Raw genomic sequence first — 280,381 nt, forward strand, 5'->3', positions numbered from 1 at the left:
TCCTTCTGAATGACAAAAACTGTGGTGCCAGGCTGAGTGACTGTGACAGTTCTAGTTCCCTGGACAGAGGTAGTAGTAATGACTCCAGTAGAGGTAGAGGTTTGATAGATACACTTAGTGCACTGAGCGGTTTGAGTGATAGTTGTGAGAGTGGGTTGAGCCTGCGCGGTTGGAGACTCCTTTTGAGCGACTACCACAACAACACCGGGCTGAGTGACAGTGACAGTCTTGGTCCCCTGAATAGAAGTTTTTGTGATAACTCCGGAGCTGGTAGAGGTTTCAGTGACGCAAACTTTGCATTGTTGCTTTTGAGTAACAGTGATGGTTTGAAGTCCAGTATTAGTGGGGGCTACTTGGTTACCGCCATTAGTGGTAATGGTGGTATTACTTCCTCCTCCAGTGAGAGTTGTATTACTTGGAGCTTCTACAGAGTGAATGATTCTCTTGTTACCGCTAGAATCGGTGATGGTTGATGTATAAGTCTTGCAAACATTGCAATTAGTGATGATAGTAGCGCCTGTTGTGATTGTTGGAATGGCAGATTCTAAAATAGTAATTAGTATAAATAATCAATGAATCAAAAATTGAAAAACTTACGAGTTCCAGTTCCAGATGAGCCAGTAACAGAACCTGTAGACCGAGTTGAAGTGGACCCAGTACTAGTACCAGTAGTAGAGCCAGAAGTTGATCCCGTACTAGTTGTAGAGCTTCTTTGAGTGGGCAAACCAGTAGTGCTCCCCGATCCAGAGCTTGTTGAAGGATTACCACTAGAAGAGCTTGATCCCGAAGTAGATGTTCCACTAGATGAACCAGTTCCTGTTATTCCACTTGACGTGATTGAACCAGAAGAAAAACCAGATGTAACTGTCGAAGAGGTGACTGTTCCTGATGTGAGACTAGAAGAGCCTGTGCGTGTTGAGGACCTGGTACCAGTTGCGGAATTCGACGAACTGCCTAACGTAATACTGGTGGAACTGGTACCTGATTGCGAGCCGGTGCCAGAAGTCGTTGTTGTATCAGTGGGATTAGGTAAAACTGAGGAGGTGCCAGAGGAAGTTGTACTAGATGGCAATATTGTTGAAGAAGTATTTTGAAATACCGGAGGTGCTAATACGCTATCACTTCTTCTCATGAGATTTGGAAAGGCAAGGGCATTGGTCGCCAGCAAGGCTGTGATTATTGTGAATTTCATGATATAAAAAATGTAAGAGCACAATCAATTGACCACTTATTGATTAGAAAACTGATTAATTGAAACGAGAGGATAATAAAAAATAAACGAGAGGAAAAAAAAGAAAAGCTAAGAGTTTTTCTATTCAAAAAAAAAAAATATAAAGTATATGAATAATATGAGAATGCAGTAAATAGATGATGATGAAAAGAGAAGAAAAAAAAACTAAAACAAGGATATCAGAAATTGAAGAAGTATTTATACGTTTTTTTTATTTCAAGCTATATATGTAAATAATTTTAAAAAGTCGAAATAATTATTCAATTGATAAATGAAAGTTATTGTTTGAAGATAGTTTTTAAATATTTTTAAAAGAAATAAAAAAGAGCAAACATTTTATTAAGAAATCGAAAAAGTTAATTATTTGGGGTAATAGATTTCTTTTTTTATTTCTTTTTTTTATTTTTATTTTTATTTTATTTTATATTTATTTTTTTATTTTTCATTTATTCCATAGGATTTACACCTTCCAAAGCTTATTATCTTTTGCAAATGTACCATAACTTTTTCAAAATATTTTACTAGAGAATAACAATTTTTGGTTATTTATATCTGAACTTTAAAGATATGCTGGTTTTATTTTTACACTAAAAAAATCACATAAAAATAGTAAAAAAAATTATTGTACATTGGTGGGAAAAAAGCTGTTGTTGGCGGTCTTTAAAAAATATAAACAAATCGCCGTGCATACAGTAAAATACATTCACCATTCATATTAAAGAAATACTTTTAAAACACTTTAATCCGGCCAGTTTATGGTTGAACTTTGAAATAGTTCGCTACTGCTAATTTGTAAAACATCTTTTTTTACAAAAAAACCTATGGAAGTTTTTGATTCAGAAGCTTGATAGGCCAAAAAAATAAAAATAATCGCTTCGAGCAGGTTTCAAGACATTGTGATTACAACAATTTAAAAGCTATTACGGAAACTGGTGGCTAGTGATTTAAAAGGAAGATTTTTTTAACGATCGAAAAGTAATGAAGCCACGGGGAGTCTAATAATAATTGGGCTCTGAATTACAATGTGTGGACCATACATATTTTTTTTTTCAAAAAAAAAAAAAAAAAAAAAAAATTATAAATTAATTTAAACTAGCTTATGAATCATGCATATACAATGAGTTTTGCTTCTTCAAAATCTAGGAAATAGTAAAAATAGAATTGATAATTGAAAAAGGCCCTGAGCAGCTCAAGCAAAACTTTTTTTCTCTGATAAACATTTTTAGGGCGGCTAGACAGTTAAAAGTCCTTTTAATTATCCGCATAGCTTTTAATTATCTATAAATTTCCTAAAAAAGAAAAAATAACCGACGGCATTCTGCTGTTTTTTTTTAAGCAGCCCATGTGGTTTATGCAAGGGTCAAGCCGCATAGTGCCTAAGCTTAAATTTTCTCGAACTGGATTCTTATTTTCAATTGTTTTTTATAAGATGCAAAAAAAAAAAAAGAATTAACAAGCTGGTATATTTGTGACTTTTCGTTCCACAAGTTGGGAAAATTTGCATAATATAGAATCTATGGTAAATCAATAGTTCTTATTTTTAACAGCAAAATATATCCTTGAATAATCTAGGTCTTAATTTTTATATTGTTGGGTTATAAATAAACTGTTCTAAGTGTTAGTCAAACCAAAATTTTACTACTATATTGTACTGTTGAACGTTATATTGCTAAGGAAACCAAGCAAGCCTTAGAAAATCAGATGAGATACAGTAATAATAATAATATTATTATGTTTCTCTAAAAAAAGGCGATTTCACTTACAACATGAGCTTGGAATCCCATCAATTAGGTCGAATAATTTTAAGTATCACTATACATGTATTATTAGAAGCATCTGCGTTCGAGGGGCTGGCTGGTTTTGTGAGAATTTCATTTACTGATGTACATCTAGTTTTAGATGGAACTTTTGCTGCTCCCTAGTGAAGCATTACGCTCTTTCATTATTATCACGATAAAAAAAAACCTTCAATCAAATTGAATCTAAAAGTTCCTAATATTGTTGTTACTTTCTCCCCCCCTCCTTCCCTGATACCCCCTTATTCGTTCTGAAATGGCAATATGATAACCACAGTGACACTCTTTCAAAAAAAAAAAAAAAAAAAAAAAAAAAAAAAAACTAGCTTTAGGGGGTCAAACCTTATTGTTAAAAATGCCTTAAGGTCGCAATCTAGGTTTTTTTCATACGGTAATGGTGATTCAATCCAATTCGTAGCAGCTTGTATTGAAAAGTATCTGGGGAATATTAATAAGAAATCAAAAGACTTTTCGTGCTGACATTTAACTATTCGTATTTCAAATGAAACAAAAATAGCTCTGGAAATTTTTTTTTTCATTCTCAATTTTCTTAAAATTATTATGAAGGCTTTCTAAAAATCTTCTAAGCATGGAAAAATATATATTATTTCTTCATAAGTTACTTGCAATAATTATTATCAACATTATTAATTAATGATATCATTATAATGATAGCTATCTGCCTCCAGGCGGAATAATTTGTAGCTAAATTTGGAAACTAATTATTTTCGTCAGCAGAGCATACAGCCAGCCTTTTAAAATAAAAGCTGTAATATAATCACAATTATCAAAGAAGAACCCACCCTCGTCAACTATCGAATTCGATGGATATTCTTTTTTTTTAAATAAAAATAAATTGTATTAATTTTTTTTTTGATTAATATACAACTGAAATTTATAAATAGTTAGTTAAGCTTTGAACTCTTAATTTTTTACTATAATCTGGATTGTCTTAAACTTTTCATTTTACATTTGCCTGGACATTGACTACTCAAATAAAACTATATTCTTTCCTTAAATAAATCACTTTATCATATAATGTCACAATTCAAAATTGAGTCTTTTTTTATTTAAATGGTAATTTAAAAACAAGTTAGTTTTTGCTTTCCCAAGTCCGTTATATAAATTGATAAAATGATTAAAGTAAATATTAATTGTCTGAAACCAATTTGTTAATTTTTTTAATAGTGGTTCTTTTTTGAAATTCTATAGAAAGAATATTTATTTATAAATAAAGCCATCATACTTAATTTTGAGTACGCAGATTTCTAAATTTTAAATTTTTTTTAACATCACCAAGCGTGTTTCAAGTAGAAAAAAAAAAAAACCAAAAGTTCAATTAAATATTTTTTATCATTTCAATTGAATAACATCTGGAGACCTTTATAAAGAAACATGTAATTATTGTAAATCCTTTTTTTTTAAAAAAAATAAAAAAAGCAAAAAAGTTTTATTACATTTGATCTCAAGAACTTGAGCATTGTGCTTTTTTCACCACATGTACAGAAATAAAAGGCATACCCGTTTAAACTCATGTTTGTGTTCCTGCACTGAAACTATATAATTGACATAGATATTCAACAACAAGTTATTTATAAAAGCAATTCAAGGTTCATTTGAATAAACAAATTATAATCTAAAAATCAAGAAACTTCTTGTTCATTGACATGAGGTGGAAAGTTGTTCTCTTGAAAAAAAAAAAAAGAAGTTTTACACAAGTTCCATCATTTTTCACATTAATACAGTTCGATCAAGAATTGCAACCAAAAAAAGAACAAAAAAAGAACAAAAAAAGTTTTGGTTAAACATTTAAGTTAAGAAATTTAATTTTTTTTTTTTGCGAAAGGTCTGGTGCCTGAGTTATATTAAAGCGTTAATTTGTGTAAGATCTACTGCAGAAAAAATAAAAATTAAGCTCATTCATAGCAAGACATAGTTGAGTTGAACCCTCCCAAAAAAGACACCTTGGGTATTTATAAAAATTAATAAAGTGGGAAATAATATAGTGGAAAAGAGGGGCCCAAAAACATGAAAACCGTTTTCTCTGGTTTTTTAAATCGCTAGAGAAAAAAATCTCGTTAATTGAGATTTTTAATAGTCTCACCATCATCCGGTTTGAAACGAAATTTGAATCAAAATTGAATCTATACTGAGGGGTTTTCATTCAGTTTGAAATTAAGACAAAACTAGTTTTGTTGATGAGCTGTTATTTATTCATAGAAAGAGGAACTCATCAATTTTTTAAAATAACCAATCTGCGGGAATCAAATCATATTAAAATTTCTCTTAAGATGGTATTACAGGGAAAGCACTTTTGTAAAAAAAGAAATGAATTAATTGCAATCGCCTAAGAATGTATGTCTAAGTATATAATAAGAACCATATCCTTAGAAAGTTAAACTAAAGTATTAAGCAACACTCTACATCCATTCAAGTAATTGTCAGCGACCGTCGTGGTGTATACTAACTTCTCATAACTTTCATCAACCTCTCGGCAAAAAAGCATCTAAATATAAACAAAATTTGTTACCATAGTCAGCAGCTGTAAAACAAACAAACGAAATGACAATTACCAAAATAACTTACCCCATTGCGTTGGTCAATCAAAACATTAATGGTTCCTTCGATAATGTAAATCTTGAGCAGCTCTTCGAGTTTGGAAGGCTCAAGAAGGAATGTTTCTGAAACAGTTTGAATAGAGACGTTTTTGTAAGCGGAGAGGTACTGAAGAAGAGCCCGCTTCTTGATTGCACCTAAAAGATTTTTCAAAATAGGAAATAAAAATGGATCTGCCTCATAATCAGGCTTGAAATCTTCCAAAGAACTAAAAAATTCCTTATACTTGGAGTTTAAAAAGAATTCAATGAGCTCCGAAAGGTTCTGAAGAGAATCCTCAGTTAATGACTGAAATACTTGGTCAGCTGAAGACAAAAATTGCAACTCTGATCGGCTAAAAGATGCAAGAGCAGCAAGGGTAATATAGACAGCAAGATCCTGGGGAGTAGCAATGTCATTAAAAATTAATTTGTGTTTTGGAGATATTTTTAGAAGAACAGAGGCTGCTTCTCGGTATTTTTCTTGTTGTAAAGTTGCGATTCCGCAAAGTACACCAATCTTGACAGCTCCAGGCCAGCTAAGGCTGCCATTTTTGTCCAAAAATAAAGAAGTAAGTTTAGAAGAAAATGCAAGAGAAGATGAGTAATTTTTAGAAGAAAAAAAGTTTACAGTTGCTTCAAAAATAAGAGATTCCACAATTTCTTCATAGTTTTTGGGACTGACTGTGTCTCTAAATTTAATAATATTAACCTTGGCACCATCAAAATCCCCCATTTCGTAAAGTAAAAACGCGAGGTTTTTGAACCCATTCTAAAAAAAAGTTATTAAAAAAAAGAAAGCGAAAAAAAGAACACTTTATTATAATAGGCACATACCGATACAGTGGATGATGCATGATTCCAGTTCCATGAGGTAGCTTCAATTGATTGTGTAAGGGTTTCTCTTTCAGCAATTAGTGTAGCTTCTTTTTCAGCAATCGATTCAGTCCCTTCTGGAACTGCAATTCCTTGATCATGAAGGGCTCTTGCAATTGACTTTAATAGATTAATGTTTTTGGATAAATTTTTGGCATGCTGAAAGGCTAAAGAAAGAGCTTCTATATAGAGCTCTGATGACAATGTGGCAATATGGTTTAAACGTAAAACCTTTCCCTGGCCAGTGTAATGGCTGAATCTTTCGGTGAGATCATAATGAAGAGAACCTATAGTAAGTTAATAAAAAATTTAACAAATAATCAAAAAAAAAATAAAAGTGGGCCTACCTTGGATCGTTGAAATAAAAGGTTTGTTCCAGTTGAATTTTGTGATAGACATGTTTGTTTATGTTTGTGGCAATATCGTAGTGGTTGGCAATTGATGGTAGAAAAGTCAAGGACATGGAGGTTAAGGAAAACTAAGGCCGGGTAACTTGCGGCTTATCACGTATTTCCCAAAGTGGCGACACTAAATGAAAAAAAATCAAAAAAAAAAAATGTAACAGAGTTTTTTAAACAAAATTTTTTATTTTTTATTTTATTTTATTTTTTTTTTTTGATTCAAAAACTATCAGACATAACTTTAAGATCAAACAAACAAAAAAATGCTCTTGTATTCTGGAAGAAAGGCTTTGCTTTCACGTCCAGTCACTCTTGTGGTATTTAGAGCTTACTCTCAGAAAGAATCTTCTCCAAGATTGAAGCAAAATCTTAAACGAGCAGTGGACGGAGACTCTGAAGTTTTTGAAGATGCTAAACCTCGCAGCAGAACTACCCGCGAGCGCAAGGCACGCGCGCAAAAGGCTCAAACTATGATGGACTTTGGGTTTGTGCTGCGACCTTACATGAAGGAGTACTTTTCCAATGTGAACAACTTATTACAATCTACCCCAAACTACTTAGAGGAACGTGAGATTGTTGGTGCCTTTTTGGGACTGTCATCACTCAAACAGTTAGAGAATGGGTATACAGTCGGACAAATTGTCGATAAGAACTTAGAGAAAAAACGTCCAGCTTATGCCATGCATCTTTGCAGAATGGCAAAGACCCAAGGTACAGTTGGCATGAACCGCCTGCTACAATATCTCTGCGATACCGACGACTTTAAGCATGTTTTCAAAGTTTACAACAATCTGAAAAAATGGGGTGTACCCCCCAACGAAAGAACGTATTCGATTTTAACGCATGCAGGTGTGAATGCTGATTGCAGGACCTACAGAACAAACATTAAGATTCTACTTCAAATTTACAAGGATGCCATGGCTAAGGCCACCAGCAACACATCGAAGGCCATTTACACCAACTCGACACTTGTTTCTTTGTGTCGATTTTCCCTTCCACAAAATGCATATGAGTTTTACATGCAGATTCCATCTACGGGCCGGTTCTCAAGAGACGAAATCACTTACTCCACTATGCTCAACTTGGTGGCACGCCAGAAAAACTTTTCTGATTTCCCCGAGTTACAAAACTTGAACAAAATTATCTGGGATGAGGTCAATAGTCGAGTTGCAAAGAAAGAGCTTAAATTTACACCTAGACTAATTGATTCTTACTGCAACAGTCTGTGCAATCGAAACTTTACTAATCCTTATTTCGAGGTGGATGATTTGTATCATAAGCACTTTAATTTTAACGACTCCACGATTTTTGACAAAAAATTCCCATTTACCGAGGTGCAGCTGGATATTCTTTTAAAATCTTGTTTATACTCACGGAAGTATGAACAGGCTGTGGAGATTTATCACTCTTTGAACAACATGCCTAATGTCTACCTAGATCTCTCTTGTGTACACAATTTTTTGCGAAACTTTGCCTTTGTTCCTATGCTGGATTTCCAGGTTCCCCGGACCCTTTTGGATAGAATGGTTAAGTGTGGTCGATCCAAAGGAGGAAAAATGAAACTGACCTCTTTAAGCATTAAGTTGTTTTGGCGCGCGTTCCAGCAGTCAAACTCGTTTGATATTAACGTTGTGGATGAAATGCGGGACAAAGTTATACCCGATTTTCATATTCCAGTGGACGATCACATTATTAGCGAGTACGCATCATTATATGCCCATGCTGCTTTAAGCAATAACCCTCCTTCTTCTCAGCAGCTCTTATATGCATGCAAATTCCTTCATGACAACATTAGCATTATTTCCAACGTTTCCAAAACACAACCGAACCCTTTGCGCATTGATCGGGGGTTGAGTAAAGGTATTATTATGTGCCGCTGTGCTTTAGATGACCAAGCAAATTATGAAGCGCTAAAAAATGGCGATCTTAAGTGGCTGGTTGAGCTTTGCGAGAAACTCAAGGGCCTTCAAATCCAGTTGAAAGAAACATTTAAAGATAATCCAGTTTTCAAGTCAGCGTTGGAAAATAAAAAATCAAATGAATCAATGATTTTTCATGAGAAACAAAAAGAGATGTTGCGCCGGTACCGCAAAGTCATTCAAAACCATGAGATCCACATTGCAAAGTCTTCCATGAAGAACTTAAAAAGTGTTTTGAAAAATCATGCGATGCGGACAGTTGCTCCGAATTCAAATGAGCTGAAGGAACACGAAGTTCTCGAGGTATCATAGTTAGATATGGGACCACAATTTTTTTGTAAATAGTATTTAAACAGTGCTATTGATAGTCATGATGAACCTGCAAGTATGAAGAGTTGCTTATTTAGCACAAACTCTTTTTTCATAATGCCCAGTAAAAAAAAAAGAAAAAAAACCCCCCCGTGCCCCCGTCTTAGTTTGTTTAAATTATCAAACAAAAAAATTATACGAAATGTATTGCCACCGTAGATCTTCAAAATGGTTTTGGCCTTGCACGGAACCGATTTTTTTATTTTTTTTATATTTGCCACTATGTCTGATGCGTGTTTCTGGAGGTTATTGTGAAGGACTTATATTGTTTGTGTGTAGGAGACTTTTTTTTTTATTGTTTAGAGTTCTGCTAAACCCTCCACCTTTTTTTTAAAAAAAAAAAAAAAAATTCCAACACAAACAACAATTGCCAGCCAGCAATACCACCATCATTTCTCACAATATGTCAGTTACTAGTCAAATAGAAAACATCACTGCTCTTAGTATTTCAGATACAGATAAGATTCAAAAATATTTTGAAGTTTTCAATGGGATTTTTTTGGGAAAAGAGAATATCACAACTATTCATGAGTTTATTGAAGCTGTGATTAAGATTCCATATGGAGCAAGTATCATCCGAGTTGTATTTAATAATCTGATTGACGCTCTCAAAGCTAAAAACATCAACTGGGAGTTAGAAGAACAGATTTTGAAAACTCTTATTGATAATCTGGCGCCAATGCTCATGTCATTTGAGGAGCAGGACATTGCAGTACGACAGCGACTAGCGGATTTATACGAACAACATGATGAAAACATCAACGCATCCGTAATTTTAGAGCAAGGAATTAATCGACGCATTTTGACAGATGATGACAGGTTTGACTGGTACATTCGCATTGTGCGCAATCGACTCGAGGCCGATGATGCCACAAATGCCGAGGGTTTTTTGAACCGCGCAGCATTGCTTCGCCCTAAAATCAAAAACGTGCCGCCTGCTTCTATAGTTCACTTTAAGTTTTCACAAGCCCGTGTTGCTGATTCAAATCGCAACTTTATTGACGCCGCTCGCAAATACTATGATGTCTCAACAACAATGGATGTGGCACCAGAGGAGCAAATGGTGTGCTTAAAATCTGCAGTAACTTGTGTGATTCTTGCACCAGCCGGCCCTAAACGTTCCCAGGTTCTGCGGCTTATCTACAGCGATGATAGAACCCGCCAGTTACCGGACTTTGGGATTCTTGAAAAACTACACACCAATCGACTATTACGGCCTGAGGAACTTGTGTCTTTTGAGCAAGAGCTGCAACCACATCAACGAGTATCACTACCTGATGGAATTAGTGTACTAGCACGGTCTGTGATTGATCACAATATGTTAGCAGTGTCTCGAATCTACAGCAACATTAGCATTGAGCAGCTTGGTCGGCTTCTTGGTCTTGACAAAAACAAGGTGGAAGATTACGCGGGCCGTATGATTTTGCAAGGCAGACTTGCAGCAACTATTGACCAAGTTGATGAAGTTGTACAATTTATAAACGACGACGATTTTAGTAGACTGCATTTATGGGAAGCCCGAGTACGTGTTCTCTGCACCGATCTGGAGAACATTGTATCGGGCATTACACGACAAGAAGAGGTGCTGGCAGCAAAGGCAACAGCACCAGCCTCGGTCTAGAAATGAGCCGCATTATACAAGCCCTAGTAGGGTATGGTGTTACCCGGAGTATTTTTAAAAAAAATTTGTTGTGGTGAATTTTTTTTTTTTTTTTTTGTCAATGGTATAAAAAGGAGACATTTATGCCCATTCATACTTTTTTTAAAAAAAAAACATTTGACGACACTTACGACAATTATGATGCCTATGTAGTTTATAGGATGGAAATGTTACTGTTTCCACGAGTGATTTGAATGATTGAATGGTAAGTTATTAACAATTTTGCTTTTTTTTTTTATGGCATTCTCTTGACGACGCTTTAATGATGATATATCTACTCAGCTCACTCAGAATTTTTCAATTGCTGATAACGTTCCTACGTATTATTCTGATTTAAAGCAAGACTTTAAAAATGTTCTTTTGCCTTTTATTCTATTTGTAATCTTTTTCACTAACCGAATTTATCTAGATTTTAAATAATACTTTCTTCTTTTGATGGGTTTTGAATGACCCTGAGCGCGTAAACCGATGATGTAATGATTATATAATAAAATTGAAAAATAATGAACTACCTTTTTTTAAAAAAAAAACTGCCCAAACTTATGTTTACAACTTCTTTAAACTTTTTTTTTGCTTAAACTAAAACTCTTGTATATACAAAATCAATTTGCACACCATTAGCAATCAAACAATGACAGATGTTCTTGTGTCGACTTTAGTCCAGTCGGCTGCGTGGTCTGTTGGTCTTGATGAGTCTGGGGAAGACCCTCTACTGGACACGTCAGATCTTTTTTCTAAGGGATACTTGGAAGCTGCTCAGGCAGCTCTGGAGAAGGAGATTCTCAACCAAGTTGTAAGTTTCACAGCAGGTTGAACGCATGATATGTACAGGTTTCTAACAAGCTTTATTAGCAAAGCCTAAATGACACATTTGACAACATTGAATTTGACGAATATGCCAAAAACTTGGAACCCAGCAAGGACGAGCTCCGAGTGGTAGAGGAGGTCCGTACAAACGGTCTTATTCTTACTTCACTTGATGATCTATGGCTACTACGTGGTGGATATCAAGAGGTCCAAGCGCTTACCGATCTTGGGGAATATGCATCAGCACTTTCTTCGCTTGACAATGTGTACACTAAATTACGTGCTTTCAATGGTAAATGGGACACCGAGAAGCCCAAGCTCATTACCACAATTCAGGAGAAGCTTGATTCTACAAAGAAAAGCATAATTGATTCGATATATACTCAATGGGACAAGTCTCTACGCTGTGAAGAAAAGATTCCAGATGCCGACTCTTTGATAAAAAAAGCCTTACTTCAGGTCAAACTTTCTGATGAACTTGACAATTACAATTCCCTTTTTGAAGCACTTAGACATCTTGATGCATCAGAAATTAAAGAAAACCAGTTTGTTGCTTTCAGTAGGCTTGACAATTTCCTCACCTTTGTCGAAAAATACATCTTTCAGCCTGTTCTTGAGCTGAGAGTAGGTGAAGTTGAGCAATACAACTCTACACTAGTTTTGTCAGACATTCAGCGCCGTGTAGAATTCGTTCCACAAAAATCAGTATCCGATCTTGCCCAACAGCTTGTTTTTGTGTTGGACTTTCTGCACCATAGCCTTGCTGAAAAGTTTTCAGAGCTCTACGATAATATTAAGCGTCGCTCACTTACACGACTACTCTCAACGCTTCTTGGGAGCACTTTTACAGACTTGTTACCAGAACACGAACGGGACTTGGCCCAATTTGAGAAGGATCTCAATGCTGCGGCATTGACTATTCAAGATAAGCTTATAAGCAATGGATGGCTTTCTCCAGGTTCCGACGATTTGGTTTCTTGGGCCCAAAATCTTTCGGAAGTTTGGGTGGCTCATCGCAAACAACAGGCACTTGACGAGTTGCGCCATCGGTTATTTAAGATTGGTGAGGCCAAAGAGCTGAAACTTGTGCGTGTACTTGATGCAGAATTTTTGGAACATGGTTCTTCTGAACAGACTAAGGAACTGGAAGCTGATGACTGGGATGCCTGGAACGAAGAAGAAGAAGAAAAAGAACAAGAGAAAGAAGAACAAAAGAGTGAAGAAAAGAAAGAAGGTATTGAAAAAGAAGTTGGAGCTGATGATGGTTGGGACGCATGGGGTGACGAAGATCCGGTAATTAAAGACAATGAGGAGCATGTAGAAGAAGAAGAAGACCCATGGGAGAGTGGAGATGTTTCTGCTGATCCTGTGCCTGATTCTAATACAGAAGATGATCAGGAAGATCCATGGGGAGAAGAAGATCCTGTTATTGAGCCTGAAAAAGAAGCAGATTTGGAAGAAGATGCATGGGATGCTTGGGGTGATGAAGATGTAGCGGAAGAACCGATAGTTACTAAGACCAAATCACCACAAATAACACAGTCAACAACTCATGCAAATCATCAGCCCAAAATGCAGCACAAGGCGCGACATTCGCAACGTGATTCGCTCATGTGTAGTATTTCTGAAATTCCTGCGGCGCTTATTGACGTTGTTGATAAGTTTATTGCTGAGATTCAATTATATTTTACTGAGCATGAAAAAAAGCATCACATCCATCCAGAGTCTTCTATTTTACATTACAGTGAAAGTAACCATGCAGCAAAACAGATTGAAGCAAGCGTTTGCGATTTGCTGGCACTATACCGAGCAATTTCCCCCCTGGTGTATGGCGCTGCACCCACACCTTTAATTGTTTACAATGATATTGTACAGATTGTATCACGATTAGCGGCGTTAGCACCTAATGGGACTGCATTTGCATCTGAGAATGAGCATTTGTTTATGATGGCTGATGCCCAACTTTCTGGTGTAGTGGGAGAACAGCAAGGTAGGGTAGAAAAAATGCTGGCACTTGCCAATGGATTTTCTAACTGCAATTCCGAAGAGAACTTGTTTGTGTGCCAAGGTGCGATTGAGCGGACGACAAATGTTTTTGAGGAGCTTGCTGAGGTGTGGGAAGAGTGGATGTCGTTCCCTCAGCGGGTCAAGGCACTAGGGGTTTTGTTAGAGTATATTGCGACTGAGATAATTCGCGACATTGAGGCGCAAGAAAACATTTCTGAAGAAGAATCGATGGAGCTGGGCAAACTGATTAAGGTTGTTGTGTCACTGGAGCGAGTTGTGGAAGACCCAGAAGGTGTAGGACCACCTCACTTAGACTATACACCATCATGGATCAAGTTGCAAAGTCTTGCGCGGGTGCTTGAAAGCAACCAGGAGACAATTCTACACATGCTGCGGAACAATGAGCTTGTGGACTTTTCAGCTAAGGAACTGGACCACTTGATTCAAGCGTTGTTTGCTCCGTCCGAGTACCGTAATCAGACCATAGCTACGATATATAAAGAATGTGCTGAGTAAAGTTATAATATCTAATACTTAGTATTAATACATATATATAATAGTAATAAAAAAAAAGAATTTAGTTTTCGTTTTATCAACTTGGTACTCGGTTACTTTTAATTTTTTTTGTTGTATTTTTCAGACTTTAAAGATAAGCTACCGATATATGAAGACAATGCAAAAAAAAAAAAAAAAAAAACTGGAAACTTTTGTTTTTTTTTACTGAAAGCACAGTGTGGATCATTACCATGTTTAGGAAATAAGTAATCTACAAAAAAAAAAAAATTATTTATTTATTTATTTATTTACTGTGAAACTAACAATGATGAATGAGATTTCATTAGTTGAAACAGACTTTTATTCATTTTAATTTTTATAGAATATTTAGGGGAAAACAAAGAACTTAAAAAAAAAAAATTGTTATGGTGGATAACACATTGTTAGAAGTGGGTACAGTTTAAAAGAAAACTGGTATATTGTAGTTTGTCCTGTATATTTCAAAAAGATAAATTTAAAAAAAAAAAAGATTAAATATATAAAAAGTTGTTTTTTAAATAAAGTTGCTTTATTTAATTATCGTTTTAATTTATAAAAAAATTATTTGTTTTTATTCAAGGGTTATAGAATTATATAACATCAGCATCTGCGCTATCCTTCTTGTCCATACTATATTTTTTTTTTTCATTTTAATAATAAACTTTTAATTTTGTCTTCAACATTGCATCTCCAACAGCCCGAAAATAAGTCCCGATGCCAGCTTACGAGGAACAGGGGGTTAAAAATAACCAAACCTTCCCAACTTATCTCCACTTGTCTTCATCAACGCTGTATTTGAATTTCTTAATCCCTCCAAGCAGAGATAAAGCTTACAATCTCTTGTAAGCCAGTTAAACTGTTTAAGAGAGTCGACATGTCCATCTCTGGAGATATCCGTTTCAGTCCTTTTCTTTCCTCTTCAAGCAAAGGACACTCAACTAAAATGTGATGAACTGTTTCCAGCTCTCCACATTTGCAGTTGTAACTATCCTTTTCAATTCCAAACTTTTTAAACCATGCGCCAAAGTTGCCATGGCCTGCTGCACGATGTTTGAAAATTTTCGGTGATTTACAAATTTAAAAGGTTTACTTTATTTAGCTATTCTTAGTTACTTTTCTTCAAGAATCGAGGTGGTCTCTTGGCCCAGTTGGTTACAAGCGGCTTTGGCGCTCGTCGCTCCGCTCCTCGCGGCCGTAAAAAAGGCATTGTTAAAATTGTTAAGTAGGTATCAAGTTAGGATTGTCATTAAACGTATAAAGCGTAGGATATGTATGATTGCTAATAACGTAGTTATTAAAGTTAAACAACATCAAATTAGGTATTAATTTACGTTATTTTAAAAGGTTTGATTTTTATTGATTAAGTTATTGGAGAATTGATTATCAATATGTTTAACAATACTTAGAGTTTTATAAGTTTGGAGTTAAAATACTTTGTACTTTGAAAATTTCATGAAATGAAAGACATTCAAGACAATTTGTAGTAACTACATTAATTAACAAAAAAGAATATATATGCGTTTTGATGATTTTTTTTACTTTCAATTTTTAATATATATATATGACAGTCATTATCATTTATATATTTAATAACTAAATCATATTTGAATGATTAAAATAGGATAATTGAACTATTTATTGATGAATTAAAAAAAAAACTTTTTTTTACCTATTTAAGGCAAAACCCTAACCCTGATGGAAATCTAGAGGTAAAACCGATAGACATTCAAGACCATTTTTTTAACTACATTTATTATTAAATAAAAATAGGTATAAGTGTTCATATTTGTTTTTTTTACTTTCAAATCCAATTATATATGTTTGACGGTTATTATCAGAAAAAAATTATTAATTATTTAATCAAGTTTGAATGATTAAAATAGGATAATTGAACTATTTATTGATGAATAAAAAAGATAACTTTTTTATACCATTTTAAGGTAAAACCCTAACCCTGATGCTGAGATTGGTAGGTTCTTAAATATTTTCAATTATTTAAACGTTAATTAAATGAATAGGATGGATGAATTGTTCTTATTTTTAAATAAAAAATTTAGCAAATAATGTGGGAAATATTAGGATATAATTTTGTCCTTTAAAAATTTCATAAAATGAAAGACATTCAAGATAATTTGTAGTAACTATATTAATTACTAAATACGAATATATATGCGTTTTAATCTTTTTTTTTTATTTTCAATTTTTAATATATATATTTGACGGTCATTATCATTTATATATTTAATAACTAAATCATATTTGAATGATTAAAATAGGATAATTGAACTATTTATTGATGAATTAAAAAAAAACTTTTTTTTACCTATTTAAGGCAAAACCCTAACCCTGATGGAAATCTAGAGGTAATACCGATAGACATTCAAGACCATTTTTTTAACTACATTTATTATTAAATAAAAATATATATGCGTGTTAATATTTGTTTTTTTTTTTACTTTCAAATCTCATTATATATATTTGACGGTCATCATCAGAAATATTATTCATAATTTAATCAAGTTTGAATGATTAAAATAGGATAATTGAACAATTTATGGATGAATAAAAAAAGATAACTTTTATTACCATTTTAAGGTAAACCCCTAACCCTGATGATTGGATCGGTAGGTTCTTAAGTATTTTCAATTTTGTTAAATGTTAATTAGATGAACTGGGCAGGATAATTTTTTTTATTTTTAAATCAAAAAATAAGTAAATTTCTAAATCAAATAATCAGTATTTGTTTTACTTTAAAATGTTCAAATATGAAAGACGTTCAAAGCATTTATTTCTTACTAAATTTAGGCGATTTCATATATTTTTCTTTTGATTTTTAGATTTTATTATATTTATTTGATAATTATTAATACAGATTTAATAATTTTATTTTTCTTAAATGGTTTAAATATTGTATTAATGTAATTTTTTGGTGAATTGAAAAACAACAATTTTTTCTAATTTAAGGCAATTTCTTAACCTTGAAGTTTCAATCAGTCTTATTGCAAGATAATTAAATGCGTCTGTAGGGTAACTCTTTAATTTTTTTTTAATTGTAATATAATTGTTTTCTTTTTATATATTCTACTAATTACATTGAGATAATTATAAAAAGATTAAGTTAAAAGTCGATATCGATTTGGTTGTATCAATTTTATTTGATGAATTTAATGAAAATTTTTGATTTTTATTTATAATTAGTCTGTTCTTGTGGATTAATTAACATAAAATAAGTGTATAACTTGTATTTTTCTATTTTTATGAGTATATTTTCCGTTGGTATTAGAGAGGTTTTATTTATGTAATTAAAAAAATGAAAAATATTAACATATAATACATAAATAACTTGCATAATTGTTTAATATTTATTCCTTATCAGTATCCTTGCGGCTTTTGTTGATATTTGTGTTGTGAGAATTTTCATTCATTTAATAAAATTTTTATGAATTAATCAATTAATAATAATGATTAAAAAAATAATTTTTTTGATGGGGTGATAATTTTTGTTGATGGAATAAAAAAGAAGAAAAAAAAAAATAAAAAAAATAAACAAATTTCCGTATTAGGAAACAGATTAAAAAAGTTGTGTCAAAAGTGGAATTATTTTTTTAAAAATTACCTAAATAGGAAATTATTGAACGTGTAGATAGTGGTAAACGAGAAAAAAGGAAAGTAAAAAAGGCGAGGTTTCATGGCCCAGTTAATTGACAAGCGGTTTTGGCGCTCGTCGCTTCGCTCCTCGCGGACCCGCAAAAAGTAGAATTAGAAATTTTAAACGGGTAGCAAGAAAAGTTAGATATTACGTCTAAAATATTAAGTATATAGCACTGTTTATAAAGTAGATTATGAAGTTAAAAGATGTAAAAAACAAAATAGCTTGGTATTTACGATATTTCAAAAGGTAAAATTTCTTTGGATTAGAATATTCATGGTTAAGTTGTCAAAGTTGTCAAAGTTGTCAAAGTTGTCAAAGTTGTCAAAGTTGTCAAAGTTGTCAAAGTTGTCAATATTTTTAATATGATTTAAGGTGATATAAGCGTGGAGTTGAAATATTTTGTATTTTGAAATTTTCATAATATGAAAGACATTTAAAACAATTATTGTTGTAACTACATTTATTATTAAATAAGAATATATGTCCTTTTTGATGTTTGTTTTTTACTTTTTAATCTTATTATATTTATCTGACGGTTATTAATATATATATTATTAATATTTTGGTCAAATTCAAATGGTTGAAATTGAATGGTAGAATAATTTATTGATGAATCAAAGAAAAATGAATTGATAAAGTTTTTATCGAAACCCTAACCCTGATGTAAATTTTGCGATTCCTTAATGTTTTCAATCTTGTCAGAAATTAATAAGATGAATAGAATAGTATAGGTTTTTTTATTTTTTTTTTTTTTTTTTTTTATATTTTAATTTTACACAAAATATTTGCATATAATATGGACAGATCTTGGAAATGAATTATGTTGTGCTTTAAAAATTTCAGAGATTTCAGAAATTTCAAAAATTTCAAAAATTGAAAAACATTCAAGATAATTTGTGGTAATTATTTATCACCGAATAAAAAATATATATCTTTTTAAAGGTTTAATTTTCATTTTGAAATAATGTTACAGATACTTGATGATAATTAATGTAGAAATTATTAATAGTTTCATCAGTTTTGACATGGTTTAAATAAAGTAATTCCATAATTTATTGATGAATCAAGAAAAATGAATTGATTGAGTTTTCATCAAAAACTTTAACATTGATACCAATTTTGCAATTCTCTAATGTTTTTAATCAATTTTATCACAATATAATTAAATGGGCAGGTAGGGTAACTCCCTGACTTTTATTTTTTTTTTTATTTTTTTTTTTTTCAATTCTGATTTAATTTTTTATTTTTATTTTCATTTTCAATTCTGATTTAATTTTTCATTTACATTTTCATTTTCATTTAAGATTTTTTGATTTTTTGATTTTTTAGTATACATAAAATAAATGGATATATAATTTGTGTTGATATTTTCATTTTTATAAACTGTTTGATTTAATGTATATACATTCCTAATTAGTATATTTGCGGCTTTTATTTGTTTTTGTTTTTGGATTTTTTTTATTTATAAACTGAATACTATTTTATATTTAATTGATAAATTCAAAAACAATGATAATATAGATTTTGATATATGGATATATATATATATATTTTTTCTAAGGGTGTGATAATTTTTGTTTATGGATAATCTAGTTTTGACAAATTGATGATTTCAATGTAAAGAATATAAAAGAATAATTAGAGCATGTGATTTTATATGTGGGGTGACTTTTTTTTGTTTGTTTGTTTGTTTTTATTCAAGGGTTATAGAACTATATAACATCAGCATCTGCGCTATCCTTTTATTGTCTGACTATGTGACTTGCCGGTTTTCATTTGTACCTTTTTAGTACGGGTGGTTTCTGTTCTGTGCGTCTCCGGTAGCCCGGAAGATGGGCCCTGATGCCAGCTTACGAGGAACAGGGAGAACCAGTCTGTCGGTCCCAAAACCTTCCCAACCCATTTCCACTTATCTTCACGGACGCCCATGTATTTCTTAATCTCTTCCGTCAGAGATACGGCCCGCAATCACCTGCAGGCTATTTAGACTGTACGGAAGAGTCGGCATTCCTGTAACCAGGGTAGCCTATGGTTTTTCAGTCTAGGTGTATACTCCCGTACACATCCTCAGGAAAAGGGGGTATTCTGGGAATCGAACCCAGTATCTTCCGCTTTCGAGCGAACGTGTTATCCTTTACACCATCCAGCCCTTTCCCACGACTTTTTTTTGTTTGTTTGTTTGTTTTTATTCAAGGGTTATAGAACTATATAACATCAGCATCTGCGCTATCCTTTTATTGTCTGACTATGTGACTTGCCGGTTTTCATTTGTACCTTTTTAGTACGGGTGGTTTCTGTTCTGTGCGTCTCCGGTAGCCCGGAAGATGGGCCCTGATGCCAGCTTACGAGGAACAGGGAGAACCAGTCTGTCGGTCCCAAAACCTTCCCAACCCATTTCCACTTATCTTCACGGACGCCCATGTATTTCTTAATCTCTTCCGTCAGAGATACGGCCCGCAATCACCTGCAGGCTATTTAGACTGTACGGAAGAGTCGGCATTCCTGTAACCAGGGTAGCCTATGGTTTTTCAGTCTAGGTGTATACTCCCGTACACATCCTCAGGAAAAGGGGGTATTCTGGGAATCGAACCCAGTATCTTCCGCTTTCGAGCGAACGTGTTATCCTTTACACCATCCAGCCCTTTCCCACGACTTTTTTTTGTTTGTTTGTTTGTTTTTATTCAAGGGTTATAGAACTATATAACATCAGCATCTGCGCTATCCTTTTATTGTCTGACTATGTGACTTGCCGGTTTTCATTTGTACCTTTTTAGTACTGGTGGTTTCTGTTCTGTGCGTCTCCGGTAGCCCGGAAGATGGGCCCTGATGCCAGCTTACGAGGAACAGGGAGAACCAGTCTGTCGGTCCCAAAACCTTCCCAACCCATTTCCACTTATCTTCACGGACGCCCATGTATTTCTTAATCTCTTCCGTCAGAGATACGGCCCGCAATCACCTGCAGGCTATTTAGACTGTACGGAAGAGTCGGCATTCCTGTAACCAGGGTAGCCTATGGTTTTCAGTCTAGGTGTATACTCCCGTACACATCCTCAGGAAAAGGGGGTATTCTGGGAATCGAACCCAGTATCTTCCGCTTTCGAGCGAACGTGTTACCCTTTACACCATCCAGCCCTTTTCCCACGACTTTTTTTTTTTTTAAAAAAAAAAAAAAAAAATTGTCGAACAGGAAAATATCACCTGGGTGAAGTCGTTTTTTTTTTTCCAAAAAAGTGAGACTTGATGGCCAAGTTTATAGAAGGCATCGTGCTAATAAACAAGCAACTTCCTTGTGAAACGCGAGGATCGGCGGTTCGATCCCGCCAGAGACCATAATTTTTTGCCCTGTTTTTTTTATAAAATAATATTAAAAAAAAGTACAATACAGCTAAATTTTTTTTTTTTTTAGATGAACTTATCAACTTTGTTATATTTTTGAAGGTATTGTTTATTTTTTTTCTCTTCTTCTTATAATTGTAATTTTCATATACTTTTTAAATGATTCTAATGTTTAGTATGAGTATCAAATAATAACAACAAATATTATTAATTTTTTTTTCATTATAGACAGATTACAAACTTTTATGAAATTTTTATTTTTTTTTTTTTTTGGAAACTTTTGAATGTCTATTAAGCGATGATACTAGTACTTTTTTTTTCAGCGGCTTCTTTCTTTTTTTTTTATTTATTTATTTATTTAGTTATTTTTATCTAATTCAATATTTAGGTCTAGACAAGTATCAAGTAAATAATGTTGTGTGCCTTAATACAAATGAAAAAAAGTGCAGACCAAATGAAAAAAAAAAAAAAGGTTGTAGTGTTTAATTTAATAATATAAACTGCAGACATTATTAACATCAAGCTGCAACTTTCAGGTACACAACTTTTAAACGTTATGGTTTATCTATTTGACACTTTCTTTTCCTCTTTTTTTTTTTTTAATGGTTATTTTTTTTTTCTGTTTTTTCTTTTTACTTTTTAATGCCGGAATACCCCCTTAAAACAAATTTCATGGACGTCTGTTTACTGGTGGCACATGTGCGTAACAGCTGCAGGAGGTGTAAAACGTCTTTCTTGCGCCAGTAACAAAGAACAAAGAACAACTAAAAAAAAAAAAAAATAAAGTCTACCATATGAAACCAGAGAGGGGGACCCTTAATAATCTTTGTAGAGCCCAGTTATGCTACTTATATGCTACAAAATCAGGACCTTGTTATCATAGTCCTAAAGTTAAGGTCTTAGGAAGCTTGAAAAGTGATAAAGTATCAAGTTGATTGTAAAAAATGTTAAACTCATTTTTTTTTTGTCTTGTCGGCTAATTCAAAAGTTTATGAATTAACCGATACCTTTATCTCTCTCTATCTATATTGAAAGTTAAGTCATGTTTACTGTTTCTCACTCGGACCATGATTAGAAATATTCCTCAATGTTCCGTTATTTAATTTTATGATTTTTTTTTTTAAAAAGAAAAAAAAAAAGGTATTCATAGAACTGACATCAATTAAATGTGCGCACCGCCTGTTAGTTTATTTATAACCTTTAATTTCCCATGGCAAATTGTTAATAAGAATAATTATTCAATTAATTTATATATATATATATATATATATATATATATTTGTATAAATTTCAAAATAATAATAATAATAATAATAAAGCTAATTATAATAAAATCACGTCTACTACGCGTTTCTGGATAAATCTGGAGATTTGTCTAACTATGAAAAGCTCAAATTTTTAGTAGCCGCCAATTATTATTTTAAAATTAATACAAAAAAATAAATCAATAAAATTTATTTTCTCTTTAGAAATACGCAAAAAAAAAATAAAAATCCAAAGTAGGTTATTTTTTTTATTATGTCCTCTATTTATAGGTCCCACAAGCAAGTTAAAAAAAATTTATGACGACACTAAATATATATATTTTTTTCTTTTATTACTTTGAACTTTAGGCTTAAGTACTGGATAATAATATCTCATTATAAAAACTAGGTTCCACCCAGTTTAAAGTGATAATAAAGATTTGTTTGCTTTGTAGTTGAATCTTATTTATATTTAATTTTTTTTTCATAATATTAATTTTATTTTTATCGGATAATTGAATTGCAATTCACCATATTCAAACAAATTGAGGGCTGGTTTCAATCAGTTTGATAAATAATGATATCTTTTATTCTACGCCTTCGTATTCAAGTGAAGAATATATTTTTATCATCAGATTAAAAAAGTTAATAAACAAACGTGAGACTAATAGTGACGTTGACAAACGTAGATTATAAGAACTTATAATTCACAGGAACTAAGATTTACACGTATTTTGATGTCGTCGTGAAGATTATCTGCACATTATTATTGATTTGCTTCAAGAACCTCCTTTTTGTTAAGTTTAGTTTGAATAAGTAAAAAAAAAAAAATTAAAGACAAACAATTTTGAAAAAAAAAAGAAACGTAAGAAATACAATTTATACGTCATTTCAAACACTTTTGAGAAGAAAGTATATATTAGAACACAATTCTAGAAAGTGCAAACAATTGGGCTTCAATGGACAAAGCTTAAAAAACTTTTGAATATGTAATGTTAATGGTTTATTAGAATAACCGGTCATATAATAATTTAAGTAATTATCCAAATAATATATTTTTTGTAATCTCTATTTCTATTTATTTATAGAATTGTATTTTTTTTAGTCAGTCTATCAAGCCATTGAATTAGTAAACATGGAGGCTGGTTTATATCTATTGTAAAAATTGGTTTTTACATTAACAAAACCATTGTTTTATTTTTTTTAAAAATAAAATAAAATTATTCTGGTTTTCTTACAAAGTCAATGCTCAATTCTTATGAATTAACTCAATGACTTGATTCTTTTCCTTACACCATGGATAAATATACTAATATCATTTTACTATTAAAATCCAATTTTTTTTTTCGCTTTTCTTAACAAAATTATTCTTAATCGCGTATTTCTATTTTGGGGGTTTTGATGCTCAAAATTCTTTATATATGCCATCTTTTATCATTCATCATCGCGTATTTCTGTTCTGGGCTCATTGCTTCAATAGGTGCGGCGCTATTTTTTTTTTCTTTTTTGACGCGAATAATCATATATATATATATAAAAGGGAGATAATATTTATTTAATTAGGACTAGGCAGTGAAAAGACGTTTGTAACTACGCCAAAACCCACGTAGATTTCTTTCTATCTTTTAAAAAAAACAGACAATTAAATTTCAAAAATACCAGTCTTTTTTTTTTATCTAAGTTTTAATTACTTTATTTTAACCTGTGTAAAAGATTTTTATTATTATTTTTTTTTTAAAATATATATTTAGGTCCACGCCTTTGCAAACATTACAAAAATAATATTATTATCTCGACAAAGGAGCACTCCCTAAAAAAAAAACGGATTTCTCACAATAACTTTTCAAACCTTGACTTTCATATCAACTTCTGAAATAATAAATTTAAATACATTTTTATATATATTTATACGTATAAAATAACAGTATACTGTTATTTTATTATTAACTATTAAATTTTCATGAACTTTTTTTCCCCCAAATTTCCACGTGTAGGTGTTTTTTTTAAATCTATAAAAAAAAAAAAAACTCAGCTGCTCGCTCGTGAACTTTTATTTTTTCCCTATCTTTTCACAACTTTTTTGTGGTTATTTTACTTATGATTAAAATAACTAATTGCTTCTTTCAATGGAATTAAATGATTATTATTATTATTCTCTTTATTTAAATAATCAATCTCTGTGTTTTAAAGTCTTTGTGTTGAGTCTCTTTGATGGAAATGTCAAACTTTTTTATTTTATTTTATTTTATTTATTTTTTTTTTTGTTCCTTGTTTGCTCCAAATAACCAACCACCATGTAACAAAAGGGGTTGACAGCACAGAGAAACTTTCCGACATCAAAGTCCTCTTTGTGATTGAAAAATAAAAAAAAAAAAAAAAAAAAAAAAAAAAAAAAAAAAAAAAAAAAAAAAAAAAAAAAAAAAAAAAAAAAAAAAAAAAAAAAAAAAAATAAAAAAAAATAAAAAAAAATAAAAAAAAATAAAATAAAAAATAAAAATTGCAAATAAGATTGATTGTTCATAAAAAAAAAGGCACGAGAGTGGAGCGATATTGAAAGGAAGATTTTTGGATAAAAAAACAACTAGTTTAGTCCTTAACAAAAGCTTTCATTATGTCTTGAAAAAAAAAAATTACAATATAAACAACTTGCTTCACTTCTTTCATACCCACCGTCTCATGTTATACTATGGAGACTTTAACATGAATATATAATTCAAACAAATAAAGACTTTTTTTTTTCATGAAGACTGGCTAAACACAAAAAAAAAAAATACTTAAAGGAGCTGAGCAATAAAAAAAATTATAATTAATTTTGAAACTACAGAGCTACATCAATATAAATAGTAGTAATCTCAACTTAGATGCAAGCCAACTTAGATATATTAAAAGAATTATAATTAATCAAAGGTTTACTACAATTTATCATTGATCAATTCGTAATGATATTATGGTGGCTTTGAACAAAAAATATACAAATGTAATTTTTTATTTTATTTTATTTTTTTTTTTGGCTTGCAAAGTTATTTTTATTGAAAAAAATAAAATAAAAATAAAAATCTTGATTATTTTATTTATATAAATAAATCAATATTATTTTAAAATTATTTATTTCATCATTGGAATACTTCATCAGTACCTTGGAAATACTAAGAAAGACCGGTGGTGGTAGTGGTTTAAAGAAGTGAAAGGCTGACAGTAACAAGGAACAAAAAAAAAAAAAAAAATATTTCACAAAAAGAAAAAAAAAATAAAAATAAAATAAATGCAATTTATTTTTGGTGAAGTCTCAGGTACCAACCCTTTCCAATATAACAAAGCATTATATCCTCAAACACACATAAAAAAATATAAATATATATGAATTCTCTCTAAACTAATTTTTTTTTTAAAGTTTCTGTTTTCCCTTTTTTTTTCTTCTTCAATTATCTATTTTTCTAACTATTATACATTCATTTTAAATTTACCTCCCCCTAATTACTTCTCATCCAACTCAATCATTCAAGTACGTCTTCTTCACCACAAATATTCAACTTTAACAATATTTTACTCACAACCCTTTTTTCCTTATTTTTTAGATCATGATTCCCACTGCTGTTCTACCATGGATGCTTGTGGGCACCATGGGCCAGTTTGCCCACGCTTTAACATTTCCTTACACAAACTCTACCATATCCAGCTCTGAAATTGAATCTTCTTCTTTAGAATCATCCACAGACTATTCATCTTCCTCCTTCTTAGACAGCCTTACCAGCTCTGATTTTGAATCAATCTCATCCTCATACTCATCAAATATTCTATCCAGTGAAACTGACTCCTCCTCAATTTTCAGCACATCTTTACTAAGCGACGAATCAAGTCTCTCAGAGTCCCTTACATCAGCACTTTTGTCATCTTTGTCGTCCTCCTTCTCTGAAGACGAATCATTATCTTCTTCTATAGAATCAACTTTAGCAAGCATAATATCTTCTTCATATTCATCAGAAGAATCAACCTCCGATTTATCTTCCAATTCATCTTCCGAGTCTGTTTCCGTTTCCGTTTCCGAATCTGAGTCTTCTGAATCTGTTTCCGTTTCTGAATCTTCTGAATCCTCTGAATCTTCTGAATCCTCTGAATCTTCTGAATCTGTTTCCGTTTCTGAATCTTCTGAATCTTCTGAATCTGTTTCCGTTTCTGAATCTTCTGAATATTCTGAATCTGTTTCCGTTTCCGAATCTTCTGAATCTTCTGAATCTTCTGAATCTGTTTTCGTTTCCGAATCTTCTGAATCTTCTGAATCTTCTGAATCTTCTGAATCTTCTGAATCTTCTGAATCTTCTGAATCTTCTGAATCTTCTGAATCTGTTTTCGTTTCCGAATCTTCTGAATCTTCTGAATCTTCTGAATCTTCTGAATCTTCTGAATCTTCTGAACTTTCAGAATCCGAATCCTCTGAGTCTTCTGAGTCTGTCTCCGTTTCCGAGTCTGAATCTTCCGAGTCCTCTGAGTCTTTTTCTGTTTCCGTTTCTGAGTCTGAGTCCGAATCCTCTGAGTCTGTTTCCGTTTCCGTTTCTGAGTCTGAATCCTCTGAATCCTCTGAATCCTCTAAATCCTCTGAATCTGTTTCTGTTTCCCAGTCTGAGTCTTTTTCTGTTTCCATTTTTGAATCTGAGTCCTCAGAGTCCTCTGACTCTGTTTTGTCTGAGTCTTCAGAGTCTGTTTCCGTTTCTGAATCAGAGTCGTCTGAGTCTTCAGAATCGTTGTTTGAGTCTGAGTCTGAATATGTTTCTTCCAACTCTACTCTTTCTGAATCCGAGATTTCTTCTTCTATTAGTACCGAGTACAACTCTACTCTTTCTGAATCCGAGATTTCTTCTTCTATTAGTACCGAGTACAACTCTACTCTGTCTTCTGCTTCTGAGTCTGAATTCTTTTCTGCAATTGAATCCGACTCTGTTGCCTCTAACTCTACTTTGACTGCGTCCGAGTCTACTTATTACAATGCGACTATCACTTCTGGTTCAGAGTCTGCTTACTCTAACGGTACCATCACTTCTGGTTCTGACTCCGCTGTCTCTAACTCTACTTTGACTGAGTCCGAGTCTGCTTACTCTAATGCCACCATCACTTCTGGTTCCGAGTCTGCTTATTCTAATGCCACCATAACTTCTGGTTCTGAGTCTGCTTACTCTAATGCCACAATCACTTCTGGTTCCGAGTCTTCTTACTCTAACAATACCATCACTTCTGGTTTGGAATCGACTTATCCCAACGCCACCATCACTTCTGGTGTTGAATCTACATACTCTAATGGTACTCTTGTTTCAATCACTGCTGGGTCTGAGTCCTTTTATCCCAACAGTACTGTGTTTTCTGGAGCCTCTTCTGCAGTTGAGACTGGCTCCGTCATTTCCGGCTCTATTTATGCCAATGCCACCGTCACTTCTGGAAGCTCTTCTGGATCTTCAAGCTCCAATGCCACTGTTACTTCTGGTGCCTCTTCTGGCTCTCTTTACTCTAACGGTACGATTGTTTCTGGAAGCTCTTCTGGTTCTTCAAACTCTAATTCTACCATTGTTTCTGGAAGCTCTTCTGGTTTTTCAAACTCTAATTCTACCATTGTTTCCAGTAGCTCTTCTGGCTCTTCAAGCTCTAATGGCACTATTGTTTCTGGAAGCCCTTCTGTTTCTTCCAGCCGTAATAATACCATTGTTTCTGGCAGCTCTTTTCTCTCTTCAGGCCGTAATTCTACTAGCAATTCCAGCTCATCCTCAGGCTCTCTCTCTGTTGGTAACAGCTACTACCCTAACGCAACTATCACCACCGGTTCTTCTGTCTCTTCCGGTGTTGCTTCTCCTTCTTCGTCTTCCTCAGATTCTGGTTTGCCAACCAATACTGATGAATTCTTGCGATTGATTGAAGACGCCATCCTTAGTCTTGTTTCTGGTGATACTGCTACTGCTCTTGCAAAGCTTCTTGCTGCTATTTTTGCTCTCTTCACTACTGCTCTTAGTACTGGATTGGATTCTCTTCTTGGTAATCTTTTCGGTTCTGGAAGCATTTCTAAGCGTTCTGTTGATGTTTCCACTGCCATTTCTATTTTCACTGACTTTACCAATGATCTTGAATCTTGGTTCTCTGATGCTTCTTATGCTGAGTTTTTGCAACACATCAACCAGATTCAAGAATTTGTCTCTGCTTCAGAGGTCGAATCTGCAGTTACCAGCGCTCTAGATCCTGTCTTTTCTGCTGGCCAAACTATTATTGACAATCTTTCCAAGGACAGTACTGAGTTTGCTTCTGTTACTTCTACTTTTGAAACTGCCGTTGGAACTTTTATCTCAGACATTTTATCAGCTCTTTATGGAAGCCTTGAGTCCAGTGTTGATGTTTCTAGTTTGAGTGCCACTGCTACCGTTTACTCTACTGTTACTGACTACAGTACTACTACTCAAGTTTCTGGTGATACCACCAGCACTGTCACTTTGCCTGTATCTACCTATACTAGAACCATTCTGCTTGGGCCTCATACCACCTACACTGTCACCAACACTCGTACCAGCACTCTCTATTCTACAATTACCAAGTATGCTACTTCTACCAGAACTTCTGGCACTGTCACTGAAACCATAACAGAACCTGTTTCAACATATACTGAGACTATTGTCGTTGAACCTACAACTACATATACAATCACCAATACTCGTACTAGCACTCTTTACTCCACCATCACCAAGTATGCTACATCCACCAAGACTTCTGGTACTGTCACTGAAACTATTACTGAACCGGTAACAACATACACTGAAACTATTGTTGTTGAGCCTACTACCACCTACACCATTACCAATACTCGTACCAGTACTCTTTACTCGACAATCACCAAGTATGCCACATCTACTAAAACTTCTGGAACAGTCACTGAAACAGTCACTCTGCCTGTGACCACTTACACTGAGGCTATTGTCATTGAACCTACTACTACTTATACCATCACTGACACTCGTACCAGAACTCTTTACTCGACAATCACCAAGTATGGTACTTCTACCAAGACTTCTGGTACTATCACTGAGACTATCACAGAGCCTCTGACCACCTACACTGAGACTATTATTGTTGAGCCTACAACTACTTATACCATCACCAATACTCGTACCAGTACTCTTTACTCGACCATCACTAAGTATGCTACTTCGACCAGGACCTCTGGAACTGTTACTGAAACCATTACGGAACCAGTCACTACATATACTGAGACCATCATCTGCGAGCCTACCACCACTTATACTATTACTGATACTCGCACCAGCACTCTCTACTCTACCATTACCAAGTATGCTACTTCTACCAAGACCTCTGGAACTGTTACAGAAACCATCACGGAGCCTGTGACCACCTACACTGAGACCATTGTGTGTGAGCCTACTACTACTTATACCATCACCAATACTCGCACAAGTACTCTTTACTCGACCATCACCAAGTATGCTACTTCGACTAGAACTTCTGGAACTGCCACTGAAACAGTCACTCTACCAGTTTCTACCTACACTGAGACCATTGTGTGTGAGCCTACCACTACTTATACCATTACTGCCACTCCTACCAGTACTCTCTATTCCACCATCACTTTGTATGCCACCTCGACTAGAGTTACAGGCACAGTCACCGAGACTTTCACTGAGCCTGTTTCTACTTATACCGAAACAATCATTTGCGAGCCTTCTAGTACTTATACTGTTGTTGGCAGCGAGACTATTGAGGCTACTGAAACAGTCACGGAGTCTTGTAGTCTGTGCAAGACCCATACTACCACTGAGACTGGCTTGACTACTTACACCACGGTTTCTGGCACTGAGACAATTACCGTCACCGAGCCATGCCCTACCACGTATACTGTTGTTGAGACTCCGGTTTCTACTTCTGGAGACAGTACAGTTTACGAAGTAATTACTATTTCTACCACAGTTCCTGGATCCGTAGTAATTGTCACTGAGTCATGCAGTCTTTGCAAGACCCATGTTACTACCGAGACTGGCTTGACCACTTATACTACCACTTCTGGCGAAGAGACTGTTACAGTCACCGAGCCCTGTCCTACCACTTATACTGTTGTTGAGACTCCTGTTTCTACTTCTGGAGACAGTACAGTTTACGAAGTAATCACCATTTCTACCACAGTTCCTGGATCCGTGGTCACCGTCACTGAGTCATGCAGTCTTTGCAAGACTCACGTCACTACCGAGACTGGCTTGACCACTTATACAACCACTTCTGGCGAAGAGACTGTCACAGTCACCGAGCCCTGCCCTACCACGTACACTGTTGTTGAGACACCTGTCACCTCCGGCACTGTTGTGACATACTCAACCAGCACCGTTTCCACATACTCACCTATTATTGTCACTGTCACGCCTACAACTGCTGTTCCTCTGGTCACCACTGTTACCGAATCCTGCAGTGTTTGCAAGACTCATACTTCTGTTGAGACTGGCATCACTACCTTCACTACCACTTCTGGAGAGCAAACTGTGACTGTCACAGAGCCCTGCGAGACCACTCACACTGTTGTTGAGACTCCGGTCACTTCAGGTACTGTGGTCACATTCTCTACAGTCACCAGTACACCTGTTATCGTGACTACCATCACTCCTAGTTCCATTTCTCCAGTCATTTCTACCATCACTCCTTCTATTGTCACAGTCACTGAGAGTTGCAGTCTTTGCAAGACTCACACTACTGTTGAGACTGGAGTTACTACATTTACCACCACATCTGGCGAGGAAACTGTCACAGTTACTGAGCCCTGTCCTACAACTTATACTGTTGTTGAGACTCCAGTCACTTCCTCGGGTTCTGTTGTCACCTTTTCCACTTTTACTGTTTCTTCTACTACCCCAATAGAAACAATTGTCACCGTTTCTAGCAGCTCCAGTGTTCCTGTCGAGTCAGCTACTACGGTGACAGTAGAGTGCACTGAGTGCAAGACCCATACTTCTGTTGAGACTGGCCTGACCACCTACACAGCAACGTCGAGTGACCAGATTGTAACAGTTACTGAGCCCTGCCCCACCACATATACTGTGGTGGAGACTCCTGTTACTTCTGGCTCCGTTGTCACGTACTCCACAGTTTCCTCTACAACTCCTGTCGTCACAGTTCCAGCTTCTTCTTCTTCTTCTTCTTCTGCTCCTGCCACTTCCCCAGTTGAGTCTGCTACCACTGTTACCGAGGTTTGCACTGAATGCAAGACCCAGACTTCAGTTGAGACCGGTGTCACCATTTATACTGCCACCTCTAGTGATCAGATTGTGACTGTGACTGAGCCCTGCCCCACCACCCATACATTTGTCGAGACACCCGTGACCTCTGGGACCATTGTGACATATTCCATGGTTCCAGTACCTTCTTCTTCTTCTTCTTCTTCTTCTTCTTCTTCCAGCGTGCCGGCCACATTGGTTCCTTCTTCTTCTAGCGTGCCGGTCACGTCAATTCCAGGAACAACTCTCACACTCTCCACATCTTGGCCAACTACTACCAAGTCTGTGGAGACTTCAGTTGTTCAAATTCCAAGCGCACCCACCACCACAGGTCTGACACAGGTCAATGCTGGTTCCAGCGTTTCTGTGCAAACCCTGATACTGGGCGTCGCCTTTATGATTCCATTCCTGGTATAAACGTCACAATTGGGTATTAAAATATAGATTTTTCTTTTTTCTTTTTCGTCTTTTGGGTAAATATATATATAAAAAGCTTATGTACTTTTAAAAAATTTGGGTTATAAAATCAAATAAATTGTTATTTTTTTTTTAAAAATTTTTCAAACTATAGTTATTTTACTCCACAATGGCAGTCCCGACAGCCGGCCGCGAAATGATTATGGCTTCGTTCATCTCTTTTTCCGAGATTCCAGGATACTTGACTCGGTAATACTCATCCTTGAAAGCTTGCACAACTGCCGCCACATTTTTCTGCAAAACCAGGTGCACGGTTGCGCCTCCCCAGCCGGCACCAGTCATACGGGCGCCGTACCCGAGTGGTTCTGAGCCGTGAGGACCTCTTGGTTTCCTCACCACCTTGCATAGCGCCTGGGCTTCTGGACAGGAGCACTCGAAATCCTCCCACAACGAAACCTCGGACGCGTCCATAAGACGGCCCAGCTCCGCAACAGTTTCTAGGTATTGCATTGTAGAGAAACGTAGCACGTTCATAAATTTAAATACACGTGCAGCTTCGGAGTACACATGGCGGGCGCGCTTGCGAAGCTGGAGTGCAGAGTAGCGCACGGGGTAAGTGGAGAAAAAGAGACGCGTGAGTTGTGCATTGACAATCTCAGTATCAGAGCTGGTAGATAGCAGAGTAGCAAGATCGGAAAAAGTATAGTCGTCACGAAGATGGGTATCGACGAGAGTGACTAGTTCCTGAAGCAGATCTGAATCAGAGACAGAGGAGGGTCTGGTGGTCTTATAGAGTTCAAACACGTCACGGAGAGTACCGGCGGCAAGGTTACCAGTGGGTGGTAGAACAAGATCGACCAATAAAGGGTGGCCATCAATATCAGAAGAAGAAGAAGAAGAAGAAGTTGTTGCAGAGATTATGGAGTTTGGTGCTGAAAGACCCAAAGCCTTTGCGAGAGCCAAGGCTGCAAGAGTGACCTCGACGACACGCAAGTTATAATTTATAGGCGCGGTTTCGTGTTTGTTTGAAGTGACGAGCGTGTGGGCAATGACAAACGCCATTTTGTTTTCGTCATCAGGGAGCCCGTTTGCTAGCGCTGGTGGTTCCGGGAAAGCCGTAGCCTTTGCGGTAAGCTGGGGGAAAAAGGATACATAGAGAGCGTGATCCCATTCGCCATATACTGAAGCTGCCTGGTCCATACCGCCAGTGTTGACACCAACTAGCTGCTCGCATTTCATGGAGAGCCGGACCATGAGGTTTTTGGAGACATTGTTGTAGCCGTTGGCCAGCAGAGTGACGAGGGTAGAACAGACCACAAAGGCAGCTGAGGACGATAACCCAGACCCTGTGGGGATATTCCCGTCGACAAGGACCTCTAAGCCTGCGAGTTGTTTAGGAGGTTGTTGATGATTATTTGGATGGTCGAGTTCCGGGAGTTCCGAGTTGTAAGATCCTTGTAGGTATTTTTGGGCGACAATAAGTCCGCAGCGGAAATAGTTTGCCCAGTCGTTACGTGTGGGGTCAATGTCGACCAACGTTTGTGTAGATTGCGGTAGAGTAATTGAAGATTCAGGGAAAGTTGTGGAGTCTGTATTTGCAACAATAACAACACCACCACCATTGACGACCGAAGGACCCGGTGGTATTACACGGACAGCCATGACAACATCACGCTCGACAGCCATGGGGAAGACTGAGAAGTTGGAGTAATCTAGGTGCTCGCCAATGATGTTGACACGGCCCGGCGAGCGGACTGTGAATGTGGGGGGTGCACTGAACCGGGCAGCAAATGTATCTTGTAGAGACTGAAGCCGGGTCCGGTCTTGTGGCGATTTGTATATTTCGGAGCTTTTGAGAGTTGGTACCGACATGGAAGTTTTTTTTTTTTATGTTTAAACAAAAAAAAAAAAGGAAGAAAATCTGGGGAATTTTGAAAGGAGAGGCGGGTGGGACCCTTTTATATTTATTTTTTTATTCTTTTTTTTTTAAAAAAAAAAATGCCTTTTGGTCCCCAACTTTCGGCTGACCGTTTTCCATTTTTTTTTCCATTCATTCAAGCCAAATTATTTATTTCTTTATTTCTTTATTTATTTATTTCTTTATTAATATTTTCATTAATATTTTTATTATGCAAGTTTAAGCGATTTTTCATTCCTCGTCAAAGTCATCTTCATCGTCGTCATCGTCATCGGTGTCGACATGCGACTCAGGCTCATTTTCGTAGGATACCCGATGAGAATTGACAGAACGCCACTCGCTGCTGCTGCTGCCGCCGCCGCCGCCGCTACCGCCTCCACGCTTTCTAGATCGTGGATGAGAACGAAGGGCCTTGACACGGCGCATGGAGTAGTTGATGGGCAGCGAGTGCTCTATGCACTGTCGAAAGGTGTCTTCGTCGACCAGCGTGATGACAACCGAGTGCACGGGGAGTGGAGATGACTTGTCTGCACGCATGAGGGGCCGTGGCGTGCATGCTAGAATCACGTCGTTGGCCTCGAGATCATCGCGGATCTGATCCATGGTCAGTGATTTTTCGACCCCATAAACAACGGCTTCGTAGCCAAAGGGTGAAGGGTGGTACTCTGGTGGGGATCGGGTAGTAGAAAATGAGGAAGAACTATATCGGGGTTTTTCATAGCGCGAGGAGTATGCAGGAGAGGAGGTTGAAGAGGAGGTTGAACAAGTTGTTGAATGCAATTGTGACGGAGGTTGCTGGTCCTTTTTCAAAAGTTTTACCTTTTTGCTAGGGTCTATAGGGGGTGATTGAGATTGTGATTGAGATTGAGATGTGTGGGTTGGAAGGTTGTATTGATTTTGTTCTTCATGAATTGGTTGTTTAGGTGTTTGAGTTGGCAAAGACGTTTGCTTGACTGTTGTTGGTTCCGAAACAGGCTTTGATCCAATGGCACCTGGCTGGGTATTTGCTGATGGTGTTGAAGTTGAAGTTGTTAGTGTTGGTGGTGCAACTGGAGTGGCCAGCGTATGAAGGAGATCCTTCTTTAGGGTTTCTTGTAGCTGAGCTAATAAAACAGAAGAAGGTCAGTAGTTAGTAAAAAAAACAAAAAGAAAAGAAGAAGAAGAAGAAAAAAGGAAATCCAACGTACCATCAAAATGAGGAGATGTAGGACATGAAGGCTGTTGCAATGGCTTTTGCTGTTGTAGATGTTGTTGTTCATCTCTACACTTGAGTTGATATCGTAAACGCTCATTTTCTTGGTAAAGTAATCGAAACTCTGACTTAAGTTCAAAGACGGTATCATCTAGACGTTTTAACAGAATGCCTATATTTTGAATCTGCTGAGGTTGTTGTTGTTGTTGGTAAGAATTAGAAGTTGGTTGTTGTATTGGTATCGAAGCCTGCTGATGTTGTTGTTGTTGTTGTTGTTGACCCGGTGGAATTATAGCGGAATCTCTATATTTTGGTAATGACGAAAGAAGCCCTGAAGTAGCAAATGAATTGTTGTTATTACTACTACTACTACTAATATTATTATTATTATTATTACCACCACTATTTAATTGAGCATTGCTAAGATTAGTAACAGGTAGATCGACTAAAGTATTGTTATTGGATGTTGTAGTCCATGTGAATCTACGTTGAGGTTCATGGAAAGCAGTTGGTGGAGGAATGTTAAATGGCGATGACGGGACAATGACGTTATTAGAACCACCACTAACTGTAGGTTTTGTACCAGAATTTCCATTAGTCAACAAACTATTATTGTTATTGTTGTTATTGGTATTGGTATTATTAATGTTGATGCTGTTACTAATTTGTCGATCAATTTGGTTGACTGATGATAATGGAGATGGAGAGGATAAAGCCAACGAAAGGTCAGAATGGTGGTGAGATAGTATAGGTTCTTCATCAATGGCTTGGGATGATAATGAAGGGAAGGTATTCATAGAAGCTGAAAGAGAAACAGATCTTCTGTTAAACTGAGGTTGAATCTGTTGAGGTAAAGCTGGAGGGGTTGTAATTGATGATGATGATGATGATGATGATGTAGTTGATGATGATCCAAGATGGGATGATGATGACTGACGAGTATGTGAAGCCCAAGGGTCTCTTGGTCCATCAGCAGCAGCGGCCGAAGCAGCAGCAGAAGCAGCAGAAGCAGCAGCAGCAGCTTGGACGATGTTAAATATGCTCATAGAAGAAAAAGAAGAAGAAGAAGAAGAAGAAGAAGAAGAAGAAGAAGAAGAAAAAAACAATAAATGAAATAAATTTAGATGAAAATTAATTTTTAATGGACCTTTTTTTTTTTAAAAAAAAATGGGAATTTGGTGGTTGTTGATGAGAAGGAAAAAAAAAAAAAAACTTGCTGTTTAAAAATAGAAAAATAATTAAAATAATTAAAATAATTAAAATAATTAAAATAATTAAAATAATTAAAATAATTAAAATAATTAAAATAATTAAAATAATTAAAATAATTAAAATAATTAAAATAATTAAAATAATTAAAATAATTAAAATAATTAAAATAATTAAAATAGTTAAAATAGTTAAAATAGTTAAAATAGTTAAAATAGTTAAAATAGTTAAAATAGTTAAAAAAGTTAAAATAGTTAAAATAGTTAAAATAGTTAAAATCATAATTAGTAATAATTACATAATTCTTATCTGTAATAATAATAATATCATATCATATCATTTCATTTCATATCGTGGAATTTTCAAACACACACAAACAAATTATTTTAAATAAAAAAAAAAAAAAATTAAAAAAAAATCTCCTTAAAAAAATCTCCTTTTTTTTTTTTTTTTTTTTTAATTTATTAAACAAAAACACACAAATCTTTTATTTAGAAGAAAAAAATAAAAATAAAAAGAATATTTTCATTCATTTAGACTTTGCATTTTATATCATTATTATCAATATCTTAATATATACCCTAATTAAATCTTTAAAAAAATACCTCTGAGATCTTATCCAGAAGCTCTTCTTTTTCTTCTTCTTCTTTTTCCCTTTCTTTCTCATAATGAATACACAAATTTCAATCACTACAGATACTGCTCCACGGCTACTCTCAGCAGCTTTTAACCAAGATCAAGGATGTTTTACCATCTCTTACGAAAATGGTTTCCGTGTCTATAATACAGATCCAATGGAACTTAATGTTAAACGTGAATGGGACTTAAGACCAGCAACAGCAACAGCAACAACAGCCACATCTACTTCTACATCTACATCTATTAACAACAAAACTACTAATACTACTACTACATCTAACAATACAACATCTTCCCCCCCTGAAAATCATTCTCGAGAAGCTGGAGGTGGAATTGGTCTAGCCCAAATGCTCCATCGAACAAATTACTTAGCTTTAGTCGGTGGAGGCCGTAACCCCAAATTCCCCCAAAACAAAGTAGTCATCTGGGACGACCTTAAACGAAGACCTGCTCTCTCTCTTGAATTCTTATCACCAGTCTTAAATGTCCTTCTCTCTCGTACACACATTGTTGTAGTACTTACTGCAAAAGTCCACGTGTTTGCCTTCTCTTCCCCACCAGTCCGTATCGCCTCATATGAAACTGCTGATAACCCCCATGGAGTCGCAGTTCTTGCTAATAATGTCCTCGCATTCCCTTCAAGACTCGACGGCCAAATCCAGATCGTTAACCTTGACTCGCATTCTTCTTCTTCTTCTTCTTCTTCTTCTACTACTACTAATGATCGCTCCCGTTCTCCTTCATCTCGCTCAGTCTCTCCAGGTATATCACCACCACCACCTCCTCCTCCTCCACAATATGGTAGTAACCTCGTAACTATAATACGCGCTCATAAGGGTCCCATACGTTGCTTGGCTCTCAACTCTTCCGGATCAGTCATTGCAAGTGCAAGTGAAATGGGTACAATCATTCGCCTCCATTCAACCCGCAATACCGCTCTTCTTCATGAATACCGCCGTGGTCTTGACAGAGCTATCATCTACTCCATGGCCTTCTCTCCAGGATTAGGTCCTGGAGCCCCACTACGTCTTGCAGTACTCTCAGACAAAAATACCCTCCATGTGTTTGATGCTACAAACGTGGTTGGTGGGGCCGTCGTGGCTTCACAAGCTGCAACAGCAATCATCTCTCAAAATAATAATAATAATAATAATACAATCTCTTCAAGCTCGCTTTCATCGTCTCCATCTTCATCCTCCATTATTTCCAACAGCCCAAGAACTCAACCTGCTGGTCTCATTAACGCTTCTTCTTCTGCATCTAATTCATCATCTCCTCAATCGAATAATAATACCAATACTAATAATCTTGTCGGATCCTTTTTCTCAGCTGCAGCTGCAGCTGCTTCTTCGGCAGTCTCAACTAACCGTCGCCATCTTCTCGGTAAACTTCCCCTAATGCCTCGCTACTTTTACTCAGAATGGAGTTTTGTCTCTGCACGTGTTGAAGGCCAAGCTGGAGTCCTTGGCTGGCCCTCGGACGATGCTGTAGTCATCATTTGGACAGACTCATGTAAATGGGAAAAATACGTTGTTGTTGAAAAAGAACCCCCTGCAAGTTCAAACAACAATAACAACAACAATAATAATAATAATAATAATAATAATAATACAAACGACACCCCCCATGAAAATCAATTTGAGCTTTTACGTGAAGCATGGCGTGGCTTTGAAGGCATTTCTCATGACTAGACATTAGTTCTATAGTTATTAATATTAATATTAATGTTATTATTATTATTATTATTATTCATATATATTTATATACACACATTTACGGATTAATCCAAAACCTCAATCTTTGGAACCATTGTAGTGTTGGGCCAGTACCGGTTGTTGTATGCCCGCACCAACCGCCGCGGCTCATCCTCATTTGTAAACCGGACAAGCCAACTTGACTCACTACAGTGCGCTTCATCTCCAGATAACTTGACAACAGCATCCTGTGCACTCGGCAGCAAGTCATAATCCCATAATATCCGGGCCATAGTATGTGGAGAATATCGTGGTGGTAGCCCAGCCACCAGTGCACACATGCGTCGGGACACACCAGGAATTGCAGAAAGTGCTGGAGGGTGGATGCTGGCCTGAGACGGGTCAACGAACCGGAAATTGACACGGATCCCACATAACTCAGCGCCAAGTGTAGCCCAGTAATAAGCCACAGCAGCCTCGCGCGTTGGGAACTCTAAATAGTAACCAATCCAACGAACAAGTGAGGCCGGGTCGCGCGACCGTACCACTGTAAAGTCTCTTGCTTGAGCAAGTTCCTCAGCAGTCAGTTCCTGTGGACCATTATTTTCGGATATAAACCCAGACCCAGAATCAGACCCAGAGTGAATGGGGCCAGGTAAAATGCGTTTAAAGTCTGAGGGCAAAAACGATAGAGTCCCGCAGGGCCAAAAAAGTGTATTTGACGTTTTCAGCGGAGAGTCCAGTAACGATAATAGTAGTTTATTTTTACTAAATCCAGCCGCCTTAGCAGATCTTGCTTCTTCTTCTTCTTCTTCTTCTTTTTCTTTTACCTTGCTCTCTTCTGTCTCTTCATCTTTAAGTAGGTCCTGGTACAAACTAAACCCTGTTGTCCGTTCGTTCGTCACATAAAGCCCACTATTATTCCCCAATTTCGTACTATCCACCCGATCTGAGCCCCGAGCTTTGGATTCCGCAATCTTCTTGGCATGTAATTCCCGAGCCCGACGGTGATACCGTGCAAGTACCTCGGGCGTGTTTCGAGTTTGTGCAAATATCTCAGACAATAATCCCCACATCTCTTGTTTTGTCGGCGCGTCCATCCCCTTAACCACATCCTTGCTTGCAAGAACAGGCTTCCCAGGCTGCTTCATCCCACACGCAGCAGCAGAACTCGTGAACTTGCGTGCAAAGACCCGGATCTGCTGTTTGGATATCATAATTTATGTGGTCAAATATATATATATATATATATATATATGTGTGTGTGTTAGGGGTGGGTGGTTTTGCAGTTTAAAACGGCCTTTGAGAGAAGAAAAAAAAAAAAAAAAAACACTTTTATTTCACTATATAATCACGTGATGCATTACCTAATCGGACATTTCCATAGACTCTTCAGGATCCGGGTCCTTGTGACGGGATATCAATGGCGCAGACGACCCGAGAATATCTGCAAAATTATCTACTTCATTCTCCTGTTCCTCCTCCTCCACTTCTTCCTCAGTTCTTGTGCGCTCGCCGCTTTCAGCTTCTCCTATCAGCATATCCCATACAGCCAGCGAAGATGAATCTTCAAGAGCCCGGCGCAGCAGGTCGGTCGCAACAGAGTCACTTGGTGTAATTGCCAGTGCTGAATGGAAATTTTCAATTGCTTGTACAATATTCCCGGCCTGCAAATTCGCAAGCCCCATGGCTGAGTAAATGTTGGAATCCTGCGGTGTAATCCGTAATACCTCTTCAAAGTACTCAAGCGCTTGGAAATAGTCGCCCATGCGCCGGTACACATGCCCAAGATTTGCCTTAATGGACAACCACCCGCGCGGATCACTTTCCAGCAGTTCGGCCGCGCGTTGAGCCTTAATAAAATACGCCTCCGCTGTTGCAAGCTCATTCTTATGGTAGTGCACAACGCCGCGCTCATTTAGTAACAGTGGATCTGTACTGCAGATTGATGCAGCAACTTCCAAGTATTCCTCTGCAAGTGTCAAATTGTTGAGTTGTAAATGTTGCATTCCCAAAAATAACGAAGGCAAATGTGTTCCTTGGAATAATCGCGCTGCTGTCGTATATGCAGAAATGGCTTGCTCGTGCTCACCCTCCACTGCAAACGTATGCGCAAAGCCAATCCAAGCTTGTCCGAAAAATGGACTCATCATAGACGACTTGCTAAAATACCGTCTGGCTTCTAATATCTTGCCAATAGTCAGGTAATAAACTCCAACCGCCAGCCACGAAACAGCCTCGTCGGGATGATTGTCGACAAGTTCGTGAGAAATGAGAAATAACTTGTTACGTTTGCCAAGTTCGTGCAAACATGCCAAGTAGTTGGGGATGGCTGAAAACCGAAACTTGTCACGCTCTAAAATGTGTTCACAAACTTCAAGACACTTTTTAAACTTGCATTGAACAAATAATAAATCTGCTCGGCTTAAAAGCACGTCTGGGTTATCTCCAAGATCATACTCTGAAGTTAAAAGTTTATCCGCAGAACGATACACTCCAAGGTTGGCAAATTTACCCAGCCGAGTTGTGTAAAGCGCCTTAATCAAATCGGCTGCATTGGAATCTCCGGCACAACTTTCGTCAAAATCCATTGATGCTAGTAAATCCCATTCTTCTTTGGGTGTCAATAGACATCCACGAATCAATTGATCAAACGCTTCAAAGCATTTTGCATCCACAAGTACGGCTTCCTTATAACACTCTTTTGCTTGATCAAAATTATTTTGATTGGTATAAATCTGACCACGCAAAAAACACATGGAAGCCTCAAGTTTGATTCCACCATCTTGGTTTTTGACTCTATTCCCAGGAATAACTGAATCACCAAATGGGTTCTTTTCTCCCAATACTGCAAGTGCTTCATCCCATTTGCCCATTTTTGTCAAACATAGCGCTGCCAGGTATCTGCATGAAACACTACGGTCAAGCTCTTGACGTATCAATAATTGTCTCGCACGGGTATACTGTCCACTTAGATAAAACACCTGGGCCAGCCAAAAGGCGTCGTTCGGGTCATTAGTCAAAGCAAGAATCTTATCGCCAATGTACTCTGCTGTTTGATAGTGATGCTGCATGATTGCATCGTGTCTCCAAAGTCTCAGTCTTTCAACTTGAGACAATGGTTGATGCAGTAACGAATTAAGAGATGTAGTTGGTGCGCCAGGCTTGGTTCGTGGTGTATCATATGCTGAAAGAGGCTTGTGCACGCTACTATGCACGCTATGTGATGTATGAGCATTGAATGGAGCTCCCAATCCAGGTGATTGCGGATCTTTACCTCCAGAATTTAAAAAATGGGGAGCCACTGGACTAATAGCAAGAGTCGAGGAACTGGGACTTTGGCCGGCCATCAAGTGCTGGTTGTGATGCTGCTGCTGCTGTTGTTGTTGCTGTTGTTGTTGTTGAAGGCTATTATTGCTATGCTGGATTCCGTAGAAATTGGGGCCTATTCGGTCGTTTGGAGTATATGGAGTAGAAGCCACCACAGAGTCTCTTCCTGCTGATCCGGGCACTGTTCCTGACCCGGGCCGCCAAGAAGACTGGCGGCGATTCGAAGAGTTCATCTGGATGGTTAGATTTGGTATTTTTAATTGTTTATTTATTTGTTTGTTAACAAAAGCTGGAGATTTTCAATGAAAGGGCAAAAATCGCAACAAAGTGTGGGAGGTGTTTGTTGTAACAAATTAATGTAACATTTGTATTACATTATGTTGTAATAAGTAAATAAATAAATAAATAAATATTTTAAATTAATAATAATTTTTTAATATATAAAAATTAAATTAAATTAAATTAAATTAAATTAAATTAAAATAAATTAAAATAAATTAAAATAAATTAAAAAATATTTTCCAAAAACCAGTCTTTCTTCTCAAACCACCAAAAAAAAGTCTTTTTCAAACTATCACCAAAACACCCTTTTCGAAACTTTCACGTCGCAACTTTAGTTAATCTTGGAAGAATAAGAAGAACCAAAAAAAAAAAAAAAAAAAGAACTTCCTCTCTTGTCAGCTAGGTTATTTGATTATATTCTAGTTATTAATTTTTCTAAAATTCTTTTTGCTTTATTGTCTATTTTTTTTTTTCATTCCCCCTTCCCCTCTTTTTTTTTCCAACCTCTCTTTAAACCTTTCCTTCATGACCATCACGGCCCCTCTGTTGCACACTTCACGCCACAGCTCGCCGTTTTCTTCGTATGAACAGTAAAAAAACTGAACCCAAGAAACGGACACCAAGCGAAAAGGCCTTGCGCCGACTTGCACAGGAGTCCAAGGATGAAGGTAAAAAGTCACGGAAATTTCATAAAAAGTTCCCTCACCACCGCACTTTTACCGATGTCGTCATTCCAACTGAACCAGCAACACTCTCTAACCCAGCAAGCCCGTCTCTTCCAACGATGATGACTCTTCCGGATTTGACGCGAGCTAGTGGGAAAAGACGCAGACGCTCATCGCCAACTGGATCTTTAGCTAAATCTACAATGCAGGCTCTCTTAAGCCCTGTATCGGAGACATCATCAGCTCCATCTTCTTCGTCCTCTTCGTCATCAGCCTCTATTTCACTCCAGCACAAGTCGAAAAAATCTTCCCATAAGAAATCATCTAAAGAAGTTTTGCCAGAGGCACCTGTTCGCCAGGAATCGCCATCTTTATATCTCGGTTCATTTACTCTTTCGTTAAATGATCCAGTTGAAACTATCGAACAAAAGGAAGAAGAAGAAAAAAAAGAAAAAGAAGAAAAAGAAGCAGTCACAAAACCAAAACGCAAATCAAAGGAAAAATCTGCTATTCTACATGAAAATATTAAGCCACAGTTCATTGTCGAGCCTAACACCAAGATTGCCAGTATGCTGCGCGTGTCAGATCTGCGCGACCTGGTACTCTATTTGCTAGCTGATGGCCGTGCGCCGAGCTGGGTCGGCATCAAGCAGAGCTTTGCCATCCACCGTATAGTCAGCATCTATGTTCCATCTCTTTCGCCTTCCATGTTTAACGGACTCAATATTTCCAGCGCGCAGCCCCAAACATTTGAGTCATCTTTGGGCTTTTTCCACAGTAACTTTGAACATGCTTGGGTTGTTGAATCCCCAGGGAACAAGCACGCCATTTTTTCTCCCACTGAAACATTTCTTTATTTGATGGCCAATTCACATGACCGCAGTGTTATGAAGGTAAACCAAAATAAAAACCCCAAGAGTGTTTCTCCCTTGGATCTGATTTTGACCCTTGAAGAGCTTATGTTTAACCGATATCCTGTCCATCCAGACACAACAGGAGCTGCAATTGCTTCATCACAAAATATTGAGATTTTGGAGCCTCCAGGGGAGGACTGGGTTGACACTAAACCTTTAGATTTTGGAGCACCGCGTGTCTTTGCAATTGATTGCGAAATGTGTGAAACTTGTGAGGGGAAAGAATTAACTCGTGTTACTATTGTTGGGGGGGATGGAGATGTTGTTTTGGATGAACTTGTGAAACCCTTTAACCAGATTTCCAATTACCTTTCTCAGTATTCAGGTATTACAGCTAAAATGCTTGACCCGATAAATACCCGTCTTTCAGAAGTACAAGAACGTATTCTATCTTTGATATCTTCAGATGATATTATCATTGGCCACTCGTTAGAAAATGACTTGATTGCTCTTAAAATGCGTCACCCACGCGTTATTGACACTGCTGTTGCGTACCATAGTGAAACTAGTATCCATCACAAGCCTTCTTTGAAGAACTTGGCCAAATCGTTTTTAAAGCGCGACATTCAAACCAGCCATGAAGGCCACGACTCGAAAGAGGATGCTGAAACTTGTTTGGATCTATTAGACTTGAAGCTCAAGTATGGTGCAACTTTTGGTCACACTCAGGTAAATGGGAAAATCTCGTTGGCCGATCGATTAAGTCACGTTTCTCCTAGGGATCCTAAATTGCGGCCTGTGGCTGTTGTTGATTATGGCGTACCTAATTGGGCATGTTCTTCTGCCCAAACCATTGTTTCATGCACTGATGATGATGAAGTTATTAAACATTCTGGCAAGGCTGTTAATGGGCATAGTTTTACATGGGCTCGGTTACGTGAGCTTGAACTTTTATCTGAAACAGCTCTTTCACCCAGACGATTCCGCAAGGGAGGTCCTGGGGTATCAGGGAATAGCTTGCAAAATCCTATTGATTGCTCTGTGGTTTCACAAAGCTGTGAGAGGCTTGGCGAACGACTTGAAAACCTTTATCAGAGTTTACCTGCAAATACAGCAGTGCTTGTGTGGACAGGCCATGGTGATAAGCGTGCAATGCTGGAACTTAATGCTAAGAGACAGCAATATCAGTACGAGTACCGCACAAAAAATTGGCGGGACATTACTTGTGCTTGGACAGACCATGACGCTCAGGCCTTGGTAGCTGCTACAGATGTGGCTCGCAAAGGTCTTGCATTTTTGACAGTCAAAAGATAATTTATTTTATTTTCATGTATTTAGTTTGTTTTTTTTTTTTTTTTTTCTTCTTTATTTCTTTCTTTATTTATTATTTTTTTTTCATATAATAATGGAAAAAGTACATTACTGGGCCGGAGCATCCTTGACGGGCTCGGCCTCCGTCATTTCGATATCACCATCCTTGTCGCGGATCTCTGTTTCGGCAAGTGATTCACTCTCTGTAAGTTTTTCAGATTCAGGAGCGGTTTCAGGTTCAGTAGGTTTTTCAGAATCAGTAGGTTTTTCAGTTTCAGTAGGGTTTTCAGTCACAGTTGGGTTTTCAGGTTCTTTAGGTTTTTCAGAATCTGTAGGGGTTTCAACCTCTGTAGTTTTTTCTTTATCAGTAGGCTTTTCGGGGGTTTCAGATTTTTCAGATTCAGATTTTTCAGGCTCTACAGATGCAGACTCTTCAGGTTTTGAAGGTTCCGCAGGTTCCACAGGTTCCACAGGTTCCAATGATTCTTTAGGTTCTGCAGATTCCACAGATTCAGCAGATTCTTTAGGTTCTGCAGAGCTTTCCTGCTGTTGAGTTTCCTTTGTTTCTTGTGAAGCAGCAGGCTGTTTCTTCTTCTCTTCGGGTCTTGTGCCAACCGAGTATCCAGCAATATTTGTTCCTCCATCACCACCACCAACAGCACCGCGAATGTCAGCTTCAGTGAGCGATCCAGAAGTATCAACAGCTGCAATTCGTTTTGGAATTTTGTTTGCAGCAGCAGCTTGTAAGTCTAAAATATCATTAACTGGTCCATCATCTACAGGCACGTAATCTCCGTGATTAACAAGTTGAGCCCAAGTCTTGACTAAGCAGTGAGGAGGGCTTTGAGAATCTGTGACATCATTTTGTTGATTTGAAGCAGCTGGAGTATTATTTGAGTGATCACCAGGAGCTGGTGTACCTGTTTGTGAAGATGATTGTTGTTGTTGGGACTGTTGTTGCTGGGTTTGTTGTTGTTGATGTTGTTGTTGTTGATGTTGTTGTTGTTGTTGTTGTTGTTGCTGCTGCTGCTGCTGGCCCACAATTATAGGTGAAACCCATACACGTTGCCAATGGTTGACGTGGTCTTCAATTTCATTTTTATGAGAATTTGATGCCGCATTTCCTCTAGCGGCAGATTGACGATAAAGTGATGGTCGATGTGAGACCATGATAATGTTGAGAGGTATGCAGGAAAAAAAAAAAAAAAAAAAAAAAAAAAAAAAAAAACAAGAATAAACCTGAGTTAAAAAATTAAAAAAATAAAAAAAAATAAAAAAATAAAATAATAATAATAATAATAATAATAATTGAGTTGGGACTTAGGACGCGTTTTTTTTTATTTTTATTTTTTTTTTGTTAAAAGACGCGTTTTTAATTTTTGGTTTTTTGGTTTTTTTTTATAAGTGGTGGTGATGATGAAATTTTTTTTTTTATTTTGAAGGGGAAAGAAAAAAAAAAATTAAAAAATTAAAAAATTTAAATGGGTTAGGGTTAATTTTAATTTTAATTTTTAATTTTAATTTTGATATTGATATTGAAGGACTGGACTTAAAGTAAATTATAAATATATTTAATATAAACTTATAAGTTATAATTATTATATTTCACAATTAATTATATATATTTAAATTAAAAAATTTTTTATAACATTATAATAATGTTATAATAATTGTGAAAATGTTAAAGTCCATCCCAAATAGGCAATTTAAAATATTAAAAAAAAAAAAAAAAAAGTATTTTTTGTGAAAAAATATAAAACTTTGTTGTTGTTGTTGTATTTTATAGAAAGTACAACAATAAAATATTCATATATAAAAATTCTTTTAATATAATTGTTATTATTGTTGTAACTTAGGTAAAAAGGAAAAAAAAAACTAACTATTTATATCAAAAAGCCATCAAAAAAGTTTTTATTTTTTATTTTTGATTTTTTTTTGATTTTTTTATATATAAAAAGAAATAACTTCACTACTAATTATTATTCTTATTATTCAAAAAAAAAAAAAAAAAAAAAAAAAAAACCTAACTTTTCAATAAATTATCTTTTTATAAATTTGTTATAAGTGTTGTTGTTGTTGTTGTTGTTGTTGTTGTTGTGATAGTGGTGGCTTTGAAATAAAAATTTTAAAAATTTTAAAAAATAAAAAGTCCGGGTAACTCTGATGACTCTTTTGAAAAAAAAAAAAAAAAAACTTTTAAAAATTATTTTATTATTATTATTATTATTACAACACCATCAATAATTAATTAATTAAATAAATAAATATAAATCATTCAATCAATCAATCAATCAATAAATCTTTTTTTTTTTTTTTTTTTTTTTTTTTTTTTTTTTCCCTCTTACAACAAAAACCCAACCAACTCAATTATTATCATCAATTATCAAAAAAATGTCGACCCCAGTCACTCTTCACCTCCGTGCTGAAACTAAGCCCCTCGAGCACCGCGCTGCTTTGACTCCTAATACCACCAAGAAACTTCTTGACGCTGGCTTCAATGTTATTGTCGAAAAGTCTTCCCAGAGCACCTTCGACATTAAGGAATACGAGGCTGTTGGTGCTACCATTGCCGAAGAAGGCTCTTGGCCTCAGGCCCCCAAGGACCATATCATCATTGGTCTTAAGGAACTCCCTGAAGAATCTTTCCCTCTGATCCATGAGCACATCCAATTCGCTCATTGCTACAAGGATCAGGGCGGCTGGAAGGACGTTCTTAAGCGCTTCCCTGAAGGTAAGGGAACTCTCTATGACCTTGAATTCCTCGAAGATGATAATGGCCGCCGTGTCGCTGCTTTTGGTTTCCATGCTGGTTTTGCTGGTGCCGCCATTGGCATTAAGGACTGGGCTTTCCGTCAAACTCACTCCGATGAGGAGAGCCTTGGCGCCATTGAACCTTTCCCCTATGAGCACCTCCTTGTTGAAGATGTCAAGAAAAATCTTGCTGCTGCTGGTAAGACCCTCCCTAAGGTTCTTGTCATTGGTGCCTTGGGCCGCTGTGGTTCCGGTGCCGTTGACTTGTGCCGTAAGGCCGGTATCCCTGAAGAAAACATCATCAAGTGGGATATCGCCGAGACCTCCAAGGGTGGTCCCTTCCAGGAGATTGCTGATGCCGATATCTTCATCAACTGTATCTACCTCTCCAAGCCCATTCCTCCCTTTATCAACTTGGATCTCCTCAACAAGGAGTCCCGCAAGCTCCAGGTCATTGTCGACGTCTCTGCCGATACAACCAACCCCCACAACCCTATCCCCGTCTACACTGTCGCCACTGTCTTTAACAAGCCCACTGTTCCTGTCGAAACCACTGTTGGCCCTCGCTTAGATGTTGTTTCCATCGACCACTTGCCCTCTCTGCTGCCACGTGAGGCCTCTGAGGCTTACTCTGAGGCCCTGCTGCCATCTTTGCTTGAGCTCCCCCAACGTGACACTGCTCCTGTCTGGACCCGTGCTAAGGCCCTCTTTGATCACCACGTTGCCCGTCTTGATTAGATTGATGTAAAAGTAAAGTGTATATTTTTGAATGTCAAGTAATTTTTAGTTTGTACGAGGTTTCTTTTTTTTTTTTTTTTTTTTTCAACCTTTTGAAAGGTGGTGATTGAGGGGGATATATTGGAAGAGTTTCATTATTTTTGTCTACCCACCAAGTTTATTTGAATCTTTTTTATTTTTTTATTTTTTTATTATTATTATTATAAAAAACATCATTACCACCAACTATCATGAGCCACAAGGTAGTATTGATTACTGGTGGCCAAGGGTAAGTTTAAACAAAAGATAATTGGGATTAATTAAATACTAAGATTTTTTTTTTTTTTTTTTTTTTTTTAGATATCTTGGTCTATCCATTGCTAAGCGTATCATTGATGATACCCCTAAGGAAACCCGTCTTACCATAATTATTACATCACGAACCTTCCCCAATATTAAAAATGCCATCAAGGAACTCAAAGCCTATGTTCTTAAAAACCACTTAGACCGTCCTGCACTTGTCGAATTTGACTACGTGACGGTCGATCTTGCTGATATGGTTTCAGTATGTGCAGCTTTGCGTGAATTGGAACTCCGGTATGCTCACATCGATACAGTAGTTTTCAATGCTTGTTTAGCACTCTACGATGGAATTGACTGGGTCCAGTCCTGTGTCCAAACTCTCCAGAATCCTGTTGAAGCCTTTACTTATGCACGATACAAAATCCAACGCCCAGTCAAACCAACCCGTGATGGTATGGGGTCTGTTTTCCAAGCAAATGTATTTGCGCCATGGTTTATTCTGCGGCGGCTCACGGGGCCTCGTCAAGTTTCTAAAGATAAATTGGAGGTGGAGAAAATGGAAACTCCTGTTTTGGGATCTGGGTCTAAAGTGTTTTGGATCTCATCACTAACTGCAGACACAATGGCGAAAAGCCCAAGTGAGGGAGGACTTGACTTGGATGATATAGACTTGTTTAATACCCCAGAATCTTATGAAGCCTCGAAACGTGAAATTGACTTGTTGCATCATGCTACAGCTCAGCTATTAAAGGACCGTTATGGCGTCACTTCATTACTTGTACAACCTGGGATTTTTAAAAGCACGTCGTTTGTTCCAACACTTAACGTGTTTGCATATGTTGGCATGTTGCTTGCATTTTACTTGTGTCGGTGGCTTGGTAGTCCCTATCATAACATTGATCCTTGGAAAGCTGCAAATGCTGTGGCAACATTAGATGCAACCCCAAATGATCAGATTAACTTGTTTACCAAGTATGGCTCAGCTACTGACCGACGTGGAAGAGAATATGTAATGAAGCAGGTTGTTCCTGGTCTTGAACAAGGCTTTGACGAAGAAGAAGCACAAAACTCAAGTGCAGAGACTGGGACTGGTGCCGGTGCCGGTGCCGGCCGGCGCAGTGCTGGAGAGGCATACAAGCTGTATTTGTACGTGGAAGCTCTTTACAAGGTATGGGAAGAGCGGCTGGCCAAGCAAGTAGTTGAACGGTATTTGTTTTAAGTCGTAAGTCATAAATCATAAATCATAATATATAAGTTATAAGTTATAAGATTTACTAGATTGCATCATTTCACGTCGAAATCACCACAGCCTAAAGTGACTCTTTTTGTTTGCCCCAAATGAGCGACGAAGGGAAATTATTTATTCATTTATTTTATTTATTAAAATATTTATCAAAAAAAAAAAAAAAAAAAAAAAACCCCAACCAACCACCCAATCTCAGTTCTTACAAATAACCATAAATCCCCAGTCAGCTTTGAAATATATATATATATATATATCTATATAAATTCAATTCATTACATCTTAAATACTTATGTTCCTTAGAAGAACTCCACTCCAATCTCTCCAGCAGCGCTCCTCATTCCGTCTAATGTCCACCTCTACTACTTTTAAACCCTTCCCTACCCCCTCGGCCAAAGTCTCCAACTCTGCCAAAGACGTGTGGAGTCTTATCAACGAGACTGCTGCTTCGGTCGAGCGCGAGTCCGGCCAAAAGGTTGTCAATCTTGGCCAAGGCTTTTTCTCTTACTCTCCTCCTGATTTTGCCATCCAGGCTGCTAAAGAATCTCTTGATGTTGCAGCTCTCAACCAGTACGCCCCCACACGCGGACTGCTCAACTTGCGTAAAGCCATTGCCGATGCTTATACTCCATTCTTTGACCGCAAACTGGACCCGGAAACTGAGATTGTGGTAACTGCAGGTGCCAACGAGGGAATGTTTGCAGCCTTTACTGGGTTTTTAAACCAGGATGACGAAGTGATTGTATTTGAACCCTTTTTCGACCAGTACATTTCAAACATCCAGTTACCTGGAGGTATTGTCAAGTACGTACCTTTGCACCCTCCAGTGGATGGCAGTACTCGCGTGGCCAGCGCATCTGACTGGACAATTGATTTTGAGGAGCTTGAGAAGACTATCACTCCTCGCACCAAAATGATTGTCATTAACTCACCTCAAAACCCCACAGGCAAAGTTTTTTCGCGTGAGGAATTGACCAAGATTGGCGAGCTTGCCGTCAAGTATAACTTTATCATTCTTTCGGATGAAGTTTATGACCGATTGTACTACACGGAGTTTGTACGCATTGCAACCTTGTCACCTGCCATTTCGCGCTTGACACTGACGGTGGGGTCTGCCGGGAAAACTTTTAGTGCCACTGGCTGGCGTGTTGGTTGGTTGATTGGTCATCCGGAACTTATCAAGTACGTTGCAGCAGCACATACACGCATCACATTTACGGTCAATACGCCCTTGTCGAATGCTGTTGCCAAAGCCCTTGAGGCATCTCAAAGCAATGGATATTATGAAGAGCAGGTTGCTTCATTTCGCAGAAAATATTCCATTTTGACTTCTGTTTTTGATGAAATTGGATTACCATACACCGTTGCTGAGGGTGGTTATTTTTTGCTTGTTAACTTTGCCAAGGTCAAACTTCCTGAAGATTATTTTTTCCCCGATGATGTGACTGTTGGCCGAGCAAAGGATTTCCGACTTGCATACTGGTTGATTAAAGAGTTTGGAGTTGTTGCGATTCCACCAACTGAGTTTTACACGGTTGAGAATGCTCATCTTGCAGAGGACTATTTGCGTTTTGCTGTATGTAAGGATGATTGGATGTTGGAGGCAGCCGTTGAGAAACTGCGGGGACTTAAGAAATACATTGAATGATTGATTAAGTGTTATATGATATGATAAAAGAAATATAATATGAATGTAGGTCTTTTTTTTTTTTTTTTTTTTTTTTTTTTTTTGAGAATAATTATATATATAGAGTAAGTATAAACTGAATAAATGAATTCAAAGAATTCAAAGAATTATTTTTAAAATCGGATATTTGATGGCTTTCGGAATGATGGAAGAAACTCCGGCAAAGTGCTTTTTGGTGGGTATTTTTTTTTTCTTTCTTTCTTACGGATGGTTGTTGAATTTGTAAAGCTGGTAATTTGAGTGGGCGGGAAAAAAGCCAATTTTTTTTATTTTTTTTTTTAAATTTATTATTTTTTTAAATTTATTATTTTTTTAAATTTATTATTTTTTTAAATTTATTATTTTTTTAAATTTATTTTTTTTTTTAAATTTTTATCAAATTTTTATTAAATTTATTATTTTTGGCTGACTGGCTGGTTGTAAATCGGAAAGCCTCCGTCAGTGGGGGGCAGCCGTTTGCAAATTGCAAATTGCAAATTACAGATTTCAGATTGCAGATTGCCGGTTAAAGTGCAAATTTGTTTGTTTGAAATGTTTGGGTGGGGGATAAAAAAAAATAAATAAAAAAAAAACAACCCACATAATTTTAATAAAAGTTATAAGTTAATAACTAGTTAAAAGTAATATATAAAATTTTTAAGCAAATACCGTAATAGATATTTGTAAACTTGATAAATCAATCCAAAAGAAATGAAAAAAAAAAACAGTTATCGTAAGTGAGATTCTTCCTCAATATTCTAAACTAAACTAAATAAATAAATAAATAAAAACCACTTGCAATATTCAAACTTGTTTTTTTTTTTTTTTGGCCCCTCTTACTCCCCGGATTTTTGAAAAATCAGGAGATTTTTTATTATAAAAGAAAAGAAAAAAATAATAATAATAATGAAAAAAATAAAAAAAATGAAATCATCGGACCGAGTATTATTATTATTATTATTTTATTTATTTAACTTATATAAAATATGTTTATATAAATATATATTAACATATATGTTAATATATATATGTGAATATAAAATCTTTTTGATTTCCTTTTTGGGACTTTTAAGACGTCATCGGAACTGTGGACTTTAAAACAAAACTTTGGAAAATTCCAAATTTTTTTTTCTTTTTTTCTTTCTTTCCATTCTTTTCTTTTCTTTTTTTTTTTTTTTTTTTTTTTGACATTTGTGGGGAAATAATAATAAAGATTAAAAAAATAAAAAATAAAAAAAATCAGACAATAAAAAATAAAAAAAAAAAAAAGACCCCGCCATTCAAAATCATTCCAGTACTAATACATAACACCATAATGGACAATATTCATAATATAAATCTTGATCTTATCCAAATATAAAAGAAATGAATATTCCTCAGTTTATTTTTTTTTTTTTTTACTTTATTCATTCTATTCTTCATTCTATTCATTAAATAATTAAAAAACAACAACAACAACAACAACTTCTTATCTTAAACAAACCTTCTTCTATTTTCTTATCAATAATCAAAATATTCAAAAATGGACCAACAATTCACTGAAATGGTTATCGCCGCCATGGGCTCTAAAACCACCCCTAAAATGCGCAGAATCTTAGGCTCCCTTATCCAACACATCCATGACTTCTCTCGTGAAAACCAAATCACCGTCGAGGAATGGATGGCCGGTGTTGATTTCATCAACCGCATTGGTCAAATGTCCGACGAACGCAGAAACGAAGGTATTCTTGTGTCGGATGTTTTCGGTCTCGAGTCTCTTGTCGATTCCATCACCTACCACCTTGAAGCCCATGACCACACTTCCACTGCAATCATTGGACCCTTCTACAGACCAAACTCTCCCAAGTACCCCTACGGAGGTTCCATCATCCAAAAGGAACTCGGCGGACAGAAGACTTGGGTCCATGGAAGAGTTACCGACACCCAGGGTAACCCCCTTGAGGGCGCTGAACTTGAGGTCTGGCACACTGCCCCCAATGGTCTCTACGAACAACAGGACCCTGATCAGCCCGACTACAACCTCCGTGGTACCTTCACCGCAGACAAGAACGGTGACTATGCTTACATTGCTCTTCGCCCCACCAACTACCCAATCCCTTACGATGGACCTGCCGGTGACTTGCTCCAGCTTATGGATAGACATCCTTATCGTCCTTCTCACATCCACTGGCGTGTGACCAAGAGTGGGTTCCGTTCTCTTATTACCCAGATTTATGACTCTGACTGCGAGTACGTCAAGAACGATTCCGTCTTTGCGGTCAAGCCTGAACTTGTTGTTCACTTCAAGCCTGCTTCCGAGGAAATCAAGTCCAAGTATGGTGTTGAATTTGATCTTGAGTATAACATTGCCCTTCCTACTGAAGCTCAGGCCCATGCTCAGGTCGAGAAGCGTTTGGCTGAGCAGAAGGCTCTTGAGGAAGAGCTCCACGCCAAGGCCCAAATTAAATAAGCTGTTTTTGACTTGGGTGTTTATAAAAAAATATATAGTTCTTTTATAAAAAAAAAATATAAAAAAAAATTGTCTTTTGATCTTTCGAAATAATTAAAAAAAAAAAACTTGAATATTTTTAAATTGATTATTGGTGGATTTAAGAAAATTTTGTATTTACAAAATTTACCATATATGGTATATATATCTAAATATCTAAAAGATGGGCAGAGTGGATGTTTATATACATAATCAGTTATAATTATGTAATTATTAAAAGTTGTGAAATTTCAAATATTTTAAACGTTTAAAATATTTAACTTAAAAAAAAAAAAAAAAAGTTAAATTTTCAATTGTTACTACCAACACTATATACCACTAAAATACAACAACATCATCTACCGAGAAATTCAAACACTTTTTAACTCACATAAATATTGTAATATTGTGAACATTTTTAAATATAATAATGGCAAATTAATTTTTTTTTTAAAATTTTAAAAGAAAAAAAAAAATTTGAAAAGATTCAAGTAAAAGGATAATGTTTCAACAATATTGCAATATTTGTGTGAATTGAAAAAGTGTTTAGTTGTTTCGGTTGATGATATTTTTTTTGTGGTAATTAATGACTTGAGCGAATTTCCAATGTTCAGCAAAGAAAAAAAAGATACTTTAAAAAATAGTTAATTTTACTTTCCCAAAGATTTTAGCCACATTAATATAAATAAATACATATAAATACATATAAATATATATAAATTATAAAAATAAATAGAAAGTTACATTTGTTAATAATAATAATAATAATAATAATAATAATAATAATAATAATAATAATAATAATAATAATAATAATAATGTGGCTAATGGGGAAATTAACAAAATAATCACATTGCATCCATTAGTCAAAACTAAAAAATTTCTTAAAGTAGTTTAGTAAACTTCCTCTTTAGGAAATTCAAAACTAATAACTGTAATATGTAAAAATCAATAATATTATTGATTTATTATAATAAATAAATTAAAAAAAAAAAACCTTAAGTTAAATATCATTCATTGCCCACAATATATTTTTTTTTTCCCCTCTGCAATTCCCTTTTTTTTTAAAAAAAAATCATTTTAAATCATTTTAAATAATTTTAAACCATTTTAAACCATTTTAAACCATTATTTATCTATATATCCACCAATGAATATTCTGATAAAAAACCTACTTCTGCTCTATATATTCGCTAAATTAACATTTGCTGCAAATAGTGACTGCTACATCCCGGTAACAATAAATGAGTGCCAATCAATTTGCTCTAAATTTGTAAATGATGATCTACCTAGTATTAACCAGGACTATGCTATTTTTGCCAGTACTTGGAATAATGCTATACTATGCAATAACCCAAAATTACACAACTGGGAAGTGGATTCATGTTTTCAATGTACTTATTATTACCAAACTTCCCATAGCTTGACAACAACCCAAAAAGATATACTTTACAATTTATACTCAATTTGTGATGTAAATCCACCTCTAAAAGAGGTGTGTGATTTTGTCCAGGAGTCTTTAGCAAATGAAAATTGTTACATTCCAGTCACAAGCGATAACTGCATATCATTATGTACCACATTTGTAAAAAATGATATACCTAGTATCGAAGCCAGCTTATCTATCTACCAGACAACAAAAAATCTTAATGACATTTGCAATAACCCAAATATATTTAACAAAGAAGTGGCAGCATGCTATCAATGTACTAATCATTACAATGCAGACTACGCTATGACACAAAATCAAATAGCAGAACTCCACAATATCTTCCCATTGTGCAGTATTAATATTCCTCCTATAAATGTGTGTGAGTTCGACGGAGGTGTATTTTCATCCACTGAACTTCCGGATGAATCTTCCACAGAAGGTGAAACTTCCAGTGAATCATCAACCGACTCTTCCACCGACTCTTCCACCGACTCTTCCACCGAGTCTTCCACTGAATCTTCCACTGAATCTTCTACTGAATCTTCCTCTGAATCTTCCACTGAATCTTCCTCTGAATCTTCCACTGAATCTTCCACTGAATCTTCCACTGAAACCTCCACCGAATCATCTCCTCCTTCTTCCAATTCTTGTTTTGCCATTGATACAACTACTTGTCAAACTTCTTGCGACAATGTAAACTCTCTTGTTTCTGACCTCACTTCAAATCTAAATCAATATACCTCTAATACTGATACCTCATTATTGTGTCCCTTTTTAAATTCTAACGAAGATTATACAACTTGCATGCAATGTGTCAATCACTACAACGAAAATTTCGGCCTGACATACCAAAATATATTACAAGTTTTTACTGCTTGGGGAAATTGTGATGTTATATTGGATTTCCCATCAAGTTGTGACAATCCCCAAAATGACTGTGTTGCAGGAGACGAAACGTCTTGTGACAGTTATTGTTATTATTTCTCATGGTACAGTGGATCAATTACATCTAGTATGAGTCTTTATCTTGATTCAAATAACAAAGGAAACTATTGTGACTTTGTAAATAATTATTTGATAAAGGGTTTACATTGTTACAATTGTCTCAAAGCCAATCCAGGAAATATATATGGTCAAAGTGCAATTAGGATATCTAATGCACTTTTTTCATTTGCTTATTGCGGTGTAGACTTAGCCGATTATGAATTGTGTCCAGCAGAATCTTCCACCGAATCTTCCACTGAATCTTCTACTGAATCTTCTACTGAATCTTCTTTCGAATCTTCCACAGAATCTTCCACAGAATCTTCCACAGAATCTTCCACAGAATCTTCCACAGAATCTTCCCTCGAATCTTCCCTCGAATCTTCCACTGAATCTTCCACTGAATCTTCCACTGAATCTTCCACTGAAACCTCCACCGAATCATCTCCTCCTTCTTCCAATTCTTGTTTTGCCATTGATACAACTACTTGTCAAACTTCTTGCGACAATGTAAACTCTCTTGTTTCTGACCTCACTTCAAATCTAAATCAATATACCTCTAGTACTGATACCTCATTATTGTGTCCCTTTTTAAATGCTAACGAAGATTATACAACTTGCATGCAATGTGTCAATCACTACAACGAAAATTTCGGCTTGACATACCAAAATATATTACAAGTTTTTACTGCTTGGGGAAATTGTGATGTTATATTGGATTTCCCATCAAGTTGTGACAATCCCCAAAATGACTGTGTTGCAGGAGACGAAACGTCTTGTGACAGTTATTGTTACTATTTCTCGTGGTATGGTATATCTCTAACAATTTCAATGAATCTATACCTTGATCAAAACAATAAATCGGGATATTGCAATTACATAAATACTTATTTGATAAAAGGTCTACATTGTTATAGTTGTCTCAAAGCTAACTCAGGGAATAACTATGGTAAAACGGCACGTGAAATCTCTAACGCACTTTTCTCATTTGCATATTGTGGTGTTGATCTGGCTGATTATGAATTGTGCCCTACCGAATCTTCCACCGAATCTTCCACCGAATCCTTATCTGAATCAAGCATGGAATCCACCTATGACTCATTGAGGGAATCTTCTATGCAGTCTTCCAATGAATTTTTATCAGAATCTTTGACCGAATCATACACAAATCTTTCTACGGAATTTTTTGAATCTTCTTCTGAATTGTCCATAGACTCATCAACAGAATATTCTACTGAAAACCTTTCTGAATCGTCTTCTGAGTTTTCTTCTAAGTCTTCTTCTGAGTCTTCTTCTGAGTCTTCTTCTGAGTCTTCTTCTGAATCGTCTTCTGAATCTTCTTCTGAGTCTTCTTCTGAGTCTTCTTCTGAGTCTTCTTCTGAGTCTTCTTCTGAGTCTTCTTCTGAATCGTCTTCTGAGTTTTCTTCTGAGTCTTCTTCTGAGTCTTCTTCTGAGTCTTCTTCTGAGTCTTCTTCTGAGTCTTCTTCTGAGTCTTCTTCTGAGTCTTCTTCTGAGTCTTCTTCTGAGTCTTCTTCTGAGTCTTCTTCTGAGTCTTCTTCTGAGTCTTCTTCTGAATCGTCTTCTGAATCTTCTTCTGAGTCTTCTTCTGAGTCTTCTTCTGAGTCTTCTTCTGAGTCTTCTTCTGAGTCTTCTTCTGAATCGTCTTCTGAGTTTTCTTCTGAGTCTTCTTCTGAGTTTTCTTCTGAGTCTTCTTCTGAGTCTTCTTCTGAGTCTTCTTCTGAGTCTTCTTCTGAGTCTTCTTCTGAATCGTCTTCTGAGTTTTCTTCTGAGTCTTCTTCTGAGTCTTCTTCTGAGTCTTCTTCTGAGTCTTCTTCTGAGTCTTCTTCTGAGTCTTCTTCTGAATCGTCTTCTGAATCTTCTTCTGAGTCTTCTTCTGAGTCTTCTTCTGAGTCTTCTTCTGAGTCTTCTTCTGAGTCTTCTTCTGAGTCTTCTTCTGAGTCTTCTTCTGAGTCTTCTTCTGAGTCTTCTTCTGAGTCTTCTTCTGAGTCTTCTTCTGAGTCTTCTTCTGAGTCTTCTTCTGAATCGTCTTCTGAATCTTCTTCTGAGTCTTCTTCTGAGTCTTCTTCTGAGTCTTCTTCTGAGTCTTCTTCTGAGTCTTCTTCTGAATCGTCTTCTGAGTTTTCTTCTGAGTCTTCTTCTGAGTCTTCTTCTGAGTCTTCTTCTGAGTCTTCTTCTGAGTCTTCTTCTGAGTCTTCTTCTGAGTCTTCTTCTGAGTCTTCTTCTGAGTCTTCTTCTGAGTTTTCTTCTGAGTCTTCTTCTGAGTTTTCTTCTGAGTCTTCTTCTGAATCGTCTTCTGAGTCTTCTTCTGAGTTTTCTTCTGAGTCTTCTTCTGAATCGTCTTCTGAGTCTTCTTCTGTGTCTTCTTCTGAGTCTTCTTCTGAATCGTCTTCTGAGTCTTCTTCTGAGTCTTCTTCTGAGTCTTCTTCTGAGTCTTCTTCTGAGTCTTCTTCTGAATTGTCTTCTGAGTCTTCTTCTGAGTCTTCTTCTAAGTATTCTTCTGAGTCTTCTGCTGAGTTTTCTTCTGAGTCTTCTTCTGAGTTTTCTTCTGAGTCTTCTTCTGAATCGTCTTCTGAGTCTTCTTCTGTGTCTTCTTCTGAGTCTTCTTCTGAATCGTCTTCTGAGTCTTCTTCTGAATTGTCTTCTGAGTCTTCTTCTGAGTCTTCTTCTAAGTATTCTTCTGAGTCTTCTTCTGTGTCTTCTTCTGAGTCTTCTACCGAATCATATACTGAATCTTCCATAGAATCATCTACAGAATCTTCTACCGGATCTTCCATTGAATCCCCCACCGAGTCTTCTATTAAATCTTCTACTGAATCTTCTACCGAGTCTTTCACTGAATCTTCTACAGAATATTCCACTAAATCTTCCACCGAATCTTCCACCGAATCTTCTACTGAATCTTCCACAGAATCTTCTACTGAATCTTCCACCGAGTCTTCTTCCGAATCTTCCACTGAATCTTCCACAGAATCTTCCCTCGCATCTTCTACTGAATCTTCCACTGAATCTTCTACCGAGTCTTACACCGAGTCTTCCACTGAATCTTCCACAGAATCTTCCACTGAATCTTCCACTGAATCTTCCACTGAATCTTCCACTGAATCTTCCACTGAATCTTCCACTGAATCTTCCACTGAATCTTCCACTGAATCTTCCACTGAATCTTCTACTGAATCTTCCACTGAATCTTCAACCGAGTCTTCTACTGAATCTTCCACCGAGTCGTCTACTGAATCTTTTACTAAATCTTCTATTGAATCTTCTACTGAATCTTCCACTGAATCTTCTACTGAATCTTCTACTGAATCTTCTACTGAATCTTCCACAGAATCTTCCACAGAATCTTCTACAGAATCTTCTACAGAATCTTCAACAGAATCTTCCACTGAATCTTCCACAGAATCTTCCACTGAATCTTCCACTGAATCTTCCACAGAATCTTCAACCGAGTATTCTACTGAATCTTCCACCGAGTCTTCTACTGAATTGTCTACTAAATTGTCTACTGAATCATCCACCGAAACATCCACCGAAACATCCACCGAAACATCCACAGAAACATCCACAGAAACATCCACCGAAACTTCTACAGAATCTTCTACAAAATCTTCCACAGAATCTTCAACCGAGTCTTCTACTGAATCTTTTACTAAATCTTCTATTGAATCTTTTACTAAATCTTCTATTGAATCTTCTACTGAATCTTCCACTGAGTCTTCTACTGAATCTTCCTCTGAATCTTTCTTCAGATCTTCCTTAAGTTCTGATTTCTCTCTTTCTTATGAATCTACTTTTGAGTCCATTTCTGTCTCTGCCTCTACTTCAGAAATCATTTCTTCAACTTCGACGAATCATACTGCTACTGCTACTGCTACTGCTACTGCTACTGCTACTGCTACTGCTACTGCTACTGCTACCAATATTGTTGTTCAATCTGCAACCACCACTGTTACTGAACCTTGTCCTCTTTGTAAAACACATACCATTACGGAATCAACCATCACCACCGTCACCACCACATCTGGAACTGTTGTTGTAACTATTACAGAACCTTGTGAAACCATTGCAACTGTTGTTGAATCACCTGTGATTACAGGGTCTGAGACTTTTTTCACAAAAATTACTCTTACTCAAACTTCTCCGTCAACCGTTACTGTTACAGGTGAATGTTCTGTATGCAAGACTATCACCACAACAAGTAGTGGACTTACCACTTACACCACAACGTCTAGTGGATCAGTTATAACAGTTACAGAGCCATGTGAAACAACCATCACAGCTGTTGAATCTCCTGTTGTTTTTGGTAGTATTACCAGTTATATTACTATTTCCCAATCACCTCCAAAGGCCTCATCTACTGAAATTTGCACTGAGTGTCAAACAATAACCAAGACTAGTACTGGTGTCACTACTTTTACCAGTTTGTCTGAAGGCTCAATTGTTACTATTACTGAGCCATGCGAGACTACAATTACAGCAATTGAATCCCCCATTATCTTTGGTACTTTGACTAGTTATGTTACTATCTCTAGCTTTTCACCTGAATCAACTGTTATTGAGCAATGTTCTGAATGTCAAACTACCACTCTGACCAGCAGTGGTTATACCACTTATACTACTACCTCTTCTGGTATTATCACCACAGTCACAGAGCCATGTGAAGTAGTCATTACTGCAATTGAATCCCCCATTGTTTTTGGTACCCTCACTAGTTATATTACTATTTCTAGCTTTTCACCTGAATCAACTGTTATTGAGCAATGTTCTGAATGTCAAACTACCACTCTGACCAGCAGTGGTTATACCACTTATACTACTACCTCTTCTGGTATTATCACCACAGTCACAGAGCCATGTGAAGTAGTCATTACTGCAATTGAATCCCCCATTGTTTTTGGTACCCTCACTAGTTATATTACTATTTCTAGCTTTTCACCTGAATCAACTGTTACTGAGCAATGTTCTGAATGTCAAACTACCACTCTGACCAGCAGTGGTTATACCACTTATACTACTACTTCTTCTGGTATTACCACCACAGTCACAGAGCCATTTGACATAGTCATTACTGCCATTGAATCCCCCATTGTTTCGGGTACCCTCACTAGTTATGTTACTATCTCTAGCTTTTCACTTGAATCAGCTGTTACTGAGCAATGTTCTGAATGTCAAACTACCATCAAGACCAGCAGTGGTTTTACCACCTATACTACTACTTCTTCTGGTATTACCACCACAGTCACAGAGCCATATGAAGTAGTCATTACTGCAATTGAATCCTCTATTGTTTCGGGTACTCTCACTAGTTATGTTACAGTTTCTTCAACCTCCCCATTAGTTTCTGAATCAGTTGCTATTTGCACAAACTGTAAGACTGTGTCCACTGTCATCATGGGTCTTTCCACCTACTCTTTAACTTCGGGAACTACTGCTATTGTATTAACTACACCAGTTGAGACTACCGTTATATTAGTTGAGTCACCAGTTATTTCTGGCACGGTTACTGATTACACAGTTTTTTCTTCGTCAACTGTCGGATCATTAAGCAATATTTTGTCTGGAACAACTTACTTACCTCCAGTTTTGTCAACTGAACAACCTGTGGAGCAAGTTAATGGTGGAAATAATCTCTCTATAGGTATTTCAATTCTTTTTGTTTGGTTTATGTTTTTAATTTTTGTTTAGTTTTTTTTTTAAAGACCTTTTATTTAAACAAATTTTATAGTGATTCATTAATTAATGAATACATTATAATGTATTTAATTCCAATTTTTTATATTTTTTTTAGATTCTGTTAATATTTCAAAGTTCAAAATTTTTGTCTATGTCATCGTCTATATATATATAGGGAAATATAGTTTGTAAATTATGTAACATCTTTATAAGCAAGTATTTAGCCACATATTGTATACAATCTACAAAAATAACCCCCCACTCCCTTTTAAGTGGGGGGAGATCTTTAATGTTTTATTTTTAAAGTTTTTTTTATCTTTTTTTTTTTTTCAAATTTAAAATTAACTATATAGTTTCTTTTCAAGATAATAATAATTCTTCTGCCATATCTACTTAACCTTAAACCATTGATATACATATTAATGGTTTGTGATATATCACAAGTCCTAAAGGCATATTGAGACAACTGTCAAATATATTAATTAAAAGATAACTGGTAATTGGTAATTGGACCCTAACCCTATGATTAAAACAACTTGTACCTATTATATATTTAATTATATTTAGCCACATCGTATTGAGAAATTTTCTTTAAAGGAAAAAAAAAAAAAAAAAAAAAACACACACAAACAAACAAACAACACAGGCTACTACCACAAACCCGTCACCAAATAATTGGAAATATTATTTTCCAAAGAAGGTCTTTGTTTATTAGTTGCTATACTAATTATTTGTTTTTCATTATTAGATCAATATTGAGATGATAATACTTGCTTTAATATCTTCTTCTAAGGAAATTATACACTCACATTGACATTTATGTACAATTTTTTTTTTTTTTTTTTTTGTTTAAATAAAAAAATGATTAAGCTTAAAGAGTTATAATGTTCTTTGTTAAAATATTTATATAAGTTTGTATTTGATTATACCCAAATTCTATTGAAAAGCCTTTCCGAATGAGATTAAAAATACCAGTGAATCCACTTTATTTATATATATATCTATGAGTGTCAAGAAGAATTATTATGAAATTCTACTTCTGATTTAAAAGTGTCATTATTTTTTTATTTTCAGTTAACAGTTGGTGATAGTTTAAATTTCATTGCAATATGATTAAACTTTAAAGTTTAAAGTTTAATCATATTGCAATTTTCATTTTGAAACCTTCAGACATTTTGGTATTATTTAACTGTCATTTTGTAAATCTTTTCCATCTTGTCCATCTTGAATATAAATGGCCTCTTTTCTTTGAAAAAAAAAAAAAAAGTTATATTTATACTTCTTTTTACCATTTGATAAATCTCTTTTAATTCATCATAATGCCATATTTCTTTTTGATTAATTCACAATTGATGGGTCCTATTTGACCTACCAATCTTCCTATATGATTTCATTCTGTGTGCTTCTGTATATGTCAAATAGTAATATGTATTTCATTTAATCGAAACATTAGTGTTTTTAGCCACATCAATTGCTGCCCAGTCGTGAAATTAATAAATTACTAAAAGATTTGCTAAACTTTTATTTTCACTTAAAACAGTTGGGCTTATAAAAAATAAAAGTCAAGTCTTTAAGACGATAATAATTTAAGTACGTATGTAAATATAGTATACTACTTATGTGTATAAATAAAGTATGTGTATAAATATATACCCTTCTCTGTCACAATTTTTTTTTTTATTCCTTAACCCCCTTTTATTTTTAATCGTTTTCAATAATATATCTTCTACCAGAATCATGAAAATAAAAATACTCAACAAGAAACTGCTTTTACTTTCAGTATTAACAAAATTATCATTAGCTGCAGATGAAAACTGTTACGATCCAGAATCAACAGAATCTTGTCAAACTTATTGCAATACATTTGTAAATAATGATTTCAGTGAACTTAATGAAGGCTATTCATTCTATTACTCCTATGGGATGTATGACCTTATTTGCGGATATTCAGGATTTAACAACGTAGAGGTGACAGGATGTTATCAATGTATTAATTATTACCCTAATACTTTCGGCCTTACAAACGACCAAGCTAACAAACTTAACCAAATCTATTCAATTTGCGGGTATAGTGCACCTCCCGTAAATTCGTGTATTGTGGAAGAGTCTTCATCATCTATCATGTCATCCTCCGAGTCATCCTCCGAGTTATCCACGGAATCTTCCACCGAATCACTCACTGAATCTTCCACTGAATCTTCCACTGAATCTTCCACTGAATCTTCTACTGAATCTTCCACTGAATCTTCCACTGAATCTTCCACTGAAACCTCCACCGAATCATCTCCTCCTTCTTCCAATTCTTGTTTTGCCATTGATACAACTACTTGTCAAACTTCTTGCGACAATGTAAACTCTCTTGTTTCTGACCTCACTTCAAATCTAAATCAATATACCTCTAATACTGATACCTCATTATTGTGTCCCTTTTTAAATTCTAACGAAGATTATACAACTTGCATGCAATGTGTCAATCACTACAACGAAAATTTCGGCCTGACATACCAAAATATATTACAAGTTTTTACTGCTTGGGGAAATTGTGATGTTATATTGGATTTCCCATCAAGTTGTGACAATCCCCAAAATGACTGTGTTGCAGGAGACGAAACGTCTTGTGACAGTTATTGTTATTATTTCTCATGGTACAGTGGATCAATTACATCTAGTATGAGTCTTTATCTTGATTCAAATAACAAAGGAAACTATTGTGACTTTGTAAATAATTATTTGATAAAGGGTTTACATTGTTACAATTGTCTCAAAGCCAATCCAGGAAATATATATGGTCAAAGTGCAATTAGGATATCTAATGCACTTTTTTCATTTGCTTATTGTGGTGTAGACTTAGCCGATTATGAATTGTGTCCAGCAGAATCTTCCACTGAATCTTCTACTGAATCTTCTACTGAATCTTCAACTGAATCTTCAACTGAATCTTCAACTGAATCTTCAACTGAATCTTCAACTGAATCTTCAACTGAATCTTCTTCCGAATCTTCCACAGAATCTTCCACTGAATCTTCCACAGAATCTTCCACTGAATCTTCCACTGAATCTTCCACTGAATCTTCCACTGAAACTTCCACTGAAACCTCCACAGAATCCTCTCCTCCTTCTTCCAATTCTTGTTTTGCCATTGATACAACTACTTGTCAAACTTCTTGCGACAATGTAAACTCTCTTGTTTCTGACCTCACTTCAAATCTAAATCAATATACCTCTAATACTGATACCTCATTATTGTGTCCCTTTTTAAATGCTAACGAAGATTATACAACTTGCATGCAATGTGTCAATCACTACAACGAAAATTTCGGCCTGACATACCAAAATATATTACAAGTTTTTACTGCTTGGGGAAATTGCGATGTTATATTGGATTTCCCATCAAGTTGTGACAATCCCCAAAATGACTGTGTTGCAGGAGACGAAACGTCTTGTGACAGTTATTGTTATTATTTCTCATGGTACAGTGGATCAATTACATCTAGTATGAGTCTTTATCTTGATTCAAATAACAAAGGAAACTATTGTGACTTTGTAAATAATTATTTGATAAAGGGTTTACATTGTTACAATTGTCTCAAAGCCAATCCAGGAAATATATATGGTCAAAGTGCAATTAGGATATCTAATGCACTTTTTTCATTTGCTTATTGTGGTGTAGACTTAGCCGATTATGAATTGTGTCCAGCAGAATCTTCCACTGAATCTTCTACTGAATCTTCTACTGAATCTTCAACTGAATCTTCAACTGAATCTTCAACTGAATCTTCAACTGAATCTTCAACTGAATCTTCAACTGAATCTTCTTCCGAATCTTCCACAGAATCTTCCACTGAATCTTCCACAGAATCTTCCACTGAATCTTCCACTGAATCTTCCACTGAATCTTCCACTGAAACTTCCACTGAAACCTCCACAGAATCCTCTCCTCCTTCTTCCAATTCTTGTTTTGCCATTGATACAACTACTTGTCAAACTTCTTGCGACAATGTAAACTCTCTTGTTTCTGACCTCACTTCAAATCTAAATCAATATACCTCTAATACTGATACCTCATTATTGTGTCCCTTTTTAAATGCTAACGAAGATTATACAACTTGCATGCAATGTGTCAATCACTACAACGAAAATTTCGGCCTGACATACCAAAATATATTACAAGTTTTTACTGCTTGGGGAAATTGCGATGTTATATTGGATTTCCCATCAAGTTGTGACAATCCCCAAAATGACTGTGTTGCAGGAGACGAAACGTCTTGTGACAGTTATTGTTATTATTTCTCATGGTACAGTGGATCAATTACATCTAGTATGAGTCTTTATCTTGATTCAAATAACAAAGGAAACTATTGTGACTTTGTAAATAATTATTTGATAAAGGGTTTACATTGTTACAATTGTCTCAAAGCCAATCCAGGAAATATCTATGGTCAAAGTGCAATTAGGATATCTAATGCACTTTTTTCATTTGCTTATTGTGGTGTAGACTTAGCCGATTATGAATTGTGTCCAGCAGAATCTTCCACTGAATCTTCTACTGAATCTTCTACTGAATCTTCAACTGAATCTTCTACTGAATCTTCTACTGAATCTTCTTCCGAATCTTCCCTCGAATCTTCCCTCGAATCTTCCACTGAATCTTCAACTGAATCTTCCCTCGAATCTTCCCTCGAATCTTCCCTCGAATCTTCCCTCGAATCTTCCCTCGAATCTTCCCTCGAATCTTCCACTGAATCTTCCACAGAATCTTCCACAGAATCTTCCACAGAATCTTCTACTGAATCTTCCACTGAATCTTCCACTGAATCTTCTTCCGAATCTTCTTCCGAATCTTCCACAGAATCTTTCACCGAGTCTTCTACTGAATTATCCACAGAATCAACTGCAGAATCAACCAATGAATCATCCACACAATCTTCAACGGAGTCTTTAACGGAGTCTTCAACAGAGTCTTCTACTGAATCTTCTACTGAATCTTCTACTGAATCTTCTACTGAATCTTCTACTGAATCTTCTACTGAATCTTCTACTGAATCTTCCCTCGAATCTTCTACCGAGTCTTCCACCAAGTCTTCCACTGAATCTTCTACTGAATCTTCTACTGAATCTTCTACTGAATCTTCTACTGAATCTTCTACTGAATCTTCTACTGAATCTTCTACTGAATCTTCTACTGAATCTTCTACTGAATCTTCTACTGAATCTTCTACTGAATCTTCTACTGAATCTTCTACTGAATCTTCTACTGAATCTTCTACTGAATCTTCTACTGAATCTTCTACTGAATCTTCTACTGAATCTTCTACTGAATCTTCTACTGAATCTTCTACTGAATCTTCTACTGAATCTTCTACTGAATCTTCTACTGAATCTTCTACTGAATCTTCTACTGAATCTTCTACTGAATCTTCTACTGAATCTTCTACTGAATCTTCTACTGAATCTTCAACAGAATCTTCCACTGAATCTTCTACTGAATCTTCCACTGAATCTTCTACTGAATCTTCTACTGAATCTTCTACTGAATCTTCTACTGAATCTTCTACTGAATCTTCTAAAGAATCTTCCACCGAGTCTTCTACTGAATCTTCTATTGAATTTTCTACTGAATCTTCTACTGAATCTTCCACTGAATCTTCCACTGAATCTTTCTTCAGATCTTCCTTAAGTTCTGATTTCTCTCTTTCTTATGAATCTACTTTTGAGTCCGTTTCTGTCTCTGCCTCTACTTCAGAAATCATTTCTTCAACTCCGTCAAATCATACTGCTATTGCTACTGCTACTGCTACTGCTACTGTTACTGCTACTGCTACCAATATTGTTGTTCAATCTTCAACCACCACTGTTACTGAACCTTGTCCTCTTTGTAAAACACATACCATTACGGAATCAACCATCACCACCATCACCACCACATCTGGAACTGTTGTTGTAACTATTACAGAACCTTGTGAAACCACTGTAACTGTTGTTGAATCACCTGTGATTACAGGGTCTGAGACTTTTTTCACAAAAATTACTCTTACTCAAACTTCTCCGTCAACCGTTACTGTTACAGGTGAATGTTCTGTATGCAAGACTATCACCACAACAAGTAGTGGACTTACCACTTACACCACAACGTCTAGTGGATCAGTTATAACAGTTACAGAGCCATGTGAAACAACCATCACAGCTGTTGAATCTCCTGTTGTTTTTGGTAGTATTACCAGTTATATTACTATTTCCCAATCACCTCCAAAGGCCTCATCTACTGAAATGTGCACTGAGTGTCAAACAATAACCAAGACTAGTACTGGTGTCACTACTTTTACCAGTTTGTCTGAAGGCTCAATTGTTACCATTACTGAGCCATGTGAGACTACAATTACAGCAATTGAATCCCCCATTATCTTTGGTACTTTGACTAGTTATGTTACTATCTCTAGCTTTTCACCTGAATCAACTGTTATTGAGCAATGTTCTGAATGTCAAACTACCACTCTGACCAGCAGTGGTTATACCACTTATACTACTACCTCTTCTGGTATTATCACCACAGTCACAGAGCCATGTGAAGTAGTCATTACTGCAATTGAATCCCCCATTGTTTTTGGTACTCTCACTAGTTATATTACCATTTCTAGCTTTTCACCTGAATCAACTGTTACTGAGCAATGTTCTGAATGTCAAACTACCATCAAGACCAGCAGTGGTTATACCACTTATACTACTACTTCTTCTGGTATTACCACCACAGTCACAGAGCCGTATGAAGTAGTCATTACTGCAATTGAATCCTCTATTGTTTCGGGTACTCTCACTAGTTATGTTACAGTTTCTTCAACCTCCCCATTAGTTTCTGAATCAGTTGCTATTTGCACAAACTGTAAGACTGTGTCCACTGTCATCATGGGTCTTTCCACCTACTCTTTAACTTCGGGAACTACTGCTATTGTATTAACTACACCAGTTGAGACTACCGTTATATTAGTTGAGTCACCAGTTATTTCTGGCACGGTTACTGATTACACAGTTTTTTCTTCGTCTACTGTCGGATCATTAAGCAATAGTATGTCTGGAACAACTTACTTACCACAGGTTTTGTCAACTGAACACCCAGTGGAACAAGTTAATGGTGGAAATAATCTCTCTATTGGTATTTCAATACTTTTTGTTTGGTTTATGTTTGTAATTATTGTTTAGTTTTAGAAGTTTTTTTCTATTTAATTTTCCAATTAATTTTCCAATTAATTTTCTAATTTTTTGTATTAATATATATTTGTGTAATTATATCCTAGGATCTTGTTAATGTTTAAAATTGAAATTTTTTAGATGATATATCATCTATTATTTCTAATTTTATTTATGTATGCTTTTTCATGTTTTTTCGGATGGATTGGATGAAATTTGAAAAATCTAACTTCTCCTTTGAAATCTAATTTGGTATTGAATTTGTGTAAAGATTTTATTTTCACATTTTCACATTTTCACATTTTCACATTTTCACATTTTCACATTTTCACATTTTCACATTTTCACATTTTCACATTTTCAAAGTTTTAAATTTTCAAATTTTCATAGCTTTTAAAATATCAAATTTCTCTTTATAAAGAGAATTATAATTATAAAGTAAAAAAAAAAAAAATCAAAAACAAAAACAAAATTGAAATCGAAATTTTCAAGGTCATTCAAAAAAAAAAACAAAATTTTTCCAGGTTTAAAAGAAAATTTTGTTTTTCATTTTTCAATACTCAATGTAAGTTAAAATTTTCCAACTTTTATTTAAAATAAATTTGAGAAACATTCTAAAGCACCTATTATCAAGCCTTTGAAAAAAAAAAATTATGAATTCCACATTTATTTTTGTAGTAAATTTACTCGCAGCATATTTTTTTTCCTTATTTTAAATTTTTTTTTTTAAATTTTTTTTTTTAATTAATGCTTAAGTTTTTTTCCATCTTTTGCTCAATTTTTTTCTGTTTTTCCTTTTAGGCACCAAACAAACAACCTTTTGGGTGGCCATTTTTAATGCCAAAAAATTCATCAACCCTAACCCTGGCGTATCTTAAATATTCCTTTCCCTCCGCTATTTGATCGCGACTTTTTTTTTTTTTTTTCTCCTTCCCTATCATCACCACCCAATACCACCTATGCCAAACGAAGTTGAACCTTTGGATCCGATTAGGATCAAGCCAAATGAGAAGCGACGTAAGTTTTGTTATTTCTGACTTGGTTCATTTGACTAACATACTTTTTTATCTAGGTGTCGCTTACTTTTACGACTGTAAGTACAATCTAGCAATACATTTAGCTCCACTAACATAGAGTAGCCGATGTCGGGAACTATGCTTATGGCACTGGCCATCCCATGAAACCTCACCGGATACGCATGGCTCATAGTCTTATTATGAATTACGGACTTTATAAACATATGGAAATTTATGTAAGTAGCTGCTTTTGTTTTTGTTTTTTTTTTTCTGGCACCCCCCCTAACGTGGTTATAGAGAGCCAAACCCGCGACCAAGCAAGAAATGTGCCAGTTCCACACGGATGAGTATGTGGACTTTTTGTCTCGTGTGACACCTGAAAATGCCGACTTATTTGCCAAAGAACAAGTCAAGTTTAATGTAGGTGACGATTGTCCGGTGTTTGACGGTCTATTTGAGTTTTGCGGAATTAGCGGCGGTGGAAGCATGGAGGGAGCTGCTCGGTTAAACCGCGAAAAGTGCGATATTGCCATCAACTGGGCTGGAGGATTGCACCATGCTAAAAAGTCCGAAGCTTCTGGGTTTTGCTACTTGAACGACATTGTTTTAGGTATCATTGAACTGCTACGGTATCACCCGCGTGTCCTGTATGTGGACATTGACGTGCACCACGGTGATGGCGTGGAAGAAGCATTTTATAGCACAGACAGAGTTATGACATGCAGCTTTCACAAGTATGGTGAGTTTTTCCCCGGTACTGGTGAGCTGCGTGATATTGGTGTGGGCAAAGGCAAACACTATGCGGTGAATTTCCCATTCCGCGACGGAATTGATGATGATAATTACAAGTCTATTTTCGAGCCTGTAATTACGGCCATTATGGAGTGGTACCAGCCCACAGCTGTTGTGCTGCAGTGTGGTGGAGACTCGCTTTCTGGCGATCGGCTGGGATGTTTCAACCTGAGTATGCACGGACATGCCAACTGTGTCAAGTTTGTCAAGAGCTTTGGGCTGCCAACTCTGGTGGTTGGTGGTGGTGGGTACACTATGCGAAACGTGTCACGAACATGGACTTACGAGACTGGTATTCTGAACAATAAGATTGTTGGTCCGGAGATTCCATACAATGACTATTACGAGTACTATGGTCCAGACTACCGGCTGGAGGTACGCCCCTCTAACATGCAGAATGCAAATAGCCGCGAATACCTGAATAAGATTTTAACTCAAGTGCTGCAGAACCTGTCACGGACAAAGTTTGCTCCAAGCGTACAGATGCAAGACGTGCCTCGGGACGCAGAGGATGTTGGCGATGTAGAGGAGGACACTGCTGAGGCCAAGGACACGCGAGGCGGGTCACAGCAGCGACGCGACGAGAATGTGGAGGCCACAGGCGAGTTTTACGATGATGAAGATGCGACTGGTGGTAAGAATGTCATGGAGGTGGACTATAGTCAGGTTTGATTAAATATAAAAACATGTGTATGTGTTTTATTAATATAATTATGAATTATGAATCCTTATTTGGAACAGAAGAAGAAGAAGTAGTAGTAGTAGAATTAGAAGTTGAAGTTGAAGTTGAAGAAGAAGAAGAGTCTTGTTGCTGGTGGATCTGGTGAGCTTCAACGAGTTTATCGACACTTGTGGAGATTGCTCGAGCAATGGATTCACCCACTGCCTGGCCAAAGGAATGACCAAACTCGCGAAACTTTTCCATCTGGTCTTTATGAGACTCCTGCAAAATAGTGCGAAATGTATTTGCAATTGTTTCAGCAAGAGTATCTGATTTGCTTGGGTACTGTGCAAAGTAGTTTGACTCACGCTCTTGTGCTGGAGTCGGGATTCCTGGGTTTGTTGTTGTTCCAGTTGCTGTTGTTGTTGTTGTTGTGTGCGGGACTTGAGTGGTTGTTGCTGAAGTTGTTGATGTTGAAGAAGTATTATGGCCCTGGGGCGTGTCAAATGCATCGAGACCAGAAACCCCAGAAGATGCTGCAGAAACAGACGTACCAGGCTTGTCAACTGAAGCTGTTTCCGATTGACTTGAGGTCTTGGATGATTCTCCAGTTAGAAGATCAGCAATAGCTGCTGCAGAAGGTCCACTTGAAGAATCACCGTCTGTTCTGCGACGTTTACGTGGTGAATCGACTGGATCTTCATTGTCGTCATCATTGTCGTCTTGGATAATATTGAGAATCCCAAGAGAAGCCGGGTATAATCCACGTCCTGAAACTTGGTCTGGAGAATCAGCAGCAGCAGCAGCAGCAGCAGCGGCAGCAGCGGCAGCGGCAGCGGCAGCAGCTTCTTCAAGAGTTGCTGGTGGTGGAGCAGATGGGAGACTATTGTGATGGCCTGATGAAGCAGCAGCAGCAGCAGCAGCAGCAGCAGCAGCTTGGGCAGCAGCCACTTGGGCAGCTTGAGCGGCTTGAGCAGCATGAACGGCATTATTTCCAAAGGAATAATCTGTAAGTCCTGGGGCAGACTTTGCGCGGACTTTCCCAAGTCTTCTTGATGTTGCTTGGTTAAGGGAATCTGAGTACTGCTGGACGACTTTTTCAATCAGATCAATTGTCTCTGCATCATATGGCAGCTCATCAGGCATGTCTCCAGTGTGGATCTCGTTAAGGCTTGCAGCTGAGGGGGTGGAAGAAGATACACCTGCTGTTGAGTTTGGGCCTGGGGTTCCTGAAGATGGAGAAGTTGGGGTATCGTCTGGGCCCGTGTTCCCTGGAGTTGCGGTTGAGGCAGCACCCAACTGAGAAGCTGTGGCAGCTCCCATTGCAGTTTTCTTTTGATGGTAGGTAGACATGATATTTTTGACCTTTTTCCGGAGCCGGTCCTTGGGGACCGTTCTGCGCTCGGGCTTGATATGGTCATAGCACCACCAGCCGTACCGGTTAGTGACGGCGTCCCACATTTCCGGGTTCAGGTACGGTTGCAGCTGGACAACCTCCTTGAGTAGAATCTTTCGTGAGTCCACGGTAAACATATGACGTTGGGCCGTTGCGTGCACTTGCGGCGGTGGTGTGTGTAAGAAATACGGGTCTGAAGCGGCTGCTATGGCTGCTGAGGAGACGCCTGGGGTAGTTGAGGTAGTTGTAGTAGTAGTAGTAGTAGTTGTAGTATTTGCTGGATTTCCACCTTGTAGGGACCCGGTAGGATTGACGGGTTGTTGTTGCTGTTGTTGCACCGGTGGATGTTGCGGGTGTTGTGGATGTTGTGGGTGTTGTAGGTGTTGCGGGTGTTGTTGTGGATGTTGGGCCGAGACAGAAGCAGACGCGGATGCCGACACAGCAGAGCCGGATGAGGCCGAGGAAGAAGAGGAAGCAGATGTGATTGTAGATCCGGGTGTTGTTAGTGGAGTATGACTTGCAGAAGCAGTTGCGGTGACTGTAGTTGCGGGAGAAGAGGGCCCGGGACCCGATTCGGGTTTGTCCATTGTTGAGGTAGTTGTTGTTATTGTTGTTATTGTTGTTATTGTTGTTGTTGTTGTTGTTGTTGGTTGAGGTGGTGGAGGGTTTTTTTTTTTTTTTTTTAAGTGGTGGTGGTGGTGGTAGAAAATGAGATTTAAGAAAGAGCAACCAAATTTTTGAAAAGACATAAGTACAAAGTGTCAAGGCACAAGTGTCAAAACTTTTAGACACTAAGCAATATAACTTAAATCTCTCTTTCTATATATAAATAAATAAATAATGAACAAGTCTCAACTCAAAAAAGTCAAAAGTCAAAAGTCAAAAGTCAAATGTCAAAAGTCAAATGTCAAATGTCAAATGTCACATCTGAACTTCCTCAGTCATCATTCCACAAATGGCACACCGGCGCCGGACCGTCCCAGGAATCTCCGGGTTCTCCACAGCCAACGCCGCACTCCACTCATGAGTGTGCCGACCAACCCCATCCTTCCCATTCTCTCCCTTCCCAGAATATTTTCCTGAAGCTCTTGTGGTCCGACGCATTTGTTGTAGCTTTTCCAGAAACTTCTTTTCCTTACGGGCCTTGAGTGCCGCCACCCGTCGCTCGTACTCTGCATCAAGACCCTCCTCACCACCCCATTTTCGAAATGCAAACTCCTCCACCTGGTACCGCATATATAACATCATGTTGTTGAATGTTGCCTTGTGTGGGTTCGGCCTTTCCAAGTGCGGAAGTAGTTCTTCGTCACGTAGCTCAGGGTCTGTCAACAGGTAATCTGTTCGGCACTCTGTTTTGGTCAGCAACGAGTACTTTTCCGGATGTGATTCACGACACACCTTGCAAACCCGTGTCCGGAAAACCCGGTACAATTTAAAGTCTAATGCAGTGGTACCACACTCAAAACACTTTAGTAAATCTTCCCTTGAAACACCCAGTTGAGCCAGCGGTTGATGCAGCGCGGCTTCCTTTTCTCGTTCAGCTTGTTCACGCGCACGCTTCTCTGCAAGCTCTGCCGCTGTCAGATCCAAGTCAGCGTCAATGAACCCACCCTTGGAGTCCCGCATTGTTGCAAAGTTGTACTCAATGTAGTGGTCCATCTTACGTGAGAATGATGAGGCTGTAGCATCTCGATTTGACGATTTCTTGGGTGCTAAAGAAGAAGAAGAAGAAGAAGTGTCTGTTTTCTGTACTTTATTAGGTCGGTCCTTATACATCTCGCGTGCCTGTGATAGTGAAACACCGCCAGTGTCTTCTGTTAGAGTGCGTTTAGCAGCCAGTGCGGAAACAATCGACTCTTCAGGGCCTGAACCTGCAGAACCCGATGATTGTTGTTGTTGATTTGAAGAAGTAGTTGCTGTTTTCGAAAAGTCAGCGCCTGCACGAAACATACTCTCGACACTACGAGTGACTCCCTGGCGTGCCATCCTCATTCGGGCTGCCCGGAGCCTCTCCATGGCGTTTTGCTTTGTTGAACTTTCAGGTTGTTGTTGCTGTTGTTGCATTTTGGTCTGTGGCTTTAGAAATAACCACTGATTGTATTTTTTAAAAGATAAAAAAAAAAAAAACCACCAAAATTTTTTATTAACAACGACAACAACAACAACAACAACAACAACCAGCACAATGCCCCTGCTATCTTCAGAAGCCCTCAAAGAAACCCGCAAAGAATGTCCCGCTAGAGACACCCAAGTTGCGCTATTGTCGTCGCTGCTGGCAGCTGGCCCATCTGCTGTGTTGATCCATGGGGCCCCAGCAACTGGTAAGACTCGTGTTTTACAAAAGCTTTTAGAAAATGCTGCCCAGCAGCCAATAAGTCAAGACTCATCATCTCAAGACCCAGTAAGCAATCACCTGGGAATGCCTACCGATTATGTATGGGTTGAATGTGATCAATGCAATACAGCCCGTATTATGTTGCAACGTGCACTTCGTGGAATTAAGCGGGTTCTGAAAATAGGAGTTAATGACGAACTTGGAACAGACTCCGTAGCTGCCGACAACGACGCTGACTACGTTCTTCCATCCACAATTGTCCACGGGAATACAAACTTTGATGTTGTCACAGAAAATATTTCAGCATACTTCTTAATGCTTCAAATGTACTTGGCTCGCGCACATTACTCGGGTCGCAGACTCGTGCTGGTTCTTGACAGAATCGACCAGATCCCAGATAACCCCTCCGATATTATTTCCTGTCTTGCACGCACCCGGGAGCTGGCACCTGGAGCCTCCGCAGTAACAACCTTATTTGTAACATCTACATTGGAGCCACGCGCTTTACTCATGTCGCATGTACCGCATGTACGGTTTTCTCAATACTCGCGCGAAGACACAATTCGCATTCTGTGTGCCTGGGGCGACGAGATGCGCGCAACTCATGAGCGCCTGACTGCCATCAAAACTGAACCTGGAGTCGTTACTGTTATGGAGAACCAAAACTCTCCACAACGCGAGCTTGAAAACTTGCTCCGTAACAATCACATTTGCCGGCTCCCAGACCATGTCCTGGACCCTGATAAAAAGGCATACCAGCAGACCATGTTCTGGGACCGTTACGCAAGTCTTGTCGTTAGTGCTCTAGCTTCATACACAGGGTCCGATATTCGTGCACTTAAAGAACTTGCGCGCCGATTATGGCCTGCATTTATTGCACCGCTAGTTGCCGGCCGGTGTTCTGTCACTGAAATTCACGCGCTCTGGCGAGAATCCAAACACCTCTTTGAATCAGAAGCTGCCGTATCAGATACCCTGATCTACCGGTCGCTTATACCAGCCCAACAAACTCCTCAAGATATTGATCCAGCATTGACAGTAACCCAACTATCTACTGATACCATTTCTGCAGCCGTGATGAATGCCACCACAAACACGACTCTTGCAACATCGTCATCAACACTTGAGGAAACCACTCCATCACCTGTCCCTTCCTTCCAGTTTCCCACATCATCATCATCATCATCATCATCACCACCATCGTCGTCATCTCACGTTTCTGCCACCCGTTCAAGTCGGCGGCGCTCAGTTCTTCCGTTGAAACCCGCTGCTAATGACACAAACGATTTACCTTTGCAATCCAAGTACATTCTGTGTGCTGCATATCTGGCTTCATATAACCCGCCACGGTTTGATATTCGTTTTTTTTCACGTGCAAAGGAAGCACGCGCCAAACGCAGAGACACGGGCCGCCGGAAGGCGCTCAAGATTAATCCGAGGCTGCTGGCTGCCCCAGCGTTTGATCTCGAGCGTATGCTGGCGATTCTACATGCTGTTGCTCCCAATGGTGGTGAGGGTGAGGGTGAGGGTGAGGGAACTCTTGATGAATCTGAGAATGAAGGAGAAGGTCCTTATTCAGATCGCCGTGGAGGATTCCCCTCTAATATTGATTTGGGTGTTCAGATTGCTACGTTAACAACATTGCGATTGCTTATTTGTCTCAACCCAGCAGATCCATTGGATTCCAAAACACGCTGGAAAATTAATGCAAACTGGGTTATCATTAAGCGTGCAGCTGATGAGATTGGATTGGCTATAGAACATTATTTGATAGAGTAAAAATTTAGGTGAAAAAAAAAAGAGAATAAATTAATTTCAATAAACAAATAACTAAAAAACAAAAAAAGAAAATTACAAGTCAATCAGAGGTGCTTCTTCTTTGGGCGGTGCAGGAGCTGGAGCCACCACGGGAGCAGTGGCAGGAACAGTGGCAGGTGGAGCCGAGGGTGTAGGAGAAGTGTAGCCGTATGATGGTGCGGTGGCTTGCGCAGAGTATCCTGGGTATGTAGAGTACGATGGTACAGGATGAGTTTGGTAGATTGATGGGGAAGAAGGCTGGAAAGATGATGGTGCCGATGGGGCTGATGGTGCCGATGGGGCTAAGGGGGCCGACGGAGCTGATGGAGCTGATGGAGCCGATGGAGCCGATGGAGCTGATGGAGCTGACGGAGCTGACGGAGCATAAGCACCTGGAGCATATCCTGTTGCAGTTTGTTGTGGCGATATATATCCCTGGTATCCCTGGGTATAAGTTTGACCATATCCTGTCAGTTGAGGTTGTTGTTGCTGTTGTCGAAGTTGTGGTTGAGATTGTGATTGTGACTGTGGTTGTTGCTGAGTCAATCCTGCTCCTATAGAATACCGTCCATATGCATACGACAACCGATCTTCCAATAGTCTATCATAGTACCGCATAGCTGTAGTCAGTTTCGAGTTCATATCAACAAGCCGGTCATATTTGGTCACTGCGTCTGCAAGCGTACGTGCTAGTTTAGGTCGTAGAGCGCCGATACTTTCATTAAGATCCTGAAGCTTCCCTTCACGAAGAATGGCACCGGGAGGTGCGTTTTGAAGTTTTTCGACAAGCGTGGAGTACATGTTGATATTATCAGCTTCGAGTTGGGTCAGTTCCCAGCTGGGCCGTGTGATTGTTGAAGTAGAGTTCAGAGATGCTGGAGCAGCTGTTGTAGCCGTAGATGTTGTTGTTCCTGTTGTTGTCGATGGAGCTTCACCCTTCATTTCTTGTAGAGATGCTGCGATTGCTGCCTTCATATCTTCGTCAAATTCATCGTCATAATTATTGCTGGTACTTTGAGGGACTTGTGCTGGAGTGGGCTGAGTACTTGGTAAAGGTCTGGAGGAACCTTGAGTTTCCTTTAAAGATAGTTCCAAAGCACGCTTCAAGTCAGCGTCTTCTTCCTCATCAATGATAGGAGCCTGTCTATGAGTAGTTGATGTTGGCTCATTGTTCTGGTGATCTCTTGGTTCTTTATGGCCTTTGGAGCCCTTTGTAAGTTTCTCATTACAATCGTCGCACACGCGGACAGGTTGGTTAATGCCAAAGTGTGGCAGTGGGGTATAATTGTTACAGTATTTCTGGATGAAAACGCCACCACAGTTTCTGCAGTGATGTTTGCGATTAACAAACGAAAAAGGAGTACCAGACTTCATACATGTGTCGGAGTCCACCCATTCTGGAGGTGCAGCCGTGTCAATAAAAGTTGAGTTAAGAGTAGTTTTTGCGCGTGGGAATGCAAACCCCTCGTCTTTAAGTTGACGGTAAACTTTCCCAACGTATTCAAGTTGGAGTTGGCCTTCAAAAGTTTTGGCCCAGTTTTGAATACACTCAAGAGCAAGGGCTTTAACGTCTGAGTTGGGTGTACCTGAGATTGGTTTAAGAACAAGCACAACTGTGTCCATAAACTCGCGAGACGCGATTTCCACTAGAAAGTGCATGCCACCATTCATGATACAAACATCGGTAAGGTGAAGAGTAGCAATTTGAACATTAGGATTCTTGTGGAGTAGTCTGCGTTTAAGGGCTCTCATAGCATCTTTAGGCTGGACTGTTTTTGAGCGGATGAGGTCGCAGATTTCCAAATTGAGTGCAAGGTCCTGCTCGCCTGTAGGCAAGGTTTCTGCAGTAGCCTTGAGGACGTATTCGTCAATGCTAGGGGTAGATGACGAAAAGAACCAAGAGGCCATGGTTGGTATAGATGTGGATATTAGATATTATTAAAAAAAAAAGGTATGTTTGTATATATATATATAATGGATTGATTGAAAAGGAGGTGGTGGTGATGATGATGTTGGAGGTTTTGTATTTTTTTTTTTTTTTTTTTTAGGTTTAAAAATAAATTTTAAAAGGTTTTTTAAGATGAGAAAAAAAAAAAAGTCCACAGTGGCGGCTTGTTGGATGGATGGATGGCTGGCTTGCTGGCTGGCCGTCTCGAAAGCTGACGGAAAAAGCCGCCGCCGCCGCGGCCACCGCCACACGTTAGAAAATTAAGAAATTCTGAGGTGGTAACCCTAGCCCTTATCACGTGATTTTACAATTTGTGGTAGTAACAACAGCTGTTAAATAAGCAACAACTTTGTTTTAAGAGTATTCAAATTGAATTTATTTTTTTTTTTTTTATATTCAAATAATTAAAAAAAAAATGAAAACTACAATAAATGAAAAGAAAAATTGTTTTGTATTATTATTATTATTATTATTATTATTATTATTATTATTATTATTATTATTATTATTATTATTATTATTATTATTATTATTATTATTATTATTATTATTATTATTATTATTATTATTATTATTATTATTATTATTATTATTATTATTATTATTATTATTATTATTATTATTATTATTATTATTATTATTATTATTATTAACATATAATTTATTTTAATTTAAAAATAAATTGGGAAAGTTTGAACTTTGACTCACCAAGACTTATTTTCAATTTTGTTTGAGATGCAATGTTAAAATAAAATTGAATTAAAAATTGAATTGTGAAAACAAGATTTTTATATATATAGGTAAAAAATAATAGAATTGAAACTATAGTTTTAAATATATATATAACCTTTAAATAAAAACAAACCAACAATCCTTGAAGTTGAACAAATTCCATCTCATATTACCTATACCAATTAAATTAAATATATATTGACCGTTTTAATACCATAACTACACATAGATTAAAAACTAAATTTAAACCCTAACCCATCTTATCGATCAATCCCCACGTCAATCATTTCAACACACTTTTCCATCTTCATAAAACTAATTAACTAATTAACTAATTAAAAAAATATATTCAACAAAAAAATGGCAATCAACCCTATGAATTCGCGCCTCAAAGCGCAACTTAAAATGGCCATTAACCGCTTGCGTCTTGTCCAGGAAAAGGAAACAGCTCTTGCCAAAGAGTCACGGCGTGGGCTTGCTCAGCTGTTGACTGACAGTAAGGAACAGAGCGCGCGAATTCGTGTGGAGAATGTGATTCGGTCCGATATTTACGTTGAGTTATTAGAAATGCTTGAGCTTTACTGTGAACTATTGTTGGCGCGTATTGGCATGCTTGAGAGCCGTGAGTGTGACCCTGGACTTGAGGAAGCTGTTAAGACAATTATATATGCGGCTCCACGGACGGAAATTAAGGAGCTGACTGTGATTCGGGAAATCTTTGTAGCCAAGTTTGGCAAAGAGTTTGCGTTGGAAGTTATTGAGCATCCTGCTCAATATGTACAAGAGAAAATCTTAAAAAGACTCCGGGTGGATCCACCCTCTGAAGAACTAGTAACTCTCTATCTCAAGGAAATTGCAAAAGCTTACCATGCACCTTTTAGCCAGTTAACTGAGGAAGATTTAAAGGAAGAAGAAAAGGAAGAAGAAGATGATAATGAAGAAGAAGAAGATAATGAAAAAGGAGACAATGAAAAGGAAGGAAAGAAAAAGAAGGAAAAATCTGTATTGCCCTTGGCTGCACGGGCTCCTCCACATAAAAAAGTTGACAAGGACTTGGATGATTTGCAAAAACGGTTCGACGCACTGCGTAAACATTAACTATACACTAATAATACACTGTTGTTATATATATATATATATATATTGATTAATCCTTTTTGGCTGTCCGAGCCTTGGAAAGCTTTTCTAAAGCATACTTTGTACTTCTGTAAACACCTGCAGTCAAGACCCCCTTGACTGATTGCGTAAAGGACGGCCATTGGACCGTGTTTTTGATTGCGCGTGCAACTTGGCCTTGAAGGCCTGCGACGTCTGCGGCAATCTTCTGGTCGAGTTTGGAGCCCATGGGATGATCTTGGACTGGGGAGCTCGAGTATTGTAAGTAAATTTTGTTTCTGAAATCAGTAGGAAGACGGGCAACCATATTACCGCGGGGCTTGGGGTCCATATCCTGGCGAAGGGTTGCAACAGCAATGTCGCGGTTGGACTCGAGAGCAAACTTTGCCGAGGACTGGAGCTCGACATTGGGGAGCACATCGAGGATGGGCGAGTAGAGGCTGCGGAAGTTAACAAACTGGTTGTGAACAATGTTGCGAACCTTGTTAGGGTTTTCACCAAAGGCCATGCGGGGGTCGCCCATGTAAGAAATGCCAGCGAGGGTTGTATAAAGATCGAGTTCTGAGAAGGATTCTGGAAGTAACAGAAGGGCCGTACGCAGAGCAGAAATGAGGTTAGCTTGATTTGCAAAGCGGATACGAGGGTCATCACGAAGAATCTTGACTGGTTTATGTAGGCGGCCAGCGAGGTAAAGAGTGTTCCAAGATGAGAGGTCATGTAGCAGGGTATTAACATTGACGACGCCATACTTGATTTTGACACCATCGATTTCCACATATGGGTTAAAGTAAACTCCTGAGCCAAGTTTATCTTGGACAAAGGAGACGGCACCTGAGCCAAGCCAGCGAAGAGAAGAGTAATGACTTGGGTTTTGGCGCATGTTGAGAGAATGCCAGTGTTCTGTGTAGGAGACGCCAAAGATGAGATCAACTTGAGGTTTTGAAGCATCTGAGGCGGCACCTTGAGTGAAGACGCCAGATCCGTAAGCAAATGCGTATTTTATTGGGGCATTGAAGTTCCAGAGAATAGAGCGCAGACGTTCACGCATATCATTATTGATGGCGATGTGTTGATTATGGCCAAACTCTAGGGGGAGGTCAGCAAAGGAGTTGATCTGGTGGTGTTTGCCGAGGTTTTTTTCGAGATATTCGAGGTTAGTTTGTTTTACTGAGAGCTGTTTATGAGCCTGGACCTGGGACTTAATTGAGAGGAAGAGTCCATCATTGTCTACTTCTGGAGGAGGTTCTGAAAAATGGGCCTTTTTGGTGACTGGGGTGACTCTTGGGATGATGGGTTGGTCTTGGTTCTGGTTGGGTATTGTCTGGGAGGTTTTATTTGTTGGGGGGGTTGGTGATGTTGTTGGTGATGTATTAGTAGTAGTATTAGTACTAGTAATAGTAGAAGCACTACTACTAGAAGACAAGCGACGGCAATAAGCCAAGCGATTTTTCAGAATAATTCTTCTAGCAAGCATTTGGAATTGAAGATATTAAGCAAAATAAATGAATTAATGAATGAATGAATGAATGAATGAATGAATGGATTGAATGAATGAATGGATTGAATGAATGAATGGATTGAATGAATGAATGGATTGAATTCAATTAAAATGAAATTTTTATTTATTTTTTTTTTTTAATTTTTTTTAATTTTTGTAGTAAAAGAAATTTTAAAAAGGGAAGAGAATTTAAGAAAAAAATAATTTGGAGGGGGAAAAAAAAAAAAATTGAAATATTATGTAAGTGCTGAGTCAGTAAAATGCGATATATATATATATATATTTATTTGAATAGTAATAATAATAGTAATAATAGTAATTAGGCCAAACGCCGGTGGGGAGAAAGTAATTAATCAGCCAAAAAAAGAAGTTTTGATTTGAGAGGAAGAAAGGATATAAATCAAAGAAATCAAAGAAATGAAAGATTGAAGATGAAATAGTTATTAAAGAAAGGAAAAGGAAAAGGAAAAGGAAAAGAAAAGAAAGATTAAAAAAAAAGAATGGAAATATTTTGGCCTTTTTATATAAAAATGAATATAGATTTAAATTGAAGATTTAATATATAAATGAATATATATTTATGTCTCTGTCAATTATTATTATTATTATTATTATTATAATAATATTATAATTATAATATTAAAGTCCCAACCTATTTTTTTTTGTCTTTTAAATAAACAACCTGGCTTTTTTTTTTTTATTTATTTAGGACTGAATGAAGATCGGTAATCGATTGTAATTAATACTTTACATTTATTTATTATAATTAATATATCCGAATATGAATTTTTTTTTTTTTTTTTTGATTAAAGAAATAAAGAAATAATGAAAGAAATACCCTCAGTTAATTTGTTTAATAAATATAATCTTTGATTTTTTTTTTTAAAAAATAAAAATAAACAGAACAAAGGTACTATTAAGTCTTTTACTTTTTCAAATGAAATTGTTTCTTTAATAACAGTCTTTATTTAATCTCAAATAAAAAAAAAAATTAAAAAAGAGGCTTATTTAAACAGTAATAATAATAAAAAAAAATAAAAAAAATTAGAATTGAATATAATGCTTCCCAATATATATATAATTGAAAAGTCTTTTTATAAAGTCTTTTTCAAAACTTTCGTCAGTTTTAAATCAAATAATAATAATAATTCTTTCTTCACTTCAATTCCAGTATAAAGAAAAGAATATATATATTTACATGTAGTGCGGCAGTTACTATTATTCAACTCAAAAAGTAAAGCCGTCTATTCTTTTTTTCACTTCACTTCACTTTACTTTACTTTATTTTACTTTTTTTACCCCTCCATAGTTGTGTTTTTAAATATATAATAATAACCAATATACATGCACCGTCATTTTGTTCTCATGACTATCAATTATTAAAGATTTTTTTTCACTATATCGTAAAATAATTAATAATAATACTAGAAATGACAGAAAGAAAGAAAGAAAGAAAGAAAGAATAAGGAAAACGTGTAACCAATATTGAAAGGATAGTTGAGAAATTTCAGTATTGAACAATTGAACAATTGAACAATTAGAGGAAATAAATAATAAATTAAACTACTTAACTACTTGTGATCAATCAATCAGTCAATCAATGAATCAATTATTATCTAAGATATCCTTCCCCCCACTTTCAAATTCACTATATATTCAATATATTGACATATGTATGTTCAATATGTTCAATATGTTCAATATGTTCAATTGATTTTCTTTTGTTTTATTAAATAAATTAAAAAAATATATAGATTTTATACAATCCAGAAACTCTTTTTCCTCGGACTAAAATTCCGTTAAAGGATATTTCATTATTATGAAACCCCATAGACAGAATGCGTTAATTTCTTTACTTTGCTTTCTATCTTTCATTTCTATCTTTCTCGGATATATTGAATTGGGTCTACAATGGATATTTATTATTTATTACCTAACATTTCAAAGTGTAAGTTACAGAATGCAAAGATCACAAACTCATCTATTGTTTTTTTAAGGAAATCCAACGTGGCAATTTACAACTCCTTTTTTTTTTTTGTCATCCTTCTCGGTGCTTACGAATTTTCTCTCTAAATTTAGCTTAGATGGTTGGTTTCTGGGTTTGGTTGTCTTGACTATAAAAAAAAAATGTATGAGAATCTTAAAAAAAAAATAAAAAAATAAAAAAAATTAAATTTTTTTTTTTTAGTTTTGCGCAGTTTTTTTTTTTTTGGCTAACCAGCAACAGAAAAGTTGATGAACGTGTAAAAAACAGTTGATTTTTAATAGATTATGTAAGTGAGAAATGTAATCAGAGTGTAATTAAAATTAAAAATGTAATTAAAAATGATTAATAATAAAAGTGTAATAAACATTAAAATGTAACAATAAATGTAATTAAGGTGTAACAATAAATTAAGTAATTGCTTAACCCATATATTCAACATCAGAAAAATCCTTATATAATCAATCAATATATATATATATTGAAAAATAAATAAATAAATAAACAATTAATTAATCAACAAAAACTACAGTCAAAACCTCTCTCCACAAACTTATTTATTAAAGTTATTAATATATATATATATATCACCATTTTTGACCATTTATTTGTTTCCTTTTTAAATAACCATGAACAATGTCGACGATACTTCTAACTCGCTAAAGACGTCCCCCCTTTCTTCAGGTAAGTTAGTTTGTTTATTTATTAAATTTTTATTTATACATCCCTCCCTCCAACCTAACTAACTCTATAGAGGACCACCCCAGTTTGCTGGCAGTCATCATCGAAACTAACCCCCAAGCTTGGGCCCAAATTCAGGACCAAATTACATTCAAAGAAGCAATCCAAGCTTTGTTAGTTTTTATCAATGGCCATATTGCTGTAAATAATCAAAATCAAGTTTGCGTTATTGCTTCCCATCCAGATTCTGCACAGTTTCTTTACCCAATCAACAAGATAGACCCTCGTGCTGGAACTACAATAACTACTACAGTCTCTGAACATCTCTCGACATCAACTTATTCTATTGCACATGCTCAATCAATGTACAAACAGTTCCGTGATGTTGATGAGGCTGTCAATAAACAACTTAAAAAACTCTTTGAATTAAATAACAATACTTGTCATGACTCTAACACAAATGATAAAAGTTCAGCACTTTCTGGAGCATTTTCTTTGGCTCTCACTTATATGAATAAAGTCTGTGCAATATCCCAGGAATCTCGAATGCGCTCACGGATTCTTGTGCTTTCTGTCGCAAGTGATCTTGACGCTCAATACATCCCCATTATGAACTCCATCTTTGCGGCACAGTCACATCGCATCCCCATTGATGTATGCAAACTCTCTGGATCACCTTCTTTTTTCCAACAAGCTTGTGATTCCACAAACGGAGTATACATGAAAATCAAGCACCCTCATGGTCTTGTCCAATACCTTCTCAGTGCATATGCCATTGATCCAGAACTACGACCTCACATTAACCTAAGTACCCAAAGAGACGTTGATTTCCGTGCAACTTGTTTTATCACCAAACGTGTTGTTGACATTGGCTTTGTGTGTTCTGTTTGTCTGTGTATCATGAGTATCATTCTTCCCACCAATGAATGTCCAATGTGCGGTACCCACTTCCAAAAGGATGCCATCAAAAAGCTCACAGTTAGTCCAGTTGTTCAGCCCCCTAAAAAGAAGAAGAAGAAGAAGAAGGTTGAAGGCCAGTAGTTGTGATTGTAAATAGAAATGTCTTTTTTTTTGTTAGTTTAAATTCTGTTTTATTATTATTATTATTATTATTATCACCTTGGAAAACTCACCTCAGGATACCCGTGAACTTGAATCAAATGGGTCTTGCGCAATTCTTCTGTTTGAAACTTTTCCTCACATGTCTCTACAAAACACCCAAGCATAGCTTCCCCACGGTCTCTACGCAGTGCAGTGATCGGGTCATGCTGCTCACATACATGTAAAATCAGCAAGTGTGCCGACGGGAACGCCTTATCGCATGCCATGCACACGGCTGCGTGAAATTGTCGGTAGTGAGCTTCATATGCTGCAAGTGAGTATAGTGGAGTTGGATTGTCACAGCACGTTGGAGGTTGATCACATACAATATACGGTAACTTTTCAATCTTTGGTGCTTGTGCTGGGTGCTGTTGTTGCTGATGCTCATCGCCTAACTCATCTGTCTCGTTGCGAGTCCGTTTGGGCATTTTATTTTATTTTATTTTATTTTATTTATTTATTTTTATTTATTTTTATTTTTATTTATTTTTATTTATTATTTTTTATTATTTTTTATTAGACAGAACTTTTTTAGTGGTTGTTGTTACTGCTGTTGCTGATATAAAATTTTTTTTTTTTCTTAAATCTTTTTAATAAAATTTCTGTGGGCTTCCAACCGGCTTTTTTTTTTTTTTTTTTTTTTTTGTCTCACCACCAACCTACTTATTAAACTTTTTCAAAAAACCAACCAAAACCTTTTTTTTTTTAAAAAAAAAAAAAAAACAAATAAACAAATAAACCACTTCTTCATCACAATGATCCGTTCAGCCAGAGCCTTTGCTTCTGTTGCGCCACGGGCCACTGCAATCGCTGCAATTGCCCGTCCTGCTATTCTTCGATCTATTGCTGTTCCTCTCATCTCTATTGCCACTAGTACTAGTGGTAGTGCACGTTCCTTTTCGGCAACTCCAACCCCCCACTCATCTAAAACTGTAAAACTCACCAGCGAAACATACCCAGAAATCAAGCGTGCTGATTTCTCTAAAATCTCTGCTGAAGACATTGCATTCTTCAAGTCTGTTCTTCCAGAAACTGCTGTCCTTGAGGCTTCCAAAGATGACCTCGAAAACTATAACCAGGACTGGATGCGCAAATACAAGGGCCAGGCTCAAATTGTCCTCAAACCTTCCAACGCTGAACAAATCTCTAAAATTCTTCAACACTGCAATCAGCGTCACCTGGCAGTCGTCCCACAAGGTGGTAACACTGGTTTGGTCGGTGGCTCTGTTCCTGTGTTTGATGAAATTGTCATTTCTCTCACAAACATGAATAAGGTCCGCTCTTTCGACCCAGTCACCGGTATACTTGTTGCCGACGCTGGTCTCATTCTCGAAAATGCAGACCAATATGTGGCTGAACATGGCTTCATTTTCCCCCTCGACCTTGGTGCTAAAGGATCCTGCCATATTGGTGGTAATGTTGCTACTAACGCTGGTGGTCTAAGACTTCTCCGCTACGGATCTCTTCATGGCTCTGTTCTCGGCATTGAGGCCGTTCTCGCTGACGGTACCATTGTCCACAACCTTAGCAAGCTCCGTAAAGACAATACTGGCTATGATCTGAAACAGCTTTTCATTGGCTCTGAAGGAACCCTCGGTGTCATCACTGGTGTTTCTATTCTGTGCCCCCCACGCCCCACTGCCGTAAATATTGCCTTCCTTGGTCTAGAGTCATTTGAAAAGGTCCAGGAGACTTTTGTCAAGGCCAAGAGAGAGCTTTCAGAAATTCTTTCTGCCTTTGAGTGCATGGACAATACTACCCAAGATCTTGTGGAAATGCACACTGACCTTGTGCGCCCACTTTCTGAAAAGTACCCCTTTTATGTTCTCATTGAGACTAGTGGATCCTCCAAGGAACATGACGACGAAAAACTCGCTGCTTTCCTTGAAAGTGCCATGTCTGGTGAAAATGCTGACGGCTCAACTTCTGAGCCCGTCATTCTTGACGGTGTTCTTGCTCAAGATTCCACCGATGTCCATAATCTGTGGCAATGGCGTGAACTTATCCCAGAAGCTCTCAGCAAGAATGGTGGTGTATATAAGTACGACGTCAGCATTCCACTCAACCGTCTTTATGATCTTGTCATTGATGTTCAAAAACGTCTTGCAGATGGTGGTGTTGTTGATGGTGATGCCCATAACTCGTCCCCTGATGCTCTTCCTGTGATTGCCGCTGCAGGCTACGGCCACATTGGCGACGGCAACTTGCACTTGAACGTTTCTGTTCGCCGCTACGACAAGGCCGTCGAGAAGTTGTTGGAACCCTATGTTTATGAGTGGATTGAAAAGGTCCAAGGTTCTATTTCTGCAGAACATGGTCTTGGTCTTCAGAAAAAGAATTACATTGGGTACTCTAAGAATGAAGGCATGCTTGCACTCATGCGTAGAACCAAGAATGAGTACGATCCCAATGGAATCCTCAACCCATACAAGTACCTTTAAACACACACACATATATATCAAGTAAAAGTAATATCTGTTTTTTATTTTATTTATTTATTTATTCTATTCTATTTTATTCTATTCTATAATATAATATTTTATTATTTCTTTTTGCCTTTGGCTTTGGTGAAAAACCCACCGGCCTCCAGAGCCTGCTGAGCAGCCGCAGTAACGTGTCTGAACCGGTCCCCGCCCAGCTTCACCCCGCCGTACCACCGGGTCACAACAACAACAACCCCAACTAAGCCCATCCCCCTTAGCATGCCCAGCACGCGTTCTCCTGCCGGTGGTTCTCCTCCGTTATCGTAGTGTTCTTCGATAGTCCCGCTCGATGGTGAAGTTCCATGTCCTGCAGGTGCAAACTTTGCTGCTTTATTGTGTTTATTGGAACTATCACTGTTACTATTAAAACTACCACTACCACTACCACTACCACTACCACTACCACTACCACTACCACTACCACTACTGCTACTGCTACTACTACTACTACTCAAAGTACCCCCAGAATTGACCCGCCAGGCAATGATCTGATGAGTCGCCTTGCGCATTCGTTTGTCTCGATCAATTAACCGAAGAACCTTGGCTTGGGCTTCGCTAGCGGACCCAGCAGCTGCTGCTCGACCCACAAACACTGACCGCCGGTCTTCCACTGATGCCGAAGTGCTCCACCCATCTGGATCTGTAGCATCATCCTTAGTACTGTATCCTCGTGCCTGTTGCATCTCGGACTGCTGTAAACTTAATTTTTTTTTTTTTTTTCAAATGGTGGTGATGTAATTTTTTTTTTTTGAAAAGTTTCCAATATCATTTAATTGTAATATATATATTATATATATAGTAACCTATGTATTCTCTCTATTTAAGTTTTTTTTTTTTTTTAATCTAAAACCTGCCGACTTGTAAGCTCACGAATCCGCATTCGCACCACTGGTGTCAACCCCAGATCATCAAGATTCGCATAAAATGCACTCACTACCATTCCAAATGCATCGTCAACAGCCTCCTTGACTCTTACTAAATCACTCAGCGCCTCATCATCCTCACCATTGCTACCATCATTTCCTTCCTTCTTAGATTGAGCCCCCCCTCGTTTATCAGACCAGTGTCGTGGCGGGTTAGCCATGTATTTGGCCAACCCTGTGCTCACTATATCCAGCTCTGAAAGCATTTCAGAAATGCCACTTTGAACTACCCCATATGTATCTTCAACCCTCGAGTGCACCGTCAGATATGCCAAAGCATACACTCCGGCACATGTTTGACTGGGATTGGGCACAATTCGGCGGGCTTTACGTCGTAGCGTGATGCGAAGAGCTGCACCCCATCGTGATCGTGTCACAAACTCAAGTGCTTTAGGTGTGGTCCGTACGTATGCACGTATGCGCGCAGCATACAATTCTACTGCCCCAACAACTCGTTTCGATGAGGTTGCATTTTGGTCCTGAACGCTTTGGATGCCACTGTGGGCTGGTGCACCGGGACGACTAAACACATTGGTATGCTTAATTTCAATCACTCCTGGAAGTGTTTGTGTAGGTATAATGGGCTGAGCCGCAGGTTTATTTGTATCTTGTTTTTTTTTCTTGTCGTTTTTGGGCTTAAGATTTTGTTCAATTTCAGTCAACAGTTGCATGCACTCGACCCGTATGCGTTCCCAAGCGCCTGGTCGTGGATCTATATCTGTGAAAAGTTCGCGGCGTCTTTCTGGGTGTGCGACTGATATTCTGAAAAGTTCCCAGAACGCAAGCATGCTGTTAAGTTGGCGTTCACGTCGGTGTAAGCCGTCAATAAGAGATCCGTTTTTGTCGGGCGATTTTGATGTGAAGAGTTCACCACGGTGGAGCGGTGGCATGCTCAGGTAAACAGAAAAAATAAGGTTACTGAAAAGCCAGCCAAAGTTTAGAAGAAACGAAGCGGCAAATGTATGTAAGAGCAATTCAGGAGAGAGGGGGACTCCGCTGTAAGAATGGCTGCGCACAAGGCCAAGTGAAACAATTGCCGTGATGAGAAGAGGGCGAACAAAAACGTAGATTGTGGGAGTTCCGATTGTGAAACCAATGGCGATAAGAGTTGATTTAATAAGCAGTGCCTTGGAGCCCTTTTTAATCTGGTCTCTGGGTTTAAGTTGCTGTAGATGAATGTTAGATGATTTGGGACTAAACATAATGAAAAAGAAGAAGCAAAAAAAAAAAAAAAAAAGAAAAAAAAAACATACTCGTGCGTCTTTGAGGCAAAAGTCAAGACGGTCTACGTCAAAAATAATGTGTACAACAGCTGCGGAAAAACCAAGAACCACTGGGAAAACTAGATGAAAGTAAAGACTTCGTTCATTAAGTAAAGGAACACCAAAGGCATTGACAGCTGAAGGACTTGTAAGACCAATGTCAGAGACTTGAAAAAGGTATGCAAAGAAGAATAAGATTGATGAAAAGAGATAAGCCAAGAGAGAAGTGATAAAGACGCGTGATCTAAATCTATCAATGTATTCTGCAATGGCTGAAAGATAGGGTAGGTATCGGACTGGTCATGTTAGAAAGAAGGGGGAAAAGAAAAAAAAAATTCACAAGAGTCAAAACATACCATGAGTCTGAGCTTTGCGGAGAAGCGGGATAATTCCAAAAGAAGCTGCAATGAGAGCTGAATAAAAAAACACCGAAAAAACACGACTGATCCATGAGGCTTATTATTGTTGTAATCACATGTTAGAATTGAAACCAAAATTGTATAATACGGGAAAGACTTACTTTCAAGAAACAAGGTAAGTACGACAGCCATAGCGACAGCCAGAACCCCAATCAGGTGATATAGCTGTGAGAATCGAGAAGCCAGTACTGGAGATGCTACTTGACCATAAGACGGCGGTGCACGAGACACCGGGGCCTTTTTCAAGGACATTCTTGTGAGGGCCATGATGGTTATTGACTGTGGGAGTTTCAGGTGGTGATGTGGTAGTGGTGATGGTGATGGTGATGTTTTTGTTTTGATGGATTTTTTTTTTGGTAGTGAAATTTTTGAAAACTTGAAAGGTTTTGTTTGTGTATATTATTCACGTGACTTTGTCAGAAATCTGATATTGTCAGAAATCCCATCCTGTTAAAAATCTCTTCATGCTGTATTCGCTACATGATGAAGGCTGTTTAAAGCTGTTGCTGTTGCTGCTGATATAAAAAGCAGCTAAAATTCTTTTATTTTAATTGAATTTCTGGTTTCAGAGAGACATCAATAAACCCATAGCTGATTGATTTCATATTTTTTTTATTTATTTCCAACATCTTGTACTATCATCTATGAACAATTATAGAAACTCACAGGTTCCTTATATCCCTGATAAACGCTTTTCTCAGCCAAGTTCTGGCACCATTTTTAAAAATTCATTTCAAAACCAGCCATTTAAAAACTCCTCTGAGTCTTCTGCCACCTCCGGGTCCTTCGTCTACACGGACCCGGTGGTACCTTCACGATCCAGTCTAGTTGATAATACATTATCTGCCCAGATCTCCATCATGAGAAAATACTCGTCTCCAAAAACAGAATCAACATTAGCTACACCAACAACAGAATCCAGTCAATACCCAACAATGTCTTCAGGACGATCCTCTAGCTCCTCATTAAACTCTGCATTTTTGACGGACGATTGGGGGCTTGTATATGCTACAAACTTTCAATCAATGTCCAGCGACGATGAAAATGAGGAAGAAAATGAAAATGCATTACCAATTGATCTGGCAGTTCCCACCAAGCCTCAGCCCAACTCTATAAAGTGGCCTGGGATTGTTGCCACAAACCCATTTGGTCCTATTGAGCCGTTCCATCCCGAAAAGTATGCCAATGACGCTAGGATTATTCGTGAGCATGCGCATTGGCAGTCTCGAGATGTATTTGATCAGCTTTTCAGCACGTGCAGGAAAGAGCAGGAAGATAAGAAGGAAGAAACCGAGTATGGTGAGCAAAGAGAGAAGGGAGAGGAAAATGAAAATAAAAATGAAAATGAAAATGAAAATGAAAACGAAAGTGGGTATGAATCAGAAGACCTGGATAGTCTAGGGTTTCGCTTACAGAGAGACATGGTTCTTGCAGCATGCAACAATTATGATAATATGGGTACTCCAACCAAATCCAAGTCTAAACGGTCTATTAAAGCTAAGATTAAAAGTGCAATTTTTTTTCGAAAGTAATTATTAGAGATTGTTGGAGATTGCTGGAGGAAGGAATGAAGAAAGAATGTAAGAAGGAAAGAAAGAAAGAAAGAAAGAAAGAAAAAAGGGAAATCTTATTCTGCTAGTTACGTATAAGATAATGGTGGTAGAACACGAGGAGGTCCGTTTACACTGTGTAATAAAAAAAAAAAATTCTGAAGTTTCCATTTTTTTTTTCTCCTCTTCTTTCTGCCTTTTCTTGCCAACAAACAACTTAAAATCACACCACAAACACACTTCTACAATACCAACTATATACTCCCGTTAATCTCCAATCATTGACAATCATGTCCGACCCAAAGTCAACTCAAATTAACAAACTGCAGGCACTTTTGACTGATATTATCGACTCTGTCGGATACTCGGAACTTTATGGATATGACCTCCTCACCATTGCAGAAATTGAAAAGGGTACAACTATTCGCGACAGATTTTTAGATAAGTTCTTGGTGGCAAACAATTATGACGTCCAACTTGCTTCTCAACAGCTCAAAGACACTCTTGCGTGGCGCAAAAAGTTCAATCCATTGTCTGCTGGGTTTTTGGAAAAACATGATGATAAACTAAGCCAAATTGGTATCATTACTTCAGTTCCTATAACTCCTAAGGCAGCGGAAAAGATTTTCACTCCATCATTCCAAGAAGACGCAATTAGCGAAGAAAGCAGTGTTGTTGATGGTCTTCCTGAAGCAGTTGATGAACCTACGAAAGAATCTGGAGAAGCAGATGAAGAACATGAACAAAATAGGGAGGCAACCACCACCACCACCACCACCACCACTAACAATACGGCTAGTGAGGCTGAAGAATCAGAGGTACCCGCTACTTCTACAGCTTCTACAGCTTCTACAGCTGCCTCTGACAACCTTGTGGTTACTTGGAATCTCTATGGTCGCGTCCCCAACCGCGCTGAGGTCTTTGGGAATTTGGACGCCTTTCTTCGGTACCGCGTGGGGCTCATGGAGCGAGGCCTGGCAGCCCTTGACTTTACCAAACCTGAAACGTCCTACATGGCCCAGGTCCATGACTACAACAATGTTTCATTCTTGCGCCTGGATGCCCCCACCAAGGCTGCTTCCAAGGCTACAATTGATATTTTCACCAAGTACTACCCGGAGCTCTTGAATGTCAAGTACTTTGTCAATGTTCCACGTATCATGTCATGGGTGTTTAGTTTTACGCGTATGTTTTTGCCTAAGGCTACCCTTGACAAGTTCCACGTTGTTTCCGATGGCCATGACTTAGCTTTGCAGACAGGTAATGTCTGGGTACCTCTTGAGTATGGTGGTAATGCTGAGTCTTTTGATGCTATTGTTTTGCCAGATATTGAACCTAGAGATTCTGAATTGGTTACCAAATATGATCCTACGGTTAAACCAGCTGCTGTTCCAACAGAGCCAGTTCCTACTGCTACTGATGCTACAGCTGAGACTGCAACTGAGACTGAGGAGGTTGCAGCTCCAGAGCCAGGAGCTGTTCCAGAGCCCATTAAGAAGGAGGAACAAGAGGAGGAAAAAGAAGAAGAAGAGGCCGGCGATAAGACTGCTACTACTTTTGCTGCTCCTGAACCTGGTGCTGTTCCAGAGGAGCCTCTTGAGACTACCAAAGTTGAGGAAGAAGAGACTAAAGAAGCTAGTGCTCCAGAAGTGACTGAAGCTCCAACAGTGACCAAGGCTGCTGAGATTGCTGAAACTCAGGAGGTTGAGACTGCAGCTATTAAGGAAGTTGAGACTAAGACTGATGCTATTCCTACTGTTACTACTACTGTTTAAACCATTTTTTTTTTCAACCATATGGATATTTTTGCCAAATGTGTGTTTATTTATTTTTTATTTTTTTTATTTTGCTTTACTTACTATATTAATTTTTTTTATATATTAAATTAATTCTTTTTAAATTCTTTAATTTTAATTTTTTTTTTTGAAGTTTTTATATTGACTCCTTACTTAACTATTGTTATTATTTCTTTTCAAGGGATTAATTATCTCTTTGATTGACTCGGTTAAGAATTTTTTACTTGTTTCAAGGTGTTCCGGGTCTTTTATTTATTTATTTATTTATTTTTTTTTACAAGTCAGAAATTAAATAGATTATATAATCTATTTAATTTCTGACTTGTTTCTACTGTACTACAAAATATATTACAAAAAATTAAATGTCTTTAATTTTCCCTAATTTATTATGCCAGCTGTGAAGGCGCGTGGTTACTTGCGTGTGGTTTTGGAGTTGGTTTTCGGTCTGCTAGAACTTTGGCCAAAGTAGAATTATTAAACGTGGAGGAAATCCCAACGGCAACTCGGCGTTTAATAAAATCTATCTTGGGTGTCAAGTTTTGCAGTCTGGACGACTTGTGAGATTTATATGTGGTCGTGTTTGTTATTCTAATCATGTGATTTTATTTCACGCGACAACACTTCAGACACGTAGTCACCTGATTAAAGTCACGTGTAAGCCGTGCGTTCTTTAGAGGAAGCGGACTGAGACGGGCGAGGCGTGTGCAATCACATCGATGTTCGCTACTCATAAAAAAAAAAAAAAAGAAAAAAAAAAAAAGTGAAAAAGGAAAAAAAGTAAAAGAGCAAAAAAAAAAAAGTAAAGAAGGCAAAAAAAAATAAAACAAAAAAACAAAAAGTTTTTGAAAAAAAGTAATGTGGGAAAGTTGAGCAAAAATGTTGCTGTTGTAGTTGACGACGACGATGATGATGATGATGATGGTGATGTACTCAAAGGTATTCAAATCAAAAGTATTTAAAAATATTCAAAATGAATACTAATACTAAAAGATTTCAAAAAGAATGTAAACAGAAACGAAAGGAGAACTATGAGAAACACATACACAAAAAAAAAAATAAGGGGTCAAGAAGAGTTAAATCTTTAAGGGAGAAGGAAGCCCCAATGGTGATATATCAATCTATCTTCAATCTACTGATATAAATAAAGCCTATGGAAAAAATATTTGGAAAAAAAAATATGTCGTCACAGGGTCTTTGTTGAATATTCATAAAGTCTGGATAAAAAAAAGGTCCCATGAAAAAATTTTAAAATGAATATTTATCAATTTCCATATTTCCATATTTTTCTTTTTTTATTTTTACTTTTTTTTTATTTGAGATTTTCCTAATTGTGGGGAAAAATTTAAAAGAAAGAATATTTCATTAAATTTATATTTATTTATTTATTTATAAAATCAATATATATTTATGCTTAGAAAGTATGGTAAAAATTTTAAAATGTGAATAATAATAATAACTAGAAGATTTAAAAGAATCAAAAAAAAAAAAAAAAGAAAGACTAAAATAGGTTTTTTTTTTATTATTTTAGGTCTTATCTTGTCTAATCGTTTTTTAAATTTTTTTTTTCACTATAAAAAACTTTAGCTTTCCATAAAAATAATAACTATCTTGTTTTGAACCAAAAAAAAAAAAGCTTAGCTCAAGTTTAAAAGTTTTCATAATCGGACATAATATAGTTTAGTATCTATATTTATTTATTTATTTATTTATTTATTTATTTATTCATTATTTATTATTATTCACATTGCGCTTAAGCATATTTAAACTCGGCATTCCATTGAAAGCGCGCACGGCTGAGTAGAATGGTCAACAACAACAACAACAACAGGGAATTCCCTGTTTCGAAACAAGAATTAGGGGGTGAGAAGAGGAGGTTGTTGTTATTGTTATTGTTATTGTTTATTTTTATTTTTTTTTGGAAAATAGAAGAAACTGAAAGAAACTGAAAAAATTTAAACTCTCATTATCATCAATATATATATATATTTAGAAACCAGGAACGGGAAGTGGCTATGCAAAGGGTATGTTAATGCCATGTAGTCTCTCATGTTACCAATATTTTGATGCTCTTAAAAACGTGTTTTTTCATTCATTTTTTTATAATTTTTTTATAATTTTATTTCTGTTTTTTTTTTTTCACTTCCATTTAAAATTGTAAAAGTTGAAAATATAAAAAAAAAATCAAAGTATATATAATCGGTTATAGTCAAAAATATATAATATAGTTTGTGTATCTTAATTTTCCCTGACATTCTTTCTTTTTTTTTTTTTTTTTTTTTTTTTTCAACAGTTGCCTAAATAGGATTACGGCAGTTTCCCATATTGGGCTGAGAATATTAATTGACGTAACAGCTAGCCACTTTAAATTTTTTAAAGAATAATCTTGATTGAATCATTGAAAAGCTTGACAATTTGAAATAGGTGTATATATAAATATAAATATGAAAATAACAATAAAAATAAAAATAAAAATAAACAAAAAAATGAATTTTAGAGAAAATATATAATAAATATATATGCATGGTTTACTTTAAATTCAAGCATATCCTAAATTTAAAAAAAAAAAAAAAAATTTCAATTCCAAACTTGGAAAACCATTCATTCATTCATTCATTCATTCATTCATTAGCCCCCTAAACTTTTCCTATTTCATCAATATAAACATTTTTCATGTATACATTTATATTAGTTAATATGGAAGGCTTTATCATATTATGCATGTTTATACTCAAATATCTATTGAACACAATATATATATATATATAAATGGCCATTCTCTTTTTCTTTTTTTTTATAAAAAAATTATATATATATAAATATATTTTTTATTATCACTTTTATTAGCCTTCACTTTAAAGAAATTCACCTTTATTTCCCACCTTATCTTCTTCTATTTTAATTAACAATGACCCTTCTTCAAACACCTCCCCCTAAAAAACTCTCCAGCCTAGGCCCAGCCTTTGAATTCAATCCAACTCGTGCTCGTGCCTTTCAAACTCGTCGTAAACTCAGACACCACAACTCCCCATCTTCTTCTAGCATAACTCCAGCTGCTACTGTGATTGGAACATCACTTTCTTCTCACTCAGCACGTAACGCACATTCACACGCATATACTCGCGCAGCACGCGCTGCTCGTGCCGCTCGTGCTGCATGCATAGCAGCTTCAGTCATGTCTTCTTCTTCTTCTTCTTCTTCTTCTTCTTTTTCTAATACTCCCCAGTACCCAACAAAACAAACAAATACAGACGGTAAGCGCGCTGCAGCTGCGGCACTCCAACATGTGTTTCGATATGACTTGGTCCCGACAAGCTCTGGGGTTCCAAGTTCAAATTCTACAGAGGTCACTCAAAATCGACAAGACCAAGCAAAGTCTGCGCTGGTTGTTGCTGGACCTGGGCTTCGAGTTAGTGTGGTGACATCTCCTCCAGAGGATTTTTTGGTCACTACCGATTCCAGCTCTTCTATTTCTTCTACTTCAAATTCAACAACTAGCTTGTCAAGTTCTTTTTTGTCTAACACAGCTAGCAGTTCAGCAGACAGCCGGCACTACTACGATTATTACTACAGCTATTACTACAACTATTATTATGCAAATATTTACAATATCAGCTACACAAAAACTGCAGAGTACCTTGCACGAGCAGCCGCCAGCGTGCCCACACCAGAGTAAACTAAAGGTGAATTGTAAGACCAAGGAATGTTAGTGGAAAAAAAAAAAATAAAGATTTTAGTCTATTTTTTATGCGTTCCGGTCAGTTTTTTACCTATTTTCTTCCAAAAACTACTATTTTAAACTTTTTATGCTGCTTCTACTTCTACTTTCATGCACCATTCTGGAAATTCACTTGTTTTTGTTGTGACATATCAACCATACGTTACTTGAAGCTCTTTTTTTTTTTTTATCTCTCGCTCTTCTGGATACTTCCCCCTTTAGGAAGAACTTTTAATAGTCCTTTATTATTAGCTTCATAATGACCGATTGTTATAGGAAGGCAGAAGAAGAGCGAGGGAGAGAGAGGGGGTCATCAAAAGGCAAAGATGAATAGGAAAACCGATATGCTGAAATCTGTTTTGTTTTTCTGCACTACCAGACTTGAGACGAGACTATTTGAGTTAGTCTCCATGTTGTCAACCTTTATTTGCAACTGGCGCGCGCGCAAAGGAGAGAGAGAGAGAGAGATAGAAATTAAAGGAGAGGGGGGGCCTTCCACTACAAAATCCTTGTGTAAAGCCCCTCCCCCTCTTCTCAGCCCCAACCTGACACTAGACTTAATATGGGAGAACGATTAATTTGGTCTTTAAAAAAAATTTTTTTTGTCAAGAGTCTGTTTGGCTAGAAACAATAGAATATATTATATATTCTATTATATGAGTTGCAGGAATGACTTTTTTTGGTCTGATTAGCAAGAAAAAAAAAAGGAGGCCAGGAGATGTTCATTTAAGGGTCCTGTACTGTTAGTTTGAGGACTATTGGGATATCGCGTTTATAAAGTTGAATAAAAAGTTGAATACTTTCTATATATACTTTTTTTTATATCATTCATGAAATTAATATTGTGATAACCAGCTTCAACTTTAATTATTTTACTTAATTTTCTTTACTCTGTTTTCTTATTAAAATAGGTCATCTCATTATCCTTTCTAGTATTTTTTTTTAAAAAAATTATATATAAAAAAAACCTTGTTCCAATCTGAGTTATTTTGTTTCCAATTTTAATAAATTTTTTTTGAGGAAATTTTTTTTTCCCATCATGATGGGAATGATATCATTTAAAATAAAATGAATAAATTTATTCATTTATTAAAATGCGATACACATGACTTTCCGCGGCTTATTTCTAAACTTTTCATATTCAACGTCTTTCTACTCTTTTCATCCCTCCCTTTTTTTTTATTTATTTTTCACTCAACCCACCTATTTCTGTTTCCATTCTTAACAAATATATATCTAAACTATATACATACATACATACATACATGCATACCAACCTCCATTTTCTCTTGCTTATTAAAGGAATGTAAACAAATGATAAAAAAAATTCCCTTCTTTTGTCCCTCATTCTTTTTTTTTTCTTTTCAATCTTCTTTCCATCTTTTTTATTTTATTCATTCCCAAGAATTTAGTCTAACGTTTCATTATCAACCCCCCCCCCCCCCCCATCACAATCATTCAATGGCTTCTCCAAACTACTTGCTTCCTCCTAAAGATTACCAAGGACGTAGCAGGTCAACTGATCACGTCACAAGCAATACCTTTTCAAAGAAGCTTCCAACCCACCGTCATAACTATGTCACTGCTACTAAAATGCGTCTGCGGCTTCGGCTAGCTCTTTACAAAATCAAAACTAAACAAACCCGGCTTCCTCTTGCAGATCTTGCTCATACAAACACTGAATCATCCATATCTCCCGTCCCAACTCTTTTTTCTCCAGCATCAAATGTATCTTCCTCTTCCTTCACTTCAATGGACTTTCAGTACTCTTCTCTTTCCTCTTCCTTTTCCTCTTCCTCTTCTTCTTCTCGTTTCATGTACTCTCCTTCACATGCCTATTCGTCTTCTTCTATCCCACAAAACATTCCTCTGGGTCCGCCTCAGTTTCACCTTCAAACTATTCCCAAACATCATAATGTTCCTGTCTACCATATCCAGCAATATCCATACTACAACTACAATCAAATACCAGCATCAGTTCCCACTCTTATTTACCAAGATCATAGTCCTTTTCAACAACAGCAAAACCATTATTTTTTTCAACAAGGCCTTGCGCCTGCGCCACGTCTTCATACAGGCCCTATCGTAAAATTAGGTCCATCCTCTGCAAATATCTCTACACCTTTGGTCTTTCGCAATCACACCCAGGATTCTATACGGTTAACTCTGCGTTAAAATATTAAACCAAATAAATTGACAACCGAGCATTGCATTAATTATTTGCACAATTAATTTTTCCAATCTTTTTTTTTTCTTTAAGGTCGATCAACACATCAATATGGAATGGACTTGAAAAAAAAAGACCCATCAGAAAGAAGGAATTTTTTAATTTCCTGTTTTGGGAAAAAAGACCCCTTTCAATCGCATTCCTCATGCATAAGCCGCGTCAAGTGCGGCTCTTATTTGACGCGTGTAAGTTGCTCTTCAGCCACGCGTTATTCCTAAAGAAAAGTTAATTTGTTTATAAGATTGGTAGGGTAACTGTAAAAAATTTTCCACCACCAAAAATTATCACCACCACCTCTATTTTTCAAAGCCAACTTGAAATAATGATACATATAAATAATAATATATATAGATAGATAGGATTGATCACAAAGCTAGGCAATAGAAACAAGGTTTAAGATCCCCTTCTTTTTTATTTTTATAAATTAAAATACCGCGATCAAAACTTATTATTTTTATGCATTTTAGTAATCTTAATTTTCCAACAGTTTAGGCTTTAAAATATATTTTAAATTTTGTGTATACAAAATTTTGTGTTTTAATTAGACCAAAACACTGCTGCTATTTAATAAAATATAATATATCTGTTGGGATACAGAAATAACAGGTTAGGGTTTGGAAAAGGACACTAAAAATATAGTGAAATTTTTATTTTTGTTTTCTTTCCTCATCCATATTATTGTTATTAAATTGGCTGTGCCCTTTTACTACTGTTTACTTTAATCGACTATAATAGCTAACACAGAATTCCATTTAGAGCCCACGTAAATCCTAACAATATCATAAACTTAATACCTATAACTGATTATACATATTATATATACTCTTACCACTCAAAGAACAACAGCAATTATTGATAATTACTCGATGATATTGTACCGTAATGATTTTGATTTTGCTTATCACTCGCTAATTTATATATTCAATAAAAAATATATAACAGTTAATTTGATAAATATATTATGGATATATCTATAAATATACCAAATTTATTTTGTTTTTTCATTGCATCATTAGTTTAATTTTTTATCATAATAATTTATACCTATTTGCATTCCTTAATTTATAGATACCACTTGGCTCTGAGTTTACTTTTTTATTTACAGTATCGTTCATGTTTTACCTATCAGAATTTACCATTTTTCATTAAGGCATAATTGGTTATAGACTCCAGAGAAATAAGAGCTTATCTATTTTTTTTTATTTCTTTTAAACATAAGATCAAGTTTTTTTTTTGCTGTTCACCGTTAACGTACAACTCATTGATTAAATTTATGTTCAAAATTCTTTGAATTTACGTGGACTTTTAAGTCAACTTCTGCTTTAGCTAATATTAAACAGAATAGACAATAAATTAAAAACCAAAAACTAATATATATATTATATTGTTATTTTTTTCAACAACTGTCTGTTACTGTAGTACTGTTGTACCAGTAATGCTTTTCATACCTTCATCAAAAACTATATATAATATCACATGTACCATTTTGTTCTCTTTTTACCATTACTGGTACGACACCATTTCGTGACAGTTAACAAACTTAAATCACAGGAAGTCACCCTTTTCTAAATAAGTATGTTAAAAGATGGCTGGGCTCTCTATTTTTCAATCAATAAAACCAAAATTAAAATCACAAAGTGACCAAATTTTTTTTGATATAATTTCTTTTTCTTGAAGAACAATTATAAATACAAACGTTTTTTTCCCCCTTGAATTTTAAAGCTGATAAAAAAACTTTAACCAAGAATAAGTTATTTACTGTGATACTAATTATAAATGGTACAACTCATTGACAACCTTCAAAAGATTCATTTGAAAACGAAAAATTAGCAATATTAATTTTGATTATCTTTAATCATTATCTATTTTGGATTTATTTATGGTTACTTTAATCCATTTTTTGTTAAAATTTATTATCAAAAATTTTTCTTCCCCTATCAAAAAAAAAAAAAATAAACCTCACATTGATTATTCCCCTTGAGATCCCTCCAAATCATTGAATCATTGGATTCCAACATTTTTATTACTCAAATATGACTTCACTCATAAAAAATCCCCTATTAACCTTTTATTAACCTTACCATTCACGGTAAATTAAACAAGCCCATGTTAGAGAAGTTTTGTTGATGTTGCGTGGTCCATCAGAGAGATGAGAGCCGAAAGTACGAGTTGTTGACGTTAACAAAACAAATTTGGACGCCACCTCTTCTTTACGTAAAGATGTAGTCGAAATCTCTTTAATCTTATTGCTGAGATGAAAGAGAAAACTTGGGAAAAAATTTAAAGTCACAAAACGTTGAAATCTCTTTTTTAACATTTTTCAAAACAACGACAAATTTCTATTTTGTTGAAAAATTAGGAAAAACAACAACATGAAAAAAATTTCTCAGCTTTCTTAATGTTGAGGAATTTCAGTTTCATTGATAAAATATGTTTTGTTAACATTCACAACAGCAACGAAATTCCATTTTATTATTGTCAACACAACAGCCACACTACCTTTGTTTCACAGAAGCCAAATCAACAAAACGTCAAAAAATACTTTTTTTTTTTTTCAACATTAACAACCACCACGAAATCCCACTTTCTATTTCGTCAACAAAACAACTTCACCACCCTTTTCTGAGCGATTTCAAGGTTATCAGTGATGCCACACCAATATATGGTTTCTCAATTTAAAAAATCTGCTTCCATTTTACGCTTTACCAGTGTTTAGAAAAACCATTTGCAACTCCAAATGAATTTCCCATGTATCTAAAAGGACTTTTATTATCTGATAAAAATTATTATTAAATATATTATATGCCGATCTATTTAAATGTTCATATATGGTTTACACACATTATTATAATCCTCTTCATCATCATACTCTTCAGTCCTTACAACTTTACCGTCTTTTGTCCGGTATTCCTCCACAAATGATGGATCAACAACTATAGAAAGATCGCCATCATTAATCAACCAAACTGGACATATGATGTCCCTTGCAAGTACCAAATGGCTATCAGTCACAAAAAAGCTTTCAGGGTTGGTGATGAATTCTTTCTTGTCAATATAATAGCCAATTGTCGTATATCCGATATTGCTACTGTCATTAAAAAATTGCATCCTGTAATCGCGGGGTACGACAACACCCGGCAGAAACCTTCTCACCAAGACAAATTGTCCCGAAACCCCGCTTCCCAAAAAGTCTATTACAATAATATCGTCAATGATAACATGATAAGATGAATTGTCTTTATCTCTTACACGAGCATATTGTTTAATAAAAGCATTCAAATGCCTCTGAAAAAAATTAATTTTTTCATAAAATTTGATTGTGATGCTGATGCTTCTGTTGCCTGAAGCTCCACCTGATAGCAATTCAAAGATTTTCTCTTCAATGATAAGCTTATTGATATTTTCAACTGTCTTCTCACGTATGATTTTGTCATCCTCAGACTTTGGTTCGCGCAAAATTTTCAGCAACTTTCTCGAACCTACTGACCAAGCATACTTTGATGGACTAAGATTTTGAAGTATTGATTCATAAGCATATCGATAAGAAAGAGTTAAAAAAGGAGCCTTTCCCGTCTTTATTTGCCACCTTAATACAGCGCAAGCTCTTTCAGTAGGGAAGCACCATATTGCCCTAAGTGGACCCACCTCTCGAATGGCTTTAATCATATGACGCAGCGTATGTATTGGTAAAGTCAGGAAAGTTAGATTGTTAGCGTCCTTTAGATATACTTCCTCAAAAACCCTTAAAAAACTTTCTATTCCATCTTCAAGTCTTTTCAATACATTTTCTGAAAATTTAGGCAAAGAGAGCAATCGAAGAAGTTGCACTAGCTCCGTAACAATATATAAATAACTATTATATTTAAAATCTGACTTCATAGCGATACCAAATAAAAATGAAAGGATCTTTTTGGTTTGGTGTGCTGTAAGCCTAACTGGTTTAGAGGTTTTAATCCCATCGGCTATCTCTGCCATGTTGAACTTCCTTTCAACAAAACTGTAGCTAATATTATTGAAACTCTCCAAAAATTTGACAATTGATTCCAGTGCTTCAGACCTGTAAATATCTGGGCCATCTTTACCATAAAATATGGTATTGATAATTTTAGTCGCAATGTTTGGATACAACAAATGCATTAAATCAGGCGGAAACGACATATCAGGCACCATTGAACCCAAACAAAATATGGTCGAAATTCTGCTTAAGCCTCGTTTAGTAAATTGCGAGCGGTTTGAAACTAAGTTGGTTGGATTCTTCAAAATGTCTTTAAATATAGTATTATACCACTCAATGTTGCGAGCTTTTGAGTTTTGATATGTGTGGGGTTTGGAAAGGAGTAAATTATTATGACGGAATGTCGCTAATCCTTTTATTTGTTTATGGACTCTTCCACCATAGGGTCCAGGCCCTCTCCATTTTTTATTTTTTTTTGAACTTTGAGGTAGTGGACATGATGATTCTGGCATATGTGCCATAGATTCCCCTGGTGGAAAAACTATTGCTGTAATCTTCTCGTCTAAACAGTAACGGCAAGGAGAATCTGACGTATGTCCACTTAACCCTGACAACTCACAACTAGCCGGCATATCTGCAACTGATAAAACAAAATGATGCCTTACAGTTTTCATGACCCCTATGTCCTCATCATAAACCGTATATCCTAGTGTGCTGGCTAATGCACTGTCCTTAATAAATGGAAAAAAAAATGAATCCCAATCTTTTACTGCAGATTTTTCTTTTTTAGCAGCTAGATCAATTCCAGAGGGAAATGCCATCAAAGTTATTGTATTTGATGGTTTATTGCGCTCCTCAGGGGGTAGATTTAAGCATCGAGCAACAACTATATCATAAGAAGAGTTGCCAAACGTCACCGGAACAGCATCAAATGATACCAAAAATGCTAAATCCCACGGACTTTCAAAATATTTGAGGGATATTTTTTGTTGATAATCTTCACCTAATTGAGCGTTTTGAATGCATCTCTGTGAAAGAAGCTTATAAAGTTGGCCATCAAAAAAGTCTTCTACTTCTCCTTCATTTTTTTGTCGCTTGTGGGCATCCTTAATGACCCTAGACAAGCCTGTGTTTTCAAAAAAATCTCTGACTTTTTCACGAGGTGAGAAGTAAAAATATCTATACATCGGATCACGAGCCTTCCCACATTGGGCACATTCTGTCAAATCGCTACTAGAACCCGTAAATGCCATGCATCTATTGCTGCAAAAATAAACAACTTCAAATCCTGTAGACCAGTCACCACGGCGTAACATTTTCACACCATCGCTTTCAATAAATTTAGCTTTGGGAAAAAGTTCTTTGAGATTTTCTCTATTATTATGCTCTGGAAATCCTTTCAATGCACTGGCCTTTGTATACCTAATTCCAGCTTCTTTGGCCTTATCTTTATATGTTGTGTACGTAATCATAGGCTCCGAATTGGGATTAACTTTTCCAGATTTAAAAGTAAAATGACATATATTCCTGATCTTGGAAAAAACTGTTTTATAAAAATCAGGATCCAAATTTTGCTGTTCTAAAACTGTTGTAGCAAATTTGATGGCCTGGTTTAATGAAACATTGCTGTGAGACTCAAAATATGTACGAAGCATTTTTAATACTGAAATACCACCTGATAAACTTTCATTAATCTTAACATATGATATAAGTTCTCGACGAAGACCTCTAAGTTTGGGCTCTCTAATCCATTTGTCAGAAGCATAATTCATTTTATTGGAAAGTCTGGGAATGTGTGACAATCTTTCATCTCGAAGAGCAATCATTTCAATGACTGAAGATAAAAGCTCAGAAATTTGACTATCATCTACTTCTACTTTATTAGACTCTGAATTTGGGAAAGTTTCGCTACCAGAGTTAGATTGAATGCTTTCATTAGTTTGTGCATTGTTTTTTCCCGAAGAATCGGCCAGAGTAGTAGCTGAGTCACTTTCGATAAAAACTGTTTGTGGTTTAAAGTATTCATCAACAATGTTGTCATAAAACTCATCATCTTCAATAAAAATTTTGTCAAGATTTAAAAAGTCTGAATCTTGATGTTCAAAATCCGGTATATCATCTTCCAGGATGTTTTCTTCGCTAAGTTTCTCTGTGAAATCTATATTAAAAAGTTAATAAATGGAATTTTTTTAATTTTATTAGATCTTACCTTCTTCTCTTTCTTCTTCTTCTTCTTCTTCATCATCTTCCAAGACATTTTCCTCGCTGTGTTTCTCCGTCAAATCTATATCAAAAATATTAATAAATGGAATTTTTTTAATTTTATTAGATCTTACCTTCTTCTTCTTCATCATCATCATCTTCCAATATATTTTCTTCGCTGAGTTTCTCCGCCGAATCTATATCAAAAATGTTAATAAATAAATGAAAATTTCTTAATTTTGTTAATTTTATATTAAATCTTACCTCCTCCATTTTTCTCAAGTTCATTCAGAAAGTCATATAAATAAATGTTAAGAGGTATATCCAGATCTTTGGGATCAGCTTCAGACAAATGTTGATAAAACAAATCCATTTTTTTTCTGTGAACAAATTGTTCTTCGGTTTTGTTTTCCTTCAATAATATTGTAGCATATTTTTCCAAAGCTTTGAAATCAATACTCAAGGGACGTCCAGAATAATAAAAAATTTTTAGAGCCTCATTCCGCGTTTGTTTTATGAGTTCGGGATCATATTTATTGCTGAATCTATTCTTAAAATTCTCGGCCCATCTCTTTAGTTGATCAATCCTCCATTCATCGGGTGTATTAAAATTATGACGAAATTGACTTTTCCCGTTATCATCATATAACAAGCGTGTGGCAATATTTGCAACTGAATCTTTGTTAATTTTGTATCGCTCATTATAGTATTCAAGTACCTTTCCCGGATCATAAATTCCAAGGTCTTTAAAAACTATTTTTGTAGAAAGTCCATGATATGGTTCACCAATGGCCTTTAAAAGCGCAAACAAAATCTTTGCTTTTTCAATATCACTTAGAGGCCAGTTTCTTTTATCTAGGCCCATTTTTTTTCGGTATTCCGCAGTATGGGTTTTACTGCAAATCCATGTATCAAAGAGATCGAAGATTGACGTGTTGTTTGTCATAAATCCCCGAAGACAATTGTCCATAGCTCGAATTTGTGAAGGACTTGAAAAATCTGGACCACACAGCTCAAGGAGAAGTTTTGGAGTATATATATTCTTCCACTTATCAATACAAAAAGTAGAGCGATCTGGATCTTTGCAAGCATTTGTAAAAATTTCGTGCGGATCGTAATTTTCTTTTGGAGGGTCGATCGAATCAATACATAGCCAAAACTCTTTTCATTTTATGTTAGTTGAATGAAATAAAGCCACACAAAAAAGTTTATACTAACTAATTTCTGAGCTAATGAGCCCCACTTTTCTTTTAAAAATTTTATTCTGTGCCTTTTTCCTCTGCCTATTATCGTAATTCATCTTTCCTAGATATCAACTCGGGGTGTTGGTGGGTATGGAAATACATATTTTTGTTTACAGTAGGGTGGCAATTTATTAGCCGGATACTGAATCCCGTTAATGGCCGTCTTAGCTACTCGGCTATAAAATAAATTGGTATCATAACGCGTTAAAAATTGGCCTGACCATTTCAAAAAAAAAATAATCAACATCCATAAAATTGATTTTTGGCGCTAATATACTTATTTAAATGAAAAAAAAATATTAAATCATTATTAGTTTACTTTTTAAGTTTACAAAAACAAGTCCATATGTTCATCGTTTTATTAAAAAATTTAAAATCCGTAGAATTATATATTTTAAATTGTTGAGTTTTCCTCGGCTGTTCCTTCCTCGATTTCTAATTCTGAATTAAAAGTTGAAGAAAAAGAACTTGAAGTCGCTTCATCATTTGTATTATTAACATTTCTGTTTGAAAAAATGAAACGAACCAGTTTTTTAGAAAAATAGTAAAACTTTTGGTTAAGTCTGGTAGCTATAAATGTGTCCCATGACTGAGCAGATTGTTTAATTTCTCCTTTTTTAGAATAGTCTTGCAAAGTTGATATCATATCAGATGGATTCAGTATCTTAGTATTTGGCTTGCCTTTAGTTTTTTTTTCCAAAGTAAAAAGATACAATAAAGATCCTTTAGGGTTATTAACTTTATTCTTTTCAACATGAACTTGCCTTTTATAGCGCCCTGCTTCACGAGTAATTTTCTTATTCGAAAATGCTCTAGGAAGATAAGCAATCAACTTTTCATAGACACAGGATCAATACTTTTGAAAAATTCAAAAAAAAACTCTCCTCTGGAATAAGTTTGATGCAATGGTTATAAATGGCCAGATATTTATCCTTACTGGAATCCACAATAAATTCAGATATCAACTCCTCAGAAGGAATGTGTAGCTCTTTATTCACAATTTCTCTCCACATATTTTCCTCCTCTACTTTTCCTTCCTGGATGATGTTGGAAAGATTTGGATAAAGATTAAAGAAATCAAAATTAATCAATAGTGTTTCAAATATAAACCTGTCAGACCAATAAGGACAAGAATCATTACTAGCTAAAACCTCATCATGGATATTGTTTTCAGCTTGTCCTAGTTCTTTTTTTTGATGGCTCAATTTATCAAAAAACATTAGCACATTTCTCCTTAAAAACTGAGCTGCCGAAGCTTCTTTATAAGTGGTAATAAAATAATTTTTGAATTCATCAGTTAATTCCAATTCACCCTTATAATCAATGGAAGTATTTCTCTTGTTTTTTTTTTTTTTCTGGCATGGCTTAAGAGAAGGATTTTCGGATACTTCTTTTCCAATAAGAGTTCGAAGTACTAATAAACTTTCACCAAAGTACTGTGGTAATGACTGTTCACTTTGTAGCCAATTTAGAATACCATCAGATGATAAATAAGCCCCACATATGCATGTCGCGTTTAAAGCCAATTGTACTCCGCAGCTTCTATCATCATTTTGAATGTGCAGCGTTTTAAACGTTAGATCCTCAATTGATAAAGGCTTTGAGAGTGGTGTAGTATCAGTAGTAAAACAGCTAGAAGTGTAAAGGTTTTGTCGAAGCAAATTAAGATTAGATAGAAAAACTTCTAAATCAAAATGTTGACTCTTTTGAGAAGCATTTTCAAAAAATGATTCCTTAGATGAATTTAAGGAATCACTGACAAAAACTTGAAAGCTGTCACTAATTGGACGACAATAAACAAAAACAAGAGACCAGTGATTCATGTAATTAATAGGTAGAAATAAACCAAACTCTTGATCAACGTTTCCGGCTTGAAAGGACTGGAACCATGAAGATCGCTCAAACGTAGTTCTAAGATATTTCTCAAAATCATTGTTATTTGTATAAGAAAAAGAAGGGAAAAAGTATAAAAGGGAGTGATTAGCATGAGAGGAGACAGCACAATTTCTATTAAAAAATAGCTCTACATTAGATGGATTTTTCTTTTTCTCAATGGCTATACAAGCTGCAAAAACCCACAAAATGCTGAAATTTGTAAGTTTATCACTAACAACATCTACCATGTCCAATTGGGTAAGCTCAGAAAGGAAAGGGGTACCCGTGGGCATTTCAATCAAAACAGCTTTTTCAAACGGCTGCTGCAAAAAGGGTGACATATTTAGAGTTGACGAAGGAACTTTTTTGACATCCATATCAAGCGTCAAATCGATCACTTTAGGCTCTGTGGTAGACAGTGACTCGGTGCTAGATTTTGCATGTTGTATAATATCTTCATTTGGAAATTTCTTGACATTTTTTTCTTTTTTAATCATAATATTAATATTAGAAGAAATAGAGGTTGGAGTAGCAGGAGTTTGAGTAGAATCAATGGCAGAAGAAATAGAGGCTGGAGTAGCAGGAGTTTGAGTAGAATCAATGGCAGAAGAAATAGAGGCTGGAGTAGCAAGAGTTTGAGTAGAATCAATGGCAAAGGAAATAGAGGCTGGAGTAGCAGGAGTTTGAGTAGAATCAATGGCAAAAGAAATAGAGGCTGGAGTAGCAGGAGTTTGAGTAGAATCAATGGCAGAGGAAATAGAAGCTGGAGTAGCAAGCGTTTGAGTAGAATCAATGACAGAAGAAATAGAAGCTGGAGTAGCAGGAGTTTGAGTAGAATCAATGGCAGAAGAAATAGAGGCTGGAGTAGCAGGAGTTTGAGTAGAATCAATGGCAGAAGAAATAGAACCTGAAGTAGCAAAACATTTAAAAATATTCAAAGAATCAGCAGTAGTAAAAATTCTATTAGGGCCAGAAGAACCGATATTAGAGGAAATAGAGGCTGGAGTAGCAGGAGTTTGAGTAGAATCAATGGCAGAAGAAATAGAGGCTGGAGTAGCAGGAGTTTGAGTAGAATCAATGGCAGAAGAAATAGAGGCTGGAGTAGCAGGAGTTTGAGTAGAATCAATGGCAGAAGAAATAGAGGCTGGAGTAGCAGGAGTTTGAGTAGAATCAATGGCAGAAGAAATAGAGGCTGGAGTAGCAGGAGTTTGAGTAGAATCAATGGCAGAAGAAATAGAGGCTGGAGTAGCAGGAGTTTGAGTAGAATCAATGGCAGAAGAAATAGAGGCTGGAGTAGCAGGAGTTTGAGTAGAATCAATGGCAGAAGAAATAGAGACTGGAGTAGCAGGAGTTTGAGTAGAATCAATGGCAGAAGAAATAGAGGCTGGAGTAGCAGGAGTTTGAGTAGTTGAGGGCTTTATATTTTGTTTTCTTTTTTTTCTTTTAGGGGCTGAAAGAGGTGGGGCCAAGCTGATCTCGGCATCGTTGATGATTTGAGATCTAGTTCTTCGAGACATGATGATGAAATTGACAATTTTAAAGCTTTAACTTTTTATCCTTTAGAAGCTGAAAAGAAACGTAACTCAATAAGTTTTCACAAGTTATGATTTTAAGTTATGATGAAAGTGAAATATTTTCTTTGTGAACGTTAGGAAGAGTACTTTTGCCAGTGAAAAATTTTCTTCCTAGGAAAATTGACTCCCCGAAAATATATTTCAGTGACTTTACAAAACTATTAATGGATTATGTAATATAAACGAATAAATGAAATATTTCGTTTAAGAAAAAAAAAGTATAAATAGACAGAAAATTTCTCATATCCTCTTCTTCTCTTTTCTTCCTACATATCTTTCAACCAATTTTTATTTTAAAAATGACAGACTATATAAAAGTAAGAATGACACAAACAGACTATTGCTGAAGATGATAGTGAATTTTGAATATAATAAAACTGACATAGCAGCTTTCATATTCTACCATTGATGAATATCATTTTGATACCGGTATAGATATGACAAACTTAGCTTCAAAAAGCGACGACCCACTTGAAAATGAAGACATTATTGATGTAAGTAAATGCGTGCCTATATGACTATTCGCCTACTAAATAACTTTTAGAAATTAAGAAACGGGCTTATAGCAGCAACAATAGTTGCAAAGAAATCAGAAATCGCTTATAACAATATCGATGATACCTTGAACACTTGGAACAATTTTACAAAAAATAATTGGTGAACGCGATGACACGATAAAAAACAGTAAGCAAACATTAATATATTTTCACACTAATAATTTAGAAGTCCCGTCGCAACGCAAGCCTTTAAGCCCCGTCCAAATCCCTTCAACGCTACTACGCTAAGAAGCTCCGTTATAAAATTCTAACTAACCCTTTAATAAGAAGCTCGGTTGAAATTTTTTTAACCCTAACCCTATGGAAGCAATACTCGAATCCCAGCCTTATTGGATATTTTTGATTAGTATCAAGAATCTATTCTATTGGATGCTTTTGATTAGCATCATTAATATGTAATATTTATAGGTTTTTATGTAATATGTAATATGTAAATTGTAATAAAAATTTCAAATTCCCTTTTAATTTTGATTTCAATTCAGATTTTTGGCATTATTGTGAAAGTTGCCTTAATTAGTGAATATCAGCTATATTAAAGTTGCGTTGGTTGGTAAAAATCAGCCATGTCAATGTTGTGTTGAGAGAGAAGTGTTAGCCATGTCAATGTTGTGTTGAGAGAGAAGTGTTAGCCATGTCAATGTTGTGTTGAGAGAGAAGTGTTAGCCATGTCAATGTTGTGTCGGCAGCGGTTTCACCTTCTTATCAACATTGTTAACTCTGTCGTCAACCACTTTGTTTATTTATAAAAAATTGCACTTTAATTGGTGTTCTGGTTGTTGAAATGGCTGTCCAAACTCCTTTATACACAACATTCACAAGAAAATTAATTTCATATTGAAAATACACGGTTTCCACTTGGAATGGGTTTTTTTTAATATTAACAAAATCAATAGTCTAGTTGTAATCTATATCATCATATTACTCATATAAATCATTTTCATCTCTAATAATTGGGTTTAAGAGTCTATTTTTGACGGTTGTTGTTGTCGTGACATGGGTGCGACTGACTATTGAATGGAAACTTAATCAATTTTTAAACAAATTTAATAGCCTAGTCTTTGTTTAAATCATCATATCACCCTTGTTTATGATTCACATCCTTGAGAATTGGGCTTAAGGGTCTCATTTTGACGTTTTTTGTCGTCGTGAAATGGGTGCCAAAAGTCAAAAAGTGAATTTTTTCAATTTTTAAGTAAATTAATAGTCTAGTCTTCATTTAAATCATTATATTAATCTTATATATCAATTTCATCATTAATAATTGAGTTTAAGGGTCTATTCTTGACGTTTGTTGTCGTCGTGAATTGGGTGCGATTTTGGTCCAAAGCTGCTTTGTCAGCGATGAAAAGATTGGGTGAAATCAGCCATCTTAACGCTAAGAACAAATTCGCAAAATTACACTTTTAGGTTTTCCGTGTCTCGTTTTAGGTTTTGTAATTTTAAACAAATACATATTTTGGTGGATGACATTAATAATCAGAAAATAATATTAAAGTATATGGCTTTCTGAATTTTTAGAAAACATTCCACACCTTACTGCTTTCTTAACTAAAAGAAAAGAATTTTTTGAATTGCTTTATCATATTATAGAAAACATTCCTCCCTTCACTGCTTTCTTAACTAAAAAAAAAGAATTTTTTGAATTGCTTTATCATATTAAATAAAGCCAAAACAAGGTTAAAGTCCAATTGATAATTTCACTTCTTTCTCAACGTTTAAAAAAACGTCCATTTCAAATATTTCAAATATTTAAGAAAGTACTAAATATCTCTTCAGCTTTTTGATATCAACTAAACAAGTCTCCTTAAAATTTTTTAAAAATTGGGAAAACGTAATTTAATTCTCCACTTCACAAATGCAATGAAACGGTTTCTTAGAAGACTTTCTTTTCCTTTAGAAACCCCCACACAGACATTTCAAAATAGGAAATAAAATTTATAAATAATTCAAGTATAAAATTTATAAATAATTTCAAGTATATATTTAAACCAATTAAATATTCGTGTACTGCTTACAAACATGATTGAAATCCTCCTCATCATCATATTCCTCAATTCTGGCTATTGTACCATCGCTTCTTTTGTATTCTTCCACAAATGATGGATCTACAAATATCGATAACTCTCCATCATTAATGGGCCAAACTGGGCATATAACATCTCTAACTTCGATAACACGAGAGAGTGGTGAAAAAAATTTTGAAGGCTCACGAACAAAGTCTTTATTGTCAATATAATAACCAATAATCGAATAGCCACTATTATTATCACTGTTTCCAAAAAATTGCAGTTTGTAATTGCGAGGCTTCACAACACCAATTTGAAATTCCTTTACCACAGCAAACTTGGTGGGAATTCCTGGACCCAAAGAGTCAATTTCAACAATATCTTCAATCATTACATGACTAGAAGAGTTGTTTTTATTTTTGATCCGTGCATACTTGTTAATGTACGCAGAAAGGTCTCTTTGAAAAAAAGGATCCTTTTGTAAAACTTAGCCTTAATATTATGGGATCCACCACAAGCTTCCAGACTTCGCTCATCATTTTCAAGATATTTCATGATCATTTCAGTAACTTCAATTTGCCTTGTTATTTCTAGCTCAGTTTGTGGCTTATATTTGAGGTTCCTAGGCAACTTGGCACCAATTGAAAATTCGCATACTGATCCGGAAAGACTGTTAAGTATTGATTGATAAATATAATGTTGAACTGTGACACGGGAAGTCATGATAATAATAGAAAATATTATCCAAGAAAAGTATATATTGAAATATATAAGATAAAACAGTTGTATAAGAAGAAAGAAAAAGGAAAAGAAAAATTATAAAAGTTTGGGAAGAAACCTTCCTTAAATATCCAAGGGAAAGAAAAATTTGCAGTGGTGAAAATTTTTCATTTGGGTTTGTCCCAAAGTTGAGTGGGTTTGTATTACACTTCAACTTTGTAACAAATTAAGGAGGGTAACCACAGTCACATAAGGGCTTAAACCTAATGCGGCTAAAACTAAAATAAACATAGGTTATCAACCATAGTTTCCCACCCAAACTCACGTGCATTATCAACTGCACTAGTCTGCGACAACATTGCATGCTCAACACCTCCCCTTGTCGCAGAATCACCTACTGCCTTCATACCAAGTAGTCCCCTTAATGTCTCAAACTTCACACGACCAAGATTCTTAGTGAACATATCTGCCAACATCACTTGAGTATCAAGATACTCCAGATGAATCACTCCACTGCGAATATAGTGACGGACAACATGATAACGAACATCAATATGCTTGGTGCGACGATGAAACACTGGGTTCTGAGCCAAAGCAATACATCCCTGATTGTCCTCAAACATAGTCACTGGCAAAGGAATAGGAATCTTGCAAAGAGACAACAACTGATTAATCCAGAAGCATTCCTTAGACGCATCAGACAATGACATGTACTCAGACTCGACGCTGGACGATGCAGGACTAACTTGCTTTCGACAAGCCCAAGTAATGGGACCACCAGACAGAATGAAAACATACCCAGTAAAGGACTTACGGTCCTGTTTGTCCTGTGCATAGTCGGCATCACTATAACCAACAAGCTTGTAGACTTTCTGAGCTCGATATTCAAGACCAAGTTCAGCAGTACCCTTGAGATAACGAAGAGTATGCTTAGCAGCTTCCATATGAATAGACTTAGGACTCTGCATATATCGACAAAGAAAGCTAACAGCAACAGCAAGATCAGGACGAGCACAATTAGCAGCATAAATCAGCTTGCCAATAATACTGCGATACATGGAGGCATCGGTAGCAGAGTCAGACTCGGAAAAGTCAGAAAGATCACGAGTGGGTAAAGGAGTCTTGACACTTGAACAATTCTGCATACCAAACTCTTCCAACATATCAAAAATATAACGCGAAACATCCACAGTAATATGGTAAGGTGACTGCTTAACTCTCATGCCAAGGAACTGCTCGACTGGACCCAAGTCTTTCATCTTGAACATAGATGACAAAGACGACTTGGTTTTGGCAATGACTTCAGAAGAATTGCCAGAAATAAGTAAATCATCAACATACAGTGCAATAATAACCATGGTAGACCCAGATCCTTTGGTATACACACCGTAGTCACTTTCATTACGAATAAACCCAAGTTTGACAAGAGCACCATGAATCTTCTCATTCCAACACAAAGGAGCTTGCTTTAAACCATACAAAGACTTCTTCAAATGACACACTTTAGATTCCTGACCTTTGACAACAAAGCCTTTAGGTTGTCTCATATAAATATCTTCTTTGAGATCACCATTAAGAAATGCAGTCTCGACATCCATATGATGAACCTGGAACCCAAACTGAGCAGCAATAGCAAGAACAATCCTCACAGTCTCGTAACGAACAACGGGAGCAAAAGTTTCAGTATAATCAATACCTTCAACTTGCGAAAATCCAATACACACGAGACGAGCTTTGTAACGTTCAATTGAACCGTCAGCTTTGCGCTTAACTTTAAATACCCATTTGCTATTGATAGCCTTGCGACCAGGTGGGAGATCAACCAATTCCCAAGTACCATTGCGTTTAAGAGACGACATTTCAATAACACAGGCTTCAAGCCAAAACTCAGCTTCTTCACTAGACATAGCTTCTTCAAAACTACTAGGATCTGTAAAAACAAGTAAAGCCACATCATCATACTCAAAGCGGAGAGATTTGAGACGACGATAAGAAATACACTCTTCTTCAGCTGGACGTTTTGCAGGTGTTGCAGACACTGGAGATTGTTTCAAAGAATTTTCACAAAGATGTTTAGAAGGAGGTGAAACAATATCATCAGAACTCGGGCGTTTGGCAGGAGTTATAGAAGGTAAACGAACAGCAACAACACGAGATCGAGATTTAGGCAAAACAGCTTGAGTATCATCCTTAGTGACAACACTAACACCAGCTTGGTCAAGAGAATTAACAAGATCAGACGAAGGAGATTCTTGACTAAGTGGCACTACTTCCAATTCAACAGAAGGTGGTGGAATGGGAGACGAAGCAATGATAGACGGTTGAAACCCAATATCACCCCCTCGTTGCGAGATCCCAGAATCACCAGAAATATCAGATTCATTAATAGATGGACCAGCTTCAGATAAGTCTAATTGTGAAGGAATATATTCCGAAGGAGAAACAATAGGACTTGAGTCAGGAGAGATAGAGACATCATGATCTGAAGGTGGAAGAATAGGAGAACTAGGAAGAGATGGAACTGAAGCAATAGAAGGAAGAGTAGGAAGAGTAGGAGACTCAAGAGGAGCAGAAGGTGTAGACAAAATGCGACGAACAGAACGAGGCTTATGAACAATAATAGAAGAAGAAGAAGAAGGAGGCGGCGACGGAGAATGAGACGGAGAAGAAGACGGAGACGGAGACGGTAAAGCACAAACAGAACCAGAACCAGAACCAGATGAGGATGCTGGTAAAGATCTATGAGACCCAAAACTAGAACCAGAACTTGAATCAGAACTAGCAATAGAATTAACCCTAACATTAGATCCTAAACCAGTCCCCTTAGAATCAAAACAAGGTCCTGACATGGACCCTGAACCAGAACCAATACTAAACCCAACACCAGTACCATTAATAGACAAGTCCTTATCACTTTTCATAAATGGAAACTTGGACTCATCAAAGTAAACACTCTTTTGAGATGGGGGAGGACTAGCTTTGAAGTTTGAGTTTCTAATGTAAGCTGTCAAGTCTGCTAAGACTTTTAATTCAGCTTCACATCCTTCGGAACAAACTGGTATGTTGGCAATGGTCAATTGTCTAACGGTAAATCCAGAACGGTCAGCGAGATCAATTTGACGATGAACAGGGAGATCGGCGAATGTCTCATAAGAGCTGGCGTTGTTCTTTGAATGGGTCTCAGATGTTGAGTGGGCAACAGAACTTCCAGTGCTGGCTGACTCGAAGGATGAGGGTCCTTCATTGACTCCTGTAGTGTTTCCGTGATTAGACATAGCGGAGAAGACTAAAAGCAAGAGTTAATAAGTAAATACGATTGATAAGCTGAAAGCTGAAAGAGTATTTAATAAAAACAGTTTTCCGTAAATTTAGAGTATATATAAGAATTATATAAATGATAAAAATAATAAAATAATAAAATAATAAAAGTTCGCTATCATACCTAAAAGCAAGAGTTAATAAGTAAATACGATTGATAAGCTGAAAGCTGAAAGAGTATTTAATAAAAACAGTTTTGCGTAAATTTAGAGTAGCGAGAAAAAGAAAAGAAAGAAAACAAGAAAGGTTTCTGTAATGAAGAAAATTTAAAAGAGCATCTTGAAAATTTTCTTTAGCAATAGGGAGTCTTGATTGTAACAATTATTGTAACTCCAATGGTAATGGGCTAGTAGTTGCTAGTGAATAATGTAACAATGTAAAGAGTGTAATTGGGAAAAAAAAATATTATGGGATAATGTTGAAATATACGATAGTACCATGACATATATTCCAACAGCCCCCCTGCAACAATAGCCCGTTATCAAGATTCAATCTCTTGATCTTTGCGTCGTCGAGTCTTCAAAAATGACTGCGGCGTAACGATGGAGGTATTATTTGACGAGACGAGCACTGCATCAAGTCCATTTCCCCCCTCAACTTGAGGACGGGTACTCATACCCAGAAGATTCCTCAAATATAAAAACTGCGGCTTAGCCAGAGCTTTGGTAAAAATGTCTGCCACATTATCTGCTGAAGCAACAGCTTCAAGACGGGTATCGCCGGCTTTGACATGGTCTCTGGTGCGCATGTACTTGGTATCAATATGTTTAGTCCGCTCGTGATGTTTGCTGTCCTTCATGAGATCCAGGACACCTTTGTTGTCCTCCATGATGACAGTCGTTGGTTGAGATTCACCAAGTTCTTCCAAAAGATCTCGGAAGTAAACTGCCTCACACGTGGCAGAAAAAGCGGCAATCAGCTCAGCCTCGGTTGTGGAAGTTGCTGTCAGCTTCTGTTTGGCCGACTTCCAAGAGAAGGTTGAAGGACCGTGGGAGAATGCAAAGCCTGAGATAGACTTCCTGTCAGGATCGTTTGCCCAATCGGCATCTGACCAGCCTCTCAGAAGCCGCGGAGAGGCGCCTGGTACATTTTTGTGATAGACAATTGCCAGGTCCTTAGTGCCTTTGAGGTAGCTCAGAACATGATAAGCTCTATCCATATGAATGGCTCTAGGGTCACTCGAATACTGAGCAAGCTTGCCTGTAGCATAGGCAATGTCTGGACGAGCCGTCTGAGCAGCAAACTGTAGCTTGCCAAGAATGCTGCGATATAGCGATTGGTTAGCTGGACGAGCATCGAGGCCCTGTGGGAAATCAAGGCCATGTTTCTTGGGCAACGGTATCGACTTAGCTGTTTGATCACCCAATTTGAAAACCTCAATCATGTCAGCAATATAGTGTTCCAGATCCAGAGATATCGTCCTGTCGGAGTCTTGGACTCTGATTCCCAAGAATTTGTTAACACCACCTTCATCTTTGATGGCAAAGTAACCAGATAGGCCCTTGAAAAACCGCTCGAATTCTCCCGGTACGTTTGACGCCGTTAAGATGTCGTCAACATAAAGACCTATAATACTGAAGTCTTTGCCATTAATCTTGTAAAAGAGACAGGGTTCTTTCTTGGCAGCTTTGTAACCTAGAGCTTCCAACTTGTCAACAAGCTTCTTGTTCCAACACAGAGGGGCTTGCTTCAGTCCATATAAGCTTTTATTCAGCTTCCAGACCATGCCAGGAGGGGTATTATGGTCAATTCCTGTTGGTGGCTTGACATAGATGTCTTCTTCTAGATCTCCATTCAAGAAAGCATTTTTAACATCGACGTGGTGCATTTCGCAGTTCTTCGCCGCACTCAGGGCGAAAATGAGACGAACAGTGCTGAATCTCATTACCGGTGCAAAGGTGTCAACATAGTCAACACCAAACTTTTGACGAAACCCCTGAACAACAAGACGAGCCTTGTACTTGTCAATTGAACCATCCGTGTTGAGTTTCTTCTTCAGCACCCATTTGGTGCCAAGTGCTTTGCGACCCGCCGGGAGGGGCACAACTTGGTATACATGATTGCCATCAATGGCAGCAAATTCCGAATAGGCCGCATCGAACCAGAAGCGCTTATCTTCTCTGTTGTTGGCTTCCGCAAGTGACCGTGGGTCCCTTTTTAGCTTCTTGCCAGGGTCGAGCAGCGCCACTCCCACATTCGGAAAATCGAATGAAGGCAGGACGGTCCTTAAGATCTGCCCAATCTCTGTCGCTGATAAGAGCTCTAACATTCTCCACATCAGGAGCCGTAAAGCAGAGACCTGGTTTGCTAGATTCTAACACTTTGATGTCATTCCTCAAAATTGGAAGCTTAATGTTAATAGCGCTGAGTGTGTCAAGTCTTCCAGACGCCATGCGGGCTTTCACAGTTGGTTCTTCAGAGTTCGAGTAGATGCAGCCAATGCCAATGACATCGTCGACAGCCCCGGCAGACGGATCTCCTGATGGGCTTGCCGATTCATCAACAAAAATAATTTCATCATCAGCAGGCGAAGAAACAAAAGTTTCATGTAAGAAGTCAATGCCGTCAGCTAAGTGTTCTGATGAGCCCTGAGAGTCAGAATTGTAGGGTGCTGCAATTGAGATTTCATCGCTTGTAGCCTCAACATCAGCTTCGGTTGTGGAGGCGGGAGAGTGGGACTGCGAGTCAGTGCTAACGACTGAGTCCTCATCTACTGATGCTGACGTAGCAGGGACATTGTGTGTTGCCGAGTGAGTGTGAGAAAGAAAGGGAACCGCATCGGGAGTGGGGTTGAATCTAAGATTCGGTGTACCCTGGAGGTGGCCGTGTGGGGCTCTCAGTGTTGAACCCTCACGAGCTGGCAGACCATGCAGCAGTGACCTAGATTCCGAGTCCAAAGCTGACTCAGAGTTCGAGAGTTTCAGTTTGTCACTGTGCCGGTCGGAAGAGCGAGAGCCCCAAAGTAAGCCCGATGCTGTAGTGGTTGGGCTTGTAGAGCGATTTCTTTTTCGCATATTTCTTAAAGCTCCCAAGTCGATTCTTGAGATGGCCTCAGCTGCACTGCGTAAGATATTGCGTTGTGCTATCGACAGCATGCGATTCGATGACGAGGGAGGAGTGGTTTGGTGATCACGACGAGAAGAAGAACTTTCTAATGTGGGAGACGTCACAGCAGAGGAGGTTGGTGATGTAACCACTGGCTCCGAATGTGCAGATGATTCCGAGGACAAAGAAGCAGAGGTAGAGGGTGTTGTGGGAGAACCATTTGAGGCTTCATTTTCCAATCTTGGTGAGGAGTTTGAAGTCGAATTTTCTGAGACTACTTTCTGTGATAAATTAGTAGCCGAAGAAAAATTTTTAGATTTCGTGGTGGTGGAGAAAATTTTATTTTGCAAAGCCGCGCCACTTACTAGTGGAAGGTTATCAGTAGGCCGGGTAATTAGATTTGTGCGATTTAGAATTAATGAAGAATTTTCTTTTCGCGCCAGCCGCTGAAGTGCACTGTTAGGAACATAATAGCCATTTTGCTCAATCAAATCAGCTAATCTTTTGTTAACAACAACTGTGTCCCGAGAGGCTTCTCGATGACGGTGTCTGGACGACGGAGCAGGCACTCTCGCAGCACCCGCAGCACCCGCAGCACCCGCAGTACCCGCAGCAGACCTAGTAATTCTTCCAGTATTAGCAAGAGGCTGTTGGGCTTCTGCCGGAGCTGAGTGTTGGCTTGTTTGTCGAACAACTACTTGCCCAGCAGTTTGCGAATCATGTTCAGAAGAAGACGGAGGAGGAGCTGCCAACAACAACCGTCTCGAAGGTGGAGCCGGAAGTGGCATATGTCGATTTTGTTGCACGGAGCTGTGCCGCACGTCGCTTGTATTGTCCCCAAAGCTTGTAGCATCCCCTGCTCGCCCATACTCTAGCAGGAGCCTCTGAGTAGATGGTGCAGGCGGTAAGCGTGGGCGATCATTCTCAGCAGTGTCTCTCAGTTCACTGCCACTTCCAGATGCAGCAGTAGTAACAGTATCAGAACCACCAGCTCCCAGCAACAGCCTCTCAGAGGAGGGCGCTGGGGTAGCTCCGGTAGCTCCTGCCGTATACCTGAGGAGCCAGCCACTTGGCTCCGCCTACCGGCATGTAAACGACGATTTTCTGGCTGACCAGCACGTTCCAGCGCAGATTTTAATCTCGCTAAATTTAGATGCCTCTTCCTACTACCGCCCGCCTCAGCCATTCTGGCAGACCGATTTGCAGACGTCGTAGTTTCTACTAGCTCGGTGGTGGCCCGTACAAGTTCCGCCGCCGCCAAAACCAGTTGATTGCTGGCAGGATTATTTGTGCTTGTAGCAGTACCTTGAGTGTCACCTAAATCTTGCGGCACCCCGACATCTCTCGCAGGAGCTTCCTCCAACTTAGTAGAGGAATCCATGACAACGTCGCTAGACGAAAATTCAGAATCTGATGAGTCTTCCAATTCGTCGAAACCCAGTATATGTTCCACAGACCCATCCATGTCTTCATCATTGGTTTCTGAGTCAACCGCATCCTGATTGTCATCACCAGATTGGCTAGCGGTTTCAACAGCTGAAGCCTCGCGGGTAAGTTCAGCAGTTCCAGACAGCGCAAGATCCACACTGTCATCCTCATCCAAAATGTGTAGTTGTTTGGGAAGAGTCACCGGACTTGTTTGATGAGCCACCACTGAGGGCGACTGAGTTCCTGGAGCAAAGGCTTTCTGGAGCTTTACCATATGTTCAGAAAATGAATTTTCGTGAGAAAAATCTTCGTTAGTATCTTCGGAACCAGGGCGACCAGCTACGTTGGAGTTCACCGATCTCAAATCAGCATCATCAACAGCAGAATCTTCGAGCAATATATGGTCCTCAGACTGAAGTGTATCTTTGTCGTCACCAACACTAATTGATTCATCTGCAACCAGCTCCACATCATCATCTTCCAACGGTTGAAAAGAGTTTTCAGTTATAGGTGTCGGTGGTGTAGAAGTAGAATCCTGGTCCTCCAATCTGCTGGATCTGTGGCTCCTTCCCTCAGAGCCCACATAAGTCCAGCCAAAGTTACCACCACCACCACCACCAGAGAGTGAAGTGGGAGAGTAGTCGTCAGAGTCAGATTCATCTTCACTTTCTGATTCATCAGTGGAAGAGTCACTGTAGTCAGGGTCACGATTTCCAACCTCACTGTAGTCAATGAGAATGTCACCCTCGTAAATTGGCTTTTCGCCAAAAAATTTAACGCCAGGCAAGACATGGTCACGAAAGTTGCCGTGTACACAGCGCCGAATGCGCTTGTTCCTCGTAATGCATAGAAAATTCTTAGGATTTAACGGGTCGGGACCCAAATACAGAGCAGGCTCGCCCCGAGGCTGAAGGGTCCCTTTGAGTTTCTGAGACTCAGATTTAATGACAAAAACTAGGCAGCCAAATGTGTGCACTAGTGCTATAGGTGGTTTTCTGCCCGTAAAGGCTTCATAAGGTGATATACCGGCTTTATTAACTATGGAGAAATTATATACCTGCACAGCGTAGAGCCAGGCAGAGTCCCAGTAGATATTGGCCCAGAGTGTCGACTGCATCAAGGCTCTAGTAGATATCTCACGCAGTGTGCGGTGGGCACGCTCAATTTTCCCATTTTGTTGGTGTTCATCAGGAGCAGTTAAAATATGAATGACGCCCCAGTCTGCTAAAAATTTTCCAAGTGTCCCAGAGATAAATTCACCACCATTGTCAGTAATAAGCTTGGTGGCCTTGCCGTCAACAGCACGGCGAGCAGCTTTGGGCACAAACTGCTTAAAGAACTGGATAAGTTTCCCAGGAGCTTCATCCTTAGATTCCAGAGCAAAAGCATAGATGTAACCAGAAAATGCATCAATGATATTCAGCATGTACCTGGCCCCTGAAGAGGCAGGACCTATGGGACCGACGAGATCAGCATGAATCTGGGCTAACGGAGCCGTGGATTCAGAAGCTATATGCTTATCCGGAGAAGTGAACCTCTTAATGCTTCTTGACGTGCCACATATGACACAGTCCTTGATCAATTCTTCGTCACGCTTGGTCACCTCAAAGGGAGGATCAGCAAGCTTGGCTAAATGTTTCACCGAAGTCAAAGAGCAATGAGCAAAACGAACATGACAGTCAAGTGCCTGCGAATTCAACACGGCCTCCTTTGCAATAAATTTGAGAGACTGTGAAAGGACAGGTAGTCCCTTTCCAACCGCGAAGGCTGATTTATCAACCTTCCTCATAGCTTCTGGTCCTTGTCTGCAAATCTGATCCCAGTCAATTGAATTTCCTGAGAACTTGAAAGATCCAGTTGGAGGTACGATATTCCTAGTAAACTTTACCGGAACAATGTTGGCACAAATGTGAGACTTGGCATCTCTGGCACCGCCAACCCTACCAACCTTTTCCTCACCAAAATAGGCCAGACAATCCCCACTTGGGACCGTATGAAAAGAAACATCGTGCGTGCGCCAGACAGAATCAGAAAACAAATTGCTAGACCCAGCAGGAAAATAAAGTGCGTCAGCAATATGGCAAATATTGGTGCCACCGTCACCTTTTAATACAACAGCAATTTTACCTTCCCCTTCTAACACGATGTCGGAACCACCATAGGAGCTGATAGTTTTGGGGCTGCTGTATTTCTCATACGACACAAAGTAGCTGTTGTCTGAGATAAGGTGACCAGTAGCATTTCCAGAATCGAGAACATTTGGAAGATTTGTTTCACCCACAGAGGCGATTTGGTTGGCAGGTGGAAGAAAAGCAACTGGCGAATAATCACTGCTTCCGCCGTCATTATCAAATATGTCTTGGATAGCCCGAGCAACAGAGCAAAGAGTTTCAACATCGTCGCGAGCCACCTCAAGGTATTCGGTAGCTTTCAAGGCAGCAACTCTGTTTTGACCATCAGAGTTCGACTTTCTAGCTTGCTTGTCTTCATTGTTGCGCCTCTTGTTGCCACCGGACCCCTTGGACCACTGCTTCCCTTTTCCATGCTTGGTATCAGAGTGGCCAGCTTTCTTCGAAGTTTCCTGCTTGGATTCCTGCTTGGGTTCTTGCTTGGGTTCCTGCTTTGGCACCACTTTTGTCGAACCGTCAATAATTCTTCGACCTTTTACGAAGGCTGCAGAAGTTGCTTCAACTAGCGCTGGGATTTCAACTGAATCACAGGGGCTCCATCCTCCAGATCTTGACTTGAAAATGTCGACAAACTTGGTAATCCCCCAGAGATGACTCTGAGGATCTTCGCGAGCAGCTGCTGAAACCTTGTTGTTATTCAGCACTGCTAATATAAGGTCACGGTGAAAGGTGCCATCCGGGTTGTTAAAGAAATATTGCTCCACTACAGAGGCCCACTTGGAAGCTTCAGTAACAGTAGCTTGTATTTTGGTTTCAATTTCACTGCTGGTAAGCCCGGCGAAATAACTAGGACCCGGAACTCCTACTGAGATAGCTTGCGTCATCGCAAATACAATGTTAAGCTCAGGGCTTGGGGATATGCGCAAACCAATATGATTAAGACGTTGGTAAAATGAGAGCACTCGCCCCAGGTCAGCGGGCTCTAGAATTTCAGGATCTATACGAGCCATTCTTTTTCCAGGTTCAAATAGGACCCCCATGGCTTCTTCCCGCACAGACGCCGAATCCATAGGTGGAGTTTTAGAAACTCGGGCGACGTGTCCCACCGGGCCTGTTCAGCTGCAGCCAGGTTAGCTGCAGGCGTGGTTTTTAAAATGTAAACCTTGAGTAGTTCATCAAGGGCCCTCTCAAACCTGATACCGTAACCAAGCTGAAGGGCAGTATGGCCAACAATTGGCTTATAGATATAGTTGTTCCAAAAACTCCGGCCGCAGCTGTTAATTTGCCCAATAAGACCGTATATCCAAAAATCCAATTCACTTTTGTAGAGAAATTGTTTGAAATTTGGCGCTTGAGGAGCGTCAAAGGAGCTCATAACCTTTTGAGATGGGGGAGGACTAGCTTTGAAGTTTGAGTTTCTAATGTAAGCTGTCAAGTCTGCTAAGACTTTTAATTCAGCTTCACATCCTTCGGAACAAACTGGTATGTTGGCAATGGTCAATTGTCTAACGGTAAATCCAGAACGGTCAGCGAGATCAATTTGACGATGAACAGGGAGATCGGCGAATGTCTCATAAGAGCTGGCGTTGTTCTTTGAATGGGTCTCAGATGTTGAGTGGGCAACAGAACTTCCAGTGCTGGCTGACTCGAAGGATGAGGGTCCTTCATTGACTCCTGTAGTGTTTCCGTGATTAGACATAGCGGAGAAGACTAAAAGCAAGAGTTAATAAGTAAATACGATTGATAAGCTGAAAGCTGAAAGAGTATTTAATAAAAACAGTTTTCCGTAAATTTAGAGTATATATAAGAATTATATAAATGATAAAAATAATAAAATAATAAAATAATAAAAGTTCGCTATCATACCTAAAAGCAAGAGTTAATAAGTAAATACGATTGATAAGCTGAAAGCTGAAAGAGTATTTAATAAAAACAGTTTTGCGTAAATTTAGAGTAGCGAGAAAAAGAAAAGAAAGAAAACAAGAAAGGTTTCTGTAATGAAGAAAATTTAAAAGAGCATCTTGAAAATTTTCTTTAGCAATAGGGAGTCTTGATTGTAACAATTATTGTAACTCCAATGGTAATGGGCTAGTAGTTGCTAGTGAATAATGTAACAATGTAAAGAGTGTAATTGGGAAAAAAAAATATTATGGGATAATGTTGAAATATACGATAGTACCATGACATATATTCCAACACACTCCTGGCTTCAACAATGCTTGAATCAAGAAGAACTCGATAAGCTGTACGATCCAAAGAATACCCAACAAAAACACCAGTTTCAGTATTTGAACTTAACTTAGATTCTCTTTTAGCACCAGGAAGAACAACTGTAGCTTGACAACCAAATACTTTCATATGGTGATAACTAGGAGGTTTACCCGTCCAAAGTTGAAGAGGTGCAACACCACCAGTGGTACGACTAGGAAGACGGTTCCTAATATAATTAGCAGACTTGACAGCTTCACCCCATAAATACTCAGGAGCATGAGCATATAAAAGCATAGACTTGGCTTTTTCAAATAATGTGCGATTCAATCGCTCAGCAACACCATTTTGCTGAGGAGTATGAGGAACTGTATAAGTATGCTTGATACCCTTAGACACAAAGAACTGCTCCAGGTCTTTGGAAATGTATTCGCCGCCATTATCAGAATGAAAATATGCAACTCGATCACCAGCAGAATCACCAGAAAAATAAGATTCACACCTAGCAATAAAGTTACGAATGGCAAGACTTGCATCACTTTTCCTAACCAACAACTCCACATAAGAGTACCTGGAATAATAATCCATAATGGTTAAGACATAACGATGACCCACAGGGGTAGCGACATGAGGACCGCTCAAATCAGAAACAAATAATTCCAAAGGACGACTAGCTTTTTCTGTGGTACCATTAAATGGCAATGCTGTGGCTTTGCCACCCAAGCAAGCGTCACACTTATGACTATCCACAACCTCAAAATGAGTAGGCTTGACAGAAAGTGACTTAGATAATTTCTTGAGAACGTCCACACTGGCGTGACCAAGTCGCTTGTGCCAAAGATTGGCAGACGACTCAACAGCAAACACCTCATGGACTGGCTTGGAAGGCAAAACAACTCGGAAACGACAAAAGTACAAGTCACCCATGGCAATGGCGTGGACTCGAGTTTTGCCATTTTCGACAGCAGAAATATGGTTAAGGTCTTGAATGAACCGACAACCACCAGCAGTAGCTCGACGAGCAGCAAATAAATTGCGAGGAATCTTAGGAACATATAAAACATCTCGAAGAACAACGCGGTCACAAGGCTGGTCATCTTTACCAAGAAGATCGACGACAATGTCGCCAACCCCCTCAGCAGTAGCAGAACCAAGACCACGAATGGTAGCCGAAGTGGGACGAAGAGAAGAAAAATATGAGATGTTATTGCAAATGTGACTGGTAGCACCGGTATCATGGATAAAGTCAAAAGAATCAGACCCAACAACTAAGTTGGCCTCAGCAGAAGTAGTGTTGAGCATGCAATGTTGTCGCAGACTAGTGCAGTTGATAATGCACGTGAGTTTGGGTGGGAAACTATGGTTGACAATCTATGTTTATTTTAGTTTTAGCCGCATTAGGTTTAAGCCCTTATGTGACTGTGGTTACCCTCCTTAATTTGTTACAAAGTTGAAGTGTAATACAAACCCACTCAACTTTGGGACAAACCCAAATGAAAAATTTTCACCACTGCAAATTTTTCTTTCCCTCAGATATTTAAGGAAGGTTTCTTCCCCAACTTTTATAATTTTTCTTTTCCTTTTTCTTTCTTCTTATATAACTGTTTTATCTTATATATTTCAATATATACTTTTCTTGGATAATATTTTCTATTATTATCATGACTTCCCGTGTCACAGTTCAACAGGTTATGGGCCGCACTTCGGCTTATATTAATCTTACTTCCTCTGAAAAACTCACTCCTCTCAACTATCATGTCTGGGCTACTAAGATCCTTTTGGGTCTTCGTGCAATGAATAATGGTGTCCATCTTTATGTCGAAGCTGGTACTGTCAATCCAGCTGCTAATGAATCCCTCGAAGACCTCACCGCCTCGCTTGACACCGTCGTCCATGATGTTATCCTCAATAATATTTCTCCTGAGTTGATCGAACATGTTAATGATGTGGCCATTAGAGGCCGTGACCTCTGGCTTTATCTTCATCAGGAGTATAGTCAACTTCAACCCGCCGATGTCATCTCACTTATGAAATCCCTCTATGCTGGCAATATTGATGTTGGTCCAAAGTTTGTTTCTTCTGTTCGTTCTTATGTTGCTACCTGGCGTTCCATCTACCAATCATTGTCGCCTGATTCGGTTGTGGCCTTCAACGCTTTGGCCTCAATGGGTCCCAATTGTGAGCGCTTCATCCAGTACGCCTTGGAGCACCGCTTTGATAGTAACAATGCTGACAACCTTGATATCAACAACTTCATCCGGAACACTGATAAATGGGCCAAGTTGTTGAAGATTACTGGACCCCCTGCTACTCTTTCGACTGAAGCGTTCGTTGCTTCATCAAAGAAGTACAATAACAAATCTAAGGGTGATGGTATCAAATGTTTTCGTTGTAAGAGGCGTGGTCATACTTCCAACAATTGTCATGTCTCTTGGGAAGAGGTTCAGGCTGCTCGCCAAGATAATAAGGATGACAAGGAATCTAAGGAGGCTAAAACCTCAAGAGGTTGGTTTGCTGAGACTATTGATGAATTTTCTGAGATAGTTGATGATGATCCATTTGTGAGTTCCGCTTTTGTGTCCGAGACATCTGTTGTTTCTGAAAAGTTTGGTAACAGTTGCTCCGAGTCGTTTGATGATTTGGAATCCGAACTTTTTGATTCTTCTGAGCCGTGTGTCGGCGATGAAGATTGTTTTGTTGGTCAAGTTTCTGAGTATTGTTCAAACTCAGGACTTGATATTGATTCAGTTGGTAAACCGTTTGTTGGTTCCACTGATGATTCTTGTTTTATTTCTGAACCGTATGTCGGTTCTACTATTGTTTGTTTGGAGTCTGAACCGTGTGTCAGTTCAGCTCCTATTTGTTTTGATTCTGAATCGTTGGTCGATTCGGATATTGTTCCTTTTGATTCTGAACCGTTGGTCGGTTCTTCTTTTATTTCTTGTTCTGATTCTAAACCGTTGGTCGGTTCTGATGATGATATTGTCTTACCTTCTTTTGATTTTTTGGTGGATTCAATTACTGAACCTTCTCCACCTAATGTTAAACCTATTGTTACACCAAAATCCCGTTTTTCTCCATTCTTTTACTTATCTTTTGTTACCATCATGTTGTTTTCCTTGATTTTAATTGTCGTCTGGCATCCTTCTTCAATCTTGGATTTAAGTCATTCAGTACATCACGTTTTTGTTGCTGAATCTACTACTTCTGCTGAGGCCAACTTAGTTGTTGGGTCTGATTCTTTTGACTTTATCCATGATACTGGTGCTACCAGTCACATTTGCAATAACATCTCATATTTTTCTTCTCTTCGTCCCACTTCGGCTACCATTCGTGGTCTTGGTTCTGCTACTGCTGAGGGGGTTGGCGACATTGTCGTTGATCTTCTTGGTAAAGATGACCAGCCTTGTGACCGCGTTGTTCTTCGAGATGTTTTATATGTTCCTAAGATTCCTCGCAATTTATTTGCTGCTCGTCGAGCTACTGCTGGTGGTTGTAGGTTCATTCAAGACCTTAACCATATTTCTGTTGAACAGCTAAAATAGGAAGCTAAGCTGGACAACCATAAAAGAACGGCACTACGGGGGATCGAACCCCAGTCTCACTCATATGGCCTGAGTGCGTGTTACCACTACACCACAGAGCCTACTTATTGTTAAGTAGTAACTCTTTCATGATGTTACTGGGAAAATCTCGTGATACACAAACGGTGGATAGTGTTGGAACTGGACCCTACACTCAACAGGTCTCAACACGACACACGTATATTCCAACAATTTCTGCTGTTGAAAATGGCAAAACTCGAGTCCACGCCATTGCCATGGGTGACTTGTACTTTTGTCGTTTCCGAGTTGTTTTGCCTTCCAAGCCAGTCCATGAGGTGTTTGCTGTTGAGTCGTCTGCCAATCTTTGGCACAAGCGACTTGGTCACGCCAGTGTGGACGTTCTCAAGAAATTATCTAAGTCACTTTCTGTCAAGCCTACTCATTTTGAGGTTGTGGATAGTCATAAGTGTGACGCTTGCTTGGGTGGCAAAGCCACAGCATTGCCATTTAATGGTACCACAGAAAAAGCTAGTCGTCCTTTGGAATTATTTGTTTCTGATTTAAGCGGTCCTCATGTCGCTACCCCTGTGGGTCATCGTTATGTCTTAACCATTATGGATTATTATTCCAGGTACTCTTATGTGGAGTTGTTGGTTAGGAAAAGTGATGCAAGTCTTGCCATTCGTAACTTTATTGCTAGGTGTGAATCTTATTTTTCTGGTGATTCTGCTGGTGATCGAGTTGCATATTTTCATTCTGATAATGGCGGCGAATACATTTCCAAAGACCTGGAGCAGTTCTTTGTGTCTAAGGGTATCAAGCATACTTATACAGTTCCTCATACTCCTCAGCAAAATGGTGTTGCTGAGCGATTGAATCGCACATTATTTGAAAAAGCCAAGTCTATGCTTTTATATGCTCATGCTCCTGAGTATTTATGGGGTGAAGCTGTCAAGTCTGCTAATTATATTAGGAACCGTCTTCCTAGTCGTACCACTGGTGGTGTTGCACCTCTTCAACTTTGGACTGGTAAACCTCCTAGTTATCACCATATGAAAGTATTTGGTTGTCAAGCTACAGTTGTTCTTCCTGGTGCTAAAAGAGAATCTAAGTTAAGTTCAAATACTGAAGCTGGTGTTTTTGTTGGGTATTCTTTGGATCGTACAGCTTATCGAGTTCTTCTTGATTCAAGCATTGTTGAAGCCAGGAGTGTTTACTTTGATGAGTCCAAGTTTCCATTTATGAAAAGTGATAAAGACTTGTCTATTAATGTTACTGGTGTTGGGTTTAGTGTTGGGTCTAGTATTGGTTCTGGTTCAGGGTCCATGTCAGGGCCTTGTTTTGATTCTAAGGGGTCTGGTTTAGGATCTAATGTTAGGGTTAATTCTATTGCTAGTTCTGATTCAAGTTCTGGTTCTAGTTTTGGGTCTCATAGATCTTTACCAGCATCCTCATCTGGTTCTGGTTCTGGTTCTATTTGTGCTTTACCGTCTCCGTCTCTGTCTTCTTCTCCGTCTCATTCTCCGTCGGCGCCTCCTTCTTCTTCTTCTTCTTCTATTATTGTTCATAAGCCTCGTTCTGTTCGTCGCATTTTGTCTACACCTTCTGCTCCTCTTGAGTCTCCTACTCTTCCTACTCTTCCTTCTATTTCTTTAGTTCCATCTCTTCCTAGTTCTCCTATTCTTCCACCTTCAGATCATGATGTCTCTATATCTTCTGACTCTAGTCCTATTGTTTCTTCTTCGGAATATATTCCTTCACAATTAGACTTATCTGAAGCTGGTCCATCTATTAATGAATCTGATATTTCTGGTGATTCTGGGATCTCGCAACGAGGGGGTGATATTGGGTTTCAACCGTCTATCATTGCTTCGTCTCCCATTCCACCACCTTCTGTTGAATTGGAAGTAGTGCCACTTAGTCAAGAATCTCCTTCGTCTGATCTTGTTAATTCTCTTGACCAAGCTGGTGTTAGTGTTGTCACTAAGGATGATACTCAAGCTGTTTTGCCTAAATCTCGATCTCGTGTTGTTGCTGTTCGTTTACCTTCTATAACTCCTGCCAAACGCCCGAGTTCTGATGACATTGTTTCACCTCCTTCTAAACATCTTTGTGAAAATTCTTTGAAACAATCTCCAGTGTCTGCAACACCTGCAAAACGTCCAGCTGAAGAAGAATGTATTTCTTATCGTCGTCTCAAATCTCTCCGCTTTGAGTATGATGATGTGGCTTTACTTGTTTTTACAGATCCTAGTAGTTTTGAAGAAGCTATGTCTAGTGAAGAAGCTGAGTTTTGGCTTGAAGCCTGTGTTATTGAAATGTCGTCTCTTAAACGCAATGGTACTTGGGAATTGGTTGATCTCCCACCTGGTCGCAAGGCTATCAATAGCAAATGGGTGTTTAAAGTTAAGCGCAAAGCTGACGGTTCAATTGAACGTTACAAAGCTCGTCTCGTGTGTATTGGATTTTCGCAAGTTGAAGGTATTGATTATACTGAAACTTTTGCTCCCGTTGTTCGTTACGAGACTGTGAGGATTGTTCTTGCTATTGCTGCTCAGTTTGGGTTCCAGGTTCATCATATGGATGTCGAGACTGCATTTCTTAATGGTGATCTCAAAGAAGATATTTATATGAGACAACCTAAAGGCTTTGTTGTCAAAGGTCAGGAATCTAAAGTGTGTCATTTGAAGAAGTCTTTATATGGTTTAAAGCAAGCTCCTTTGTGTTGGAATGAGAAGATTCATGGTGCTCTTGTCAAACTTGGGTTTATTCGTAATGAAAGTGACTACGGCGTGTATACCAAAGGATCTGGGTCTACCATGGTCATTATTGCACTGTATGTTGATGATTTACTTATTTCTGGCAATTCTTCTGAAGTCATTGCCAAAACCTGTTGAGCATGCAATGTTGTCGCAGACTAGTGCAGTTGATAATGCACGTGAGTTTGGGTGGGAAACTATGGTTGATAACCTATGTTTATTTTAGTTACAGCCGCATGAGGTTTAAGCCCTTATGTGACTGTGGTTACCCTCCTTAATTTGTTACAAAGTTGAAGTGTAATACAAACCCACTCAACTTTGGGACAAACCCAAATGAAAAATTTTCACCACTGCAAATTTTTCTTTCCCTTGGATATTTAAGGAAGGTTTCTTCCCCAACTTTTATAATTTTTCTTTTCCTTTTTCTTTCTTCTTATATAACTGTTTTATCTTATATATTTCAATATATACTTTTCTAGGATAATATTTTCTATTATTATCATGACTTCCCGTGTCACAGTTCAACAGGTTATGGGCCGCACTTCGGCTTATATTAATCTTACTTCCTCTGAAAAACTCACTCCTCTCAACTATCATGTCTGGGCTACCAAAATTCTTTTGGGTCTTCGTGCTATGAATAATGGTGTCCACCTTTATGTCGAAGCTGGTACTGTCAATCCAGCTGCCAATGAATCCCTTGAAGACCTCACCGCCTCGCTTGATACCGTCGTCCATGATGTCATCCTCAACAATATTTCTCCTGAGTTGATCGAACATGTTAATGATGTGGCCATTAGAGGCCGTGACCTCTGGCTTTACCTTCATCAGGAGTATAGTCAACTCCAACCCGCCGATGTCATCTCACTTATGAAATCCTCTATGCTGGCAATATTGATGTTGGTCCAAAGTTTGTTTCTTCTGTTCGTTCATATGTTGCTACCTGGCGTTCCATCTACCAATCATTGTCGCCTGATTCGGTCATGGCCTTCAACGCTTTGGCTTCAATGGGTCCCAATTGTGAGCGCTTCATCCAGTATGCCTTGGAGCACCGCTTTGATAGTAACAACAATACTGACAACCTTGATATTAACAACTTCATCCGGAACACTGATAAATGGGCCAAGTTGTTGAAGATTACTGGACCCCCTGCTACTCTTTCGACTGAAGCGTTCGTTGCTTCATCAAAGAAGTACAATAACAAATCTAAGGGTGATGGTATCAAATGTTTCCGTTGTAAGAGGCGTGGTCATACTTCCAACAATTGTCATGTCTCTTGGGAAGAGGTTCAGGCTGCTCGCCAAGATAATAAGGATGACAAGGAATCTAAGGAGGCTAAAACCTCAAGAGGTTGGTTTGCTGAGACTATTGATGAATTTTCTGAGATAGTTGATGATTGTTGAGCATGCAATGTTGTCGCAGACTAGTGCAGTTGATAATGCACGTGAGTTTGGGTGGGAAACTATGGTTGATAACCTATGTTTATTTTAGTTTTAGCCGCATTAGGTTTAAGCCCTTATGTGACTGTGGTTACCCTCCTTAATTTGTTACAAAGTTGAAGTGTAATACAAACCCACTCAACTTTGGGACAAACCCAAATGAAAAATTTTCACCACTGCAAATTTTTCTTTTCCTTGGGTATATAAGGAAGGTTTCTTTCCCAACTTTTATAATTTTTCTTTTCCTTTTTCTTTCTTCTTATACAACTGTTTTATCTTATATATTTCAATATATACTTTTCTTGGATAATATTTTCTATTATTATCATGACTTCCCGTGTCACAGTTCAACAGGTTATGGGCCGCACTTCGGCTTATATTAATCTTACTTCCTCTGAAAAACTCACTCCTCTCAACTATCATGTCTGGGCTACCAAAATTCTTTTGGGTCTTCGTGCTATGAATAATGGTGTCCACCTTTATGTCGAAGCTGGTACTGTCAATCCAGCTGCCAATGAATCCCTCGAAGACCTCACCGCCTCGCTTGATACCGTCGTCCATGATGTCATCCTCAACAATATTTCTCCTGAGTTGATCGAACATGTTAATGATGTGGCCATTAGAGGCCGTGACCTCTGGCTTTACCTTCATCAGGAGTATAGTCAACTTCAACCCGCCGATGTCATCTCACTTATGAAATCCCTTTATGCTGGCAATATTGATGTTGGTCCAAAGTTTGTTTCTTCTGTTCGCTCTTATGTTGCTACCTGGCGTTCCATCTACCAATCATTGTCGCCTGATTCGGTCGTGGCCTTCAACGCTTTGGCTTCAATGGGTCCCAATTGTGAGCGCTTCATCCAGTATGCCTTGGAGCACCGCTTTGATAGTAACAACAATACTGACAACCTTGATATTAACAACTTCATCCGGAACACTGATAAATGGGCCAAGTTGTTGAAGATTACTGGACCCCCTGCTACTCTTTCGACTGAAGCGTTCGTTGCTTCATCAAAGAAGTACAATAACAAATCTAAGGGTGATGGTATCAAATGTTTCCGTTGTAAGAGGCGTGGTCATACTTCCAACAATTGTCATGTCTCTTGGGAAGAGGTTCAGGCTGCTCGCCAAGATAATAAGGATGACAAGGAATCTAAGGAGGCTAAAACCTCAAGAGGTTGGTTTGCTGAGACTATTGATGAATTTTCTGAGATAGTTGATGATGATCCATTTGTGAGTTCCGCTTTTGTGTCCGAGACATCTATTGTTTCTGAAAAGTTTGGTAACAGTTGCTCCGAGTCGTTTGATGATTTGGAATCCGAACTTTTTGATTCTTCTGAGCCGTGTGTCGGCGATGAAGATTGTTTTGTTGGTCAAGTTTCTGAGTATTGTTCAAACTCAGGACTTGATATTGATTCAGTTGGTAAACCGTTTGTTGGTTCCACTGATGATTCTTGTTTTATTTCTGAACCGTATGTCGGTTCTACTGTTGTTTGTTTGGAGTCTGAACCGTGTGTCAGTTCAGCTCCTATTTGTTTTGATTCTGAATCGTTGGTCGATTCGGATATTGTTCCTTTTGATTCTGAACCGTTGGTCGGTTCTTCTTTTATTTTTTGTTCTGATTCTAAACCGTTGGTCGGTTCTGATGATGATATTGTCTTACCTTCTTTTGATTTTTTGGTGGATTCAATTACTGAACCTTCTCCGCCTATTGTTAAACCTATTGTTACACCAAAATCCCGTTTTTCTCCATTCTTTTACTTATCTTTTGTTACCATCATGTTGTTTTCCTTGATTTTAATTGTCGTCTGGCATCCTTCTTCAATCTGGGATTTAAGTCATTCAGTCCATCACGTTTTTGTTGCTGAATCTACTACTTCTGCTGAGGCCAACTTAGTTGTTGGGTCTGATTCTTTTGACTTTATCCATGATACCGGTGCTACCAGTCACATTTGCAATAACATCTCATATTTTTCTTCTCTTCGTCCCACTTCGGCTACCATTCGTGGTCTTGGTTCTGCTACTGCTGAGGGGGTTGGCGACATTGTCGTTGATCTTCTTGGTAAAGATGACCAGCCTTGTGACCGCGTTGTTCTTCGAGATGTTTTATATGTTCCTAAGATTCCTCGCAATCTATTTGCTGCTCGTCGAGCTACTGCTGGTGGTTGTCGGTTCATTCAAGACCTTAACCATATTTCTGCTGTTGAAAATGGCAAAACTCGAGTCCATGCCATTGCCATGGGTGACTTGTACTTTTGTCGTTTCCGAGTTGTTTTGCCTTCCAAGCCAGTCCATGAGGTGTTTGCTGTTGAGTCGTCTGCCAATCTTTGGCACAAGCGACTTGGTCACGCCAGTGTGGACGTTCTCAAGAAATTATCTAAGTCACTTTCTGTCAAGCCTACTCATTTTGAGGTTGTGGATAGTCATAAGTGTGACGCTTGCTTGGGTGGCAAAGCCACAGCATTGCCATTTAATGGTACCACAGAAAAAGCTAGTCGTCCTTTGGAATTATTTGTTTCTGATTTGAGCGGTCCTCATGTCGCTACCCCTGTGGGTCATCGTTATGTCTTAACCATTATGGATTATTATTCCAGGTACTCTTATGTGGAGTTGTTGGTTAGGAAAAGTGATGCAAGTCTTGCCATTCGTAACTTTATTGCTAGGTGTGAATCTTATTTTTCTGGTGATTCTGCTGGTGATCGAGTTGCATATTTTCATTCTGATAATGGCGGCGAATACATTTCCAAAGACCTGGAGCAGTTCTTTGTGTCTAAGGGTATCAAGCATACTTATACAGTTCCTCATACTCCTCAGCAAAATGGTGTTGCTGAGCGATTGAATCGCACATTATTTGAAAAAAGCCAAGTCTATGCTTTTATATGCTCATGCTCCTGAGTATTTATGGGGTGAAGCTGTCAAGTCTGCTAATTATATTAGGAACCGTCTTCCTAGTCGTACCACTGGTGGTGTTGCACCTCTCCAACTTTGGACGGGTAAACCTCCTAGTTATCACCATATGAAAGTATTTGGTTGTCAAGCTACAGTTGTTCTTCCTGGTGCTAAAAGAGAATCTAAGTTAAGTTCAAATACTGAAGCTGGTGTTTTTGTTGGGTATTCTTTGGATCGTACAGCTTATCGAGTTCTTCTTGATTCAAGCATTGTTGAAGCCAGGAGTGTTTACTTTGATGAGTCCAAGTTTCCATTTATGAAAAGTGATAAGGACTTGTCTATTAATGGTACTGGTGTTGGGTTTAGTGTTGGTTCTGGTTCAGGGTCCATGTCAGGGCCTTGTTTTGATTCTAAGGGGTCTGGTTTAGGATCTAATGTTAGGGTTAATTCTATTGCTAGTTCTGATTCAAGTTCTGGTTCTAGTTTTGGGTCTCATAGATCTTTACCAGCATCCTCATCTGGTTCTGGTTCTGGTTCTATTTGTGCTTTACCGTCTCCGTCTCCGTCTTCTTCTCCGTCTCATTCTCCGTCGCCGCCTCCTCCTTCTTCTTCTTCTATTATTGTTCATAAGCCTCGTTCTGTTCGTCGCATTTTGTCTACACCTTCTGCTCCTCTTGAGTCTCCTACTCTTCCTACTCTTCCTTCTATTCCTTCTGTTCCATCTCTTCCTAGTTCTCCTATTCTTCCACCTTCAGATCATGATGTCTCTATCTCTCCTGACTCAAGTCCTATTGTTTCTTCTTCGGAATATATTCCTTCACAATTAGACTTATCTGAAGCTGGTCCATCTATTAATGAATCTGATATTTCAGGTGATTCTGGGATCTCGCAACGAGAGGGTGATATTGGGTTTCAACCGTCTATCATTGCTTCGTCTCCCACTCCACCACCTTCTGTTGAATTGGAAGTAGTGCCACTTAGTCAAGAATCTCCTTCGTCTGATCTTGTTAATTCTCTTGACCAAGCTGGTGTTAGTGTTGTCACTAAGGACGATACTCAAGCTGTTTTGCCTAAATCTCGATCTCGTGTTGTTGCTGTTCGTTTACCTTCTATAACTCCTGCCAAACGCCCGAGTTCTGATGACATTGTTTCACCTCCTTCTAAACATCTTTGTGAAAATTCTTTGAAACAATCTCCAGTGTCTGCAACACCTGCAAAACGTCCAGCTGAAGAAGAATGTATTTCTTATCGTCGTCTCAAATCTCTCCGCTTTGAGTATGATGATGTGGCTTTACTTGTTTTTACAGATCCTAGTAGTTTTGAAGAAGCTATGTCTAGTGAAGAAGCTGAGTTTTGGCTTGAAGCCTGTGTTATTGAAATGTCGTCTCTTAAACGCAATGGTACTTGGGAATTGGTTGATCTCCCACCTGGTCGCAAGGCTATCAATAGCAAATGGGTATTTAAAGTTAAGCGCAAAGCTGACGGTTCAATTGAACGTTACAAAGCTCGTCTCGTGTGTATTGGATTTTCGCAAGTTGAAGGTATTGATTATACTGAAACTTTTGCTCCCGTTGTTCGTTACGAGACTGTGAGGATTGTTCTTGCTATTGCTGCTCAGTTTGGGTTCCAGGTTCATCATATGGATGTCGAGACTGCATTTCTTAATGGTGATCTCAAAGAAGATATTTATATGAGACAACCTAAAGGCTTTGTTGTCAAAGGTCAGGAATCTAAAGTGTGTCATTTGAAGAAGTCTTTATATGGTTTAAAGCAAGCTCCTTTGTGTTGGAATGAGAAGATTCATGGTGCTCTTGTCAAACTTGGGTTTATTCGTAATGAAAGTGACTACGGCGTGTATACCAAAGGATCTGGGTCTACCATGGTCATTATTGCACTGTATGTTGATGATTTACTTATTTCTGGCAATTCTTCTGAAGTCATTGCCAAAACCAAGTCTTCTTTGTCATCTATGTTTAAGATGAAAGACTTGGGCCCAGTCGAGCAGTTCCTTGGCATGAGAGTTAAGCAGTCACCTTACCATATTACTGTGGATGTTTCACGTTATATTTTTGACATGTTGGAGGAGTTTGGTATGCAGAATTGTTCAAGTGTCAAGACTCCTTTACCCACTCGTGATCTTTCTGATTTTTCCGAGTCTGACTCTGCTACCGATGCCTCCATGTATCGCAGTATTATTGGCAAACTGATTTATGCTGCTAATTGTGCTCGTCCTGATCTTGCTGTTGCTGTTAGTTTTCTTTGTCGATATATGCAGAGTCCTAAGTCTATTCATATGGAAGCTGCTAAGCATACTCTTCGTTATCTTAAGGGTACTGCTGAACTTGGTCTTGAATATCGAGCTCAGAAAGTCTACAAGCTTGTTGGCTATAGTGATGCCGACTATGCTCAGGACAAGCAGGACCGTAAGTCCTTTACTGGGTATGTTTTCATTCTGTCTGGTGGTCCCATTACTTGGGCCTGTCGAAAGCAAGTTAGTCCTGCATCGTCCAGCGTCGAGTCTGAGTATATGTCATTGTCTGATGCGTCTAAGGAATGCTTCTGGATTAATCAGTTGTTGTCTCTTTGCAAGATTCCTGTTCCGTTGCCAGTGACTATGTTTGAGGACAATCAGGGATGTATTGCATTGGCTCAGAACCCAGTGTTTCATCGTCGCACCAAGCATATTGATGTTCGTTATCATGTTGTGCGTCACTATATTCGCAGTGGAGTAATTCATCTGGAGTATCTTGATACTCAAGTGATGTTGGCAGATATGTTCACTAAGAATCTTGGTCGTGTGAAGTTTGAGACATTGAGGGGACTACTTGGTATGAAGGCAGTAGGTGATTCTGCGACAAGGGGAGGTGTTGAGCATGCAATGTTGTCGCAGACTAGTGCAGTTGATAATGCACGTGAGTTTGGGTGGGAAACTATGGTTGATAACCTATGTTTATTTTAGTTTTAGCCGCATTAGGTTTAAGCCCTTATGTGACTGTGGTTACCCTCCTTAATTTGTTACAAAGTTGAAGTGTAATACAAACCCACTCAACTTTGGGACAAACCCAAATGAAAAATTTTCACCACTGCAAATTTTTCTTTTCCTTGGGTATATAAGGAAGGTTTCTTTCCCAACTTTTATAATTTTTCTTTTCCTTTTTCTTTCTTCTTATACAACTGTTTTATCTTATATATTTCAATATATACTTTTCTTGGATAATATTTTCTATTATTATCATGACTTCCCGTGTCACAGTTCAACAATGATGATCCATTTGTGAGTTCCGCTTTTGTGTCCGAGACATCTGTTGTTTCTGAAAAGTTTCGTAACAGTTGCTCCGAGTCGTTTGATGATTTGGAATCCGAACTTTTTGATTCTTCTGAGCCGTGTGTCGGCGATGAAGATTGTTTTGTTGGTCAAGTTTCTGAGTATTGTTCAAACTCAGGACTTGATATTGATTCTGTTGAGCATGCAATGTTGTCGCAGACTAGTGCAGTTGATAATGCACGTGAGTTTGGGTGGGAAACTATGGTTGACAATCTATGTTTATTTTAGTTTTAGCCGCATTAGGTTTAAGCCCTTATGTGACTGTGGTTACCCTCCTTAATTTGTTACAAAGTTGAAGTGTAATACAAACCCACTCAACTTTGGGACGAACCCAAATGAAAAATTTTCACCACTGCAAATTTTTCTTTCCCTTGGATATTTAAGGAAGGTTTCTTCCCCAACTTTTATAATTTTTCTTTTCCTTTTTCTTTCTTCTTATACAACTGTTTTATCTTATATATTTCAATATATACTTTTCTTGGATAATATTTTCTATTATTATCATGACTTCCCGTGTCACAGTTCAACATTACACTCTCTACATTGTTACATTATTCACTAGCAACTACTAACCCATTACCATTGGAGTTACAATAATTGTTACAATCAAGACTCCCTATTGCTAAAGAAAATTTTCAAGATGCTCTTTTAAATTTTCTTCATTACAGAAACCTTTCTTGTTTTCTTTCTCTTCTTTTTCTCGCTACTCTAAATTTACGCAAAACTGTTTTTATTAAATACTCTTTCAGCTTTCAGCTTATCAATCGTATTTACTTATTAACTCTTGCTTTTAGGTATGATAGCGAACTTTTATTATTTTATTATTTTATTATTTTTATCATTTTATATAATTCTTATGCTACTCTAAATTTACGCAAAACTGTTTTTATTAAATACTCTTTCAGCTTTCAGCTTATCAATTGTATTTACTTATTAACTCTTGCTTTTAGTCTTCTCCGCTATGTCTAATCACGGAAACACTACAGGAGTCAATGAAGGACCCTCATCCTTCGAGTCAGCCAGCACTGGAAGTTCTGTTGCCCACTCAACATCTGAGACCCACTCAAAGAACAACGCCAGCTCTTATGAGACATTCGCCGATCTCCCTGTTCTGTTGAACTGTGACACGGGAAGTCATGATAATAATAGAAAATATTATCCAAGAAAAGTATATATTGAAATATATAAGATAAAACAGTTATATAAGAAGAAAGAAAAAGGAAAAGAAAAATTATAAAAGTTTGGGAAGAAACCTTCCTTAAATATCTGAGGGAAAGAAAAATTTGCAGTGGTGAAAATTTTTCATTTGGGTTTGTCCCAAAGTTGAGTGGGTTTGTATTACACTTCAACTTTGTAACAAATTAAGGAGGGTAACCACAGTCACATAAGGGCTTAAACCTAATGCGGCTAAAACTAAAATAAACATAGATTGTCAACCATAGTTTCCCACCCAAACTCACGTGCATTATCAACTGCACTAGTCTGCGACAACATTGCATGCTCAACAGAATCAATATCAAGTCCTGAGTTTGAACAATACTCAGAAACTTGACCAACAAAACAATCTTCATCGCCGACACACGGCTCAGAAGAATCAAAAAGTTCGGATTCCAAATCATCAAACGACTCGGAGCAACTGTTACGAAACTTTTCAGAAACAACAGATGTCTCGGACACAAAAGCGGAACTCACAAATGGATCATCATCAACTATCTCAGAAAATTCATCAATAGTCTCAGCAAACCAACCTCTTGAGGTTTTAGCCTCCTTAGATTCCTTGTCATCCTTATTATCTTGGCGAGCAGCCTGAACCTCTTCCCAAGAGACATGACAATTGTTGGAAGTATGACCACGCCTCTTACAACGGAAACATTTAATACCATCACCCTTAGATTTGTTATTGTACTTCTTTGATGAAGCAACGAACGCTTCAGTCGAAAGAGTAGCTGGAGGTCCAGTAATCTTCAACAACTTGGCCCATTTATCAGTGTTCCGGATGAAGTTGTTGATATCAAGGTTGTCAGTATTGTTGTTACTATCAAAGCGGTGCTCCAAGGCGTACTGGATGAAGCGCTCACAATTGGGACCCATTGAGGCCAAAGCGTTGAAGGCCACAACCGAATCAGGCGACAATGATTGGTAGATGGAACGCCATGTAGCAACATAAGAACGAACAGAAGAAACAAACTTTGGACCAACATCAATATTGCCAGCATAGAGGGATTTCATAAGTGAGATGACATCGGCGGGTTGAAGTTGACTATACTCCTGATGAAGATAAAGCCAGAGGTCACGGCCTCTAATGGCCACATCATTAACATGTTCGATCAACTCAGGAGAAATGTTGTTGAGGATGACATCATGGACGACGGTATCAAGCGAGGCGGTGAGGTCTTCGAGGGATTCATTAGCAGCTGGATTGACAGTACCAGCTTCGACATAAAGGTGGACACCATTATTCATAGCACGAAGACCCAAAAGGATCTTAGTAGCCCAGACATGATAGTTGAGAGGAGTGAGTTTTTCAGAGGAAGTAAGATTAATATAAGCCGAAGTGCGGCCCATAACCTGTTGAACTGTGACACGGGAAGTCATGATAATAATAGAAAATATTATCCAAGAAAAGTATATATTGAAATATATAAGATAAAACAGTTATATAAGAAGAAAGAAAAAGGAAAAGAAAAATTATAAAAGTTGGGGAAGAAACTTTCCTTATATACCCAAGGGAAAGAAAAATTTGCAGTGGTGAAAATTTTTCATTTGGGTTTGTCCCAAAGTTGAGTGGGTTTGTATTACACTTCAACTTTGTAACAAATTAAGGAGGGTAACCACAGTCATATAAGGGCTTAAACCTAATGCGGCTAAAACTAAAATAAACATAGATTGTCAACCATAGTTTCCCACCCAAACTCACGTGCATTATCAACTGCACTAGTCTGCGACAACATTGCATGCTCAACAAGAATGAGGTCAACAATTAATCACGAAGGCAATGTCAAGGCCTATGAAGAAGAGAGAGAAGTTATCGTGGTTCCAAGTAAAAATCTGCACTTGGATAAAGGAAGAGAGAGAGAGAAGAGAAGGCAGTTTGAGTTAAACACCGAGTCGTTAAATAAAGGTGTCCATGTCAAACAACCCGAGGTTGCTAAAGCTGAGCATGCAGTTCCAATAATCAAAGAAGCCTCCCGGGTGCCTGTGCAAACCCATAGCTCAGTTGGGTCTACCGGTATTAGTGATGAAGCTACCTGCGCGCCGCGTGAGAAGAGTCTCCGCCAGTATATCGATATTGAGGATAACAGTTCCTCCAGTGAAGAATCGTCCTTGTCGTCCGACGATTACAACAACATTGACAACAACATTGACAACAACATCGACAACAACATTGACAACAACATCGACAACAACATCGACAACAACATTGACAACAACAATAACAACAAAGATATGTCAATGCCCACTTTTGATCAAAACATTGAAGACGCTTCTGAAATTGATTTAGCCGAGCAGATGCGCAAACTAGATGTCCAAACCACACCAATCATGGGACATTCTACACCCCGCAATGAGCTCTCGTTTGATCATTCAGTAGGGATCGGCCGCCCTATGCGTCAAATCAACACTATCGAACCAATGGAAATTTTACAACGTATTCCAACAAATTTTCATAAACAACCTGTTCTTTCAGATCTCAACTCTGTTAGTCCACAACAACACCCTGAAGATTACAATCTTGATTCCGTCAGCATGAGTGTTGACGATGAGCTGTCCACATCAGCTAAACCCCCTGAAGCTAATATTCTTGATGCTTCTATTACTCGTGACCCTAATGAGATGGATATAAGTATGAAGTCCACCACCCTGGACTCTGATGAGATGGAAATAAGTATCAACGCTATTCACATTAACACCACCGATGATTACATTGCAACAACACCTCCACACAACAACTTTACTGGTAAATCATTTATTGCTGCTACCCAGGAAGACATCAACACTAAAGATCCTTTAGTGCTCAACAAAATTATTCTGCCCGCTTATCTTCAATTCCCAGATCAACAAATTTTTACCCCTGCCCTAGTGGATTCTGGCGCTCCCGCACTTTTTGTCAAACTGGAAACAATCCAAAAAGCCAATCTGGATCACCTCTGTCAACCTTGCATCAAGCAACGGTTAGCCAACACTGCAATTGGTCCTGAAACTTCACGTCTTACTCACAAAATTTTGCTTACTATTGTTATTGGTGACATTTCTGTTACTGATATGTTCTTTGTTGCTAGCGAACTTTATCATGATGTTGTACTTGGTGTTCCTTTTATCAAAATTTTTTGGCAATTCATAGATTGGGAGTCTAATACTTTTAACAACATTGAGTCTATCACACCATCCGAGCTTTATGCCAACAAAGTTCAATTCGGTCGTCTTGCAAAATCTAGGGATAATTCCTTAGGTGTTTGTGTCATCAGAATGGAAAACGAACCTGGAGGGGAGGAAGGAGTATTACCAAAACAATTTTCGGAATTTAGTGATGTCGTAACAAACGACCCACCGGATAAACTACCACCACAAAAAGATATCTCACATCGAATTGATACCGTTCCCACAGCAAAAATCCCAGCAAAGCCACCATATCGTCTTTCACAACAAGAAAATAAAATTCTTACAACAGAAATCGAAAAACTCATCAAAACTGAATTTATTCGCCCATCGTCATCACCTTACAGTGCTCCTGTTCTTTTTGTCAAAAAGAAAGATGGTTCCATGCGTATGTGTATCGACTACCGTATGCTCAACAACATTACCATCAAGAACCGTTACCCATTACCCAACATTGATGACATTCTCAATCAACTACATGGTGCAAAGTTTTTCAGCAAACTTGATCTTCGCTCTGGTTATCATCAAATTCGTGTTTTTGATGACCACATTCATAAGACCGCTTTTTCAACAAACAATGGTCATTGGGAATTTTTAGTCATGCCTTTTGGACTAACCAATGCTCCTGCTACTTTTCAAAATTACATGAACGACATTTTTCGTCCTTATCTCAACCAATTTGTCGTTGTTTACCTGGATGATATTCTCATTTATTCTGAGTCTAGTGAAGAACATGAGAAACATGTCAGAATTGTCCTAGAACTACTTCGATCTAATCAATTAGTTGCTAGTTTAAAGAAGTGTGCCTTCTTTCGTGAATCACTTGAGTTTCTTGGTTTTCAATGTTGAGCATGCAATGTTGTCGCAGACTAGTGCAGTTGATAATGCACGTGAGTTTGGGTGGGAAACTATGGTTGACAATCTATGTTTATTTTAGTTTTAGCCGCATTAGGTTTAAGCCCTTATGTGACTGTGGTTACCCTCCTTAATTTGTTACAAAGTTGAAGTGTAATACAAACCCACTCAACTTTGGGACAAACCCAAATGAAAAATTTTCACCACTGCAAATTTTTCTTTCCCTCAGATATTTAAGGAAGGTTTCTTCCCCAACTTTTATAATTTTTCTTTTCCTTTTTCTTTCTTCTTATATAACTGTTTTATCTTATATATTTCAATATATACTTTTCTTGGATAATATTTTCTATTATTATCATGACTTCCCGTGTCACAGTTCAACAGGTTATGGGCCGCACTTCGGCTTATATTAATCTTACTTCCTCTGAAAAACTCACTCCTCTCAACTATCATGTCTGGGCTACCAAGATCCTTTTGGGTCTTCGTGCAATGAATAATGGTGTCCACCTTTATGTCGAAGCTGGTACTGTCAATCCAGCTGCTAATGAATCCCTCGAAGACCTCACCGCCTCGCTTGACACCGTCGTCCATGATGTTATCCTCAACAATATTTCTCCTGAGTTGATCGAACATGTTAATGATGTGGCCATTAGAGGCCGTGACCTCTGGCTTTATCTTCATCAGGAGTATAGTCAACTTCAACCCGCCGATGTCATCTCACTTATGAAATCCCTCTATGCTGGCAATATTGATGTTGGTCCAAAGTTTGTTTCTTCTGTTCGTTCTTATGTTGCTACATGGCGTTCCATCTACCAATCATTGTCGCCTGATTCGGTTGTGGCCTTCAACGCTTTGGCCTCAATGGGTCCCAATTGTGAGCGCTTCATCCAGTACGCCTTGGAGCACCGCTTTGATAGTAACAACAATACTGACAACCTTGATATCAACAACTTCATCCGGAACACTGATAAATGGGCCAAGTTGTTGAAGATTACTGACCCTCCAGCTACTCTTTCGACTGAAGCGTTCGTTGCTTCATCAAAGAAGTACAATAACAAATCTAAGGGTGATGGTATTAAATGTTTCCGTTGTAAGAGGCGTGGTCATACTTCCAACAATTGTCATGTCTCTTGGGAAGAGGTTCAGGCTGCTCGCCAAGATAATAAGGATGACAAGGAATCTAAGGAGGCTAAAACCTCAAGAGGTTGGTTTGCTGAGACTATTGATGAATTTTCTGAGATAGTTGATGATGATCCATTTGTGAGTTCCGCTTTTGTGTCCGAGACATCTGTTGTTTCTGAAAAGTTTCGTAACAGTTGCTCCGAGTCGTTTGATGATTTGGAATCCGAACTTTTGATTCTTCTGAGCCGTGTGTCGGCGATGAAGATTGTTTTGTTGGTCAAGTTTCTGAGTATTGTTCAAACTCAGGACTTGATATTGATTCAGTTGGTAAACCGTTTGTTGGTTCCACTGATGATTCTTGTTTTATTTCTGAACCGTATGTCGGTTCTACTGTTGTTTGTTTGGAGTCTGAACCGTGTGTCAGTTCAGCTCCTATTTGTTTTGATTCTGAATCGTTGGTCGATTCGGATATTGTTCCTTTTGATTCTGAACCGTTGGTCGGTTCTTCTTTTTATTTCTTGTTCTGATTCTAAACCGTTGGTCGGTTCTGATGATGATATTGTCTTACCTTGTTTTGATTTTTGGTGGATTCAATTACTGAACCTTCTCCGCCTATTGTTAAACCTATTGTTACACCAAAATCCCGTTTTTCTCCATTCTTTTACTTATCTTTTGTTACCATCATGTTGTTTTCCTTGATTTTAATTGTCGTCTGGCATCCTTCTTCAATCTTGGATTTAAGTCATTCAGTCCATCACGTTTTTGTTGCTGAATCTACTACTTCTGCTGAGGCCAACTTAGTTGTTGGGTCTGATTCTTTTGACTTTATCCATGATACTGGTGCTACCAGTCACATTTGCAATAACATCTCATATTTTTTCTCTTCGTCCCACTTCGGCTACCATTCGTGGTCTTGGTTCTGCTACTGCTGAGGGGGTTGGCGACATTGTCGTTGATCTTCTTGGTAAAGATGACCAGCCTTGTGACCGCGTTGTTCTTCGAGATGTTTTATATGTTCCTAAGATTCCTCGCAATTTATTTGCTGCTCGTCGAGCTACTGCTGGTGGTTGTCGGTTCATTCAAGACCTTAACCATATTTCTGCTGTCGAAAATGGCAAAACTCGAGTCCACGCCATTGCCATGGGTGACTTGTACTTTTGTCGTTTCCGAGTTGTTTTGCCTTCCAAGCCAGTCCATGAGGTGTTTGCTGTTGAGTCGTCTGCCAATCTTTGGCACAAGCGACTTGGTCACGCCAGTGTGGACGTTCTCAAGAAATTATCTAAGTCACTTTCTGTCAAGCCTACTCATTTTGAGGTTGTGGATAGTCATAAGTGTGACGCTTGCTTGGGTGGCAAAGCCACAGCATTGCCATTTAATGGTACCACAGAAAAAGCTAGTCGTCCTTTGGAATTATTTGTTTCTGATTTGAGCGGTCCTCATGTCGCTACCCCTGTGGGTCATCGTTATGTCTTAACCATTATGGATTATTATTCCAGGTACTCTTATGTGGAGTTGTTGGTTAGGAAAAGTGATGCAAGTCTTGCCATTCGTAATTTTATTGCTAGGTGTGAATCTTATTTTTCTGGTGATTCTGCTGGTGATCGAGTTGCATATTTTCATTCTGATAATGGCGGCGAATACATTTCCAAAGACCTGGAGCAGTTCTTTGTGTCTAAGGGTATCAAGCATACTTATACAGTTCCTCATACTCCTCAGCAAAATGGTGTTGCTGAGCGATTGAATCGCACATTATTTGAAAAAGCCAAGTCTATGCTTTTATATGCTCATGCTCCTGAGTATTTATGGGGTGAAGCTGTCAAGTCTGCTAATTATATTAGGAACCGTCTTCCTAGTCGTACCACTGGTGGTGTTGCACCTCTTCAACTTTGGACGGGTAAACCTCCTAGTTATCACCATATGAAAGTATTTGGTTGTCAAGCTATGTTGAGCATGCAATGTTGTCGCAAACTAGTGCAGTTGATAATGCACGTGAGTTTGGGTGGGAAACTATGGTTGACAATCTATGTTTATTTTAGTTACAGCCGCATTAGGTTTAAGCCCTTATGTGACTGTGGTTACCCTCCTTAATTTGTTACAAAGTTGAAGTGTAATACAAACCCACTCAACTTTGGGACAAACCCAAATGAAAAATTTTCACCACTGCAAATTTTTCTTTCCCTTGGGTATATAAGGAAAGTTTCTTCCCCAACTTTTATAATTTTTCTTTTCCTTTTTCTTTCTTCTTATATAACTGTTTTATCTTATATATTTCAATATATACTTTTCTTGGATAATATTTTCTATTATTATCATGACTTCCCGTGTCACAGTTCAACAAGCTACAGTTGTTCTTCCTGGTGCTAAAAGAGAATCTAAGTTAAGTTCAAATACTGAAGCTGGTGTTTTTGTTGGGTATTCTTTGGATCGTACAGCTTATCGAGTTCTTCTTGATTCAAGCATTGTTGAAGCCAGGAGTGTTTACTTTGATGAGTCCAAGTTTCCATTTATGAAAAGTGATAAAGACTTGTCTATTAATGGTACTGGTGTTGGGTTTAGTGTTGGTTCTGGTTCAGGGTCCATGTCAGGGTCTTGTTTTGATTCTAAGGGGTCTGGTTTAGGATCTAATGTTAGGGTTAATTCTATTGCTAGTTCTGATTCAAGTTCTGGTTCTAGTTTTGGGTCTCATAGATCTTTACCAGCATCCTCATCTGGTTCTGGTTCTGGTTCTATTTGTGCTTTACCGTCTCCGTCTCCGTCTTCTTCTCCGTCTCATTCTCCGTCGCCACCTCCTCCTTCTTCTTCTTCTATTATTGTTCATAAGCCTCGTTCTGTTCGTCGCATTTTGTCTACACCTTCTGCTCCTCTTGAGTCTCCTACTCTTCCTACTCTTCCTTCTATTCCTTCTGTTCCATCTCTTCCTAGTTCTCCTATTCTTCCACCTTCAGATCATGATGTCTCTATCTCTCCTGACTCTAGTCCTATTGTTTCTTCTTCGGAATATATTCCTTCACAATTAGACTTATCTGAAGCTGGTCCATCTATTAATGAATCTGATATTTCAGGTGATTCTGGGATCTCGCAACGAGGGGGTGATATTGGGTTTCAACCGTCTATCATTGCTTCGTCTCCCACTCCACCACCTTCTGTTGAATTGGAAGTAGTGCCACTTAGTCAAGAATCTCCTTCGTCTGATCTTGTTAATTCTCTTGACCAAGCTGGTGTTAGTGTTGTCACTAAGGATGATACTCAAGCTGTTTTGCCTAAATCTCGATCTCGTGTTGTTGCTGTTCGTTTACCTTCTATAACTCCTGCCAAACGCCCGAGTTCAGATGACATTGTTTCACCTCCTTCTAAACACCTTTGTGAAAATTCTTTGAAACAATCTCCAGTGTCTGCAACACCTGCAAAACGTCCAGCTGAAGAAGAGTGTATTTCTTATCGTCGTCTCAAATCTCCCGCTTTGAGTATGATGATGTGGCTTTACTTGTTTTACAGATCCTAGTAGTTTTGAAGAAGCTATGTCTAGTGAAGAAGCTGAGTTTTGGCTTGAAGCCTGTGTTATTGAAATGTCGTCTCTTAAACGCAATGGTACTTGGGAATTGGTTGATCTCCCACCTGGTCGCAAGGCTATCAATAGCAAATGGGTGTTTAAAGTTAAGCGCAAAGCTGACGGTTCAATTGAACGTTACAAAGCTCGTCTCGTGTGTATTGGATTTTCGCAAGTTGAAGGTATTGATTATACTGAAACTTTTGCTCCCGTTGTTCGTTACGAGACTGTGAGGATTGTTCTTGCTATTGCTGCTCAGTTTGGGTTCCAGGTTCATCATATGGATGTCGAGACTGCATTTCTTAATGGTGATCTCAAAGAAGATATTTATATGAGACAACCTAAAGGCTTTGTTGTCAAAGGTCAGGAATCTAAAGTGTGTCATTTGAAGAAGTCTTTGTATGGTTTAAAGCAAGCTCCTTTGTGTTGGAATGAGAAGATTCATGGTGCTCTTGTCAAACTTGGGTTTATTCGTAATGAAAGTGACTACGGTGTGTATACCAAAGGATCTGGGTCTACCATGGTTATTATTGCACTGTATGTTGATGATTTACTTATTTCTGGCAATTCTTCTGAAGTCATTGCCAAAACCAAGTCTTCTTTGTCATCTATGTTTAAGATGAAAGACTTGGGCCCAGTCGAGCAGTTCCTTGGCATGAGAGTTAAGCAGTCACCTTACCATATTACTGTGGATGTTTCACGTTATATTTTTGACGTGTTGGAGGAGTTTGGTATGCAGAATTGTTCAAGTGTCAAGACTCCTTTACCCACTCGTGATCTTTCTGATTTTTCCGAGTCTGACTCTGCTACCGATGCCTCCATGTATCGCAGTATTATTGGTAAGCTGATTTATGCTGCTAATTGTGCTCGTCCTGATCTTGCTGTTGCTGTTAGCTTTCTTTGTCGATATATGCAGAGTCCTAAGTCTATTCATATGGAAGCTGCTAAGCATACTCTTCGTTATCTTAAGGGTACTGCTGAACTTGGTCTTGAATATCGAGCTCAGAAAGTCTACAAGCTTGTTGGCTATAGTGATGCCGATTATGCACAGGACAAGCAGGACCGTAAGTCCTTTACTGGGTATGTTTTATTCTGTCTGGTGGTCCCATTACTTGGGCTTGTCGAAAGCAAGTTAGTCCTGCATCGTCCAGCGTCGAGTCTGAGTACATGTCATTGTCTGATGCGTCTAAGGAATGCTTCTGGATTAATCAGTTGTTGTCTCTTTGCAAGATTCCTGTTCCGTTGCCAGTGACTATGTTTGAGGACAATCAGGGATGTATTGCTTTGGCTCAGAACCCAGTGTTTCATCGTCGCACCAAGCATATTGATGTTCGGTATCATGTTGTCCGTCACTATATTCGCAGTGGAGTGATTCATCTGGAGTATCTTGATACTCAAGTGATGTTGGCAGATATGTTTACTAAGAATCTTGGTCGTGTGAAGTTTGAGACATTGAGGGGACTACTTGGTATGAAGGCAGTAGGTGATTCTGCGACAAGGGGAGGTGTTGAGCATGCAATGTTGTCGCAGACTAGTGCAGTTGATAATGCACGTGAGTTTGGGTGGGAAACTATGGTTGACAATCTATGTTTATTTTAGTTTTAGCCGCATTAGGTTTAAGCCCTTATGTGACTGTGGTTACCCTCCTTAATTTGTTACAAAGTTGAAGTGTAATACAAACCCACTCAACTTTGGGACAAACCCAAATGAAAAATTTTCACCACTGCAAATTTTTCTTTCCCTCAGATATTTAAGGAAGGTTTCTTCCCCAACTTTTATAATTTTTCTTTTCCTTTTTCTTTCTTCTTATATAACTGTTTTATCTTATATATTTCAATATATACTTTTCTTGGATAATATTTTCTATTATTATCATGACTTCCCGTGTCACAGTTCAACATTCAAGTATCTACTAAAGGTATCTTGCCTACGGATGATAAAGTCAAAGCTATAAGAGATTTTCCTGTTCCTATAACACCTCACGATTGTATGCGTTTTATGGGTCTTGCTAATTTTTATCGACGTTTTGTTCCGCATTTTTCACAAATTGCTGCACCATTGACTACTTTTATGTCTCAACCCAAAGATACTAAGTGGACCCCCGTTGAACAAAAAGCCTTTGACAAGCTTAAGGATAAGCTTACCACTAGTCCTGTTCTTATCATACCCAATCCAGATGATCTCTTTGTCCTTACTACTGACGCTAGTAAAATTGGTATTGGTGCCACCTTAGAACAATTCGGAGTTCAAGGTAAAAAGCTTGGTGTCGTCGCTTATTTCTCCCGCAAGCTCGACAAAGCTCAACAAAACTATGCTGTCCAAGATTTGGAATTCTTGGCTATCGTCGAAGCTTTGAAGCATTTCCGCACTCTGTTATATGGCGTTCATTTCATTTTACGCACTGACCACATTTCCTTGACTCACTTACAGTCTCAAACTAAACAACCCACTGGTCGTATTGCACGATGGTTTGGTTTACTTGCCGAGTATGATTTTAGTATTCAGTACATCAAAGGAAAAACTAATGTCGCTGCGGATGCACTTAGCCGCATGTTCATTGAAGCTATTGAGCTTGATAACGATTTTGAGGAACTTTTACAACAAGTTCGTGATTCTTTAAAGTCTGATCCTTTCTTCGCTGATATCATTAGTCATTTGGAAGATTCGGATTCACCACTTCACGATCGTCTCAAAAAGCAATTTGAGTATGATGACGGTGTTCTTTATTTTATAAAGTTTACTACCATGGACGATCACCATCGTCGTCTTTGCATTCCTGCATCCCAACTTAGACAGTTGCTTATATCTAAAGCACACAACCTGTCTCACTCTGGCCCTTATGCCACTTATCTTACATTAGCTGCTGACTATTACTGGCCCCATATGTTCCGCAACATCAAGCGTTTTATTCAAAGTTGTGATAACTGTCTACACAACAAACCTGAGCAACGCAAAACACAAGGTCTGCTACAACCACTGGAAGTTCCTGAGAACCGCTGGTCTTCAGTTTCTATGGATTTCATTACTGGCATCCCTATGTCCGAGGATTTTGATATGATTTTAGTAGTCGTTGACCGCCTTACCAAACGCGCTCATTTTATCGCAACTACTACTACCTTAGATGGCCCTAAGCTAGCACAGCTTTTTATGCGCGAAGTTACTCGCTTACATGGATATCCCACAGAAATTGTTTCGGATAGAGATGTTCGTTTCTCTACATTCTGGACTGCTTTTACCAAGTCCTGGGGTACGAAGCTATGCAAGTCTACTGCTTATCACCCACAGTCTGATGGTCAAACAGAACGTATTAATCGGATTCTAAGACAACTTTTACGCTCTTACTGTTATGACAATGGACTTGATTGGTTTTATTATCTTGACCAAGTAGAATTTGCTTATAATTCCGCACCACAGTCTACTATTAAGACATCCCCATTTGTCGCTGATCTTGGCTTTCTACCTCGCCAGCCTGCAATGATCCGTCCACCATTGGATGCTCGTATACCCTCAAACGTGGAAAGTCTACAAGTCAAACTGAAAGCTATTCTGTTACGTACTCAAGAGTACATGAGTTTCTCACAGTTGAGTCAACAACGACAAGCTGACAAGCATCGTCGTCCTGTGGAAATTAAAGTTGGTGATTCTGTTCTTATCCACCACACTAGTTTTCAGAGCCCTAGCAACAGGATGCTGCCACTTTTCGTCGGTCCATACACCGCCGTTAAAGCAATTGGGGGAGGAAATGCGTTTGAATTGGACTTACCCACTACTGTGAAGAACAACCGTGTTTTTAATGTTTCGAAATTACGCAAATATGTCAAATCTGATGAATACCCTGCTGATATTAGACCTACTGAGGATTATGTTAAGAAGAACTCGAATCGCATTGCTAGCGTAGCCGCTATGCAAAATGGTCTTGTCTATCTACAGTTCACAGATAGCCTACCTGGGCATTGCGTCGCTATTTCGACAAGTTTTTGGAATTCTATGCCTGCAGAAAAAAGGATACCATTATTCAAAGCTTACATGGCTAGAATCAAAGCTCGGGACGAGCTTTTATGAAGGAAGGGAAAGTTGTAAAAGATCAACATGCGATCGATCGACCGGATAAACTAACATACAAGCGATCAACCGGATAAAAGAAACAAGCAATCAAGCGATCGAGATAAATAACTATAAACACTTTAAAGAACAAATATGCAATCGATCGAGATAATAATTATCGATAAATATTTGAGGATAAATACATTAATTTAGATTAAAGATTAAGAAGCGATTAAGAAGGAATTATTAAAGAGAATCGCTTGAATATATATAGTCATATATTTCCATAAGTTTTATCGGTATCTAAAAAGATATTTACATCAATACAATAAGTTTTATATTATGTTTGTTTGTTTGTTTTTATTCAAGGGTTATAGAATTATATAACATCAGCATCTGCGCTATCCTTCTTGTCCATACTATATATTTTTTCATTTTAATAATAAACTTTTAATTTTGGCTTCAACATTGCATCTCCAACAGCCCGAAAATAAGTCCTGATGCCAGCTTACGAGGAACAGGGGGTTAAAATAACCAAACCTTCCCAACCTATCTCCACTTGTCTTCATCAACGCTGTAATTGTATTTCTTAATCCCTCCAAGCAGAGATAAAGCTTACAATCTCTTGTAAGCCAGTTAAACTGTTTAAGAGAGTCGACATGTCCATCTCTGGAGATATCCGTTTCAGTCCTTTTCTTTCCTCTTCAAGCAAAGGACACTCAACTAAAATGTGATGAACTGTTTCCAGCTCTCCACATTTGCAGTTGTAACTATCCTTTTCAATTCCAAACTTTTTAAACCATGCGCCAAAGTTTCCATGGCCTGTGCGAAATTGAGTAATATTACTCAAGATCCTTCGACTATCTTTCTTCATGATCACTCCCGTAACCATTTTGGAAAGATTATCAGTACATTTCGACTCCACTGTGATATTATGATACCACAGATCCTTACTGCTGTTCCAATACATTTCTTGCCATTCTTCCATTGCTTGTTTCTTCAAAATTCCAATCGTCTGATTTTGTTGTTGTTTCAGTGTAAGAGGTTCAACCCTCTTGCATTTTCGTTTTTCATCCTTTTTAATCATATAGTCTCTATCATCTTTCGCCAACATGTAAAGCGTGGTTAGCTTTGCAATTGGAGATTTCTCAATCAATGTTAACAAATGACCATTAATAGGATTAGTTTTGCTAATATTTAGGTGTAAACGAATAGCTTTTCGTGCCACCATAAATTTTAGCCTAATACTATATGGCATAATACCAGCTTCCTTTTGTAGTACCGCAATAGGAGTTGTGCGATAAGCACCAACAATTCTTCTTAAAGCCATGTTCTGCATTACTCCAACTTGTGGATTTCTCCTTTCAAGATTTTATGATGCCAAATTTCTAAGCCATATTCAACAATTGGTCTCACGCAAGCAATATACAGTGATCTGACTGCAGACCCTCGCATACCTTTTGCACGCCTCCAAGATGCCAAATAGCGCCAACAGCTTTTCTTGCTTTATTGATTTTATTCAAAATATGAGATTTAAAATCAAGCAGATTGTTCAAAGTAATTCCAAGCAATTTAACTTCCTTCTGGGGTTCACGAAGTTCTCCATTAGGTAAAGTAAGTTGCACTTTCTCATCTTTAGGTTTCACATTTTTGTAAAATGAATAAAACCAATTTATCACCCAAATCAATTTTGGTCATTCTTGATTTAGCCCAATTACAACATTTTTCTAATATGTTGCTTAAGCTTTTGGTATTTTCTTCAATTTTACCTTCAACGGTAATAGTCACATCATCAATGAAGCCAAAAGGAGTTCCACCCCATTCTTTAATGGCATGATACATTGGTGTGGAATATATCAAAAAAGTAGTGGTGAAATAGGTGAGCCTTGCGGAATTCCAGTACTAATTTTTGCACTGATCCTTTTCTTCGGTCCATGAGCATACTAGCTTCTCTTTCACTTACAAATTGGTACGTCCAGTTTATAAGTGTTTTGGGTAGTTTCATATCCTCCATTGTGTGTGCCAATATATTTCTGTTAACATTATCAAAAGCTCCTTGAATATCAATGAGCATAGCTGAAATTTTTCTTTACTAGTTTCAATTCTTTGGACAAGTTCCAAAACAGCATCAGTAGCACAATAACCTTGTCTTCCCCATATTGCTCTGGTGGAAGTAAGTGTGTTGTAAGCTTGGTCATTCTTTTTGTATAATTTTTCCAGTACTTTAGATGGAATCTTAAGTAAGGAAATTGGTCGGTATGCTCTTGGCTTTGAATAGTCAGGTTTCTTAGGTTTAGGTATAACAACAATAATGCCATGTCTCCAGACTTTTGGGTGGTATCCAAACTTTACACAAGCTTGGAGAAGCTTGAAAAACCTTTCCTTAAAGTCTTTATTTAGCCATGCCATCTTTAAAACTTTGCCAGTAATTCCATCGTCTCCTGGAGCTTTATCATTTGGGGTATCAGCCAATGCAGAGTCAACTTCATCAAACTCTAATTTTGGCCATCGAGAATCGTCATCAATTTCAAACTCTCTATCAAGACCATGATCAATTTCAGGTAGAAGTGCCTTCCATATTTCATGTCTTTTTTCGTCAACAGTAGTAGTGAGAGTTCCATCTTCTTTCTAATTTGTGGTATAATGGTATCATTGCTTTTTGGATTAATATACTTCAAAATCTTCCAAATGTCATTTCCTTCTAAACTAGACAAATATTTATTCCATTGCTCAGTACTTGCCTCACGCAAACTGTGGTCAAAAATTTTTCTAGCTTTTTTGCCTCTTCAATTTTTTGTCGTTTCAAAGCCAAAGAAGGTTGTCTTTGACGGGCTTCCCTTTTAGCTTCTAGCGCTTTTTCTAACTTCTCCTTAATTCTTGATTCCAATAGCGTTTGGACTTTTTCATCACCTTAACTTCCTTCATCGACTTTGCCATTGCTCTTTTTACAACCTCCTCAAGAACTTTAGCTTGGTCATCAATTTGGTCAGTTGATTTTAGAGTTTTGTTATGCACATTAAAATCTTTAATGGCAGAAGAAAGCTCCTTGTCAAACTTTTCCCAATCTGCATTCTTAATATTCAATCTCTTCACCGAAGTAAAACTTCATCCCTGTTTTTACTCTGAGACATATAGATGTCCCACTCCACAATTGAGTGATCACTTAGTGTATTTTCATCCACTCCACTAAATGAAATTCTATGAAGTAAGTCCACTGAGCCATAAACCAAATCAATATTGGTTCTATTGTTGTATGTTTTTTGATTTCTTGGAGTAATTAACATCATATCATTTTCATGTAGCCACTCAACAACTTCATCTGCTTCCGTATTCGGACCTGCCCTTGACTCCCATTCCTTGTGATGTAAGTTATAATCACCTGCAATGACAATCTTTGAGTATTGTTCCTTGATCTCCCGTTTGAGAAACTCAAAACCGGTGGCTCAGGGTATTTCTTGATGGTTTCGGTTGATTATAGACATTGACAATTGTAATGTCTTTAACCAAAATGGTAACCATATCTCGATTTGTAAACTTTTCAATTTTAGTAGTTAATGCTCGTAAGTCAGAGTTAGACCTAATGTAAGTAATTGCTCTGCATTTTTTTTTTCTTTTCCAGTTTCTGTAAAGATTGGGATCCAATCTTTATGTTTAATGGGCCCATAGTTGTTAAAGTAAGGTTCTTGTAATAACAAGATATCAGGTTCTTTTTATCTAAGATAGTTTCAGTAATAGATTTCGATTTATGACAATTGAGTTGGAATACTTTATAATTCATTGGATGTAATAGAATTGTTTTCGTTTTCTTCCTCATTGGATTCATCTAGTTCTTCAATATTTGTTTCTTTCATCGGTTCATCTTGTGAGTCGTCAGTGGAAACAGGATGGGCCTCATTATCCTTTTGTCTGATTCATTTTTCAATAATCGTATCTTATTACGCATAGCTTGGAGTTCTTCAGGAGTTTTTTTTTCTGCTAATAAAAGGTCTAACTTTAACTTTTGTGTACTGGATAATAAGATTATCAGCACACTTTGCATAGTCTTGGGCATTTCTGAATGAAACCAATGCTGTTTGGGTAAATTGGTTTCTGCTAATGATTTTGGGTTCGGTATTCAAAACAATATGGTAATCATTAAAATTGTAGAGAGTTTCTTTCAAGTCTTCAATCGATGCCGTATTAGGTATTTCCTGAAGTACAGCCTTGTACCAAGAATCTGTGTCAAGCACTGAATAAGTAGGGTCAACTTTGGGGATCCATTCTGCAGCTTTATCAGCAAAATCTTTGTCATTAAGTTGAACATATAAATGCCCTTTGACAGTATAGCCTATTTCCTGAGCCACCGGCTTTTGTGCAACCGCATCAATTTTCTTTCCAATCGCAGGGATATTAACTCTTTCATGGTATCTGGAATTCTTATGCACACTCTAAAAGTGGGTTTGTCTTCATCAACTTTAGTTTCACGGTGTTGTTTTGAGCCTTCATAATGTCTTTCAACTTTGGAGTTGCTCCATTTGGAGTTTTAGGGGTCAAAGCAAAAGGCAAAGTGTCGACTTTTCTTACCGCACTCTTGATTTCCTTTTTGCGTAGCTAAGTTCTTTGGTAGTTAAATCAGCCTTAGTTGAAATAGTTCCAACTTTGTATTCCATATTATCAACTCTTTTCTCAAGATTGTTGGTCATTTCTTTGAATTCCTTGATTTCAGTGTCAATAATTCTTTTGTTTCTTGCTTTTTCTTGAGACAAATCTTGAAGAGTCATCTTAGCTATTTCATCAGCTTTATGTTTCACTTTATCGCAATGATCCTTATTATCCTTAACTTCCTTTTTAAGTTTTTCAAACATTACATGTTTAACTTCTGTGTGAACCTGATTGTTTCTCAAAACATCAAGTTCTGAGCGAAGAGAATTCACTTGTCCTTCTGAAGCTTTAAGCTTTTCGGTCAAAGCAATGAGTTGTTTAGCTAACTCATTGTTTTTAAGTTCAAGATTTTGAAATTTTATTTCCCAATCTTCAATTGTAATACTCAAGTCTTCTTTAACAATAGACAATTCAACCAGAAATACATCCTTAAGTTTTAAGATGTATTCCCAGGCTTCAGAATTATCACCAAATGGATTTGCATCCGGCATGAGAACATCCATGTCACGTGATGGTGTTGCGTCAATTTCCACATCACCACCATCTGGTGAAGAGTCAAAGGTAGGGTTCAAGGTTGGACCAACATTCACAATAGGGGTTTCAACGGGGGTTTCGTGGTTTGAAGAAGCATTATGCTTATCATTCGATTCAAGCTTTTTGTGGATAGTTTCAATTTTTTTATGGGAGTCTGGTTTTTTATTATTTTTTTGGATTTTTGTCGAGGGTTTGATGTGATGAGCTTCATGAGAATGAGGTCCTCTGGAATGAGAACTTTCTTTCTCCTTCAGTTCAACAGCAATAATTTTTTGCATATCATTAATATTAGTCTGTTCATTATTATTGTCGGTATAATTATTGTCGGCAGGAGGGTCGCCGCCACTAAACGTGGTTTGGGTGTTGTTGGGGGGGTCTGACATGGTTTTTCTTTTATCCGGTTGATCGCTTGTATGTTAGTTTATCCGGTCGATCGATCGCATGTTGATCTTTTACATTACAAGAGTAACTATTGTGACAATTTGGCCGAGTTGGTCTAAGGCGTCCGACTCAAGTGTTTACTTCACTGAAAGCGGTGTTTTCGGATCTCGTTAGAGGCGTGGGTTCAAATCCCACAGTTGTCATTATTTTTCTTTGTTTTTCTCAAATTTCATTCACCATATTAATCTATTATTGACTAGAAGTTTTTGGCCCATTTCAATTTTTTTTGCAATAATTTTACAAAGAGGGGAGCTGTTGGAATATATGGAATGGTATCATCACGTATTTCTTTTTGTTGGAATATATCCTATGGTACTATGGGCTATTTCAGCATTATCTCATAATAATCTTTTTCCATTACAATCTTTACAATGTTACATTATTTACTAGCAACTACGAGCTCTTCTTGATTACAAAGGTAATAATTGTGTCAATTAAGATTTTCTACTGCTAAAGAAAATTTGCCTCGATGCTCCTTTAAATTTTCTTCGTTACTGAAACCTTTCTTCCTCCTTTTTTCTCGCTTCTCTAAATTTAAGCTAAACTGTTTTTATTAAATAATCTCTCAGCTTTCAGCTTATCAATCGTATTTATTCATTAACTTTGGTTTTTTAACGTATTGTTAGTCTTTCCCTCACTATGTCAACCTATGGAAACACTGATGGTGTCTATGAAGGAGCCTAGTCAGTCAGCACTAAGAGTTTGGTCGCTAGTACAACTCCCTATATTGTGGTGATTTTTTTAGCGGTAGAAATTCTTAATTGATACAATTATTACCTTTGTAATCAAAAAAAAAAAGCTCGTAGTTGCTAGTAAATAATGTAACAATGTAAAGAGTGTAATGGAAAAATATTATTACGAGATAATGTTGAAATTGCCCATAGTATCATGGAATATAACATATCACCACTCAACATTCTCGTTTGTCTGGTAGCTTATAAAATTGAACGGAAAGTAATTAAAGAGTTGACCGCCCAGGTCCTTAAATCAAATTACAATTCAACAATTATTAGTACTGAGATTTAGATATTGGGTATTTCTGGACTTGACCTGTTGATAGAGAAAAGTAAAACATACAGAAGTGTTTCAAAAATTTAAAAAAATTAAAAGGGCCGAGCAGGGAATTGAACCCTGGACCACTCGCAATTTTAACCCAAAGCGAGTATCATACTACTAGACCACACGGCCTCTTATTAATGTAATGTAATGAAGTTATCGTATGAGAGTAAAGTCGGATTGTCCAAAGAAAGAACCAAGCTAATAGTTTAATATAAAACTTATGTCATAAACCATGTCAGACCCCCCCAACAACACCCAAACCACGTTTAGTGGCGGCGACCCTCCTGCCGACAATAATTATACCGACAATAATAATGAACAGACTAATATTAATGATATGCAAAAAATTATTGCTGTTGAACTGAAGGAGAAAGAAAGTTCTCATTCCAGAGGACCTCATTCTCATGAAGCTCATCACATCAAACCCTCGACAAAAATCCAAAAAAATAATGAAAAACCAGACTCCCATAAAAAAATTGAAACTATCCACAAAAAGCTTGAATCGAATGATAAGCATAATGCTTCTTCAAACCACGAAACCCCCGTTGAAACCCCTATTGTGAATGTTGGTCCAACCTTGAACCCTACCTTTGACTCTTCACCAGATGGTGGTGATGTGGAAATTGACGCAACACCATCACGTGACATGGATGTTCTCATGCCGGATGCAAATCCATTTGGTGATAATTCTGAAGCCTGGGAATACATCTTAAAACTTAAGGATGTATTTCTGGTTGAATTGTCTATTGTTAAAGAAGACTTGAGTATTACAATTGAAGATTGGGAAATAAAATTTCAAAATCTTGAACTTAAAAACAATGAGTTAGCTAAACAACTCATTGCTTTGACCGAAAAGCTTAAAGCTTCAGAAGGACAAGTGAATTCTCTTCGCTCAGAACTTGATGTTTTGAGAAACAATCAGGTTCACACAGAAGTTAAACATGTAATGTTTGAAAAACTTAAAAAGGAAGTTAAGGATAATAAGGATCATTGCGATAAAGTGAAACATAAAGCTGATGAAATAGCTAAGATGACTCTTCAAGATTTGTCTCAAGAAAAAGCAAGAAACAAAAGAATTATTGACACTGAAATCAAGGAATTCAAAGAAATGACCAACAATCTTGAGAAAAGAGTTGATAATATGGAATACAAAGTTGGAACTATTTCAACTAAGGCTGATTTAACTACCAAAGAACTTAGCTACGCAAAAAAGGAAATCAAGAGTGCGGTAAGAAAAGTCGACACTTTGCCTTTTGCTTTGACCCCTAAAACTCCAAATGGAGCAACTCCAAAGTTGAAAGACATTATGAAGGCTCAAAAACAACACCGTGAAACTAAAGTTGATGAAGACAAACCCACTTTTAGAGTGTGCATAAGAATTCCAGATACCATGAAAAGAGTTAATATCCCTGCGATTGGAAAGAAAATTGATGCGGTTGCACAAAAGCCGGTGGCTCAGGAAATAGGCTATACTGTCAAAGGGCATTTATATGTTCAACTTAATGACAAAGATTTTGCTGATAAAGCTGCAGAATGGATCCCCAAAGTTGACCCTACTTATTCAGTGCTTGACACAGATTCTTGGTACAAGGCTGTACTTCAGGAAATACCTAATACGGCATCGATTGAAGACTTGAAAGAAACTCTCTACAATTTTAATGATTACCATATTGTTTTGAATACCGAACCCAAAATCATTAGCAGAAACCAATTTACCCAAACAGCATTGGTTTCATTCAGAAATGCCCAAGACTATGCAAAGTGTGCTGATAATCTTATTATCCAGTACACAAAAGTTAAAGTTAGACCTTTTATTAGCAGGAAAAAAAAAACTCCTGAAGAACTCCAAGCTATGCGTAATAAGATACGATTATTGAAAAATGAATCAGACAAAAAGGATAATGAGGCCCATCCTGTTTCCACTGACGACTCACAAGATGAACCGATGAAAGAAACAAATATTGAAGAACTAGATGAATCCAATGAGGAAGAAAACGAAAACAATTCTATTACATCCAATGAATTATAAAGTATTCCAACTCAATTGTCATAAATCGAAATCTATTACTGAAACTATCTTAGATAAAAAGAACCTGATATCTTGTTATTACAAGAACCTTACTTTAACAACTATGGGCCCATTAAACATAAAGATTGATCCCAATCTTTACAGAAACTGAAAAGAAAAAAATAAATGCAGAGCAATTACTTACATTAGGTCTAACTCTGACTTACGAGCATTAACTACTAAAATTGAAAAGTTTACAAATCGAGATATGGTTACCATTTTGGTTAAAGACATTACAATTGTCAATGTCTATAATCAACCGAAACCATCCAAGAAATACCCTGAGCCACCGGTTTTTGAGTTTCTCAAACGGGAGATCAAGGAACAATACTCAAAGATTGTCATTGCAGGTGATTATAACTTACATCACAAGGAATGGGAGTCAAGGGCAGGTCCGAATACGGAAGCAGATGAAGTTGTTGAGTGGCTACATGAAAATGATATGATGTTAATTACTCCAAGAAATCAAAAACATACAACAATAGAACCAATATTGATTTGGTTTATGGCTCAGTGGACTTACTTCATAGAATTTCATTTAGTGGAGTGGATGAAAATACACTAAGTGATCACTCAATTGTGGAGGGGACATCTATATGTCTCAGAGTAAAAACGGGGATGAAGTTTTTACTTCGGTGAAGAGATTGAATATTAAGAATGCAGATTGGGAAAAGTTTGACAAGGAGCTTTCTTCTGCCATTAAAGATTTTAATGTGCATAACAAAACTCTAAAATCAACTGACCAAATTGATGACCAAGCTAAAGTTCTTGAGGAGGTTGTAAAAAGAGCAATGGCAAAGTCGATGAAGGAAGTTAAGGTGATGAAAAGTCCAAACGCTATTGGAATCAAGAATTAAGGGAGAAGTTAGAAAAAGCGCTAGAAGCTAAAAGGGAAGCCCGTCAAAGACAACCTTCTTTGGCTTTGAAACGACAAAAAATTGAAGAGGCAAAAAAAGCTAGAAAAATTTTTGACCACAGTTTGCGTGAGGCAAGTACTGAGCAATGGAATAAATATTTGTCTAGTTTAGAAGGAAATGACATTTGGAAGATTTTGAAGTATATTAATCCAAAAAGCAATGATACCATTATACCACAAATTAGAAAAGAAGATGGAACTCTCACTACTACTGTTGACGAAAAAAGACATGAAATATGGAAGGCACTTCTACCTGAAATTGATCATGGTCTTGATAGAGAGTTTGAAATTGATGATGATTCTCGATGGCCAAAATTAGAGTTTGATGAAGTTGACTCTGCATTGGCTGATACCCCAAATGATAAAGCTCCAGGAGACGATGGAATTACTGGCAAAGTTTTAAAGATGGCATGGCTAAATAAAGACTTTAAGGAAAGGTTTTTCAAGCTTCTCCAAGCTTGTGTAAAGTTTGGATACCACCCAAAAGTCTGGAGACATGGCATTATTGTTGTTATACCTAAACCTAAGAAACCTGACTATTCAAAGCCAAGAGCATACCGACCAATTTCCTTACTTAAGATTCCATCTAAAGTACTGGAAAAATTATACAAAAAGAATGACCAAGCTTACAACACACTTACTTCCACCAGAGCAATATGGGGAAGACAAGGTTATTGTGCTACTGATGCTGTTTTGGAACTTGTCCAAAGAATTGAAACTAGTAAGGAAAAATTTCAGCTATGCTCATTGATATTCAAGGAGCTTTTGATAATGTTAACAGAAATATATTGGCACACACAATGGAGGATATGAAACTACCCAAAGCACTTATAAACTGGACGTACCAATTTGTAAGTGAAAGAGAAGCTAGTATGCTCATGGACCGAAGAAAAGGATCAGTGCAAAAAATTAGTACTGGAATTCCGCAAGGCTCACCTATTTCACCACTACTTTTTTGATATATTCCACACCAATGTATCATGCCATTAAAGAATGGGGTGGAACTCCTTTGGCTTTATTGATGATGTGACTATTACCGTTGAAGGTAAAATTGAAGAAAATACCAAAAGCTTAAGCAACATATTAGAAAAATGTTGTAATTGGGCTAAATCAAGAATGACCAAAATTGATTTGGGTGATAAATTGGGTTTTATTCATTTTACAAAAAATGTGAAACCTAAAGATGAGAAAGTGCAACTTACTTTACCTAATGGAGAACTTCGTGAACCCCAGAAGGAAGTTAAATTGCTTGGAATTACTTTGAACAATCTGCTCGATTTTAAATCTCATATTTTGAATAAAATCAATAAAGCAAGAAAAGCTGTTGGTGCTATTTGGCATCTTGGTGGCGTGCAAAAAGGTATGCGAGGGTCTGCAGTCAGATCACTGTATATTGCTTGCGTGAGACCAATTGTCGAATATGGCTTAGAAATTTGGCATCACAAAATTTTGAAAGGAGAAATCCACAAGTTGGAAGTAATGCAGAATATGGCTTTAAGAAGAATTGTTGGTGCTTATCGCACAACTCCTATTGCGGTACTACAAAAGGAAGTTGGTATTATGCCATATAGTATTAGGCTAAAATTTATGGTGGCACGAAAAGCTATTCGTTTACACCTAAATATTAGCAAAACTAATCCTATTAATGGTCATTTGTTAACATTGATTGAGAAATCTCCAATTGCAAAGCTAACCACGCTTTACATGTTGGCGAAAGATGATAGAGACTATATGATTAAAAAGGATGAAAACGAAAATGCAAGAGGGTTGAACCTCTTACACTGAAACAACAACAAAATCAGACGATTGGAATTTTGAAGAAACAAGCAATGGAAGAATGGCAAGAAATGTATTGAACAGCAGTAAGGATCTGTGGTATCATAATATCACAGTGGAGTCGAAATGTACTGATAATCTTTCCAAAATGGTTACGGGAGTGATCATGAAGAAAGATAGTCGAAGGATCTTGAGTAATATTACTCAGTTTCGCACAGGCCATGGAAACTTTGGCGCATGGTTTAAAAAGTTTGAATTGAAAAGGATAGTTACAACTGCAAATGTGGAGAGCTGGAAACAGTTCATCACATTTTAGTTGAGTGTCCTTTGCTTGAAGAGGAAAGAAAAGGACTGAAACGGATATCTCCAGAGATGGACATGTCGACTCTCTTAAACAGTTTAACTGGCTTACAAGAGATTGTAAGCTTTATCTCTGCTTGGAGGGATTAAGAAATACAATTACAGCGTTGATGAAGACAAGTGGAGATAGGTTGGGAAGGTTTGGTTATTTTAACCCCCTGTTCCTCGTAAGCTGGCATCAGGACTTATTTTCGGGCTGTTGGAGATGCAATGTTGAAGCCAAAATTAAAAGTTTATTATTAAAATGAAAAAATATATAGTATGGACAAGAAGGATAGCGCAGATGCTGATGTTATATAATTCTATAACCCTTGAATAAAAACAAAGAAACAAACAAACAACCGGATAAAAGAAACAAGCAATCAAGCGATCGAGATAAATAACTATAAACACTTTAAAGAACAAATATGCAATCGATCGAGATAATAATTATCGATAAATATTTGAGGATAAATACATTAATTTAGATTAAAGATTAAGAAGCGATTAAGAAGGAATTATTAAAGAGAATCGCTTGAATATATATAGTCATATATTTCCATAAGTTTTATCGGTATCTAAAAAGATATTTACATCAATACAATAAGTTTTATATTAAACTATTAGCTTGGTTCTTTCTTTGGACAATCCGACTTTACTCTCATACGATAACTCCATTACATGTAAAAGATTAACAAGCAACAACCAAGACAAATAATTATAAATGTCTTAAAGATCAAACTTGCAATCAACCAAGGGGAAAAGGGCTGAATGTGTTGAGCATGCAATGTTGTCGCAGACTAGTGCAGTTGATAATGCACGTGAGTTTGGGTGGGAAACTATGGTTGACAATCTATGTTTATTTTAGTTTTAGCCGCATTAGGTTTAAGCCCTTATGTGACTGTGGTTACCCTCCTTAATTTGTTACAAAGTTGAAGTGTAATACAAACCCACTCAACTTTGGGACAAACCCAAATGAAAAATTTTCACCACTGCAAATTTTTCTTTTCCTTGGGTATATAAGGAAGGTTTCTTCCCCAACTTTTATAATTTTTCTTTTCCTTTTTCTTTCTTCTTATATAACTGTTTTATCTTATATATTTCAATATATACTTTTCTTGGATAATATTTTCTATTATTATCATGACTTCCCGTGTCACAGTTCAACAGGTTATGGGCCGCACTTCGGCTTATATTAATCTTACTTCCTCTGAAAAACTCACTCCTCTCAACTATCATGTCTGGGCTACTAAGATCCTTTTGGGTCTTCGTGCAATGAATAATGGTGTCCATCTTTATGTCGAAGCTGGTACTGTCAATCCAGCTGCTAATGAATCCCTCGAAGACCTCACCGCCTCGCTTGACACCGTCGTCCATGATGTTATCCTCAACAATATTTCTCCTGAGTTGATCGAACATGTTAATGATGTGGCCATTAGAGGCCGTGACCTCTGGCTTTATCTTCATCAGGAGTATAGTCAACTTCAACCCGCCGATGTCATCTCACTTATGAAATCCCTCTATGCTGGCAATATTGATGTTGGTCCAAAGTTTGTTTCTTCTGTTCGTTCTTATGTTGCTACATGGCGTTCCATCTACCAATCATTGTCGCCTGATTCGGTTGTGGCCTTCAACGCTTTGGCCTCAATGGGTCCCAATTGTGAGCGCTTCATCCAGTACGCCTTGGAGCACCGCTTTGATAGTAACAATGCTGACAACCTTGATATCAACAACTTCATCCGGAACACTGATAAATGGGCCAAGTTGTTGAAGATTACTGGACCCCCTGCTACTCTTTCGACTGAAGCGTTCGTTGCTTCATCAAAGAAGTACAATAACAAATCGAAGGGTGATGGTATTAAATGTTTCCGTTGTAAGAGGCGTGGTCATACTTCCAACAATTGTCATGTCTCTTGGGAAGAGGTTCAGGCTGCTCGCCAAGATAATAAGGATGACAAGGAATCTAAGGAGGCTAAAACCTCAAGAGGTTGGTTTGCTGAGACTATTGATGAATTTTCTGAGATAGTTGATGATGATCCATTTGTGAGTTCCGCTTTTGTGTCCGAGACATCTGTTGTTTCTGAAAAGTTTGGTAACAGTTGCTCCGAGTCGTTTGATGATTTGGAATCCGAACTTTTTGATTCTTCTGAGCCGTGTGTCGGCGATGAAGATTGTTTTGTTGGTCAAGTTTCTGAGTATTGTTCAAACTCAGAACTTGATATTGATTCAGTTGGTAAACCGTTTGTTGGTTCCACTGATGATTCTTGTTTTATTTCTGAACCGTATGTCGGTTCTACTGTTGTTTGTTTGGAGTCTGAACCGTGTGTCAGTTCAGCTCCTATTTGCTTTGATTCTGAATCGTTGGTCGATTCGGATATTGTTCCTTTTGATTCTGAACCGTTGGTCGGTTCTTCTTTTATTTCTTGTTCTGATTCTAAACCGTTGGTCGGTTCTGATGATGATATTGTCTTACCTTCTTTTGATTTTTTGGTGGATTCAATTACTGAACCTTCTCCACTTATTGTTAAACCAATTGTTACACCAAAATCCCGTTTTTCTCCATTCTTTTACTTATCTTTTGTTACCATCATGTTGTTTTCCTTGATTTTAATTGTCGTCTGGCATCCTTCTTCAATCTTGGATTTAAGTCATTCAGTACATCACGTTTTTGTTGCTGAATCTACTACTTCTGCTGAGGCCAACTTAGTTGTTGGGTCTGATTCTTTTGACTTTATCCATGATACCGGTGCTACCAGTCACATTTGCAATAACATCTCATATTTTTCTTCTCTTCGTCCCACTTCGGCTACCATTCGTGGTCTTGGTTCTGCTACTGCTGAGGGGGTTGGCGACATTGTCGTTGATCTTCTTGGTAAAGATGACCAGCCTTGTGACCGCGTTGTTCTTCGAGATGTTTTATATGTTCCTAAGATTCCTCGCAATTTATTTGCTGCTCGTCGAGCTACTGCTGGTGGTTGTAGGTTCATTCAAGACCTTAACCATATTTCTGCTGTTGAAAATGGCAAAACTCGAGTCCACGCCATTGCCATGGGTGACTTGTACTTTTGTCGTTTCCGAGTTGTTTTGCCTTCCAAGCCAGTCCATGAGGTGTTTGCTGTTGAGTCGTCTGCCAATCTTTGGCACAAGCGACTTGGTCACGCCAGTGTGGACGTTCTCAAGAAATTATCTAAGTCACTTTCTGTCAAGCCTACTCATTTTGAGGTTGTGGATAGTCATAAGTGTGACGCTTGCTTGGGTGGCAAAGCCACAGCATTGCCATTTAATGGTACCACAGAAAAAGCTAGTCGTCCTTTGGAATTATTTGTTTCTGATTTGAGCGGTCCTCATGTCGCTACCCCTGTGGGTCATCGTTATGTCTTAACCATTATGGATTATTATTCCAGGTACTCTTATGTGGAGTTGTTGGTTAGGAAAAGTGATGCAAGTCTTGCCATTCGTAACTTTATTGCTAGGTGTGAATCTTATTTTTCTGGTGATTCTGCTGGTGATCGAGTTGCATATTTTCATTCTGATAATGGCGGCGAATACATTTCCAAAGACCTGGAGCAGTTCTTTGTGTCTAAGGGTATCAAGCATACTTATACAGTTCCTCATACTCCTCAACAAAATGGTGTTGCTGAGCGATTGAATCGCACATTATTTGAGAAAGCCAAGTCTATGCTTTTATATGCTCATGCTCCTGAATACTTATGGGGTGAAGCTGTCAAGTCTGCTAATTATATTAGGAACCGTCTTCCTAGTCGTACCACTGGTGGTGTTGCACCTCTTCAACTTTGGACTGGTAAACCTCCTAGTTATCACCATATGAAAGTATTTGGTTGTCAAGCTACAGTTGTTCTTCCTGGTGCTAAAAGAGAATCTAAGTTAAGTTCAAATACTGAAGCTGGTGTTTTGTTGGGTATTCTTTGGATCGTACAGCTTATCGAGTTCTTCTTGATTCAAGCATTGTTGAAGCCAGGAGTGTTTACTTTGATGAGTCCAAGTTTCCATTTATGAAAAGTGATAAGGACTTGTCTATTAATGGTACTGGTGTTGGGTTTAGTGTTGGTTCTGGTTCAGGGTCCATGTCAGGACCTTGTTTTGATTCTAAGGGGACTGGTTTAGGATCTAATGTTAGGGTTAATTCTATTGCTAGTTCTGATTTAAGTTCTGGTTCTAGTTTTGGGTCTCATAGATCTTTACCAGCATCCTCATCTGGTTCTGGTTCTGGTTCTGGTTCTGGTTCTGGTTCTATTTGTGCTTTACCGTCTCCGTCTCCGTCTTCTTCTCCGTCTCATTCTCCGTCGCCGCCTCCTTCTTCTTCTTCTTCTATTATTGTTCATAAGCCTCGTTCTGTTCGTCGCATTTTGTCTACACCTTCTGCTCCTCTTGAGTCTCCTACTCTTCCTTCTATTGCTTCAGTTCCATCTCTTCCTAGTTCTCCTATTCTTCCACCTTCAGATCATGATGTCTCTATCTCTCCTGACTCTAGTCCTATTATTTCTTCTTCGGAATATATTCCTTCACAATTAGACTTATCTGAAACTGGTCCATCTATTAATGAATCTGATATTTCAGGTGATTCTGGGATCTCGCAACGAGGGGGTGATATTGGGTTTCAACCGTCTATCATTGCTTCGTCTCCCACTCCACCACCTTCTGTTGAATTGGAAGTAGTGCCACTTAGTCAAGAATCTCCTTCGTCTGATCTTGTTAATTCTCTTGACCAAGCTGGTGTTAGTGTTGTCACTAAGGATGATACTCAAGCTGTTTTGCCTAAATCTCGATCTCGTGTTGTTGCTGTTCGTTTACCTTCTATAACTCCTGCCAAACGCCCGAGTTCTGATGACATTGTTTCACCTCCTTCTAAACACCTTTGTGAAAATTCTTTGAAACAATCTCCAGTGTCTGCAACACCTGCAAAACGTCCAGCTGAAGAAGAGTGTATTTCTTATCGTCGTCTCAAATCTCTCCGCTTTGAGTATGATGATGTGGCTTTACTTGTTTTACAGATCCTAGTAGTTTTGAAGAAGCTATGTCTAGTGAAGAAGCTGAGTTTTGGCTTGAAGCCTGTGTTATTGAAATGTCGTCTCTTAAACGCAATGGTACTTGGGAATTGGTTGATCTCCCACCTGGTCACAAGGCTATCAATAGCAAATGGGTGTTTAAAGTTAAGCGCAAAGCTGACGGTTCAATTGAACGTTACAAAGCTCGTCTCGTGTGTATTGGATTTTCGCAAGTTGAAGGTATTGATTATACTGAAACTTTTGCTCCTGTTGTTCGTTACGAGACTGTGAGGATTGTTCTTGCTATTGCTGCTCAGTTTGGGTTCCAGGTTCATCATATGGATGTCGAGACTGCATTTCTTAATGGTGATCTCAAAGAAGATATTTATATGAGACAACCTAAAGGCTTTGTTGTCAAAGGTCAGGAATCTAAAGTGTGTCATTTGAAGAAGTCTTTGTATGGTTTAAAGCAAGCTCCTTTGTGTTGGAATGAGAAGATTCATGGTGCTCTTGTCAAACTTGGGTTTATTCGTAATGAAAGTGACTACGGCGTGTATACCAAAGGATCTGGGTCTACCATGGTCATTATTGCACTGTATGTTGATGATTTACTTATTTCTGGCAATTCTTCTGAAGTCATTGCCAAAACCAAGTCTTCTTTGTCATCTATGTTTAAGATGAAAGACTTGGGCCCAGTCGAGCAGTTCCTTGGCATGAGAGTTAAGCAGTCACCTTACCATATTACTGTGGATGTTTCGCGTTATATTTTTGATATGTTGGAAGAGTTTGGTATGCAGAACTGTTCAAGTGTCAAGACTCCTTTACCCACTCGTGATCTTTCTGATTTTTCCGAGTCTGACTCTGCTACCGATGCCTCCATGTATCGCAGTATTATTGGTAAGCTGATTTATGCTGCTAATTGTGCTCGTCCTGATCTTGCTGTTGCTGTTAGCTTTCTTTGTCGATATATGCAGAGTCCTAAGTCTATTCATATGGAAGCTGCTAAGCATACTCTTCGTTATCTTAAGGGTACTGCTGAACTTGGTCTTGAATATCGAGCTCAGAAAGTCTACAAGCTTGTTGGTTATAGTGATGCCGACTATGCACAGGACAAGCAGGACCGTAAGTCATTTACTGGGTATGTTTTCATTCTGTCTGGTGGTCCCATTACTTGGGCTTGTCGAAAGCAAGTTAGTCCTGCATCGTCCAGCGTCGAGTCTGAGTACATGTCATTGTCTGATGCGTCTAAGGAATGCTTCTGGATTAATCAGTTGTTGTCCCTTTGCAAGATTCCTGTTCCGTTGCCAGTGACTATGTTTGAGGACAATCAGGGATGTATTGCTTTGGCTCAGAACCCAGTGTTTCATCGTCGCACCAAGCATATTGATGTTCGGTATCATGTTGTGCGTCACTATATTCGCAGTGGAGTGATTCATCTGGAGTATCTTGATACTCAAGTGATGTTGGCAGATATGTTTACTAAGAATCTTGGTCGTGTGAAGTTTGAGACATTGAGGGACTACTTGGTATGAAGGCAGTAGGTGATTCTGCGACAAGGGGAGGTGTTGAGCATGCAATGTTGTCGCAGACTAGTGCAGTTGATAATGGACGTGAGTTTGGGTGGGAAACTATGGTTGACAATCTATGTTTATTTTAGTTTTAGCCGCATTAGGTTTAAGCCCTTATGTGACTGTGGTTACCCTCCTTAATTTGTTACAAAGTTGAAGTGTAATACAAACCCACTCAACTTTGGGACAAACCCAAATGAAAAATTTTCACCACTGCAAATTTTTCTTTCCCTTGGATATTTAAGGAAGGTTTCTTCCCAAAATTTTATAATTTTTCTTTTCCTTTTTCTTTCTTCTTATATAACTGTTTTATCTTATATATTTCAATATATACTTTTCTAGGATAATATTTTCTATTATTATCATGACTTCCCGTGTCACAGTTCAACACTCCCCCATCTCAAAATACTCCCGTACACATCCTCAGGAAAAAGGGGGTATTCTGGGAATCGAACCCAGTATCTTCCGCTTTCGAGCGAACGTGTTATCCTTTACACCATTCTGTTGAACTGTGACACGGGAAGTCATGATAATAATAGAAAATATTATCCAAGAAAAGTATATATTGAAATATATAAGATAAAACAGTTATATAAGAAGAAAGAAAAAGGAAAAGAAAAATTATAAAATTTTGGGAAGAAACCTTCCTTAAATATCCAAGGGAAAGAAAAATTTGCAGTGGTGAAAATTTTTCATTTGGGTTTGTCCCAAAGTTGAGTGGGTTTGTATTACACTTCAACTTTGTAACAAATTAAGGAGGGTAACCACAGTCACATAAGGGCTTAAACCTAATGCGGCTAAAACTAAAATAAACATAGATTGTCAACCATAGTTTCCCACCCAAACTCACGTCCATTATCAACTGCACTAGTCTGCGACAACATTGCATGCTCAACACCTCCCCTTGTCGCAGAATCACCTACTGCCTTCATACCAAGTAGTCCCCTCAATGTCTCAAACTTCACACGACCAAGATTCTTAGTAAACATATCTGCCAACATCACTTGAGTATCAAGATACTCCAGATGAATCACTCCACTGCGAATATAGTGACGGACAACATGATACCGAACATCAATATGCTTGGTGCGACGATGAAACACTGGGTTCTGAGCCAAAGCAATACATCCCTGATTGTCCTCAAACATAGTCACTGGCAACGGAACAGGAATCTTGCAAAGGGACAACAACTGATTAATCCAGAAGCATTCCTTAGACGCATCAGACAATGACATATACTCAGACTCGACGCTGGACGATGCAGGACTAACTTGCTTTCGACAAGCCCAAGTAATGGGACCACCAGACAGAATAAAACATAACCAGTAAAGGACTTACGGTCCTGCTTTGTCCTGTGCATAATCGGCATCACTATAGCCAACAAGCTTGTAGACTTTCTGAGCTCGATATTCAAGACCAAGTTCAGCAGTACCCTTTAAGATAACGAAGAGTATGCTTAGCAGCTTCCATATGAATAGACTTAGGACTCTGCATATATCGACAAAGAAAGCTAACAGCAACAGCAAGATCAGGACGAGCACAATTAGCAGCATAAATCAGCTTACCAATAATACTGCGATACATGGAGGCATCGGTAGCAGAGTCAGACTCGGAAAAATCAGAAAGATCACGAGTGGGTAAAGGAGTCTTGACACTTGAACAATTCTGCATACCAAACTCTTCCAACATATCAAAAATATAACGTGAAACATCCACAGTAATATGGTAAGGTGACTGCTTAACTCTCATGCCAAGGAACTGCTCGACTGGGCCCAAGTCTTTCATCTTAAACATAGATGACAAAGAAGACTTGGTTTTGGCAATGACTTCAGAAGAATTGCCAGAAATAAGTAAATCATCAACATACAGTGCAATAATAACCATGGTAGACCCAGATCCTTTGGTATACACACCGTAGTCACTTTCATTACGAATAAACCCAAGTTTGACAAGAGCACCATGAATCTTCTCATTCCAACACAAAGGAGCTTGCTTTAAACCATACAAAGACTTCTTCAAATGACACACTTTAGATTCCTGACCTTTGACAACAAAGCCTTTAGGTTGTCTCATATAAATATCTTCTTTGAGATCACCATTAAGAAATGCAGTCTCGACATCCATATGATGAACCTGGAACCCAAACTGAGCAGCAATAGCAAGAACAATCCTCACAGTCTCGTAACGAACAACGGGAGCAAAAGTTTCAGTATAATCAATACCTTCAACTTGCGAAAATCCAATACACACGAGACGAGCTTTGTAACGTTCAATTGAACCGTCAGCTTTGCGCTTAACTTTAAACACCCATTTGCTATTGATAGCCTTGCGACCAGGTGGGAGATCAACCAATTCCCAAGTACCATTGCGTTTAAGAGACGACATTTCAATAACACAGGCTTCAAGCCAAAACTCAGCTTCTTCACTAGACATAGCTTCTTCAAAACTACTAGGATCTGTAAAAACAAGTAAAGCCACATCATCATACTCAAAGCGGAGAGATTTGAGACGACGATAAGAAATACACTCTTCTTCAGCTGGACGTTTTGCAGGTGTTGCAGACACTGGAGATTGTTTCAAAGAATTTTCACAAAGGTGTTTAGAAGGAGGTGAAACAATGTCATCTGAACTCGGGCGTTTGGCAGGAGTTATAGAAGGTAAACGAACAGCAACAACACGAGATCGAGATTTAGGCAAAACAGCTTGAGTATCATCCTTAGTGACAACACTAACACCAGCTTGGTCAAGAGAATTAACTAGATCAGGCGAAGGAGATTCTTGACTAAGTGGCACTACTTCCAACTCAACAAAAGGTGGTGGAGTGGGAGACGAAGCAATGATAGACGGTTGAAACCCAATATCACCCCCTCGTTGCGAGATCCCAGAATCACCTGAAATATCAGATTCATTAATAGATGGACCAGCTTCAGATAAGTCTAATTGTGAAGGAATATATTCCGAAGAAGAAACAATAGGACTTGAGTCAGGAGAGATAGAGACTTCATGATCTGAAGGTGGAAGAATAGGAGAACTAGGAAGAGATGGAACAGAAGGAATAGAAGGAAGAGTAGGAAGAGTAGGAGACTCAAGAGGAGCAGAAGGTGTAGACAAAATGCGACGAACAGAACGAGGCTTATGAACAATAATAGAAGAAGAAGAAGGAGGAGGCGGCGACGGAGAATGAGACGGAGAAGAAGACGGAGACGGAGACGGTAAAGCACAAATAGAACCAGAACCAGAACCAGATGAGGATGCTGGTAAAGATCTATGAGACCCAAAACTAGAACCAGAACTTGAATCAGAACTAGCAATAGAATTAACCCTAACATTAGATCCTAAACCAGTCCCCTTAGAATCAAAACAAGGTCCTGACATGGACCCTGAACCAGAACCAACACTAAACCCAACACCAGTACCATTAATAGACAAGTCCTTATCACTTTTCATAAATGGAAACTTGGACTCATCAAAGTAAACACTCCTGGCTTCAACAATGCTTGAATCAAGAAGAACTCGATAAGCTGTACGATCCAAAGAATACCCAACAAAAACACCAGCTTCAGTATTTGAACTTAACTTAGATTCTCTTTTAGCACCAGGAAGAACAACTGTAGCTTGACAACCAAATACTTTCATATGATGATAACTAGGAGGTTTACCAGTCCAAAGTTGAAGAGGTGCAACACCACCAGTGGTACGACTAGGAAGACGGTTCCTAATATAATTAGCAGACTTGACAGCTTCACCCCATAAATACTCAGGAACATGAGCATATAAAAGCATAGACTTGGCTTTCTCAAATAATGTGCGATTCAATCGCTCAGCAACACCATTTTGTTGAGGAGTATGAGGAACTGTATAAGTATGCTTGATACCCTTAGACACAAAGAACTGCTCCAGATCTTTGGAAATGTATTCGCCGCCATTATCAGAATGAAAATATGCAACTCGATCACCAGCAGAATCACCAGAAAAATAAGATTCACACCTAGCAATAAAGTTACGAATGGCAAGACTTGCATCACTTTTCCTAACCAACAACTCCACATAAGAGTACCTGGAATAATAATCCATAATGGTTAAGACATAACGATGACCCACAGGGGTAGTGACATGAGGACCGCTCAAATCAGAAACAAATAATTCCAAAGGACGACTAGCTTTTTCTGTGGTACCATTAAATGGCAATGCTGTGGCTTTGCCACCCAAGCAAGCGTCACACTTATGACTATCCACAACCTCAAAATGAGTAGGCTTGACAGAAAGTGACTTAGATAATTTCTTGAGAACGTCCACACTGGCGTGACCAAGTCGCTTGTGCCAAAGATTGGCAGACGACTCAACAGCAAACACCTCATGGACAGGCTTGGAAGGCAAAACAACTCGGAAACGACAAAAGTACAAGTCACCCATGGCAATGGCGTGGACTCGAGTTTTGCCATTTTCAACAGCAGAAATATGGTTAAGGTCTTGAATGAACCGACAACCACCAGCAGTAGCTCGACGAGCAGCAAATAAATTGCGAGGAATCTTAGGAACATATAAAACATCTCGAAGAACAACGCGGTCACAAGGCTGGTCATCTTTACCAAGAAGATCAACGACAATGTCGCCAACCCCCTCAGCAGTAGCAGAACCAAGACCACGAATGGTAGCCGAAGTGGGACGAAGAGAAGAAAAATATGAGATGTTATTGCAAATGTGACTGGTAGCACCGGTATCATGGATAAAGTCAAAAGAATCAGACCCAACAACTAAGTTGGCCTCAGCAGAAGTAGTAGATTCAGCAACAAAAACGTGATGGACTGAATGACTTAAATCCAAGATTGAAGAAGGATGCCAGACGACAATTAAAATCAAGGACAACAACATGATGGTAACAAAAGATAAGTAAAAGAATGGAGAAAAACGGGATTTTGGTGTAACAATTGGTTTAACAATAGGTGGAGAAGGTTCAGTAATTGAATCCACCAAAAAATCAAAAGAAGGTAAGACAATATCATCATCAGAACCGACCAACGGTTTAGAATCAGAACAAGAAATAAAAGAAGAACCGACCAACGGTTCAGAATCAAAAGGAACAATATCCGAATCGACCAACGATTCAGAATCAAAACAAATAGGAGCTGAACTGACACACGGTTCAGACTCCAAACAAACAACAGTAGAACCGACATACGGTTCAGAATTAAAACAAGAATCATCAGTGGAACCAACAAACGGTTTACCAACTGAATCAATATCAAGTCCTGAGTTTGAACAATACTCAGAAACTTGACCAACAAAACAATCTTCATCGCCGACACACGGCTCAGAAGAATCAAAAGTTCGGATTCCAAATCATCAAACGACTCGGAGCAACTGTTACCAAACTTTTCAGAAACAACAGATGTCTCGGACACAAAAAGCGGAACTCACAAATGGATCATCATCAACTATCTCAGAAAATTCATCAATAGTCTCAGCAAACCAACCTCTTGAGGTTTTAGCCTCCTTAGATTCCTTTGTCATCCTTATTATCTTGGCGAGCAGCCTGAACCTCTTCCCAAGAGACATGACAATTGTTGGAAGTATGACCACGCCTCTTACAACGGAAACATTTAATACCATCACCCTTAGATTTGTTATTGTACTTCTTTGATGAAGCAACGAACGCTTCAGTCGAAAGAGTAGCTGGAGGTCCAGTAATCTTCAACAACTTGGCCCATTTATCAGTGTTCCGGATGAAGTTGTTGATATCAAGGTTGTCAGTATTGTTGTTACTATCAAAGCGGTGCTCCAAGGCGTACTGGATGAAGCGCTCACAATTGGGACCCATTGAAGCCAAAGCGTTGAAGGCCACGACCGAATCAGGCGACAATGATTGGTAGATGGAACGCCAGGTAGCAACATAAGAGCGAACAGAAGAAACAAACTTTGGACCAACATCAATATTGCCAGCATAGAGGGATTTCATAAGTGAGATGACATCGGCGGGTTGAAGTTGACTATACTCCTGATGAAGATAAAGCCAGAGGTCACGGCCTCTAATGGCCACATCATTAACATGTTCGATCAACTCAGGAGAAATATTGTTGAGGATGACATCATGGACGACGGTGTCAAGCGAGGCGGTGAGGTCTTCGAGGGATTCATTAGCAGCTGGATTGACAGTACCAGCTTCGACATAAAGATGGACACCATTATTCATAGCACGAAGACCCAAAAGAATTTTGGTAGCCCAGACATGATAGTTGAGAGGAGTGAGTTTTTCAGAGGAAGTAAGATTAATATAAGCCGAAGTGCGGCCCATAACCTGTTGAACTGTGACACGGGAAGTCATGATAATAATAGAAAATATTATCCTAGAAAAGTATATATTGAAATATATAAGATAAAACAGTTATATAAGAAGAAAGAAAAAGGAAAAGAAAAATTATAAAATTTTGGGAAGAAACCTTCCTTAAATATCCAAGGGAAAGAAAAATTTGCAGTGGTGAAAATTTTTCATTTGGGTTTGTCCCAAAGTTGAGTGGGTTTGTATTACACTTCAACTTTGTAACAAATTAAGGAGGGTAACCACAGTCACATAAGGGCTTAAACCTAATGCGGCTAAAACTAAAATAAACATAGATTGTCAACCATAGTTTCCCACCCAAACTCACGTGCATTATCAACTGCACTAGTCTGCGACAACATTGCATGCTCAACATGTTCATCGTCAAATTGATCTCGCTGACCGTTCTGGATTTACCGTTAGACAATTAACCATTGCCAACGTGCCAGTTTGTTCCGAAGGATGTGAAGCTGAATTAAAAGTCTTAGCAGACTTGACAGCTTACATTAGAAACTCAAACTTCAAAGCTAGTCCTCCCCCATCTCAAAAGGTTATGAGCTCCTTTGACGCTTCTCAAGCGCCAAATTTCAAACAATTTCTCTACAAAAGTGAATTGGATTTTTGGATATTCGGTCTTATTGGACAAATTAACAGCTGCGGCCGGAGTTTTTGGAACAACTATATCTATAAGCCAATTGTTGGCCATACTGCCCTTCAGCTTGGTTACGGTATCAGGTTTGAGAGGGCCCTTGATGAACTACTCAAGGCTTACATTTTAAAAACCACGCCTGCAGCTAACCTGGCTGCAGCTGAACAGGCCCGGTGGGACACGTCGCCCGAGTTTCTAAAAACTCCACCTATGGATTCGGCGTCTGTACGGGAAGAAGCCATGGGGGTCCTATTTGAACCAGGAAAAAGAATGGCTCGTATAGATCCTGAAATCCTAGAGCCCGCTGACCTGGGGCGAGTGCTCTCATTCTACCAACGTCTTAATCATGTTGGTTTGCGCATATCCCCAAGCCCTGAGCTTAACATTGTATTTGCGATGACGCAAGCTATCTCAGTAGGAGTTCCAGGTCCTAGTTATTTCGCCGGGCTTACCAGCAGTGAAATTGAAACCAAAATACAAGCTACTGTTACTGAAGCTTCCAAGTGGGCCTCTGTAGTGGAGCAATATTTCTTTAACAACCCGGATGGCACCTTTCACCGTGACCTTATCTTAGCAGTGCTGAATAACAACAAGGTTTCAGCAGCTGCTCGCGAAGATCCTCAGAGTCATGTTGAACTGTGACACGGGAAGTCATGATAATAATAGAAAATATTATCCAAGAAAAGTATATATTGAAATATATAAGATAAAACAGTTATATAAGAAGAAAGAAAAAGGAAAAGAAAAATTATAAAAGTTGGGGAAGAAACTTTCCTTATATACCCAAGGGAAAGAAAAATTTGCAGTGGTGAAAATTTTTCATTTGGGTTTGTCCCAAAGTTGAGTGGGTTTGTATTACACTTCAACTTTGTAACAAATTAAGGAGGGTAACCACAGTCATATAAGGGCTTAAACCTAATGCGGCTGTAACTAAAATAAACATAGATTGTCAACCATAGTTTCCCACCCAAACTCACGTGCATTATCAACTGCACTAGTCTGCGACAACATTGCATGCTCAACACCTCCCCTTGTCGCAGAATCACCTACTGCCTTCATACCAAGTAGTCCTCTCAATGTCTCAAACTTCACACGACCAAGATTCTTAGTGAACATATCTGCCAACATCACTTGAGTATCAAGATACTCCAGATGAATCACTCCACTGCGAATATAGTGACGCACAACATGATAACGAACATCAATATGCTTGGTGCGACGATGAAACACTGGGTTCTGAGCCAATGCAATACATCCCTGATTGTCCTCAAACATAGTCACTGGCAACGGAACAGGAATCTTGCAAAGAGACAACAACTGATTAATCCAGAAGCATTCCTTAGACGCATCAGACAATGACATATACTCAGACTCGACGCTGGACGATGCAGGACTAACTTGCTTTCGACAAGCCCAAGTAATGGGACCACCAGACAGAATAAAAACATACCCAGTAAAGGACTTACGGTCCTGCTTGTCCTGTGCATAGTCGGCATCACTATAGCCAACAAGCTTGTAGACTTTCTGAGCTCGATATTCAAGACCAAGTTCAGCAGTACCCTTAAGATAACGAAGAGTATGCTTAGCAGCTTCCATATGAATAGACTTCGGACTCTGCATATATCGACAAAGAAAGCTAACAGCAACAGCAAGATCAGGACGAGCACAATTAGCAGCATAAATCAGCTTACCAATAATACTGCGATACATGGAGGCATCGGTAGCAGAGTCAGACTCGGAAAAATCAGAAAGATCACGAGTGGGTAAAGGAGTCTTGACACTTGAACAATTCTGCATACCAAACTCCTCCAACATGTCAAAAATATAACGTGAAACATCCACAGTAATATGGTAAGGTGACTGCTTAACTCTCATGCCAAGGAACTGCTCGACTGGGCCCAAGTCTTTCATCTTAAACATAGATGACAAAGAAGACTTGGTTTTGGCAATGACTTCAGGAGAATTGCCAGAAATAAGTAAATCATCAACATACAGTGCAATAATAACCATGGTAGACCCAGATCCTTTGGTATACACACCGTAGTCACTTTCATTACGAATAAACCCAAGTTTGACAAGAGCACCATGAATCTTCTCATTCCAACACAAAGGAGCTTGCTTTAAACCATATAAAGACTTCTTCAAATGACACACTTTAGATTCCTGGCCTTTGACAACAAAGCCTTTAGGTTGTCTCATATAAATATCTTCTTTGAGATCACCATTAAGAAATGCAGTCTCGACATCCATATGATGAACCTGGAACCCAAACTGAGCAGCAATAGCAAGAACAATCCTCACAGTCTCGTAACGAACAACGGGAGCAAAAGTTTCAGTATAATCAATACCTTCAACTTGCGAAAATCCAATACACACGAGACGAGATTTGTAACGTTCAATTGAACCGTCAGCTTTGCGCTTAACTTTAAATACCCATTTGCTATTGATAGCCTTGCGACCAGGTGGGAGATCAACCAATTCCCAAGTACCATTGCGTTTAAGAGACGACATTTCAATAACACAGGCTTCAAGCCAAAACTCAGCTTCTTCACTAGACATAGCTTCTTCAAAACTACTAGGATCTGTAAAAACAAGTAAAGCCACATCATCATACTCAAAGCGGAGAGATTTGAGACGACGATAAGAAATACACTCTTCTTCAGCTGGACGTTTTGCAGGTGTTGCAGACACTGGAGATTGTTTCAAAGAATTTTCACAAAGGTGTTTAGAAGGAGGTGAAACAATGTCATCAGAACTCGGGCGTTTGGCAGGAGTTATAGAAGGTAAACGAACAGCAACAACACGAGATCGAGATTTAGGCAAAACAGCTTGAGTATCATCCTTAGTGACAACACTAACACCAGCTTGGTCAAGAGAATTAACTAGATCAGGCGAAGGAGATTCTTGACTAAGTGGCACTACTTCCAACTCAACAGAAGGTGGTAGAGTGGGAGACGAAGCAATGATAGACGGTTGAAACCCAATATCACCCCCTCGTTGCGAGATCCCAGAATCACCTGAAATATCAGATTCATTAATAGATGGACCAGCTTCAGATAAGTCTAATTGTGAAGGAATATATTCCGAAGAAGAAACAATAGGACTTGAATTAGTAGAGATAGAGACTTCATGATCTGAAGGTGGAAGAATAGGAGAACTAGGAAGAGATGGAACAGAAGGAATAGAAGGAAGAGTAGGAAGAGTAGGAGACTCAAGAGGAGCAGAAGGTGTAGACAAAATGCGACGAACAGAACGAGGCTTATGAACAATAATAGAAGAAGAAGAAGGAGGAGGTGGCGACGGAGAATGAGACGGAGAAGAAGACGGAGACGGAGACGGTAAAGCACAAATAGAACCAGAACCAGAACCAGATGAGGATGCTGGTAAAGATCTATGAGACCCAAAACTAGAACCAGAACTTGAATCAGAACTAGCAATAGAATTAACCCTAACATTAGATCCTAAACCAGACCCCTTAGAATCAAAACAAGGCCCTGACATGGACCCTGAACCAGAACCAACACTAAACCCAACACCAGTACCATTAATAGACAAGTCTTTATCACTTTTCATAAATGGAAACTTGGACTCATCAAAGTAAACACTCCTGGCTTCAACAATGCTTGAATCAAGAAGAACTCGATAAGCTGTACGATCCAAAGAATACCCAACAAAAACACCAGCTTCAGTATTTGAACTTAACTTGGATTCTCTTTTAGCACCAGGAAGAACAACTGTAGCTTGACAACCAAATACTTTCATATGATGATAACTAGGAGGTTTACCAGTCCAAAGTTGAAGAGGTGCAACACCACCCAGTGGTACGACTAGGAAGACGGTTCCTAATTAGCAGACTTGACAGCTTCACCCCACAAGTATTCAGGAGCATGAGCATATAAAAGCACAGACTTGGCTTTTCAAATAATGTGCGATTCAATGCTCAGCAACACCATTTTGTTGAGGAGTATGAGGAACTGTATAAGCATGCTTGATACCCTTTAGACACAAAAAGAACTGCTCCAGGTCTTTGAAATGTATTCGCCGCCATTATCAGAATGAAAAATATGCAACTCGATCACCAGCAGAATCACCAGAAAAATAAGATTCCACACCTAGCAATAAAGTTACGAATGGCAAGACTTGCATCACTTTTCCTAACCAACAACTCCACATAAGAGTACCTGGAATAATAATCCATAATGGTTAAGACATAACGATGACCCACAGGGGTAGCGACATGAGGACCGCTTAAATCAGAAACAAATAACTCAAAGGACGACTAGCTTTTTCTGTGGTACCATTAAATGGCAATGCTGTGGCTTTGCCACCCAAGCAAGCGTCACACACTTATGACTATCCACAACCTCAAAATGAGTAGGCTTGACAGAAAGTGACTTAGATAATTTCTTGAGAACGTCCACACTGGCGTGACCAAGTCGCTTGTGCCAAAGATTGGCAGACGACTCAACAGCAAACACCTCATGAACTGGCTTGGAAGGCAAAACAACTCGGGAAGGAAACGACAAAAGTACAAGTCACCCATGGCAATGGCGTGGACTCGAGTTTGCCATTTTCAACAGCAGAAATATGGTTAAAGGTCTTGAATGAACCGACAACCACCAGCAGTAGCTCGACGAGCAGCAAATAAATTGCGAGGAATCTTAGGAACATATAAAACATCTCGAAGAACAACGCGGTCACAAGGCTGGTCATCTTTACCAAGAAGATCGACGACAATGTCGCCAACCCCTCAGCAGTAGCAGAACCAAGACCACGAATGGTAGCCGAAGTGGGACGAAGAGAAGAAAAATATGAGATGTTATTGCAAATGTGACTGGTAGCACCAGTGTCATGGATAAAGTCAAAGAATCAGACCCAACAACTAAAAGTTGGCCTCAGCAGAAGTAGTAGATTCAGCAACAAAAACATGATGTACTGAATGACTTAAATCCAAGATTGAAGAAGGATGCCAGACGACAATTAAGGTCAAGGAAAACAACATGATGGTAACAAAGATAAGAAAAGAATGGAGAAAAAACGGATTTTGGTGTAACAATAGGTTTAACAATAGGCGGAGAAGGTTCAGTATTGAATCCACCAAAAATCAAAAGAAGGTAAGGCAATATCATCATCAGAACCGACCAACGGTTTAGAATCAGAACAAAAAAAATAAAAGAAGAACCGACCAACGGTTCAGAATCAAAGGAACAACATCCGAATCGACCAACGATTCAGAATCAAAACAAATAGGAGCTGAACTGACACACGGTTCAGACTCCAAACAAACAACAGTAGAACCGACATACGGTTCAGAATTAAAACAAGAATCATCAGTGGAACCAACTGAATCAATATCAAGTCCTGAGTTTGAACAATACTCAGAAACTTGACTAACAAAACAATCTTCATCGCCGACACACGGCTCAGAAGAATCAAAAGTTCGGATTCCAAATCATCAAACGACTCGGAGCAACTGTTACCAAACTTTTCAGAAACAACAGATGTCTCGGACACAAAAGCGGAACTCACAAATGGATCATCATCAACTATCTCAGAAAATTCATCAATAGTCTCAGCAAACCAACCTCTTGAGGTTTTAGCCTCTTTAGATTCCTTGTCATCCTTATTATCTTGGCGAGCAGCCTGAACCTCTTCCCAAGAGACATGACAATTGTTGGAAGTATGACCACGCCTCTTACAACGAAAACATTTAATACCATCACCCTTAGATTTGTTATTGTACTTCTTTGATGAAGCAACGAACGCTTCAGTCGAAAAAGTAGCAGGGTCCAGTAATCTTCAACAACTTGGCCCATTTATCAGTGTTCCGGATGAAGTTGTTGATATCAAGGTTGTCAGCATTGTTACTATCAAAGCGGTGCTCCAAGGCGTACTGGATGAAGCGCTCACAATTGGGACCCATTGAGGCCAAAGCGTTGAAGGCCACAACCGAATCAGGCGACAATGATTGGTAGATGGAACGCCAGGTAGCAACATAAGAGCGAACAGAAGAAACAAACTTTGGACCAACATCAATATTGCCAGCATAGAGGGATTTCATAAGTGAGATGACATCGGCGGGTTGAAGTTGACTATACTCCTGATGAAGATAAAGCCAGAGGTCACGGCCTCTAATGGCCACATCATTAACATGTTCGATCAACTCAGGAGAAATATTGTTGAGGATAACATCATGGACGACGGTGTCAAGCGAGGCGGTGAGGTCTTCGAGGGATTCATTAGCAGCTGGATTGACAGTACCAGCTTCGACATAAAGATGGACACCATTATTCATTGCACGAAGACCCAAAAGGATCTTAGTAGCCCAGACATGATAGTTGAGAGGAGTGAGTTTTTCAGAGGAAGTAAGATTAATATAAGCCGAAGTGCGGCCCATAACCTGTTGAACTGTGATGTTGAACAGCTAAAATAGGAAGCTAAGCTGGACAACCATAAAAGAACGGCACTACGGGGGATCGAACCCCAGTCTCACTCATATGGCCTGAGTGCGTGTTACCACTACACCACAGAGCCTACTTATTGTTAAGTAGTAACTCTTTCATGATGTTACTGGGAAAATCTCGTGATACACAAACGGTGGATAGTGTTGGAACTGGACCCTACACTCAACAGGTCTCAACACGACACACGTATATTCCAACATGTGACACGGGAAGTCATGATAATAATAGAAAATATTATCCAAGAAAAGTATATATTGAAATATATAAGATAAAACAGTTATATAAGAAGAAAGAAAAAGGAAAAGAAAAATTATAAAAGTTGGGGAAGAAACTTTCCTTATATACCCAAGGGAAAGAAAAATTTGCAGTGGTGAAAATTTTTCATTTGGGTTTGTCCCAAAGTTGAGTGGGTTTGTATTACACTTCAACTTTGTAACAAATTAAGGAGGGTAACCACAGTCATATAAGGGCTTAAACCTAATGCGGCTGTAACTAAAATAAACATAGATTGTCAACCATAGTTTCCCACCCAAACTCACGTGCATTATCAACTGCACTAGTCTGCGACAACATTGCATGCTCAACAAGTCATCTCTGGGGGATTACCAAGTTTGTCGACATTTTCAAGTCAAGATCTGGAGGATGGAGCCCCTGTGATTCAGTTGAAATCCCAGCGCTAGTTGAAGCAACTTCTGCAGCCTTCGTAAAAGGTCGAAGAATTATTGACGGTTCATCAAAAGTCGTGTCAAAGCAGGAACCCAAGCAAGAACCCAAGCAGGAATCCAAGCAGGAAACCTCGAAGAAAGCTGGTCACTCTGATACCAAGCAAGGAAAGGGGAAACAGTGGTCCAAGGGGTCTGGTGGCAACAAGAGGCGTAACAATGAAGACAAGCAAGCTAGAAAGTCGAACTCTGATGGTCAAAACAAAGTTGCTGCCTTGAAAGCTACCGAATATCTTGAGGTGGCTCGCGACGATGTTGAAACTCTTTGCTCTGTTGCTCGGGCTATCCAAGACGTATTTGATAATGACGGCGGAAGCAGTGATTATTCACCAGTTGCTTTTCTTCCACCTGCTAACCAAATCGCCTCTGTGGGTGAAACAAATCTTCCAAATGTTCTTGATTCTGGAAATGCTACTGGTCATCTTATCTCAGACAACAGCTACTTTGTGTCGTATGAGAAATACAGCAGCCCCAAAACTATCAGCTCCTATGGTGGTTCTGACATCGTGTTAGAAGGGGAAGGTAAAATTGCCGTTGTATTAAAAGGTGACGGTGGCACCAATATTTGCCATATTGCTGACGCACTTTATTTTCCTACTGGGTCTAGCAATTTGTTTTCTGATTCTGTCTGGCGCACGCACAATGTTTCTTTTCATACGGTCCCAAGTGGGGATTGTCTGGCCTATTTTGGTGAGGAAAAGGTTGGTAGGGTTGGCGGTGCCAGAGATGCCAAGTCTCACATTTGTGCCAACATTGTTCCGGTAAAGTTTACTAGGAATATCGTACCTCCAACTGGCTCCTTCAAGTTCTCAGGAAATTCAATTGACTGGGATCAGATTTGCAGACAAGGACCAGAAGCTATGAGGAAGGTTGATAAATCAGCTCTCGCTGTTGGAAAGGGACTTCCTGTCCTTTCACCGTCTCTCAAATTTATTGCAAAGGAGGCCGTGTTGAATTCGCAGGCCCTTGACTGTCATGTTCGGTTTGCTCATTGCTCTTTGACTTCGGTGAAGCATTTAGCCAAGCTTGCTGATACTCCCTTTGAGGTGACCAAGCGTGACGAAGAGTTGATCAAGGACTGTGTCATATGTGGCACGTCAAGAAGCATTAAGCGGTTCACTTCTCCGGATAAGCATATAGCTTCTGAATCCACGGCTCCGTTAGCCCAGATTCATGCTGATCTCGTCGGTCCCATAGGTCCTGCCTCTTCAGGGGCCAGGTACATGCTGAATATCATTGATGCATTTTCTGGTTACATCTATGCTTTTGCTCTGGAATCTAAGGATGAAGCTCCTGGGTGTTGAACTGTGACACGGGAAGTCATGATAATAATAGAAAATATTATCCAAGAAAAGTATATATTGAAATATATAAGATAAAACAGTTGTATAAGAAGAAAGAAAAAGGAAAAGAAAAATTATAAAAGTTGGGGAAGAAACCTTCCTTAAATATCCAAGGGAAAGAAAAATTTGCAGTGGTGAAAATTTTTCATTTGGGTTTGTCCCAAAGTTGAGTGGGTTTGTATTACACTTCAACTTTGTAACAAATTAAGGAGGGTAACCACAGTCACATAAGGGCTTAAACCTCATGCGGCTGTAACTAAAATAAACATAGGTTATCAACCATAGTTTCCCACCCAAACTCACGTGCATTATCAACTGCACTAGTCTGCGACAACATTGCATGCTCAACACCTCCCCTTGTCGCAGAATCACCTACTGCCTTCATACCAAGTAGTCCCCTTAATGTCTCAAACTTCACACGACCAAGATTCTTAGTAAACATATCTGCCAACATCACTTGAGTATCAAGATACTCCAGATGAATCACTCCACTGCGAATATAGTGACGGACAACATGATAACGAACATCAATATGCTTGGTGCGACGATGAAACACTGGGTTCTGAGCCAAAGCAATACATCCCTGATTGTCCTCAAACATAGTCACTGGCAACGGAACAGGAATCTTGCAAAGGGACAACAACTGATTAATCCAGAAGCATTCCTTAGACGCATCAGACAATGACATGTACTCAGACTCGACGCTGGACGATGCAGGACTAACTTGCTTTCGGCAAGCCCAAGTAATGGGACCACCAGACAGAATAAAAACATACCCAGTAAAGGACTTACGGTCCTGCTTGTCCTGTGCATAGTCGGCATCACTATAGCCAACAAGCTTGTAGACTTTCTGAGCTCGATATTCAAGACCAAGTTCAGCAGTACCCTTAAGATAACGAAGAGTATGCTTAGCAGCTTCCATATGAATAGACTTAGGATTCTGCATATATCGACAAAGAAAGCTAACAGCAACAGCAAGATCAGGACGAGCACAATTAGCAGCATAAATCAGCTTACCAATAATACTGCGATACATGGAGGCATCGGTAGCAGAGTCAGACTCGGAAAAATCAGAAAGATCACGAGTGGGTAAAGTGTTGAACTGTGACACGGGAAGTCATGATAATAATAGAAAATATTATCCAAGAAAAGTATATATTGAAATATATAAGATAAAACAGTTATATAAGAAGAAAGAAAAAGGAAAAGAAAAATTATAAAAGTTGGGGAAGAAACTTTCCTTATATACCCAAGGGAAAGAAAAATTTGCAGTGGTGAAAATTTTCATTTATTTGTCCCAAAGTTGAGTGGGTTTGTATTACACTTCAACTTTGTAACAAATTAAGGAGGGTAACCACAGTCATATAAGGGCTTAAACCTAATGCGGCTAAAACTAAAATAAACATAGATTGTCAACCATAGTTTCCCACCCAAACTCACGTGCATTATCAACTGCACTAGTCTGCGACAACATTGCATGCTCAACACCTCCCCTTGTCGCAGAATCACCTACTGCCTTCATACCAAGTAGTCCCTCAATGTCTCAAACTTCACACGACCAAGATTCTTAGTGAACATATCTGCCAACATCACTTGAGTATCAAGATACTCCAGATGAATCACTCCACTGCGAATATAGTGACGCACAACATGATAACGAACATCAATATGCTTGGTGCGACGATGAAACACTGGGTTCTGAGCCAATGCAATACATCCCTGATTGTCCTCAAACATAGTCACTGGCAACGGAACAGGAATCTTGCAAAGGGACAACAACTGATTAATCCAGAAGCATTCCTTAGACGCATCAGACAATGACATATACTCAGACTCGACGCTGGACGATGCAGGACTAACTTGCTTTCGACAAGCCCAAGTAATGGGACCACCAGACAGAATAAAAACATACCCAGTAAAGGACTTACGGTCCTGTTTGTCCTGTGCATAATCGGCATCACTATAGCCAACAAGCTTGTAGACTTTCTGAGCTCGATATTCAAGACCAAGTTCAGCAGTACCCTTAAGATAACGAAGAGTATGCTTAGCAGCTTCCATATGAATAGACTTCGGACTCTGCATATATCGACAAAGAAAGCTAACAGCAACAGCAAGATCAGGACGAGCACAATTAGCAGCATAAATCAGCTTACCAATAATACTGCGATACATGGAGGCATCGGTAGCAGAGTCAGACTCGGAAAAATCAGAAAGATCACGAGTGGGTAAAGGAGTCTTGACACTTGAACAGTTCTGCATACCAAACTCTTCCAACATATCAAAAATATAACGTGAAACATCCACAGTAATATGGTACGGTGACTGCTTAACTCTCATGCCAAGGAACTGCTCGACTGGGCCCAAGTCTTTCATCTTAAACATAGATGACAAAGAAGACTTGGTTTTGGCAATGACCTCAGAAGAATTGCCAGAAATAAGTAAATCATCAACATACAGTGCAATAATAACCATGGTAGACCCAGATCCTTTGGTATACACACCGTAGTCACTTTCATTACGAATAAACCCAAGTTTGACAAGAGCACCATGAATCTTCTCATTCCAACACAAAGGAGCTTGCTTTAAACCATATAAAGACTTCTTCAAATGACACACTTTAGATTCCTGACCTTTGACAACAAAGCCTTTAGGTTGTCTCATATAAATATCTTCTTTGAGATCACCATTAAGAAATGCAGTCTCGACATCCATATGATGAACCTGGAACCCAAACTGAGCAGCAATAGCAAGAACAATCCTCACAGTCTCGTAACGAACAACGGGAGCAAAAGTTTCAGTATAATCAATACCTTCAACTTGCGAAAATCCAATACACACGAGACGAGCTTTGTAACGTTCAATTGAACCGTCGGCTTTGCGCTTAACTTTAAACACCCATTTGCTATTGATAGCCTTGCGACCAGGTGGGAGATCAACCAATTCCCAAGTACCATTGCGTTTAAGAGACGACATTTCAATAACACAGGCTTCAAGCCAAAACTCAGCTTCTTCACTAGACATAGCTTCTTCAAAACTACTAGGATCTGTAAAACAAGTAAAGCCACATCATCATACTCAAAGCGGAGAGATTTGAGACGACGATAAGAAATACACTCTTCTTCAGCTGGACGTTTTGCAGGTGTTGCAGACACTGGAGATTGTTTCAAAGAATTTTCACAAAGGTGTTTAGAAGGAGGTGAAACAATGTCATCAGAACTCGGGCGTTTGGCAGGAGTTATAGAAGGTAAACGAACAGCAACAACACGAGATCGAGATTTAGGCAAAACAGCTTGAGTATCATCCTTAGTGACAACACTAACACCAGCTTGGTCAAGAGAATTAACAAGATCAGGCGAAGGAGATTCTTGACTAAGTGGCACTACTTCCAATTCAACAGAAGGTGGTGGAATGGGAGACGAAGCAATGATAGACGGTTGAAACCCAATATCACCCCCTCGTTGCGAGATCCCAGAATCACCAGAAATATCAGATTCATTAATAGATGGACCAGCTTCAGATAAGTCTAATTGTGAAGGAATATATTCCGAAGGAGAAACAATAGGACTTGAGTCAGGAGAGATAGAGACATCATGATCTGAAGGTGGAAGAATAGGAGAACTAGGAAGAGATGGAACAGAAGGAATAGAAGGAAGAGTAGGAGACTCAAGAGGAGCAGAAGGTGTAGACAAAATGCGACGAACAGAACGAGGCTTATGAACGATAATAGAAGAAGAAGAAGAAGAAAGCGACGGAGAATGAGACGGAGAAGAAGACGGAGACGGTAAAGCACAAATAGAACCAGAACCAGAACCAGATGAGGATGCTGGTAAAGATCTATGAGACCCAAAACTAGAACCAGAACTTGAATCAGAACTAGCAATAGAATTAACCTAACATTAGATCCTAAACCAGTCCCCTTAGAATCAAAACAAGGTCCTGACATGGACCCTGAACCAGAACCAATACTAGACCCAACACTAAACCCAACACCAGTACCATTAATAGACAAGTCCTTATCACTTTTCATAAATGGAAACTTGGACTCATCAAAGTAAACACTCCTGGCTTCAACAATGCTTGAATCAAGAAGAACTCGATAAGCTGTACGATCCAAAGAATACCCAACAAAACACCAGCTTCAGTATTTGAACTTAACTTAGATTCTCTTTTAGCACCAGGAAGAACAACTGTAGCTTGACAACCAAATACTTTCATATGGTGATAACTAGGAGGTTTACCCGTCCAAAGTTGAAGAGGTGCAACACCACCAGTGGTACGACTAGGAAGACGGTTCCTAATATAATTAGCAGACTTGACAGCTTCACCCCATAAATACTCAGGAGCATGAGCATATAAAAGCATAGACTTGGCTTTTTCAAATAATGTGCGATTCAATCGCTCAGCAACACCATTTTGCTGAGGAGTATGAGGAACTGTATAAGTATGCTTGATACCCTTAGACACAAAGAACTGCTCCAGGTCTTTGGAAATGTATTCGCCGCCATTATCAGAATGAAAATATGCAACTCGATCACCAGCAGAATCACCAGAAAAATAAGATTCACACCTAGCAATAAAGTTACGAATGGCAAGACTTGCATCACTTTTCCTAACCAACAACTCCACATAAGAGTACCTGGAATAATAATCCATAATGGTTAAGACATAACGATGACCCACAGGGGTAGCGACATGAGGACCGCTTAAATCAGAAACAAATAACTCCAAAGGACGACTAGCTTTTTCTGTGGTACCATTAAATGGCAATGCTGTGGCTTTGCCACCCAAGCAAGCGTCACACTTATGACTATCCACAACCTCAAAATGAGTAGGCTTGACAGAAAGTGACTTAGATAATTTCTTGAGAACGTCCACACTGGCGTGACCAAGTCGCTTGTGCCAAAGATTGGCAGACGACTCAACAGCAAACACCTCATGGACAGGCTTGGAAGGCAAAACAACTCGGAAACGACAAAAGTACAAGTCACCCATGGCAATGGCGTGGACTCGAGTTTTGCCATTTTCAACAGCAGAAATATGGTTAAGGTCTTGAATGAACCGACAACCACCAGCAGTAGCTCGACGAGCAGCAAATAAATTGCGAGGAATCTTAGGAACATATAAAACATCTCGAAGAACAACGCGGTCACAAGGCTGGTCATCTTTACCAAGAAGATCAACGACAATGTCGCCAACCCCCTCAGCAGTAGCAGAACCAAGACCACGAATGGTAGCCGAAGTGGGACGAAGAGAAGAAAAATATGAGATGTTATTGCAAATGTGACTGGTAGCACCGGTATCATGGATAAAGTCAAAAGAATCAGACCCAACAACTAAGTTGGCCTCAGCAGAAGTAGTAGATTCAGCAACAAAAACGTGATGGACTGAATGACTTAAATCCAAGATTGAAGAAGGATGCCAGACGACAATTAAAATCAAGGAAAACAACATGATGGTAACAAAAGATAAGTAAAAGAATGGAGAAAAACGGGATTTTGGTGTAACAATAGGTTTAACATTAGGTGGAGAAGGTTCAGTAATTGAATCCACCAAAAAATCAAAAGAAGGTAAGACAATATCATCATCAGAACCGACCAACGGTTTAGAATCAGAACAAGAAATAAAAGAAGAACCGACCAACGGTTCAGAATCAAAAGGAACAATATCCGAATCGACCAACGATTCAGAATCAAAACAAATAGGAGCTGAACTGACACACGGTTCAGACTCCAAACAAACAACAGTAGAACCGACATACGGTTCAGAATTAAAACAAGAATCATCAGTGGAACCAACTGAATCAATATCAAGTCCTGAGTTTGAACAATACTCAGAAACTTGACCAACAATGTTGAACTGTGACACGGGAAGTCATGATAATAATAGAAAATATTATCCAAGAAAAGTATATATTGAAATATATAAGATAAAACAGTTGTATAAGAAGAAAGAAAAAGGAAAAGAAAAATTATAAAAGTTGGGGAAGAAACCTTCCTTATATACCCAAGGAAAAGAAAAATTTGCAGTGGTGAAAATTTTTCATTTGGGTTTGTCCCAAAGTTGAGTGGGTTTGTATTACACTTCAACTTTGTAACAAATTAAGGAGGGTAACCACAGTCACATAAGGGCTTAAACCTAATGCGGCTAAAACTAAAATAAACATAGATTGTCAACCATAGTTTCCCACCCAAACTCACGTCCATTATCAACTGCACTAGTCTGCGACAACATTGCATGCTCAACACCTCCCCTTGTCGCAGAATCACCTACTGCCTTCATACCAAGTAGTCCCCTCAATGTCTCAAACTTCACACGACCAAGATTCTTAGTAAACATATCTGCCAACATCACTTGAGTATCAAGATACTCCAGATGAATCACTCCACTGCGAATATAGTGACGGACAACATGATACCGAACATCAATATGCTTGGTGCGACGATGAAACACTGGGTTCTGAGCCAAAGCAATACATCCCTGATTGTCCTCAAACATAGTCACTGGCAACGGAACAGGAATCTTGCAAAGGGACAACAACTGATTAATCCAGAAACATTCCTTAGACGCATCAGACAATGACATGTACTCAGACTCGACGCTGGACGATGCAGGACTAACTTGCTTTCGACAAGCCCAAGTAATGGGACCACCAGACAGAATGAAAACATACCCAGTAAAGGACTTACGGTCCTGCTTGTCCTGTGCATAATCGGCATCACTATAGCCAACAAGCTTGTAGACTTTCTGAGCTCGATATTCAAGACCAAGTTCAGCAGTACCCTTAAGATAACGAAGAGTATGCTTAGCAGCTTCCATATGAATAGACTTAGGATTCTGCATATATCGACAAAGAAAGCTAACAGCAACAGCAAGATCAGGACGAGCACAATTAGCAGCATAAATCAGCTTACCAATAATACTGCGATACATGGAGGCATCGGTAGCAGAGTCAGACTCGGAAAAATCAGAAAGATCGCGAGTGGGTAAAGGAGTCTTGACACTTGAACAGTTCTGCATACCAAACTCCTCTAACATGTCAAAAATATAACGTGAAACATCCACAGTAATATGGTAAGGTGACTGCTTAACTCTCAGGCCAAGGAACTGCTCGACTGGGCCCAAGTCTTTCATCTTAAACATAGATGACAAAGAAGACTTGGTTTTGGCAATGACCTCAGAAGAATTGCCAGAAATAAGTAAATCATCAACATACAGTGCAATAATGACCATGGTAGACCCAGATCCTTTGGTATACACACCGTAGTCACTTTCATTACGAATAAACCCAAGTTTGACAAGAGCACCATGAATCTTCTCATTCCAACACAAAGGAGCTTGCTTTAAACCATATAAAGACTTCTTCAAATGACACACTTTAGATTCCTGACCTTTGACAACAAAGCCTTTAGGTTGTCTCATATAAATATCTTCTTTGAGATCACCATTAAGAAATGCAGTCTCGACATCCATATGATGAACCTGGAACCCAAACTGAGCAGCAATAGCAAGAACAATCCTCACAGTCTCGTAACGAACAACAGGAGCAAAAGTTTCAGTATAATCAATACCTTCAACTTGCGAAAATCCAATACACACGAGACGAGCTTTGTAACGTTCAATTGAACCGTCAGCTTTGCGCTTAACTTTAAACACCCATTTGCTATTGATAGCCTTGCGACCAGGTGGGAGATCAACCAATTCCCAAGTACCATTGCGTTTAAGAGACGACATTTCAATAACACAGGCTTCAAGCCAAAACTCAGCTTCTTCACTAGACATAGCTTCTTCAAAACTACTAGGATCTGTAAAACAAGTAAAGCCACATCATCATACTCAAAGCGGAGAGATTTGAGACGACGATAAGAAATACACTCTTCTTCAGCTGGACGTTTTGCAGGTGTTGCAGACACTGGAGATTGTTTCAAAGAATTTTCACAAAGGTGTTTAGAAGGAGGTGAAACAATGTCATCAGAACTCGGGCGTTTGGCAGGAGTTATAGAAGGTAAACGAACAGCAACAACACGAGATCGAGATTTAGGCAAAACAGCTTGAGTATCATCCTTAGTGACAACACTAACACCAGCTTGGTCAAGAGAATTAACAAGATCAGACGAAGGAGATTCTTGACTAAGTGGCACTACTTCCAATTCAACAGAAGGTGGTGGAGTGGGAGACGAAGCAATGATAGACGGTTGAAACCCAATATCACCCCCTCGTTGCGAGATCCCAGAATCACCTGAAATATCAGATTCATTAATAGATGGACCAGCTTCAGATAAGTCTAATTGTGAAGGAATATATTCCGAAGAAGAAATAATAGGACTAGAGTCAGGAGAGATAGAGACATCATGATCTGAAGGTGGAAGAATAGGAGAACTAGGAAGAGATGGAACTGAAGCAATAGAAGGAAGAGTAGGAGACTCAAGAGGAGCAGAAGGTGTAGACAAAATGCGACGAACAGAACGAGGCTTATGAACAATAATAGAAGAAGAAGAAGAAGGAGGCGGCGACGGAGAATGAAACGGAGAAGAAGACGGAGACGGAGACGGTAACGCACAAATAGAACCAGAACCAGATGAGGATGCTGGTAAAGATCTATGAGACCCAAAACTAGAACCAGAACTTGAATCAGAACTAGCAATAGAATTAACCCTAACATTAGATCCTAAACCAGTCCCCTTAGAATCAAAACAAGGTCCTGACATGGACCCTGAACCAGAACCAACACTAAACCCAACACCAGTACCATTAATAGACAAGTCTTTATCACTTTTCATGAATGGAAATTTGGACTCATCAAAGTAAACACTCCTGGCTTCAACAATGCTTGAATCAAGAAGAACTCGATAAGCTGTACGATCCAAAGAATACCCAACAAAAACACCAGCTTCAGCATTTGAACTTAACTTAGATTCTCTTTTAGCACCAGGAAGAACAACTGTAGCTTGACAACCAAATACTTTCATATGGTGATAACTAGGAGGTTTACCAGTCCAAAGTTGAAGAGGTGCAACACCACCAGTGGTACGACTAGGAAGACGGTTCCTAATATAATTAGCAGACTTGACAGCTTCACCCCATAAGTATTCAGGAGCATGAGCATATAAAAGCATAGACTTGGCTTTCTCAAATAATGTGCGATTCAATCGCTCAGCAACACCATTTTGTTGAGGAGTATGAGGAACTGTATAAGTATGCTTGATACCCTTAGACACAAAGAACTGCTCCAGGTCTTTGGAAATGTATTCGCCGCCATTATCAGAATGAAAATATGCAACTCGATCACCAGCAGAATCACCAGAAAAATAAGATTCACACCTAGCAATAAAGTTACGAATGGCAAGACTTGCATCACTTTTCCTAACCAACAACTCAACATAAGAGTACCTGGAATAATAATCCATAATGGTTAAGACATAACGATGACCCACAGGGGTAGCGACATGAGGACCGCTCAAATCAGAAACAAATAATTCCAAAGGACGACTAGCTTTTTCTGTGGTACCATTAAATGGCAATGCTGTGGCTTTGCCACCCAAAGCAAGCGTCACACTTATGACTATCCACAACCTCAAAATGAGTAGGCTTGACAGAAAGTGACTTAGATAATTTCTTGAGAACGTCCACACTGGCGTGACCAAGTCGCTTGTGCCAAAGATTGGCAGACGACTCAACAGCAAACACCTCATGAACTGGCTTGGAAGGCAAAACAACTCGAAAACGACAAAAGTACAAGTCACCCATGGCAATGGCGTGGACTCGAGTTTTGCCATTTTCAACAGCAGAAATATGGTTAAGGTCTTGAATGAACCGACAACCACCAGCAGTAGCTCGACGAGCAGCAAATAAATTGCGAGGAATCTTAGGAACATATAAAACATCTCGAAGAACAACGCGGTCACAAGGCTGGTCATCTTTACCAAGAAGATCAACGACAATGTCGCCAACCCCCTCAGCAGTAGCAGAACCAAGACCACGAATGGTAGCCGAAGTGGGACGAAGAGAAGAAAAATATGAGATGTTATTGCAAATGTGACTGGTAGCACCGGTATCATGGATAAAGTCAAAAGAATCAGACCCAACAACTAAGTTGGCCTCAGCAGAAGTAGTAGATTCAGCAACAAAAACGTGATGGACTGAATGACTTAAATCCAAGATTGAAGAAGGATGCCAGACGACAATTAAAATCAAGGAAAACAACATGATGGTAACAAAAGATAAGTAAAAGAATGGAGAAAAACGGGATTTTGGTGTAACAATAGGTTTAACAATAGGCGGAGAAGGTTCAGTAATTGAATCCACCAAAAATCAAAAGAAGGTAAGACAATATCATCATCAGAACCGACCAACGGTTTAGAATCAGAACAAGAATAAAAGAAGAACCGACCAACGGTTCAGAATCAAAAGGAACAATATCCGAATCGACCAACGATTCAGAATCAAAACAAATAGGAGCTGAACTGACACACGGTTCAGACTCCAAACAAACAACAGTAGAACCGACATACGGTTCAGAATTAAAACAAGAATCATCAGTGGAACCAACAAACGGTTTACCAACTGAATCAATATCAAGTCCTGAGTTTGAACAATACTCAGAAACTTGACCAACAAAACAATCTTCATCGCCGACACACGGCTCAGAGGAATCAAAAGTTCGGATTCCAAATCATCAAACGACTCGGAGCAACTGTTACCAAACTTTTTCAGAAACAACAGATGTCTCGGACACAAAAAGCGGAACTCACAAATGGATCATCATCAACTATCTCAGAAAATTCATCAATAGTCTCAGCAAACCAACCTCTTGAGGTTTTAGCCTCCTTAGATTCCTTGTCATCCTTATTATCTTGGCGAGCAGCCTGAACCTCTTCCCAAGAGACATGACAATTGTTGGAAGTATGACCACGCCTCTTACAACGGAAACATTTAATACCATCACCCTTAGATTTGTTATTGTACTTCTTTGATGAAGCAACGAACGCTTCAGTCGAAAGAGTAGCTGGAGGTCCAGTAATCTTCAACAACTTGGCCCATTTATCAGTGTTCCGGATGAAGTTGTTGATATCAAGGTTGTCAGTATTGTTGTTACTATCAAAGCGGTGCTCCAAGGCGTACTGGATGAAGCGCTCACAATTGGGACCCATTGAGGCCAAAGCGTTGAAGGCCACAACCGAATCAGGCGACAATGATTGGTAGATGGAACGCCATGTAGCAACATAAGAACGAACAGAAGAAACAAACTTTGGACCAACATCAATATTGCCAGCATAGAGGGATTTCATAAGTGAGATGACATCGGCGGGTTGAAGTTGACTATACTCCTGATGAAGATAAAGCCAGAGGTCACGGCCTCTAATGGCCACATCATTAACATGTTCGATCAACTCAGGAGAAATGTTGTTGAGGATGACATCATGGACGACGGTATCAAGCGAGGCGGTGAGGTCTTCGAGGGATTCATTAGCAGCTGGATTGACAGTACCAGCTTCGACATAAAGATGGACACCATTATTCATAGCACGAAGACCCAAAAGAATTTTGGTAGCCCAGACATGATAGTTGAGAGGAGTGAGTTTTTCAGAGGAAGTAAGATTAATATAAGCCGAAGTGCGGCCCATAACCTGTTGAACTGTGACACGGGAAGTCATGATAATAATAGAAAATATTATCCAAGAAAAGTATATATTGAAATATATAAGATAAAACAGTTGTATAAGAAGAAAGAAAAAGGAAAAGAAAAATTATAAAAGTTGGGGAAGAAACCTTCCTTATATACCCAAGGAAAAGAAAAATTTGCAGTGGTGAAAATTTTTCATTTGGGTTTGTCCCAAAGTTGAGTGGGTTTGTATTACACTTCAACTTTGTAACAAATTAAGGAGGGTAACCACAGTCACATAAGGGCTTAAACCTAATGCGGCTAAAACTAAAATAAACATAGATTGTCAACCATAGTTTCCCACCCAAACTCACGTCCATTATCAACTGCACTAGTCTGCGACAACATTGCATGCTCAACAAACAAAACAATCTTCATCGCCGACACACGGCTCAGAAGAATCAAAAAGTTCGGATTCCAAATCATCAAACGACTCGGAGCAACTGTTACCAAACTTTTCAGAAACAACAGATGTCTCGGACACAAAAGCGGAACTCACAAATGGATCATCATCAACTAACTATCTCAGAAAATTCATCAATAGTCTCAGCAAACCAACCTCTTGAGGTTTTAGCCTCCTTAGATTCCTTGTCATCCTTATTATCTTGGCGAGCAGCCTGAACCTCTTCCCAAGAGACATGACAATTGTTGGAAGTATGACCACGCCTCTTACAACGGAAACATTTAATACCATCACCCTTAGATTTGTTATTGTACTTCTTTGATGAAGCAACGAACGCTTCAGTCGAAAGAGTAGCTGGAGGTCCAGTAATCTTCAACAACTTGGCCCATTTATCAGTGTTCCGGATGAAGTTGTTGATATCAAGGTTGTCAGTATTGTTGTTACTATCAAAGCGGTGCTCCAAGGCGTACTGGATGAAGCGCTCACAATTGGGACCCATTGAGGCCAAAGCGTTGAAGGCCACAACCGAATCAGGCGACAATGATTGGTAGATGGAACGCCATGTAGCAACATAAGAACGAACAGAAGAAACAAACTTTGGACCAACATCAATATTGCCAGCATAGAGGGATTTCATAAGTGAGATGACATCGGCGGGTTGAAGTTGACTATACTCCTGATGAAGATAAAGCCAGAGGTCACGGCCTCTAATGGCCACATCATTAACATGTTCGATCAACTCAGGAGAAATGTTGTTGAGGATGACATCATGGACGACGGTATCAAGCGAGGCGGTGAGGTCTTCGAGGGATTCATTAGCAGCTGGATTGACAGTACCAGCTTCGACATAAAGGTGGACACCATTATTCATAGCACGAAGACCCAAAAGGATCTTAGTAGCCCAGACATGATAGTTGAGAGGAGTGAGTTTTTCAGAGGAAGTAAGATTAATATAAGCCGAAGTGCGGCCCATAACCTGTTGAACTGTGACACGGGAAGTCATGATAATAATAGAAAATATTATCCAAGAAAAGTATATATTGAAATATATAAGATAAAACAGTTATATAAGAAGAAAGAAAAAGGAAAAGAAAAATTATAAAAGTTGGGGAAGAAACCTTCCTTAAATATCTGAGGGAAAGAAAAATTTGCAGTGGTGAAAATTTTTCATTTGGGTTTGTCCCAAAGTTGAGTGGGTTTGTATTACACTTCAACTTTGTAACAAATTAAGGAGGGTAACCACAGTCACATAAGGGCTTAAACCTAATGCGGCTAAAACTAAAATAAACATAGATTGTCAACCATAGTTTCCCACCCAAACTCACGTGCATTATCAACTGCACTAGTCTGCGACAACATTGCATGCTCAACACACAGTAATATGATAAGGTGACTGCTTAACTCTCATGCCAAGGAACTGCTCGACTGGGCCCAAGTCTTTCATCTTAAACATAGATGACAAAGAAGACTTGGTTTTGGCAATGACTTCAGAAGAATTGCCAGAAATAAGTAAATCATCAACATACAGTGCGATAATAACCATGGTGTTGGAATATATGTCATGGTACTATCGTGTATTTCAACATTATCCCATAACATTTTTTTTTTCCCAATTACACTCTCTACATTGTTACATTATTCACTAGCAACTACTAGCCCATTACCATTGGAGTTACAATAATTGTTACAATCAAGACTCCCTATTGCTAAAGAAAATTTTCAAGATGCTCTTTTAAATTTTCTTCATTACAGAAACCTTTCTTGTTTTCTTTCTCTTCTTTTTCTCGCTACTCTAAATTTACGCAAAACTGTTTTTATTAAATACTCTTTCAGCTTTCAGCTTATCAATCGTATTTACTTATTAACTCTTGCTTTTAGGTATGATAGCGAACTTTTATTATTTTATTATTTTATTATTTTTATCATTTATATAATTCTTATATATACTCTAAATTTACGGAAAACTGTTTTTATTAAATACTCTTTCAGCTTTCAGCTTATCAATCGTATTTACTTATTAACTCTTGCTTTTAGTCTTCTCCGCTATGTCTAATCACGGAAACACTACAGGAGTCAATGAAGGACCCTCATCCTTCGAGTCAGCCAGCACTGGAAGTTCTGTTGCCCACTCAACATCTGAGACCCATTCAAAGAACAACGCCAGCTCTTATGAGACATTCGCCGATCTCCCTGTTCATCGTCAAATTGATCTCGCTGACCGTTCTGGATTTACCTGTTGGAATATACGTGTGTCGTGTTGAGACCTGTTGAGTGTAGGGTCCAGTTCCAACACTATCCACCGTTTGTGTATCACGAGATTTTCCCAGTAACATCATGAAAGAGTTACTACTTAACAATAAGTAGGCTCTGTGGTGTAGTGGTAACACGCACTCAGGCCATATGAGTGAGACTGGGGTTCGATCCCCCGTAGTGCCGTTCTTTTATGGTTGTCCAGCTTAGCTTCCTATTTTAGCTGTTCAACATTACCGTTAGACAATTAACCATTGCCAACATACCAGTTTGTTCCGAAGGATGTGAAGCTGAATTAAAAGTCTTAGCAGACTTGACAGCTTACATTAGAAACTCAAACTTCAAAGCTAGTCCTCCCCCATCTCAAAACATGGTAGATCCAGATCCTTTAGTATACACACCGTAGTCACTTTCATTACGAATAAACCCAAGTTTGACAAGAGCACCATGAATCTTCTCATTCCAACACAAAGGAGCTTGCTTTAAACCATATATGTTGAGCATGCAATGTTGTCGCAGACTAGTGCAGTTGATAATGCACGTGAGTTTGGGTGGGAAACTATGGTTGACAATCTATGTTTATTTTAGTTTTAGCCGCATTAGGTTTAAGCCCTTATGTGACTGTGGTTACCCTCCTTAATTTGTTACAAAGTTGAAGTGTAATACAAACCCACTCAACTTTGGGACAAACCCAAATGAAAAATTTTCACCACTGCAAATTTTTCTTTCCCTTGGGTATATAAGGAAAGTTTCTTCCCCAACTTTTATAATTTTTCTTTTCCTTTTTCTTTCTTCTTATATAACTGTTTTATCTTATATATTTCAATATATACTTTTCTTGGATAATATTTTCTATTATTATCATGACTTCCCGTGTCACAGTTCAACAGGTTATGGGCCGCACTTCGGCTTATATTAATCTTACTTCCTCTGAAAAACTCACTCCTCTCAACTATCATGTCTGGGCTACTAAGATCCTTTTGGGTCTTCGTGCTATGAATAATGGTGTCCACCTTTATGTCGAAGCTGGTACTGTCAATCCAGCTGCTAATGAATCCCTCGAAGACCTCACCGCCTCGCTTGATACCGTCGTCCATGATGTCATCCTCAACAACATTTCTCCTGAATTGATCGAACATGTTAATGATGTGGCCATTAGAGGCCGTGACCTCTGGCTTTATCTTCATCAGGAGTATAGTCAACTTCAACCCGCCGATGTCATCTCACTTATGAAATCCCTCTATGCTGGCAATATTGATGTTGGTCCAAAGTTTGTTTCTTCTGTTCGTTCTTATGTTGCTACATGGCGTTCCATCTACCAATCATTGTCGCCTGATTCGGTTGTGGCCTTCAATGTTGAGCATGCAATGTTGTCGCAGACTAGTGCAGTTGATAATGTACGTGAGTTTGGGTGGGAAACTATGGTTGACAATCTATGTTTATTTTAGTTTTAGCCGCATTAGGTTTAAGCCCTTATATGACTGTGGTTACCCTCCTTAATTTGTTACAAAGTTGAAGTGTAATACAAACCCACTCAACTTTGGGACAAACCCAAATGAAAAATTTTCACCACTGCAAATTTTTCTTTCCCTTGGGTATATAAGGAAAGTTTCTTCCCCAACTTTTATAATTTTTCTTTTCCTTTTTCTTTCTTCTTATATAACTGTTTTATCTTATATATTTCAATATATACTTTTCTTGGATAATATTTTCTATTATTATCATGACTTCCCGTGTCACAGTTCAACAGGTTATGGGCCGCACTTCGGCTTATATTAATCTTACTTCCTCTGAAAAACTCACTCCTCTCAACTATCATGTCTGGGCTACTAAGATCCTTTTGGGTCTTCGTGCTATGAATAATGGTGTCCACCTTTATGTCGAAGCTGGTACTGTCAATCCAGCTGCTAATGAATCCCTCGAAGACCTCACCGCCTCGCTTGATACCGTCGTCCATGATGTCATCCTCAACAACATTTCTCCTGAGTTGATCGAACATGTTAATGATGTGGCCATTAGAGGCCGTGACCTCTGGCTTTATCTTCATCAGGAGTATAGTCAACTTCAACCCGCCGATGTCATCTCACTTATGAAATCCCTCTATGCTGGCAATATTGATGTTGGTCCAAAGTTTGTTTCTTCTGTTCGTTCTTATGTTGCTACATGGCGTTCCATCTACCAATCATTGTCGCCTGATTCGGTTGTGGCCTTCAACGCTTTGGCCTCAATGGGTCCCAATTGTGAGCGCTTCATCCAGTACGCCTTGGAGCACCGCTTTGATAGTAACAACAATACTGACAACCTTGATATCAACAACTTCATCCGGAACACTGATAAATGGGCCAAGTTGTTGAAGATTACTGGACCTCCAGCTACTCTTTCGACTGAAGCGTTCGTTGCTTCATCAAAGAAGTACAATAACAAATCTAAGGGTGATGGTATTAAATGTTTCCGTTGTAAGAGGCGTGGTCATACTTCCAACAATTGTCATGTCTCTTGGGAAGAGGTTCAGGCTGCTCGCCAAGATAATAAGGATGACAAGGAATCTAAGGAGGCTAAAACCTCAAGAGGTTGGTTTGCTGAGACTATTGATGAATTTTCTGAGATAGTTGATGATGATCCATTTGTGAGTTCCGCTTTTGTGTCCGAGACATCTGTTGTTTCTGAAAAGTTTGGTAACAGTTGCTCCGAGTCGTTTGATGATTTGGAATCCGAACTTTTTGATTCTTCTGAGCCGTGTGTCGGCGATGAAGATTGTTTTGTTGGTCAAGTTTCTGAGTATTGTGTTGAACTGTGACACGGGAAGTCATGATAATAATAGAAAATATTATCCAAGAAAAGTATATATTGAAATATATAAGATAAAACAGTTATATAAGAAGAAAGAAAAAGGAAAAGAATGTTGAGCATGCAATGTTGTCGCAGACTAGTGCAGTTGATAATGCACGTGAGTTTGGGTGGGAAACTATGGTTGACAATCTATGTTTATTTTAGTTTTAGCCGCATTAGGTTTAAGCCCTTATGTGACTGTGGTTACCCTCCTTAATTTGTTACAAAGTTGAAGTGTAATACAAACCCACTCAACTTTGGGACAAACCCAAATGAAAAATTTTCACCACTGCAAATTTTTCTTTCCCTTGGATATTTAAGGAAGGTTTCTTCCCCAACTTTTATAATTTTTCTTTTCCTTTTTCTTTCTTCTTATATAACTGTTTTATCTTATATATTTCAATATATACTTTTCTTGGATAATATTTTCTATTATTATCATGACTTCCCGTGTCACAGTTCAACAGGTTATGGGCCGCACTTCGGCTTATATTAATCTTACTTCCTCTGAAAAACTCACTCCTCTCAACTATCATGTCTGGGCTACCAAAATTCTTTTGGGTCTTCGTGCTATGAATAATGGTGTCCACCTTTATGTCGAAGCTGGTACTGTCAATCCAGCTGCCAATGAATCCCTCGAAGACCTCACCGCCTCGCTTGATACCGTCGTCCATGATGTCATCCTCAACAATATTTCTCCTGAGTTGATCGAACATGTTAATGATGTGGCCATTAGAGGCCGTGACCTCTGGCTTTATCTTCATCAGGAGTATAGTCAACTTCAACCCGCCGATGTCATCTCTTATGAAATCCCTCTATGCTGGCAATATTGATGTTGGTCCAAAGTTTGTTTCTTCTGTTCGCTCTTATGTTGCTACCTGGCGTTCCATCTACCAATCATTGTCGCCTGATTCGGTTGTGGCCTTCAACGCTTTGGCCTCAATGGGTCCCAACTGTGAGCGCTTCATCCAGTATGCCTTGGAGCACCGCTTTGATAGTAACAACAATACTGACAACCTTGATATCAATAACTTTATCCGGAACACTGATAAATGGGCCAAGTTGTTGAAGATTACTGGACCCCCTGCTACTCTTTCGACTGAAGCGTTCGTTGCTTCATCAAAGAAGTACAATAACAAATCTAAGGGTGATGGTATCAAATGTTTTCGTTGTAAGAGGCGTGGTCATACTTCCAACAATTGTCATGTCTCTTGGGAAGAGGTTCAGGCTGCTCGCCAAGATAATAAGGATGACAAGGAATCTAAAGAGGCTAAAACCTCAAGAGGTTGGTTTGCTGAGACTATTGATGAATTTTCTGAGATAGTTGATGATGATCCATTTGTGAGTTCCGCTTTTGTGTCCGAGACATCTGTTGTTTCTGAAAAGTTTGGTAACAGTTGCTCCGAGTCGTTTGATGATTTGGAATCCGAACTTTTTGATTCTTCTGAGCCGTGTGTCGGCGATGAAGATTGTTTTGTTGGTCAAGTTTCTGAGTATTGTTCAAACTCAGGACTTGATATTGATTCAGTTGGTTCCACTGATGATTCTTGTTTTAATTCTGAACCGTATGTCGGTTCTACTGTTGTTTGTTTGGAGTCTGAACCGTGTGTCAGTTCAGCTCCTATTTGTTTTGATTCTGAATCGTTGGTCGATTCGGATATTGTTCCTTTTGATTCTGAACCGTTGGTCGGTTCTTCTTTTATTTCTTGTTCTGATTCTAAACCGTTGGTCGGTTCTGATGATGATATTGTCTTACCTTCTTTTGATTTTTTGGTGGATTCAATTACTGAACCTTCTCCACCTAATGTTAAACCTATTGTTACACCAAAATCCGTTTTTCTCCATTCTTTTACTTATCTTTTTGTTACCATCATGTTGTTTTCCTTGATTTTAATTGTCGTCTGGCATCCTTCTTCAATCTTGGATTTAAGTCATTCAGTCCATCACGTTTTTGTTGCTGAATCTACTACTTCTGCTGAGGCCAACTTAGTTGTTGGGTCTGATTCTTTTGACTTTATCCATGATACCGGTGCTACCAGTCACATTTGCAATAACATCTCATATTTTTCTTCTCTCTTCGTCCCACTTCGGCTACCATTCGTGGTCTTGGTTCTGCTACTGCTGAGGGGGTTGGCGACATTGTCGTTGATCTTCTTGGTAAAGATGACCAGCCTTGTGACCGCGTTGTTCTTCGAGATGTTTTATATGTTCCTAAGATTCCTCGCAATTTATTTGCTGCTCGTCGAGCTACTGCTGGTGGTTGTCGGTTCATTCAAGACCTTAACCATATTTCTGCTGTTGAAAATGGCAAAACTCGAGTCCACGCCATTGCCATGGGTGACTTGTACTTTTGTCGTTTCCGAGTTGTTTTGCCTTCAAGCCTGTCCATGAGGTGTTTGCTGTTGAGTCGTCTGCCAATCTTTGGCACAAGCGACTTGGTCACGCCAGTGTGGACGTTCTCAAGAAATTATCTAAGTCACTTTCTGTCAAGCCTACTCATTTTGAGGTTGTGGATAGTCATAAGTGTGACGCTTGCTTGGGTGGCAAAGCCACAGCATTGCCATTTAATGGTACCACAGAAAAAGCTAGTCGTCCTTTGGAGTTATTTGTTTCTGATTTAAGCGGTCCTCATGTCGCTACCCTGTGGGTCATCGTTATGTCTTAACCATTATGGATTATTATTCCAGGTACTCTTATGTGGAGTTGTTGGTTAGGAAAAGTGATGCAAGTCTTGCCATTCGTAACTTTATTGCTAGGTGTGAATCTTATTTTTCTGGTGATTCTGCTGGTGATCGAGTTGCATATTTTCATTCTGATAATGGCGGCGAATACATTTCCAAAGACCTGGAGCAGTTCTTTGTGTCTAAGGGTATCAAGCATACTTATACAGTTCCTCATACTCCTCAGCAAAATGGTGTTGCTGAGCGATTGAATCGCACATTATTTGAAAAAGCCAAGTCTATGCTTTTATATGCTCATGCTCCTGAGTATTTATGGGGTGAAGCTGTCAAGTCTGCTAATTATATTAGGAACCGTCTTCCTAGTCGTACCACTGGTGGTGTTGCACCTCTTCAACTTTGGACGGGTAAACCTCCTAGTTATCACCATATGAAAGTATTTGGTTGTCAAGCTACAGTTGTTCTTCCTGGTGCTAAAAGAGAATCTAAGTTAAGTTCAAATACTGAAGCTGGTGTTTTTGTTGGGTATTCTTTGGATCATTACAGCTTATCGAGTTCTTCTTGATTCAAGCATTGTTGAAGCCAGGAGTGTTTACTTTGATGAGTCCAAGTTTCCATTTATGAAAAGTGATAAGGACTTGTCTATTAATGGTACTGGTGTTGGGTTTAGTGTTGGGTCTAGTATTGGTTCTGGTTCAGGGTCCATGTCAGGACCTTGTTTTGATTCTAAGGGACTGGTTTAGGATCTAATGTTAGGGTTAATTCTATTGCTAGTTCTGATTCAAGTTCTGGTTCTAGTTTTGGGTCTCATAGATCTTTACCAGCATCCTCATCTGGTTCTGGTTCTGGTTCTATTTGTGCTTTACCGTCTCCGTCTTCTTCTCCGTCTCATTCTCCGTCGCTTTCTTCTTCTTCTTCTTCTATTATCGTTCATAAGCCTCGTTCTGTTCGTCGCATTTTGTCTACACCTTCTGCTCCTCTTGAGTCTCCTACTCTTCCTTCTATTCCTTCTGTTCCATCTCTTCCTAGTTCTCCTATTCTTCCACCTTCAGATCATGATGTCTCTATCTCTCCTGACTCAAGTCCTATTGTTTCTCCTTCGGAATATATTCCTTCACAATTAGACTTATCTGAAGCTGGTCCATCTATTAATGAATCTGATATTTCTGGTGATTCTGGGATCTCGCAACGAGGGGGTGATATTGTTGAACTGTGACACGGGAAGTCATGATAATAATAGAAAATATTATCCAAGAAAAGTATATATTGAAATATATAAGATAAAACAGTTATATAAGAAGAAAGAAAAAGGAAAAGAAAAATTATAAAAGTTGGGGAAGAAACCTTCCTTATATACCCAAGGGAAAGAAAAATTTGCAGTGGTGAAAATTTTTCATTTGGGTTTGTCCCAAAGTTGAGTGGGTTTGTATTACACTTCAACTTTGTAACAAATTAAGGAGGGTAACCACAGTCACATAAGGGCTTAAACCTAATGCGGCTATAACTAAAATAAACATAGGTTATCAACCATAGTTTCCCACCCAAACTCACGTGCATTATCAACTGCACTAGTCTGCGACAACATTGCATGCTCAACACCTCCCCTTGTCGCAGAATCACCTACTGCCTTCATACCAAGTAGTCCCCTCAATGTCTCAAACTTCACACGACCAAGATTCTTAGTGAACATATCTGCCAACATCACTTGAGTATCAAGATACTCCAGATGAATTACTCCACTGCGAATATAGTGACGCACAACATGATAACGAACATCAATATGCTTGGTACGACGATGAAACACTGGGTTCTGAGCCAAAGCAATACATCCCTGATTGTCCTCAAACATAGTCACTGGCAACGGAATAGGAATCTTGCAAAGAGACAACAACTGATTAATCCAGAAGCATTCCTTAGACGCATCAGACAATGACATATACTCAGACTCGACGCTGGACGATGCAGGACTAACTTGCTTTCGACAAGCCCAAGTAATGGGACCACCAGACAGAATGAAAACATACCCAGTAAATGACTTACGGTCCTGCTTGTCCTGTGCATAGTCGGCATCACTATAACCAACAAGCTTGTAGACTTTCTGAGCTCGATATTCAAGACCAAGTTCAGCAGTACCCTTAAGATAACGAAGAGTATGCTTAGCAGCTTCCATATGAATAGACTTAGGATTCTGCATATATCGACAAAGAAAGCTAACAGCAACAGCAAGATCAGGACGAGCACAATTAGCAGCATAAATCAGCTTACCAATAATACTGCGATACATGGAGGCATCGGTAGCAGAATCAGACTCGGAAAAATCAGAAAGATCACGAGTGGGTAAAGGAGTCTTGACACTTGAACAATTCTGCATACCAAACTCCTCCAACATGTCAAAAATATAACGTGAAACATCCACAGTAATATGGTAAGGTGACTGCTTAACTCTCATGCCAAGGAACTGCTCGACTGGGCCCAAGTCTTTCATCTTAAACATAGATGACAAAGAAGACTTGGTTTTGGCAATGACTTCAGAAGAATTGCCAGAAATAAGTAAATCATCAACATACAGTGCGATAATAACCATCGTAGACCCAGATCCTTTGGTATACACGCCGTAGTCACTTTCATTACGAATAAACCCAAGTTTGACAAGAGCACCATGAATCTTCTCATTCCAACACAAAGGAGCTTGCTTTAAACCATATAAAGACTTCTTCAAATGACACACTTTAGATTCCTGGCCTTTGACAACAAAGCCTTTAGGTTGTCTCATATAAATATCTTCTTTGAGATCACCATTAAGAAATGCAGTCTCGACATCCATATGATGAACCTGGAACCCAAACTGAGCAGCAATAGCAAGAACAATCCTTACAGTCTCGTAACGAACAACAGGAGCAAAAGTTTCAGTATAATCAATACCTTCAACTTGCGAAAATCCAATACACACGAGACGAGCTTTGTAACGTTCAATTGAACCGTCAGCTTTGCGCTTAACTTTAAACACCCATTTGCTATTGATAGCCTTGCGACCAGGTGGGAGATCAACCAATTCCCAAGTACCATTGCGTTTAAGAGACGACATTTCAATAACACAGGCTTCAAGCCAAAACTCAGCTTCTTCACTAGACATAGCTTCTTCAAAACTACTAGGATCTGTAAAAACAAGTAAAGCCACATCATCATACTCAAAGCGGAGAGATTTGAGACGACGATAAGAAATACACTCTTCTTCAGCTGGACGTTTTGCAGGTGTTGCAGACACTGGAGATTGTTTCAAAGAATTTTCACAAAGGTGTTTAGAAGGAGGTGAAACAATGTCATCAGAACTCGGGCGTTTGGCAGGAGTTATAGAAGGTAAACGAACAGCAACAACACGAGATCGAGATTTAGGCAAAACAGCTTGAGTATCATCCTTAGTGACAACACTAACACCAGCTTGGTCAAGAGAGTTAACAAGATCAGACGAAGGAGATTCTTGACTAAGTGGCACTACTTCCAACTCAACAGAAGGTGGTGGAGTGGGAGACGAAGCAATGATAGACGGTTGAAACCCAATATCACCCCCTCGTTGCGAGATCCCAGAATCACCTGAAATATCAGATTCATTAATACCAGCTTCAGATAAGTCTAATTGTGAAGGAATATATTCCGAAGAAGAAACAATTGGACTTGAGTCAGGAGAGATAGAGACATCATGATCTGAAGGTGGAAGAATAGGAGAACTAGGAAGAGATGGAACAGAAGGAATAGAAGGAAGAGTAGGAAGAGTAGGAGACTCAAGAGGAGCAGAAGGTGTAGACAAAATGCGACGAACAGAACGAGGCTTATGAACAATAATAGAAGAAGAAGAAGAAGGAGGCGGCGACGGAGAATGAGACGGAGAAGAAGACGGAGACGGAGACGGTAAAGCACAAATAGAACCAGAACCAGATGAGGATGCTGGTAAAGATCTATGAGACCCAAAACTAGAACCAGAACTTGAATCAGAACTAGCAATAGAATTAACCCTAACATTAGATCCTAAACCAGTCCCCTTAGAATCAAAACAAGGTCCTGACATGGACCCTGAACCAGAACCAATACTAGACCCAACACTAAACCCAACACCAGTACCATTAATAGACAAGTCTTTATCACTTTTCATAAATGGAAACTTGGACTCATCAAAGTAAACACTCCTGGCTTCAACAATGCTTGAATCAAGAAGAACTCGATAAGCTGTACGATCCAAAGAATACCCAACAAAAACACCAGCTTCAGTATTTGAACTTAACTTAGATTCTCTTTTAGCACCAGGAAGAACAACTGTAGCTTGACAACCAAATACTTTCATATGATGATAACTAGGAGGTTTACCAGTCCAAAGTTGAAGAGGTGCAACACCACCAGTGGTACGACTAGGAAGACGGTTCCTAATATAGTTAGCAGACTTGACAGCTTCACCCCATAAGTATTCAGGAGCATGAGCATATAAAAGCATAGACTTGGCTTTCTCAAATAATGTGCGATTCAATCGCTCAGCAACACCATTTTGTTGAGGAGTATGAGGAACTGTATAAGTATGCTTGATACCCTTAGACACAAAGAACTGCTCCAGGTCTTTGGAAATGTATTCGCCGCCATTATCAGAATGAAAATATGCAACAACTCGATCACCAGCAGAATCACCAGAAAAATAAGATTCACACCTAGCAATAAAGTTACGAATGGCAAGACTTGCATCACTTTTCCTAACCAACAACTCCACATAAGAGTACCTGGAATAATAATCCATAATGGTTAAGACATAACGATGACCCACAGGGGTAGCGACATGAGGACCGCTCAAATCAGAAACAAATAATTCCAAAGGACGACTAGCTTTTTCTGTGGTACCATTAAATGGCAATGCTGTGGCTTTGCCACCCCAAGCAAGCGTCACACTTATGACTATCCACAACCTCAAAATGAGTAGGCTTGACAGAAAGTGACTTAGATAATTTCTTGAGAACGTCCACACTGGCGTGACCAAGTCGCTTGTGCCAAAGATTGGCAGACGACTCAACAGCAAACACCTCATGGACAGGCTTGGAAGGCAAAACAACTCGGAAACGACAAAAGTACAAGTCACCCATGGCAATGGCGTGGACTCGAGTTTTGCCATTTTCAACAGCAGAAATATGGTTAAGGTCTTGAATGAACCGACAACCACCAGCAGTAGCTCGACGAGCAGCAAATAAATTGCGAGGAATCTTAGGAACATATAAAACATCTCGAAGAACAACGCGGTCACAAGGCTGGTCATCTTTACCAAGAAGATCGACGACAATGTCGCCAACCCCCTCAGCAGTAGCAGAACCAAGACCACGAATGGTAGCCGAAGTGGGACGAAGAGAAGAAAAATATGAGATGTTATTGCAAATGTGACTGGTAGCACCAGTATCATGGATAAAGTCAAAAGAATCAGACCCAACAACTAAGTTGGCCTCAGCAGAAGTAGTAGATTCAGCAACAAAAACGTGATGGACTGAATGACTTAAATCCAAGATTGAAAAAGGATGCCAGACGACAATTAAAATCAAGGAAAACAACATGATGGTAACAAAAGATAAGTAAAAGAATGGAGAAAAACGGGATTTTGGTGTAACAATTGGTTTAACAATAGGTGGAGAAGGTTCAGTAATTGAATCCACCAAAAAATCAAAAGAAGGTAAGGCAATATCATCATCAGAACCGACCAACGGTTTAGAATCAGAACAAAAAATAAAAGAAGAACCGACCAACGGTTCAGAATCAAAAGGAACAATATCCGAATCGACCAACGATTCAGAATCAAAACAAATAGGAGCTGAACTGACACACGGTTCAGACTCCAAACAAACAACAGTAGAACCGACATACGGTTCAGAATTAAAACAAGAGTCATCAGTGGAACCAACAAACGGTTTACCAACTGAATCAATATCAAGTCCTGAGTTTGAACAATACTCAGAAACTTGACCAACAAAACAATCTTCATCGCCGACACACGGCTCAGAAGAATCAAAAAGTTCGGATTCCAAATCATCAAACGACTCGGAGCAACTGTTACCAAACTTTTCAGAAACAACAGATGTCTCGGACACAAAAGCGGAACTCACAAATGGATCATCATCAACTATCTCAGAAAATTCATCAATAGTCTCAGCAAACCAACCTCTTGAGGTTTTAGCCTCCTTAGATTCCTTGTCATCCTTATTATCTTGGCGAGCAGCCTGAACCTCTTCCCAAGAGACATGACAATTGTTGGAAGTATGACCACGCCTCTTACAACGGAAACATTTGATACCATCACCCTTAGATTTGTTATTGTACTTCTTTGATGAAGCAACGAACGCTTCAGTCGAAAGAGTAGCTGGAGGTCCAGTAATCTTCAACAACTTGGCCCATTTATCAGTGTTCCGGATGAAGTTGTTGATATCAAGGTTGTCAGCATTGTTACTATCAAAGCGGTGCTCCAAGGCGTACTGGATGAAGCGCTCACAATTGGGACCCATTGAGGCCAAAGCGTTGAAGGCCACAACCGAATCAGGCGACAATGATTGGTAGATGGAACGCCACGTAGCAACATAAGAACGAACAGAAGAAACAAACTTTGGACCAACATCAATATTGCCAGCATAGAGGGATTTCATAAGTGAGATGACATCGGCGGGTTGAAGTTGACTATACTCCTGATGAAGATAAAGCCAGAGGTCACGGCCTCTAATGGCCACATCATTAACATGTTCGATCAACTCAGGAGAAATGTTGTTGAGGATGACATCATGGACGACGGTATCAAGCGAGGCGGTGAGGTCTTCGAGGGATTCATTAGCAGCTGGATTGACAGTACCAGCTTCGACATAAAGATGGATACCATTATTCATAGCACGAAGACCCAAAAGAATTTTGGTAGCCCAGACATGATAGTTGAGAGGAGTGAGTTTTTCGGAGGAAGTAAGATTAATATAAGCCGAAGTGCGGCCCATAACCTGTTGAACTGTGACACGGGAAGTCATGATAATAATAGAAAATATTATCCAAGAAAAGTATATATTGAAATATATAAGATAAAACAGTTATATAAGAAGAAAGAAAAAGGAAAAGAAAAATTATAAAAGTTGGGGAAGAAACCTTCCTTATATACCCAAGGGAAAGAAAAATTTGCAGTGGTGAAAATTTTTCATTTGGGTTTGTCCCAAAGTTGAGTGGGTTTGTATTACACTTCAACTTTGTAACAAATTAAGGAGGGTAACCACAGTCACATAAGGGCTTAAACCTAATGCGGCTATAACTAAAATAAACATAGGTTATCAACCATAGTTTCCCACCCAAACTCACGTGCATTATCAACTGCACTAGTCTGCGACAACATTGCATGCTCAACAGATATTGGGTTTCAACCGTCTATCATTGCTTCGTCTCCCATTCCACCACCTTCTGTTGAATTGGAAGTAGTGCCACTTAGTCAAGAATCTCCTTCGCCTGATCTTGTTAATTCTCTTGACCAAGCTGGTGTTAGTGTTGTCACTAAGGATGATACTCAAGCTGTTTTGCCTAAATCTCGATCTCGTGTTGTTGCTGTTCGTTTACCTTCTATAACTCCTGCCAAACGCCCGAGTTCTGATGACATTGTTTCACCTCCTTCTAAACACCTTTGTGAAAATTCTTTGAAACAATCTCCAGTGTCTGCAACACCTGCAAAACGTCCAGCTGAAGAAGAGTGTATTTCTTATCGTCGTCTCAAATCTCTCCGCTTTGAGTATGATGATGTGGCTTTACTTGTTTTTACAGATCCTAGTAGTTTTGAAGAAGCTATGTCTAGTGAAGAAGCTGAGTTTTGGCTTGAAGCCTGTGTTATTGAAATGTCGTCTCTTAAACGCAATGGTACTTGGGAATTGGTTGATCTCCCACCTGGTCGCAAGGCTATCAATAGCAAATGGGTGTTTTAAAGTTAAGCGCAAAGCTGACGGTTCAATTGAACGTTACAAAGCTCGTCTCGTGTGTATTGGATTTTCGCAAGTTGAAGGTATTGATTATACTGAAACTTTTGCTCCCGTTGTTCGTTACGAGACTGTGAGGATTGTTCTTGCTATTGCTGCTCAGTTTGGGTTCCAGGTTCATCATATGGATGTCGAGACTGCATTTCTTAATGGTGATCTCAAAGAAGATATTTATATGAGACAACCTAAAGGCTTTGTTGTCAAAGGTCAGGAATCTAAAGTGTGTCATTTGAAGAAGTCTTTATATGGTTTAAAGCAAGCTCCTTTGTGTTGGAATGAGAAGATTCATGGTGCTCTTGTCAAACTTGGGTTTATTCGTAATGAAAGTGACTACGGTGTGTATACCAAAGGATCTGGGTCTACCATGGTTATTATTGCACTGTATGTTGATGATTTACTTATTTCTGGCAATTCTTCTGAGGTCATTGCCAAAACCAAGTCTTCTTTGTCATCTATGTTTAAGATGAAAGACTTGGGCCCAGTCGAGCAGTTCCTTGGCATGAGAGTTAAGCAGTCACCGTACCATATTACTGTGGATGTTTCACGTTATATTTTTGATATGTTGGAAGAGTTTGGTATGCAGAACTGTTCAAGTGTCAAGACTCCTTTACCCACTCGTGATCTTTCTGATTTTTCCGAGTCTGACTCTGCTACCGATGCCTCCATGTATCGCAGTATTATTGGTAAGCTGATTTATGCTGCTAATTGTGCTCGTCCTGATCTTGCTGTTGCTGTTAGTTTTCTTTGTCGATATATGCAGAGTCCTAAGTCTATTCATATGGAAGCTGCTAAGCATACTCTTCGTTATCTTAAGGGTACTGCTGAACTTGGTCTTGAATATCGAGCTCAGAAAGTCTACAAGCTTGTTGGCTATAGTGATGCCGATTATGCACAGGACAAGCAGGACCGTAAGTCCTTTACTGGTTATGTTTTTATTCTGTCTGGTGGTCCCATTACTTGGGCTTGTCGAAAGCAAGTTAGTCCTGCATCGTCCAGCGTCGAGTCTGAGTACATGTCATTGTCTGATGCGTCTAAGGAATGCTTCTGGATTAATCAGTTGTTGTCTCTTTGCAAGATTCCTGTTCCGTTGCCAGTGACTATGTTTGAGGACAATCAGGGATGTATTGCTTTGGCTCAGAACCCAGTGTTTCATCGTCGCACCAAGCATATTGATGTTCGGTATCATGTTGTCCGTCACTATATTCGCAGTGGAGTGATTCATCTGGAGTATCTTGATACTCAAGTGATGTTGGCAGATATGTTTACTAAGAATCTTGGTCGTGTGAAGTTTGAGACATTGAGGGGACTACTTGGTATGAAGGCAGTAGGTGATTCTGCGACAAGGGGAGGTGTTGAGCATGCAATGTTGTCGCAGACTAGTGCAGTTGATAATGCACGTGAGTTTGGGTGGGAAACTATGGTTGACAATCTATGTTTATTTTAGTTTTAGCCGCATTAGGTTTAAGCCCTTATGTGACTGTGGTTACCCTCCTTAATTTGTTACAAAGTTGAAGTGTAATACAAACCCACTCAACTTTGGGACAAACCCAAATGAAAAATTTTCACCACTGCAAATTTTTCTTTCCCTCAGATATTTAAGGAAGGTTTCTTCCCCAACTTTTATAATTTTTCTTTTCCTTTTTCTTTCTTCTTATATAACTGTTTTATCTTATATATTTCAATATATACTTTTCTTGGATAATATTTTCTATTATTATCATGACTTCCCGTGTCACAGTTCAACACTGTGGATGTTTCGCGTTATATTTTTGATATGTTGGAAGAGTTTGGTATGCAGAATTGTTCAAGTGTCAAGACTCCTTTACCAACTCGTGATCTTTCTGATTTTTCCGAGTCTGACTCTGCTACCGATGCCTCCATGTATCGCAGTATTATTGGTAACACCTTTGGGATTTTTCGCACTTTTTCCCCTAGTAAAGTGGTGGTTTACTAAACAAATAGACGTGGTAAATTTATTTTTTCCCCCACTATAAAAATTGCTTAATAAACATTTTTTTTTTTTTATTTAACACACACACCTGGTAAATTTAATATTTTCAGTGGTTAAATAAGCACACACACCTGGTTAAATAAGCACAACCACCTGGTTAAATAAGCAAATTTAAATGTTTAATTCACCGCATATAATAAATTTAGAATTTTTGAAATTTTTGAAATTTTTTTAAAAAAATCCTTAAATTAAATTATAAATTACAGAATTATATATTTATATATATATAGCTTGGTAACAATGCCTCAAGCTTGTTCGTCAAGTGAGCATCATCATTAGTTCTTCTCTGTAGTAACGCGTCAAGCTTGTTCGTCAAGCGAGCATCATCATTAGTTCTTCTCTGTAGTAACGCGTCAAGCTTGTTCGTCAAGCGAGCATCATCATTAGTTCTTCCAAGTTACAACGCTTCAAGCTTGTTCGTCAAGCGAGCATCATCATTAGTTCCTCTTAGTATTAATGCCTCAAGCTTGTCCTTCAAGCGAGCATCATTGTTCGTTCTTCTCAGTATCAACGCGTCAACTTGTTTAAGTGAGCATCATCGGTTATTCTTCTAAGTATCAACGCGTCAACTTGGTTAAGTGAGCATCATCTTTCTTTTTTCTAAGTATCAATGCATCAAACTTATTCGTCAAGTGAGCATCATCGTTCTTTCCTCCAAGTATAAACGCGTCAAAATCGTTTGTCGCCAGCAAGTGAGCCATCTTCATAGTTGTAAAACTATTTTAAGTTGTTAATATTATGACCTTTTCTGAAAAAAAAAAAAAAAAAAAAAAAAGATTTATAGTACTTTAAACTTCTGAAATTTCCATATCTTATAAGGCGAATTGTATTAGAAAAAAAAAAAAGTGATGTGTTGAAAGAAAAGAAAAGGTGAAGAGCAGCTTTTTTATACTTTTTTAAAGATTTAATCTAAAGAGAATTCTTATTGGCTGAGGAAAGAAATATGCACTGTGGTAAAAATGTACTTTAAGTCTAATTGGCTCTATCATAATTTTGTTATATTAGTAATCATTGTTCTTATGGAAATATCTTATTGTTATGTTTGATAAATAGTTTAAATATGTCTATTTTGTTGTAAGAAACTAGAAATTAAAATATTATTTCATCTATTATTTCCAACTTAACAATCAATTTATTTTTTATATATATATATATATATATATATTCATCATATTAACAATAAATAAAAGATAAAAGATCTACCCTATAACACACTCCAATCAACATATAAACTTATGGTTACATAATGATTGATTAAGGCTCAACAAAACTTAGTCCTGCTGAAGCTGTTGACAAAACCAATTATCCGTATTATATATTTTATATATATACTTATCTATTTTCTAGTAATAATGCCCCGGAATTTATTTAGTACTTGGACACGGACTTAAAGGAGCAGTCAACGTATGGAAATTCAGATTCTATATTTGGGCCATCTTTGTCAGATGTAAATTACATCATGATGTATTTTATTTATGTGGTATGTGCTTGTGAATTGGAGGAAAATGATTAAGAAAGAACTTGTGGTTTGGGTATGGGATATTATCTTTTAAAAAAGATAGAGGGCGTATTACTAGTAAGACATAATAAAAAATAGATATAAAATAGATAAAAAAAATAAAAAATAGATAAAAAATAGATAAAAAATAGATAAAAAATAGATAAAAAATAGATAAAAAATAGATATAAAATAGATATAAAATAGATAAAAAATAGATAAAAAATAGATATAAAATATATAAAAAATTAAATAAAAAATAGATAAAAAAATAGATAAAAAAATAAATAAAAGATAAAAAATAAATATAAAATAAATATAAAATTAATATAAAATTAATATAAAATAAATATAAAATAAATATAAAATTAATATAAAATAAATATAAAATAAATATAAAATAAATATAAAATAAATATTGAGTTTTAAAAAAGAATATATATTTTTACTACAGTTTCAGTCAGAGCATTTTTATTTTTATATTTATATTTGAAATTTTATTATTATTGTTAGATAAAAAAAAATAATAATAAATAGAAAAATAAATGTCAGTGTGCTGGGAAATAATTTTTTTGTGTTGGGAAAAACAAAAAATAAATAAATAAATAAATAAATTTATTTTAAATAAACTTTAATAAAAAAATAAATTTAAATAAAAAAAATAGAAAAATAAAAAACCAAAATTCATTTGTGTGGGAAAAAATAAATATTTTTGTTGATTTTTAATAAAAAATATTAAAAAATAATAATAAAAAAAAGATGCTTATTTAACCACGTCAAATGTTTATTTCACCAGATGAAAATAAATAATGTGCTTATTTAACCAGGTGGGTTGGGTTATATAACCAGGACTCCAAAAGCTCCAGAGTAAAAATTTCATTTTGTGTGGTGGGAGTCACTTTTTGTTAGTGAAATATTCCAAAGGTGTAAGCTGATTTATGCTGCTAATTGTGCTCGTCCTGATCTTGCTGTTGCTGTTAGCTTTCTTTGTCGATATATGCAGAATCCTAAGTCTATTCATATGGAAGCTGCTAAGCATACTCTTCGTTATCTTAAGGGTACTGCTGAACTTGGTCTTGAATATCGAGCTCAGAAAGTCTACAAACTTGTTGGTTATAGTGATGCCGACTATGCACAGGACAAGCAGGACCGTAAGTCATTTACTGGGTATGTTTTTATTCTGTCTGGTGGTCCCATTACTTGGGCTTGTCGAAAGCAAGTTAGTCCTGCATCGTCCAGCGTCGAGTCTGAGTATATGTCATTGTCTGATGCGTCTAAGGAATGCTTCTGGATTAATCAGTTGTTTTGAGATGGGGGAGGACTTGCTTTGAAGTTTGAGTTTCTAATGTAAGCTGTCAAGTCTGCTAAGACTTTTAATTCAGCTTCACATCCTTCGGAACAAACTGGCACGTTGGCAATGGTTAATTGTCTAACGGTAAATCCAGAACGGTCAGCGAGATCAATTTGACGATGAACAGGGAGATTGGCGAATGTCTCATAAGAGCTGGCGTTGTTCTTTGAATGGGTCTCAGATGTTGAGTGGGCAACAGAACTTCCAGTGCTGGCTGACTCGAAGAATGAGGGTCCTTCATTGACTCCTGTAGTGTTTCCGTGATTAGACATAGCGGAGAAGACTAAAAGCAAGAGTTAATAAGTAAATACGATTGATAAGCTGAAAGCTGAAAGAGTATTTAATAAAAACAGTTTTGCGTAAATTTAGAGTAGCGAGAAAAAGAAGAGAAAGAAAACAAGAAAGGTTTCTGTAATGAAGAAAATTTAAAAGAGCATCTTGAAAAATTTTCTTTAGCAATAGGGAGTCTTGATTGTGACAATTATTGTAACTCCAATGGTAATGGGCTAGTAGTTGCTAGTGAATAATGTAACAATGTAAAGAGTGTAATTGGGAAAAAAAAAAAAAATATTATGGGATAATGTTGAAATACACGATAGTACCATGACATATATTCCAACAGCCCCCCTGCAACAATAGCCCGTTATCAAGATTCAATCTCTTGATCTTTGCGTCGTCGAGTCTTCGAAAATGACTGCGGCGTAACGATGGAGGTATTATTTGACGAGACGAGCACTGCATCAAGTCCATTTCCCCCCTCAACTTGAGGACGGGTACTCATACCCAGAAGATTCCTCAAATATAAAAACTGCGGCTTAGCCAGAGCTTTGGTAAAAATGTCTGCCACATTATCTGCTGAAGCAACAGCTTCAAGACGGGTATCGCCGGCTTTGACATGGTCTCTGGTGCGCATGTACTTGGTATCAATATGTTTAGTCCGCTCGTGATGTTTGCTGTCCTTCATGAGATCCAGGACACCTTTGTTGTCCTCCATGATGACAGTCGTTGGTTGAGATTCACCAAGTTCTTTCAAAAGATCTCGGAAGTAAACTGCCTCACACGTGGCAGAGAAAGCAGCAATCAGCTCAGCCTCAGTTGTGGAAGTTGCTGTCAACTTCTGTTTGGCCGACTTCCAAGAGAAGGTTGAAGGACCGTGAGAGAATGCAAAGCCTGAGATAGACTTCCTGTCGGGATCGTTTGCCCAATCGGCATCTGACCAGCCTCTCAGAAGCCGCGGAGAGGCCCCTGGTACATTTTTGTGATAGACAATTGCCAGGTCCTTGGTGCCTTTGAGGTAGCTCAGAACATGATATGCTCTATCCATATGAATAGCTCTAGGGTCACTCGCATACTGAGCAAGCTTGCCTGTAGCGTAGGCAATGTCCGGACGGGCCGTCTGTGCAGCAAACTGTAGCTTGCCAAGAATGCTGCGATACAGCGATTGGTTAGCTGGACGAGCATCGAGGCCCTGTGGGAAATCAAGGCCATGTTTCTTGGGCAACGGTATCGACTTAGCTGTTTGATTACTCAATTTGAAAACCTCAATCATGTCAGCAATATAATGTTCCAGATCCAGAGATATTGTCCTGTCGGAGTCCTGGACTCTGATTCCCAAGAATTTGTTAACACCACCTTCATCTTTGATGGCAAAGTAACCAGATAGGCCCTTGAAAAACCGCTCGAATTCTCCCGGTACGTTTGACGCCGTTAAGATGTCGTCAACATAAAGACCTATAATACTGAAGTCTTTGCCATTAATCTTGTAAAAGAGACAGGGTTCTTTCTTGGCAGCTTTGTAACCTAGTGCTTCCAACTTGTCAACAAGCTTCTTGTTCCAACACAGAGGGGCTTGCTTCAGTCCATATAAGCTTTTATTCAGCTTCCAGACCATGCCAGGAGGGGTATTATGGTCAATTCCTGTTGGTGGCTTGACATAGATGTCTTCTTCTAGATCTCCATTCAAGAAAGCATTTTTAACATCGACGTGGTGCATCTCGCAGTTCTTCGCCGCACTTAGGGCGAAAATGAGACGAACAGTGCTGAATCTCATCACTGGCGCAAAGGTGTCAACATAGTCAACACCAAACTTCTGACGAAACCCCTGAACAACAAGACGAGCCTTGTACTTGTCAATTGAACCATCCTGTTGGAATATATGTCATGGTACTATCGTGTATTTCAACATTATCCCATAATATTTTTTTTTCCCAATTACACTCTCTACATTGTTACATTATTCACTAGCAACTACTAGCCCATTACCATTGGAGTTACAATAATTGTTACAATCAAGACTCCCTATTGCTAAAGAAAATTTTCAAGATGTTCTTTTAAATTTTCTTCATTACAGAAACCTTTCTTGTTTTCTTTCTCTTCTTTTTCTCGCTACTCTAAATTTACGCAAAACTGTTTTTATTAAATACTCTTTCAGCTTTCAGCTTATCAATCGTATTTACTTATTAACTCTTGCTTTTAGGTATGATAGCGAACTTTTTATTATTTTATTATTTTATTATTTTTATCATTTATATAATTCTTATATATACTCTAAATTTACGCAAAACTGTTTTTATTAAATACTCTTTCAGCTTTCAGCTTATCAATCGTATTTACTTATTAACTCTTGCTTTTAGTCTTCTCCGCTATGTCTAATCACGGAAACACTACAGGAGTCAATGAAGGACCCTCATCCTTCGAGTCAGCCAGCACTGGAAGTTCTGTTGCCCACTCAACATCTGAGACCCATTCAAAGAACAACGCCAGCTCTTATGAGACATTCGCCGATCTCCCTGTTCATCGTCAAATTGATCTCGCTGACCGTTCTGGATTTACCGTTAGACAATTAACCATTGCCAACGTGCCAGTTTGTTCCGAAGGATGTGAAGCTGAATTAAAAGTCTTAGCAGACTTGACAGCTTACATTAGAAACTCAAACTTCAAAGCTAGTCCTCCCCCATCTCAAAACCTAATGCGGCTAAAACTAAAATAAACATAGATTGTCAACCATAGTTTCCCACCCAAACTCACGTGCATTATCAACTGCACTAGTCTGCGACAACATTGCATGCTCAACAAATACAATAAGTTTTATATTAAACTATTAGCTTGGTTCTTTCTTTGGACAATCCGACTTTACTCTCATACGATAACTCCATTACAATTACATTAATAAGAGGCCGTGTGGTCTAGTAGTATGATACTCGCTTTGGGTTAAAATTGCGAGTGGTCCAGGGTTCAATTCCCTGCTCGGCCCTTTTAATTTTTTTAAATTTTTGAAACACTTCTGTATGTTTTACTTTTCTCTATCAACAGGTCAAGTCCAGAAATACCCAATATCTAAATCTCAGTACTAATAATTGTTGAATTGTAATTTGATTTAAGGACCTGGGCGGTCAACTCTTTAATTACTTTCCGTTCAATTTTATAAGCTACCAGACAAACGAGAATGTTGAGTGGTGATATGTTATATTCCATGATACTATGGGCAATTTCAACATTATCTCGTAATAATATTTTTCCATTACACTCTTTACATTGTTACATTATTTACTAGCAACTACGAGCTTTTTTTTTTGATTACAAAGGTAATAATTGTATCAATTAAGAATTTCTACCGCTAAAAAAATCACCACAATATAGGGAGTTGTACTAGCGACCAAACTCTTAGTGCTGACTGACTAGGCTCCTTCATAGACACCATCAGTGTTTCCATAGGTTGACATAGTGAGGGAAAGACTAACAATACGTTAAAAAACCAAAGTTAATGAATAAATACGATTGATAAGCTGAAAGCTGAGAGATTATTTAATAAAAACAGTTTAGTTTAAATTTAGAGAAGCGAGAAAAAAAGGAGGAAGAAAGGTTTCAGTAACGAAGAAAATTTAAAGGAGCATCGAGGCAAATTTTCTTTAGCAGTAGAAAATCTTAATTGACACAATTATTACCTTTGTAATCAAGAAGAGCTCGTAGTTGCTAGTAAATAATGTAACATTGTAAAGATTGTAATGGAAAAAGATTATTATGAGATAATGCTGAAATAGCCCATAGTACCATAGGATATATTCCAACAAAAAGAAATACGTGATGATACCATTCCATATATTCCAACAGCTCCCCTCTTTGTAAAATTATTGCAAAAAAAATTGAAATGGGCCAAAAACTTCTAGTCAATAATAGATTAATATGGTGAATGAAATTTGAGAAAAACAAAGAAAAATAATGACAACTGTGGGATTTGAACCCACGCCTCTAACGAGATCCGAAAACACCGCTTTCAGTGAAGTAAACACTTGAGTCGGACGCCTTAGACCAACTCGGCCAAATTGTCACAATAGTTACTCTTGTAAAATGTTTGTTTGTTTGTTTTTATTCAAGGGTTATAGAATTATATAACATCAGCATCTGCGCTATCCTTCTTGTCCATACTATATATTTTTTCATTTTGATAATAAACTTTTAATTTTGGCTTCAACATTGCATCTCCAACAGCCCGAAAATAAGTCCTGATGCCAGCTTACGAGGAACAGGGGGTTAAAATAACCAAACCTTCCCAACCTATCTCCACTTGTCTTCATCAACGCTGTAATTGTATTTCTTAATCCCTCCAAGCAGAGATAAAGCTTACAATCTCTTGTAAGCCAGTTAAACTGTTTAAGAGAGTCGACATGTCCATCTCTGGAGATATCCGTTTCAGTCCTTTTCTTTCCTCTTCAAGCAAAGGACACTCAACTAAAATGTGATGAACTGTTTCCAGCTCTCCACATTTGCAGTTGTAACTATCCTTTTCAATTCCAAACTTTTTAAACCATGCGCCAAAGTTGCCATGGCCTGTGCGAAACTGAGTAATATTACTCAAGATCCTTCGACTATCTTTCTTCATGATCACTCCCGTAACCATTTTGGAAAGATTATCAGTACATTTCGACTCCACTGTGATATTATGATACCACAGATCCTTACTGCTGTTCCAATACATTTCTTGCCATTCTTCCATTGCTTGTTTTTTCAAAATTCCAATCGTCTGATTTTGTTGTTGTTTCAGTGTAAGAGGTTCAACCCTCTTGCATTTTCGTTTTTCATCCTTTTTAATCATATAGTCTCTATCATCTTTCGCCAACATGTAAAGCGTGGTTAGCTTTGCAATTGGAGATTTCTCAATCAATGTTAACAAATGACCATTAATAGGATTAGTTTTGCTAATATTTAGGTGTAAACGAATAGCTTTTCGTGCCACCATAAATTTTAGCCTAATACTATATGGCATAATACCAGCTTCCTTTTGTAGTATACTCTTGTAAAAGATTAACAAGCAACAACCAAGACAAATAATTATAAATGTCTTAAAGATCAAACTTGCAATCAACCAAGGGGAAAAGGGCTGGATGGTGTAAAGGATAACACGTTCGCTCGAAAGCGGAAGATACTGGGTTCGATTCCCAGAATACCCCCTTTTTCCTGAGGATGTGTACGGGAGTATACATCTGTTGAACAGCTAAAATAGGAAGCTAAGCTGGACAACCATAAAAGAACGGCACTACGGGGGATCGAACCCCAGTCTCACTCATATGGCCTGAGTGCGTGTTACCACTACACCACAGAGCCTACTTATTGTTAAGTAGTAACTCTTTCATGATGTTACTGGGAAAATCTCGTGATACACAAACGGTGGATAGTGTTGGAACTGGACCCTACACTCAACAGGTCTCAACACGACACACGTATATTCCAACAACATCTAGACTGAAAACCATAGGCTACCCTGGTTACAGGAATGCCGACTCTTCCGTACAGTCTAAATAGCCTGCAGGTGATTGCGGGCCGTATCTCTGGCGAAAGAGATTAAGAAATACATGGGCGTCCGTGAAGATAAGTGGAAATGGGTTGGGAAGGTTTTGGGACCGACAGACTGGTTCTCCCTGTTCCTCGTAAGCTGGCATCAGGGCCCATCTTCCGGGCTACCGGAGACGCACAGAACAGAAACCACCAGTACTAAAAAGGTACAAATGAAAACCGGCAAGTAACATAGTCAGACAATAAAAGGACAGCGCAGATGCTGATGTTATATAGTTCTATAACCCTTGAATAAAAACAAACAAACAAACAATGCAATCAACCAAGATCAGCATCTGCAAAAAAAAATGTCAGGCCCCCCCAACAACAACCAAACCACGTTTAGTGGCGGCGACCCTCCTGCCGACAATAATTATACCGACAATAATAATGAACAGACTAATATTAATGATATGCAAAAAATTATTGCTGTTGAACTGAAGGAGAAAGAAAGTTCTCATTCCAGAGGACCTCATTCTCATGAAGCTCATCACATCAAACCCTCGACAAAAATCCAAAAAAATAATGAAAAACCAGACTCCCATAAAAAAATTGAAACTATCCACAAAAAGCTTGAATCGAATGATAAGCATAACGCTTCTTCAAACCACGAAACCCCCGTTGAAACCCCTATTGTGAATGTTGGTCCAACCTTGAACCCTACCTTTGACTCTTCACCAGATGGTGGTGATGTTGAAATTGACGCAACACCATCACGTGACATGGATGTTCTCATGCCGGATGCAAATCCATTTGGTGATAATTCTGAAGCCTGGGAATACATCTTAAAACTTAAGGATGTATTTCTGGTTGAATTGTCTATTGTTAAAGAAGACTTGAGTATTACAATTGAAGATTGGGAAATAAAATTTCAAAATCTTGAACTTAAAAACAATGAGTTAGCTAAACAACTCATTGCTTTGACCGAAAAGCTTAAAGCTTCAGAAGGACAAGTGAATTCTCTTCGCTCAGAACTTGATGTTTTGAGAAACAATCAGGTTCACACAGAAGTTAAACATGTGATGTTTGAAAAAACTCAAAAAGGAAGTTAAGGATAATAAGGATCATTGCGATAAAGTGAAACATAAAGCTGATGAAATAGCTAAGATGACTCTTCAAGATTTGTCTCAAGAAAAAGCAAGAAACAAAAGAATTATCGACACTGAAATCAAGGAATTCAAAGAAATGACCAACAATCTTGAAAAAAAGAGTTGATAATATGGAATACAAAGTTGGAACTATTTCAACTAAGGCTGATTTAACTACCAAAGAACTTAGCTACGCAAAAAAAGAAATCAAGAGCGCGGTAAGAAAAGTCGACACTTTGCCTTTTGCTTTGACCCCTAAAACGCCAAATGGAGCAACTCCAAAGTTGAAAGACATTATGAAGGCTCAAAAACAACACCGTGAAACTAAAGTTGATGACGATAAACCCACTTTTAGAGTGTGCATAAGAATTCCAGATACCATGAAAAGAGTTAATATCCCTGCGATTGGAAAGAAAATTGATGCGGTTGCACAAAAGTCGGTGGCTCAGGAAATAGGCTATACTGTCAAAGGGCATTTATATGTTCAACTTAATGACAAAGATTTTGCTGATAAAGCTGCACAATGGATCCCCAAAGTTGACCCTACTTATTCAGTGCTTGACACAGATTCTTGGTACAAGGCTGTACTTCAGGAAATACCTAATACGGCATCGATTGAAGACTTGAAAGAAACTCTCTACAATTTTAATGATTACCATATTGTTTTGAATACCGAACCCAAAATCATTAGCAGAAACCAATTTACCCAAACAGCATTGGTTTCATTCAGAAATGCCCAAGACTATGCAAAGTTGTTGGAATATATGTCATGGTACTATCGTGTATTTCAACATTATCCCATAATATTTTTTTTTTCCCAATTACACTCTTTACATTGTTACATTATTCACTAGCAACTACTAGCCCATTACCATTGGAGTTACAATAATTGTCACAATCAAGACTCCCTATTGCTAAAGAAAATTTTTCAAGATGCTCTTTTAAATTTTCTTCATTACAGAAACCTTTCTTGTTTTCTTTCTCTTCTTTTTCTCGCTACTCTAAATTTACGCAAAACTGTTTTTATTAAATACTCTTTCAGCTTTCAGCTTATCAATCGTATTTACTTATTAACTCTTGCTTTTAGGTATGATAGCGAACTTTTATTATTTTATTATTTTATTATTTTATTATTTTATTATTTTTATCATTTTATATAATTCTTATATATACTCTAAATTTACGCAAAACTGTTTTTATTAAATAGTCTTTCAGCTTTCAGCTTATCAATCGTATTTACTTATTAACTCTTGCTTTTAGGTATGATAGCGAACTTTTATTATTTTATTATTTTATTATTTTATTATTTTATTATTTTTATCATTTTATATAATTTTTATATATACTCTAAATTTACATAAAACTGTTTTTATTAAATACTCTTTCAGCTTTCAGCTTATCAATCGTATTTACTTATTAACTCTTGCTTTTAGGTATGATAGCGAACTTTTATTATTTTATTATTTTATTATTTTTATCATTTTATATAATTCTTATGCTACTCTAAATTTACGCAAAACTGTTTTTATTAAATACTCTTTCAGCTTTCAGCTTATCAATCGTATTTACTTATTAACTCTTGCTTTTAGGTATGATAGCGAACTTTTATTATTTTATTATTTTATTATTTTTATCATTTTATATAATTCTTATATATACTCTAAATTTACGCAAAACTGTTTTTTATTAAATACTCTTTCAGCTTTCAGCTTATCAATCGTATTTACTTATTAACTCTTGCTTTTAGTCTTCTCCGCTATGTCTAATCACGGAAACACTACAGGAGTCAATGAAGGACCCTCATCCTTCGAGTCAGCCAGCACTGGAAGTTCTGTTGCCCACTCAACATCTGAGACCCATTCAAAGAACAACGCCAGCTCTTATGAGACATTCGCCGATCTCCCTGTTCATCGTCAAATTGATCTCGCTGACCGTTCTGGATTTACCGTTAGACAATTAACCATTGCCAACGTGCCAGTTTGTTCCGAAGGATGTGAAGCTGAATTAAAAGTCTTAGCAGACTTGACAGCTTACATTAGAAACTCAAACTTCAAAGCTAGTCCTCCCCCATCTCAAAAGGTTATGAGCTCCTTTGACGCTTCTCATGTTGAACTGTGACACGGGAAGTCATGATAATAATAGAAAATATTATCCAAGAAAAGTATATATTGAAATATATAAGATAAAACAGTTATATAAGAAGAAAGAAAAAGGAAAAGAAAAATTATAAAAGTTGGGAAAGAAACCTTCCTTATATACCCAAGGAAAAGAAAAATTTGCAGTGGTGAAAATTTTTCATTTGGGTTTGTCCCAAAGTTGAGTGGGTTTGTATTACACTTCAACTTTGTAACAAATTAAGGAGGGTAACCACAGTCACATAAGGGCTTAAACCTAATGCGGCTATAACTAAAATAAACATAGGTTATCGACCATAGTTTCCCACCCAAACTCACGTGCATTATCAACTGCACTAGTCTGCGACAACATTGCATGCTCAACATTACTGAAGCTTCCAAGTGGGCCTCTGTAGTGGAGCAATATTTCTTTAACAACCCGGATGGCACCTTTCACCGTGACCTTATCTTAGCAGTGCTGAATAACAACAAGGTTTCAGCAGCTGCTCGCGAAGATCCTCAGAGTCATCTCTGGGGGATTACCAAGTTTGTCGACATTTTCAAGTCAAGATCTGGAGGATGGAGCCCCTGTGATTCAGTTGAAATCCCAGCGCTAGTTGAAGCAACTTCTGCAGCCTTCGTAAAAGGTCGAAGAATTATTGACGGTTCATCAAAAGTCGTGTCAAAGCAGGAACCCAAGCAAGAACCCAAGCAGGAATCCAAGCAGGAAACCTCGAAGAAAGCTGGTCACTCTGATACCAAGCAAGGAAAGGGGAAACAGTGGTCCAAGGGGTCTGGTGGCAACAAGAGGCGTAACAATGAAGACAAGCAAGCTAGAAAGTCGAACTCTGATGGTCAAAACAAAGTTGCTGCCTTGAAAGCTACCGAATATCTTGAGGTGGCTCGCGACGATGTTGAAACTCTTTGCTCTGTTGCTCGTTTTGAGATGGGGGAGGACTAGCTTTGAAGTTTGAGTTTCTAATGTAAGCTGTCAAGTCTGCTAAGACTTTTAATTCAGCTTCACATCCTTCGGAACAAACTGGCACGTTGGCAATGGTTAATTGTCTAACGGTAAATCCAGAACGGTCAGCGAGATCAATTTGACGATGAACAGGGAGATCGGCGAATGTCTCATAAGAGCTGGCGTTGTTCTTTGAATGGGTCTCAGATGTTGAGTGGGCAACAGAACTTCCAGTGCTGGCTGACTCGAAGGATGAGGGTCCTTCATTGACTCCTGTAGTGTTTCCGTGATTAGACATAGCGGAGAAGACTAAAAGCAAGAGTTAATAAGTAAATACGATTGATAAGCTGAAAGCTGAAAGAGTATTTAATAAAAACAGTTTTGCGTAAATTTAGAGTAGCGAGAAAAAGAAGAGAAAGAAAACAAGAAAGGTTTCTGTAATGAAGAAAATTTAAAAGAGCATCTTGAAAAATTTTCTTTAGCAATAGGGAGTCTTGATTGTGACAATTATTGTAACTCCAATGGTAATGGGCTAGTAGTTGCTAGTGAATAATGTAACAATGTAAAGAGTGTAATTGGGAAAAAAAATATTATGGGATAATGTTGAAATACACGATAGTACCATGACATATATTCCAACAGCCCCCCTGCAACAATAGCCCGTTATCAAGATTCAATCTCTTGATCTTTGCGTCGTCGAGTCTTCGAAAATGACTGCGGCGTAACGATGGAGGTATTATTTGACGAGACGAGCACTGCATCAAGTCCATTTCCCCCCTCAACTTGAGGACGGGTACTCATACCCAGAAGATTCCTCAAATATAAAAACTGCGGCTTAGCCAGAGCTTTGGTAAAAATGTCTGCCACATTATCTGCTGAAGCAACAGCTTCAAGACGGGTATCGCCGGCTTTGACATGGTCTCTGGTGCGCATGTACTTGGTATCAATATGTTTAGTCCGCTCGTGATGTTTGCTGTCCTTCATGAGATCCAGGACACCTTTGTTGTCCTCCATGATGACAGTCGTTGGTTGAGATTCACCAAGTTCTTTCAAAAGATCTCGGAAGTAAACTGCCTCACACGTGGCAGAGAAAGCAGCAATCAGCTCAGCCTCAGTTGTGGAAGTTGCTGTCAACTTCTGTTTGGCCGACTTCCAAGAGAAGGTTGAAGGACCGTGAGAGAATGCAAAGCCTGAGATAGACTTCCTGTCGGGATCGTTTGCCCAATCGGCATCTGACCAGCCTCTCAGAAGCCGCGGAGAGGCCCCTGGTACATTTTGTGATAGACAATTGCCAGGTCCTTGGTGCCTTTGAGGTAGCTCAGAACATGATATGCTCTATCCATATGAATAGCTCTAGGGTCACTCGCATACTGAGCAAGCTTGCCTGTAGCGTAGGCAATGTCCGGACGGGCCGTCTGTGCAGCAAACTGTAGCTTGCCAAGAATGCTGCGATACAGCGATTGGTTAGCTGGACGAGCATCGAGGCCCTGTGGGAAATCAAGGCCATGTTTCTTGGGCAACGGTATCGACTTAGCTGTTTGATTACTCAATTTGAAAACCTCAATCATGTCAGCAATATAATGTTCCAGATCCAGAGATATTGTCCTGTCGGAGTCCTGGACTCTGATTCCCAAGAATTTGTTAACACCACCTTCATCTTTGATGGCAAAGTAACCAGATAGGCCCTTGAAAAAACGCTCGAATTCTCCCGGTACATTTGACGCCGTTAAGATGTCGTCAACATAAAGACCTATAATACTGAAGTCTTTGCCATTAATCTTGTAAAAGAGACAGGGTTCTTTCTTGGCAGCTTTGTAACCTAGTGCTTCCAACTTGTCAACAAGCTTCTTGTTCCAACACAGAGGGGCTTGCTTCAGTCCATATAAGCTTTTATTCAGCTTCCAGACCATGCCAGGAGGGGTATTATGGTCAATTCCTGTTGGTGGCTTGACATAGATGTCTTCTTCTAGATCTCCATTCAAGAAAGCATTTTTAACATCGACGTGGTGCATCTCGCAGTTCTTCGCCGCACTTAGGGCGAAAATGAGACGAACAGTGCTGAATCTCATCACTGGCGCAAAGGTGTCAACATAGTCAACACCAAACTTCTGACGAAACCCCTGAACAACAAGACGAGCCTTGTACTTGTCAATTGAACCATCCTGTTGGAATATATGTCATGGTACTATCGTGTATTTCAACATTATCCCATAATATTTTTTTTTCCCAATTACACTCTCTACATTGTTACATTATTCACTAGCAACTACTAGCCCATTACCATTGGAGTTACAATAATTGTTACAATCAAGACTCCCTATTGCTAAAGAAAATTTTCAAGATGTTCTTTTAAATTTTCTTCATTACAGAAACCTTTCTTGTTTTCTTTCTCTTCTTTTCTCGCTACTCTAAATTTACGCAAAACTGTTTTTATTAAATACTCTTTCAGCTTTCAGCTTATCAATCGTATTTACTTATTAACTCTTGCTTTTAGGTATGATAGCGAACTTTTATTATTTTATTATTTTATTATTTTATTATTTTATTATTTTATTATTTTTATCATTTTATATAATTCTTATATATACTCTAAATTTACGCAAAACTGTTTTTATTAAATACTCTTTCAGCTTTCAGCTTATCAATCGTATTTACTTATTAACTCTTGCTTTTAGTCTTCTCCGCTATGTCTAATCACGGAAACACTACAGGAGTCAATGAAGGACCCTCATCCTTCGAGTCAGCCAGCACTGGAAGTTCTGTTGCCCACTCAACATCTGAGACCCATTCAAAGAACAACGCCAGCTCTTATGAGACATTCGCCGATCTCCCTGTTCATCGTCAAATTGATCTCGCTGACCGTTCTGGATTTACCGTTAGACAATTAACCATTGCCAACATACCAGTTTGTTCCGAAGGATGTGAAGCTGAATTAAAAGTCTTAGCAGACTTGACAGCTTACATTAGAAACTCAAACTTCAAAGCTAGTCCTCCCCCATCTCAAAACATCCGTGTTGAGTTTCTTCTTCAGCACCCATTTGGTGCCAAGGGCTTTGCGACCCGCCGGGAGGGGCACAACTTGGTAGACATGATTTCCATCAATGGCAGCAAATTCCGAATAGGCCGCATCAAACCAGAAGCGCTTATCTTCTCTGTTGTTGGCTTCCGCAAGTGACCGTGGGTCCCTTTTTAGCTTCTTGCCAGGGTCGAGCAGTGCCACTCCCACATTCGGAAATCGAATGAAGGCAGGGCGATCCTTAAGATCGGCCCAATCTCTGTCGCTGATAAGAGCTCTAACATTTTCCACATCAGGAGCCGTAAAGTAGAGACCTGGTTTGCTAGATTCTGACACTTTGATGTCATTTCTCAAAATTGGAAGCTTAATGTTAATAGCGTTGAGTGTGTCAAGTCTTCCAGACGCCATGCGGGCTTTCACAGTTGGTTCTTCAGAGTTCGAGTAGATGCAGCCAATGCCAATGACATCGTCGGCAGCCCCGGCAGACGGATCTCCTGATGGGCTTGCCGATTCATCAACAAAAATAATTTCATCATCAGCAGGCGAAGAAACAAAAGTTTCATGTAAGAAATCAATGCCGTCAGCTAAGTGTTCTGATGAGCCCTGGGAGTCAGAATTGTAGGGTGCTGCGGTTAAGATTTCATCGCTTGTAGCCTCAACTTCAATTTCGGGTGTGGAGGCGGGAGAGTGGGACGGCGAGTCAGTGCTAACGACTGAGTCTTCATCCACTGATGTTGAAGTAGTAGGGACATTGTGTGTTGCCGAGTGAGTGTGAGAAAGAAAGGGAACTGCATCGGGAGTGGGGTTGAATCTAAGATCCGGTGTACCCTGGAGGTGGCCGTGTGGGGCTCTCAGTGTTGAACGCTCACGAGGTGGCAAGCCATGTAGCAGTGACCTAGGTTCCGAGTCCAAAGCTGACTCAGAGTTCGAGAGTTTCAGTTTATCACTGTGCCGATCAGAGGAGCGAGAGCCCCAAAGTAAGCCCGATGCTGTAGTGGTTGGGCTTGCAGAACGATTTCTTTTCGCAGATTTCTTAAAGCTCCTAAGTCGATTCTTGAGATGGCTTCAGCCGCGCTGCGTAAGATATTGCGTTGTGCTATTGACAGCATGCGATTCGAAGACGAGGGAGGAGTGGTTTGATGATCACGACGAGAAGAAGAGCTGTCTAATGTGGGAGACGTCACAGCAGAGGAGGTTGGCGAAGTAACCACTGGCACCGAATGTGCAGATGATTCCGAGGACAAAGAAGCAGGAGTAGAAGGTGTTGTAGGAGAATCATTCGTGGCTTCATTTTCCAATCTTGGTGAAGAGCTTGAAGTCGAATTTTCTGAGGATACTTTCTGTAATAAATTAGTAGCCGAAGAAAAATTTTTAGATTGTGTGGTGGTGGAGAAAATTTTATTTTTCAAAGCCGCGCCACTTACTAGTGGAAGGTTATCAGTAGGCCGGGTAATTAAATTTGTGCGATTTAAAATTAATGAAGAATTTTCTTTTCGCGCCAGCCGCTGAAGTGCACTGTTAGGAACATAATAGCCATTTTGCTCAATCAAATCAGCCAATCTTTTGTTAACAACAACTGTGTCCCGAGAAGCTTCTCGATGACGGTGTCTGGACGACGGAGCAGGCACTTTCGCAGCACCCGCAGCACCCGCAGCAGACCTAGTAATTCTTTCAGTATCAGCAAGAGGCTGTTGGGCTTCTGCCGGAGCAGAGTGTTGGCTTGCTTGTCGAACAGCTACTTGCCCAGCAGTTTGCGAATCATGTTCAGAAGAAGAAGGAGGAGCTGCCAACAACAACCGTCTCGAAGGTGGAGCCGGAAGTAGCATATGTCGATTTTGTTGCACGGAGCTGTGCTGCACGTCGCTTGCATTGTCCCCAAAGCTTGTAGCGTCCCCTGCTCGCCCATACTCTAGCAGGAGCCTCTGAGTAGATGGTGCAGGCGGTAAGCGTGGGCGATCATTCACAGCAGAGTCTCTCAGTTCACTGCCACTTCCAGATGCAGCAGTAGTAACAGTATCAGAACCACCAGCTCCCAGCAACAGCCTCTCAGAGGAGGGCGCTGGGGGTAGCTCCGGTAGCTCCTGCCGTATTCCTGAGGAGCCAGCCACTTGGCTCCGCCTACCGGCATGTAAACGACGATTTTCTGGCTGACCAGCACGTTCCAGCGCAGATTTTAATCTCGCTAAATTTAGATGCCTCTTCCTACTACTGCCCACCTCAGCCATTCTGGCAGACCGATTTGCTGACGTCGTATTTTGTACTAGCTCGGTGGTGGCCCGTACAAGTTCCGCCGCCGCCAAAACCAGTTGATTGCTGGCAGGATTATTTGTGCTTGTAGCAGTACCTTGAGTGTCACCTAAAACTTGCGGCACCCCGACATCTCTCGCAGGAGCTTCCTCCAACTTAGTAGAGGAATCCATGACAACGTCGCTAGACGAAGATTCAGAATCTGATGAGTCTTCCAATTCGTCGAAACCCAGTATATGTTCCACAGACCCATCCATGTCTTCATCATTGGTTTCTGAGTCAACCGCATCCTGATTGTCATCACCAGATTGGCTAGCGGTTTCAACAGCTGAAGCCTTGCGGATAAGTTCAGCAGTTCCAGACAGCGCAAGATCCACACTGTCATCCTCATCCAAAATGTGTAGCTGTTTGGGAAGAGTCACCGGACTTGTTTGATGAGCCATCACTGAGGGCGACTGAGTTCCTGGAGCAAAGGCTTTCTGGAGCTTTACCATATGTTCAGAAAATGAATTTTCGTGAGAAAAATCTTCGTTAGTATCTTCGGAGCCAGGGCGACCAGCTACGTTGGAGTTCACCGATCTCAAATCAGCATCATCAACAGCAGAATCTTCGAGCAATATATGGTCCTCAGACTGAAGTGTATCTTTGTCGTCAACAACACTAATTGATTCATCTGCAACCAGCTCCACATCATCATCTTCCAACGGTTGAAAAGAGTTTTCAGTTATAGGTGTCGGTGGTGTAGAAGTAGAATCCTGGTCCTCCAATCTGCTGGATCTGTGGCTCCTTCCCTCAGAGCCCACATAGGTCCAGCCAAAGTTACCACCACCACCACCACCAGAGAGTGAAGTGGGAGAGTAGTCGTCAGAGTCAGATTCATCTTCACTTTCTGATTCATCAGTGGAAGAGTCACTGTAGTCAGGGTCACGATTTCCAACCTCACTGTAGTCAATGAGAATGTCACCCTCGTAAATTGGCTTTTCGCCAAAAAATTTAACGCCAGGCAAGACATGGTCACGAAAGTTGCCGTGTACACAGCGCCGAATGCGCTTGTTCCTCGTAATGCATAGAAAATTCTTAGGATTTAACGGGTCGGGACCCAAATACAGAGCAGGCTCGCCCCGAGGCTGAAGGGTCCCTTTGAGTTTCTGAGACTCAGATTTAATGACAAAAACTAGGCAGCCAAATGTGTGCACTAGTGCTATAGGTGGTTTTCTGCCCGTAAAGGCTTCATAAGGTGATATACCGGCTTTATTAACTATGGAGAAATTATATACCTGCACAGCGTAGAGCCAGGCAGAGTCCCAGTAGATATTGGCCCAGAGTGTCGACTGCATCAAGGCTCTAGTAGATATCTCACGAAGTGTGCGGTGGGCACGCTCAATTTTTCCATTTTGTTGGTGTTCATCAGGAGCAGTTAAAATATGAATGACGCCCCAGTCTGCTAAAAATTTTCCAAGTGTGCCAGAGATAAATTCACCACCATTGTCAGTAATAAGCTTGGTGGCCTTGCCGTCAGCAGCACGGCGAGCAGCTTTGGGCACAAACTGCTTAAAGAACTGGATAAGTTTCCCAGGAGCTTCATCCTTAGATTCCAGAGCAAAAGCATAGATGTAACTAGAAAATGCATCAATGATATTCAGCATGTACCTGGCCCCTGAAGAGGCAGGACCTATGGGACCGACGAGATCAGCATGAATCTGGGCTAACGGAGCCGTGGATTCAGAAGCTATATGCTTATCCGGAGAAGTGAACCGCTTAATGCTTCTTGACGTGCCACATATGACACAGTCCTTGATCAACTCTTCGTCACGCTTGGTCACCTCAAAGGGAGGATCAGCAAGCTTGGCTAAATGCTTCACCGAAGTCAAAGAGCAATGAGCAAACCGAACATGACAGTCAAGTGCCTGCGAATTCAACACGGCCTCCTTTGCAATAAATTTGAGAGACGGTGAGAGGACAGGAAGTCCCTTTCCAACAGCGAGCTGATTTATCAACCTTCCTCATAGCTTCTGGTCCTTGTCTGCAAATCTGATCCCAGTCAATTGAATTTCCTGAGAACTTGAAGGAGCCAGTTGGAGGTACGATATTCCTAGTAAACTTTACCGGAACAATGTTGGCACAAATGTGAGACTTGGCATCTCTGGCACCACCAACCCTACCAACCTTTTCCTCACCAAAATAGGCCAGACAGTCCCCACTTGGGACCGTATGAAAAGAAACATCGTGCGTGCGCCAGACAGAATCAGAAAACAAATTGCTAGACCCAGCAGGAAAATAAAGTGCGTCAGCAATATGGCAAATATTGGTGCCACCGTCACCTTTTAATACAACAGCAATTTTACCTTCCCCTTCTAACACGATGTCGGAACCACCATAGGAGCTGATGGTTTTGGGGCTGCTGTATTTCTCATACGACACAAAGTAGCTGTTGTCTGAGATAAGATGACCAGTAGCATTTCCAGAATCAAGAACATTTGGAAGATTTGTTTCACCCACAGAGGCGATTTGGTTGGCAGGTGGAAGAAAAGCAACTGGCGAATAATCACTGCTTCCGCCGTCATTATCAAATACGTCTTGGATAGCCCGAGCAACAGAGCAAAGAGTTTCAACATCGTCGCGAGCCACCTCAAGATATTCGGTAGCTTTCAAGGCAGCAACTCTGTTTTGACCATCAGAGTTCGACTTTCTAGCTTGCTTGTCTTCATTGTTGCGCCTCTTGTTGCTACCGGACCCCTTGGACCACTGCTTCCCTTTTTTTCCTTGCTTGGTATCAGAGTGGCCAGCTTTCTTCGAGGTTTCCTGCTTGGATTCCTGCTTGGGTTCTTGCTTGGGTTCCTGCTTTGGCACCACTTTGTTGAACCGTCAATAATTCTTCGACCTTTTACGAAGGCTGCTGAAGTTGCTTCAACTAGCGCTGGGATTTCAACTGAATCACAGGGGCTCCATCCTCCAGATCTTGACTTGAAAATGTCGACAAACTTGGTAATCCCCCAGAGATGACTCTGAGGATCTTCGCGAGCAGCTGCTGAAACCTTGTTGTTATTCAGTACTGCTAAGATAAGGTCACGGTGAAAGGTGCCATCCGGGTTGTTAAAGAAATATTGCTCCACTACAGAGGCCCACTTGGAAGCTTCAGTAACAGTAGCTTGTATTTTGGTTTCAATTTCACTGCTGGTGAGCCCGGAGAAATAACTAGGACCTGGAACTCCTACTGAGATAGCTTGCGTCATCGCAAATACAATGTTAAGCTCAGGGCTTGGGGATATGCGCAAACCAATATGATTAAGACGTTGGTAAAATGAGAGCACTCGCCCCAGGTCGGCGGGCTCTAGGATTTCGGGATCTATACGGGCCATTCTTTTTCCTGGTTCAAATAGGACCCCCATGGCTTCTTCCCGCACAGACGCCGAATCCATAGGTGGAGTTTTTAGAAACTCGGGCGACGTGTCCCACCGGGCCTGTTCAGCTGCAGCCAGGTTAGCTGCAGGCGTGGTTTTTAAAATGTAAACCTTGAGTAGTTCATCAAGGGCCCTCTCAAACCTGATACCGTAACCAAGCTGAAGGGCAGTATGGCCAACAATTGGCTTATAGATATAGTTGTTCCAAAAACTCCGGCCGCAGCTGTTAATTTGCCCAATAAGACCGTATATCCAAAAATCCAATTCACTTTTGTAGAGAAATTGTTTGAAATTTGGCGCTTGAGAAGCGTCAAAGGAGCTCATAACCTTTTGAGATGGGGGAGGACTAGCTTTGAAGTTTGAGTTTCTAATGTAAGCTGTCAAGTCTGCTAAGACTTTTAATTCAGCTTCACATCCTTCGGAACAAACTGGCACGTTGGCAATGGTTAATTGTCTAACGGTAAATCCAGAACGGTCAGCGAGATCAATTTGACGATGAACAGGGAGATCGGCGAATGTCTCATAAGAGCTGGCGTTGTTCTTTGAATGGGTCTCAGATGTTGAGTGGGCAACAGAACTTCCAGTGCTGGCTGACTCGAAGGATGAGGGTCCTTCATTGACTCCTGTAGTGTTTCCGTGATTAGACATAGCGGAGAAGACTAAAAGCAAGAGTTAATAAGTAAATACGATTGATAAGCTGAAAGCTGAAAGAGTATTTAATAAAAACAGTTTTGCGTAAATTTAGAGTATATATAAGAATTATATAAAATGATAAAAATAATAAAATAATAAAATAATAAAAGTTCGCTATCATACCTAAAAGCAAGAGTTAATAAGTAAATACGATTGATAAGCTGAAAGCTGAAAGAGTATTTAATAAAAACAGTTTTGCGTAAATTTAGAGTAGCATAAGAATTATATAAAATGATAAAAATAATAAAATAATAAAATAATAAAAGTTCGCTATCATACCTAAAAGCAAGAGTTAATAAGTAAATACGATTGATAAGCTGAAAGCTGAAAGAGTATTTAATAAAAACAGTTTTGCGTAAATTTAGAGTATATATAAGAATTATATAAAATGATAAAAATAATAAAATAATAAAATAATAAAATAATAAAATAATAAAAGTTCGCTATCATACCTAAAAGCAAGAGTTAATAAGTAAATACGATTGATAAGCTGAAAGCTGAAAGACTATTTAATAAAAACAGTTTTGCGTAAATTTAGAGTATATATAAGAATTATATAAAATGATAAAAATAATAAAATAATAAAATAATAAAATAATAAAATAATAAAAGTTCGCTATCATACCTAAAAGCAAGAGTTAATAAGTAAATACGATTGATAAGCTGAAAGCTGAAAGAGTATTTAATAAAAACAGTTTTGCGTAAATTTAGAGTAGCGAGAAAAAAAAGAAAAAAAAACAAGAAAGGTTTCTGTAATGAAGAAAATTTAAAGAGCATCTTGAAAAATTTTCTTTAGCAATAGGGAGTCTTGATTGTGACAATTATTGTAACTCCAATGGTAATGGGCTAGTAGTTGCTAGTGAATAATGTAACAATGTAAAGAGTGTAATTGGGAAAAAAAAAATATTATGGGATAATGTTGAAATACACGATAGTACCATGACATATATTCCAACAACTTTGCATAGTCTTGGGCATTTCTGAATGAAACCAATGCTGTTTGGGTAAATTGGTTTCTGCTAATGATTTTGGGTTCGGTATTCAAAACAATATGGTAATCATTAAAATTGTAGAGAGTTTCTTTCAAGTCTTCAATCGATGCCGTATTAGGTATTTCCTGAAGTACAGCCTTGTACCAAGAATCTGTGTCAAGCACTGAATAAGTAGGGTCAACTTTGGGGATCCATTGTGCAGCTTTATCAGCAAAATCTTTGTCATTAAGTTGAACATATAAATGCCCTTTGACAGTATAGCCTATTTCCTGAGCCACCGACTTTTGTGCAACCGCATCAATTTTCTTTCCAATCGCAGGGATATTAACTCTTTTCATGGTATCTGGAATTCTTATGCACACTCTAAAAGTGGGTTTATCGTCATCAACTTTAGTTTCACGGTGTTGTTTTTGAGCCTTCATAATGTCTTTCAACTTTGGAGTTGCTCCATTTGGCGTTTTAGGGGTCAAAGCAAAAGGCAAAGTGTCGACTTTTCTTACCGCGCTCTTGATTTCTTTTTTTGCGTAGCTAAGTTCTTTGGTAGTTAAATCAGCCTTAGTTGAAATAGTTCCAACTTTGTATTCCATATTATCAACTCTTTTTTCAAGATTGTTGGTCATTTCTTTGAATTCCTTGATTTCAGTGTCGATAATTCTTTTGTTTCTTGCTTTTTCTTGAGACAAATCTTGAAGAGTCATCTTAGCTATTTCATCAGCTTTATGTTTCACTTTATCGCAATGATCCTTATTATCCTTAACTTCCTTTTTGAGTTTTTCAAACATCACATGTTTAACTTCTGTGTGAACCTGATTGTTTCTCAAAACATCAAGTTCTGAGCGAAGAGAATTCACTTGTCCTTCTGAAGCTTTAAGCTTTTCGGTCAAAGCAATGAGTTGTTTAGCTAACTCATTGTTTTTAAGTTCAAGATTTTGAAATTTTATTTCCCAATCTTCAATTGTAATACTCAAGTCTTCTTTAACAATAGACAATTCAACCAGAAATACATCCTTAAGTTTTAAGATGTATTCCCAGGCTTCAGAATTATCACCAAATGGATTTGCATCCGGCATGAGAACATCCATGTCACGTGATGGTGTTGCGTCAATTTCAACATCACCACCATCTGGTGAAGAGTCAAAGGTAGGGTTCAAGGTTGGACCAACATTCACAATAGGGGTTTCAACGGGGGTTTCGTGGTTTGAAGAAGCGTTATGCTTATCATTCGATTCAAGCTTTTTGTGGATAGTTTCAATTTTTTTATGGGAGTCTGGTTTTTCATTATTTTTTTGGATTTTTGTCGAGGGTTTGATGTGATGAGCTTCATGAGAATGAGGTCCTCTGGAATGAGAACTTTCTTTCTCCTTCAGTTCAACAGCAATAATTTTTTGCATATCATTAATATTAGTCTGTTCATTATTATTGTCGGTATAATTATTGTCGGCAGGAGGGTCGCCGCCACTAAACGTGGTTTGGGTGTTGTTGGGGGGGTCTGACATTTTTTTTTTATATGTTTGTTTGTTTGTTTTTATTCAAGGGTTATAGAACTATATAACATCAGCATCTGCGCTATCCTTTTATTGTCTGACTATGTGACTTGCCGGTTTTCATTTGTACCTTTTTAGTACGGGTGGTTTCTGTTCTGTGCGTCTCCGGTAGCCCGGAAGATGGGCCCTGATGCCAGCTTACGAGGAACAGGGAGAACCAGTCTGTCGGTCCCAAAACCTTCCCAACCCATTTCCACTTATCTTCACGGACGCCCATGTATTTCTTAATCTCTTCCGTCAGAGATACGGCCCGCAATCACCTGCAGGCTATTTAGACTGTACGGAAGAGTCGGCATTCCTGTAACCAGGGTAGCCTATGGTTTTCAGTCTAGGTGTATACTCCCGTACACATCCTCAGGAAAAGGGGGTATTCTGGGAATCGAACCCAGTATCTTCCGCTTTCGAGCGAACGTGTTATCCTTTACACCATCCAGCCCTTTCCCCTTTTTTTTTTATATTAAACTATTAGCTTGGTTCTTTCTTTGGACAATCCGAGTTTACTCTTATACGATAACTCCATTACATATATATGTGCCTGCGTAGCCCAATGGTTAAGGCGTTAGACTTCTAATCTGAAGATTGTGGGTTCGAGTCCCACCGTGGGTGAATTATTTTTTTTGTTGAAGTATAGAAGTAATCCGTGCTACTGCTTTTCGCAATTAAGTGTTGGAATATATGTCATGGTACTATCGTGTATTTCAACATTATCCCATAATATTTTTTTTTCCCAATTACACTCTTTACATTGTTACATTATTCACTAGCAACTACTAGCCCATTACCATTGGAGTTACAATAATTGTCACAATCAAGACTCCCTATTGCTAAAGAAAATTTTCAAGATGCTCTTTTAAATTTTCTTCATTACAGAAACCTTTCTTGTTTTCTTTCTCTTCTTTCTCTCGCTACTCTAAATTTACGCAAAACTGTTTTTATTAAATACTCTTTCAGCTTTCAGCTTATCAATCGTATTTACTTATTAACTCTTGCTTTTAGGTATGATAGCGAACTTTTATTATTTTATTATTTTTATCATTTTATATAATTCTTATATATACTCTAAATTTACGCAAAACTGTTTTTATTAAATACTCTTTCAGCTTTCAGCTTATCAATCGTATTTACTTATTAACCCTTGCTTTTAGTCTTCTCCGCTATGTCTAATCACGGAAACACTACAGGAGTCAATGAAGGACCCTCATCCTTCGAGTCAGCCAGCACTGGAAGTTCTGTTGCCCACTCAACATCTGAGACCCACTCAAAGAACAACGCCAGCTCTTATGAGACATTCGCCGATCTCCCAGTTCATCGTCAAATTGATCTCGCTGACCGTTCTGGATTTACCGTTAGACAATTAACCATTGCCAACGTGCCAGTTTGTTCTGAAGGATGTGAAGCTGAATTAAAAGTCTTAGCAGACTTGACAACTTACATTAGAAACTCAAACTTCAAAGCTAGTCCTCCCCCATCTCAAAACGAAGTTTGAGCAATCCTCTTGGCTCAAATCTTTTCGGGCAGGAAATGCTCAACAAGAATTTGGATTGTTTCTTCCAATTAATTACCATGATCACTGGTCTCTTGTTTTTGTTTTTTGCAGTCCATCTGGTAATTGTTTTCAAGTTTTTGTCCATGATTCGGTTCATTTATTCAAAGACGACTTTTTTAAATTTTCGTCCCAAAAAACTCAGTTTTTTGATTTAGACGTCTTCTTATCAAACATTGACATACTTCGAAGCAAGATATTTAAAGAGAATGAAAATATTACTGAAACTCATGTTATCTCACAACATTTTTCTTTTGGAGATTTGAAGTTTGTACCGCTACACTTACAAAAGGACAGCGACAGTTGTGGCATTCAAATGGCCTTGAATGCTCAACGCATATGCTCAGCTTATCTATCATCATCTGGTGTATTAAATTGGCTAAAATCTGAACCTTCAGTACAACAGCTTTATGGTCAAGATTTACGTGTTTTTCGTCGTGAGCTTGTCTATGAGATAAATATGGAAGACTTTCCTGTTAATCCGTCTGGGAGAAGAAGAAGAAGGAGAACATCCAATCTTGACTATTCTGAGAATTTGACTTTATCTAATGAGTTTACTCAAGATTTTTTAAATACATATAACGAAGCTATTGCAGCTCTTTTTGTTGAAAGAAATGTTCTTTTATTTTATGATCAACTGAACCATCAAAAAATAGGAACAAGGAAAAGAGATATTTATGACAATCTGGAAGAATTGCCTGATAATTTTGAATGCTTTTATTGGGCCGATCGATTCAAATTTCAAACGTTATTAGTTAACTTTGATTTTTTTTTCATGCTTTTTCCTAATCTTTCAAAACGTTTTCAGCAGGGAAAACGTGACGAATTATCCATGTGGAGAAAAATTGTGGTAAAACATCTTCATATTCCTTCTTACTTATGGACTTACAAATTTGTTCAAAATCCCAATAAACAGTCTTACCTTGCAATGTATGATCATTGTTTCAGCTTAATGTCAGATAAACTTTTTTCACAATTTTTAGGAAAAGTTGATGGCGTACAAAACTATGATCCTATGTTGATTAAAGAACTACTGATTTCTCTTCCTAGAGGATTTTCTGACAGAAGAATTTCCAATGAAGAACTACGTTATCAACGTCAGCTTAAAATCGAAAACGAAGATTGTTTAGTAACAAGGCGTGGAGTGACTGAAGACAATGTAATGCGAAAAATAACTAAGGGAAAGCCAGATACTTTAATTATTAAACCAGAAGAGATTTTACCAGAGCTAAAAAAAATTACTTTACTAGGAATGAAGAAAGATGCCACAGATACATGGAATAACCGTATTTCTTCAGATTTCAACAAAAAGTATTATTATATTTCTAAAGAGCTTGTACGTTATATCTTTTTGAACAGAAGTAACCATAAATAGAATCAAAATATTGTTTAGGTAGCTAATTTTTTTCTAATCAATTATTTTTATTAAAAGAAATCAAATATATTATATAATTTATAAATTTAAGACTTTCCTTTTATTATCAATATTTAAAAAAATGTCATTAATGAAATTTTTATATATAAACATTTTTTTAGTCCGGAAAATCTTCCATCCCCAAAAATTTTTTACTCCTCCACTCCTAAAAACTTTTCACTGCTAATTTTTTTAGGGGCAACATACATTAAAAAAATGAATTATGAATATAAGCAAAGGGAAAAGGCTCGGAAGAAGGTTTTCACAAGAAAAAAAGGTCTAATTAGCTCAGAAATAAGTTAGTATTATGAATTTCTAATTTTTTAATTTAATTTAATATTTTATGTAAAGAAATTTGGTTGTGTATTGATTTGGTCGATCCGCCAAAAGAACATTATTCTTTGAAAGAAGTTTTATTGAACGCTTGCGATGACCCTCATTATTCCTCTGTTTGTGTCAACAAATGGCGGAATATATATACACCAAAGATGCTTTTGGAGCTTTGTGGCAAAGATTTTTTAAGTCCTTTGCAGGTTGAAGTTATGGACCAGTCAATCAGATTATTTATTGCTAACCAAACTGCAATTTTTGATCACATAAATACCTGGCTCTGCAGTCCAAATCATACCGCTGAATACCGTAAAAATGGGTCTTCAAAACAGACATTGGCCTTTGAGTGACATTGAAAGGGCAAAAAATTTTATTTGCTCTTTTAAAAGCCGCAGGTGAGCCATATGTTGGGTTTGAAAAGCGTGTTTTCTATAAAGATCTTGGAATTTATGAACCAGCAAAAATATTAGAATATTATTCTGAGCGATACAAAGTTAATAAAAATCGGATTACAAACATCAGTACACGATTGTTGACAACAAACGGCAAAAGTAATCAATTTTGTCATGGTTTTCAAACTGATGAAGAATGGAGAATTGATCAACTGAAGATGTGGGCTGCTAAAATTAAGGAAGGCTTACAACATGATCCTACTTTATTGATCGAAAGGCGAGAAGTGGCCAAAAAGCTGTTGAATTTTTCTGGAGATCAATCTGTCTTAGAATTAACTCGTCCAACTGATGTTTTTTTTGGAGCAGTGATTAAAAAACCCCACACACCAGAGGAGCTAGAAAAACGTAAAATGGCTACGATGTACTACACCATACTGGCAAATCTGGGTCCTGAAAATATTGAAATATCTTTTTCATCAATAGAAGAATCCGTTTATGGCTCTAAGGAAAAGTATTTTGACTCTACTGAGCATATTCGAAGTAAGTGAATTAGTCTTCAATGAATTTATAGTTATTAACATTAAATTTATAGGTTCAATTAACAAATTATTGGGGGAAGGAACTGATGGAGTTGAACCGACTTTTACAACTGACAGCCTTAATTTTTCTATTGAGGAAGAATTTCACCTTGACGATGATGAATCCAATGGCACTGACATTGACCTTAGTCTTAACAATAATATTAATAACGATGAAGATTGCTTGAGCGAAATTTTTGATAAAAACTTTTGTTTAAAAGAAGACGCAGTTGGTATCATTGAAAAGATTTCGGCTAATCACCAATCAACATTTTTGGAAAAAAACGATCCACAGGATATGGAAACAACAAAGTCAAGCGTCTGCGATACAGACAAATCTCATACTTTTGAACCCAAAACTTTTTCTGAAGATGAAGTTTCTGAGCTTTTGTCTTCAGTTGTTAAGATGATTCTTCTTCGTTCTAATAAGGCTTCTGATATTGGAAAGCTTCCAGCTAACAAAATTAAGAAAAGATATGCCAATGATTTTTGGACTAGAGAACCCCAGTTAAGAACTCTTCGCAAAGGTTTTCTTCAATACATCAAGGACGAAAAAAAATTGCAGGCACGTTTTTCTGTTCTTAATAATCTTTGTCTTATGTTTGAGTGTAATGAAAGTTTATCATTCAAACAAGCTTCTAAATTTATTTTAAGACTTTCAAAAGCTCATGGTCAATCTAGAACTTTTACTAAGGAGGTTCTGAGCAAGATAGAAAAAATTTGTTATTTGACTTTCCATACTGGAAAACTTGACCCAAAATCTAAGCCAGTTCTTGCTTTTACTAGCGATCCAAAAACAGCAAAAAAAGCAGGAATTCTGTCTAAAAAGAATAGTGCACTTAAAGGATGTCCCCGTGCAACACCTGGAGAAAATCTAAAAGAGTTGTTTCCTAATGCAAAATTTATTGATTTTCCCAATGTCAAAATGATACGTCGTGGTGACTGGACTACAGGTGATGAGGTTGTTTATTTTTGCGCAAATAGATGTATGGCCTTTACTGGTGCATACTATGATTTGGCTGAATGTATTCAGTGTGGCCATCCGCGTGATCCAATGTATCGATTTTATTATTTTTCACCTCGTGAAAAAGTCAGAGACTTTTTTGAAAATAAGATTTTGGCTAGGATAATGAAAGATGCACATAAGCGACAAAGTACTGACGGTTCAATAGAGGATTTTTTTGATGGAAAGCTTTATAAACTTCTTTCACAAAAAAAAATTCAAAACGCTCAATTAGGTGAAGATTATCAAGAAACTATATCGCTAAAGTATTTTGAAAATGAAACCGATTTAGCATTTATGATCTCATTTGATGGCGTACCTGTGGAGTTTGGAAATAATTCCTACAACATTGTCGTTGCCAGATGCTTAAATTTACCACCGGAAGAGCGCAATAAGCAGTCAAATTCAATAATATTAATGTCTTTTCCTTCTGGTGTTAATCCTATTGCTAAAAAAGAGAAATCCGCCGTAAAGGACTGGGACTCATTTTTTTTTCCCTTTCATTAAAGATAGTGCATTAGCCAGTACATTAGGGTACACCGTTCATGATGAGGACGAAGGGATCATGAGAACTGTTAGGCATCATTTTGTTTTATCTAGTACAGATATGCCGGCAAGCTGCGAGTTGTCGGGGTTGTGTGGGCACATATCTGAATCACCTTGCAGATATTGTCTTGATGTAAAAATATCTACACAGTTAGAGCCCACCCCAATATTGTTCCTCCTCCTACCTTAAGAAAAGGGTCGGCATCCAAGAAAAACTCAAAAATTAAATCAGCTTTCAGAGTCAACAAAAACAAATCTTCAAATCGAGTTAAAGGTTTGGTTTCATATAAAAATCCTACTTTGATTTTGCCTAAAACTCAGACATCTCAGGACTCCAAACCTCGTGATATTAAGTGGTATAATAAGATTTATAGAGAAGTCTTAAATGAGGAAGCAAAAGCTGCCCCAGATCGCAACAAATTCACTAAACAGGGGTTAAGCCGAATTTCAACGATATTCTGTTTAGGGTCAATGGTACCTGATATGTCATTCCCTGCCTGATTTCATGCATTTATCGTATGCAAATGTTGGAAGTAAACTTGTAAATACTATTATTTATGGTAAAGACGGCCCTTATAAGTTTAAATCAAAAGCAGAGGATTCTATTGTCAAGTTTATAGAAAGTCTGAATACATTAGACTACTCATTTCTTCAAAGAAAGTTTGATATTGGTGCTATAAAGAAGGATTTAAAACTTCACATTCAGTGAAGTTTAAAGCAAAAGCAAGTCAAACAACTTCTTTCTATTTTGTTTGGAATTGTTATGAAGTCTCAATATGAAATTGAGTGTCTTGAATACCTGGTTCTTGTCACAGAAATGGTGCATCTTTTAAGATTACTTTCCTTGCCAAGATTTTTCCGCAAACTTACTGAAAAGGTTAGAACTTGGAATTGATCCTTTTCTTAACTTTTTTGAAAATCTTTATTTAAGAGATATTGAAAATCTAAACTTTTTGACATTGCCTTTGCACACATTGCGGCATATGGCCCAGGTGATTCAAGAAGTTGGTCCAGTTAGAGCGATATGGTGTTTCGCAACTGAAAGATCTTGCGGTATATTGAGAACTCAAATAAAATACGGAAAGGCCCCTCATCTTACTCTTTCCAATCGTTATATTTATCAATCAATACTTAACAGTCTTTCCGGATCAGTATGCGAATTTTCAATTGGTGCCAAGTTGCCTAGGAACCTCAAATATAAGCCACAAACTGAGCTAGAAATAACAAGGCAAATTGAAGTTACTGAAATGATCATGAAATATCTTGAAAATGATGAGCGAAGTCTGGAAGCTTGTGGTGGATCCCATAATATTAAGGCTAAGTTTTACAAAAGGATCCTTTTTTTTCAAAGAGACCTTTCTGCGTACATTAACAAGTATGCACGGATCAAAAATAAAAACAACTCTTCTAGTCATGTAATGATTGAAGATATTGTTGAAATTGACTCTTTGGGTCCAGGAATTCCCACCAAGTTTGCTGTGGTAAAGGAATTTCAAATTGGTGTTGTGAAGCCTCGCAATTACAAACTGCAATTTTTTGGAAACAGTGATAATAATAGTGGCTATTCGATTATTGGTTATTATATTGACAATAAAGACTTTGTTCGTGAGCCTTCAAAATTTTTTTCACCACTCTCTCGTGTTATCGAAGTTAGAGATGTTATATGCCCAGTTTGGCCCATTAATGATGGAGAGTTATCGATATTTGTAGATCCATCATTTGTGGAAGAATACAAAAGAAGCGATGGTACAATAGCCAGAATTGAGGAATATGATGATGAGGAGGATTTCAATCATGTTTGTAAGCAGTACACGAATATTTAATTGGTTTAAATATATACTTGAAATTATTTATAAATTTTATACTTGAATTATTTATAAATTTTATTTCCTATTTTGAAATGTCTGTGTGGGGGTTTCTAAAGGAAAAGAAAGTCTTCTAAGAAACCGTTTCATTGCATTTGTGAAGTGGAGAATTAAATTACGTTTTCCCAATTTTTAAAAAATATTAAGGAGACTTGTTTAGTTGATATCAAAAAGCTGAAGAGATATTTAGTACTTTCTTAAATATTTGAAATATTTGAAATGGACGTTTTTTTAAACGTTGAGAAAGAAGTGAAATTATCAATTGGACTTTAACACGGTAAACTAAATTCTGCGATTTTCGTGTTCTTTTGTTGATGTTATGTTGTCTATCAGAAAGATGAGAGCCGAAAGTACGTGTTGTTGACGTTAACAAAACAAATTTGGGCGCCACCTCTTCTTTACGTAAAGATGTAGTTGAATTTTTTTTAATCTTATAGTTGAGATGAAAGAAAAAACTTTGGAAAAAATTTAAAGTCACAAAATCTAAAAAATTTTTTCTTAACATTTTTAAAAACAACAACAAATTTCCTTTATGTTAAAAATTTAGGAAAAACAACAACAACAAAAAAATTTCTCAACTTTCTTAATGTTGGGGAATTTCAGTTCCATTAATAAAATCTTTCTTGTTCAACATTAACAACAACAAAAACATCCCACTATTCATATCACCAACACAACAGCACAAGCACCTTTTTCTCACTGAAGCTAAATCAACAAAACGTCAAAAAAAAAATTTTTTTTTTCAACATTGACAACCACCACGAAATTCCATCTTATTATCGTCAACTAAACAAACAGCCACGCCACCCATTTCTGAATGATGTCAAGGTTATCAGTGATGCCACACAAATATATGGTTTCTCAACTTAAAAAATCTACTTTCATTTTACGCTTTGCCAGTGTTTAGAAAAACCATTTACAACCCCAAACGAATTTCCCATGTATCTAAAAGGACTTTAATTATCTGATAAAAATTATTATTAAATTAAAAATTTTTTTTCATTACATTTTTGGTTGTGACGCCGATACTGCCAGATGATCTACCAGATATTAATTTAAAGCTCTTCTTTTCAATGATAAGCTTTAAGATTTTTTAGCTGACTTAGTACGCCTGTTTTTCTCATCCTCAGACTTTGAGTTGCCCAATGGCCTCTGCATCTGTCTCAAACCCACTGACCAAGCGATACTTTTTATGAACAATGATATCAAAAAAAAGGAGTCTTTCCTGAATTTATTTTGCATATTAATAAATGACAAGCCTGTTTAGTAGCGAAGCACTATATCACCATAAGTGAACCTACTTCTCAAATGTCATTAACCATATGACCCAGTGAATGTATTGGTAAAGTTATAAACTATAAGTTTTTAGTATCCTTTAAATAGACTTCCTCAAAACAACTTCATAGTCTTGCATTTAATGTTCAAGTATTTTCAATAGATTTTTCTGAAATTTTAGGTAGAGAGCTAGCCGAGAAGTTGTACAAGTCAAGTAATAAGACATAAATAATCAAAATCATTATATTTATAAATAGACTTAAGTCTATTGTAATGTTATCAAGCTTAATAACATTACCAAAATAAAAGGGAAATGATCTTTTTGGTTTGGCTGAGCTTAACTGGTAAAAAAGTTTTAAATCCTTCAAATCCTTCTGTCATGCTGAACTTCCTTTCAACAAAACTATAGTTTCAGTTTAGCTATAGCTATCATTATTAAAACTCTCAAAAAAGAATCTGACAATTGATTCCTGAGTCCTAGACTTGTAAAGATCTAGGCAATCTTTACCATAAAATATCTCACCTTAAATCTGAAATGGCTATTTGAGTCCTTTTTCTTAACCTTGAGAAAGCAATTCATCTAATATCTTTCGCATTGCTGACAAAGCAACTTAAGAAAATGATCAACCTGTTTCAAAAAAAAAAACCAAACAAAAAACAAACTTCTTGAAAATGGTGTTTTTGGGAGAATATAGTAAAATAAATGAATATAATAGAAAATATTTAATTGTCATTAGTTTTCCCTTTAAATTTACAAAAAAAAAGTTTTTATTCTTATATTTTTCTTAGATTTTCTTTTAAAAACCCCCTACGCAAAATGGTATACTAAGCTCCACGTCCAGCACACTTCTAACAGCAACATCAAGTCTTCTAACTAAATGATCTTTTTTTCTTAAGAATTTGAATTTATTTTTTGCAACTTGCTGTTTTCCAAATAAATTTCTCATTAAATATTGCTCTAGGAAAATTTGCAATTAACTTTTTTTAATTGACACAAGATCAATACTTTCCAAAAAATTCTAAGAAAAGTTTTTGTCTGGAATAAGTTTGATACAATGATCATAAATGATATTTATCTTAACTTGGCTTGATCGTCAAAATTGAAAATTAACTTCAAAGAAGAAATAGGGAGCTCTTTAATTACAATTTCTCTTTACATAGTTTTCTTTTTTTTTATTTTCCTTCTTGGATTATCTTGGAAATATTTGAATAAAGCTCGAAGTAGTCAAAATTAATTAATGTTGTTTGAAATTTGAACCTGGTAAACAAATAAGAACAAAAATCATTATTAGCCAATACCTCAATATGAATAAGATTGGTAACTTGTTTGGTTTAATTTATATTATGATCCAATATATCAAAATTATTAAAACATTTCTCCACAAAGATTATGCTCCAGAATTTCCATTATAAGTTGTTAAGTTTCGAGTTGAAAAGGATGTTACAGCTGTAAATGTGGAGAGTTGGAAACAGTTCATCACAATTTGGTTAAGTGTCCTTTGCTTGAAGAAGAAAGCAAAGGATTAAAACGGATATCTCCAGAAATGGACATGTCGACTCTCAAGCAGTTTAATTGGCTTGATTGTAAGATGTATCTATGCTTGAAGGGATTAAGAAATACAATTACAGCGTTGATGAAGACAAGTGGAAATAAGTTGGGAAGGTTTGGCTTTTTTGCTTCCCCCCTCCTGTTCCTCTTAAGCTCCTCTTAAGCTGGTATCAGGACTTATTTTCGGTCAGCTGAAGATGATGATGTTATATAATTCTATATCCCTCGAATAAAGACAAACATTAAAATTATAAATTTTAAATTCAATGGTTAATACTAACTTACTCAAATATTCAATAGAAGTAGCTTTCTTATTCCATTTTCTCCAGCATGGCCTAAAAGGAGAAACTTCCTATATCAAGTAAAACCTCAAATTGATAATCAATTTTTACCATAGGAGGGTTTACTTTGTAGCTAATTTAATATACCATCGATGGTATCAGATAATACATAAGCCCCATATATGCCCATATCATTTAAAGTTTTTTTAACCCCACAACTTTTATCACTATTTTGTATATGTAATTTTTAAACTTCAATCAATCATCAAAAGATAGAATTTTTGGTAATGATACAGTATCAGTAATAGGCCAGCATAGAACGTAATTTTTTTGTTTAAATACTCTAAGATTATATATATATATATATATATATATATATATAGCTTGTAGACCCTTAAATTAAAATACGGGCTCTTTTGAGATACCACTTCAAAAAAGATTCCTTAGATCTATGAGCAGACTCATGTAAAAAATAATTTGAAAGAAATCATTAATTTGACTGTACAAAACAAATGCGAAAGCTAAAGAACAGTGATACTCATAATTAATTAAAATAAATAAATTGGCCTCTTGGTTAGCGTTTTCTGTTTGAAAGGATTGGAAACATGAAAATAGAGAGTTCAAACATGGTTTCAAAATATTTCAAAAAACCATTATTGTATAAAAATATTGATGGAAAAAATACAAAACGAAGAGACCAGGATCAGAAAAAAATAACTTTTTTTTATTACAACTCAAATAACACTATGTTAGAGGTATTTTTCTTTTGCTCAATATCTACTTGAGATAGTTCTATGGCCCTCCCAATAGGGGAATTTCAAGAACCACAACACGTTCAAGTTACTGTCTTTTGGTGACCCCTCACTGTTAGATCAATTTTATTTTTAAAATGAACTTAATATTAGTTTTGTCTATTTTTCAAACTTCAGCATTCTAGCATTCTAACATTCTAACATTCCCGTTTGTGCTGAAGCCTGTGAATTAAAATTGAAAGTCACGGAATATTTAATTACCAAGTTTTGTAAATCAACTTAATAGCTAATCCTCCATTTTCACAAAATTACATTGACTTTAATTTTCTATTGACTGCCACTTTATGAAACCAGTAATTTCTGCAAAAAGAATAATTAGGTCTTTCACGTCTAAAGATTTTATTAGCGGATTCCTAACAGAACAAGCTTACCAAAAAAAAACAACATCAGCATTCACTAGCCTTCACAGCTAGCATAATAAATTATGTAATTTCAATATGATATGAAAAAAAAAACTATAAATAGGCAGGAATTTTCTCTTCTGCTTTAATTCTCTTTTCTTCTTACATATTTTTCAACCAAATTTTTTATTGTCAAGAAATGAAAGTGGCTATCAAACTATAATTAATATTAATTGGCCATAGGTGACAATGATTATGAATTATTAATTAAACAGACATTCCACTATGGATAACTACGATTTTGATACCAGCATAAATATCGGAAATTCAGCTTTAAAAAGTGGCGATCCATTTGAAAAGGGAGATGTTATTGAAGTAAGTAGATGTGTTCATACATGCCTATGTTTATATACTAAATAACTGGCAGAGTTTAGGAAATGGGTTTAGGGCAGTTGAAATAATTACAGCAAAAAATTTATATACCATTCATAACCATAGCGCTAATGATGACACGATTTTACAGAAACTGGTGAAAGTGTGAAAAAGACGACGAAAACGACAAAGACAGCAAAGATGATAAAACAGTAAGCAAGCATTAATATATTTCAGCACTAACTATTTAGAAGTCCCGTCGAAACGCAAGCCTCCAAGAAGCCCTGTCGAAATCCCTTTTAACGCTACCACGCTGAAAAGCTCCGTCAAAAAAATTCCAAACCCTAACCCTTTAATAAGAAGCTTTGTTGAAAAATTTTTAACCCTAACCCTTTGGAAGCACTTAATACTCGAGTTCCAGTCTTTTTTTATTGGATATCTTTGATTTAGTATCAAGATTCTTTTCTATTGGATGCTTTTGATTAGTATCATTAATATGTAATATTTATAAGTTTTTATGTAATATGTAAATTGTAATAAAAATTTCAAATTCCCTTTTAATTTTGATTTCAATTCAGATTTTTGGCATTATTATGAAAGTTGCGTTGGTTACACCTTTGGGATTTTTCGCACTTTTTCCCCTAGTAAAGTGGTGGTTTACTAAACAAATAGACGTGGTAAATTTATTTTTTCCCCCACTATAAAAATTGCTTAATAAACATTTTTTTTTTTTATTTAACACACACACCTGGTAAATTTAATATTTTCAGTGGTTAAATAAGCACACACACCTGGTTAAATAAGCACAACCACCTGGTAAATTTAATATTTTCTGTGGTCAAATAAGCACACACACCTGGTTAAATAAGCACAACCACCTGGTTAAATAAGCAAATTTAAATGTTTAATTCACCGCATATAATAAATTTAGAATTTTTGAAATTTTTGAAATTTTTTTAAAAAAATCCTTAAATTAAATTATAAATTACAGAATTATATATTTATATATATATAGCTTGGTAACAATGCCTCAAGCTTGTTCGTCAAGTGAGCATCATCATTAGTTCTTCTCTGTAGTAACGCGTCAAGCTTGTTCGTCAAGCGAGCATCATCATTAGTTCTTCTCTGTAGTAACGCGTCAAGCTTGTTCGTCAAGCGAGCATCATCATTAGTTCTTCCAAGTTACAACGCTTCAAGCTTGTTCGTCAAGCGAGCATCATCATTAGTTCCTCTTAGTATTAATGCCTCAAGCTTGTCCTTCAAGCGAGCATCATTGTTCGTTCTTCTCAGTATCAACGCGTCAACTTGTTTAAGTGAGCATCATCGGTTATTCTTCTAAGTATCAACGCGTCAACTTGGTTAAGTGAGCATCATCTTTCTTTTTTCTAAGTATCAATGCATCAAACTTATTCGTCAAGTGAGCATCATCGTTCTTTCCTCCAAGTATAAACGCGTCAAAATCGTTTGTCGCCAGCAAGTGAGCCATCTTCATAGTTGTAAAACTATTTTAAGTTGTTAATATTATGACCTTTTCTGAAAAAAAAAAAAAAAAAAAAAAAAAAAGATTTATAGTACTTTAAACTTCTGAAATTTCCATATCTTATAAGGCGAATTGTATTAGAAAAAAAAAAAAAAAGTGATGTGTTGAAAGAAAAGAAAAAGGTGAAGAGCAGCTTTTTTTATACTTTTTTTTTAAAGATTTAATATAAAGAGAATTCTTATTGGCTGAGGAAAGAAATATGCACTGTGGTAAAAATGTACTTTAAGTCTAATTGGCTCTATCATAATTTTGTTATATTAGTAATCATTGTTCTTATGGAAATATCTTATTGTTATGTTTGATAAATAGTTTAAATATGTCTATTTTGTTGTAAGAAACTAGAAATTAAAATATTATTTCATCTATTATTTCCAACTTAACAATCAATTTATTTTTTTATATCTATATATATATATATATATTCATCATATTAACAATAAATAAAAGATAAAAGATCTACCCTATAACACACTCCAATCAACATATAAACTTATGGTTACATAATGATTGATTAAGGCTCAACAAAACTTAGTCCTGCTGAAGCTGTTGACAAAACCAATTATCCGTATTATATATTTTATATATATACTTATCTATTTTCTAGTAATAATGCCCCGGAATTTATTTAGTACTTGGACACGGACTTAAAGGAGCAGTCAACGTATGGAAATTCAGATTCTATATTTGGGCCATCTTTGTCAGATGTAAATTACATCATGATGTATTTTATTTATGTGGTATGTGCTTGTGAATTGGAGGAAAATGATTAAGAAAGAACTTGTGGTTTGGATATGGGATATTATCTTTTAAAAAAGATAGAGGACGTATTACTAGTAAGACATAATAAAAATTTAGATATAAAATAGATATAAAATAGATATAAAATAGATATAAAATAGATATAAAATAGATATAAAATAAATATAAATATAAATTAAATATAAAATAAATATAAATATAAAATAAATATAAATTAAATATAAATATAAAATAAATATAAAATAAATATAAAATAAATATTGAGTTTTAAAAAAGAATATATATTTTTACTACAGTTTCAGTCATAGCATTTTTATTTTTATATATTTATATTTGAATTTATATTATTATTGTTAGATAAAAAAAAATAATAATAAATAGAAAAATAAATGTCAGTGTGCTGGGAAATAAGTGTTTTGGTGTTGGGAAAAACAAAAAATAAATAAATAAATAAATTTATTTTAAATAAATTTTAATAAAAAAATAAATTTAAATAAAAAAAATAGAAAAATAAAAAAAAAAATTCATTTGTGTGGGAAAAAATAAATATTTTTGTTGATTTTTAATAAAAAATATTAAAAAATAATAATAAAAAAAAGATGCTTATTTAACCACGTCAAATGTTTATTTCACCAGATGAAAATAAATAATGTGCTTATTTAACCAGGTGGGTTGGGTTATATAACCAGGACTCCAAAAGCTCCAGAGTAAAAATTTCATTTTGTGTGGTGGGAGTCACTTTTTGTTAGTGAAAAATCCCAAAGGTGTTAGTAAATATCAGCTATATTAAAGTTGCGTTGGTTGGTAAAAATCAGCCATGTCAATGTTGTGTTGAGAGAGAAGTGTTAGCCATGTCAATGTTGTGTTGGCAGCGGTTTCACCTTCTTATCAACATTGTTAACTCTGTCGTCAACCGCTTTTTTTATTTATAAAAAATTGCACTTTAATTGGTGTTCTGGTTGTTGAAATGGCTGTCCAAACTCCTTTATACACAACATTCACAAGAAAATTAATTTCATATTGAAAATACACGGTTTCCACTTGGAATGGGTTTTTTTTAATATTAACAAAATCAATAGTCTAGTTGTAATCTATATCATCATATTACTCATATAAATCATTTTCATCTCTAATAATTGGGTTTAAGAGTCTATTTTTGACGGTTGTTGTTGTCGTGACATGGGTGTGACTGACTATTGAATGGAAACTTAATCAATTTTTAAACAAATTTAATAGCCTAGTCTTTGTTTAAATCATCATATCACCCTTGTTTATGATTCACATCCTTGAGAATTGGGCTTAAGGGTCTCATTTTGACTTTTTTTGTCGTCGTGAAATGGGTGCCAAAAGTCAAAAAGTGAATTTTTTCAATTTTTAAATAAATTAATAGTCTAGTCTTCATTTAAATCATTATATTAATCTTATATATCAATTTCATCATTAATAATTGAGTTTAAGGGTCTATTCTTGACGTTTGTTGTCGTCGTGAATTGGGTGCGATTTTGGTCCAAAGCTGCTTTGTCAGCGATGAAAAGATTGGGTGAAATCAGCCATCTTAACGCTAAGAACAAATTCGCAAAATTACACTTTTAGGTTTTCCGTGTAACCTTGTTTTGGCTTTATTTAATATGATAAAGCAATTCAAAAAATTCTTTTCTTTTAGTTAAGAAAGCAGTGAAGGGAGGAATGTTTTCTATAATATGATAAAGCAATTCAAAAAATTCTTTTCTTTTAGTTAAGAAAGCAGTAAGGTGTGGAATGTTTTCTAAAAATTCAGAAAGCCATATACTTTAATATTATTTTCTGATTATTAATGTCATCCACCAAAATATGTATTTGTTTAAAATTACAAAACCTAAAACGAGAGGGTTTTCTGTCATAAAAACACCAAAACCGGAAGAAAAAGGTAGAGCCAGCTCGTTTTTTTGTTTACCGTGCTAGATAAAAGAAACTGGCCTCTAAGTGATATTGAAAAAGCAAAGATTTTGTTTGCGCTTTTAAAGGCCATTGGTGAACCATATCATGGACTTTCTACAAAAATAGTTTTTAAAGACCTTGGAATTTATGATCCGGGAAAGGTACTTGAATACTATAATGAGCGATACAAAATTAACAAAGATTCAGTTGCAAATATTGCCACACGCTTGTTATATGATGATAACGGGAAAAGTCAATTTCGTCATAATTTTAATACACCCGATGAATGGAGGATTGATCAACTAAAGAGATGGGCTGAGAATTTTAAGAATAGATTCAGCAATAAATATGATCCCGAACTCATAAAACAAACGCGGAATGAGGCTCTAAAATTTTTTTATTATTCTGGACGTCCCTTGAGTATTGATTTCAAAGCTTTGGAAAAATATGCTACAATATTATTGAAGGAAAACAAAACCGAAGAACAATTTGTTCACAGAAAAAAAATGGATTTGTTTTATCAACATTTGTCTGAAGCTGATCCCAAAGATTTGGATATACCTCTTAACATTTATTTATATGACTTTCTGAATGAACTTGAGAAAAATGGTGGAGGTAAGATTTAATATAAAATTTCTTAATGTTAATTAACATTTTTGATATAGATTCGTCGGAGAAACTCAGTGAAGAAAATATATTGGAAGATGATGATGATGATGATGAAGAAGAAGAAGGTAAGATCTAATAAAATTAAAAAATTCCATTTATTAATATTTTTGATATAGATTTGACGGAGAAACACAGCGAAGAAAATGTCTTGGAAGATGATGAAGAAGAAGAAGAAGAAAGAGAAGAAGGTAAGATCTAATAAAATTAAAAAATTCCATTTATTAACTTTTTAATTTAGATTTCACAGAGAAACTTAGCGAAGAAAATATCCTGGAAGATGATATACCGGATTTTGAACATCAAGATTCAGACTTTTTAAATCTTGACAAAATTTTTATTGAAGATGATGAGTTTTATGACAACATTGTTGATGAATACTTTAAACCACAAACAGTTTTTATCGAAAGTGACTCAACTACTACTCTGGCCGATTCTTCGGTAAAAACCAAGGCAAAAACTATTGAAAGCACTCAATCTAACTCTGATAGCGATACTTTCTTAAATACAGAGTCTGATCAAGCAGGTGATAGCCAAATTTCTGAGCTTTTATCTTCAGTCATTGAAATGATTGCTCTTCGAGATAAAAGATTGTCACATGTTCCCAGACTTTCCAATAAAATGAATTATGCTTCTGAAAAATGGATTGGAGAGCCCAAACTTAGAGGTCTTCGTCGAGAACTTATATCATATGTTAAGATTAATGAAAGTTTATCAGGTGGTATTTCAGTATTAAAAATGCTTCGTACATATTTTGAGTCTCACAGCAATGTTTCATTAAACCAGGCCATCAAATTTGCTACAACAGTTTTAGAACAGCAAAATTTGGATCCTGATTTTTATAAAACAGTGTTTTCCAAGATCAGGTATATATGTCATTTTACTTTTAAATCTGGAAAAGTTAATCCGAATTCGGAGCCTATCATTGCGTACACAAAATATAAAGATAAAGCCAAAGAAGCTGGAATTAGGTATACAAAGGCCAGTGCATTAAAAGGATTTCCAGAGCATAATAATAGAGAAAATCTCAAAGAACTTTTTCCCAAAGCTAAATTTGTTGAAAGTGATGGTGTAAAAATGTTACGCCGTGGTGACTGGTCTACAGGATTTGAAGTTGTTTATTTTTGCAGCAATAGATGCATGGCATTTACGGGTTCTAGTAGTGATTTGACAGAATGTGCCCAATGTGGGAAGGCTCGTGATCCGATGTATAGATATTTTTACTTCTCACCTCGTGAAAAAGTCAGAGATTTTTTTGAAAACACAGGCTTGTCTAGGGTCATTAAGGATGCCCACAAGCGACAAAAAAATGAAGGAGAAGTAGAAGACTTTTTTGATGGCCAACTTTATAAGCTTCTTTCACAGAGATGCATTCAAAACGCTCAATTAGGTGAAGATTATCAACAAAAAATATCTCTCAAATATTTTGAAAGTCCGTGGGATTTAGCTTTTTTGATATCATTTGATACTCCACCGGTGAAATCTGGCAACTCTTCTTATAATATAGTTGTTGCTCGATGCTTAAATCTACCTCCTGAGGAGCGTAATAAACCATCAAATACAATAACTTTGATGGCATTTCCCTCTGGAATTGATCTAGCTGCTAAAAAAGAAAAATCTGCAGTAAAAGATTGGGATTCATTTTTTTTCCCATTTATTAAGGACAGTGCATTAGCCAGCACACTAGGATATACGGTTTATGATGAGGACATAGGGGTCATGAAAACTGTAAGGCATCATTTTGTTTTATCAGTTGCAGATATGCCGGCTAGCTGTGAGTTGTCAGGGTTAAGTGGACACACGTCAGATTCTCCTTGCCGTTACTGTTTAGACGAGAAGATTACAGCAATAGTTTTTCCACCAGGGGAATCTATGGCACATATGCCAGAATCATCAGGTCCACTACCTCAAAGTTCAAAAAAAAATAAAAAATGGAGAGGGCCTGGACCCTATGGTGGAAGAGTCCATAAACAAATAAAAGGATTAGCGACATTCCGTCATAATAATTTACTCCTTTCCAAACCCCACACATATCAAAACTCAAAAGCTCGCAACATTGAGTGGTATAATACTATATTTAAAGACATTTTGAAGAATCCAACCAACTTAGTTTCAAACCGCTCGCAATTTACTAAACGAGGCTTAAGCAGAATTTCGACCATATTTTGTTTGGGTTCAATGGTGCCTGATATGTCGTTTCCGCCTGATTTAATGCATTTGTTGTATCCAAACATTGCGACTAAAATTATCAATACCATATTTTATGGTAAAGATGGCCCAGATATTTACAGGTCTGAAGCACTGGAATCAATTGTCAAATTTTTGGAGAGTTTCAATAATATTAGCTACAGTTTTGTTGAAAGGAAGTTCAACATGGCAGAGATAGCCGATGGGATTAAAACCTCTAAACCAGTTAGGCTTACAGCACACCAAACCAAAAAGATCCTTTCATTTTTATTTGGTATCGCTATGAAGTCAGATTTTAAATATAATAGTTATTTATATATTGTTACGGAGCTAGTGCAACTTCTTCGATTGCTCTCTTTGCCTAAATTTTCAGAAAATGTATTGAAAAGACTTGAAGATGGAATAGAAAGTTTTTTAAGGGTTTTTGAGGAAGTATATCTAAAGGACGCTAACAATCTAACTTTCCTGACTTTACCAATACATACGCTGCGTCATATGATTAAAGCCATTCGAGAGGTGGGTCCACTTAGGGCAATATGGTGCTTCCCTACTGAAAGAGCTTGCGCTGTATTAAGGTGGCAAATAAAGACGGGAAAGGCTCCTTTTTTTAACTCTTTCTTATCGATATGCTTATGAATCAATACTTCAAAATCTTAGTCCATCAAAGTATGCTTGGTCAGTAGGTTCGAGAAAGTTGCTGAAAATTTTGCGCGAACCAAAGTCTGAGGATGACAAAATCATACGTGAGAAGACAGTTGAAAATATCAATAAGCTTATCATTGAAGAGAAAATCTTTGAATTGCTATCAGGTGGAGCTTCAGGCAACAGAAGCATCAGCATCACAATCAAATTTTATGAAAAAATTAATTTTTTTCAGAGGCATTTGAATGCTTTTATTAAACAATATGCTCGTGTAAGAGATAAAGACAATTCATCTTATCATGTTATCATTGACGATATTATTGTAATAGACTTTTTGGGAAGCGGGGTTTCGGGACAATTTGTCTTGGTGAGAAGGTTTCTGCCGGGTGTTGTCGTACCCCGCGATTACAGGATGCAATTTTTTAATGACAGTAGCAATATCGGATATACGACAATTGGCTATTATATTGACAAGAAAGAATTCATCACCAACCCTGAAAGCTTTTTTGTGACTGATAGCCATTTGGTACTTGCAAGGGACATCATATGTCCAGTTTGGTTGATTAATGATGGCGATCTTTCTATAGTTGTTGATCCATCATTTGTGGAGGAATACCGGACAAAAGACGGTAAAGTTGTAAGGACTGAAGAGTATGATGATGAAGAGGATTATAATAATGTGTGTAAACCATATATGAACATTTAAATAGATCGGCATATAATATATTTAATAATAATTTTTATCAGATAATAAAAGTCCTTTTAGATACATGGGAAATTCATTTGGAGTTGCAAATGGTTTTTCTAAACACTGGTAAAGCGTAAAATGGAAGCAGATTTTTTAAATTGAGAAACCATATATTGGTGTGGCATCACTGATAACCTTGAAATCGCTCAGAAAAGGGTGGTGAAGTTGTTTTGTTGACGAAATAGAAAGTGGGATTTCGTGGTGGTTGTTAATGTTGAAAAAAAAAAAAAGTATTTTTTGACGTTTTGTTGATTTGGCTTCTGTGAAACAAAGGTAGTGTGGCTGTTGTGTTGACAATAATAAAATGGAATTTCGTTGCTGTTGTGAATGTTAACAAAACATATTTTATCAATGAAACTGAAATTCCTCAACATTAAGAAAGCTGAGAAATTTTTTTCATGTTGTTTTTCCTAATTTTTCAACAAAATAGAAATTTGTCGTTGTTTTGAAAAATGTTAAAAAAGAGATTTCAACGTTTTGTGACTTTAAATTTTTTCCCAAGTTTTCTCTTTCATCTCAACAATAAGATTAAAGAGATTTCGACTACATCTTTACGTAAAGAAGAGGTGGGAGCCAATTTTGTTTTGTTAACGTCAACAACTCGTACATTCGGCTCTCATCTCTCTGATGGACCACGCAAGATCAACAAAACAAAACAAAACAAAACAACACAAAAATTTCAAATTTGGGTTTACCGTGTTTGGGAATTTATTTATTTTTTAACTAGTAGTTTAACAATAACTTCTATTATTAGTTTAAAATTGAATTTTAAAACAAAGATTGGGTTACCTTAATTTTTTTCTTTTAAAAGCAACTCCATGTTACCTGTTAAACAATTGCACATTGTAATTTGGAATTCAAACAGTTATTTTTAATATATATTAATTGGTAAAAAAACATTGCAATTACTTTTTTTCTTGCCCTATTAAGTTTTCTCAAAGTATATTTTAGAGATTACTTTTTTAACCATATTATCACCGATATCCGAGGTCAAAAAAGAAATTAATAATAATAAGATATATTATAATAATTATTTATGATTTTTGTGATTTTTGTGATATCACAATGATGATCAATATGACAATTTTTTTTATATTTATGATGGCAATACTCATTCGGTCTTTGTCAATTGATTTGCATTATTGTAGTTTGTTAATTTTAAAAATTAAATTGAAATAGCTGATTTATCCTCCGCTTATTTTATTTCTGACACATTTACATTTAGGCAGAAATGGAAAAAATAAAACAAATTTTGTTATTTTACGGGACTCCGATGTTAAAAATGTTTTTTGATTATTTTTCGAAACCATGAGTATAATTTAGATATAAAATACTTGGTGTCTTAGTGGCTTTGTTTTTAACAGTTGACCTCACACAGTGTGTTTTCCTCAACTATTGGACTAAACTTTTTTTTTTGTTATTGCCGTTTGCTAACCAACCCTAAAATTAATTAAGCTTGCTCTTTCTTTTTTACAGATTGTTTTTTGCTTGTTCCCTTTTAAATATTAAATTTGGTTTAAAAAAATAATTATTTTTTATTGAAAGAAAATAAATATGTGACCGCGCCTGAGTTATGAAAAAAAAAAAGTTCTGGCGTTTGGAAGGTATTCATGCCAAAAACATAAACACACTGAACGAAACAGAATGAACCAATAAGTACTCAAGTTGAGGAGGTGCTGTGCGCACGACTAGTATTGCCGTCAAAGATACGGTAACAGCAATAAGTACCGAGAAAAAAAAAAAAAAAAAAAAGAGAGAGAGAGAGGTAGAAAAGAAGTATACAGTGCCCACTTTTTTTTCAGTCATTATTGAAAGCAAAAGAAAAAAAAAAGAAAAAAAAAATTAATTTTTCACTGAGCTGATAAATGAAAACCATTGCATTTTCTCATTCTCATCACCAACCCTCATACGTAACCCTTTTTAATTTTATTTTTATTTTTTTTACCGTCATTTTTCATGTAATTCGGCTATTGTAAGGTTTCTGCCAGGTACCTTTATTAAGGTGAGACATGCGTCCGCAAGACTTAAGACCCTGATTAATTCTTATCTATGCTTGGTATTTTTTTTATTTAAATCAATGCGTAAAGTCCACCAACACACACTCTTAGAAATCAGCTGTGTATGAGAGTTCTTTTATGAAAAGAATCCTCTTTCCCTTTTCACTTTATAGCTTTTTTATTACACGGTACATTTATTTAGTTTTATTTAAGTCTATTTTATTATTTTTTCTTTGCGATCGATAATTTAAGAATGACTGCATAAATAAGGAGAAAGAATAGAGAGTGGAGAGAGTTTGTAAGTATTCACTTTTTTTTTAAGAAGTGCCTTTCCTTGGCCTTTCTTTACTTTAACCTAAGGCTTTTTAATTCCTTTAATAAGAATAGCTGGTCCAAATTCTTTTTATTGGAATTTAAGCAGTTTTTCTTAAAAAAGCTGGGGAATTCATGCATGATCGATGATGGGTTGAGAGTGGAGCTGATAAAGAAAAAAAAAAGGCGGAAACTAGAGTATCATTGTAAAATTAGTATGTGAGGAATTAATAAAAAGAAAAATGATAATAGTAATAAAAACAATTGGCCTTTGTTACATCAAAAAATTAAAATAAAATAAATAGAAATGAAGTGGTAGTATATAGTACTATAAATTTAATATACCGGGAGAGCCGTGGAAATTGCTTTATAACGACTTTAATCTAACTTTCAGAAATAGTCGTGTCCATTTCGGGTTAAAAATAATTACATAAAATAATAATAATGGAGCCATCAGTTTCTTGCAATTAAATCATTTTGAGGGAAGAGATTTTTTACTGTTGCGCACAGACTTGTTTAATGAGACAAAAGAATGGTATATCAAACTTGAAGACTTCAATTTTTTTTATTAAAATGACCTTATGATAAAAAAAAAAAAAAAAAAAAAAAACAGAACAAAACAAAACAAAACAAAACAAAATAAAATAAAACAAAAAAATTAATAAAAAAAATTGTAAATGATTTGGCACAGTGAAAAATCAATAATTTTTTTATCTATTCAATTGCTTTATTCTTTTTGAGTTATTTCTCTATTTCCTTCTCATTTGGACTTATTTACATGGAATTAAACTTCATTCAAACATTTTCATGACTTTTTCATAAATATATTCCCCTCTTTTTCTATTTTATATTAACATACATTTATCTTATCTTTTCATTACTTCAAGTGACTGAACCTGAGAAAAAAGCGCACGCGCGTTCCCACACGAATTTTTTTTTTATTTCTTTCATACCTAAAGCCCTTTACAAAAAGGATCTCGTATTTGAAATTAAGCTATTTGAGTTTTTTGTCAAATCGTTTTTTATTGATTTTTCAAAAAAAAAAAAAAAAAGAGTTTTTAGATAATCAATTCTTTTTTTTTCTTTTGAATCGAAAAAAAAATATTAAAACAAAATAAAAAAAATACAGTTATAAGAACCCGTTCTCAGTTTTAAATTATCCCGAGTAGTATTTACTTTAATGCCTTAATTTCAGGATATATAAGAATCAAGCCTTTCCCTCCCATTTTGTTTTCGCTTTTTGTTATATTTTTTCTCTTTTTCTTTTCCTATTTTATTCCCTTTCCCATTTTCTATTAATCACCCTTATTCTTAAATTTCTACTTTCTTTGTTTATTTGTTTTTTGTTTTTTTGTTTTTTATTTTATTTTTTACACTCATTTTTTCTTTAATACACACGTTTATTCAATCATGCTGGAATCAATGATCTTCGATCCAGAAACAATTTTCAATGCACCAGGCATGGAAGCCCTGTGCAACCCTGACTCAAAATTATTTAAAGGTACGCTATATATTAATCGAACCAGGACCCTTTTTTTATTTTTTTATTTTCTTTTAAACTTGACATGAATAAAACCCCTGATTAAAAATTCCTGCTAATAAGGTCCTTTTACTTTAGAATTTGATGCCGATAATACCGACCTTTCCAGTGAAATTCTTGAGTCTTCAGCAGCACCATTAATTGATTCGTCGCAGTTTTGCGTTGCACCAAGACCCTCATCGTTTTCTTCAATGCAGCAGCCCCCATCACTACACGCATCGGGCTCCACACGACCAGTTTCCGCATCGTCGGTCGACAGCTTGGGACTCGCATATCTGGCTTCTGGGGGGAATTCCCAGGTGCACAGCCCTATTACCGGGCTGTGCAATTTTGGAAGTGGCCAAGGGCCTGGAGTTGCCAATCAAAATAGTAGTGTCAACAATACATCAAATGGCTTTTTTTCTGAGTATACAAGTAAACCAGTTTTGGATGGTGAAGAAGCGTCAGGACATAGCTTATTTATGGCGCCTCAACAAATGCTTACTACACACTTGGTGCCTTCTGCGTTTGATGACGATTTGGTCAACCGCTCACGCCAGTCATCGTCTACTTCATCATTGGCAGCGGCCGGAGCTCATGAAGCTTTTTATTGGACTTCACAGGTAACAAGTCCTGTGGTGGAAGGGTATGAAGATGCGCGAGCAGCTGCAATTCAACAGTCAAGCAATGGCACGGTGGAGGATAGCATGATGACAATGATGATGATGATGCGATGTAGGACAACAACTCGGACGGAAGAGACTCCCGCAGTGTTTGACGATTCGTTGATGGCCCACATGTCGCATTTTGGAGGGGGCACTGAAGACGATGATGCCGGGAATGGCCACACGCATACAGGGCTTACTTATTTCAATACTGGACCTGTGGGCATGACTACGCTACCATCGAATAGAGGGCCTACGGGGCAGCTGAGTGCAGGGGTTTCAGGAATTGAGGAGCCCGGGTTGATGATGAGTTATCCGAGTGAAGTCGAGCTTACATCGATGATTGGCACGTCAGCTGGGCTGCGCCCTGCGCCGCAGTTTAATTTGGATATTGCGGCGACAGCTGGGCCCAGAAGTGTTGGAACAAATGGCATGATTGTGGCTGGGCCTGCGACAACACAATTAGATTTTGCGGTGCCTGCCGGGACTTGGGTTGTGGCCGAAGAGTGCACAGGACCAATGGGTGTGCCAGTTTTGGGAGCAGCGGGTGTGCCAGCAACTGCACTGGTGACGCCAACGAATGGGAGGAGCCTTCCACGGGTTGGACGTATGGATGGAGCAGTAGCCGGAGCCGGAGCCGGAGTTGGAGTTGGAGCAGCCGCACCTACGGGCATAAGCCGTGCGGCCCCGAGTGCAACAGCATCATCAACAACACGCATGCGGCGTGCCAATACTAGTGCAACAAGCTCATCTCATCATAATCGTCAAGTCTGTGGAGCGTCGCCGATTGCATTGTCACAGACTAGCACGAGCAGTGCGGGGAAGCGCGGAAACAATTTGAGCACGAACTATGATGATGACGACGACGCGTTGCTGGAACTTGCGCAGGAATCAATGGTACCTGGTGAAATGATTGTGCGGCTGGACTATACGGAAGGTTCGGGGTACTACCGCGGCGGTGCACATAATCGGCGGTCGGGGGCTGTTGAGTCAAATGTTGGTGCAACTACATCTGTTTTTGCTACTGCTGCTGCTGCGGCGGCGGCGGCGGCGGCAGCAGCAGCTGCTGCTGCTCGTGAAGGAGGTGCCAGCGGATCTGGTGGAGATGACGAGCCATTGGATAAGCCTGGGGCGCATAACAAGGGCGAATTGGTGAAGCTGCGGTGTCCAGATTTTGCTCGATCGGCCAAGGGTGGGGAAGGAGGAGCGATTTGGGGGTTTTTAAATTTACGGCCACGGCGTGCTTGGAAGCGGTCTCGTCGGTACGATAATGGGTCCAAGAATGAAAATAAAGGGAGTCCGACATCGACGACAACGACGACAACGACTACGGCTACGTCTACGGCAACGACCACGGCAGCAGTAGCAGTTGTTGAAGCAGGGCCAAGCTCGAGTAGGCGGCGCAGTGGAAATGGGACGGAGGGGACGAGCGATGGAGAAGCTGGATCCACGAGCAAGGTGGAAAAGCGGCGATCGATGGGCAGCAGTGCTGCAAATCGACGTAAATCGGCAGCGATGGCAGCAGCAGCAGCAGTGAGTGCCGACGGGACTAGTGTTTCTAGGACACGGTCTCGGCGGGCGCCCGAGTAATAAAAAAAAAGAGTATAAGATAGACAAGAATGTATATTAAAAAACGAAAGAACAAACTAAAAGAAAAGATAAAGTTGAGGGTTTCTTTTTTTTTAAACTTTATAAAAAAAAAAAAAAAAAAAAGAAAACCCTCAAGTATACGGCAGTATAAAAAATGCAAAAAAAAAAAAAAAAAAATTTAAAAAGAGTTTTTAAAAAAAAATCAACGCGGATGACGCTTGAGAGATGCAAGGTTTTCGCGGTCTGCTAGAGTAAGCTTGTTGAGAACAACATCGATATCATCATCGTCAAATGAACTGTTTTCAAACTCTTTGCGCTTAGGAGGAAGGTCTTGGGCCGATTGAGGGTTAGATGATTTACGGCCGGTACTGGCACTAGTGGTATTAGCAGCAGAATTAGTAACTGCAGAGCGAGCACCAGAGTCAGCTTGAGTGGCATTATCATCATCGTCATCATCATCGTCATCATCATCGTCATCATCATCATCATCATCATCGTTATCATTATCTTCATCCTCGTCATCATCCTCTGGGTATCCTCCTAGTTTAAGAACAATACGGTTTACAATTTCGTTCCAGTCCATCATGCCACCCATGCCAATATCGCCATATGACCCGACAACTTTTTCCACTGGTTTTAGGACCTCGATCCAGGGCATTTCATCTTTAATGACCTGGAGGTGACGCTTAGTAGCCGGGTTGTTGTAGGCGTAGGGGACCATTGCAGGAGCAATAAGGATTGGGTACTGAGTATTCCAAGCACGAACCACGTTTGTGAGCAAGTTGTCGCAGAGACCAAGAGCGATTTTGCCGAGGGTGTTTGCACTGAGGGGGGCAATGACAAGGATATCAGCCCAGCGGCGCAATTCAATGTGAACGACAGGGTCAGAGCGGGTAGTCCAAGTAGCCCATTCGTCTTGGTCGCGCCAGATGCGGACAAATGATGGGATTTCACCTCGGGACACAAAGTTTTCGGCAGCCTTTGTGAGGATGATTTGGACAGATGCTCTGGTAGGTCCGTAGATATCATTAAGTTTACTAATGATGAGGCGTAGTTTGCCAGTTGAGATGGATCCTGTTGCAGCAAGAAGAATGTGAAGTTTTCCGTCATCCTGGGGGAGTCGTGGGTCGGTTGGTAGATCTGTAGTACCTGCAGGTACTGTTTGTTTTGAAGTGGTTGAGCCTGAGGATCCAGAGATATCTGTTGTTGTTGTTGTTGTTGTTGTTGTTGTTGTTGTTGTTGTTGAAGCGGTCGGAGCAGTAGTAGCAGCAGCATTCAAATGAGGTTCAGGAGACGCAGGAATGGGTGGAGAAGAAGTAATTGGGTGGGCATCCGAGCGTGGAGAGATTGGTTCCAAAAAAAGTACAGGGTTGTGAGGGGAAGGCGGCACAGTAGAAGCAGCAAGAGCAGTGGTGGTGGTGGTGGTGGTGGTGTTGTTGTTGTTAGTTTTGGTGTTTGTGTTTGTGTTGGTAGTAGTAGAAGTGGTATTAACAACAGGTGGAGTAATTGGGAGATCTGGAGATTTTGGTTGGTCAACTTGAAGTGGTTGTTGTATTGATGGAGAAGAGGGTTGGTTCGGTTGGAGAATTCCGCCTGCGACGGAGGAGACAGAGCCGGATCCGGAGCCACTTCTACTGCGAGGAGTATGGCCCATGACTTCTTCGAGGAGAAAGTGGGCATGAATGGAAGGTTGTTTGAGATGCAGGGTGGATGGGCTGACGGCCGGCGAAAGCTCATTATCAGAATTGATGATTTGAGGTGGGGTAGTGATTGCAGAGGTATTATTATTAGTATTATTATTATTATTATTATTATTGTTGATGTTGTTGTTAGAAAAAGAAGCAGAAGCAGAAGCAGAAGAGGAAGAAGAAGAAGAAGAAAAAGTGTTGGGGGCTGTTAAAGCAGCTGAGGAAGGGGTCATGGATTGTACAGCTTCAGCTAGAGCAGAAGTAGGGATAGCGGGTATTGCTGATGTTGTGTTTAAATTTTTTGGAACATTAAGCACAACGGGTCTTGTTTCGACTGGTTCAGGGGTGGGCAAAGTAGAAAGGGAGGGATTGAAGGGGATAATTGGGGGGCTTTTGGCCAGTAAGGAGGGGGATGGTTTAACAGCTGGGATTGTAGTTGGAGGAACTAAGACTTTCCCCTTTACTTTAGAGATTTTCTCAGTTAGTTTAGAGGCTTCCTTTTGAGCTTCTTCTTCTGAGACTGGGGTTGGAGCAGGAGCGGGTTGGGCAGGGAATGGAGGATGGTTTGACACGTGCGTGGAGCTGTGTCTGTTGAGAGTAGTAGTAGTAGTAGTAGTAGTAGTAGTAGTAGCAGTAGCAGTAGTAGGAGGTGGAGAAGGAGCTGTAAGAGTGGTAGTTACTGTAGGTATTTGGATAGGTGTAGGGCTAGCCAATGGTCCTGGAGAAGATGACGATATAGCAGGGGTAGTCAAGTCATGTTCTCTATTTTCTTTAGTTTCTTCATCTTTATCTTTATCTTCATCTTCACTATTTTTCTTTTCAGAAAAGGAAAGAATTGAAGGAGGAGGTAATGGAAGATGACTGATTAATGAAGGTGTTGGAGAAGATGAAGAAGGTTGTTGTTGTTGTTGTTGTGGTGGTGGTGAAGAGGATGTTGTATTTGAATTTGTACTTATATTAGTTGTTGTATTAGTTGTTGAAGATATTTGAGGAACAGACGTGTGATGACCTGATGAAAGAATTGATGCTGGAACAGGCCCAGAGACTGGAGATTCAGGCATTCTTTTGTATATAGTTTATATATATATATATATATATATATATAAAAAAAAAAAAAAAAAAAAAAAAAAAAAAGTATTAACGATTATAAAAATAAAATTATTAAAAATTTGATGATTATATATGATGAATTGATGGTGGTGGTGGTAGTGGTGATGGTGGTGATGGTGGTGATGGTGGTGGTGGTGTTTTTTTTTTTTTTTAAAGGCGGACAGACAAAGCAGACAGCCAGGCAGCCTTCAAAAAAATAAAATAAAAAAAAATAAAATAAAATAAAATATTTTTTTTTATTTATATTATTATATGCAACCAATATTAGTCATCATTAGTTATTGTTTACATACAAAATTTAAATTTAAAGGTTTTTTTTTATTTTTTATTTTTTAAGTTTTATGTTTTATATTTTATGTTTTATGTTTTATGTTTTATGTTTTATGTTTTAAATATTATGTTATAGGTTATAAGTTTCATGTTTTACGGTGATCGGCCAATGACTGGCCAACAAATCTTTCACGCCCCCTTTTTTTTTTTTTTTTTTTTTTTTTGGGGGTCCTCCGGTCTTTAATTTGAAAAAAAAAAAAAAAAAAAAAGCCCTCTCTTTCTCTCTTTCTTTTCAATCTTCAATTCTCAATTCCATATAGAAAAATTAAAAATATCTTTTCACCCTCTTCTTTTTTTTTTTTTTTCTTAAAAAAAGATGCTCGGCCGCTCGTCGAAATCTCTCACTCGAGCTGCCGTTCCATGGCTTAGGTCTCGCGCACATCCAAGTTACAATAGTCCTTCTTCTTCCCCACCTCTCCTACATTTTGCCCGGCTTCTTTCTCAATTCCATCCAAGTGTCCAGTCCACACTTTCCCAACTCAATGCATTCCAACTTCCTCGGTTCGGGCTCCCAGAAAACTCGATAGATGTTATGACTGCACCTAGTGAATTCTATGATTGTCTTAAATCTAAAATTAAAACAGCTAAAACCCGCATTTTCTTGGCCTCTTTGTATATCGGCAAAAATGAAAAAGACCTTGTTCAATGCTTGGAACAAGCATTGTTCCAAAACCCTGACCTTAAAGTCTATATTCTTGTAGATGCTCTTAGAGGAACTCGAGAAGCTCCCGAAGGTCCCTGTGCTGCATCACTTTTGGCCCCGCTCGTCAAGACTTTTGGCGTGCGTAGAGTCACTGTTTCCATGTACCATACCCCGGAACTCCATGGACTAGCTAAGCTAGTAGTACCCAAGAGATTTAATGAAGGTTGGGGGTTGCAACATATGAAACTATATGGATTTGATGACGAAATCATCTTGTCAGGAGCAAATTTGTCGCATGATTACTTTACTGATCGCCAGGATAGATATATGTTGTTTCGTTCAAAAGAATTGACGGATTACTATTTTAAACTTCACCAAGCCGTCTCTTCAATTTCTTACAAGGTTATTCCATATGTCAAACCCAAACAGATTTTTAATGAAAAGCCTCCATTTTGGCAAAAGTACCTGCCGGATCGCCCAGACCCTACGTTTAAGCTTATTTGGGACCCGAGCTTTTTGATTCCAGAACCAACAAGAGATCCTAGAGGATTCATTTCAGTTGCTTCAGAAATCTTACGGCCTCTTCTTAAATCCCAAACCCCACTGGACCCCTCTATTTCAGATGAAATTATGACTTATGTTTATCCTGTATCTCAATTGTCCCCATTATTCCCCGAGGGTGAAGATGCATCGACTGAGTTCCCAGTGATTGACCGATTGCTTTCCATGTTAACATTGAATCACTTTAATTGGGTTTTTACTGCTGGGTACTTTAACATGCACCCACATTTCCGTACAAAGTTATTAGAATCATCTCCACCAGGAGCTGTGGTTGTGGCAGCAGCACCAGAAGCTAATGGGTTTTACAAGTCAAAGGGGATTTCAGGGCTTCTTCCTGGAGCTTATTCATTGTTAGCATCAAAGTTTTTGCAACAAGTTAAGGCAACATCTGATGCAAGAACACGCAATTCGCACATTGAGTTAGTGGAATGGCGCAGGGGGACAGTTAATACACCTGGTGGATGGTCATACCATGCCAAGGGGTTATGGATCTTTGAGCCTAGTCGGTTTGTTCGGGAATACAAGTATACCCCAGCCGAGAAGCCAATTTCAGCTGTGGAGCAAGTTTCTGAACAAGTGACGAAGCAAGTAGCCAAGCTTTCACAGAAACTTAAGGGAGAGAAAGAAGAAGAAGAAAAAGAAGGATCTGAAAAAAATGAAGTTACTAGTGTGCCGAAATTTATTCCAGGAGAACCACGAAGTATGTTTCAATTGGAAACTGATGAGACTCTACGCTCGCCTGTTGTTACAGTAATTGGGTCTTCTAATTATACTCGTAGAGCATATGCACATGATTTGGAAGCTAATGCCATTGTTGTAACACGGGACCGTGGACTTCAGGCACAGCTTCGGACCGAGGTTGTACAAATTCTTTCTCATGCACGGGAGGTTAGTATTGCTGAGTACGAGTCCCGGGAGCCGACTTTGGTGCTCCGAACGTTGACATGGTTTTTGGGTGGTAAGCTTTAATTATTAATGTATATAAAGTGTAACTGTAATATATTATTTTTTGTATGTAATTATTTAAATGTGTAAATCTCTAGATATATCTACATATATATATCTAAATATGTATGTAACAAAAAAAAAAATAAATAAATAAATAAAAAAAAAAAAAAAAAGCGCAGATGTTTTTGTGAGTGAGTGAGTGAGTGGGGAAAAAAATTGAATAAAAAAATGGCCGCCTTTTTTTTTTTTTTTTTTTTTTTTTGTGCTGCTCACCTGTTTTTTTTTTTTTATATATATTACACATAATAATAATATTAATAATAAATACAAACCCCATATTTTCAATTAATTTAACCTTTACACTAACTAAATTCTTTATTCCTCCACTCATTTAACCCCATCTTTTTTTTTTTTTATTTATATATATACTATAGATATATATATATATACATATGTATATATATTCTTCAAAATGAGTGGCTGGAAATTAACTAAATCTCTCACAAACAAAATCTATCATTATGCCCGGTTCCCCGCTACTGGCGTGAGTCTCCGGCAAATGGTACAGTTTGGCGGGCGCCCGTCTCAGGGGACCCTATTTAGAGCATCTCAGTTTGTGGCCGAGGAACTACCCATCAGATTAGCACATCGTGTTAAAGACCTTGAAAGTTTACCACATGGACTTTCTAATATGCCATCAATTCAACGTGTCCGTGATTGGTACGCTCAATCATTTCAAGAACTTACGGAATTACCTGCTCCTAAACTAGACGCAGACCTCAAACAGAAACTGTTCCGGCCTCACGTGCTACATGCCGCGGCTCCATCACCACCATCGGAAGAGATTGATAATCATCTTGATCATAATCATCATCATCATCATCCACATGCACGCGATGTGGCCATCAAACCAGAAGGCCCACATGATGCTAAAAGAGCCATCTCTAACCGTAGGTACTTTGCCAACGTTGAACCAGACACATTATGGCCACCAGAGATTTATGCATATAATCAAGACCTAACCACGGCTCTTAAGAAAATCAAGCGGCGGCATGACCCTGTGGTTACAACAGTGGCCCAGGGTGTACAAGAATGGAAAGATACTGTGGCTGCAAGTTCACGGTTGGACGCACATTTGGCCGAAAGTTTGGTTTCTGCAGCAGGTGAGTATCGTGCTACTCCATATGGAGATGCACTTCACCATCATACACTTTCATCTCCTGTAATGGACCAATCTGTACAGGCATTTTTGGACCGGTTTTACATGTCGCGCATTGGGATCCGAATGCTTATTGGGCAACATATTGCATTAAATGAGGAACCTGTACGGGACGATTATGTGGGCATCATTGGAACGGCAGTGCATGTACGTGATATGGCCCAGGCAGCTGCTGATAATGCTCGGTTTATTTGTGAAGAATGGTATGGGTTATATGAAGCACCTCCAGTCGAAATTGTGTGTCGGCCAGAACTTCGATTCATGTATGTACCTGGTCATTTAAACCATATGTTATTTGAAACCATCAAGAATAGTTTACGTGCTGTGGTCGAGAAACATGGTATTGATGCAGATTTCCCAGCTGTTAAGATTATTGTTGCAGAGGGTAATGAAGATATTACAATCAAAATTTCTGATGAAGGTGGAGGTATTCCACGATCAGAGGTTCCTTATGTGTGGACTTATATGTATACAACAGTTGAAGAGACACCATCGTTGGAACCAGATTTTAATAAAAGTGACTTTAAAGCACCAATGGCAGGGTTTGGCTATGGGCTACCCATTTCACGATTATATGCTCGGTACTTTGGAGGGGACCTAAAGTTAATTTCTATGGAAGGATATGGCACAGATGTATACCTTCATTTGAACCGTCTGTCAAGTTCAAGTGAGCCTTTGGGGTGATTTTAATTAATTAATTAATTAATTAATTAAATAAATTTACATTTTTATTTTTCATTATTTTTATTTTTTTTTTTTTCATTTTTTTTTTTTTGACATTAATAATTAAATATTTATATATATAGATATATATATATATATATATATATATATATTTATTTTTATTATTATTATTATTATCATCATCAACTATTTTTTTAAAGGAACCTGTATTTTGTACTCCTTTTTCGTAACAAAAACTCCACTAAGAGCTTCATCATCTACAAACCAAGAGACTTTACCTGCGGCTGCTTCATTGACAAGAGATGAGGGGAGACCCTTTTCTGGGCGTTCCATAATGGTTTTCAGAACTGGAGCCTTTGTGGAACCCTCAACAACAAAAGTAACACGATGAGCATGGTAAATGACAGGCAGAGTAAGAGTGATTCTGCGCGGTGGTGGTTTAGGAGCATCTTCAATGGGAGCAACCCAAGCATATTCTTCACGCAGAAGAGGATGGCCTGGGAAAAGACTACAAATGTGACCATCGGGTGCACATCCGAGAAGTAGAAGATCAAACATGGGGAGTTTGACCGAGTCTTTATTAGCAAAGCCCCTAATGAGGACCTTTTCGTAAGCATCTGCGGCTTCCTGGGCATCGTCTAGGAGAGATTCATCAACATGGAAGATATTTGGTGGTGTAGTTCCCTGTGGAAGGGCATCGAGAAGTTTACGCTTAACAAGGCCATAATTAGATTCGGGGGAGTCAAAGGGGACGAGTCTTTCGTCTGCAAAGTAAATGTCCCTGTTGGTGAAGATAAAGAGGGGGGGTAGAGAGAGGGGTGGAGAGGGTATTTGTTAGTAAAGTTATCTTGAGATAATTGGAGAGAGGAGTAGGGAGATATGGTATGACATAAATAGGATAGAATAGATAGGATAGATAGAATAAATAGATAGGTAGAGATAGGTAGATAAGTCCATGGTGGGGGTCACAATTAGTTTAGTGATAAACTTACCATCTGTCCCAGATAACGTCTGGTCGTGCGAGAAGGCCTTCTTCTAAGACTGATATGAGAGATCCACCAGAGAGGCCGATTTTGAAGCGACGTTGTGATGGTGCATTGACTGGATGTGGTTGTGGTTGTTGTTGTTGCTGTTGTTGTGGTTGTTGTGGTTGTTGTTGTTGCTGCTGTTCCTGTTGTTGTTGTTGTTGTCCTATTATATTTGTAGATCCTGTTATTGTATTTGAAGTAGATGGAACCAATGGAGAAGATTGGAAAGATGCCAGACTTGTATTTGTTGCACTATTACTATTTGAAGCTATGGGAGTGGATGATGTAGAAGTTGGTATGGAACTTGCTGAGTTTGATGTGATTTTCTTTGGAGGAGCCAAGGCAGCATTTTGGGCAGCCACAACATGGTCTGCAACTGCAGCAGCAACTCCAGAGAATTCAGGGAACGCGTAGACGGCAGGCACAGTACTTGTCATTTTGAAAAGATGGGTTTTATTTTTATTTTTTTTTATTTGACAAATTCTGATTTTTGATATATAAATATATTAAAAAAAAAACAAAAAAAAAAAAACAAAAAGAAGAATATGTTGTGATGATTTCAAAAGAAATCCGTTGAGGTGGCGGTTTTTTTTTTTTTTTTTTTTTGTTGGTATTGATGTTGTTTAAGGGGCAGCAGTTAAAGGGAAAGGGAAAAAAAAAAAAAAAAAAAAAAAAAGAGAAATAAGAAATTTTTTTTTTTTTTAAGACAGGGGCTTGTGTAAATAATAGACTGGATACGTATAACTGAGTCTGTTTACAAAGATAAGATATATATATATATATATATTTTTTTTTTCTTTTGTGTGTTGTGTCAAATAATAATAAATACTAACATAAGTGTCGCTTAAAAGTATTTTAAAAGACGTGTTTGATTGATTGATTGATTGATTGATTGATTGATTGATTAATTAATTAATTGGTTTGATTAATTTTTTGATTTGATTGATTAATTAATTAATTGGTTTGATTAAATATTTGACAATGAAGATTACTACAACAGCTTTTACAACCCTAGGGATGTTCATCATTGATGAGATCCACTACGAAAAAAGTTTAGAAAAACCGCCAGTTTATGACATTATGGGTGGTGCAGGGACTTATGCAGTTCTAGGATGCAGGTTGTTTGCCGGTCTCAAAAGAAATAATAATAATAATAAAAAGAAGAAGAAGAAGAAGGCCCATAGTTACTCTTCACATGACATTGGATGGATTGTTGATGCTGGTAGAGACTTCCCTGAGTCATTGGAAAAGGAAATTGCCAGTTGGGGAACAAATGCAGTGTTTAGATATGACAATAGTAGATTAACGACTCGTGGATGGAATGGGTATGGAGCTCATGAAGCAAGAGATTTTAAATACATGAGTGAAAAAAAACGGTTAACAGTTGAGGATCTTGTTGAGCAAAAGTTAGAAGATGCAAAGGCCATTCATTTAGTATGTTCTCCAGAACGGTTAATAACGGAGTGTAAGAAATTTGAACAGACGGATATTAATATTAAAAGAAACCGTCGGATAGTAATATGGGAGCCAGTACCTGGGTTAACAACTAAAGAGCATTTTAATGAGTGCATTAAAGCACTCCAATGGACAAGAGTTTTTTCTCCTAATGTTTTAGAAGCAGCCCAGTTTTTAGGAGAGACTGAAGAGCCTATATCTAAAGAGGAAGTTACTCGCGTGGCATTGAAGTTTCTACAGTATATGCCATTGG

The 280,381-nt window shown here is 37.8% G+C and overlaps 78 protein-coding genes across 78 annotated transcripts in view; 48 read left to right on the forward strand and 30 right to left on the reverse strand.

Annotated features, from left to right (window-relative positions):
• The window catches only part of SAPINGB_P006148 (uncharacterized protein), a gene marked incomplete at both ends in the record, with an annotated part of 3,644 nt that extends 2,452 nt beyond the window's left edge, over nt 1-1,192 (reverse strand). The window contains 2 exons of the mRNA XM_032000862.1: nt 1-544; nt 598-1,192. The exon at nt 1-544 is cut by the window's left edge and continues 2,452 nt beyond it. Coding sequence (XP_031856753.1) covers nt 1-544; nt 598-1,192 — 1,139 coding nt within the window. The remainder of the gene's footprint in view (nt 545-597) is intronic.
• A 4,230-nt stretch (nt 1,193-5,422) lies between these two features.
• SAPINGB_P006149 (uncharacterized protein) lies at nt 5,423-6,896 on the reverse strand (the record flags this gene model as incomplete). The annotated part of the gene is made up of 4 exons (XM_032000863.1): nt 5,423-5,533; nt 5,614-6,393; nt 6,459-6,784; nt 6,845-6,896. 4 exons carry the CDS (start codon nt 6,894-6,896, stop codon nt 5,423-5,425), a joined length of 1,269 nt encoding a protein of 422 aa, XP_031856754.1.
• A 265-nt stretch (nt 6,897-7,161) lies between these two features.
• SAPINGB_P006150 (uncharacterized protein) lies at nt 7,162-9,129 on the forward strand (the record flags this gene model as incomplete). The annotated part of the gene is made up of 1 exon (XM_032000864.1): nt 7,162-9,129. One exon carries the CDS (start codon nt 7,162-7,164, stop codon nt 9,127-9,129), a length of 1,968 nt encoding a protein of 655 aa, XP_031856755.1.
• Nucleotides 9,130-9,589: 460 nt separating this feature from the next.
• Nucleotides 9,590-10,807, forward strand: SAPINGB_P006151 (uncharacterized protein; the record flags this gene model as incomplete). Its single annotated transcript, XM_032000865.1, has 1 exon — nt 9,590-10,807. One exon carries the CDS (start codon nt 9,590-9,592, stop codon nt 10,805-10,807), a length of 1,218 nt encoding a protein of 405 aa, XP_031856756.1.
• Nucleotides 10,808-11,477: 670 nt separating this feature from the next.
• SAPINGB_P006152 (uncharacterized protein) lies at nt 11,478-14,176 on the forward strand (the record flags this gene model as incomplete). Its single annotated transcript, XM_032000866.1, has 2 exons — nt 11,478-11,639; nt 11,699-14,176. 2 exons carry the CDS (start codon nt 11,478-11,480, stop codon nt 14,174-14,176), a joined length of 2,640 nt encoding a protein of 879 aa, XP_031856757.1.
• Nucleotides 14,177-26,004: 11,828 nt separating this feature from the next.
• Nucleotides 26,005-32,085, forward strand: SAPINGB_P006153 (uncharacterized protein; the record flags this gene model as incomplete). The annotated part of the gene is made up of 1 exon (XM_032000867.1): nt 26,005-32,085. The coding sequence occupies one exon, from the start codon at nt 26,005-26,007 to the stop codon at nt 32,083-32,085; it is 6,081 nt and encodes a 2,026-aa protein (XP_031856758.1).
• A 159-nt stretch (nt 32,086-32,244) lies between these two features.
• Nucleotides 32,245-33,957, reverse strand: SAPINGB_P006154 (uncharacterized protein; the record flags this gene model as incomplete). Its single annotated transcript, XM_032000868.1, has 1 exon — nt 32,245-33,957. The coding sequence occupies one exon, from the start codon at nt 33,955-33,957 to the stop codon at nt 32,245-32,247; it is 1,713 nt and encodes a 570-aa protein (XP_031856759.1).
• Nucleotides 33,958-34,234: 277 nt separating this feature from the next.
• On the reverse strand, nt 34,235-36,241 carry SAPINGB_P006155 (uncharacterized protein; the record flags this gene model as incomplete). Its single annotated transcript, XM_032000869.1, has 2 exons — nt 34,235-35,106; nt 35,191-36,241. 2 exons carry the CDS (start codon nt 36,239-36,241, stop codon nt 34,235-34,237), a joined length of 1,923 nt encoding a protein of 640 aa, XP_031856760.1.
• An 831-nt stretch (nt 36,242-37,072) lies between these two features.
• SAPINGB_P006156 (uncharacterized protein) lies at nt 37,073-38,734 on the forward strand (the record flags this gene model as incomplete). Its single annotated transcript, XM_032000870.1, has 1 exon — nt 37,073-38,734. One exon carries the CDS (start codon nt 37,073-37,075, stop codon nt 38,732-38,734), a length of 1,662 nt encoding a protein of 553 aa, XP_031856761.1.
• An 89-nt stretch (nt 38,735-38,823) lies between these two features.
• Nucleotides 38,824-39,954, reverse strand: SAPINGB_P006157 (uncharacterized protein; the record flags this gene model as incomplete). The annotated part of the gene is made up of 1 exon (XM_032000871.1): nt 38,824-39,954. The coding sequence occupies one exon, from the start codon at nt 39,952-39,954 to the stop codon at nt 38,824-38,826; it is 1,131 nt and encodes a 376-aa protein (XP_031856762.1).
• Nucleotides 39,955-40,104: 150 nt separating this feature from the next.
• On the reverse strand, nt 40,105-42,300 carry SAPINGB_P006158 (uncharacterized protein; the record flags this gene model as incomplete). The annotated part of the gene is made up of 1 exon (XM_032000872.1): nt 40,105-42,300. The coding sequence occupies one exon, from the start codon at nt 42,298-42,300 to the stop codon at nt 40,105-40,107; it is 2,196 nt and encodes a 731-aa protein (XP_031856763.1).
• A 632-nt stretch (nt 42,301-42,932) lies between these two features.
• SAPINGB_P006159 (uncharacterized protein) lies at nt 42,933-45,182 on the forward strand (the record flags this gene model as incomplete). The annotated part of the gene is made up of 1 exon (XM_032000873.1): nt 42,933-45,182. One exon carries the CDS (start codon nt 42,933-42,935, stop codon nt 45,180-45,182), a length of 2,250 nt encoding a protein of 749 aa, XP_031856764.1.
• A 105-nt stretch (nt 45,183-45,287) lies between these two features.
• On the reverse strand, nt 45,288-46,349 carry SAPINGB_P006160 (uncharacterized protein; the record flags this gene model as incomplete). The annotated part of the gene is made up of 1 exon (XM_032000874.1): nt 45,288-46,349. One exon carries the CDS (start codon nt 46,347-46,349, stop codon nt 45,288-45,290), a length of 1,062 nt encoding a protein of 353 aa, XP_031856765.1.
• A 1,221-nt stretch (nt 46,350-47,570) lies between these two features.
• Nucleotides 47,571-48,668, forward strand: SAPINGB_P006161 (uncharacterized protein; the record flags this gene model as incomplete). Its single annotated transcript, XM_032000875.1, has 1 exon — nt 47,571-48,668. The coding sequence occupies one exon, from the start codon at nt 47,571-47,573 to the stop codon at nt 48,666-48,668; it is 1,098 nt and encodes a 365-aa protein (XP_031856766.1).
• Nucleotides 48,669-48,898: 230 nt separating this feature from the next.
• Nucleotides 48,899-50,169, forward strand: SAPINGB_P006162 (uncharacterized protein; the record flags this gene model as incomplete). The annotated part of the gene is made up of 2 exons (XM_032000876.1): nt 48,899-48,936; nt 49,008-50,169. 2 exons carry the CDS (start codon nt 48,899-48,901, stop codon nt 50,167-50,169), a joined length of 1,200 nt encoding a protein of 399 aa, XP_031856767.1.
• A 316-nt stretch (nt 50,170-50,485) lies between these two features.
• On the forward strand, nt 50,486-51,841 carry SAPINGB_P006163 (uncharacterized protein; the record flags this gene model as incomplete). Its single annotated transcript, XM_032000877.1, has 1 exon — nt 50,486-51,841. One exon carries the CDS (start codon nt 50,486-50,488, stop codon nt 51,839-51,841), a length of 1,356 nt encoding a protein of 451 aa, XP_031856768.1.
• Nucleotides 51,842-53,381: 1,540 nt separating this feature from the next.
• Nucleotides 53,382-54,308, forward strand: SAPINGB_P006164 (uncharacterized protein; the record flags this gene model as incomplete). The annotated part of the gene is made up of 1 exon (XM_032000878.1): nt 53,382-54,308. One exon carries the CDS (start codon nt 53,382-53,384, stop codon nt 54,306-54,308), a length of 927 nt encoding a protein of 308 aa, XP_031856769.1.
• A 1,753-nt stretch (nt 54,309-56,061) lies between these two features.
• On the forward strand, nt 56,062-62,448 carry SAPINGB_P006165 (uncharacterized protein; the record flags this gene model as incomplete). Its single annotated transcript, XM_032000879.1, has 3 exons — nt 56,062-56,719; nt 56,948-57,553; nt 57,680-62,448. The coding sequence occupies 3 exons, from the start codon at nt 56,062-56,064 to the stop codon at nt 62,446-62,448; spliced, it is 6,033 nt and encodes a 2,010-aa protein (XP_031856770.1).
• Nucleotides 62,449-64,359: 1,911 nt separating this feature from the next.
• On the forward strand, nt 64,360-69,630 carry SAPINGB_P006166 (uncharacterized protein; the record flags this gene model as incomplete). The annotated part of the gene is made up of 3 exons (XM_032000880.1): nt 64,360-65,053; nt 65,282-65,878; nt 66,107-69,630. 3 exons carry the CDS (start codon nt 64,360-64,362, stop codon nt 69,628-69,630), a joined length of 4,815 nt encoding a protein of 1,604 aa, XP_031856771.1.
• Nucleotides 69,631-70,577: 947 nt separating this feature from the next.
• Nucleotides 70,578-72,098, forward strand: SAPINGB_P006167 (uncharacterized protein; the record flags this gene model as incomplete). Its single annotated transcript, XM_032000881.1, has 4 exons — nt 70,578-70,635; nt 70,691-70,711; nt 70,758-70,870; nt 70,932-72,098. 4 exons carry the CDS (start codon nt 70,578-70,580, stop codon nt 72,096-72,098), a joined length of 1,359 nt encoding a protein of 452 aa, XP_031856772.1.
• Nucleotides 72,099-72,144: 46 nt separating this feature from the next.
• Nucleotides 72,145-74,070, reverse strand: SAPINGB_P006168 (uncharacterized protein; the record flags this gene model as incomplete). Its single annotated transcript, XM_032000882.1, has 1 exon — nt 72,145-74,070. One exon carries the CDS (start codon nt 74,068-74,070, stop codon nt 72,145-72,147), a length of 1,926 nt encoding a protein of 641 aa, XP_031856773.1.
• Nucleotides 74,071-74,404: 334 nt separating this feature from the next.
• On the reverse strand, nt 74,405-75,547 carry SAPINGB_P006169 (uncharacterized protein; the record flags this gene model as incomplete). The annotated part of the gene is made up of 1 exon (XM_032000883.1): nt 74,405-75,547. One exon carries the CDS (start codon nt 75,545-75,547, stop codon nt 74,405-74,407), a length of 1,143 nt encoding a protein of 380 aa, XP_031856774.1.
• Nucleotides 75,548-75,668: 121 nt separating this feature from the next.
• On the forward strand, nt 75,669-77,597 carry SAPINGB_P006170 (uncharacterized protein; the record flags this gene model as incomplete). The annotated part of the gene is made up of 1 exon (XM_032000884.1): nt 75,669-77,597. One exon carries the CDS (start codon nt 75,669-75,671, stop codon nt 77,595-77,597), a length of 1,929 nt encoding a protein of 642 aa, XP_031856775.1.
• Nucleotides 77,598-77,669: 72 nt separating this feature from the next.
• On the reverse strand, nt 77,670-79,523 carry SAPINGB_P006171 (uncharacterized protein; the record flags this gene model as incomplete). The annotated part of the gene is made up of 1 exon (XM_032000885.1): nt 77,670-79,523. The coding sequence occupies one exon, from the start codon at nt 79,521-79,523 to the stop codon at nt 77,670-77,672; it is 1,854 nt and encodes a 617-aa protein (XP_031856776.1).
• A 1,132-nt stretch (nt 79,524-80,655) lies between these two features.
• On the forward strand, nt 80,656-81,393 carry SAPINGB_P006172 (uncharacterized protein; the record flags this gene model as incomplete). Its single annotated transcript, XM_032000886.1, has 1 exon — nt 80,656-81,393. The coding sequence occupies one exon, from the start codon at nt 80,656-80,658 to the stop codon at nt 81,391-81,393; it is 738 nt and encodes a 245-aa protein (XP_031856777.1).
• A 49-nt stretch (nt 81,394-81,442) lies between these two features.
• Nucleotides 81,443-82,885, reverse strand: SAPINGB_P006173 (uncharacterized protein; the record flags this gene model as incomplete). Its single annotated transcript, XM_032000887.1, has 1 exon — nt 81,443-82,885. The coding sequence occupies one exon, from the start codon at nt 82,883-82,885 to the stop codon at nt 81,443-81,445; it is 1,443 nt and encodes a 480-aa protein (XP_031856778.1).
• A 2,637-nt stretch (nt 82,886-85,522) lies between these two features.
• On the forward strand, nt 85,523-86,615 carry SAPINGB_P006174 (uncharacterized protein; the record flags this gene model as incomplete). Its single annotated transcript, XM_032000888.1, has 2 exons — nt 85,523-85,577; nt 85,648-86,615. The coding sequence occupies 2 exons, from the start codon at nt 85,523-85,525 to the stop codon at nt 86,613-86,615; spliced, it is 1,023 nt and encodes a 340-aa protein (XP_031856779.1).
• Nucleotides 86,616-86,689: 74 nt separating this feature from the next.
• Nucleotides 86,690-87,103, reverse strand: SAPINGB_P006175 (uncharacterized protein; the record flags this gene model as incomplete). Its single annotated transcript, XM_032000889.1, has 1 exon — nt 86,690-87,103. One exon carries the CDS (start codon nt 87,101-87,103, stop codon nt 86,690-86,692), a length of 414 nt encoding a protein of 137 aa, XP_031856780.1.
• A 327-nt stretch (nt 87,104-87,430) lies between these two features.
• On the forward strand, nt 87,431-89,116 carry SAPINGB_P006176 (uncharacterized protein; the record flags this gene model as incomplete). The annotated part of the gene is made up of 1 exon (XM_032000890.1): nt 87,431-89,116. One exon carries the CDS (start codon nt 87,431-87,433, stop codon nt 89,114-89,116), a length of 1,686 nt encoding a protein of 561 aa, XP_031856781.1.
• Nucleotides 89,117-89,217: 101 nt separating this feature from the next.
• Nucleotides 89,218-89,841, reverse strand: SAPINGB_P006177 (uncharacterized protein; the record flags this gene model as incomplete). Its single annotated transcript, XM_032000891.1, has 1 exon — nt 89,218-89,841. The coding sequence occupies one exon, from the start codon at nt 89,839-89,841 to the stop codon at nt 89,218-89,220; it is 624 nt and encodes a 207-aa protein (XP_031856782.1).
• Nucleotides 89,842-89,996: 155 nt separating this feature from the next.
• SAPINGB_P006178 (uncharacterized protein) lies at nt 89,997-92,029 on the reverse strand (the record flags this gene model as incomplete). The annotated part of the gene is made up of 4 exons (XM_032000892.1): nt 89,997-91,247; nt 91,335-91,639; nt 91,700-91,798; nt 91,864-92,029. The coding sequence occupies 4 exons, from the start codon at nt 92,027-92,029 to the stop codon at nt 89,997-89,999; spliced, it is 1,821 nt and encodes a 606-aa protein (XP_031856783.1).
• Nucleotides 92,030-92,406: 377 nt separating this feature from the next.
• SAPINGB_P006179 (uncharacterized protein) lies at nt 92,407-93,294 on the forward strand (the record flags this gene model as incomplete). The annotated part of the gene is made up of 1 exon (XM_032000893.1): nt 92,407-93,294. One exon carries the CDS (start codon nt 92,407-92,409, stop codon nt 93,292-93,294), a length of 888 nt encoding a protein of 295 aa, XP_031856784.1.
• A 308-nt stretch (nt 93,295-93,602) lies between these two features.
• On the forward strand, nt 93,603-95,087 carry SAPINGB_P006180 (uncharacterized protein; the record flags this gene model as incomplete). The annotated part of the gene is made up of 1 exon (XM_032000894.1): nt 93,603-95,087. One exon carries the CDS (start codon nt 93,603-93,605, stop codon nt 95,085-95,087), a length of 1,485 nt encoding a protein of 494 aa, XP_031856785.1.
• A 2,926-nt stretch (nt 95,088-98,013) lies between these two features.
• SAPINGB_P006181 (uncharacterized protein) lies at nt 98,014-98,781 on the forward strand (the record flags this gene model as incomplete). Its single annotated transcript, XM_032000895.1, has 1 exon — nt 98,014-98,781. One exon carries the CDS (start codon nt 98,014-98,016, stop codon nt 98,779-98,781), a length of 768 nt encoding a protein of 255 aa, XP_031856786.1.
• Nucleotides 98,782-100,284: 1,503 nt separating this feature from the next.
• SAPINGB_P006182 (uncharacterized protein) lies at nt 100,285-100,998 on the forward strand (the record flags this gene model as incomplete). The annotated part of the gene is made up of 1 exon (XM_032000896.1): nt 100,285-100,998. The coding sequence occupies one exon, from the start codon at nt 100,285-100,287 to the stop codon at nt 100,996-100,998; it is 714 nt and encodes a 237-aa protein (XP_031856787.1).
• Nucleotides 100,999-105,209: 4,211 nt separating this feature from the next.
• Nucleotides 105,210-107,580, reverse strand: SAPINGB_P006183 (uncharacterized protein; the record flags this gene model as incomplete). The annotated part of the gene is made up of 5 exons (XM_032000897.1): nt 105,210-105,251; nt 105,671-107,163; nt 107,215-107,289; nt 107,342-107,404; nt 107,472-107,580. The coding sequence occupies 5 exons, from the start codon at nt 107,578-107,580 to the stop codon at nt 105,210-105,212; spliced, it is 1,782 nt and encodes a 593-aa protein (XP_031856788.1).
• A 1,707-nt stretch (nt 107,581-109,287) lies between these two features.
• On the reverse strand, nt 109,288-111,843 carry SAPINGB_P006184 (uncharacterized protein; the record flags this gene model as incomplete). The annotated part of the gene is made up of 1 exon (XM_032000898.1): nt 109,288-111,843. One exon carries the CDS (start codon nt 111,841-111,843, stop codon nt 109,288-109,290), a length of 2,556 nt encoding a protein of 851 aa, XP_031856789.1.
• A 3,618-nt stretch (nt 111,844-115,461) lies between these two features.
• SAPINGB_P006185 (uncharacterized protein) lies at nt 115,462-118,458 on the reverse strand (the record flags this gene model as incomplete). Its single annotated transcript, XM_032000899.1, has 1 exon — nt 115,462-118,458. The coding sequence occupies one exon, from the start codon at nt 118,456-118,458 to the stop codon at nt 115,462-115,464; it is 2,997 nt and encodes a 998-aa protein (XP_031856790.1).
• A 524-nt stretch (nt 118,459-118,982) lies between these two features.
• On the reverse strand, nt 118,983-128,613 carry SAPINGB_P006186 (uncharacterized protein; the record flags this gene model as incomplete). Its single annotated transcript, XM_032000900.1, has 6 exons — nt 118,983-120,631; nt 120,690-121,827; nt 121,912-122,625; nt 122,790-126,085; nt 126,163-126,813; nt 127,305-128,613. 6 exons carry the CDS (start codon nt 128,611-128,613, stop codon nt 118,983-118,985), a joined length of 8,757 nt encoding a protein of 2,918 aa, XP_031856791.1.
• A 359-nt stretch (nt 128,614-128,972) lies between these two features.
• On the forward strand, nt 128,973-130,856 carry SAPINGB_P006187 (uncharacterized protein; the record flags this gene model as incomplete). Its single annotated transcript, XM_032000901.1, has 1 exon — nt 128,973-130,856. The coding sequence occupies one exon, from the start codon at nt 128,973-128,975 to the stop codon at nt 130,854-130,856; it is 1,884 nt and encodes a 627-aa protein (XP_031856792.1).
• A 128-nt stretch (nt 130,857-130,984) lies between these two features.
• Nucleotides 130,985-133,753, forward strand: SAPINGB_P006188 (uncharacterized protein; the record flags this gene model as incomplete). The annotated part of the gene is made up of 1 exon (XM_032000902.1): nt 130,985-133,753. The coding sequence occupies one exon, from the start codon at nt 130,985-130,987 to the stop codon at nt 133,751-133,753; it is 2,769 nt and encodes a 922-aa protein (XP_031856793.1).
• Nucleotides 133,754-134,116: 363 nt separating this feature from the next.
• On the forward strand, nt 134,117-135,015 carry SAPINGB_P006189 (uncharacterized protein; the record flags this gene model as incomplete). Its single annotated transcript, XM_032000903.1, has 2 exons — nt 134,117-134,392; nt 134,452-135,015. 2 exons carry the CDS (start codon nt 134,117-134,119, stop codon nt 135,013-135,015), a joined length of 840 nt encoding a protein of 279 aa, XP_031856794.1.
• A 363-nt stretch (nt 135,016-135,378) lies between these two features.
• SAPINGB_P006190 (uncharacterized protein) lies at nt 135,379-141,490 on the forward strand (the record flags this gene model as incomplete). Its single annotated transcript, XM_032000904.1, has 4 exons — nt 135,379-137,871; nt 137,915-140,849; nt 140,903-140,925; nt 141,191-141,490. 4 exons carry the CDS (start codon nt 135,379-135,381, stop codon nt 141,488-141,490), a joined length of 5,751 nt encoding a protein of 1,916 aa, XP_031856795.1.
• A 1,185-nt stretch (nt 141,491-142,675) lies between these two features.
• On the reverse strand, nt 142,676-143,857 carry SAPINGB_P006191 (uncharacterized protein; the record flags this gene model as incomplete). The annotated part of the gene is made up of 1 exon (XM_032000905.1): nt 142,676-143,857. One exon carries the CDS (start codon nt 143,855-143,857, stop codon nt 142,676-142,678), a length of 1,182 nt encoding a protein of 393 aa, XP_031856796.1.
• A 372-nt stretch (nt 143,858-144,229) lies between these two features.
• SAPINGB_P006192 (uncharacterized protein) lies at nt 144,230-146,488 on the forward strand (the record flags this gene model as incomplete). The annotated part of the gene is made up of 1 exon (XM_032000906.1): nt 144,230-146,488. The coding sequence occupies one exon, from the start codon at nt 144,230-144,232 to the stop codon at nt 146,486-146,488; it is 2,259 nt and encodes a 752-aa protein (XP_031856797.1).
• Nucleotides 146,489-146,851: 363 nt separating this feature from the next.
• On the forward strand, nt 146,852-149,704 carry SAPINGB_P006193 (uncharacterized protein; the record flags this gene model as incomplete). The annotated part of the gene is made up of 2 exons (XM_032000907.1): nt 146,852-147,992; nt 148,467-149,704. 2 exons carry the CDS (start codon nt 146,852-146,854, stop codon nt 149,702-149,704), a joined length of 2,379 nt encoding a protein of 792 aa, XP_031856798.1.
• Nucleotides 149,705-149,927: 223 nt separating this feature from the next.
• On the forward strand, nt 149,928-155,225 carry SAPINGB_P006194 (uncharacterized protein; the record flags this gene model as incomplete). The annotated part of the gene is made up of 4 exons (XM_032000908.1): nt 149,928-151,080; nt 151,130-152,243; nt 152,300-152,715; nt 153,082-155,225. 4 exons carry the CDS (start codon nt 149,928-149,930, stop codon nt 155,223-155,225), a joined length of 4,827 nt encoding a protein of 1,608 aa, XP_031856799.1.
• Nucleotides 155,226-162,114: 6,889 nt separating this feature from the next.
• On the forward strand, nt 162,115-163,911 carry SAPINGB_P006196 (uncharacterized protein; the record flags this gene model as incomplete). Its single annotated transcript, XM_032000909.1, has 1 exon — nt 162,115-163,911. The coding sequence occupies one exon, from the start codon at nt 162,115-162,117 to the stop codon at nt 163,909-163,911; it is 1,797 nt and encodes a 598-aa protein (XP_031856800.1).
• A 247-nt stretch (nt 163,912-164,158) lies between these two features.
• SAPINGB_P006197 (uncharacterized protein) lies at nt 164,159-166,651 on the forward strand (the record flags this gene model as incomplete). Its single annotated transcript, XM_032000910.1, has 4 exons — nt 164,159-164,342; nt 164,614-164,749; nt 165,052-165,587; nt 166,050-166,651. The coding sequence occupies 4 exons, from the start codon at nt 164,159-164,161 to the stop codon at nt 166,649-166,651; spliced, it is 1,458 nt and encodes a 485-aa protein (XP_031856801.1).
• A 1,473-nt stretch (nt 166,652-168,124) lies between these two features.
• SAPINGB_P006198 (uncharacterized protein) lies at nt 168,125-173,519 on the forward strand (the record flags this gene model as incomplete). Its single annotated transcript, XM_032000911.1, has 3 exons — nt 168,125-170,870; nt 170,921-171,962; nt 172,025-173,519. 3 exons carry the CDS (start codon nt 168,125-168,127, stop codon nt 173,517-173,519), a joined length of 5,283 nt encoding a protein of 1,760 aa, XP_031856802.1.
• Nucleotides 173,520-180,424: 6,905 nt separating this feature from the next.
• SAPINGB_P006200 (uncharacterized protein) lies at nt 180,425-181,162 on the forward strand (the record flags this gene model as incomplete). Its single annotated transcript, XM_032000912.1, has 1 exon — nt 180,425-181,162. The coding sequence occupies one exon, from the start codon at nt 180,425-180,427 to the stop codon at nt 181,160-181,162; it is 738 nt and encodes a 245-aa protein (XP_031856803.1).
• Nucleotides 181,163-181,450: 288 nt separating this feature from the next.
• SAPINGB_P006201 (uncharacterized protein) lies at nt 181,451-186,917 on the reverse strand (the record flags this gene model as incomplete). Its single annotated transcript, XM_032000913.1, has 7 exons — nt 181,451-184,347; nt 184,631-184,799; nt 184,849-185,010; nt 185,060-185,354; nt 185,707-185,773; nt 185,827-186,212; nt 186,328-186,917. 7 exons carry the CDS (start codon nt 186,915-186,917, stop codon nt 181,451-181,453), a joined length of 4,566 nt encoding a protein of 1,521 aa, XP_031856804.1.
• A 164-nt stretch (nt 186,918-187,081) lies between these two features.
• Nucleotides 187,082-189,010, forward strand: SAPINGB_P006202 (uncharacterized protein; the record flags this gene model as incomplete). The annotated part of the gene is made up of 2 exons (XM_032000914.1): nt 187,082-187,170; nt 187,492-189,010. 2 exons carry the CDS (start codon nt 187,082-187,084, stop codon nt 189,008-189,010), a joined length of 1,608 nt encoding a protein of 535 aa, XP_031856805.1.
• Nucleotides 189,011-189,305: 295 nt separating this feature from the next.
• Nucleotides 189,306-199,252, reverse strand: SAPINGB_P006203 (uncharacterized protein; the record flags this gene model as incomplete). The annotated part of the gene is made up of 8 exons (XM_032000915.1): nt 189,306-190,151; nt 190,574-192,062; nt 192,125-192,883; nt 192,940-193,068; nt 193,122-194,862; nt 195,247-196,820; nt 196,883-198,535; nt 198,585-199,252. 8 exons carry the CDS (start codon nt 199,250-199,252, stop codon nt 189,306-189,308), a joined length of 8,859 nt encoding a protein of 2,952 aa, XP_031856806.1.
• An 82-nt stretch (nt 199,253-199,334) lies between these two features.
• On the reverse strand, nt 199,335-200,700 carry SAPINGB_P006204 (uncharacterized protein; the record flags this gene model as incomplete). The annotated part of the gene is made up of 2 exons (XM_032000916.1): nt 199,335-199,688; nt 199,798-200,700. 2 exons carry the CDS (start codon nt 200,698-200,700, stop codon nt 199,335-199,337), a joined length of 1,257 nt encoding a protein of 418 aa, XP_031856807.1.
• Nucleotides 200,701-201,220: 520 nt separating this feature from the next.
• Nucleotides 201,221-202,114, reverse strand: SAPINGB_P006205 (uncharacterized protein; the record flags this gene model as incomplete). Its single annotated transcript, XM_032000917.1, has 1 exon — nt 201,221-202,114. The coding sequence occupies one exon, from the start codon at nt 202,112-202,114 to the stop codon at nt 201,221-201,223; it is 894 nt and encodes a 297-aa protein (XP_031856808.1).
• Nucleotides 202,115-203,156: 1,042 nt separating this feature from the next.
• On the forward strand, nt 203,157-203,767 carry SAPINGB_P006206 (uncharacterized protein; the record flags this gene model as incomplete). Its single annotated transcript, XM_032000918.1, has 2 exons — nt 203,157-203,358; nt 203,631-203,767. The coding sequence occupies 2 exons, from the start codon at nt 203,157-203,159 to the stop codon at nt 203,765-203,767; spliced, it is 339 nt and encodes a 112-aa protein (XP_031856809.1).
• Nucleotides 203,768-204,224: 457 nt separating this feature from the next.
• On the forward strand, nt 204,225-204,809 carry SAPINGB_P006207 (uncharacterized protein; the record flags this gene model as incomplete). The annotated part of the gene is made up of 1 exon (XM_032000919.1): nt 204,225-204,809. The coding sequence occupies one exon, from the start codon at nt 204,225-204,227 to the stop codon at nt 204,807-204,809; it is 585 nt and encodes a 194-aa protein (XP_031856810.1).
• Nucleotides 204,810-205,084: 275 nt separating this feature from the next.
• On the forward strand, nt 205,085-206,158 carry SAPINGB_P006208 (uncharacterized protein; the record flags this gene model as incomplete). Its single annotated transcript, XM_032000920.1, has 1 exon — nt 205,085-206,158. The coding sequence occupies one exon, from the start codon at nt 205,085-205,087 to the stop codon at nt 206,156-206,158; it is 1,074 nt and encodes a 357-aa protein (XP_031856811.1).
• Nucleotides 206,159-206,630: 472 nt separating this feature from the next.
• On the forward strand, nt 206,631-210,084 carry SAPINGB_P006209 (uncharacterized protein; the record flags this gene model as incomplete). The annotated part of the gene is made up of 7 exons (XM_032000921.1): nt 206,631-206,893; nt 206,958-208,228; nt 208,354-208,508; nt 208,571-208,833; nt 208,878-209,362; nt 209,415-209,574; nt 209,625-210,084. The coding sequence occupies 7 exons, from the start codon at nt 206,631-206,633 to the stop codon at nt 210,082-210,084; spliced, it is 3,057 nt and encodes a 1,018-aa protein (XP_031856812.1).
• A 288-nt stretch (nt 210,085-210,372) lies between these two features.
• SAPINGB_P006210 (uncharacterized protein) lies at nt 210,373-213,645 on the reverse strand (the record flags this gene model as incomplete). Its single annotated transcript, XM_032000922.1, has 1 exon — nt 210,373-213,645. One exon carries the CDS (start codon nt 213,643-213,645, stop codon nt 210,373-210,375), a length of 3,273 nt encoding a protein of 1,090 aa, XP_031856813.1.
• A 103-nt stretch (nt 213,646-213,748) lies between these two features.
• SAPINGB_P006211 (uncharacterized protein) lies at nt 213,749-215,890 on the reverse strand (the record flags this gene model as incomplete). The annotated part of the gene is made up of 1 exon (XM_032000923.1): nt 213,749-215,890. The coding sequence occupies one exon, from the start codon at nt 215,888-215,890 to the stop codon at nt 213,749-213,751; it is 2,142 nt and encodes a 713-aa protein (XP_031856814.1).
• Nucleotides 215,891-216,249: 359 nt separating this feature from the next.
• SAPINGB_P006212 (uncharacterized protein) lies at nt 216,250-218,318 on the forward strand (the record flags this gene model as incomplete). Its single annotated transcript, XM_032000924.1, has 3 exons — nt 216,250-216,313; nt 216,384-216,758; nt 216,826-218,318. The coding sequence occupies 3 exons, from the start codon at nt 216,250-216,252 to the stop codon at nt 218,316-218,318; spliced, it is 1,932 nt and encodes a 643-aa protein (XP_031856815.1).
• A 3,086-nt stretch (nt 218,319-221,404) lies between these two features.
• On the forward strand, nt 221,405-221,692 carry SAPINGB_P006213 (uncharacterized protein; the record flags this gene model as incomplete). The annotated part of the gene is made up of 1 exon (XM_032000925.1): nt 221,405-221,692. One exon carries the CDS (start codon nt 221,405-221,407, stop codon nt 221,690-221,692), a length of 288 nt encoding a protein of 95 aa, XP_031856816.1.
• A 688-nt stretch (nt 221,693-222,380) lies between these two features.
• SAPINGB_P006214 (uncharacterized protein) lies at nt 222,381-223,999 on the reverse strand (the record flags this gene model as incomplete). Its single annotated transcript, XM_032000926.1, has 2 exons — nt 222,381-223,877; nt 223,997-223,999. 2 exons carry the CDS (start codon nt 223,997-223,999, stop codon nt 222,381-222,383), a joined length of 1,500 nt encoding a protein of 499 aa, XP_031856817.1.
• A 379-nt stretch (nt 224,000-224,378) lies between these two features.
• On the forward strand, nt 224,379-224,723 carry SAPINGB_P006215 (uncharacterized protein; the record flags this gene model as incomplete). The annotated part of the gene is made up of 1 exon (XM_032000927.1): nt 224,379-224,723. One exon carries the CDS (start codon nt 224,379-224,381, stop codon nt 224,721-224,723), a length of 345 nt encoding a protein of 114 aa, XP_031856818.1.
• Nucleotides 224,724-225,982: 1,259 nt separating this feature from the next.
• SAPINGB_P006216 (uncharacterized protein) lies at nt 225,983-226,970 on the reverse strand (the record flags this gene model as incomplete). The annotated part of the gene is made up of 2 exons (XM_032000928.1): nt 225,983-226,036; nt 226,359-226,970. 2 exons carry the CDS (start codon nt 226,968-226,970, stop codon nt 225,983-225,985), a joined length of 666 nt encoding a protein of 221 aa, XP_031856819.1.
• Nucleotides 226,971-227,871: 901 nt separating this feature from the next.
• Nucleotides 227,872-228,615, forward strand: SAPINGB_P006217 (uncharacterized protein; the record flags this gene model as incomplete). The annotated part of the gene is made up of 1 exon (XM_032000929.1): nt 227,872-228,615. One exon carries the CDS (start codon nt 227,872-227,874, stop codon nt 228,613-228,615), a length of 744 nt encoding a protein of 247 aa, XP_031856820.1.
• A 167-nt stretch (nt 228,616-228,782) lies between these two features.
• On the forward strand, nt 228,783-231,726 carry SAPINGB_P006218 (uncharacterized protein; the record flags this gene model as incomplete). The annotated part of the gene is made up of 6 exons (XM_032000930.1): nt 228,783-229,423; nt 229,694-229,738; nt 230,040-230,084; nt 230,196-230,212; nt 230,399-230,757; nt 231,073-231,726. 6 exons carry the CDS (start codon nt 228,783-228,785, stop codon nt 231,724-231,726), a joined length of 1,761 nt encoding a protein of 586 aa, XP_031856821.1.
• A 666-nt stretch (nt 231,727-232,392) lies between these two features.
• Nucleotides 232,393-243,571, reverse strand: SAPINGB_P006219 (uncharacterized protein; the record flags this gene model as incomplete). Its single annotated transcript, XM_032000931.1, has 13 exons — nt 232,393-233,032; nt 233,098-233,888; nt 234,436-234,503; nt 234,630-234,675; nt 234,734-235,784; nt 235,847-236,082; nt 236,167-238,974; nt 239,075-239,841; nt 239,928-241,049; nt 241,235-241,251; nt 241,363-241,407; nt 241,709-241,753; nt 242,022-243,571. The coding sequence occupies 13 exons, from the start codon at nt 243,569-243,571 to the stop codon at nt 232,393-232,395; spliced, it is 9,186 nt and encodes a 3,061-aa protein (XP_031856822.1).
• A 1,204-nt stretch (nt 243,572-244,775) lies between these two features.
• Nucleotides 244,776-246,537, forward strand: SAPINGB_P006220 (uncharacterized protein; the record flags this gene model as incomplete). Its single annotated transcript, XM_032000932.1, has 2 exons — nt 244,776-245,076; nt 245,321-246,537. The coding sequence occupies 2 exons, from the start codon at nt 244,776-244,778 to the stop codon at nt 246,535-246,537; spliced, it is 1,518 nt and encodes a 505-aa protein (XP_031856823.1).
• A 1,171-nt stretch (nt 246,538-247,708) lies between these two features.
• Nucleotides 247,709-251,248, forward strand: SAPINGB_P006221 (uncharacterized protein; the record flags this gene model as incomplete). Its single annotated transcript, XM_032000933.1, has 4 exons — nt 247,709-247,838; nt 247,891-249,347; nt 249,756-249,859; nt 250,357-251,248. The coding sequence occupies 4 exons, from the start codon at nt 247,709-247,711 to the stop codon at nt 251,246-251,248; spliced, it is 2,583 nt and encodes an 860-aa protein (XP_031856824.1).
• Nucleotides 251,249-260,642: 9,394 nt separating this feature from the next.
• Nucleotides 260,643-264,337, forward strand: SAPINGB_P006222 (uncharacterized protein; the record flags this gene model as incomplete). The annotated part of the gene is made up of 6 exons (XM_032000934.1): nt 260,643-260,751; nt 260,802-260,870; nt 260,922-260,993; nt 261,044-262,576; nt 263,075-263,093; nt 263,647-264,337. The coding sequence occupies 6 exons, from the start codon at nt 260,643-260,645 to the stop codon at nt 264,335-264,337; spliced, it is 2,493 nt and encodes an 830-aa protein (XP_031856825.1).
• Nucleotides 264,338-268,098: 3,761 nt separating this feature from the next.
• SAPINGB_P006223 (uncharacterized protein) lies at nt 268,099-270,462 on the forward strand (the record flags this gene model as incomplete). The annotated part of the gene is made up of 2 exons (XM_032000935.1): nt 268,099-268,189; nt 268,307-270,462. 2 exons carry the CDS (start codon nt 268,099-268,101, stop codon nt 270,460-270,462), a joined length of 2,247 nt encoding a protein of 748 aa, XP_031856826.1.
• A 202-nt stretch (nt 270,463-270,664) lies between these two features.
• Nucleotides 270,665-273,211, reverse strand: SAPINGB_P006224 (uncharacterized protein; the record flags this gene model as incomplete). The annotated part of the gene is made up of 1 exon (XM_032000936.1): nt 270,665-273,211. One exon carries the CDS (start codon nt 273,209-273,211, stop codon nt 270,665-270,667), a length of 2,547 nt encoding a protein of 848 aa, XP_031856827.1.
• A 695-nt stretch (nt 273,212-273,906) lies between these two features.
• SAPINGB_P006225 (uncharacterized protein) lies at nt 273,907-275,763 on the forward strand (the record flags this gene model as incomplete). Its single annotated transcript, XM_032000937.1, has 1 exon — nt 273,907-275,763. The coding sequence occupies one exon, from the start codon at nt 273,907-273,909 to the stop codon at nt 275,761-275,763; it is 1,857 nt and encodes a 618-aa protein (XP_031856828.1).
• Nucleotides 275,764-276,214: 451 nt separating this feature from the next.
• On the forward strand, nt 276,215-277,645 carry SAPINGB_P006226 (uncharacterized protein; the record flags this gene model as incomplete). The annotated part of the gene is made up of 1 exon (XM_032000938.1): nt 276,215-277,645. One exon carries the CDS (start codon nt 276,215-276,217, stop codon nt 277,643-277,645), a length of 1,431 nt encoding a protein of 476 aa, XP_031856829.1.
• A 186-nt stretch (nt 277,646-277,831) lies between these two features.
• SAPINGB_P006227 (uncharacterized protein) lies at nt 277,832-279,110 on the reverse strand (the record flags this gene model as incomplete). The annotated part of the gene is made up of 2 exons (XM_032000939.1): nt 277,832-278,426; nt 278,638-279,110. The coding sequence occupies 2 exons, from the start codon at nt 279,108-279,110 to the stop codon at nt 277,832-277,834; spliced, it is 1,068 nt and encodes a 355-aa protein (XP_031856830.1).
• Between the last annotated feature and the right edge of the window lie 1,271 nt (nt 279,111-280,381).

This window comes from Magnusiomyces paraingens (assembly GCF_902498895.1).
Source record: "Magnusiomyces paraingens strain CBS 517.90 genome assembly, contig: contig5, whole genome shotgun sequence".
Lineage (NCBI taxonomy): Eukaryota > Fungi > Ascomycota > Dipodascomycetes > Dipodascales > Dipodascaceae > Magnusiomyces > Magnusiomyces paraingens.